The following is a 288,358-nucleotide window of genomic DNA, read 5'->3' as shown; positions in this document are numbered from 1 at the left end:
GTGTACATTTAAAACCCCCAGGGGTTTCACCAATTTTGATACAAGTGGGCAGTGAACATGAAAAATTACATTTTTTACACAAAAATGCAGTTCTGGCTCAAAATTTTTCATTTTCAGAAGGTATGAAGGAGAAAAAGCACCCCAAAATCTGTGCCCCAATTTCTCCCGAGTACGGCAATGCCTCACATGTGACCAAAAAATACCAGTTGGGTGCATGGCAGGACTCAGAAGGGAAGGAGTGATTTTTGGATTTTGCAGCACAGATTCTGGTGGAATGAATGGTGGGTGCTATGTTGCACCAATACAGTGGAACCCCCCCACAAGTCACCCCATTTTGCAAACTACACCCCTCAGGGAATTCATCTAGGGGTATAGTGTACATTTCAAACCCCCAGGGGTTTCACCAATTTTGATACAAGTGGGCAGTGAAAATGAAAAATTACATTTTTTTACACAAAAATGCAGTTCTGGCTCAAAATTTTTCATTTTCAGAAGGAATGAAGGAGACAAAGCACCCCAAAATCTGTGCCCCAATTTCTCCCGAGTACGGCAATGCCTCATGTGTGACCAAAAAGTGGCAGGACTCAGAAGGGAAGGAGTGATATTTGGATTTTGCAGCACAAATTCTGGTGGAATGATGGTGGGTGCTATGTCGCATTAGCAAGACCCCCAAAGCACCAATACAGTGGAACCCCCCCACAAGTGACCCCATTTTGCAAACTACACCCCTCAGGGAATTCATCTAGGGGTATAGTGTACATTTCAAACCCCCAGGGGTTTCACCAATTTTGATAAAACTGGGCAGTGAACATGAAAAATTACATTTTTTTACACAAAAATGCAGTTCTGGCTCAAAATTTTTCATTTTCACAAGGAATGAAGGAGACAAAGCACCCCAAAATCTGTGCCCCAATTTCTCCCGAGTACGGCAATGCCTCACATGTGACCAAAAAATACCAGTTGGGTGCATGGCAGGACTCAGAAGGGAAGGAGTGATTTTTGGATTTTGCGGCTCAGATTATGGTGGAATGAATGGTGGGTGCTATGTGGCATTAGCAAGACCCCCGAAGCACGGTGAAATTATGAACCTAATATTCCATAGATGTGTGGTATATTTTAAAACACTCCTTTATACATAGGCCGGGTTTGTCGGGGCAAGTGTCACACTGGAAAATAGTTTGCTTTCTTATTCCCTTTTTATAGCAAACTTTGCACCTTTTTTGTGTCCTGCCCTTTTTTCCAGTGGAGGGGATTTCATCAGGAAAATGCTGCCCTGGTACAATACGGGGGCCAGTACTAGAAGTACTGGGGCCCTCTGCCTGCTGGTTCCCAAATATTAGGCCCTTTATGACTTCCTCTTGAAAGTGCATAAATGTCCCCCTCTGGCCGGTAGAACGGAATAGCACGTAAGCGTTATACAGTGCCATCTGGATGATATACACGGCCACCTTCTTGTACCAGATTTTTGTTTTCCGCAGGGCACTGTACGGCTTCAGTACCTGATCTGAAAGATCCACTCCGCCCATGTACCTATTGTAATCCAGGATACAATTAGGTTTGGAGGTGTGGGTACTGGTACCTCGTACAGGGACGGAGGTGGTACTGTCTCCGTGAATTGTTGTCAGTATAAGGACATCCCTCTTGTCCTTATATTTGACCAACAACATATTTTCGTTGCATATTCCCCTGCTTTCACCCCTTCTCATTACTTGGGCAATGTGCGTTTTTGGGAGGCCTCTTTGGTTCTTGCGCACAGTACCGCAAGCTGCTGTACCTCTTGAACCAAGGGCCTTAAACAGGGGGATGCTAGTGTAAAAGTTATCCACATAGAGGTGATAACCTTTATCCAGGAAGGGGTGCACTAAATCCCAGACAATTTTCCCACTAACACCTACGAGGGAGGGGGGGCATTCTGGCGGTTGAATTCTTGAATCCTTCCCTTCATAAACCCTAAACCTGTGGGTGTACCCTGAGGTGCTTTCACACAGTTTATACATTTTTATGCCATACCTTGCCCTCTTACTGGGAAGGTACTGGCGGAATTTAACCCTTCCTTTATAATGTATAAGGGACTCGTCGATACAAATAAATTTTTCAGGGATGTACACCTCTTCAAATTTGGCACTGAAATGATCAATGACCGGCCTGACTTTGAATAGCCGGTCAAAGGTGGGATCATCTCTGGGTGGGCACTGTGCATTATCGGTGTAATGTATAAATTTAAGAATTGTCTCAAATCGAGTCCGGGGCATGGCCATACGGTAAAATGGAGTACTGTACAGAACATCTGTACTCCAATATTGCCTAATTTCTGGCTTTTTTACTATGCCCATATGAAACACCAGACCCCAAAACGTCATCATCTCTACTGCATCTACAGGGGTCCACCTAGCAAATGATGACGTGGGGTTTTGAGCAATAAACTGCTGGGCATATAAATTAGTTTGGTCCACCATTAAATTTATAAAATCATCAGAGAAAAATAATTTGAAAAAGTCAATTTCTCTGAGACCTGTGGAATCAAATTGGATTCCTGGCATGGCCAAAAACTCAGGAACCTGGGGCTCAAAATTGTCTGGTGGTGGGGTCCATACGAGATCAATTATTGGGGGGGGGGGGGTCTCAGCTGCTCTACGGGGGCGTCTTTGAGGGGGTCCCTCATCACTAGAGGAGGAAGATGAGGTTAAGGCGAATCCTTCAAATTCCCCGCTTGCATCACTGGCTGTGTCAGAGTCAGAAGCAAGCATGGCATATGCCTCCTCCACTGAATACATTCTCCTGGATGACTGGGAGGACATTTGGGAGGACATTTGGGAGGACATTTGGGATGCCATTTTTATTTTTGTGTTACTGGTAGTGAAATGTTTCAACACGTGTATAGTGTAGGGGGGGGTACAAACTTTATTTCAATCCGGGGGGTATGTAGTGTGTAGTGTGTATGTGGTGCAGAAAAAAAAAAATACTTTATACCAATAAAAAAAAAAAAAATGAAGGGGTTAAAAATAAAAAATTTAAGGGGTTAAAAAAAAAAAAAAAGGTCCTGCGCAAAAAATTGAGCACAGATGTTGGTCAGTAACGTCTGTCACTGAACAGCGCTCAAAGGCAACAGGAATTTGATCAAAAAAAAAAAAAAATAGATCAACCCTGTGCCGAAAAAGATGATCAGTGATGTACGTCACTGATCAGCGCACAGCGGCCACAGGACACCCACAAAATCACAGTGTGTGTAAAAAAAAAATTAAAAAAAGACCCCACAGCACACACACAAAAAAAAAAGGTGATCAGTGATGCGACACTGATTACCAGTGAGGTGCAGCAGGTGCACAACCTTTGGTGCAACTGACAGGTATATATAAAAAAAAAAAAACCTCTGTACCCCCAAAAAAGTTGCTGATCACCTCAGATATAGTGATCAGCACAAAAGGCGGGGGCAGCAGACACAAAATTTAGCACTCTCTATCACTCTCTGTCACTATCTCTCTCTATCTCTCTATCTCTCACTATCTATTACTCTATGACACTGCAGCAGCAGCACTGACAGGTATATCTATATATAAAAAAAAACCTGCGCCCCCAAAAAGTTGCTGATCAGTTAATTTATACTGATCAGCACAAAAGGAGGGGGCAGCAGTCAGTTATATAAAAAATATATAGCACAATCTGTCACTATCTCTCTCTATCTCTCTCTCTCTATCTCTCTCTATCTCTCTATAACTATCACACTGCAGCAGCACAAAATATAGCACTCTGTCACTAGGCCTCTCTATCTATCTCTCTCTCTCTATCTCTCTCTCTATCTATAACTATATCACACTGCAGCAGCACAAAATATAGCACTCTCTGACACTATCTCTCTCTCTATCTCTCTCTATCTCTCTCTATCTCTCTCTATCTCTCTATCTCTCTATCTCTCTATCTAGCTAGTACACTGCAGCAGCACAATTTCACAGGAAGGCACAAGTAGCAACAGGATCCAGGAAGCAGTGATGAAGCAGCGATCAGGTAAGTATGGAGCAAGTATGGAGCAAGGTTCTGGTCAGTATGGCGGCAGGGGGGTACGGTGACCGCACTGCACGCTATTCCAGACCGGAATGGCGTCTGCAGTGCAGTCACCGTTAGTTTAAATCCCCCTCCTTGGCTGTGATTGGTCCGTCGGTCCGACGAACCAATCACGGCCTTTTGGGCCGGCGGGGTGAGGTGGGGTGACACCAGTGTCACCCTTACACCCCGCGGTGATTGGTGCTGTACTTTACAGCACCAATCACCTCTGATCCCGTGTCACCGGCGAACGTTATTCGCCGGTGACACAGGAAAACGCTGTGAATGGCTGTTCACACTGAACAGCCAATCACAGCGATCGCCGACGGGGGGGCGGCATCGCAGCCCCCCCTGGGCATGCACGGACATGTCTGCTGTCAGGGACAGCAGACATGTTGAAACTGTCACCGCGTCTATAGACGCGGTGACAGTTTAAATCCATGACGTACATTTACGCCATGTGTCGGGAAGTGCTTCCCGACCATGACGTAAATGTACGTCAAATGTCGGGAAGGGGTTAAAAAGGGCGAAGTGGTGCGATAAAAAAAATGCGCAGTTATCTCATCCCATAGAATGTCACCGTTAGTGTTCACAGGATTAGGATCCAGTGCTCCTGGGGAGGTTAGGCTCAGTCAAGGGGAGAGGATAGGGTAAGGCTACGGGACTAGGATTCAGCGCCCCCAGGGAGGTTAGGGTTAGTCACCGGCGAGAGGTTAGGGTGAGGCTACGGGACTAGGATTCAGCACTCCCGGGGAGGTTAGTATCAGGCAACGGGGAGAGGTAAGGGTTAGGCTATGGGACTAGGATCCAGCGCTGCCAGGAAGGTTAGGGTTAGTCACCGGCGAGAGGTTAGGGTTAGGCTATGGGACTAGGATTCAGCGCCCCCAGGGAGGTTAGGGTTAGTCACCGGCGAGAGGTTAGGGTGAGGCTACGGGACTAGGATTCAGCACTCCCGGGGAGGTTAGTATCAGGCAACGGGGAGAGGTAAGGGTTAGGCTATGGGACTAGGATCCAGCGCTGCCAGGAAGGTTAGGGTTAGTCACCGGCGAGAGGTTAGGGTTATGCTATGGGACTAGGATTCAGCACTCCCGGGGAGGTTAGGGTTAGTCACCGGCGAGAGGTTAGGGTGAGGCTACGGGACTAGGATTCAGCACTCCCGGGGATGTTAGGATCAGTCAACAGGGAGAGGTTAGGGTTAGGCTATGGGACTAGGATCTAGTACCTCCAGGGAGGTTAGGGTTAGTCACCGGCGAGAGGTTAGGGTTAGGCTATGGGACTAGGATCTAGTACCTCCAGGGAGGTTAGGGTTAGTCACCGGCGATAGGTTAGGGTGAGGCTATGGGACTAGGATTCAGTACTCCCGGGGAGGTTAGGGTTAGTCACCGGCGAGAGGTAAGGGTTAAGTTATGGGACTAGGATTCAGCACTCCCAAGGAGGTTAGGGTTAGTCACCGGCGAGAGGTTAGGGTGAGGCTACGGGACTAGGATTCAGCACTCCCGGGGAGGTTAGTATCAGGCAACGGGGAGAGGTAAGGGTTAGGCTATGGGACTAGGATCCAGCGCTGCCAGGAAGGTTAGGGTTAGTCACCGGCGAGAGGTTAGGGTTATGCTATGGGACTAGGATTCAGCACTCCCGGGGAGGTTAGGGTTAGTCACCGGCGAGAGGTTAGGGTGAGGCTACGGGACTAGGATTCAGCACTCCCGGGGATGTTAGGATCAGTCAACAGGGAGAGGTTAGGGTTAGGCTATGGGACTAGGATCTAGTACCTCCAGGGAGGTTAGGGTTAGTCACCGGCGAGAGGTTAGGGTTAGGCTATGGGACTAGGATCTAGTACCTCCAGGGAGGTTAGGGTTAGTCACCGGCGATAGGTTAGGGTGAGGCTATGGGACTAGGATTCAGTACTCCCGGGGAGGTTAGGGTTAGTCACCGGCGAGAGGTAAGGGTTAAGTTATGGGACTAGGATTCAGCACTCCCAAGGAGGTTAGCGTTAGTCACCGGCAAGAGGTTAGGGTGAGGCTATGGGACTAGGATTCAGTACTCCCGGGAGGTTAGGGTTAGTCACCAGCGAGAGGTTAGGGTTAGGCTACGGGACTAGGATTCAGCGCTGGCGGAGAGGTTAGGGTTAGTCACCAGCGAGAAGTAAGGGTTAGGCTATGGGACTATGATCCAGCACTCCTGGGGAGGTTAGGATTAGCCACCGGTGAGAGCTTAGGGTTAGTCTGCTGTACTAGGATCCAGTGCCCCCCGGGGGAGGTTAGGGTTAGTCACCAGCAAGAGGTTAGAGTTAGGCTATGGGACTATGATCCAGCACTCCTGGGGAGGTTAGGGTTAGTCACCGGCAAGAGGTTAGAGTTAGGCTATGGGACTAGGATTCAGCGCTCCCGGGGAGGTTAGGGTTACTCACCGGCGAGAGGTAAGGGTTAGGCTATGGGACTACGATCCAGCACTCCTGGGGAGGTTAGGGTTAGTCACCGGTAAGAGGTTAGAGCTAGGCTACGGGACTAGGATTCCATGCTCCTGAGGAGGGTAGGGTTAGTGACCGGGGAAAGGTAAGGGTTAGTCTGCAGTACTAGGATCCAGTGCCCCCTGGGGAGAGGTTAGGATTAGTCATCGGGGAGAGGTTAGGGTTAGGGTATAGGACTAGGATCCAGCACTCCTGGGGAGGTTAGGATTAGCCACCGGTGAGAGCTTAGGGTTAGTCTGCTGTACTAGGATCCAGTGCCCCCCGGGGAGAGGTTAGGGTTAGTCACCAGCAAGAGGTTAGAGTTAGGCTATGGGACTATGATCCATGCTCCTGAGGAGGGTAGGGTTAGTGACCGGAGAAAGGTAAGGGTTAGTCTGCAGTACTAGGATCCAGTGCCCCCTGGGGAGAGGTTAGGATTAGTCATCGGGGAGAGGTTAGGGTTAGGGTATAGGACTAGGATCCAGCCCTCCTAGGGAGGTTAGGGTTAGGCAGTGGAAGCTGAGGGGCAGGAGATGGGACAAGGCCTTGTAGCCCATTTGGATCTAGACTCAGCAGAGAAGCTGAAGGGCTCTTGTGTTAGACATATTTCTTTCATCTTTATTTAATGATTTATGTTTATGCTGAAGTAATGGTGACAATGATGGATCGGCATAGTGATTATGGTAGTCTTTAATAAATCATTCTACTTACCAGCTGGTGGTTGTACATCTGTTGGAGATGAAATGCCGGCACTGGTGTCAGCTTTGAGGGTAGTGCTGACAGTGGATCGGGGCAAAGCCCCAGTTGTTGAACTCATTTCGGATGAAGCTGTAGAATTGGCTTTGGGCATCATTAGGTTGACATTCTCGGAGACTTGATTGGCTGATTGTGTTGCAGGATCAGTAACGAGTTTGGTGGTATTGTGGGTTGGTCTAGTAGAGCTTGTGGCTTGGTTGGTGGTTGCACTAATGGTTGATTCACCAGCAATAACGTTGGCAAATAGCATAGATTTAGCTGTGGACACAGATGTGGTAGCAGTTGCCACAGTCTTTCTGCTTGCCGATGTTGTGGCACCCAGTAAAAAGTCTATGGTTCCAGGTAAAGAAATAGTTGTGCCCGTGTTAGATATGGCAGTAGTTGTTGGGGTGTTTCTAAGTTCAAATGTGGCAAATTGTGCAATTATTATACTTTCAGGTAGTGTAGTTGGTGACACTTTGTCGATGATTTCAGACATGCTGGTAACTGGTGCAATGTGTGTGGTTTTGGATGTGGTGACAGTTGATATGCTGGTAGTCATGTTACCAGGTGTTGTAGTAGATGGCATAGTAGTTCTGGTGTCAGATTGGGTAGCAGATGGCATAGTATTTCTCGTGCCAGGTGAGGTAGCAGATGGCATAGTATTTCTGGTATCAGGTAAGGTAGTAGATGGCATAGTAGTTCTGGTGTCAGATTGGGTAGCAGATGGCATAGTATTTCTGGTATCGGGTGAGGTAGCAGATGGCATAGTATTTCTGGTATCAGGTGAGGTAGCAGATGGCATAGTATTTCTAGTATCAAGTGAGGTAGCAGATGGCATAGTATTTCTGGTATCGGGTGAGGTAGCAGATGGCATAGTATTTCTGGTATCGGGTGAGGTAGCAGATGGCATAGTATTCCTGGTATCAGGTGAGGTAGCAGATGGCATAGTATTTCTGGTGCCAGGTGAGGTAGCAGATGGCATAGTATTTCTGGTACCAGGTGAGGTAGCAGATGGCATAGTATTTCTGGTGCAAGGTGAGGAAGCAGATGGCATAGTATTTCTGGTGTCAGGTGAGGTAGTGGATGGCATAGTATTTCTGGTGTCAGGTGAGGTAGTGGATGGCATAGTATTTCTGGTGTCAGGTGAGGTAGTGGATGGCATAGTATTTCTGGTATCAGATGAGGTAGCAGATGGCATAGTATTTCTGGTATCAGATGAGCTAGCAGATGGCATAGTATTCCTGGTATCAAATGGGGTAGCAGAGGGCATAGTATTTCTGGTATCAGATGAGGCAGCAGATGGCATAGTATTTCTGGTATCAGATGGGGTAGCAGATGGCATAGTATTTCTGGTAACAGATGAAGTAGCGGATGACATAGTATTTCTGTTATCAGGTGAGGTAGTAGATGGCATAGTATTTCTGGTATCAGGTGAGGCAGCAGATGGCATAGTATTACTGGTATCAGATAGTGTAGTAGAGGGCATAATATTTCTGGTATCAGGTGAGGCAGCAGATGGCATAGTATTTCTGGTATCAGATGAGGCAAAAGATGGCATAGTATTTCTGGTATCAGGTGAGGCAGCAGATGGCATAGTATTTCTGGTATCAGGTGAGGCAGCAGATGGCATAGTATTTCTGGTAACAGATGAGGTAGCGGATGGCATAGTATTTCTGGTATCAGGTGAGGTAGCAGATGACATAGTATTTCTGGTATCAGGTGAGGCAGCAGATGGCATAGTATTCCTGGTATTAGATGGGGTAGCAGATGGCATAGTATTTCTGATATCAGATAGTGTAGTAGATGGCATAGTATTTCGGGTATCGGATGGGGTAGCAGATGGCATAGTATTCCTGGTATAAGATGGGGTAGCAGATGGCATAGTATTTCTGGTATCAGATAGTGTAGTCGATGGCATAGTATTTTGGTTATCAGATGGGGTAGCAGATGGCATAATATTTCTGGTATAAGATGGGGTAGCAGATGGCATAGTATTTCTTGTGTCAGATGGGGTAGCAGATGGCATAGTATTTCTTGTGTCAGATGGGGTAGCAGATGGCATAGTATTTCTTGTGTCAGATGGGGTAGCAGATGGCATAGTATTTCTGGTATCAGATAGTGTAGTCGATGGCATAGTATTTTGGTTATCAGATGGGGTAGCAGATGGCATAATATTTCTGGTATAAGATGGGGTAGCAGATGGCATAGTATTTCTTGTGTCAGATGGGGTAGCAGATATTATGGTCTTCCTGGTTGGGGAAGTGGCGGTGGTTTCAGATGTGGTAGTAGATGGCATTGTAGTTCTGGTTTCTAATACTGTAGTAGATAGTACAATGGTCCAGATTTCAGCTGTGATAGAAAATGCCATACTAACATTGGTTATGTCTATGGCAGCAGGTGGCACGTGACTGGTTGTGATTTGAGTGTGAATAGAAGATGGTACATTGGTTCTGGGGGGTACACTGGTACTGGTCTGTCCTATGATTGTAGGTGGTGCACTGGTACTTGTCTGCCCTGTGGTTGTAGGTGGTGCACTGGTACTGGTCTGTCCTGTGGTAGTGGGAAGTACACTGGTACTGGTCTGTCCTATGACTGTAGGTGGTGCACTGGTACTGGTCTGCCCTATGATTGTAGGTGGTACACTGATACTGGTCTGTCCTGTGGTTGTAGGTGGTGCACTGGTACCGGTCTGTCCTGTGATAGTGGGTTGTACACTGGTACTGGTTTGTCCTGTGATAGTGGGTTGTACACTGGCACTGGTTTGTCCTGTGGTAACGGGTGGTACACTGGTACTGGTTTGTCCAATGGTAGCGGGTGGTAGACCGGAATTGGTCTGTCCTGAGGTAGTAGGCGGTACACTGGTACTGGTCTGCCCTATGATTGTAGGTGGTACACTGATACTGGTCTGTCCTGTGGTTGTAGGTGGTGCACTGGTATTGGTCTGTCCTGTGGTAGCGGGTGGTACACTGGTACTGGTCTGTCCTATGATTGTATGTGGTACACTGATACTGGTCTGTCCTGTGGTTGTAGGTGGTGCACTGGTACTGGTCTGTCCTGTGGTAGTGGGTGGTACACTGGTAATGGTTTGTCCTGTGGTAGCGGGTGGTACACTGGTACTGGTCTGTCCTATGATTGTATGTGGTACACTGATACTGGTCTGTCCTGTGGTTGTAGGTGGTGCACTGGTACTGGTCTGTCCTGTGGTAGTGGGTGGTACACTGGTAATGGTTTGTCCTGTGGTAGCGGGTGGTACACTGGTACTGGTCTGTCCTATGATTGTATGTGGTACACTGATACTGGTCTGTCCTGTGGTTGTAGGTGGTGCACTGGTACTGGTCTGTCCTGTGGTTGTAGGTGGTGCACTGGTATTGGTCTGTCCTGTGGTAGTGGGTGGTACACTGGTAATGGTTTGTCCCGTGGTAGCGGGTGGTACATTGGCACTGGTTTGTCCTGTGGTAGTGGGTGATACACTGGTACCGATCTGTCCTGTGATAGTAGGTGGTGCACTGGTACTGGTTTGTGCTGTGGTAGTAGCTGGTACACTGGTACTGGTCTGTCCTGTGGTAGTAGCTGATACACTGTTAACGACTTGTCCTGTTGCAGTAGGTGGTACACTGCTACGTCCTAGGATTGGGGGTGGCACACTGGTACGGGTTTGTCCTGCAGTAGTGGGTGGTACAATGGTATTGGTCTGTCCTGTGGTAGTGGGTACTACACTGGTACTGGTTTGTCCTGTGATAGTGGGTGGTACACTGGTACTAGTTTGTTCTGTGGTAGTGGGTGGTACACTGGTACTGGTCTGACCTGTGGTTGTAGGTGGTGCACTGGTACTGGTATGTCCTGTGGTAGTGGGTGGTACACTGGTAATGGTTTGTCCTGTGGTAGTGGGTGGTACACTGGTACTGGTCTGTCCTATGATTGTATGTGGTACACTGATACTGGTCTGTCCTGTGGTTGTAGGTGGTACACTGGTACCGGTCTGTCCTGTGATAGTAGGTGGTAGACTGGTACTGGTTTGTCCTGTGGTAACGGGTGGTACACTGGTACTGGTTTGTCCAATGGTAGCGGGTGGTAGAACAGTACTGGTCTGTCCTGAGGTAGTAGACGGTACACTGGTACTGGTCTGCCCTATGATTGTAGGTGGTACACTGGTACTGGTCTGTCCTGTGGTAGTGGGTGGTACACTGGTAATGGTTTGTCCTGTGGTAGCGGGTGGTACACTGGTACTGGTCTGTCCTATGATTGTATGTGTTACACTAATACTGGTCTGTCCTGTGGTTGTAGGTGGTGTACTGGTACTGGTCTGTCCTGTGGTTGTAGGTGGTGCACTGGTATTGGTCTGTCCTGTGGTAGTGGGTGGTACACTGGTAATGGTTTGTCCCGTGGTAGCGGGTGGTACATTGGCACTGGTTTGTCCTGTGGTAGTGGGCGATACACTGGTACCGATCTGTCCTGTGATAGTAGGTGGTGCACTGGTACTGGTTTGTGCTGTGGTAGTAGCTGGTACACTGGTACTGGTCTGTCCTGTGGTAGTAGCTGATACACTGTTAACGACTTGTCCTGTTGCAGTAGGTGGTACACTGCTACGTCCTAGGATTGGGGGTGGCACACTGGTACGGGTTTGTCCTGCAGTAGTGGGTGGTACAATGGTATTGGTCTGTCCTGTGGTAGTGGGTACTACACTGGTACTGGTTTGTCCTGTGATAGTGGGTGGTACACTGGTACTAGTTTGTTCTGTAATAGTGGGTGGTACACTGGTACTGGTCTGTCCTTTAGTAGTAGGTGGGATACTGGTACGGGTCTGTCCTGTGGTAGTAGCTAGTACACCGGTACTGTTCTGTCCTGTGGTTGTAGCTGGTACACTGGTGCTGGTCTGTCCTGTGGTAGTGGGTAGTATGCTGGTGATGGTCTGTAGTGGGATTGTGGGTAGTACGCTGGTACTGGTGTTTCCTGTGGTAGTGGATGGTACACTGGTACTGGTCTGTACTGTAGTAGTAGGTGGTGGATTGGTACTGGTCTGTCCTGTGGTAGTGGGTAGTACGCTGGTACTGGTGTTTCCTGTGGTAGTGGCTGGTACACTGGTACTGGTCTGTACTGTAGTAGTAGGTGGTGGATTGGTACTGGTCTGTCCTGTGATAGTAGGTGGTACATTGGTACTGGTTTGTCCTGTGGGAGTAGGTGGTACACTGGTGCTATGCTGTCCTATGTTAGTAGTTGGTACACCAATACTGGTTTGTCCTGTGGTAGTAGGTGGTACACTGGTACTAGTCTGTCCTGTTATAGTAGGTGGTACACTTGTACTGGTTTGTCCTGTGGTACCAGGTGGTACACTGGTGCTAGTCTGTCCTGTGTTAGTAGTTGGTACACTGGTACTGGTTTGTCCTGTGGTTCTAGGTGGTACACTGGTACCAATCTGTCCTGTGGTAGTAGGTGGTACACTGGTACTGGTCTGTCCTGTGGTAGTGGGTGGTACACTGGTGCTGGTTTGTCCTGTGGTAGTGGGTAGTATGCTGGATCTGGTCTGTCCTGTGGCAGTAGCTGGTACACCGGTGCTGGACTGTCCGGTGGTAATAATTGGAACACTGGTACTGGTTTGTCTTGTGGTAGTAGGTGGTATGCTGGTACTAGTCTGTCCTGTGTTAGTAGGTAGCGGATAGTACACCGCTGTAGTAGCAGATAGTACACCGGTTCCAGTGTCGGCTGTAGTAGCAGGTAGTACACTGGTTCCAGTTTCAGCTGTAGTATGAGATATTACACTGGATAAAGTTTCGGCTGTAGTAGCAGATAGCACACTGGTTCCAGTTTCGGCTGTAGTAGCAGAGAGCACACTGGTTGTGCTTTCAGCTGTAGTAGCAAATGGTACACTGGTTCCAGTTTCAGCTGCAGTAGCAGATAGTACACTGGTTCCAGTTGCACCTGCAGTAGTAGATAGTACACTGGTTGTGGTTTTGGCTGTAATATCAGATAGTACACCGGTTCCAGTTTCAGCTCCAGTAGCAGATAGTACATTGGTTCCAGTTTCAGCTGTAGTAGCAGATCGTACACTGGTTCCAGTTTCAGCTGTAGTAGCAGATAGTACACTGGTTGTGATTTTGGCTGTAGTAGCAGATAGTACACTGGTTCTAGGTTCAGCTCCAGTAGAAGATAGTACACTGGTTCCAGTTTCAGCTCCAGTAGCAGATAGTACATTGGTTCCAGTTTCAGCTGTAGTAGCAGATCGTACACTGGCTCCAGTTTCAGCTGTAGTAGCAGATAGTACACTGGTTGTGATTTTGGCTGTAGTAGCAGATAGTACACTGGTTCTAGGTTCAGCTCCAGTAGCAGATAGTACACCGGTTCCAGTTTCGGCTGTAGTAGCAGATAGTACACTGGGTCCGGTTACAGCTGTAGTAGCAGATAGTACACTGGTTGTGATTTTGGCTGTAGTAGCAGATAGTACACTGGTTCTAGGTTCAGCTCCAGTAGCAGATAGTACACCGGTTCCAGTTTCGGCTGTAGTAGCAGATAGTACACTGGGTCCGGTTACAGGTGTAGTAGCAGATAGTACACTGGGTCCGGTTACAGCTCCAGTAGCAGATAGTACACCGGTTCCAGTTTTGGCTGTAGTAGCAGATAGTACACTGGGTCCGGTTACAGCTGTAGTAGCAGATAGTACACTGGTTACAGTTTCAGCTCCAATAGTAGATAGTACACCAGTTTCTGTTTTGGCTGCAGAAGCAGATAGTACACTGGTTCCAGTTTCGGCTGTAGTAGCAGATAGTACACTGGTTCCAGTTTCAGCTGCAGTCTCAGGTAGCACACTGGTTCTAGTTGCAGCTGTAGTATAAGATATTACACTGGTTCCAGTTTCAGCTGTAGTAGCATATCGTACACTGGTTCCAGTTTCAGCTGTAGTAGCAGATAGTACACTGGTTGTGCTTTTGGCTGTAGTAGCATATAGTACAATGTTTCCAGTTTCGGCTGTAGTAGCAGATAGTACACTGGTTACGGCTGTAGTAGCAGATAGTACAGATCCAGCTGTAGTAGCAGATAGTACGCCGGGTCCAATTTCAGCTGCAGTAGCAGATACTGCACTGGTTCTAGCTGTAGTAGCAGATAGTACACCAGTTCCAGCTGTAGCAGCAGATAGTACACTAGTCCCAGTTTCAGCTGTTCTAGCAGTTAGTAAACTGGTTCTAGTTTTGGCTGTAGTAGAAGATAATGCACTGGTTCCAGTTTCAGCTGTAATAGCAGATAGTACACTGGTTGTGCTTTCAGCTGTAGTAACAGATATTACATTGGTTCCAGTTTCAGCTGCAGTAGCAGATAGTACACTGGTTCTGGCTGTAGTAGCAGATAGTACACTGGTTCCAGTTTCGACTGTTGAAGCAGATAGTACTCCGGTTCCTGTTTCAGCTGTAGTAGCAGATAGTACACTGCTTGTATTATCGGCTGTAGTAGCAGATAATGCACTGGTTCCAGTTTCAGCTGTAGTAGCAGATAGTAAACCGGTTCCAGTTTCGGCTATAGTAGATGATTGTACATTGGTTCCGGCTGTAGTAGCTGATAGTACACTGGTTCCAGTTTCGGCTGTAGTAGCAGATGGTACACCGGTTCCAGTTTCAGCTGTTGTAGCAGTTAGTACATTGGTTCCAGTTTCAGTAGCAGAAAGTACACTGGTTCCGGCTTTAGTAGCAACCGTTGTAGCAGATAGTACACCAGTTCCAGTTTTAGCTGTAGTAGCAGATAGTACACTGGTTCCAGTTTCAGCTGTAGTAGCAGATACTACACAGGTTATGCTTTCAGCTGTAGTATCAGAGAGTACACTGGTTCCAGTTTCAGCTGTAGTAGCAGATAATACACTGGTTGTGGTTTTGGCTGTAGTAGCAGATAGTACACTGGTTCCATTTTTGCTTGTTGTAGCAGATAGTACACTGTTTCCAGTTTCAGCTCCAGTAGCAGATAGTACACCAGTTCCAGCTATAGTAGCAGATAGTATACTGGTTCCAGTTTCAGCTCCAGTAGCAGATAGTACACTGCTTCCAGTTTCAGCTGCAGTAGCAGATAGTGCATTGTTTCCAGCTGTAGTAGCAGATAGTACACTGGTTCCAGTTTCAACTGTTGTAGCACATAGTACACTGGTTCCCGTTTCAGCTGTAGTAGCAGATAGTACACTAGTTCCAGTTTCGGTTGAAGTTGCAGATAGCACACTATTCCCAGTTTCAGCTGTAGTAGCAGATAGTACACTGGTTCCAGTTTCAGCTGCTGTAGCAGTTAATACACTGGTTCTAGTTTCGGCTGTAGTAGAAGATAATGCACTGGTTCCAGTTTCAGCTGTAATAGCATATAGTACACTGGTTGTGCTTTCAGCTGTAGTAACAGATAGAACATTGGTTCCAGTTTCAGCTGCAGGAGCAGATAGTACACTGGTTCCAGTTTCAGCTGTAGTAGATGATTGTACATCGGTTCCGGCTGTAGTAGCTGATAGTACACTGGTTCCAGTTTCAGCTGTAGTAGCAGATAGTAAACCGGATCCAGTTTCGGCTGTAGTAGATGATTGTAAAACGGTTCTGGCTGTAGTAGCTGATAGTACACTGGTTTCAGTTTCAGCTGTAGTAGCAGATAGTACACTGGTTCCAGTTTCAGCTGTAGTAGCAGATAGTACACTGGTTGTGATTTTGGCTGTAGTAGCAGATAGTACACTGGTTCCAGTTTCGGTTAAAGTTGCAGATAGTACACTATTCCCAGTTTCAGCTGTAGTAGCAGATAGTACACTAGTGCCAGTTTCAGCTGCTGTAGCAGTTAATACACTGGTTCTAGTTTCGGCTGTAGTAGAAGATAATGCACTGGTTCCAGTTTCAGCTGTAATAGAAGATAGTACACTGGTTGTGCTTTCAGCTGTAGAAACAAATAGTACATTGGTTCCAGTTTCAGCTGCAGGAGCAGATAGTACACTGTTCCTGGCTGTAGTAGCAGATAGTTCATGGGTTCCAGTTTCGACTGCTGTAGCAGATAGTACTCCAGTTCCTGTTTCAGCTGTAATAGCAGATAGTACACTGGTTGTGATTTCGGCTGAAGTAGCAGATAGTACATTGGTTTCAGTTCCAGTTTCAGTAGCAGATAGTACACCGGTTCCGGCTGTAGCAGCAGGTAGTACACCAGTTCCAGTTTCAGCTGTAGTAGCAGATAGTACACTGGTTATGGCTGTAGTAGCAGATACTACACCAGTTCCAGATGTAGTAGCAGATAGTACACCGGTTCCAGTTTCAGCTGTAGTAGCAGATAGTACACCGATTCCAGTTTTGCCTGTTGTTGCAGAAAGTACACTGGTGGTGGTTTCGGCTGTAGAAGCAGATAGTATACTGGTTCCAATTTCGGCTGTAGTAGATGATTGTACATCGGTTCCGGCTGTAGTAGCCGATAGTACACTGGTTCCAGTTTCAGCTGTAGTACATGATTGTACATCGGTTCCGTCTGTAGTAGCTGATAGTACACTGGTTCCAGTTTCGGCTGTAGTAGCAGATAGTAAACCGGTTCCAGTTTTGGCTGTAGTAGATGATTGTAAATCGGTTTCGGCTGTAGTAGCTGATAGTACACTGGTTCCAGTTTCAGCTGTAGTAGCAGATAGTATACCGGATCCAGTTTCGGCTGTAGTAGATGATTGTACATCGGTTCTGGCTGTAATAGCTGATAGTACACTGGTTCCAGTTTCGGCTGTAGTAGATGATTGTACATCGGTTCCGGCTGTAGTAGCTGATAGTACACTGGTTCCAGTTTCGGCTGTAGTAGCAGATAGTAAACCGGATCCAGTTTCGGCTGTAGTAGATGATTGTACATCGGTTCCGGCTGTAATAGCTGATAGTACACTGGTTCCAGTTCCGGCTGTAGTAGCTGATAGTACACTGGTTCCCGTTTCGGCTGTAGTAGCAGATAGTAAACCGGATCCAGTTTCGGCTGTAGTAGATGATTGTACATCGGTTCCGGCTGTAATAGCTGATAGTACACTGGTTCCAGTTTCAGCTGTAGTAGCAGATAGTACACTGTTTGTGGTTCCAGCTGCAGTAGCAGATAGTACACCGGTTCTGGCTGCTGTAGCTGAGAGTACACCGGTTGTGGTTTTGGCTGTAGTAGCAGATAGTACACCGGTTCCAGTTTCGGCTGTAGTAGATGATTGTACATCGGTTCTGGCTGTTATAGCTGATAGTACACTGGTTCCAGTTTCGGCTGTAGTAGATGATTGTACATCGGTTCCGGCTGTAGTAGCTGATAGTACACTGGTTCCAGTTTCGGCTGTATTAGCAAATAGTAAACCGGTTCCAGTTTCGTCTGTAGTAGATGATTGTAAATCGGTTCCAGCTGTAGTAGCTAATAGTACACTGGTTTCAGTTTCAGCTGTAGTAGCAGATAGTAAACCGGATCCAGTTTCGGCTGTAGTAGATGATTGTACATCGGTTCCGGCTGTAGTAGCTGATAGTACACTGGTTCCAGTTTCAGCTGTAGTAGCAGATATTACATTGGTTCCAGTTTTGGCTGTAGTAGATGATTGTACATTGGTTCCGGTTGTAGTAGCTGATAGTACACTGGTTCCAGTTTCGGCTGTAGTAGCAGATAGTACACTGTTTGTGGTTCCAGCTGCAGTAGCAGATAGTACACCGGTTCTGGCTGCTGTAGCTGAGAGTACATCGGTTGTGGCTTTGGCTGTAGTAGCAGATAGTACACCGGTTCCAGTTTCGGTTGTTGTTGCAGAGAGTACATTGGTGGGGGTTTCGGCTATAGAAGCAGATAGTACACTGGTTCCAATTTCGGCTGTAGTAGATGATTGTACATTGGTTCCGGCTGTAGTAGCTGATAGTACACTGGTTCCAGTTTCAGCTATAGTAGCAGATAGTAAACCGGATTCAGTTTTGGCTGTAGTAGATGATTGTACATCGGTTCCGGCTGTAGTAGCTGATAGTACACTGGTTCCAGTTTCGGCTGTAGTAGCAAATAGTAAACCGGTTCCAGTTTCGGCTGTAGTAGATGATTGTAAATCGGTTCCAGCTGTAGTAGCTGATAGTACACTGGTTTCAGTTTCAGCTGTAGTAGCAGATAGTAAACCGGATCCAGTTTCGGCTGTAGTAGATGATTGTACATCGGTTCCGGCTGTAGTAGCTGATAGTACACTGGTTCCAGTTTTAGCTGTAGTAGCATATAGTACATTGGTTCCAGTTTTGGCTGGAGTAGATGATTGTACATCGGTTCCGGCTGTAGTAGCTGATAGTACACTGGTTCCAGTTTCGGCTGTAGTAGCAGATAGTACACTGTTTGTGGTTCCAGCTGCAGTAGCAGATAGTACATCAGTTCTGGCTGCTGTAGCTGAGAGTACACCGGTTGTGGTTTTGGCTGTAGTACCAGATAGTACACCGGTTCCAGTTTCGACTGTAGTAGCAGATAGTACACTGGGTCTGGCTGTAGTAGCAGATAGTACACCAATTCTTGCTGTAGTGGCAGATAGCACACCAGTTTCGGTTGTAGTTTCAGATAGTACACTTGTTCCAGTTTGTCCTACTATAGTAGAGGGTAGACTTTTTCCAGTTGTATCTGTTGAACCACTGACAGAAGTCATAGAGGCACTGGTGGTATTGCTGCCTGGTGCAGGCGTGGACAGGGAAGATGTCTTACTGGCAGCAACCACTGCTTGTATTATCTGTTGTAATAGGTTCCACAGAGAGTTTTGTGTCACCGATGATGTAATGGGAGTAACAGAGGTACTGATGTCAGAAGCATTAGTAGTTACAGCAGAGTCATTGGCTGTTATAGGTGCCCGTGTACTAGAGCTGTTTGTCTCAGGAGCCAGAATGGTGGTAGATATAGTGAATGTGTCTTGTGTCATAGTTTCATGTGTATTAGACTGACTTTGTGTAATGCTAGTTGTATCAGACAGCATAACATTGCTGGAGTTATTTCTATGACCTGGAGCTACAGTACTAGGGTCAGTTGTGTCACTCGGCATAGTGGTACTAGAGTCAGTTATGTCTCTCAGCACAGTGGTACTAGAGTTCGCTGTATCACTCTGCATAGTGGTACTAGATTCAGTTGTGTCACTCGACATAGTGGTTGGTACAAGAGTCAGTTGTGTCACTCGACATAGTGGTACTAGAGTCAGTTGTGTCACTCGGCATAGTGGTACTAGATTCAGTTGTGTCACTCGGCATAGTGGTATGAGAGTTAGTTGTGTCACTCGGCATAGTGGTACTAGAGTCAGTTGTGTCACTCGGGATAGTGGTACTAAAGTCAGTTGTGTCACTCGGCACAGTGGTACTAGAGTCAGTTGTGTCACTTGGGATAGTGGTACTAGAGTCACTTGTGTTACTTGTCATAGTGGTACTAAAGTCAGTTGTGTCAATCAGCATAGTGGCACTAGAGTCATTTGTGTCACTCGGCATATGGGCACTAGATTCAGTTATGTCACTCGGAGTAGTGGTACTAGAGTCACTTGTGTCACTCAACATAGTGGTACTAGAGTCAGTTGTGTCACTCAACAAAGTGGTACTAGAGTCAGTTGTGTCACTCAGCATAGTGGTACTAGAGTCACTTGTGTCACTCGACATAGTGGTACTAGATTCAGTTATAGTGGTACTAGAGTCAGTTGTGTCACTCGGCATAGTGGTACTAGATTCAGTTGTGTCACTCTGCATAGTCGTACTAGAGTCAGTTGTGTCACTCGGCATAGTGGTACTAGATTCAGTTGTGTCACTCTGCATAGTCGTACTAGAGTCAGTTGTGTCACGCAGCATAGTGATACTAGGGTCAGTTGTGTCACTGAGCATATTGGTACTAGAGTCAGTTGTGTCACTCGGCATAGTGGTACTAGAATCAACTGTGTCACTCGACATAGTGGTACTAGATTCAGTTATAGTGGTATTAGAGTCAGTTGTGTCACTCAACATAGTGGTACTAGAGTCAGTTGTGTCACTCGGCACAGTGGTACTAGAGTCAGTTGTGTCACGCAGCATAGTGGTACTAGAGTCAGTTGTGTCACTTGGGAGAGTGGTATTAGAGTCAGTTGTGTCACTTGGGAGAGTGGTACTAGAGTCACTTGTGTCACTGAGCATAGTGGTACTAGATTCAGTTGTGTCACTCGGGATAGTGGTACTAGATTCAGTTGTGTCACTCTGCATAGTGATACTAGAGTTAGTTGTGTCACGCAGCATAGTGATACTAGGGTCAGTTGTGTCACTCTGCATAGTGATACTAGAGTCAGTTGTGTCACGCAGCATAGTGATACTAGGGTCAGTTGTGTCCCTCTGCATAGTGGTATTAGAGTCAGTTGAGTAACTCTGCGTAGTGGTACTAGGGTCAGTTGTGTCACTCGGCATAGTGGTACTAGAGTCACTTGTGTCACTCGACATAGTGGTACTAGATTCAGTTATAGTGGTACTAGAGTCAGTTGTGTCACTCAACATAGTGGTACTAGAGTCAGTTGTGTCACTCGGCACAGTGGTACTAAAGTCAGTTGTGTGACGCAGCATAGTGGTACTAAAGTCAGTTGTGTCACTTGGGAGAGTGGTACTAGAGTCACTTGTGTCACTGAGCATAGTGGTACTAGATTCAGTTGTGTCACTCGGGATAGTGGTACTAGATTCAGTTGTGTCACTCTGCATAGTGGTACTAGAGTCAGCTGTGTCACGCAGCATAGTGATACTAGGGTCAGTTGTGTCACTGAGCATAGTGGTATTAGAGTCAGTTGTGTAACTCTGCATAGTGGTACTAGGGTCAGTTGTGTCACTGAGCATATTGGTACTAGAGTCAGTTGTGTCACTTGGGATAGTGGTACTAGAGTCACTTGTGTCACTTGGGATAGTGGTACTAGAGTCAGTTGTGTCACTTGGGATAGAGGTACTAGAGTCACTTGTGTCACTCGGGATAGTAATACTAAAGCCAGTTGTGTGACTCAGGATAGTGGTACTAGCGTCTGTCGTGTCACTCGGCATAGTGGAACTAGAGTTAGTTGTGTCACTCGGCATAGTGGTACTAGATTCAGTTATAGTGGTACTAGAGTTAGTTGTGTCACTCGGCATAGGGGTACTAGAGTCAGTTGTGTCACTCGGCATAGTGGTACTAGAGTTAGTTGAGTCACTCGGCATAGTGGTACTAGAGTTAGTTGTGTCACTCGGCATAGTGGTACTAGAGTTAGTTGAGTCACACGGCATAGTGGTACTAGAGTTAGTTGAGTCACTCGGCATAGTGGTACTAGAGTCCGTTGTGTCACTCGGCATAGTGGTACTAGAGTTAGTTGTGTCACTCGGCATAGGGGTACTAGAGTCAGTTGTGTCACTCGGCATAGTGGTACTAGAGTTAGTTGAGTCACTCGGCATAGTGGTACTAGAGTTAGTTGTGTCACTCGGCATAGTGGTACTAGAGTTAGTTGAGTCACTCGGCATAGTGGTACTAGAGTTAGTTGAGTCACTCGGCATAGTGGTACTAGAGTCCGTTGTGTCACTCTGCATAGTGGTACTAGAGTTAGTTGTGTCAGTCGGCATAGTGGTACTAGAGTTAGTTGTGTCAGTCGGCATAGTGGTACTAGAGTTAGTTGTGTCAGTCGGCATAGTGGTACTAGAGTTAGTTGTGTCAGTCGGCATAGTGGTACTAGATTCAGTTATAGTGGAGCTAGAGTCACTTGTGTCACTCGGCATAGTGGTACTAGAGTCACTTGTGTCACTCGGCATAGTGGTACTAGAGTCACTTGTGTCACTCGGCATGATGTGTGATATAGTGTTACTGGTTTCCAGTATGGTAGGAGTTGCAGCCAATAGGAAATTAGTGGTAGTTTCCGATGTGACAGTATTTGTACTCTGAACTGTCTGACCATAGACAAGACCCATATCTGTGAGATAAGGAGAAGAATACAAATACATTTATCTCATATCCATTCTCTCTCTCTCTCTCTCTCTCTCTCTCTCTCTTTCTCTCTCTCTCTCTCTCTCTCTCTATCTATCTATAGTAAAATGTAAGAAGATGGTTTGATGCATCATCATCAACCTTCCTTATATAGGTGATGCAATGTCCAGAGTAACAAGGGGTAAGGGGATGAAAGCCTTGAAGCAAGATAACATGGGTGGAGATAAAGTACCAACCAATCAGCTTGTAACTGCCATATTGCAGGCTGTGCTTGAAGCAGGAGCTCATTGGTTGGGTGTTCAATTCTCGGTAATGTTGAACCACTACCATCAATGTACAGAACAACAATGTGAGCCCTATTCTCATACCAGAGATTTCATGGCTGGTGTGTCCTGTGACCAGAGCAATACCGGGGAGGAGATGTGCACCACCAACAGTTCCAAAAGGCTAGAAATCAATTGACACTGTCACAGAGAGTGAAGCCACCTAGGGCCCAAACGCTCTCAAGAAAATTAACAAAAATTCTACCAACCCGAGGACTCCAAATGTGACCAAGATCTGCGGCTGAATGTTTTTTTACGCATCATCGGCCTATGGTGGTATAATCCGCAGCGGTTAGTGTTTAGGATACATTTGTATATTTGCAATGCCGTGACCGTTATAATAATAATATCCTTTACTTTGTACCAATACAAAATGAATGCATTAACGCTAAAGGTCCATACACAATGGACGATTTTGCACAGCGTGTATGGACAATGATGATGGGGAAAGCCACTCACTGCATACACACTAAGTGATTTTCCCCCTGGCCAGTGATTTTCCCATGGGTGGATGGCATTTCATAGCAGGACGCTATGGAAAGCCATCCACTTTATCGCTCATCTGCTGGTAATACCGGCAGATGAGCGGCCAGGGCAGCGATGATGCGGGAGCGCGCATCACCGCTCACCGCTGCTCAATAGACACTGATAGCATCTCAGACGAGTACACTGAGCGGCTTTCAGCTCAAAGTCACCCAATGTGTATGGGCCCAATGCTAATACAAAGTAAGATTTTCTTAAAAAAAATATTTGCAGCCTTTTAATACCATTTTGATTCCTCACACTATGGGGGGGGTTCTAATCTTCTCCCATTGCTGCACGGACAGGACGATGCCTGCCAGGGGCCCATCCTGTCTTCGTCCCGGCAATCGCAAATAAAAGTCAGTTTCCACTGACTTTTATTTGCGACGGTTGGAGAAATCATACGATGGTTGGCAACCATTGAAGGCATACGAGGGGATGTGTCTTTGTTACACGTCCCCCTTGTATGGTAGCAAGGGGAATCACAGGTTACCGAGCCAATCAGTCAGATCCTATATTCTAACAAATTAAAGATGAGATCAGAGGTAGTTTAGATTTTAGTTCACATCAACAGAGATATAGGGCAGGATGTTCTAACATCCGCACCCCAGCTCCGCCCCCCTTCGCCGCCCATTGCATACATAAATATCGCATATGCTCTAACATAATTATGGCAAAGGACAGCTCTTGCGGCTCCCCCCTCCCTCCCTGCACCCGGAAGAGGATCATAGTGCAGGGAGGAGGAGGTCCGGGCAGCACAGCGCTGTTCTGTCCGAACACAGGTGAGGGGGGGGGAGGTTGGTGCGGGGCGGTGGTGGATCGCGGGAGAAGCCCATAGGCATTTATGGGGCATTGCCAGATTTTTCTGGCGATTCCCCCCCCCCCCCCCCCAGTCGTGGTAACCTGGCGGGGGATGCTTAGAGCATCCCAAAATGCTTTAAAATCCCAGATAACGGGATTTACCGCATTTATAGTTTAGAGAATCTCCCCCATAAATGGTAGAAAAATAATCTGACATAAAAAAAGGATACCGACAAAACTAACCTGTGTAAAATGGGATAGCAAAACGTATTAATTAATATATATGGCCACTACTAGACTCAAATTATATTTTTGATGGAGAAAAATGAGCAAAGTCTTATTAAACAATAATAATAAAAAAAAAAAAAAAACTTGTATGTCTTTTAATCTACTGTATGTCTATATATATGTTTGTCTACATGTCTGCACTCGGACACTGGTAAATGTGTCAACAAACCATTTACTTGGTACTTTTTTTTTTACCAAAAATTGGTGCATGATAAATTCCAATGTTTTGGGGTACCCGGACTACATTGTCAAGGAGCACCCCTATACAAAATTTCAAAATTTGCACAGAACTTAGAGTAGTTGTAGTATTCGTGTTTACTCATTTAGAAAATTAAATCTTAATTATTAAATAATCTTTTGCATGTATTATCTCTTTAAGATACATTTACTAACGTCTGAGAAAGTATTTTCGGTACTTGTGAGTTATCCGGGCTGCCGATTTTTTCATCGCGCCCAAAATCGTGGGCATCGCGTCGGTCGTGGCCGTTATGAGGGGCCGCGACGCGATGCCCGCGATTTCCCATAGACAGTAATGTTAAAAGACACGATGGACCCGATTTCCGACCCGATTTCCCATAGACAGTAATGTTAAAAGACGCGATGGACCCGATTTCCCATAGACAATAATGTTAAAATAAAATGACAATGTGAAATTGGCCAATATGGGCATTTCACATTGGATATGTTTTAAAATAAAATGTTTTATGGCCCCTACCACCGTTAACGCCACCCCGCTATTGACGCCAACCCGAAGCGTGGCGAGCGCAGCGAGCCCGCGAGGGGCGGCGGTACGCGTCCTCCGACCTTTTCATACCCCTACTATCCACGTCGGCGTGGAGTGAGAATAGAATAGTGTGGCAAGCGCAGCGAGCCACCGAGCCCGAAGCGTGGCGAGCGCAGCGAGCCCCGCAGGGGACGCGGACACCTGTGAAGCCCGCAAGGGCACGCGGATACCTGTGAAGGTATCCGCGTCCCCTCGCCACGCTTCGGGCTCGGTGGCTCGCTGCACTCGCCACACTATTCTATTCTCACTCCACGCCGACGTGGATAGTAGGGGTATGAAAAGGTCGGAGGACGCGTACCGCCGCCCCTCGCGGGCTCGCCACGCTTCGGGTTGGCGTCAATAGCGGGATGGCGTTAACGGTGGTGGGGGGCCATAAAACATTTTTTTTAAAAACATATCCAATGTGAAATGCCCATATTGGCCAATTTCACATTGTCATTTTATTTTAACATTGTTGTCTATGGGAAATCGGGTCCATCGCGTCTTTTAACATTACTGTCTATGGGAAATCGGGTCGGAAATCGGGTCGGAAATCGGGTCCATCGTGTCTTTTAACATTACTGTCTATGGGAAATCGCGGGCATCGCGTCGCGGCCCCTTATAACGGCCACGACCGACGCGATGCCCCCGATTAGGGGCTAAATCGCGGGCATCGCGTCGGTCGGGTGTCCTTAAGTTAACTAAACTTAAGGACAAAATCGGCAGCCCGGATAACTCACAAGTACCGTATTTTCCTATAATATTCAATTAAATTCAAGTTTGTTGCTTGTTCTCCATAATAACCTAAAATGTTACCTTACTGTATATAGGAAATATCTTTTAATTCCCATTTTTTTATTTGAATTTATATAACAAATGTGATGCTGGCATTTTTAGTGGATATTTTGCACTTAAAGGGTTAAGTGACTTCTTATTAAGATTTGATGGATAGATAGATAGATAGATAGATAGATAGATAGATAGATAGATAGATAGATAGATAGATAGATGGATATTACTGTATTACTATATTAGGATGGTTTCCACTAATATATCTATCTATACACACACACACACACACACACACACACACACACACACTCAAACACACACACTTTATTAGCATAAGATAACCCATATTTTGAAAGTATTTCTTATTCATGCTTACAAGAACTTTAATACATAGCTATAACTAAAACTAACGACAACATACCAAAAAATACAGCAGAATGAAGAGTCATCCAACTGAGTATCCAGCACTTTCTGTTATCCATGATCTACGTCTGCAGAATAATTCCGAGCAGATCGTCTTGCAGTGTTCTAGTTAGGACATGGAGCAATGTTACAGCTGATCTGTCTTCTTCCGATCCATCACAATACACGTATAGTCTCAGCTGAAATGTGACATTCTTTTATACGGTAGGTTTTGCAGTTGACAAAAGGCAATAGAGTCTAACTGGCCTGTGACCAACATAGTACATGTCACTCAGTACATATATAGTACTCATAGTACATATATAGCTGTTTTTAGTACATACCAATAAATGCTAGAAGATAGAGAAATATGGAGAAAGAGATAAATATATAGATTTATACCCACTATATGGAAAAAAGTATTTGGCCACACCTGTTAATTATCCATTTCAGGTGTTTCAATCAGATCTGTTGTCACAGGTGTATAAGATCAAGCACCAAGCTGTGCAGTCTCCATTGGGCAAAATTGGTCATTCTGAAGAGCTCAGTGACAAGTGTGGTACTGTGATAGGATGCCGCCTGTGTGTGGTACCATACCTCCCAGCATGCCCCTCTCCAGTAGGGACAACATGCTCTGTTCCTGGTCCCTGGTAATGTATGATTGCCATCACCTGTGGTGACTCCTTTCTTATCAGTTACCTAGCTCCTCACAGGTTCATACATTATCCAGATCTCCCAGCATGTCCCTCTCCAGGAGGACACAATGCTCTGTTCCTGGGCTTCCCTGGTAATGTAGGATTGCCAGCACCTGTGGTGACACCTTTCTTATCAATTACCTAGCTCCCCACAGGTGCTGGCAATCATACATTATCCATACCTCCCAGCATGCTCCTCTCCAGGAGGACACAATGCTCTGTTCCTGGGCTTCCCTGGTAATGTAGGATTGCCATCACCTGTGGTGACACCTTTCTTATCAGTTACCTAGCTCCCCACAGGTGCTGGCAATCCTACATTATCCATACCTCCCAGCATGCCCCTCTCCAAGAGGACACAATGCTCTGTTCCTGGACTTCCCTGGTAATGTATGATTGACAGCACCTGTGGTGACACCTTTCTTAGCAGTTACCTAGCTCCCCACAGGTGCTGGTAATCATACATTATCCAGACCTCCCAGCATGCCCCTCTCCAGGAGGACACAATGCTCTGTTCCTGGACTTCCCTGGTAATGTAGGATTGCCAGCACCTGTGGTGACACCTTTCTTATCGCGTAACCCGTTCAACACAGGTGCTGGCAATCATAAATTAAGAGAGAAGTACAGAAACAGAGCATTGTGTCCTCCTGGGGAGGGTCATGTTGGGAGGTATGTGGTACTGTGATAGGATGCCCCCTCTGTGTGGTACTGTGATAGGATGCCACCTTTGTGTGGTACTGTGATAGGATGCCCCCTCTGTGTGGTACTGTGACAGGATGCCACCAGTGTGTGGTACTGTGATAGGATGCCACCTCTGTGTGGTACAGTGATAGGATGCCACCTCTGTGTGGTACTGTGATAGGATGCCACCTCTGTGTGGTACTGTGATAGGATGCCACCTTTGTGTGGTACTGTGATAGGATGCCCCCTCTGTGTGGTACTGTGACAGGATGCCACCAGTGTGTGGTACTGTGATAGGATGCCACCTCTGTGTGGTACAGTGATAGGATGCCACCTTTGCGTTGTACTGTGATAGGATGCCACCTTTGCGTTGTACTGTGATAGGATGCCACCTTTGCGTTGTACTGTGATAGGATGCCACCTTTGTGTGGTACCATACCTCCCAACATGACCCTCTCCAGTAGGGACAACATGCTCTGTTCCTGGGCTTCCCTGGTAATGTATGATTGCCAGCACCTGTGGTGACACCTTTCTTATCAGTTACCCAGCTCCCCACAGGTGCTGGTAATCATACATTATCCATACCTCCCAGCATGCCCCTCTCCAGGAGGACACAATGCTCTGTTCCTGGGCTTCCCTGGTAATGTATGATTGCCAGCACCTGTGGTGACACCTTTCTTGTCAGTTACCTAGCTCCCCACAGGTGCTGGCAATCATACATTATCCATACCTCCCAGCATGCCCCTCTCCATGAGGACACAATGCTCTGTTCCTGGTCCCTGGTAATGTATGATTGCCATCACCTGTGGTGACACCTTTCTTATCAGTTACCTAGCTCCCCACAGGTGCTGGCAATCATACATTATCCATACCTCCCAGCATGCCCCTCTCCATGAGGACACAATGCTCTGTTCCTGGTCCCTGGTAATGTATGATTGCCATCACCTGTGGTGACACCTTTCTTATCAGTTACCTAGCTCCCCACAGGTGATGACAATCATACATTATCCATAACTCCCAGCATGCCCCTCTCCAGGAGGACACAATGCTCTGCTCCTGGGCTTCCCTGGTAATGTATGATTGCCAGCACCTGTGGTGACAGCTTTCTTATCAGTTACCTGGCTCCCCACAGGTGCTGGCAATCATACATTACCCATACCTCCCAGCATGCCCCTCTCCAGGAGGACACAATGCTCTGTTCCTGGGCTTCCCTGGTAATGTAAATTTGCCAGCACCTGTGGTGACACCTTTCTTATCAGTTACCTAGCTCCCCACAGGTGCTGGCAATCATACATTATCCATATCTCCCAGCATGCCCCTTAACAGGAGGACACAATGCTCTGTTCCTGGGCTTCCCTGGTAATGTATGATTGCCAGCACCTGTGGTGACACCTTTCTTATCAGTTACCTAGCTCCCCACAGGTGCTGGCAGTCATACATTATCCATACCTCCCAGCATGCCCCTCTCCAGGAGGACACAATGCTTTGCTCCTGGGCTTCCCTGGTAATGTATGATTGCCAGCACCTGTGGTGACACCTTTCTTATCAGTTACCTGGCTCCCCACAGGTGCTGGCAATCATACATTACCCATACCTCCCAGCATGCCCCTCTCCAGGAGGACACAATGCTCTGTTCCTGGGCTTCCCTGGTAATGTATGATTGCCAGCACCTGTGGTGACACCTTTCTTATCAGTTACCTAGCTCCACACAGGTGCTGGCAATCATACATTATCCATACTCCCCAACATGCCCCTCTCCAGGAGGACACAATGCTCTGCTCCTGGGCTTCCCTGGTAATGTATGATTGCCAGCACCTGTGGTGACAGCTTTCTTATCAGTTACCTGGCTCCCCACAGGTGCTGGCAATCATACATTACCCATACCTCCCAGCATGCCCCTCTCCAGGAGGACACAATGCTCTGTTCCTGGGCTTCCCTGGTAATGTAAATTTGCCAGCACCTGTGGTGACACCTTTCTTATCAGTTACCTAGCTCCCCACAGGTGCTGGCAGTCATACATTATCCATACCTCCCAGCATGCCCCTCTCCAGGAGGACACAATGCTTTGCTCCTGGGCTTCCCTGGTAATGTATGATTGCCAGCACCTGTGGTGACACCTTTCTTATCAGTTACCTGGCTCCCCACAGGTGCTGGCAATCATACATTACCCATACCTCCCAGCATGCCCCTCTCCAGGAGGACACAATGCTCTGTTCCTGGGCTTCCCTGGTAATGTATGATTGCCAGCACCTGTGGTGACACCTTTCTTATCAGTTACCTAGCTCCCCACAGGTGCTGGTAATCATACATTATCCATACCTCACAGCATGCCCCTCTCCAGTAAGGAAACAATGCTCTGCTCCTGGGCTTCCCTGGTAATGTATGATTGCCAGCACCTGTGGTGACACCTTTATTATCAGTTACCTAGCTCCCCACAGGTGCTGGCAATCATACATTATCCACACCTCAGAGCATGCCCCTCTCCAGGAGGACACAATGCTCTGTTCCTTGGCTTCCCTGGTAATGTATGATTGCCAGCGCCTGTGGTGACACCTTTCTTATCAGTTACCTAGCTCCCCACAGGTGCTGGTAATCATACATTATCCATACCTCACAGCATGCCCCTCTCCAGGAGGACACAATGCTCTGCTCCTGGACTTCCCTGGTAATGTAGGATTGCCAGCACCTGTGGTGACACCTTTCTTATCAATTACCCAGCTCCTCACAGGTGATGACAATCATACATTATCCATACCTCCCAGCATGCCCTTTTCCAGGAGGACACAATGCTCTGCTCCTGGGCTTACCTGGTAATGTATGATTGCCATCACCTGTGGTGACACCTTTCTTATCAGTTACCTAGCTCCCCACAGGTGCTGGTAATCATACATTATCCATACCTCCCAGCATGCCCCTCTCCAGGAGGACACAATGCTCTGCTCCTGGACTTCCCTGGTAATGTAGGATTGCCAGCACCTGTGGTGACACCTTTCTTATCAATTACCCAGCTCCTCACAGGTGATGACAATCATACATTATCCATACCTCCCAGCATGCCCCTTTCCAGGAGGACACAATGCTCTGCTCCTGGGCTTCCCTGGTAATGTATGATTGCCATCACCTGTGGTGACACCTTTCTTATCAGTTACCTAGCTCCCCACAGGTGCTGGTAATCATACATTATCCATACCTCCCAGCATGCCCCTCTCCAGGAGGACACAATGCTCTGCTCCTGGACTTCCCTGGTAATGTAGGATTGCCAGCACCTGTGGTGACACCTTTCTTATCAATTACCTAGCTCCCCACAGGTGCTGGCAATCATACATTATCCATACCTCCCAGCATGCCCCTCTCCAGGAGGACACAGTGCTCTGTTCCTGGGCTTCCCTGGTAATGTATGATTGCCATCACCTGTGGTGACACCTTTCTTATCAATTACCCAGCTCCTCACAGGTGATGACAATCATACATTATCCATACCTCCCAGCATGCCCCTCTATAGGAGGAACACAATGCTCTGCTCCTGGGCTTCCCTGGTAATGTATGATTGCCAGCACCTGTGGTGACACCTTTCTTATCAGTTACCTAGCTCCCCACAGGTGCTGGCAATCATACATTATCCATACCTCACAGCATGCCCCTCTCCAGGAGGACACAATGCTCTGCTCCTGGACTTCCCTGGTAATGTAGCATTGCCAGCACCTGTGGTGACACCTTTCTTATCAATTACCTAGCTCCCCATAGGTGCTGGCAATCATACATTATCCATACCTCCCAGCATGCCCCTCTCCAGGAGGACACAGTGCTCTGTTCCTGGGCTTCCCTGGTAATGTATGACTGCCATCACCTGTGGTGACACCTTTCTTATCAATTACCCAGCTCCTCACAGGTGATGACAATCATACATTATCCATACCTCACAGCATGCCCCTCTCCAGGAGGACACAATGCTCTGCTCCTGGGCTTCCCTGGTAATGTATGATTGCCAGCACCTGTGGTGACACCTTTCTTATCAATTACCCAGCTCCTCACAGGTGATGACAATCATACATTATCCATACCTCCCAGCATGCCCCTTTCCAGGAGGACACAATGCTCTGCTCCTGGGCTTCCCTGGTAATGTATGATTGCCATCACCTGTGGTGACACCTTTCTTATCAGTTACCTAGCTCCCCACAGGTGCTGGTAATCATACATTATCCATACCTCCCAGCATGCCCCTCTCCAGGAGGACACAATGCTCTGCTCCTGGACTTCCCTGGTAATGTAGGATTGCCAGCACCTGTGGTGACACCTTTCTTATCAATTACCTTGCTCCCCACAGGTGCTGGCAATCATACATTATCCATACCTCCCAGCATGCCCCTCTCCAGGAGGACACAGTGCTTTGTGTGGTACTGTGATAGGATGCCACCATTGCGTTGTACTGTGATAGGATGCCACCTTTGTGTGGTACTGTGATAGGATGCCACCTTTGCGTGGTACTGTGATAGGATGCCACCTTTGCGTGGTACTGTGATAGGATGCCACCATTGCGTGGTACTGTGATAGGATGCCACCATTGCGTGGTACTGTGATAGGATGCCACCTTTGCGTGGTACTGTGATAGGATGCCACCTTTGCGTGGTACTGTGATAGGATGCCACCTCTGTGTGGTACTGTGGTAGGATGCCACCTTTGTGTGGTACTGTGATAGGATGCCACCTTTGTGTGGTACAGTGATAGGATGCCACCTGTGTGTGGTACTGTGATAGGATGCCACCTGTGTGTGGTAATGTGATAGGATGCCACCTGTGTGTGGTACTGTGATAGGATGCCACCTGTGTGTGGTACTGTGATAGGATGCCACCTTTGTGTGGTACTGTGATAGGATGCCACCTTTGCGTTGTACTGTGATAGGATGCCACCTTTGCGTGGTACTGTGATAGGATGCCACCTTTGTGTGGTACTGTGATAGGATGCCACCTTTGCGTGGTACTGTGATAGGATGCCACCATTGCGTGGTACTGTGATAGGATGCCACCATTGCGTGGTACTGTGATAGGATGCCACCTTTGCGTGGTACTGTGATAGGATGCCACCTTTGCGTGGTACTGTGGTAGGATGCCACCTCTGTGTGGTACTGTGGTAGGATGCCACCTTTGTGTGGTACTGTGATAGGATGCCACCTTTGTGTGGTACTGTGATAGGATGCCACCTTTGTGTGGTACTGTGATAGGATGCCACCTTTGTGTCATACTGTGATAGGATGCCACCTTTGCGTGGTACTCTGATAGGATGCCACCTGTGTGTGGTACTCTGATAGGATGCCACCTGTGTGTGGTACTGTGATAGGATGCCACCTTTGTGTGGAAATGTGATAGGATGCCACCTTTGCTTGGTACTGTGATAGGATGCCACCTTTGCATGGTACTGTGATAGGATGCCGTCTTTGCGTGGTACTGTGATAGGATGCCGTCTTTGCGTGGTACTGTGATAGGATGCCACCTTTGCGTGGTACTGTGATAGGATGCCACCTTTGCATGGTACTGTGGTAGGATGCCACCTTTGTGTGGTACTGTGATAGGATGCCGCCGTTCGAGTAAGATGGTTGGCGAAATCTCCTTCCCACTGTATATTTCACGGTCAGCTGTAAGTGATATTATTAGACAGTGGAAGCATCTGGGAACAACAGCAACTCACCAATGAAGCGAAAGGTCACATAAAATCTATGTATGGGCAATGACTGCTAAGGCGCATGGTGCGTATGTGGGCCAGATGTACTAACCCTCGCAGAGACATAAAATACCAGCCAATCAGTTCTTTACTGCCATGTTATAGGCTGTGCATATAAGAGGGGGCGAAAAAAAGCCCATAGGCTTCTATAGGGTATCGTCACCCAGAGGTGGCGATACCCTACACTGCGGTAACGTGGCGGCGGGGTTTTAGTACATATGAAAATGCGGTAAACCGGGGGTTTTACTGCATTTGCGGCTTAGTATATCCCGCCCTTAGTACATTGGTTCCTGAATGTCAACGTTAGGAATATCAATCATATGACTGTACACTCTTTGTAATAATATAAATAAATAAATATAGGGTAAAATACATTTAGAATTCATCCAACACATTAATAACAATGCAATATGGCTAATATTATATTTATAAAGAGTGCGTAGACACAAGGGGATGCGTTTGGGTGGGGGGGGTATAGGAACTGGGATCGGGGAGATTAGGGTTAGGCTGCGGAGGGAGGGTCCAGCAGGTGCACCATAAAGATTCCCCGGCCTTCTAAAACGTTCCCAGAGGATCATTGTGGGACTACCGTTTGACTCAAGGACCCACCAACACTCCCAGAGTCCCTTTGAGGATCTTTGGTCCCATCCACTGTATGCGGGCAGTCAGGTTACTGAGACACAGGTATTAATCCTACTTCCAGATGACCTAGAGCCTGATTCAGATTTGGGCGCAATGCCGATGGTCACGCAGCTGAGCTTTTTTAGTAGACTGAGCAAGGTCCTCTATACTATATTCCGAGACAAGAGGGGGCATCTGTTACCACCACCACGTTCACCCAGTGGCCCCAGGAACAGCAGCACAACTCTGGCATGTCTAATGGAAGATTATATGTCCTTCGCACGTGATGCCTGTGATAATTGGGCAAGGCTGTGTAGTGATGGGTCTGATGAAGATTTGGATACAGGGATATGTTATCTGTCGTTCAATACATTTATTTGACTTATTATAGATCAGAGAAAGCAGGGACTGGCTTTTACAGTGGGCTATTATAGGTGTGTCATTGCATAACTCAATGCGTAACTGGAGACGCGTTTCTCCACCAAAGTGCAAAACGCGTCTTTCTTGTGGATTGGTAATAGCTGCACCTCAGTATGTCTGCCCACAGTGCAAAGGGCTGAAACCGCATTTGTGCTGTGCGGCAGATCATGTTTTGCATTTCACACTCAGGGATGTCACATGCTCAGTGATGTCACATGCTCAGTGATGTCAAATATGGAGGGGGAAGGATTCCCAGAACATTTATTCATTGCACAATGTCTGTCTTACTAGAAAGCTGGGTTTTGTGTGTCTCTGAATGTGGCGGATTAAAGTGCTGATCTGGTCACCTCTGCTGTCTCGGGAGCAGTAGGGAGCGGTCTCTTCACACTTCACTGCTGAAGCTGCTGTCCTGAGATTACTGACACAAAGACAGCGACGTCAGGCCAAACCCAGCTCTGAAAACAGTCTGCAATCACTGAAACCCCAGACACGGCTCACCTCAACTCATTACTATAGAGGCTGGCAGCCCTGCGGTTATAACGCCATATCTTATCAGGGGAATGTATCAGGCCTTGTAGAGGGAATAAGTAAAGACGTCCAAATCCAAGAATCAGCTATAATGGGGCTGCACACGGAGCGATTTCAGACCATTTTCTGAGCGACTTCAAATGTCAGCAACAAACACATCGGGTCTGTGTGTGACTGCGGATGTTATACTGTATATGTAGCTCATTGGCCCTTATTCTGAGTGAGTCAGATGGCTCCGAATGCTGACGGACAGCTGATGGTTGGTGATTGCGCATGTGCAAACGCCTCACACGTACGAACACGGCGTGAGGTCTGTGCAGAAAATGATCGTATGGAACAATCCAAGCAGGGGGTGGAGAGGGGCGTGAAGGGCTGTTTGGGATCATTACCATATGTGTACGCCCTGTGTTTCATTGGCATTCCCATGAAAACGATGGGCGTACGTATGGTAATGAGGCCGTGATGCACGTGTGGGGGGGGGAGGACAGCTGACATAGCTGGATGCCAGCTGCCCGCCCATATCCCTGCATTCATACAGAGAAATGTCCGAGTGGTCTTGAGCACTCGGTGCTGCTTGACCGCTCGGTCCATCATTCGATAGTCGGCGACCATTGGAGGATGGGGGAGGTTCCCATAGATGGAGGAGGTGTTCACATGAAACATCCACTCGCGGTCCGTACGCTTGGCTTCTTATCGCATTCGGACCGAGTGAGCGATCCGTATGGAAGGCGGGGCTAAGAACACTCGGTTCCTGTCCGAAATACGCATCCGTCTGATTCAACTAGAATGAGGGCCATTGTGTAACCTTAGTGGACAGCATTGCTATTGTATAATAAAGGATTTACACCTGTATGGACTGTACATTTACTACTGAGGACGAACGTTATCACATGGACTGTACATTTACTACTGAGGACGAACGTGATCACATGGACTGTACATTTACTACTGAGGACGAACGTTGTCACATGGACTGTACATTTACTACTGAGGACGAACGTGATCACATGGACTGTACATTTACTACTGAGGACGAACGTTATCACATGGACTGTACATTTACTACTGAGGACGACCGTTATCACATGGACTGTACATTTACTACTGAGGACGACCGTTATCACATGGACTGTACATTTACTACTGAGGACGGATGTTATCACATGGACTGTACATTTACTGCTGAGGACCGACGTTATCACATGGACTGTACATTTACTACTGAGGACGGATGTTATCACATGGACTGTACATTTACTACTGAGGACCAACGTTATCACATGGACTGTACATTTACTGCTGAGGACCAACGTTATCACATGGACTGTACATTTACTACTGAGGACGACCGTTATCACATGGACTGTACATTTACTACTGAGGACGGATGTTATCACATGGACTGTACATTTACTGCTGAGGACCGACGTTATCACATGGACTGTACATTTACTGCTGAGGACGGACGTTATCACATGGACTGTACATTTACTACTGAGGACGGACGTTATCACATGGACTGTACATTTACTACTGAGGACGGATGTTATCACATGGACTGTGCATTTACTACTGAGGAGGAACGTTATCACATGGACTGTACATTTACTACCGAGGACGGACGTTATCACATGGACTGTACATTTACTACTGAGGGCGAACGTTATCACATGGACTGTACATTTACTACTGAGGACGGACGTTATCACATGGACTGTACATTTACTACTGAGGACGGACGTTATCACATGGACTGTACATTTACTACCGAGGACGGACGTTATCACATGGACTGTACATTTACTACTGAGGACGGACGTTATCACATGGACTGTACATTTACTACTGAGGACGAACGTTATCACATGGACTGTACATGTACTACTGAGGACGAACGTGATTACATGTACTACTGAGGACGAACGTGATCACATGGACTGTACATTTACTACTGAGGGCGAACGTTATCACATGGACTGTACATTTACTACTGAGGACGGACGTTATCACATGGACTGTACATTTACTACTGAGGACGGACGTTATCACATGGACTGTACATTTACTACTGAGGACGAACGTTATCACATGGACTGTACATTTACTACTGAGGACGGACTTTATCACATGGACTGTACATTTACTACTGAGGACGAACGTTATCACATGGACTGTACATGTACTACTGAGGACGAACGTGATCACATGGACTGTACATTTACTACTGAGGACGAACGTGATCACATGGACTGTACATTTACTACTGAGGACGATCGTTATCACATGGACTGTACATTTACTACTGAGGACGACCGTTATCACATGGACTGTACATTTACTACTGAGGACGAACGTTATCACGTGGACTGTACATTTACTACTGAGGGCTAACGTTATCACATGGACTGTACATTTACTACTGAGGACGAACGTTATCACATGGACTGTACATTTACTACTGAGGACGGACGTTATCACATGGACTGTACATTTACTACTGAGGACGAACGTTATCACATGGACTGTACATTTACTACTGAGGACGGACGTTATCACATGGACTGTACATTTACTACTGAGGACGAACGTTATCACATGGACTGTACATTTACTACTGAGGACGGACGTTATCACATGGACTGTACATTTACTACTGAGGGCGAACGTTATCACATGGACTGTACATTTACTACTGAGGACGAACGTTATCACATGGACTGTACATTTACTACTGAGGACGATCGTTATCACATGGACTGTACATTTACTACTGAGGACGGACGTTATCACATGGACTGTACATTTACTACTGAGGATGAACGTTACCACATGGACTGTACATTTACTACTGAGGACGAACGTTATCACATGGACTGTACATTTACTACTGAGGACGAACGTTATCACATGGACTGTACATTTACTACTGAGGACGATCGTTATCACATGGACTGTACATTTACTACTGAGGACGATCGTTATCACATGGACTGTACATTTACTACTGAGGACGACCGTTATCACATTCTGTACATTTACTACTGAGGACGACCGTTATCACATGGACTGTACATTTACTACTGAGGACGAACGTTATCACATGGACTGTACATTTACTACTGAGGACGAACGTTATCACATGGACTGTACATTTACTACTGAGGATGACCGTTATCACATGGACTGTACATTTACTACTGAGGACGAACGTTATCACATGGACTGTACATTTACTACTGAGGACGAACGTTATCACATGGACTGTACATTTACTACTGAGGACGAACGTTATCACATGGACTGTACATTTACTACTGAGGACGACCGTTATCACATTCTGTACATTTACTACTGAGGACGACCGTTATCACATGGACTGTACATTTACTACTGAGGACGAACGTTATCACATGGACTGTACATTTACTACTGAGGACGACCGTTATCACATGGACTGTACATTTACTACTGAGGACGACCGTTATTACATGGACTGTACATTTACTACTGAGGACGACCGTTATCACATGGACTGTACATTTACTACTGAGGACGGACGTTATCACATGGACTGTACATTTACGTGTTAAACATTTATTGCAGTGCTGAGTATGGCGCATCAGGCAGCCTTTAGCGGTACACAATGTAAGCATTTGTACATGCAGAGTACAGTATATTACAGCTACAATTGCGGTGACTGTTACTCCAGGTTAGGGGCAATTCAAAGTGATCATTCAGCCCAACGTCGCTGGTGTTACTGCGCACTCCTGCGGGTGTGAGGTTACAATGAGGAGCTCCCGCGTCACTGTTCCCACGGCCCATCGCTAATGTCACAGTAAATTGAACCCCCCCCCTCTGATCAGCGCTGTCACCGGTTTCTCTCTATGGAGAGATGCATAATATTATTTATATACAGGTCTTTTATACAGATTCCACAAATCTGCCTTGGACTGGACGCACCTCATATATGAGGTATGAGGCACCAGATGTAAATGCAACATTTGTCAGTTTCAATAAGTTGGGGATGCATCAAGCCAAAAACAACCAATCATCTTCTGACATATATCTAGCACAGACTTTGGAATGACAATTACAGTAGATGCTGATTGGTTACTCGCAAATCAATATGCTAATATTACGTAGCATTAGGGGATATCTGGAAAATTGGTCAACAGCATCTAGGTCAACAGTCAATCGGTCGACACCAAAAGGTCAAAATGCACTAGGTCAACATTAACAAAATGCTGACACAATCAAAAGGTTGATGTGAGTTTTTCACATTTTTTTTTCTTTTAATTTTTTTATGCTTTATGACAAACGTGGACACCAAGCACGGGTATGCTCTGCACTCATTGCGGGTCTATGTCGGCATTGACACCAAGCAAGGGTACGCTCTGCACTCAATGCGGGTCTATGTCGGCACTGACACCAAGCAAGGGTACGCTCTGCACTCAATGCGGGTCTATGTCGGCATTGACACCAAGTAAGGGTACGCTCTGCACTCATTGCGGGTCTATGTCAGCATTGACACCAAGCAAGGGTACGCTCTGCACTCATTGCGTGTCTATGTCGGCATTGACACCAATCAAGGGTACGCTCTGCACTCATTGCGGTTCTATGTCGACATTGACACCAATCAAGGGTACGCTCTGCACTCATTGCGGTTCTATGTCGGCATTGACACCAAGCAAGGGTACGCTCTGCACTCATTGTGGGTCTATGTCGGCATTGACACCAAGCAAGGGTACGCTCTGCACTCATTGCGGGTCTTTGTCGGCATTGACACCAAGCACGGGTACGCTCTGCACTCAATGCGGGTCTATGTCGGCATTGACACCAAGAAAGGGTACGCTCTACACTCATTGTGGGTCTATGTCGGTATTGACACCAAGCAAGGGTACGCTCTGCACTCATTGTGGGTCTATGTCGGCATTGACACCAAGCATGGGTACGCTCTGCACTCATTGCGTGTCTATGTCGGCATTGACACCAATCAAGGGTACGCTCTGCACTCATTGCGGTTCTATGTCGGCATTGACACCAAGCAAGGGTACGCTCCGCACTCATTGCGGGTCTATGTCGGCATTGACCTCAAGCAAGGGTACGCTCTGCACTCATTGTGGGTCTATGTCGGCATTGACACCAAGCAAGGGTACACTCTGCAGTCATTGCGGGTCTATGTCGGCATTGACACCAAGCAAGGGTACGCTCTGCACTCATTGTGGGTCTATGTCGGCATTGACACCAATCAAGGGTACGCTCTGCACTCATTGCGGTTCTATGTCGGCATTGACACCAAGCAAGGGTACGCTCCGCACTCATTGCGGGTCTATGTCGGCATTGACCTCAAGCAAGGGTACGCTCTGCACTCATTGTGGGTCTATGTCGGCATTGACACCAAGCAAGGGTACACTCTGCAGTCATTGTGGGTCTATGTCGGCATTGACACCAAGCAAGGGTACGCTCTAGAAATATAGAACGTGATGGCAGATAAGAACCACTTGGCCCATCTAGTCTGCCCCTGTTTTAAACTTGTTACCTCAAACTATATTTGATCCTTATTTCTTTGTAAGGATATCAATGTGCCTATCCCAAGCATGTTTACATTGTACTACTGTACTTGCCTCTACCACCTCTGATGGGAGGCTATTCCACTTATCTACTACCCTTTCTGTGAATGCATTCATTGTGGGTCTATGTCGGCATTGACACCTAGCAAGGGTACGCTCTGCACTCATTGCGGGTCTATGTCGGCATTGACACCTAGCAAGGGGCTGCTCTGCTCTCATTGCGGGTCTATGTCGGCATTGATACCAAAAATATGATAAACTCATGTCAACCTTTTCATGTATCAAACTTTACCTGTAAACGTTTTTTTGTATTGACCATCAATGTCAACTTTTTCATGGTAACCTTATGTCAATGTTGACTTAATGGTGTCGACCAATTAACTGTTGGCCTAGACACTGCTGACACTTTGAGCACCCGCGGAACCATCAGTATCAGAGGAGTCTTGTTGCGGTTGGCGGCCGGCTGAACCATAACTGTGCCGATATATACAGCAGAGGTCTCTGTGCGTCTGTGTCATATACTGTAGCAGCGGATCTCATCGCTGGCACGACTCAGGGGGTGATTCAGCTCGGCTCAGAAGAAGGCTAATTCGTCCCCGTTCCCAGCCATGTCCGAACACCTGTGCGAACACCTTTGGTGAGTATCACACACGCCGAGGTGTTCACACGTGTAGGGGAGGGAGCGGGGGGGGGGGGGGAGGGCAGGGGAGGCGTTTTATGGGCGTCCCCATGAAATCTCTGGCCATTCTCCTGGGAACACAGGCGGGATGATGCCTATTTGGGGGGACGTCAGCACCCGCCCCCTCTTCGGTGGACTACGACGGAAATAAACGTCAGTTTTACTGACTTATTACCGGCGGGGAGAGAAAACATTCAATGGTAGTCTATCATCGAATGATTTCTCTCCCCTTTGGCCCCATGTGAGGAGATGTGTTCATGTTCATCCCTTCGCACAGTACCGAGGGGAGTCGTGGCGCGCGGGGGTGGTTTGGCCAAGCGGCGTTTATGGGCTCACTAGGCAAATGTACACTGCTTAGCGATCCATGCTGAATCACCCCTCTGTGAGCTGGGGGAATGTCTGTCCTTTTCTTCTTGGCTAGTATAACCCCCCCCCCCCCTCCTCTTTCATACCACTGATATAACCCCCCCTTCTCTTTCATACCACTGATATAACCCCCCCCCCCTTCTCTTTCATACCACTGATATAACCCCCCCCCCACTTCTCTTTCATATCACTGATATAACCCCCCCCTTCTCTTTCATACCACTGATATAACCCCCCTTCTCTTTCATACCACTGATATAACCCCCCCCCTTCTCTTTCATACCACTGATATAACCCCCCCCTTCTCTTTCATACCACTGATATAACCCCCCCCCTTCTCTTTCATACCACTGATATAACCCCCCCTTCTCTTTCATACCACTGATATAACCCCCCCCCCCTTCTCTTTCATACCACTGATATAACCCCCCCCTTCTCTTTCATACCACTGATATAACCCCCCCTTCTCTTTCATACCACTGATATAACCCCCCCCTTCTCTTTCATACCACGGATATAAACCCCCCCCCCTTCTCTTTCATACCACTGATATAACCCCCCCCCCTTCTCTTTCATACCACTGATATAACCCCCCCCCCTTCTCTTTCATACCACTGATATGACCCTCCCCCCTTCTCTTTAATACCACTGATATAACCCCCCCCTTCTCTTTCATACCACTGATATAACCCCCCCCCCCTTCTCTTTCATACCACTGATATAACCCCCCCCTTCTCTTTCATACCACTGATATAACCCCCCCTTCTCTTTCATACCACTGATATAACCCCCCCCCTTCTCTTTCATACCACTGATATAACCCCCCCTTCTCTTTCATACCACTGATATAACCCCCCCCCCCTTCTCTTTCATACCACTGATATAACCCCCCCTTCTCTTTCATACCAATGATATAACCCCCCCTTCTCTTTCATACCTACCACTGATATAACCGCCCCCCTTCTCTTTCAGACCACTGATATAACCCCCCCTTCTCTTTCATACCACTGATATAACCCCCCCTTCTCTTTCATACCACTGATATAACCCCCCTTCTCTTTCATACCTACCACTGATAAAACCGCCCCCCTTCTCTTTCATACCACTGATATAACCGCCCCCTTCTCTTTCATTTCACTGATATAACCCCCCCCTTCTCTTTCATACCACTGATATAACCCCCCTTCTCTTTCATACCACTGATATAACCGCCCCCCTTCTCTTTCATACCACTGATATAACCCCCCCTTCTCTTTCATACCACTGATATAACCCCCCCCCCTTCTCTTTCATACCACTGATATAACCCCCCCCTTCTCTTTCATACCACTGATATAACCCCCCCCCTTCTCTTTCATACCACTGATATAACTCCCCCCCTTCTCTTTCATACCACTGATATAACCCCCACCCCTTCTCTTTCATACCACTGATATAACCGCCCCCCCGCCCCTCCACTTTCATACCACGGGGGAAGGGTTATTACATTGATTGGGCAGCCACCATTTATATTACAGTACATCCCCCCCTAAGTGAATTAGCAATCAGTTTTCTGTGTCGGATCAATTCATCAATACATTGGATTGGTGATCCCGGCACACAGGACAGCACGATATATATCACTTAGTGTGACGTTCCCCGGGAGGATATATATCACTTAGTGTGACGTTCCCCAGGAGGATATATATCACTTAGTGTGACGTTCCCCAGGAGGATATATATCACTTAGTGTGACGTTCCCCAGGAGGATATATATCACTTAGTGTGACGTTCCCCGGGAGGATATATATCACTTAGTGTGACGTTCCCCAGGAGGATATATATCACTTAGTGTGACGTTCCCCAGGAGGATATATATCACTTAGTGTGACGTTCCCCAGGAGGATATATATCACTTAGTGTGACGTTCCCCAGGAGGATATATATCACTTAGTGTGACGTTCCCCGGGAGGATATATATCACTTAGTGTGACGTTCCCCAGGAGGATATATATCACTTAGTGTGACGTTCCCCAGGAGGATATATATCACTTAGTGTGACGTTCCCCAGGAGGATATATATCACTTAGTATGACGTTCCCCAGGAGGATATATATCACTTAGTGTGACGTTCCCCAGGAGGACATATATCACTCAGTGTGACGTTCCCCAGGAGTCCATGTAGGAAAGGTCTGCTCCACTTGTGCCTCACATTCCCGGCACATCCTGGATCCAGAACACTGACAGTATGTACAATGGTTGCAGCTCTTCCGTGTCCCTCACTGTTGGGCTGGTTCCTGGTTGCAGTTGTGTCTATTGTTAGAATGCAGGTGAGACTCCAGGCTGGATCCTCACAGACGGACAGGAACCTTGTTAGAATTCGGCATCCAGACACATTATCGGTGTCCTGTCCGGTCCCAAGGACAGTGCAACATCTTCCAGCTCCAGGGTATTAAGGATGAGGTCACAGACCTAGGAGGAAACAGATGAGCACATGAGCGTAGAGCCGAGAGAATGACGCAGGAGCCAGCGGTGTTGATAAGTCTTGGTGGGGCTATGAGACTCAGCCAAGTCACATGCAGGGCCGGTGCAAGGCACCAGAGCACCCCAGGCAAGTCGGTGTGGGGGCGCCCCGGTGTCTGTCGCCCGGGTACCTGTCCTGCGGCGCTGTAAAGCTGGCGGCGGCAGCGGGGGGTCCCTGCAGTCAATAAGAAATAACGAGCGCTATCCGCCGGGCTATGCGGAAGCCCTTCTGTTTTGGAAATACTGGCCGCACGGCGCACACTGATTGGCTGAATCTCAGCCAATCAGCGTGCGGCAAGTGTTTCCAAAACAGAAGCGCTTCCGCATAGCCCGGCGGATAGCGCTCGTTATTTCTTATTGACTGCAGGGACCCCCGCTGCCGCCGCCAGCTTTTATGCACATATACGCCGCAGGACAGGTACCCGGGCGGCAAGGGGGGGCGAAATACCGCCCTCCAGTGGCCGGCGCCCTAGGCAAATGCCTAGATTTGCCTAGTGGTGGCGCCGGCCCTGATCACATGTCACCTGCACAGGACCATTTGTGGTTAGTGAGCAGAAATAGGCTGCGTAGTTGGTGTTACCAGTGGTGGGTCGTATGCGGCAACCAATAAGGATACATATAACCACACATATTATTCGAACAGGCATTTCTGGAAAACATGGCAGTGTACTGGAGCGTCTGCACAGAGCACATTTTGTAACTATGTGTTGCAAGGTTGGTTAGTGCAACCTGTACTGTAACGCTATAGAATCAAATTAAATATTTGGCTACGAAAAAAGTAAAGAACTATTAAATATCCCTGAGAAGACCATTGCTTGGACGGCACTAAGAAACACAATGTACTGTAATTACTGTTAAGGTCTAAAGTGTTTATAGATTAGATGAAAAATAACAAAAAAATTCCAGTATTTTAATTGAAATCTAAGAAAAAATTTTTGGATCATCTCTGATCGTGTTTCTGGCGTAAAACTGTTTTTCAGGGTGAATAAATAGTGTTCTGCTCTCCTGAGTACAAACCCTGCAGGGGTCACATTGGCAAACTCAGGGCAGGTTTCCAGTTAGCCCCCCTCTTCTTGACAAGTGGCTCAAATAAGGGACAGAGCGGGGCTGCTGCACATGCCCAGTGGTAGCAGATTCTTCAAGTTTGTTGTGTGTGGCTCTCAATCAGTGCACTGGACCAGAGAGCAGTTACCAGGAAGAAGAGACAGGAGCCTTACCATAAGGTGGGAGAATGTGCCGTCCCTCCCACATTATCTCTTTAATATAGAATCGTCTTCTGGAAGATACGAGCCTCCTACTCCCATACTTTACTAAAACCTGTGATCGAGGGGCGTGGCTTGGCGGCCATCGACAGTGGCTGCTTTCTAACAGGGCTCCGGAGACTTTAGCCTAAAACAGACGCCAGAGGACACCCCTGCATCTGGGCAGCTACCCACGTTGTGCCATTCTCCCCCCTGTGCCCTCCGACGTTGACCTCACCTGGCTGCGGAGTCGGGGTGCCTTTTTCAAGGCTCCTGCGGATTGCGGCCTTCCTGCGGTCGGAAGCCGGGGACTAAATTTGGAGGCAGACCCGGAATCTGAGGGAGGGCTGCGGAGGACGCTGCCGCGAAAGAAGACCCTGCGGCCGACCATCCGGGCTCCAATAAGGTACCCCTCTCCTCCCACCTCTCCCCGCCGCTACTACAGCCTGCTTTCCCCGTCCGGGCGCCGCATCATACACGGCGAGACCCGGAAGTGACGGGCGCCATTCACCCACGCCTGACGGGGGACTGCTGGGGAGACCTCAGGGAAGCAGCACACGCGCGCTGCTCCCTGCGCCCAGGACCCTCCACCTCCTACAATAAGGGGACGCTTGCCCCCCCTAGCTCCCCCGGGCACAGGAGCTATCATAGAAGTGACCCAGGGCGGCCAAGCAGCACAAGTCGTGCAGGCTGCCGCCAGCTGGGCTATACAGCCCCATAGATCTTTCAGCTGCCCATTGCCACCTTGCTGCCACACACATAAACCTAGCAGCCTACCTGGGTACAGCCATCAGACTTCCCTCTGGCCCCCATAAATTGAACCACTTCAGACCCCCTTTTTTCCTGTTTTTTTTTTCTTTTTTGCTGTTCACATAGATCTCCTAGCTAAGGGCTCCCCCTTGTGGCCTACCCACTAGCCTCTTTTAGCACTCTTAACCTGAAGCCCCTGCTGAGGGTAGAGAAAATAAATAAACAAGTGGGTGGAGGGGAAAGAAAGAAGGAAAAAAAAAAAATATATAATATATAAAAAAAAAAAATAATAATAATAAAAATAAAATAAAGTGAAGGAAAAAAAAAAAAAAAAAAATCACCAAGCACCATACATTTAATAACAAGGGGAAAAGAAGGAAAGAAACAGTACCCAGCTAAGAAACAGCACTCTGTTCTCTCACGGTGCCTTCCCGGAGCCAGCAAATGTGAACCCTCACCACCTGACATGCCGCCCCACTAACGGGGGAATGTGACCTTCGTCCCCTATAGCACATCACACAGTGCTCCATCTACATGTAACCACCCCCTAGCTTCCTCTTCTAAATGGGCAAGAGGGGAAAAGGATCCCAAAGCCAAACCCCACTAAAGCCTCGTACCAGCTCCCACCAACAGAATTTGCGCTCCTTTCTTTCCACCCCCCGCTCCGAGGGTCCCCCAGAAGTTCCCCCGGACGAGGCCACTCCTGCATCCTCTAAAATGGCCGCAACCCCTCCACCAGGGCCCTCACAAGACGCCATTGCACAACTAAGAGGCGAAATATCAGAGATCCTATCTCATGTTAAATCATTGCCCTCTAAGCAAGACATGCAGGCCCTTGAAACGAGGCTTCACGAGTCCCTTCAATCCCAAATTGCGCTGGTCCAGACCGATGTGACCCACATAGGCACACGCGTCTCTGCGCTGGAAGACGACAGGGACGATGTCCACGCTCAGCTCCTTCATCTACGGGAATCATTATCCCAACAATCCATGGACCTAAGGTCAACGCAAAGTAAATTAGACGATCTGGACAATCGAGATCGTAGGAACAACTTGCGGGTCCGCGGCCTCCCAGAGGACATCCCCCCTTCTGGTCTGATGGACGCTCTCAACAAAATCTTTGGGGAGATCCTGAACCTGGACCCAAACGACTCAATAGAATTCGACCGAGCCCACAGGGCCCTACGTCCGAGGGGAGCTGCAACGGACCGCCCGAGAGATGTTATCTGCCGTGTCCACTATTTCTCCCAAAAGGAGGAAATCCTCCGCAGGATTCGTGCCTTGGAAGCAATAGAATTCGAAGGATCTAATATCCAAATCTACCAGGACCTTTCCTGGCGAACCCTGCAACAACGACGGATGCTGAAGCCCTTAACGGAGGCCCTTCGCCACAAGGAGATCAAGTACCGCTGGGGTTTCCCGCTGTCCCTCCAGGTTTCGCAGGGAGGCCAACCCATCACCCTCAAAGATCCCTCAGGTCTCCCGAACTTCTGTTCCACGCTTGGCCTGGACCCTATACAACTACCAGACTGGCAGGCCTTCTCTCTCCCCACCATCCCCACGCCAAGCCTCCCGAGAAGGCCCCGCTGGGATCTGGTCAAATCCTCCAAGAAAAAGCCCAGAGAAGCAGGCCCCCCCTCAACATCAGATCCCCCATGACCTGCACCGATCCCCCCTCTTGGCCACACTCATTTCTCACCCTCCTGATGCATCCAGGAGCGTCTGGAGACTGAGCATATCCTTTCTTCATATATACTAACGTGTTACTCTATGTTTTACTACTTGATTATATGCACCGTGTTTATTGTTTATCGCTGCATACGATGTTCGTATGTGCTAACCCCCCACTCGGGAGGACGAAGGCACTGCCCCCCAGTGTGCCCCTGCCGCAACTTTTCTTTCCGGGACATAAGGGCTCTGGTAGTCCCTTATTTTTTGTCCGGATGCGGCTATTGTGTTTTTGTTTTCAAATTGACCTGTATTATGTTGTTTTATATTCAGTTATCTACTTTGGTTACATATGTCTCACCTTCCCCTCTCTCAGCTGTCCTTCTCCCCAACCTTTCCTCCTCTCCCCCCCCCTCCGGTATCCTAGCAGTATATATCTTGGTCCTTTTCCCCCCACATGACTACTTCCCTTAGGATTCTCTCCATAAATGCCAGAGGGTTAAATGTCCCTGAAAAGAGGTCCCAGGCCCTCCGCTCATTCCGCGCCGAGAGGGCCGACATAGTCCTGGTACAGGAAACTCATTTCCGTCAGTCCGAAACAGTGCCCAAACTCAGCAATCACTACTTCCCCATAGCCCATTACTCTAACTTTTCCCAATCTAAGTCTAAGGGAGTAGCAATCCTATTTGCTAAGCACATACCAGTTTCCAATATTGTTGTACATGAGTTGGAGGAGGGGAGATGCCTTCTTATCACTTGCACCATAGCCAACTCCAATATAACCATAGCTAATATCTATGCCCCCAACCAGGGCCAGCCGGCCTTCATAGAGAAAATGCTAGATAAAATATCGAATCTCCGTATCGGCCTTCTGGTCATTGGTGGGGATCTGAATTGGGCCTTAGACCCCCGACTAGACGCCTCCTCTGGACCCTCCCGCCCCGAGCGGACGCTACGCAGGGTCAGGCGCTTGCTCCACACTCACCAGCTGTCCGACATCTGGCGTATCCTGCACCCGTCCGAAAGAGACTACACACACTTTTCCCCCCCCACCAATCCTACTCGAGGATAGACTACATATTGATAGACCATAACCATCTTCAGTCTGCCTGTGATGCTAAAATTGGCCCAGTGACTTGGTCCGACCACGCCCCCATTTCACTAGATCTCTCTTTAAGTCCTGCCTCGCCACTTAACCGACCCTGGTGCTTAAATGAATCCCTGCTTAACGATGCATACTGCAGATCGCAATTAGACGAGGCCATTAAGGATTACATTGAGCATAACTCGACCCCAGATGTATCCAAACTCTCAATATGGGAGGCGCATAAATGTGTCCTGAGGGGGAAATGTATACAGCTAAGCTCCTTCCTTAAAAACAGAGGACTGGCCAGATTGAGAAACTCCTTAAGGATATACAAAGCCTTGAATCATCCCATAAAACTACCCTCTCCCCAGACACCTACTCAGAACTCCCTAGTTGCTCGGTCAGAATTAAACAAGATCCTCCTAGATAAGATTAAATTCTCCTAAAGAAAATGCGAGGCAAATATTATAAATGGGGAAACAAACCTGGCAAAATGCTGGCCCGTGCGCTCCGCGAAAAAAGAGCCACCTCCTTCATACCCTCTATTGGAGATGGAGAAGGCCATACTCTCCACGAAACCGACAAGATAGCGGAGACCTTCTGCTCCTACTACTCCTCGCTCTACAATCTCCTCCACCCACGGGCCCCCCCTCAGAAACCGGGGAAAAGCAGCGCGCGATAGGTGAATATCTCACCAGGGTAGGGTTCCCGAAGCTCAGCCCAGCTAACATAGAGGAGCTAGAAAAACCATTCACGCTTCACGAATTAGAAGAAGCCATAAATCGACTCCCACCGGGAAGAGCCCAGGCCCTGACGGCTTCCCCATTGTTTACTATAAGGCCTTTAAAGACAGATTGATCCCCATGCTATTGGAAGCTTTCAACTCAGTTTCAGACTCGTCCCCCTTCTCCTCCCAATCCCTTGAAGCTATAATTACAGTGATTCCCAAGGAAGGCAAAGACCCGTCCCTGTGTCCCAGCTACCGCCCTATATCACTCTTGAATTCGGATTTAAAACTCTTCGCCAAACTCTTGGCAAATAGAATGAAACTGCTCCTCCCTAGCATCATACACAGCGACCAGGTTGGATTTGTCCCGGGACGCGAGGCCCGTGACAACACCTCCAAAATCCTGGCCCTTGTCCATCACATCTCCAAAACGGGAACACCAGCGATCCTGCTCTCCACCGACGCGGAAAAAGCGTTTGACAGGGTAGACTGGAACTTCATGTCGGGCATCCTCCAACACATGGGACTAGGTCCCACCTTCTCCCAACACATCCTCTCCCTTTACCGTAGCCCTTCGGCAAGGGTCAGGGTAAACGGCACCCTCTCCCCCTCCTTTAATATTAGGAACGGCACCCGCCAGGGATGCCCCCTTTCGCCGCTGATATTTGTTCTGTGCATGGAGGCACTAGCCCTTTCTATCAGAGCGAATCCCAACATATCCGGCTTTACCCTCCACGGCCAAGAATATAAACTGGCCTTATTCGCAGACGACTTACTCGCAACACTTACCTCTCCAGTCACCTCCCTCCCAAACCTAATGGAGGAGTTTCGCCTCTTTGGAACTCTCTCCAACTTTAAAATCAACTACACAAAATCAATTGCACTTAACATCACAGCGCCCCCTAATGTACTCACCGGTCTCAAAGCCTGCGTTTCCCTTCACCTGGCATGACTCCCAATTAAAATACCTAGGAGTAGTCATCACCAGAAGCCCCTCACAGCTTTTTGAGGCTAACTTCACTCCCCTTCTTGCAAAATTACGACACGACCTGTGTGCGTGGAGGGCTCGGCCCTTCTCGTGGTTTGGCAGATTGGGAATCCTGAAAATGAATTTCCTTCCTAGGATCTTATATCTCCTTCAAACCCTGCCCATTAGGATCCCCCAACACTGGTTCAAGGACATACAGACCATTATACGGGACTTTGTATGGGCAGGAAAGCGACCGCGTTTGAGATTGGATCTCCTGCATAGAACAACACTCAGAGGGGGCCTTCGACTTCCAAACATTCAAGGGTACTATCAGGCATCCCTGCTAACTAGAATCCTTGAATGGTCAAGAAGGGATACATCGAAGCAATGGGTTCAGATTGAGCAGCAGGAAATACACATTCCGGTATACCTTGCCCCGTGGCTCCCCTCCTTGCCTGATCTGGACCACCCCACGATAGGCCCCACTATGCAAACCTGGAAATCTCTTAGGAAACTCCCCTCTATCTCCTCAAAGGCCTCTCCGCTTAAGTCCTTCCTTGCTCTTAACAGCTTTTCCCCAGGTACCGACCTAAAGGCCTTCAGCTACTGGCTAGACAGGGGGCTCTTTCGGATAGGTCAGCTGGTAAGAGGGGGACGCCTTCTGTCTTTTGCTGAAGCTAAAGCTGAATGGAATCTGCCGGAAGTAGAATTCTGGCGATACCTTCAGGTCCGTCACTACCTTCATTCCCTCGGCCCTCCCACTGCACTTACCACACCCCCGACACCCTTTGAACTCCTCTGCGCCAATTCGTCCCCTCCCCAACGCACCATCTCTACGCTGTATAACCTTATTTTGGCAGATACTAGCCTCAAACTCCCTCACTTTACGGTAACATGGGATCACGAATTGGGAATAGAAATAGGCGAAACTAACTGGGAAAAGATTTTCTGTCTGGCCCACGCTTGCTCCACTAGTGTAGGAGTTCGCGAGACACAATACAAACTTCTGTCCCGCTGGTACAGATGCCCAGATACTCTCTCCAAAATGGGTACTAGGGCTCCCAATATTTGCTGGCGCTGCACGGGAGCCCCAGGGAACCCACTCCATATATGGTGGCAGTGCCCCCTCATTCGACCTTTCTGGACAGAAATCATCAGGCTGTCGGGGATTATCCTAGGAGATCAGATCCCCACCGACCAATTATTTTGGCTGTTTCACCTATCCCCAGCCCCTCTCTCGAGATATAAAAACTCTCTGCTGTGTCACCTGAACAACGCAGCTAAATCGGTTATTCCGGTGAGATGGCGTTCCACCTCTCCTCCAACAATAAAAGACTGGTTCAAAAAAATAGACTTCTACATGGACATGGAGGACATTCTGTCTTCGGCTGACGATAGACATGCCCAGTTTAGAACCACGTGGTCCAGATGGCTGCTCTTCAGGGACACAAAGACCTACAAGGACGTAATGGCCTCCTTGTCCCCCTAGCGCTCCCACCGCCCCCCCCCCCCAGCGTCCTGGAAGCTAAACGCGCTCCCTCCCCTGCCGACCCTCTCCTCTGGTGAAAGTATGTGTCGATCAGCCCGCACATCTCCGTATACATATATACCAGATGTCTTAGCCTTGTTATTGATACACTCTTAAAATATACCGGAATACCCCCCCCCCCTCCCCCCTCCCCTATCCACCCTCTCCCCATTTATCTTCCCCTTTCTTCATACTTGCACTACTGTTTATGCACCAGTTTTCTTTTTTTTTATGTGATTTATTAAGCTAACGCACTGTCCCATGCTGGACAAACTCATAACCGAACTGTATTGTAAAAGCTGTATCTAAAATCAATAAAAACCTATTGGATACTAAAACCTGTGATCGAGAATTGGGGGAGGAAGTTGGAGAAACCAACTGGGTTAAAATTTTCCATTAAGCACACACTTGTTCCCCTAGTGTTGGGGTCCGGGAGACCCAATACAAATTACTGTCCACTTGGTATAGATGCCCAGATGCTCTCTCTAAGATGCACACCGGGGTTCCCAATACATGCTGGCAGTGCTCGGAGGTGCCTGACAACCCATTCCGCATATGGTGGCAATGCCCCCACAAACTTCCATTTTGGTCTGAGGTTCTTAAAATTTCAGCGATTATTGTGGAGGAACTGATACCTACCAACCCAATATTATGGGTTTTCCACCTTTCCCCTGCACCCCTCTCGAGATATAAAAAATCATTATTGTGCCACATGCATAATGCCGCTAAATCAGTCATCCCCATAAGGTGGCGCTCTACCTCTCCTCCAACGGTTACAGATTGGTTTAATAAAATAGATTTTGGTACTTGTGTATTATCTGGGCACCCGATTTTTTCATCTTAAGTGATTGTACAACCAAAAAACGGTTGCATCGCATGCGATGCGATTGGACCCGATTTTTAATTGTACAGGCACCCAGATGCCTGATTCCTATGTTAAATGCCCCCCCAGACCCGATTTTTGATTGTACACCCACCCTGATGGGTAATAAGTAGGTCAAATGCCCCCCCCCCCATTGTTAACGCCACCCCGCGATCAACACCAACCTGAAGCGTGGAGAGCACAGCGAGCTCGCGAGGGGCAGCGGTACGCGTCCTCCGACCTTTTCATACCCCCACTATCCACGTCGGCGTGGAGTTCATTTTATATAGTGTGGCGAGCGCATTGAGCCACCTAGCCCGAAGCATGGCGAGTGGACGCGGATTACTTCACATGTATTCCGCGTCCGCACGCCACACTTCGCGGGGCTCGCCACACCTTATAAAATCAACTCTACGCCGACGTGGATAGTGGGGGTATGAAAAGGTTGAAGGATGCGTACCGCTGGCGCTCGCCACGCTTCGTGTTGGTATTGATCGTGGGGTGGCGTTAACAATGGGGGGGGCATTTTACCTAATAATTAACCATCAGGGCGGGTATACAATCAAAAATCGGGTCTGGGGGGCCATTTAACATTGGGTCCAATGTAAAAATCGGGTCGGTCGCGTCGCATTGTAATGGCATGCGATGCGACCGATTTTTACATTGTACAGGGAATGTCCAAAACCCCCGAAAATCGGGTCCCATTGCGTCTCATCGCATGCCTTAAGTGGTGGCATGCGATGAAAAAAATCGGGCGCCCAGATATTACACAAGTACCTAAATTTTTATATGGAAATAAAAGATATTTTGTCTTCTGCGGATGACAAAGATGCAGTATTTAGAGACACATGGTTCCGCTGGATGGACATTCAAGGACTCCAAAACCTTTAAGGACACCATTGCCTCCCTCTTAAGTCTTCCAGGCGGACTATCTTCTCCATACACAGAGACTATCCACCATCTCCTAGTTCAGCCTAACCAGCAGCTTTCCTATACTTCTCCCCCTCTTTCTTTAGACTTTCTTCCTGCTCTACCCCCCCCCCCCCCCTATACCTTTCCTCTTCGCTGTTCTTTTATACTCTGCCTGTATACTTTAGGTTTTATTTTTGGTCTGCTGAAATGTGAATTGAGATATACTATACGTGTAAGATTACTTGTATGCGTTTGCTACAGTAAACCAATAAAATCAATTTGCACTAAAAAGTTACATTCTCTTAAAAACACTGTGGGGGAAATTTAATAGGATGATAGATTCAAAAATTGAGAGATTTGGTAATAAATCGCCATTTTTCAAACTGTGTAAATGATTGCTGCTTTATAAAAAAAAACTGGAGATTTCTTACCAAATCTCTCACTTTCTGAATCTCTCATCCTATTAAATTTCCCCCCTGTATTTCTGAACATAATGGGCCTGATTCATGGCAAAACCACGCTGTACTGCAAGTGGGACTGATGAAACATGTACAGGGAGTGGGGGGGGGAAGGGGTTCAAACTGAAATCTAAATTGCCGTTTAAATATAAAGCATCCAGTAGTTTCTGGGCTACATACAAAATAGTCAGTATTTACCCTGCACAGAAAAAAATATAACCCACCCATATTTAAATCTCTCTGGACTCTTAGGGGGAAATTTACTAAAGGAAATTTGTAAAAAAAATAGGTGTATTTGTATTTAGAAATACACTTATTTTTGACATTTACTATGCCGAAAATACGGCAATTCGTATTCGTATTGATAGCACATCAATATGAATACGAATTGCCGTATTTTCGGGATAGTAAATGTAAAAAAAAAGTGTATTTCTAAATACAAACACACCTATTTTTTTTACAAATTTCCTTTAGTAAATTTCCCCCTTAATATCTGCAGTTCAGCATGGTTTTACGCAGTTGCTTGATAATTTTCTTTACTACAAAACAGGCCTAATATTCCCATTTGTACAGGGAGAACATGCGGCTATTATCCAATAAGTCATCACCGTCAGACTGTCCTCACTATCAAGGCAATAGTTCCGCCTTTGAACAGGCACATGGGCCTGGTCTCTGTCTACGTCCTCTCTGCAGAAATGATGTCATGGAATTTACGCTACACAAACTGGCACAGAACTCACTCTGCGAAAAGTGCCACAGTGACGCTATGACAGCGTTGGTCCGGAGAACACAGTTACCTTCCATGAAAACTTTCTGATGGCTTCCTCCTTCGTATCGCTGCTCTGGATTGTCACCCGCAGTGAAACTCTGCCTGAAAGGGAATTAGGGTAAGGAGTGTTACAGATTAGAGGTTCTGGCCCTATCTGTCCTGGCAGAGCTTTGTTACAGTAGTGCCAAGTGTCTTCAAGGGCAAAAGGATTTACCGGCCCGCCAGATAATAATACAATAACAATATCTGTAGTATACAGATCTCATACTATAACCACAGAGAATACACGTGAGTGAGACATTTAGATTTAGGCCTATTAAGGAACTGTCACCTGCGTTTCAGAGGATTCCTTAATGAGGTTCCAGGAATGAGGGAATGCAGTGGTGGCTCATACCTCCTAGTCCTGCAGCCTATAGGCTCATTTTTATTATAAAGCCCCATACACACTAGAGGGCATTGTAAAAGATATCACGCAGAAAGGGACTTCTGAGCCATATCTTTTAAAATATCGCACTAGTGTGTACACTTAATATCGTTAGCGATGCGTATCATTAACGACTCATGCCATCTGCTTTATAGCCAACGACCTGCATGTTCGGTGGCTCCCAATGATGTCACTGAACGATATTGTTTACCGATATTGTTCAGTTTGTATGCTCAATACCGTTTTCCTAGGAGTTCAGAGAAAACACTGGCGATATTGAACATAGTTCATACCGTCTAGATTGTATGGGCCTTCAGGGGTCCGAATGGGCCTGCTAATATTCAGAAAATTCTGAAACTGAAAGAGCACTGGACCAGAGAGCAGCTACCAGGAAGAAGAAACAGGATCCTGACCATGCGGTGGGAGAATGTGTACATTAACAACTCACCAGTGATATTGCTCCTAGGCACCGTCCTTTTCACTGTTCTTGGGTTCACAACGGCATCTCCTGATTTCCTGAGACTGGCAATTGACTTGCTGAGGGTCCTTGGGAACAAGCTGTAAGTCGATGTACTAGATGAAGTTCCGGTGCTGGTGGCAACTGCAGAAGATGTAATGCTGGCAGTATGTCTACTCGTCACAGTCGGCATATGGGTGCTGTACTTGCTCTTTGGAGTGATGGTGCTGTCCTCTCCTATAGTTGATGGTGCATGGGTGGTGTTACTACTTGTAGTCAGGGGAATTCCGGTCCCGCTCTCATCTGTAACACATGCTTTACTGGTGGTACCCTCATTTGCTGTAGTATTTTCTACATTCATAGAAGGTAACTGAACGGTGATCTGATGCGTAGTGGTAAGTATTGCTGTGGCACTATCCTGGTTTCTCATAGTGTCCTGTGTGGTGCCATCGCTGGTGGCGGTGAGGGTAGGTGGCGTGCTGGTTTTCTGCCTGGTATTCAGCATTATAGAGAAATTCTCTCCCTGTAGAACATTAAACAGTACTGGCGACTGAGTGTGATAGGGGTCAATGTCGTCATTTGCGTCAGCAGTCTGTGCCCACACTGGCACTAAATCTGGAATGACATATATTACAGTAAACATTTTATATATATATATATATATATATATATATATCTTATATATTTAGCCAGATCTGTCACTCATCCCCTGTGTAGAACGTTCCTGTGTAGAACATTTTCATGTGTATAACGGGATTCAGTATTGAATCCCGGCGGTCGGGATCCCGGCGTTCAGAATCCCGGCGCCGGAATCCCGACAGCCGAAATGCCGACAAGGGGGAAGACGTGGATCGGCGGTCGGGATTCCGGCGACGGGATTCTGAACGCCGGGATCCCGACCGCCGGGATTGTAACTGCATCCTGTATAACGTTCCACCCCCTTGACATCACCTCCCCCTGCCCAGCCAGGTCTACAGTACACACCCACCATCCACCATTACTCCACAGCCACCATCCACCATTACTCCTGCACACCCCTACCCTCTGCCAGGACCCCCGCGACCCCCCTCCCTCGATTCGCGGGACCCCCGCGCCCCCCCCCCCCCCCCCTCCCGCGATTGGGTTGGGATCATTTGGTCTATTGCATTATGGTCGAAAGTCATTAGGTCGAATCCATTAGGTCGACATGCTAAAAGGTCGACATGACTCTAGGTCGACATGATTCTAGGTCGAAAGGTCATTAGTTCGACAGGTCATTAGTTCGACAAGGTCATTAGTTCGACATTGTCTATGTCGACATTCACAAGGTCGACATGGGGTTTTTCACTGTTTTTTTACCTGAATGTCAACACAGTCGACATGGACACAGTTTAAAGTGCACTGCATCCCCTCGCATCGCTCGCTGCGCTCGCAATGCGTCGGGCACGGTGCCTCGCTACGCTCGGCACACTATTTTATTCTCCCACCACGCCCTAGTGGATGGTAGGGCATGAAATACCGCCTGTCGGCACATGTTGGCTTAAAAAACAGTGAAAAACTCCATGTCGACCTTGTGAATGTCGACATAGACAATGTCGAACTAATGACCTTGTCGAACTAATGACCTGTCGAACTAATGACCTTTCGAACTAGAATCATGTCGACCTTTTCCCATGTCGACCTAGAGTCATGTCGACCTTTTAGCATGTCGACCTAATGGATTCGACCTAATGACTGTCGACCATAATGCAGTAGACCAAATGACCGCATCCCCCGCGATTCGCGGGACCCCCGCGACCTTCCCCTCCCGCGATTCGCGGGACCCCCGTGACCCTCCCGCGAATCGCGGAACCCCAGCGACCCCCCTTTCCCGCGAATCGCGGGACCCCCGCGACCCCCCCCCCCTCCCGCAAATCGTGGGACCCCTGCGACCCCCCTCCCGCGATTCGCTGGACCCCCACGACCCTCCCGCGAATCGCGGAACCCCAGAGACCCCCTTTTCCCGCGAATCGGGACATTGGTATAAGTGTGTGTGTGTGTGTATAGATTAGAGTAGGGGTGCCCTTTTCTGGGGAGATGGGCACCTCCAATACCCAGGGTTTTCGTATAATCTCGCTGTGGCTAGTTTTATTGCGCAGTATACAAAACATGAAAATAAATCCAAGCCGTTCTTGGCACTATCTAAACATAACAAGTTCCCTCGGATTGGTAGGACTTAATGCCCTGGCCACACAGATGGGCATATGCACATCATAGTATCTCAAAACAGGTCTGTTGCCAGCTTGCCCCGGTACTGAGGCCCTGAGCTAAGCCTGGCCACAGCATTTATCAGACTCTGATAGGGATCAGGCACTAATTAGCCTACTTTATGGGAGAGTCCTTCCTTCTCTCTAACATCCTCACCCACAGGACCCAATATCTGGCTTTTACTAAAAGTCCGAACTCTAACCAAGTCTGTTTAGGGAAAACATTTCCTGGGAATTTAAAATACATAGAGGGCAGAAACCTGGGACAAACATCTCCCCTTCATCACTTTAGCAGTGCTTCTACCACCGTGGTTTACACTGCGCGGTCACTTCGTACTATACTGTATAAATAAAGATAAGGAAGTCACATACTTTCCCAAAACATAATTCATCCAGTGTTTACCATGTTCCTGTAACATGGCGCTAAAGAAACGCGTCGCTGCTCGTGCCAGTAACAAGATAATCCACTTCTCACGGGTGTGGATCCGTTGGTCACCAGCAAGTTGGTAGACAGCCATTAGGTTGACACCATTAGGTCGACATACCTTTAGGTCAACATGTGTCTAGGTCAACATGGGTTAGGTCGACAGGGTCATACGGTCAACATGGGATAGGTCAACAGTCAAAAGGTCGACATGGGGTTTTTCTCAGGTTTTTTTACCCGAATGTTGACACAGTCGACATGGACACAGGTTAAATTGCACCAGCTGTGCTCGCCATGCTTCTAGCTCGGTACCTCGCTACGCTCGGCACACTATTTTATTCTTCTACCATGCTCTAGTGGTAGGGCGTGAAATACCGCCTGTCAAGACATGTCGGCTCAAAAAAAAGTGAAAAACTCCATGTCGACCTAGACACATGTCAACCTAAATGCACGTTGACCCAATGACTGTACCGTTATTGTTGACCTGTGGTTGTACGCATGCACAAGCCCTGGAACTGCCGTTGCATTCAGCACAGACAATGCAGGCGTGTCCGGACCATTTGCGGGGTGGGCTGCTGTGGCTGAGTGACAACACACGCAGCCTTTGCGACCCTAAAGATGGCGGCCCGGCGACTGGCTCTTCATCTCGGCTGTGCAAGCAGGGGGCTACCCTCAACATGTGAGCGCTTTATTGTACAGAGCAACGCTTGCATTATAGCTATGTGATTGCCTATGTGATGCAATCACATCGCTGGGAAAGAACCAGCATGGAGGCGTATCTTTTGCTGAGCCCGCTACGAGTGGGTCTGAATAAGCCCCTAAGTGTGATTCCTTCCTGGTGGACTGTAGTTGAATCCGGTGCCCATAGTAAGTACGTCCCACACACAGAGTAGCGTTGGAGTCTCTAAACACAGAAGTGAAGTGATTGTAGCCCGTCCCCCTGCGGCGGCTCCATGTTAAATAACGGTGGAAAAATGGTTTCGATGTACACTATAGTATAAGGCGTGTAGATTTTTGGGGGACAACTGACATTCTACATAAATAGGCCCCTGTGGGATGACGCCAAGCTTGTTATTTACTGTAAGATATTTTGACTGCGGTAAGTGTCTGCGGTAACTTCATTGCAAGTTTTTGTGGCTTTTTCAAAATGAGTTCAATGTCCCTCTGGAAATCCTGCGCTTGGCGCTGGAGGTGAAATTACCTCCGATACATTTACTGTTACAAGTCCTTTCCTTCCTAGAGCAGGAGGAAGCTCTGTATAACAGCTGCCATAAGAAGACACAGGCAGGATTTCCTGGGAACGTGAGGCGGAGATCACGGAACAGAAATCTTCCTCCTGGAGAACCTGGAACATTACTCATCCCAGCGGACGGCAGAGATTCCCAGCAGATGTCAGGACGCCGCAGGATATAATATGTCCAATTGTCAAGTATCGCTTCTTGCGTACAAGATTAGTGAGGTGGCCCATTGCCATTGGGCGCCTTTCCTGTATTTATTATAACTCCTAGATCACATTACGCAGCGCAAGCTCTGGCAGCCATGAACGCGTAGGATCACTGTCCGTGTAATTAATTAGGCGCAGGAAAGAGGTCTCCTGTACCAGATGCCGCCATTCTGGAATTCAGAGATCCAAATAAGTCTAAATTTGCCTGCACACGTAACGATTTATATTCAACGTGTGATCGTATTCGATGGCTTGTTAGAATATTAACTGTTCCAATGGCAGATTGTGATGTTTTTGTGCAACCCCCGCTCACCCATTTCGCTTAGCCATTCCGCCGTTGTCCATAGTAACCCAGACTGATATATTGGTTCTGTCGTTTTTATACAACCATTTGCAAAATTTGAAAAAAATTAAGACTTAAAGAAACCATTTCCAGGCTGTTGTAACAATAAAGTGGCGAGTCCAGTGGTACCGTAAGTGTGGCATAACTAGCGTAAATATCCAAATGTCACCAAAACTCTCTCTGTAGTATTGCAGTCTTCCCCTTATTGATTCTATACTTTATCAACTATTTCCTGCTGCAAGCTTGTACATCCAGTGACCTATCCCTGCGTCTCCTCTTTGTAACTCCCGACACTGACTCAAGTCCAGCACTGGCCACGCCTCTCCAGTGCTTCCTCCCCTGTACAGCACTGGCCCCTCCTCTCCAGTACAGCACTGGACCCTCCTCTCCAGCACTGGCAACGCCTTTCCAGTGCTTCATCCCCTGTCCAGCACTGGGCCCTCCTCTCCAGTGCTGACTCTACCTCTCTAGCACTGCCTCCCCTGTACAGCACTGGCCCCTCCTCTCCAGTACAGCATTGGACTGGCCCCTCCTCTCCAGCACTGGCAACGTCTCTCCAGAGCTTCCTCCCCTGTCCAGCACTGGCCCCTCCTCTCCAGTGCTGACTCTACCTCTCTAGCACTGCCTCACCCTGTACAGTACTGGTCCCTCCTCCCCAGTGCTGTCTCCGCTGCTCTAGCAATGCCTACCCCTGTACAGCACTGGCTCTCCGGCACTGGCTCTCCCTGTTCTGTATAGAGCAATATTAATATTACCCTGCAAAACTTTGTAGACATGACCCACCTTCTACAATGTCACCTCACCTGATTAAAGCGCTCTGGCCCTCCTGGGTTCTGGAAGCCTCTTCTCAGACTCCCCTGCAGGACTTTCCACAGCAGCAGAAAGTGAATAAACAGAAGCAGCCCAGTATAATTCTGCTTCTATAACACTACTCATCTGTTTATTGAAAACCAACTAAACGGGGAAACATACCATAGAGTATCAGGGAGACGAGCAGTGTTACGCAGAGCGCCATGCCTTCTCGCCAGCTCATGGTCCTCCCAAGTCAGCCGTCCAGAGCCCTGGAGAGAAGATGCAACACAACATCAGATACTGGGTGACTGCACCATATTCTCAGCCCTGGTCCTTAGGTTGGCAGTCAAAAAGTTGCCAAGATGTTAACATTTTGTACTTACCGGCATTCTGTTTTTTGACAGGTCATAACAGACTAGTGGGGATATTAGTATCCCCACTAGTACGGAACAAAGGAGGAGAACGGACCCTGACCCATGGGCCCATTAGTTCTCTAAGAGTTCTGATAACAAATAGAGAGCAGTCAGATATCTATTAAACAGCGTCAGAGATTGCACGTAGATACCAGTAACATATACAACATGTCCAGTAACAAATACGCCAGTACCATAGTTGTGTTATTGTAGTTGACAAATACACACAGGTAAGTATGAACACAAAATGCTGGCAGGACACTGGCATTCTGGTGCCGGTCTCCTGGTGGTTGTCGGGATGCCAGTGTCGGTGTTATGACTGCCGGCATCCCATCTGCCAGGATCCTGAACATATTCTATGATTTGCTGTAGATGTTTAGGAATAACCTTGGACAGGAGAGAATGACAGCAACACATGACCACACACACAGGGTCGCCCTTATCTATGCTGGTGTGCCCTCATCCATAGCCTGCTGCGGCTAGTGATCGGTGAGAATTCTTACTTCTAGTAATTTTTCTTTAGTGAAAAACGTTTGTTTAATGATTTGACTAAAGCTATAAAGGTATGGAAAACAGTACATCTAAAGATGCAGACAGTCAGGGTTCACAATAAAATAACATTTAATACACCAAAAACATACTTATATGCTTAGGGACAAAAAGTTTCCGGGCTGGCAAGCCCATTTGTCAAAGTTCAGTGAAAGTCCTTTGACAAAGGAGCTTGCCAGCCCCGAATCTTTGGTATGCTGTTGTACTGAATACACTTTTAAAAATGTTCCTCTGAGTGCCGCTGTTTGTTTTCACTGTTACTATCCATTTCTTGCCGGAGGTCACCGGGGAGATTGTTAATTTGGGAGAGTGCCGGGCCATATACACCCACTATATAAGGGAGGCCACCAACAGCCGATAGCAAGAAAAACAGGTAGAGCCCCCCATTGTTACACCGAGTCTGTATGTCAGCCCCGCAGGGATTAATCAGGGCCGAGCATAGCGCAAACAAATCTTGGAGTGCTGCCATTACTAAGTTGTCTGCATGAGCTTCCTCCGGTGTAAAATACACATGGCGTGAGATAACAGGACGCAACGAGATGCTCTGATGGATGGACAGCGTTCAGTATCAATGCCAATTAACGAAAGTACAGTCACGCAGTTATAGCCAAAGTACAGTAAGGGCATGGCGCGGTCACGCAGATATAGCCAAAGTACAGTAAGGGCATGGCGTGGTCACACAGATATAGCCAAAGTACAGTAAGGGCATGGCGTGGTCACGCAGATATAGCCAAAGTACAGTAAGGGCATGGAGCGGTCACGCAGATATAGCCAAAGTACAGTAAGGGCATGGCGTGGTCACGCAGATATAGCCAAAGTACAGTAAGGGCATGGAGTGGTCACGCAGTTATAGCCAAAGTACAGTAAGGGCATAGAGCGGTCACACAGATATAGCCAAAGTACAGTAAGGGCATGGAGTGGTCACGCAGTTATAGCCAAAGTACAGTAAGGGCATGGCGTGGTCACGCAGATATAGCCAAAGTACAGTAAGGGCATAGCGTGGTCGCGCAGATATAGCCAAAGTACAGTAAGGGCATGGCGCGGTCACACAGATACAAAGTACAGTAAGGGCATGGAGCGGTCACACAGATACAGTATAAAGTACAGTAAGGGCATGGCGTGGTCACGCAGATATAGTCAAAGTACAGTAAGGGCATGGCGTGGTCACACAGATATAGCCAAAGTACAGTAAGGGCATGGAGCGGTCACGCAGATATAGCCAAAGTACAGTAAGGGCATGGACCGGTCACGCAGTTATAACCAAAGTACAGTAAGGGCATGGAGTGGTCACGCAGATATAGCCAAAGTACAGTAAGGGCATGGCGTGGTCACGCAGATATAACCAAAGTACAGTGAGGGCATGGAGTGGTCACGCAGATATAGCCAAAGTACAGTAAGGGCATGGAGTGGTCACGCAGATATAGCCAAAGTACAGTAAGGGCATGGAGTGGTCACGCAGATATAACCAAAGTACAGTAAGGGCATGGAGTTGTCACGCAGATATAGCCAAAGTACAGTAAGGGCATGGAGTTGTCACGCAGATATAGCCAAAGTACAGTAAGGGCATGGAGTTGTCACGCAGATATAGCCAAAGTACAGTAAGGGCATGGCGTGGTCACGCAGATATAGCCAAAGTACAGTAAGGGCATGGCGCGGTCACGCAGATATAGCCAAAGTACAGTAAGGGCATGGAGCGGTCACGCAGATATAGCCAAAGTACAGTAAGGGCATGGCGTGGTCACGCAGATATAGCCAAAGTACAGTAAGGGCATGGAGTGGTCACGCAGTTATAGCCAAAGTACAGTAAGGGCATAGAGCGGTCACACAGATATAGCCAAAGTACAGTAAGGGCATGGAGTGGTCACGCAGTTATAGCCAAAGTACAGTAAGGGCATGGCGTGGTCACGCAGATATAGCCAAAGTACAGTAAGGGCATGGCGTGGTCGCGCAGATATAGCCAAAGTACAGTAAGGGCATGGCGTGGTCACGCAGATATAGGCAAAGTACAGTAAGGGCATGGAGTGGTCACGCAGATATAGCCAAAGTACAGTAAGGGCATGGAGCGGTCACGCAGATATAGCCAAAGTACAGTAAGGGCATGGACCGGTCACGCAGTTATAGCCAAAGTACAGTAAGGGCATGGCGCGGTCACACAGATACAAAGTACAGTAAGGGCATGGAGCGGTCACACAGATACAGTATAAAGTACAGTAAGGGCATGGCGTGGTCACACAGATATAGCCAAAGTACAGTAAGGGCATGGAGCGGTCACGCAGATATAGCCAAAGTACAGTAAGGGCATGGACCGGTCACGCAGTTATAGCCAAAGTACAGTAAGGGCATGGAGTGGTCACGCAGATATAGCCATAGTACAGTAAGGGCATGGAGTGATCACGCAGATATAGCCAAAGTACAGTGAGGGCATGGAGTGGTCACGCAGATATAACCAAAGTACAGTAAGGGCATGGAATGGTCACACAGATATAGCCAAAGTACAGTAAGGGCATGGCGTGGTCAAGCAGATATAGCCATAGTACAGTAAGGGCATGGAGTGGTCACGCAGATATAGCCAAAGTACAGTAAGGGCATGGCGTGGTCAAGCAGATATAGCCAAAGTACAGTAAGGGCATGGAGTGGTCACGCAGATATAGCCATAGTACAGTAAGGGCATGGCGCGGTCACGCAGATATAACCAAAGTACAGTGAGGGCATGGAGTGGTCACGCAGATATAGCCAAAGTACAGTAAGGGCATGGAGTTGTCACGCAGATATAGCCAAAGTACAGTAAGGACATGGAGTGGTCACTCAGATACAAAGTACAGTAAGGGCATGGAGTGGTCACACAGATACAAAGTACAGTAAGGGCATGGAATGGTCACGCAGATACAAAGTACAGAAAGGGCATGGAATGGTCACACAGATACAAAGTACAGAAAGGGCATGGAATGGTCACACAGATACAAAGTACAGTAAGGGCATGGAATGGTCACACAGATACAAAGTACAGTAAGGGCATGGAATGGTCGCACAGATACAAAGTACAGTAAGGGCATGGAATGGTCACACAGATACAAAGTACAGTAAGGGCATGGATTGGGCGCATGCTCACAAACTGCAACTAAAATGGGTGATGAAAAATCACAAACAGTCAGATGTATCAATGAGTGATATTCTTGTTATTACTTGTTTCAAATGCCTAATTGTCGTTTCCCAAATACATGGCAGTTAGGAGCTACTTGGCAGGGGCACCATTTATCATTCATAGGAAGTGATAACAGGAATATCATCTGCCCCTTGTCTCCTGCAGAGGTTGGATTTGTAGGTGATATAATGCTGGCATTATCAGTGAATACGGTAAATCACAAAGGGGGCACATAAATAACAAGCCACATCGTTATTGCGGATGTGATAAATAGTTTACTTTTTACTTTTATAAATTCACAATATGGAAATTTTTCAAAAATGTACCAAAAAGTTGTAACCGCGGGATGGGCGCAGATAAGAGGCCGCGTCGGCGGAGAGCAGGAGGCAGAATGACAGATTCTGATATATAGACCACAGGGCGTGATATTGCCACAGATATCAATCATACAGAAATCACAATTCACCAATATGTCCCGGTATATAACCGATGCCAGCTACAACATGGTGCGGAGGAGCTGAGCATACACAGAAAATGAGTCTACTGGGAACGTGGGGCCTGATTCAGACCTATTCGCTGCTGCGCGAATCTACGATCACACAGTGAAATCCCGCTGTGCGCAAGGCTGCCGGCCAGCTGCAAATTCATCCGCAACTCACTCGCCGTGCAATGATTCCCTAGTGTGTGCAGTCTGTGTGTGCCCTGAAAACACCTGGGCACACATGCATTTTACCGCCCACACACGGCAGCTTCCTGTCAATCAACATGCGATTACAAATAGGGTAATCGCTGATTTTTTAAGCGGTTTGGCCTAATCACTGGACCACAATACAGGTTAAGTATCCATTATATTCCCCCGGTGTCCATGGCGGCCATCGGATTCATATTCAGCGGCATCCACGGTCCAAAGGATGCATCGCGCAGGTGTGCCAGTGATGACACCAGCGCGCACATGTGTACACGTGCAGTGCATCCTTGGGACCGGGGATGCCACTGAAGACTAATCCGATGGCCGCCGTGGGAGCGTTGGGAGACCACCAAGTGATCAACTGAGTACAGAAATAATCCCTTATCCAAAATGCTCATGGTTCCGAGCATTTCGTATAAGGGCTACTCGACCTGTTTATGTACTTACATTGTCTGCAAATACTGTCAATGCACTTGGACTAATACCCTTCCCTCCTTTGTATTGCTCACACCTGAGTGGTGCTTAAACTTTTATAATTAATAATGATGGTACTTGTTTCCTAGCATGGCGCCCACGATTTTCAGTCGTATGGCATCTTATGCATTGTATCGCATCGCATGCCATATAGCCGCATGCGATGCAATTTAAGCACCCTATACGATTTTTAATTGTATAAGCACCCTAACGGGTGCTTACAATGTTAAGTGCACCCCCACTACCCCACTATCAACGCCAACCCGAAGCGTGGCGAGCGCAGCGACGGTACGCGTCCTCCGACCTTTTCATACCCCCACTATCCACGTCGGCGGGGCCATATAAGATTATATAGATATATGGGCCCCGTATAAGATTATTCATTGTATAAGCACCTCAAGGGGTGCTTACAATGTTAAAAGCACCCCCACGCCACCCCCACTATCAACGCCAACCCGAAGCGTGGCGAGCGGAAGCGGTACGCGTCCTCCGACCTTTTCATACCCCCACCATCCACGTCGGCGTGGAATTGATTTTACATAGTGTGGCGAGTGCAGCGAGCCACCGAGCCCGAAGAGTGGCAAGCCCCGTGAGGGGACGCGTATTACTTTCCATGTATTCCGCGTCCCCTCACAGGGCTCACTGCGCTAGCCACGCTTCAGGCTTGGTGGCTCGCTGCGCTCGCGACACTATATAAAATCAACTCCACGCCGACGTGGATAGTGGGGGTATGAAAAGGTCGGAGGACGCGTACCGCCGCCGCTCACCACGCTTCGGGCTGGCGTTGAAAGTGGGGGTGGCGTGGGGGTGCTTTTAACATTGTAAGCACCCCTTTAGGTGCTTATACAATGAATAATCTTATACGGGGCCCATTTAACATTGAAAACACCCATTAGGGTGCTTATACAATTTTAAATCATATACCATTGTATATGGCATACAATGGCATACAATGCGATGGAATACGATTTAAAATTGTATAACATCGGCTGCCATCGCGTAACATCGCATCACATACCATCGTATGGCTTATGGTATACGATGCGATGGGCGCCGTGCTAGGAAACAAGTACCTTTTTACAAAAAAAAAATCTATATATATGGTATCCGGACTCATGACTCTAGGTGGACAGTAATAAGATCGACCACTATTGGTCGACAGTCAAAAGGTCGACAGGGTCAATAGGTAAACAGCCAAAAGGTCGACATGGTCAAAAGGTCGACATGAAAAGGGTCGATGTGCATTTTTTAACAACATTTTGAGCCGACAGGCGGTATTCCACTAAAGGTCAAAACCTGAAATTGTCCGACGTGGTTGTGGTGGACATGATCGTAAATGTGACACAAGCATTAGGTCGAGTGCAGCGAAACATGCGAGGGGGCGCGGTGCACTGATGCGGTGTCCCTGTCCACTCATGGCAAAATAAGGGACAAAAAACTCATGTCAACCTTTTGTTTTTCAACCTTCCCATTGTCAATAAATGCTGGGGTGCGTCCTTCCGACGCTGTCGACCCAAGTCATCTTGATCTATTTCACGAGTCCACCCTATGACCCATACCCCTTTCCTCGAGCGTGACAAGGAAGGATACTTGTGCAAGATTATTTCGCAGGTTCGCCAGCTGTTGTAGAACTACACGTCCCAGCATGCTGGCTGGAGCCTACACACAGAATTGCAGTGATCACAGAATAACACACGTGCCGAGGGATTTACAGAAGGTTTCCCAGCGCCACCACATAGGTACACTTACCTGGCAGTGGTACTGCGTCCAGCGCACAGCATGGTGACCTGCATGGGTCCGTCCGTGTGCCCACTCTCAGTATACTACATCGGAGTCCCCTCCTTTTTCCTCCTGGGAAGTGCTGTCACGTTTGGCAGACAGTCAGAGAGCGCATTGTACTAAGAGACAGACAATGAGCTGGGACTTCATTAGATCCTGAACTTACAGAAAGATATCGGAGACAATGGCGGACGCAGATGGTCGGGGAGATAGGAAATAACAACTGGGAAGACTTATACATAGAAGACGGCTCAGGAGAGGGCGGAAAGAGGAGGCATGAGGGGAGAGGGCAGGAGAGGCACAGTGTCTGTGTGTACAGAGAAATATCCGGATCCCAACACACAGATTCAGATAACGAAGAAAAAAAATCACTGTTCTCTACGGTATCTGCAAACATCTAAAGGTGGCCATACACACGCAGATTTATCTTCAGATCTGGCTGGTTGGAACAAAAGCATGGTTATGGATGAGAGCAAATGACAGTTGACCATTTGCTTGGAAATGCTGGAAAACTGACAAACTGTCACTCATCCATAACCATGTTTTTGTTCCAACCAGCCAGATCTGAAGATAAATCTTACTAGTGTATGGGCACCTTAACAATTTCGCCATCGCCATGCCGATGTCACTAGAACATGATAAGCGCACTTTTGTGGTTCATAGCCGCAGCAGAATCTGTGTCGCCATGATCAATGCGCAGAGCGTCAGCAGGGCTACTGGTGGAGTCTTATCTGCTCACGGCGGCAACAACCGTCATGCAAGAAGTGGTTCCGTCAGCGATATCTGTGGAGCGCTACAGTGATGTATCTACCACTATCATCCCCTTAATGCCTATCCCAGTGGTCAGGTCCAGGGTTGCCAAACCATCTCTTTACTAAGCGCACATATTAATTACACGGGTTCTTGACTGCTCATTATAGTCTCTGATGACAGTTGGTGTGAACTCTGACAGCTCCCAACCGTCCTTACATCCTATGTGCAGTCAGGAACCTGTGTCTCATACGTGCGCTTATTAAACGGATGATCTGTGAACCCTGGATATGTTTATATTCCTCCATAACACCAGTGCCTATTATACACCTCTCATGTAATACACATCCAGCCCTTTACCATCTCCAGATTTGCCAAAGTGCATTTAATGTGTGTGTGTGATGCGGCGCGTGCCGCCGGGTTTCTCCAACGGGGGATGGGTGATGTGGCGCATGCCGCCGGGTTTCTCCATCGAGGGAGGGTGATGCGGCGTGTGCCACCGGGTTTCTCCAATGGGGGAGGAGGGGGGGGTATGTGACGTGGCCTTCATGTCGCTCCACGGGGGGAGAGGGGGTTGAGTTTTACTGGGTGACGCAGCACAGGCCGCCGCATCCCGGGTGTGGGGCTGGGGGGGAGGGGGTTTGGCCGGGTGATGCACCGAGTCGCTCCACTGGGAAGGTGGGGGGGAGGAGTTACTCACCTCCATCCTGCCGCCCTGTGTAATTCATATGTGCGCTTATTAAAGGGATGATCTGGCAACACTGGTCAGGTCATGTTTCCCAGGTGACCCGGCAGGTGTGCTGTGTATCACCAACTGCCACATTTTAAAAATCCACAGGTGACCTGGAAAACCTGACCTATCTGGGGTCCCGTGGACTGAGTTTGAGAACCTGTGGCCTAGCCAAATCCACCCCCCCCCCCCCCAATCAGCTACTAACCCTTTCCATCCCATCATAGCCTGAGGACACGTGCCTGGCAATGTGCGTTCACAGCAGGCAGAGGAAACAAGAGTAACAGCATCCTCTTCCTGAGAGGCTCCTGATAAACCATCCGGCGCCTGGTTTTAGCTGCAGTAGTCCCTGCTGGGCTGTATGTACTACAGTCTGTGCTATCAGGGTGCATTGTTACTGGGCTGGAACATTTTCCACGGTCAACATTAATATATCCAAACAGTACCAGGAATTGCTAAGAATAGAAACAATGAACAAACAGCGCTGGATCACGAGCAGCGTAAAACAGATGGTATCGCGGATGCCTCGGACAGCTGCGGGCACTGCCCACCGGTCCCCCGGGGCTAGCATCATGGAATTGGTCACTGAGATAAATACAGCCCGGTCTTTGTGTTGTTCTGTTTATACTAATAATATCCATGCTGCAGGGCGGCTCTCATTGTTCTGCGTTTTTACGTCGCTTTAGGGTGCATTTAAAAAGTAGTCAGTGTTACGTAACAAAATGTGCTAATAATGCGTTTAAACATTCACAGAACTGAATTAACCTGTAGCCAATCAGAGCGTCGGAATACAATCTGTAGCCAATTAGAACAGTCACCGGACTAGACCGCCCTGTAGCTAATCGTAGCTTCACAACATTCACAGGAGCAGATCAACCTGTAGCCAATCAGAGCTTTAGAAAATTCAAAGCACTAGACCGACCTGCAGCCAATAAGAACCTTAGAAAAGTCCCAGGACTAGAACACCCTGTAGCCAAACAGAGCACTAGAACATTCGCAGGACCGTCCCGAATATTCACATGCAAGCAGCGCATAGAATCATTGGCTCCTCCAAAGACATTGGAATTAAGATGATGCATAATGAGATTTATGTCTTACCTGGTAAATCTCTTTCTTCGAGGACATCAGGGGCCACAGCGTTACAGTGGGTAGTAAGGAGATGGGAGAGCACCAGCACCCTAGAGGTTAAACTTGAACTACCTCCCAGGCAGCCGGGCTCCTCCCCTCCTCTACCCCGCCTCCAGGCCAGGAAGCTCAGTTTTTTTAACAAGCCAAGGCAGGAGACAAGATAGAAGGAAGAGAAGCACCGCACAGAAACACATTCTGAACATGTTAGTACCCTCAACCGAGGGATAATATAACATAATCATAACTTAACCATAACGGAAGTAAAGCAGGCGCGGCAGGGAGGGATCCCTGTGGCCCCTGATGTCCTCGAAGAAAGAGATTTACCAGGTAAGACATAAATCTCATTTTCTCCTTCGGGAGACATCAGGGGCCACAGCGTTACAGTGGGACGTCCTAAAGCAGCCACCTATGGGTGGGGACGCGCCTGTGCCGCAGCCAACACACTCTGGCCAAAGGCCGAGTCCTGGGAGGCAAACGTGTCAAAAGCGTAAAAACGCAAGACAGTAATGGCGGACGACCAAGTCGCCGCCCTGCAAATTTGCTCAACTTTAGCACCGCCTCTTACAGCCCAGGACACCTCCACAGACCTAACGGAATGTGCCTGAATCCCTGCCGGAACCGGGAGGGAGGTGTCCAAATATGCCTGCCAGAGCGACTCTAGCGGGCAGTAGTTTGCGTAGAGGCGGGCCACCCTCTCATCCGAACACCATATAGTACAAAGAGAGAGAGAGAGAGTCTGACTAGTGCAACAGCCTAGAACGGTGCACATAGCACATAAATACGCCCCGGCCGGACAACGTCCAAGGAGGACCAAGCCGTAGTAACAACAGACTGTCTAAATGCCGGAACAATAATGTCCTGGTTGACCTGAAAGCCGGACACCACTTAAGGTAGTTGAGAAGGGACGGTAGGAAAAACCGCCCGGTTATAACCAAGGACTTACAGGACAGAGCTGACAGGTCAGAGACTCCCCTGGCCAAAGCTATCGCCAACAAGGAAACAATCTTCCAGGCGAGTCAACACAGGTCCACCGACCGCAAGGGCACAAAAGGTGGGCCCTGAAGAAGTCAGGATTAGAGAGATCCCAGGGGGCAACTGGGTTAACTAAGGGAGGCTGGATATGCAAGACATCCTGCAGGAATGTACAGACATCCGTCGACAGGGCCACCCGTCGACAGAACAAGATGTGCAAGGCTGAAATCCGAACCTTTAAAGATGATCAACGCAACCCAGCCTCCAGACCCTTCTGCAAGTAGAACAGAACCCTAGCCAGGTAGTAAGTCCCGGAATCTGAAGCGTAGGGTTCGCAGCAGGAAAAGTAAGCCCTCCATATGCGATGGTACACCCCATCTAGGGAGGTTTCCTCGCCCTGAGCATGGTGGAGTGAAACCCGCTGGGTCTTACCCGGGAGGTCTCAACAGCCACCCCGTCAAAGCCAAGTGCCTCAAAGCCGAAAGAGAGAGGCGGACCATGAGAGCCTGCCTGTGTCCAGGGGTAAGCGAATAGGAGGGGCTACTGACTGCAGATCCGAAAACCAGATCCGTCTGGGCCAAGGTGGAGCAACCAGAATCAATGTGCCGCCCTCCGGCTTCAGCTTGCGAGACATTCGCAAAAGGAGGAAAGTGGTGGAAAGGCGCCATCAGTGTGGACGGCCACGGAGCGGACAGGGCGTCTACCAGGCAAGCCCCCCCCCTCCGGGTCGCAAGACCAGGACCCGCACAGTGGTGGTTTGAGGGTATGGCGAGAGGCTGTCAAGGCCACCTCGGTTGGGCCCCACCGTTGTACCAGCATCTGAAACATCACTCTAAGGGGGGTCAAGTCGTCGGCATCACAGGTCTGACGGCCGAGGAAGACCGCCACCCAATTCTGGACTACCAGGATAAAAATTTCTGAAAAAGCAGGGATCATCTCTGAAAGATGCCGGATGCTTCTGTCATAGTGGGCTGACAACTAGTGCCACCCTGGTGGTTAACATATGCCACCCTTGTCGCAATGTCCGACTGGACTTGCACCGGCCAACCCCTAAGTTAGGGTTCCGCCAAGCGGACTGCCCGGAAGATTGTCTTTAGTTCGAGGACGATGATGGAGGGCTGGGCCACTAGAGTGGTCCAGAGACCCTGGAACGACCTTTGAGAAGTGACCACCCCCCAAACACGGGAGGCTAGCATGCATGGCTCCAGTAGCGAGGTCCCGTCCAGAAGCCCCCAGGAAAGGGGGGCCCTGCTGGAGACCAGGCGAACTTCTGGGCATGGATATTGTGGGAGGAAACCGGAGTACCAGGAGTAAACCCATGCAAGTCTGGGGAGAATATACAAACTCCGCACAGTTAGGGCCATGGTGGGAATCGAACCCATGACCTCAGCGCAGTGAAGCAGTAATGTTAACCACTACACTATCCGTGCTGCTCCTTGGACAGTATTGTAGAGGGTTGGTATGGAACTGAGCCTATTCTGCCAATTCGAAGGCCGATCCACCAACCCCAGGGACCCCACGCAGGCATGCACAGACACCTGCCAGGGGGACAAGAGATGTCTGATCCTGGACTGTAGAGCCAGATGGCAATCCCCCAGAAGGGATATCCTCTGCCGAATGGTATCTAAACCGGCCCCCATATTTGGCACTGGCCCAAATAAAAAGGAACCCTCAAAAGGGACTTTGAGTTCAGGCCTTCCAAGAGCACAGACACTGGTATGTGTGTGCAGCTATGGCCGAGGGTGACCCTCTGGAGGCGATTGGTGTAATTTCCAGAGCCGTCACCCCCAGGTAAAGTGTCACCTGATACTCAATAGAAGGCAGCAGGGTTTCCTCTGGCACCCCTTATGCAGCGTCCGCTGTGAGAGAAGTTGCTCACGCAACTAAGGCCTTAGCCACCCAAGCAGATGCCTGGGGCAGGAGTGCGTCCACTTTAGGGACAGTCTCCCAGGGGACTATGTCCTCCTGTGGAAGGGGGTAAAAGGAAGGGAAACCGCCGATGGCAAGCTAAACTTCCTGTTAGGAATCTCCCAACTGATGACCTTAGTCGAGTTCACAGATTTACGGAATAAACCCAGAAAACACCTAGGGAGACACCCAAAGGTGTAGGCGGCTCAGCGGGGTCGTTTAAGGTAAGGACCTATTTGACAGCTGAGACCAAGGTCGGCACCTCAAGACGAGGTGGGGGGGGATTCACCTTATCACAGGCCCCCCATCTTCCATACCGTCGTCGACGGTCCCCTCTAGACAATGCTAATCCCAGGTGTCCTCCTCTCTGTGTCTGCTGACGGAGGAGTCTGGATGACGGGGGTATCTGCGTCTACCTGCAGGTACAGAGCGCTTCCACTGTGCGGGGAGCTACACCCGCCAAGGATGGGGACGGCATTTCTGGGGACCTTGTCTGGAGGCAGATAAGCACTCAGCCAAGGGATGAGGCTGCTACTGCTACTAGCTGCACCGGCAACGGAGTAAAGAACGTGGCCCAAGCAGGCTCCTGTTTTCTAGAGGAGGCTGTACCTGTTGGCATCGCCCAGGCATTGTAGCAGCCTGCGTATAAGCCGTACTGTACTAGTAATGGGGGCATAGGCCAACATTACAGGATCTACAAGACATCCGTGCCGGAGCCCCAGAGTCACTGGGACTGGTACTCCTGGAAGACGTTGCAGTATTATAGCACTGTGAACCGGCTGCTAAAGCACAGGTAAGACAATGTACTACAAGTATAGAAGGCATACAATGCCATAGAATAGGCGGGTAGCCTATATGGTACCGCTAACACAGTATTCTCTGACCAACAGAGATAGTGTTCAAGCCATACACCGTAAGCTGGTACTACGTATACCTTGCGGTGGCGTAGACATTTGGCCCATATGTACGGCTAACACAGCATACTTCTGTTTTAAATTTTGCAATGTGGGAAGAAACGGGAGTACACGGAGTAACCCCACTAAAACACGGAGAGAACGTACAAACTCTGCACAGTTAGGGTCATAGTGGGAATTAAACCCACGACCCGAGCTGTGCTGCCCCCACAGTACGCAGTAAGCTAGTACTAGGCACATATAGCAATCATTGGCAGGCAGCCTTTCTGACAGGCAGTGATAGTGTTACACAGTGCACAGCCAGCCTGTGATATACATACAATGCAGTGATATAGACAGTGCAGTGATATACATACAATAGACAGCTGCCGTGATATAGACCGGCAGTCTATACGGTACAGACAATGCAGTATGCATCTGAGCCAGCTTGTAATAGACATACAAAGCAGTGATATAGACATACAGTGCAGTTATATATACACAGGTGCAGTGGATATACTGGCAGTCTATATGATACAGACAACGCAGTCTGCATCTGACAGCCAGCTTGTATCTGACAGGCAGATAACTGCAGAGTTTGGGTCATGTTGGGAATCGAACCCATGACCTCTGCACTGTGATGCAGCAATGCTAACCATTACACCATCCGCTCTGTCCTTTATGCTTCCGACAGGCAGTGATGGTGTTAATTCACAGGATACAATGTTGCACTTGGCTCTGCTGTGCCCACAGTTTGAACTCTGTCTGCTCTGTAACCTGACTCCTGGAGGAGATTATTACAGGGGAGCCCAGGCAGTGAAGGAGTGGAACCCCAGACTGGCTTGATAAGCTCTCTGTGTTCCTCCACACATGTTAAGTCAGCATGACCTAACCAGCAATACATGGCCATATAGTACAGTGTAACACAGATTAAACTGACAGGCAGCTAAACTGTTAACAAACAATGCAGCATACAAGGGCAATGCAATTAATGGCACAAGGCTCCTTTCAGAGCACAGTACTGTACAGTTTCCCGAAGGAGGGGTACAGGGGGGACATGCCCAAATGACCTGGCAGTGAAGGAGTGGAACTACGGGTGGCTGTGAGCTCCTCCGTGTCCCTCCTCACATGTCGCAGGCAGGCAGGAAGGGATCTCAGTGGCGGGAACTCTCTGTGTGATAAACACAGTTCCCTGCCTACTGTCCCCGGGTGGAGAGGCTGATGTGGGGGGAGCCTTCTCCCCCTGCTGACAAATGGCCCCCAGGGAGGTGTCCACATGCGGCGCAGGTAAAAATGGCAGGGGTCCGGCGCTACCGGGCGGCCCCGCATACCTGGCGCCGCTGCCCACAAACCGTTTCCCTGGTGGTCCAGCGGGAGCGGGTGGCGAACCAGCCGTCCGCTTGTCAGCGCAGTCGGCGGTCCCCCCCGCCGAACTGCTGCAGCCGCAATGCCCAGCAAGCGCAATCGCGCACGCTCCCAGCGGGGAGCGCGTTACCTTTGTCAGGTCCCCGGCGTCCGGTGGCGGCTGTGGCTCCCCAGTGCCCGGGGGCCGCTGCAGGTCCCCACCCTTGAGTGGCGATGCAGCTCCGGACCCGGGTGATGGAGCAGCAGCGCAGGTGTCTGTGCAGACCCCCAGTGCTGCTGCTCTGTCACTGACACAAGTCAGTGTAAAAGAAAAATGAAAAATAAAATATAAAAATCAAGTTAGGCTGCTAAATAGCAGCCCCTCTATTAGGTGCATCTGGCTCCTGCCAGCACCCGAAAAAACTGAGCTTCCTGGCCTGGAGGCGGGGTAGAGGAGGGGAGGAGCCCGGCTGCCTGGGAGGTAGTTCAAGTTTAACCTCTAGGGTGCTGGTGCTCTCCCATCTCCTTACTACCCACTGTAACGCTGTGGCCCCTGATGTCTCCCGAAGGAGAAAAAATATCTCAGGTAATAATAAAGGAGATCATTGTACATAACGCTGAGCCTCCTAAATGGAATGGACCTTATTCTGGCACACGCGCCACGCTGCAAAATTCGCAGCATTGCGTGTGGATTAAACACCGCCCGCTGCTGGCATAGCCAAAAGCACACCCCCTCCGTTGCTCTCCAAGTTCCCCGCACGGCTGATTCCTGCTGCAGTCCTTCCTGATAGATTCGGAGGATACTTACCGGTAATATTTGCAGCTAACCCCCCCAAAACTGGTGTTTTGGGGGATTTAGCCGCAAATATAGAATGATAAATGGGCCCCTTAGTACATTTAGGTGAAACAAAAAAATGCAACAACACTCATTATCACATATTTTAAGTAGTGCTGTGCAACGATTACATTTTTTAATTGCGATTATCTGCAATTAATCGCATTGTTAGGCACAAGATTGTAGGTAAGTGGCACTTATGATAAGTGATTACCTACAATCTTGTTGCCAAGGGTTCCATGCTCATTGCCATGGGGGATTACATGCTCATTTCGATAGGGGGTTCAATGCTAGTTGCCAGGGGGAATACATGCTTGCATAGGGGATTAAATGCTTGTAGCCCGGGGTGGGGGGGAACCGGCGAAGCGGAATCTCTGACAGCATTAGAGACCCAGCACCCCCCCCTCCAAGATGGCTGTCGCAGCAAAGGAAACAGCTGCTAGAGGTGCAGGAGTACTTTTAGCGTGACTTCTCTGTGGCGGCGGCCATTTTTGGAGGGGCGCAGGGTCTCTGTAATGCTATCACCTCTGCGACGTTGCTCCCTCCCGCTTTAATGGCGTCAAAAGTTTTAATCAAAGTTAAAGTGCTGCTGGCACCATGAAAACCATTTCTGCCCTTGTGTATATATCTGCCAATCTATGCCGTGTATTTATGCAAAGCAATGCTACAATTCTGCCAGCCAATCCGCCCCAGTAAGGGAAGCCCCTTTCATCTAAAATACAGGGTGTTCGGAAAGTCACTGCGCAAATTGCATAAAGTGGTGAAAACAGTAGAGAAGTGAAGCAGTGGAGAAGTTACCCATGGCAACCAATCAGCATTGAGGTAACATTTCTAATATTTTTTAATTATACGGAGCAGCCGATTGGTTGCCACGATCATCTTCTCCGCTGCTTTATAGAAAGTGCACAGTGACTTTCCGAACACCCTGTACAATAGCGGCAGCTAATGTCCATTATTGAGCTCAGTAAGGCAGGGCCCTCTGACCTACAGTCGTCACCCTGAGGCTTTGTTCACATAATATTATACACGGTTTCCCAATTGTGCATTGTGGTTTCATTAGGCCTATTAAATACTAATGAATATAACCATGCAACATTATTATATTGTTATCTGCAAGTCAGGTCTCCAAAAGGAATATAACAGTGAAAGATTCCTTGAAAAACAAAAATGCCCTTTATTTAATTTGTTTCCGGTGTTCAAGAAGAATGAAACCCAAGAGTTGCCCATGTTTGCGTTTGGTGCCCATGGTAGCGCCATCGCTGAAGACCGACCCTGCGTAACAGTGTTGTTCGCTTTCCCGGCGTCTGTGGCCCTCTCGCCATTTGTTGGCTCTTGATGTTGTTCCGTAAAAACAAAATAAAATGTCCAAAAATGTCATTGAGCGAAACATCTCATGCATCAAATCATCGTACTGAAATAAATAATTTTCCACGGTTTACGCCCTTATTCCCGACTCATCCGGTTTGTCCTTCACCCCGGGTCCACCGCACGTACCTGAGCGTTCTCTCTTTCTTGGTATGCCATGTTTTTCCCAAGGGGGACAGTATTCCAGAACGCACAACTGCCTCGGACAAGAGGAGTGTTTTAGGCTTACTTCCAGAAGACCACGTTCCACAACTGCAGCCAGCACGGGTAGACAAAGAATGCAATGAAGGGAAAGAGTAGGGATCCGTAGAGGTAGTGGTCCAGTATGCCCCCTGCAATGGCTTGGAGGAAGATCTGCCAGCATTCCAGAAAAGAGACGGGGTACTCGATGAGCTCGCGGTACAGGAAGATGCTGCCCAGGAGGGTGGTGGCGGGTGTGATCAACACCAGGAGGGCAGCGAACAGGATCCTGGGAGTGAAGAAACGCGTCAGTGGACAATTTCATATAAGCAACAGAAATAGACTTTATTATTCTTAAAAGTTGGCCATGCCAATTATTTTGGTAAAAATATTTGTGTTTGTTAAATCTGGCGCCCAAATATATACTTCTCCCCGTTTTCATGTAATTATTTTACACAACAATTTTGCTTCCAAATATTTTTTTTTTCATTGTTTTTAAGCAATGCATATTGTAACTATTTAGCACATTTTAAACCCCCAATCTCTATACTGATCACCCCATTGTCACCTACACATTTCGCTTCTTAACCCTTTAAGTGCCAACATCTCTATGAGAGATGTGCAAAATATCCACTAAAAATGCCAGCATCGCTCATATTTGTTATATAGAGTCAAATAAAAAGTGTTGAGTAAAATAATATTATATTTCCTATATATAAGGTAACATTACTGGTCATTATGATGAATACAAATGTTTGCTTGGCAATTTTTTTTTTTTTTTTACAAAATCACTTGGCATTCAAAGGATTAATACTTCCCGGGTCACCCGTTTTCAAACAGGATAGGTTGAAAAACAGGAACGCACATAATGGCTAGAAGTGTTTTTTCAGTACGATAACTAAACCCTATAGCATTATCAGTGCTAATAGTCATTGATTCAACTATTTACCCTGTAGGATTCCCTTATACAAAAACCCGCCCGCATATTTATTTACAGGTGCGGTGCAGCCGGGCGGGTGGGCGACGGAGCTGGGCTGTAGGCAGGAGGGTGCAGCCTGGGTGGGCGTCGGGCGATGGTATGGGGTCCAGGAAGAGCCGAATGCAGGCCACCTGGGTGGGTGGGCAGTACGGCGGGTGGTCAGCGCGGTGCGCAGAGGATCAGGCGGCTGTTGTGTGGCCTGCGCAGGGTGACCTCTGACGTCGTCACGCTGCACAGAGCCGCACTGCCCGGGACAGGAGAAGCCGGGCAACGTCTGAGCACTAGCTCAGACGCTGCCCGGCATTAGACTTCGCATGCGCAGTCTAATCCCGAAATCCCAGGATTGGAAACTCCAATCCCGGGATTGAAATCCCGACGTTTTAGGGGCCAAATCCCGGGATCCCGCCGATCCCGGGATTGGCCACCCTACTGTGGCCCCTTCCCCTCTCTTTCAGCAGTGAATACTGAGCAGAAATAATTATTAATATGATCTGCTATTACATTGTCCCCCTCATGAAAACTCCCACTCTCTGTCTACAGTCTAATTATTCCACTTTTTGTTTTTCTCCTTATTGACACAAAGTTCTGTTGCTTACAGTAATTTCCCCCACTTCTCCTGCACTCCCTCCAAGTTCCTCTTATTATATTCCTTTATTTTATTGATGTCCTGCAATAGGCTCATGTCTAGTTCCTCTTCCTGACCTGGTGGCCTGTAGATCACCCCTATACGAAGAATCCCCTTCTCCCCTGTTTCTATGGTCTTTATGCTTTTCAGGATTCACTTACTTGGGTCCTGTGGGCTGGACGACGGCGGCCACAGGCACAATGGTAACAGCCAGTATGAATCCCAGGGAGAAGTTGATGACAGCGATACAGCCCAGCTGCACGGCCAAGTACAAGAGTGTGATCAGCTTCAGGGTCATCCAGCCCTGGTTAGAGCCGGTCCCAGTCAGGACCCTGGGGAAGAAGGAGAAGAAAAGCTTAAGTGCTATACATGGAAGCATTACTCGGACTGGCATATAGACATCATATGTCCTCAAGATGTACCACTCGGAGCACAGGTGTAGTCATTAATAACTCACATTCTCCAGACCGCTTAGCTGGAGCACAGGTGTAGTCATTACTAACTCACATTCTCCAGACCGCTTAGCTGGAGCACAGGTGTAGTTATTACTAACAGCCACAATTCCCAGATCACCTAGCTACTGCACAGGTGCAGTCATTACTGTCACATTTCCCAGACCCCCTAGCTGGTGTAGTTATTACTAATTGTCACATTCCCCAGATCACCTAGCTGGTGCACAGGTGTAGTTATTACTAACAGCCACAATTCCCAGATCACCTAGCTTCTGCACAGGTGCAGTCATTACTGTCACATTTCCCAGACCCCCTAGCTGGTGCAGAGGTGCAGTTACTACTAATTGTCACAATCCCCAGATCACCTAGCTGGTGCACAGGTGTAGTCATTACTAACTGCCACGTTTCCCAGACCACCTAGTTGGTGCACAGGTGCAGTCATTACTGTCACATTTTCCAATATGCAGCGGTCATTTTTAACTGACACAGTCTACAGTTCCCCAAATGTTCTGGAAAACATGGATTGTCGGCAGATCTTGAGGTCCACCTTGGCCACCCCTGTCATAATTAATTAACCTCTGACATTATAAAACTGGAAATGTACAGTTGTTGTGTCTATAAGTTAGATTTGTGTGATGTGTGTGAAGCCGCTTGTGATGCATTATAAAATGGACACGGATTCACTGGACAGTGGACATTAATTATCTACGTCACAAGAGCCTGATCAGCAGGGAATGAGAGTTCTCATTATATATACTGTATGATTACATGGGAGAATAAAATGTATTAGTATACGGCGCTTGGGTTGATATTTTCTCCCAGTATCAGAACCTGTAAGTGTATGAACGGTGTAATGGTTACAGCACTACTGCGTCACCACACTGAGATCATGGGCTCCATTCCCATCATGGCCCTAACTGTTTGAAGTTTGTGTATTCTCACCGGGCTTAAGTGGGTTTCCGTTGGGTGCTCCGGTTTCCTCCCCATTCCTAAATATATTGGTAGGTAAATTAGCTGCCAACAAAAATGAACCCTAGTGTGAACACGGGCAGACTGGATGGGCCAAGTGTTCCTTATCTGACAGGTGTCTATCGTCTGGGTATGAATACGCGTTATAAATTCACAAGTGATGTCACGATTTGCTGGTATATACCTGTGTGTATTATGGGGCAACGCCAAACCTGCCACATAGATGGCGATAGCGATGAGCACGACAGCTTCGGATTCCGATACCGGGAAGTGATCCGTGGCCATCTCCTGGCTCAGCACCGGGATGTAGTACAGGCAGAGACCGGTGGCGTGGCAGATCACAATGGGAGTGGCCAGGGACAGGATGCTGGGCTTCGTGTCCTAAGTACAGCGGTACAGGAAAGGTCAGCACACACGGAAGATATGACATCGTACTGCAGCCAAGGGAAAGTGGTGATACTCTACCTGCTCAGCCTCCGCCACCCCATCCTCTGCCACCGCCTCTGATCGACTCAGTTTAATCCAGAGATCCAGAGCGTAGAGACACAGTTAAGGATTTACCAGATAGTGTAATGACAGACAAGCCACAAGATGGCCGCAAGGTTGGGGAATATGGGGGGTATTCAATGTGTAGGTCACGGCGGTGACCCTGTCCCGTTCTCGGTCAGCTCGACCGAGAACATGCAGGCGGGATTCAATGTCCCGCCCTGCAGTGGGACGAGAAGGGGGCATGGCAACGAGTTGCGGCCGGGAAGAGCCGAGCTGCACCCGGCAGCTCGTCACTTCCCAGCTGTTCTCGGCAGAACGAGCCCAACAGCTTGTGAAGTCGGGCTCGTTCTGCCGAGATACCCTGCTCAATGCTGTCGGGGAAGACAGTGGGGAGATGGTCGCCGGCGATTGAATGTGTGATACGCTCTAACATGATCTGCCAACAATGCATTCATGTAAAAACAGCATTAAAGCAATCAATACCAGCTCATATACTACCGCTCCCTCCTGCTGTAACCCAGGCACATACACTACTGCTCTCTCCTGCTGTAACCCAGGCACATATACTACCGCTCCCTCCTGCTGTAACCCAGGCACATATACTACTGCTCTCTCCTGCTGTAACCCAGGCACATATACTACTGCTCTCTCCTGCTGTAACCCAGGCACATATACTACTGCTCTCTCCCAGTGTAACCCAGGCACATATACTACTGCTCTCTCTTGCTGTAACCCAGGCTCATATACTACTGCTCTCTCCTGCTGTAACCCAGGCTCATATACTACTGCTCTCTCCTGCTGTAACCCAGGCACATATACTACTGCTCTCTCCCAGTGTAACCCAGGCACATATACTACTGCTCTCTCCTGGTGTAACCCAGGCTCATATACTACTGCTCTCTCCTGCTGTAACCCAGGTACATATACTACTGCTCTCTCCTGCTGTAACCCAGGCACATATACTACTGCTCTCTCCTGCTGTAACCCAGGCACATATACTACTGCTCTCTCCCGCTGTAACACAGGCACATATACTACTGCTCTCTCCCGCTGTAACCCAGGCACATATACTACTGCTCTCTCCCGCTGTAACCCAGGCACATATACTACTGCTCTCTCCCGATGTAACCCAGGCACATATACTACTGCTCTCTCCTGCTGTAACCCAGGCACATATACTACTGCTCTCTCCCGGTGTAACCCAGGCACATATACTACTGCTCTCTCCTGCTGTAACCCAGGCACATATACTACTGCTCTCTCCCGCTGTAACCCAGGCACATATACTACTGCTCTCTCCTGCTGTAACCCAGGCACATATACTACTGCTCTCTCCCGCTGTAACCCAGGCTCATATACTACTGCTCTCTCCTGCTGTAACCCAGGCTCATATACTACTGCTCTCTCCTGCTGTAACCCAGGCACATATACTACTGCTCTCTCCCGGTGTAACCCAGGCTCATATACTACTGCTCTCTCCCGCTGTAACCCAGGTACATATACTACTGCTCTCTCCCGCTGTAACCCAGGCACATATACTACTGCTCTCTCCCGCTGTAACCCAGGCACATATACTACTGCTCTCTCCCGCTGTAACCCAGGCACATATACTACTGCTCTCTCCCGCTGTAACCCAGGCACATATACTACTGCTCTCTCCCGCTGTAACCCAGGCACATATACTACTGCTCTCTCCCGATGTAACCCAGGTACATATACTACTGCTCTCTCCTGCTGTAACCCAGGCACATATACTACTGCTCTCTCCCGGTGTAACCCAGGCACATATACTACTGCTCTCTCCCGCTGTAACCCAGGCACATATACTACTGCTCTCTCCCGCTGTAACCCAGGCACATATACTACTGCTCTCTCCCGGTGTAACCCAGGCACATATACTACAGCTCTCTCCCGCTGTAACCCAGGCACATATACTACTGCTCTCTCCCGATGTAACCCAGGCACATATACTACCGCTCTCTCCCGCTGTAACCCAGGCACATACACTACCGCTCTCTCCTGCTGTAACCCAGGTACATATACTACCGCTCTCTCCCGGTGTAACCCAGGCACATATACTACCGCTCTCTCCCGGTGTAACCCAGGCACATATACTACCGCTCTCTCCCGGTGTAACCCAGGCTCATATACTACTGCTCTCTCCCGCTGTAACCCAGGCACATATACTACTGCTCTCTCCTGCTGTAACCCAGGCACATATACTACTGCTCTCTCCTGCTGTAACTCAGGCACATATACTACTGTTCTCTCCTGATGTAACCCGGGCACATATACTACTGCTCTCTCCTGCTGTAACCCAGGCACATATACTACTGCTCTCTCCCGGTGTAACCCAGGCACATATACTACCGCTCTCTCCTGCTGTAACCCAGGCACATATACTACCGCTCTCTCCCAGGCACATATACTACTGCTCTCTCCGGTGTAACCCAGGCACATACACTACCGCTCTCTCCCAGGCACATACACTACCGCTCTCTCCCAGGCACATATACTACTGCTCTCTCCGGTGTAACCCAGGCACATATACTACTGCTCTCTCCTGGTGTAACCCAGGCACATATACTACTGCTCTCTCCCGGTGTAACCCAGGCACATATACTACCGCTCTCTCCTGCTGTAACCCAGGCACATATACTACCGCTCTCTCCCAGGCACATATACTACTGCTCTCTCCGGTGTAACCCAGGCACATATACTACTGCTCTCTCCCGGTATAACCCAGGCACATATACTACTGCTCCCTCCTGCTGTAACCCAGGCACATATACTACTGCTCTCTCCTGCTGTAACCCAGGCACATATACTACTGCTCTCAACTGCTGTAACCCAGGCACATATACTACTGCTCTCTCCTGCTGTAACCCAGGCACATATACTACTGCTCTCAACTGCTGTAACCCAGGCACATATACTACTGCTCTCTCCTCTCTCCTGCTGTAACCCAGGCACATATACTACTGCTCTCTCCTGCTGTAACCCAGGTACATATACTACTGCTCTCTCCTGCTGTAACCCAGGCACATATACTACTGCTCTCTCCTGCTGTAACCCAGGCACATATACTACTGCTCTCTCCCGATGTCACCCAGGCACATATACTACTGCTCTCTCCCGCTGTAACCCAGGCACATATACTACTGCTCTCTCCCGCTGTAACCCAGGCACATATACTACTGCTCTCTCCCGATGTAACCCAGGGACATATACTACCGCTCTCTCCCGCTGTAACCCAGGCACATATACTACTGCTCTCTCCCGATGTAACCCAGGCACATATACTACTGCGCTCTCCTGCTGTAACCCAGGCACATATACTACTGCTCTCTCCCGATGTAACCCAGGGACATATACTACCGCTCTCTCCCGCTGTAACCCAGGCACATATACTACTGCTCTCTCCCGATGTAACCCAGGCACATATACAACTGCGCTCTCCTGCTGTAACCCAGGCACATATACTACTGCTCTATCCCGATGTAACCCAGGGACATATACTACCGCTCTCTCCCGCTGTAACCCAGGCACATATACTACCGCTCTCTCCCGGTGTGACCCAGGCACATATACAACTGCGCTCTCCTGCTGTAACCCAGGCACATACACTACCGCTCTCTCCTACTGTATCATAGGCACATATACTACTGCTCTCTCCTGCTGTAACCCAGGCACATACACTAATGCTGTCTCCCGGTGTAACCCAGGCACATATACTGCTGCTCTCTCCCGCTGTAACCCAGGCACATATACTACTGATCTCTCCCGCTGTAACCCAGGCACATATACTACTGCTTTCTCCTGCTGTAACCCAGGTACATATACTACTGCTCTCTCCAAATGTAACCCAGGCACATATACTACTGCTCTCTCCCGGTGTAACCCAGGCACATACACTACTGCTCTCTCCCGGTGTAACACAGGCACATACACTACTGCTCTCTCCCGGTATAACCCAGACACATATACTACTGCTCTCTCCCGGTGTAACCCAGGCATATATACTACTGCTCTCTCCCGGTGTAACCCAGGCACATATACTACTGCTCTCTCCTGCTGTAACCCAGGCACATATACTACTGCTCTCTCCCGCTGTAACCCAGGCACATATACTACTGCTCTCTCCTGTTGTAACCCAGGTACATATACTACTGCTCTCTCTAAATGTAACCCAGGCACATATACTACTGCTCTCTCCCGGTGTAACCCAGGCACATACACTACTGCTCTCTCCCGGTGTAACACAGGCACATACACTACTGCTCTCTCCCGGTATAACCCAGACACATATACTACTGCTCTCTCCCGGTGTAACCCAGGCACATATACTACTGCTCTCTCCCGGTGTAACCCAGGCACATATACTATTGCTCTCTCCCGATGTAACCCAGGCACATATACTACTGCTCTCTCCTGGTGTAACCCAGGCACATATACTACCGCTCTCTCCTGCTGTAACCCAGGCACATATACTACTGCTCTCTCCCGGTGTAACCCAGGCACATATACTACTGCTCTCTCCCGCTGTAACCCAGGCACATATACTACCGCTCTCTCCCGCTGTAACCCAGGCACATATACTACCGCTCTCTCCCGCTGTAACCCAGGCACATATACTACTGCTCTCTCCCGCTGTAACCCAGGCACATATACTACTGCTCTCTCCCGCTGTAACCCAGGCACATATACTACTGCTCTCTCCCGCTGTAACCCAGGCACATATACTACTGCTCTCTCCCGCTGTAACCCAGGCACATATACTACTGCTCTCTCCCGATGTAACCCAGGTACATATACTACTGCTCTCTCCTGCTGTAACCCAGGCACATATACTACTGCTCTCTCCCGGTGTAACCCAGGCACATATACTACTGCTCTCTCCCGCTGTAACCCAGGCACATATACTACTGCTCTCTCCCGCTGTAACCCAGGCACATATACTACTGCTCTCTCCCGGTGTAACCCAGGCACATATACTACAGCTCTCTCCCGCTGTAACCCAGGCACATATACTACTGCTCTCTCCCGATGTAACCCAGGCACATATACTACCGCTCTCTCCTGCTGTAACCCAGGCACATACACTACCGCTCTCTCCCGCTGTAACCCAGGTACATATACTACTGCTCTCTCCCGCTGTAACCCAGGCACATATACTACCGCTCTCTCCCGCTGTAACCCAGGCACATATACTACCGCTCTCTCCCGGTGTAACCCAGGCACATATACTACCGCTCTCTCCCGCTGTAACCCAGGCACATATACTACCGCTCTCTCCCGGTGTAACCCAGGCACATATACTACCGCTCTCTCCCGGTGTAACCCAGGTACATATACTACTGCTCTCTCCTGCTGTAACCCAGGCACATATACTACTGCTCTCTCCCGGTGTAACCCAGGCACATATACTACTGCTCTCTCCCGCTGTAACCCAGGCACATATACTACTGCTCTCTCCCGCTGTAACCCAGGCACATATACTACTGCTCTCTCCCGCTGTAACCCAGGCACATATACTACTGCTCTCTCCCGATGTAACCCAGGGACATATACTACCGCTCTCTCCCGCTGTAACCCAGGCACATATACTACTGCTCTCTCCCGATGTAACCCAGGCACATATACTACTGCGCTCTCCTGCTGTAACCCAGGCACATATACTACTGCTCTCTCCCGATGTAACCCAGGTACATATACTACTGCTCTCTCCAAATGTAACCCAGGCACATATACTACTGCTCTCTCCCGGTGTAACCCAGGCACATACACTACTGCTCTCTCCCGGTGTAACACAGGCACATACACTACTGCTCTCTCCCGGTATAACCCAGACACATATACTACTGCTCTCTCCCGGTGTAACCCAGGCATATATACTACTGCTCTCTCCCGGTGTAACCCAGGCACATATACTACTGCTCTCTCCTGCTGTAACCCAGGCACATATACTACTGCTCTCTCCCGCTGTAACCCAGGCACATATACTACTGCTCTCTCCTGTTGTAACCCAGGTACATATACTACTGCTCTCTCTAAATGTAACCCAGGCACATATACTACTGCTCTCTCCCGGTGTAACCCAGGCACATACACTACTGCTCTCTCCCGGTGTAACACAGGCACATACACTACTGCTCTCTCCCGGTATAACCCAGACACATATACTACTGCTCTCTCCCGGTGTAACCCAGGCACATATACTACTGCTCTCTCCCGGTGTAACCCAGGCACATATACTATTGCTCTCTCCCGATGTAACCCAGGCACATATACTACTGCTCTCTCCTGGTGTAACCCAGGCACATATACTACCGCTCTCTCCTGCTGTAACCCAGGCACATATACTACTGCTCTCTCCCGGTGTAACCCAGGCACATATACTACTGCTCTCTCCCGCTGTAACCCAGGCACATATACTACTGCTCTCTCCCGCTGTAACCCAGGGACATATACTACCGCTCTCTCCCGCTGTAACCCAGGCACATATACTACTGCTCTCTCCCGATGTAACCCAGGCACATATACTACTGCGCTCTCCTGCTGTAACCCAGGCACATATACTACTGCTCTCTCCCGATGTAACCCAGGTACATATACTACTGCTCTCTCCAAATGTAACCCAGGCACATATACTACTGCTCTCTCCCGGTGTAACCCAGGCACATACACTACTGCTCTCTCCCGGTGTAACACAGGCACATACACTACTGCTCTCTCCCGGTATAACCCAGACACATATACTACTGCTCTCTCCCGGTGTAACCCAGGCATATATACTACTGCTCTCTCCCGGTGTAACCCAGGCACATATACTACTGCTCTCTCCTGCTGTAACCCAGGCACATATACTACTGCTCTCTCCCGCTGTAACCCAGGGACATATACTACCGCTCTCTCCCGCTGTAACCCAGGCACATATACTACTGCTCTCTCCTGTTGTAACCCAGGTACATATACTACTGCTCTCTCTAAATGTAACCCAGGCACATATACTACTGCTCTCTCCCGGTGTAACCCAGGCACATACACTACTGCTCTCTCCCGGTGTAACACAGGCACATACACTACTGCTCTCTCCCGGTATAACCCAGACACATATACTACTGCTCTCTCCCGGTGTAACCCAGGCACATATACTACTGCTCTCTCCCGGTGTAACCCAGGCACATATACTATTGCTCTCTCCCGATGTAACCCAGGCACATATACTACTGCTCTCTCCTGGTGTAACCCAGGCACATATACTACCGCTCTTTCCTGGTGTAACCCAGGCACATATACTACTGCTCTCTCCTGCTGTAACCCAGGCACATATACTACTGCTCTCTCCCGGTGTAACCCAGGCACATATACTACTGCTCTCTCCTGCTGTAACCCAGGCACATATACTACCGCTCTCTCCCGGTGTAACCCAGGCACATATACTACTGCTCTCTCCTGCTGTAACCCAGGCACATATACTACTGCTCTCTCCTGCTGTAACCCAGGCACATACACTACCGCTCTCTCCTGCTGTAACCCAGGCACATATACTACTGCTCTCTCCTGATGTAACCCAGGCACATATACTACTGCTCTCTCCTGCTGTAACCCAGGCACATATACTACTGCTCTCTCCCTGTGTAACCCAGGCACATATACTACCGCTCTCTCCCGGTGTAACCCAGGCACATATACTACTGCTCTCTCCTGCTGTAACCCAGGTACATATACTACTGCTCTCTCCTGCTGTAACCCAGGCACATATACTACTGCTCTCTCCTGCTGTAACCCAGGTGCCTATACTACCACTACTGTATAGAAACATGATTATGTCACGCACACAAAAACACACACACACACACACACACACACACATACACAGCAGACGCCATTGCACCAGCCAGTGTAGAAGGAATAACATAAGCAGAGCTTCCAGTGTACAATAACTAAGGTGGCATCTGAGCCTCCAGGAAGGATATGCGGAGGATCAGGATGAGGATGATAAAACCGATGGCCGGCATGTAGATCCCGATAGACACAAATCGGGACAGCGATGGGAGCAGGTAGAAGAAGTACGACTGATGGAGGCGCTCGGAGAGGTTATTCAGCTTGCGGAACATTCCTTCAATGGTCCTGGAGAAGGAAAGAGGCAGAAACATGACCGATAAACAGGTGACTGAACAGCTCCCTCTGCAGGACACTTGTAAGACTGCAGTAATCCAACTTATAATGGAGATGACAAATGACTTACTCTCCTATGGTGACCATGTCGTATTTGTACTGACGGAAGCTGTTGATACCACGCAGGGTAATGGCTTCAATGTGGTAGCGCAGGAAGAGGCCGTGGTCCCCCTGAGGTCGACCGGAGCCCTGCTTCAGGACCATGAGTAGCATAGTTTGCAGGTTGTGCACATACACTGGGAAAGTGTCATAGTCGTTACGCTGTAACTGCAGGAGAAAGACACAAATCAGCACACCAGGGGGCGACAGAGAGCACAGACGCACACCAGGGGGGGGAGTGTACCCTGTAACAGGGGGGAGTGGCATCACAGGGAGTAAGAAAGAACTAAGATTGGTTAATACTAGTGAAAATATAAATACAAATGTAAGCAGAACATAGATGTAAAAAGGTGATAACGGTGTAAGGGACACAGGTGGGCAGTGGAAGAGACGCAGGTGGACAATGGACGGGGCACAGGTGGAAGGGGCACCAATGGCTAGCGGTAGGGGCACCAGTGGACAGCAGCCTCACCTTGCCCTGGATGGTGCAGAGCAGCTGGTTCTTCTTGCAGAACGCTAGGAACAGGTTCACCATGTCCAGGTTGGGCAGTTGCCCATTCAGTCCCTCAACCACAACATCAAAGCTGGTGATGACGTCACTGCTCATCTCCAGCGATATTGCAGCTTGGATGGCACCAGCTCGGCCCATCATCACAGAGGACTTTATCTCTAGAGGGAACAGTGCAGGCCGAGGTCAGGATGGATGGATAAAATAACTGTGCAATATTAGCAGCTGTAGGTGGTGCCAGAGACAGGCTATAAAATAACTACCAATCAGATGCAGTGAGCGAAACCCTATCACTGGCAGACACCCGCATCCTGCGCATTACACCACATCACTGCCAGACAGCTGCACATTACACCCCATCACTGCCAGACACCCGCAGCCTGCACATTACACCCCATCACTGCCAGACACCCGCATCCTGCGCATTACACCCCATCACTGCCAGACAGCCGCATCCTGCGCATTACACCCCATCACTGCCAGACACCCGCATCCTGCACATTACACCCCATCACTGCCAGACACCAGCATCCTGCACATTACACCACATCACTGCCAGACACCAGCAGCCTGCACATTACACCCCATCACTGCCAGACACCCACATCCTGCACATTACACCCCATCACTGCCAGACACCCGCATCCTGCACATTACACCCCGTCACTGCCAGACACCTGCATCCTGCACATTACACCCCATCACTGCCAGACACCAGCAGCCTGCACATTACACCCCATCACTGCCAGACACCCGCATCCTGCACATTACACCCCATCACTGCCAGACACCCGCAGCCTGCACATTACACCCCATCACTGCCAGACACCCACAGCCTGCACATTACACCCCATCACTGCCAGACACCCGCATCCTGCGCATTACACCCCATCACTGCCAGACAGCCGCATCCTGCGCATTACACCCCATCACTGCCAGACACCCGCATCCTGCACATTACACCCCATCACTGCCAGACACCTGCATCCTGCACATTACACCACATCACTGCCAGACACCAGCAGCCTGCACATTACACCCCATCACTGCCAGACACCCGCAGCCTGCACATTACACCCCATCACTGCCAGACACCCGCATCCTGCACATTACACCCCATCACTGCCAGACACCCGCAGCCTGCATATTACACCCCATCACTGCCAGACACAAGCAGCCTGCACATTACACCCCATCACTGCCAGACACCCAAAGCCTGCACATTACACCCCATCACTGCCAGACACCCGCATCCTGCGCATTACACCCCATCACTGCCAGACAGCTGCATCCTGCGCATTACACCCCATCACTGCCAGACACCCGCATCCTGCACATTACACCCCATCACTGCCAGACACCTGCATCCTGCACATTACACCACATCACTGCCAGACACCAGCAGCCTGCACATTACACCCCATCACTGCCAGACAGCTGCACATTACACCCCATCACTGCCAGACACCCGCATCCTGCACATTACACCCCGTCACTGCCAGACACCTGCATCCTGCACATTACACCCCATCACTGCCAGACACCAGCAGCCTGCACATTACACCCCATCACTGCCAGACACCTGCATCCTACAAATTACACCCCATCACTGCCAGACACCCGCATCCTGCACATTACACCCCATCACTGCCAGACACCAGCAGCCTGCACATTACACCCCATCACTGCCAGACACACACAGCCTGCACATTACACCCCATCACTGCCAGACACCCGCATCCTGCACATTACACCCCATCACTGCCAGACACCAGCAGCTTGCACATTACACCCCATCACTGCCAGACACCCACAGCCTGCACATTACACCCCATCACTGCCAGACACCCGCATCCTGCGCATTACACCCCATCACTGCCAGACAGCTGCATCCTGCGCATTACACCCCATCACTGCCAGACACCCGCATCCTGCACATTACACCCCATCACTGCCAGACACCTGCATCCTGCACATTACACCACATCACTGCCAGACACCAGCAGCCTGCACATTACACCCCATCACTGCCAGACACCCGCATCCTGCGCATTACACCCCATCACTGCCAGACAGCTGCATCCTGCGCATTACACCCCATCACTGCCAGACACCCGCATCCTGCACATTACACCCCATCACTGCCAGACACCTGCATCCTGCACATTACACCACATCACTGCCAGACACCAGCAGCCTGCACATTACACCCCATCACTGCCAGACAGCTGCACATTACACCCCATCACTGCCAGACACCCGCATCCTGCACATTACACCCCGTCACTGCCAGACACCTGCATCCTGCACATTACACCCCATCACTGCCAGACACCAGCAGCCTGCACATTACACCCCATCACTGCCAGACACCCGCATCCTACATATTACACCCCATCACTGCCAGACACCCGCATCCTGCACATTACACCCCATCACTGCCAGACACCAGCAGCCTGCACATTACACCCCATCACTGCCAGACACACACAGCCTGCACATTACACCCCATCACTGCCAGACACCCGCATCCTGCACATTACACCCCATCACTGCCAGACACCAGCAGCCTGCACATTACACCCCATCACTGCCAGACACCCACAGCCTGCACATTACACCCCATCACTGCCAGACACCCGCATCCTGCGCATTACACCCCATCACTGCCAGACAGCTGCATCCTGCGCATTACACCCCATCACTGCCAGAAACCCGCATCCTGCACATTACACCCCATCACTGCCAGACACCTGCATCCTGCACATTACACCACATCACTGCCAGACACCAGCAGCCTGCACATTACACCCCATCACTGCCAGACAGCTGCACATTACACCCCATCACTGCCAGACACCCGCAGCCTGCACATTACACCCCATCACTGCCAGACACCCGCAGCCTGCACATTACACCCCATCACTGCCAGACACCCGCAGCCTGCATATTACACCCCATCACTGCCAGACACCTGCAGCCTGCATATTACACCCCATCACTGCCAGACACCCACAGTCTGCATATTACACCCCATGACTGCCAGACAGCTGCAGCCTGCACATTACACCCCATCACTGCCAGACACCTGCATCCTGCACATTACACCCCATCACTGCCAGACACCTGCATCCTGCACATTACACCCCATCACTGCCAGACACCAGCAGCCTGCACATTACACCCCATCACTGCCAGACACCAGCAGCCTGCACATTACACCCCATCACTGCCAGACACCAGTATCCTGCACATTAAACCCCATCACTGCCAGACACCCGCAGCCTGCACATTACACCCCATCACTGCCAGACACCCGCATCCTGCACGTTACACCCCGTAACTGCCAGACACCTGCATCCTGCACATTACACCCCATCACTGCCAGACACCAGCAGCCTGCACATTACACCCCATCACTGCCAGACACCAGCAGCCTGCACAATACACCCCATCACTGCCAGACACCAGCAGCCTGCACATTACACCCCATCACTGCCAGACACCAGTATCCTGCACATTACACCCCATCACTGCCAGACACCCGCAGCCTGCACATTACACCCCATCACTGCCAGACACCCGCATCCTGCACATTACACCCCGTCACTGCCAGACACCTGCATCCTGCACATTACACCCCATCACTGCCAGACACCAGCAGCCTGCACATTACACCACATCACTGCCAGACACCAGCAGCCTGCACATTACACCCCATCACTGCCAGACAGCTGCACATTACACCCCATCACTGCCAGACACCCGCAGCCTGCACATTACACCCCATCACTGCCAGACACCCGCAGCCTGCGCATTACACCCCATCACTGCCAGACACCAGCAGCCTGCATATTACACCCCATCACTGCCAGACACCTGCAGCCTGCATATTACACCCCATCACTGCCAGACACCCACAGTCTGCACATTACACCCCATGACTGCCAGACAGCTGCAGCCTGCACATTACACCCCATCACTGCCAGACACCCGCACATTACACCCCATCACTGCCAGACACCGCATCCTGCACATTACACCACATCACTGCCAGACACCTGCATCCTGCACATTACACCCCATCACTGCCAGACACCTGCATCCTGCACATTACACCCCATCACTGCCAGACACCAGCAGCCTGCACATTACACCCCATCACTGCCAGACACCAGCAGCCTGCACATTACACCCCATCACTGCCAGACACCAGTATCCTGCACATTACACCCCATCACTGCCAGACACCCGCAGCCTGCACATTACACCCCATCACTGCCAGACACCAGCATCCTGCACATTACACCCCGTCACTGCCAGACACCTGCATCCTGCACATTACACCCCATCACTGCCAGACACCAGCAGCCTGCACATTACACCCCATCACTGCCAGACACCAGCAGCCTGCACATTACACCCCATCACTGCCAGACACCCGCATCCTACAAATTACACCCCATCACTGCCAGACACCCGCATCCTGCACATTACACCCCATCACTGCCAGACACCAGCAGCCTGCACATTACACCCCATCACTGCCAGACACCCACAGCCTGCACATTACACAACATCACTGCCAGACACCCGCATTCTGCGCATTACACCCCATCACTGCCAGACACCCGCATCCTGCGCATTACACCCCATCACTGCCAGACACCTGCATCCTGCACATTACACCCCATCACTGCCAGACACCCGCATCCTGCACATTACACCCCGTCACTGCCAGACACCCGCATCCTGCACATTACACCCCATCACTGCCAGACACCCGCATCCTGCACAATACACCCCATCACTGACAGACACCCGCAGCCTGCATATTACACCCCATCACTGACAGACACCCGAAGCCTGTACATTACACCCCATCACTGCCAGACACCCGCAGCCTGCGCATTACACCCCATCACTGCCAGACACCCACATCCTGCACATTACACCCCATCACTGCCAGACACCCGCATCCTGCACATTACACCCCATCACTGCCAGACACCCGCATCCTGCACATTACACCCCATCACTGCCAGACACCAGCAGCCTGCACATTACACCCCATCACTGCCAGACACCCACAGCCTGCACATTACACCCCATCACTGCCAGACACCCGCATCCTGCGCATTACACCCCATCACTGCCAGACACCCGCAGCCTGCACATTACACCCCGTCACTGCCAGACACCCACAGCCTGCACATTACACCCCATCACTGCCAGACACCCGCAGCCTGCATATTACACCCCATCACTGCCAGACACCCACAGCCTGCACATTACACCACATCACTGCCAGACACCCACAGCCTGCATATTACACCCCATCACTGCCAGACACCAGTATCCTGCGCATTACACCACATCACTGCCAGACACCCGCAGCCTGCATATTACACCCCATCACTGCCAGACACCCACAGCCTGCATATTACACCCCATCACTGCCAGACACCCGCCGCATCCTGCATATTACACCCCATCACTGCCAGACACCCACATCCTGCACATTACACCACATCACTGCCAAACAATCGCAGCCTGCACATTACACCCCATCACTGCCAGACACCCACAGCCTGCGCATAACACCACATCACTGCCAGACACCCGCAGCCTGCATATTACACCCCATCACTGCCAGACACCCGCATCCTGCACATTACACCCCATCACTGCCAGACACCAGCATCCTGCACATTACACCACATCCAGGGGCGGATTTTGGGATGACTGTGCCCCTAGGCACAACAATATTGCCGCCCCCCATTTGATAATAGCCAATATAATGGATTTATAAAAAAAGCCACTAACTGTGACATGTTCTTTTATTATGAATACATATTTACTAAGTAGGACAGTTTATAGGGGCAGTATCTGCATATCCTATCCATTTACACTCTATTTAAGATGGAATATAGTACAGTACAGTGGATATTTTGCATTTATTGGTACATTTTGGGCTGACAGTACTATCACAGGCATCCAAGTGCCGCCCCCAAACATGTGCCGCCCCTAGGCACGTGCCTAATGGGAAATTCGGCTCTGACCACATCACTGCCAGACACCCACATCCTGCACATTACACTCCATCATCACACTGCCCCAACCAGTACCTGTTACATTGACATCGTGGTAGCCTTCCAGCCAGGCCTCCATCCCGATGAGGTCATGCTCATTCACCAGGAAGATGATGTCCTTCGCCCAATAGATTTGACCTGCGCGGGAGGGGAGGGGGTAGAAGACACAATCAGTGCTAGCCACATCCGTCTGCATGTCCCAAGTCATGTATTAACCACAGCAGGTTTCTATGTAATAAAAAGTTCTGCAAACCAACAGAGCTTGCAATCATTACGGCGCAGAAAGCCCACAATATTCGTTTTTTACATTTATGTGACAATCCTTTAGATCTACTCGTTCTGATACATATGAAGATCCTGATCACTGTGTGCCCTTTATAAAGACGTTCCTTGTCCTTCTATATCTATAGGGGCTGGCACTGCCGCGTATACACTCGGACAGGGGTCTCACCTCGGAAGTAAGACGCCAGAGATAACAGGAGCCCCACGGCCTGGTTGTTGTTCTGCCCCTCACTGCAGGGGACACTCAGGACCAGTGACTCTGTACTTGCTGCCCGTGGTGCCCGCAGGATGCCGTACACATTGGTGCCTTTAACCATCTGTAATAAAGTGGGAAACTGGGTTATTACAAGAGAGAAAAACACAATCAAACTGTAGAAGGTCATAAAGACGGGGTCATCGAGCCCCCATTCACATTAAACAGCCCTTCTAGTTGCTCCATGCTATTGCGCCAGGCATCTTGTTTTGCAGCTTTTTACATTAAATAGCATCTTACTTGCAGCACAGAATGAACAGGACGCACAAGCAGCTTCTGCTGAATAAAACGGAAATGCTTCGTTAAAGGTGTTTCCAGGAAAGCACTAAGGTTCCATTTCTAATGCAGATACAGGGTCACACACTGGATATAGCCAAGCTGCATATAGTTTTAATCAGCAGAAGCTGCTTGTGCATCATATAAGCTCAGTTTTGCAACTAAGACTACTGAATGGAAAAAGTTGCAAAAAAGACTCCCAACACTGGGGTATAACTATTTAACACTACTTGTATCGCATGGAGGATGGATGTTTGTGGACTTGTGTGTATTCATCGTGACATAATTGACAATAGCGATAGTTATGTTTTTAACTCACTGGAAGTTTAAAAGAACCTTTTGGAGACATTTGTCCTGTCTCAACTAAAACATCACTTCCAAAAAGCTGTTCTTTCTGCAGAGAATGCTTTTCGGGATTGTAATACTGTTTCTTTAGGGTACCAAGGAGGGCAGGTGGAGGGAGCATTAACAGAGCGCTGATTTGCCAGTTATTAGGGGCACAGCTGTGGGTGCTGAGGACAAAGGGTGCGGAAACAAACAGCCACCGGAGGTATTGGGGCAGGCGGATGCTGTGGAGGACAGAGGGTGCAGAAACAAACAGCCACCGGAGTTATTGGGGCAGGCGGATGCTGTGGAGGACAGAGGGTGCAGAAACAAACAGCCACCGGAGTTATTGGGGCAGGCGGATGCTGTGGAGGACAGAGGGTGCAGAAACAAACAGCCACCGGAGGTATTGGGGCAGGCGGATGCTGTGGAGGACAGAGGGTGCAGTAAAAAGAGCCACTGGAGGTATTGGGGACAGGTGGCGGATGCTGAGGACAGAGAGTTCAGTAACAAACAGCCACCAGAGTTATTGGGGACAGGTGGTGGATGCTGTGGAGGACAGAGGATGCGGTAACAAAGAGCCAACGGAGGTATTGGGGACAGGCGGCGGATGCTGTGGAGGAGAGGAGGGAGTGTCGTATACCCCATCCTACCATTTATCTACACACAGGAAACAGGCCATACAATAATCTCCGAGGCCAGATGTACATACGTATCGTTCCGTGGTCTCATCGGGAAAGGGCAGCGTGCGGACAAAGCTCTGCGTGTACACCTCAAGCCCTATTCCTCGCATGGTTCTTTCCAGCCAGGCCACAGGAGACCCCCTGTATATGAAGAAACAACAGTGACTGCGCTGTCCCCGCGATTCACATTAATACATGACGACACAAACGCTTACAGAGACATTATAATCATATCTCCCCATACAAGCTGATGAGTAGCGACAATCTGAAGTTACTAATAAATACTCGGAGGATATTAATACATATAAAGAGATTGTTAATGTTACAGCTGCTGAGGAACACCGTCCCTTACATCTCGTGGAACCTTTAACGCGCCAACGGAGTGTTACCGACACACATACCCGCGGTCACTCACCCGGCCGACTTCTTGTAAGCGGCAAACTCTCGCGCATAAGTGAGAGCTCGTTCTCCGTAGATGAATTTCTCATCCACCATGGTGGATCCCATGGAGTTCTCCGATATATAAGACTGCAGTGTAAATGGCGGGAACGCCAGGCCCAAGAACCAGCCGACCCCAACCATATAGCTGATGATGCTGAGTATAAAAGGAAGAGATATAAAATAATTATGTTACAATTTTTATTCTAAAACAGTAGAAAAATGTAAGTATTTATTTATTTATTTACAGTGTCTTATATAGCGCAGCAGATTGCGTTGAGCTTTACAATTGGAGACAACCGTGATTAAACAAGCTGGGTAGATACAAACCAACATGGAGGTAGGAGGGCCCTGCTCGCAAGCTTACAATCTATAGGGATAATAGGAGGGATGCATGAGGATAGAATGCCATACCAATCAGATTACTAGACAGTCCTGATGGGATGCAATTAGATATAAATGCTACTGGAGGTTATGTGGGTGTTCCTGAATATGACAGGCTTGCCTGAAGAGGTGAGTTTTCAGGGAACGCTGGAAAGTTTGGAGGCTAGCGGAGAGTCTTAGTGTGTGTGGAAGGGCATTCCATAGGGTGGGTGCTGCCCGACAAAAATCCTGCAAGTGTAAGTGGGAGCGAGTAATGAGTGTGGATGAGAGACGCAGATCTGGGGCAGAGCGGAGAGGTCGGGTGGGGATATATTTTGGGATAAGTAAAGAGATATAAGTCGGCGTAGTCAGAGTGATGGCTTTGTATGTAAGTAGAAGTATTTTATAATGAATGCGGTAATACAGGTATACAGGCAACCAATGGAGGGACTGGCAGAGCAGATCAGCAGACGACGAGCGTCTAGCCAGGAAGATCAGCCTAGCAGCAGCATTCATAATGTATTGTAGTGGTGAGAGTCTGTTCTTATGAAGACTGGTAAGGAGGCCACTGCAATAGTCAATGTGTGATATGATGAGTGCATGGATTACAGTTTTTGCAGTGTCTTGTGTATGGTACTGATGAATTTTGGATATGTTTTTTAGATGTATGTAACATGATTTAGAGACAGGTGGAATGTGAGGAATGAAGGACAGTTCAGAATGTACGTATGTATGTACATTCCAGCATAACGCCTGGAGCAATTTACACCAAACTTGGTGCACATATGACTTACAGGGGGAAATTTACTAAAGGAAATTTGTAAAAAATAGGTGTATTTTTATCCAGAAATACACTTATTTTTGACATTTACTATCCCGAAAATACGTCAATTCGTATTCGTATTGATAGCACATCAATACGACTACGAATTGCCGTATTTTCGGGATAGTAAATGTCAAAAATAAGTGTATTTCTGGATACAAATACACCTATTTTTTTACAAATTTCCTTTAGTAAATTTCCCCCACAATCTGGAAAAAGATACTGTGGGTATAAGACACCCCTAGCACCGCTGTGGGCCCAAAAGGGGAAGCAACATACTGTATGCCAAAGTTGCATATCATGGAGGCAGTGGAGGATATGGGGTTTAAGAAAATAAAAAAAACAGTGCTCAGACCCGGGAGCCTACCACAGACAGGTGTATATCGGTCACACCATGGGCATGGCAAGCGGTTAAGGCTTAAGCCCAAAACAAAAGTTCAAGTAATGCTAATTGCACTGCCAAATCCGGGCAATGCCGAGTACCTCAGCTAGTCTGACTGATTATAGACCACCGTGCTCTGCAGCGCCACCCAGTGCTGAATATATACCAGCCGGGACATACACGATAGACAAAATAAATGCATATAACAAAGGGAAGGGATGGTATTGTTTAAGCAAAATCAATGCATAGAATACAAAAGATGTAGCAAGAGGAAACTGACAAAGACGTAAAATAAAACCTAGAGCGCACAGTTAGCGCAATGCAGGATTGGTGACGCCATTTTGGCGAACATCTACCACGGGTTGTGTATTCCACCCTCACAAGGTACCAGAGGTGAGGCGGCCATCTTGAGCACACTGTGTAGGATTCCCCTGGGTGGAATACGTAGGTTACCCATAAAAGAGATAACAGGAAATGGGGCGGTTGCAGCGTCCAAACGCTCATGGGGTTCCAACAAAACTGTCCGGTCCATGTGTTTCTCATCCCATCCAAGAGCCTCCAGATGAGGCAGCAATGTGGGGCGCTGTGAAGGTTATACTATGGGAGGTGAGCCATATAAGGGCCCCATGCATATATGGGGAAACGGACACGTGTAGTGGGGCTATGGTATACCGACCACCCTACATCGAACTTGTAGTTAGACGCCTAAAGATACATCGATTGCGTCTAGATCTACAATAACAGAAGTTAGATGCCAGAGTAACGATGGAGGTGTGGTCGATAGTCACATGATCGACATGAGTTTTTCATGGTTTTTGGTGCGGGATGCCACAGGGGTCCCCGTGGACACTATATGTGCACAGTGTCCCCCCCGTCCGTATGGCTCGCTACGCTCAGAACATGATAATCTCACTCTATGTCCACTTGGATAGTAATGTATGAACCAAGTCATCCTGTGACGTTCGGCATTACAAAAAGGTAAAACACTCACGGCGCACTAACGCTGGCTTCAGTTACTGTGTAGACTCTGTCAACTATCTTTAGGTGTCTAACTAGAGGGGTTTGACTAAGCGTGGTCAATCATAACATGGTCGTTCTATACATCGTAGATCCGTGGACCGGATACTGTGTAGTAGTAGGATACACCCTGCATGGGAAGTGCCACGTGAAGCACATCCTGCCTGCGGGGAAACCATCTGGGGAGCACTGTGTAGGTCCCCACTGGCAGTGGAGGTGCACATTACAGGAATAGCACACAGAGTGTGTGTGTGTGTGTGTGTGTGTGTGTGTGTGTGTGTAATGTGGGGGGGGGGGTGGGTACGCTGTTAGGGGGGAAAAAGCATTTGTTAAGAGCTCATTAGCAGGTAACCGAAAGAAACGGAAGAATTAGGTCAAACGTCAGCCGAAGAGGTGGTCACCTACCAGAGGGGGGCATTGAGCCTGGTCACAATGCGGGACAGGGCCTGTCGGCGATTCGGGTCCAAAAGGAGGCCCATTCTGTGACTGTTGGTGTTCCTGTCTCCAGAGCAGCAGGGAAGCTAAAAGGAGATGGTCCATAGATAACAATTACCCCACATATATGCACACATAAAGCACTAGGCCAGCATTATACGGTCACCGTTACACCTGTATATAAGCCCAACATGTGAAATCAGTCACTCCAAATACACCATACCAATTACAGGACAGTGCAGTATATGCCAGCCATTCTGTCACTAGTCAATGCATAGTATGTATAATACACAGTATAATCTACAGGGTGGATATCAGCTATAATACAGAGGCTGGGTATAATATACAGGCGCTATCTCATATATATTTAGCCAGATCTGTCACTCATCTCCTGTGTATATAACGTTCCCTCCCAGCGGGATACACAAACCCGCCCCCCTAGGGAAAAGACCAGTGTTCTATGTGTATAACTTTCCCGCCCAGCGTTATACACAAACCCGCCCCCCCTAGGGAAAAGACCAGTGTTCTACTCACCCCACCCCCTTGACATCACCTCCCTTCGCCAAGCCAGGGCTACAGTACACGCCCACCATCCACCATTTCTCCACAGCCACCATCCACCATTACTCCAGCACCCCCGCCCCTCTGCCAGCACACCCCCCCCCAGACACCCGCGACCCACCCCCCACGATTCTCGGGCCCCCAGCGCCCCCCCCCCCCGCAATTCGCGGGCCCCCCGTGACCCCTCCCGCGATTCGCGGGGCGCCCCTCAACTCCCTCCCGCGTTTCGCGGCACCCCCCACAACTCCCCCCCCCGCGCGCGCGATTCGCAGGACCCCCGCGCCCTCTCCCTCGATTCGCGGGACCCCCACAGCCTATTCAGTCAGATATAATGGATGACCATCGATAGCTACAACAATCGATGGTTATCCAAGTAATATTTTACTACTATCGATGCAAAATCGCCATCAATGCCAACCATCGATGGCGTCTGCACCAATGCCCATCCCTACTCTGCAACAGCCAAAAACCTTTACTACCCCTCATGCCCACACACCTCTATCCCTGCCCTGCCCCGTAACTTCCGCCAGTGGGGACCCGCTCACCCTGTGTTGCCCACATTCCCCTATCATGCCTCATAGCCCAGCCTCCTGCTCTCATGCACCCTAACTCCCACCCAGTAGAAGGAGACAATGACTCAGGGGCACCGTCCTGTACTCCTGTGCTGCCACGATGGACCCTCACCCACTGGCAGAAGCTGCACAGTGTCCCCCACCCTCCTCTTTTGTCCCCCGTATGCCCACACACCCCTATCACTACCCAGCTTCCTGCTCTCCTGAACCGTAACTTTCACCACTGGGGAGTCACTGACGCTGTGTTGCCCATATACTCCAGCCTCCTGCACCCTAACTCCCACCCAGTAGGAGGAGACACTGACTCAGGGCCACCGTCCTGTACTGCAACGCTGGACCCTCACCCACTGGCAGAAGCTGCACAGTGTCCCCCACCCTCCTCTTTAGTCCCCCTTATGCCCACATACCCCTATCACTACCCAGCCTCCTGTTTTCCTGTGTCGTGACCTCCGCCAGTGGGGAGCCGCTGACCCAAAAACACCCTACCATACTATTGCACACACACACGCACAAATGTCACTGTACCCTCCACACTATCAATGTACATCTTACTCTGTAACCGCTTTTTAATTAAACACAATACACACACCCTTCCACATCATATGCTCTCTATTTAACACATTTCACCTATAACTCAAGTTGCAATACAGGGCATCTTTCATACAATTCTAACCATATTTCTCACAATACAAACATTCACAAATTAAGGGGGCGCAGCCCCTTACAACGGTGTGAACCGTAGGGCGCGATGAATCACCTAGTATATATAGTATACATTTAGAATATCTGCTATAATACAGGAGCCAAGTATAATATACAGGTGCGATGTATAATCTAGGGGGTGGTTATCAGCTATAGCATACATGTTCTGAGTATAATATACAGGGGCTATAATATAATATGGGTATGGGTGAAAACTGGACCAACACAAAACCTCCGGACATCAAACTCTGCATTTTGTAGCTTGTAGCCTCCGGTCCGGGGGGGGTCCTGTCCGGGGGGGCTGCCTGTCACACCTGTCACCAGGTAGAGGAGGGGGAGTAGAATAAAGCCTCCCTGTATGGTCCGGGTATGTAGCAAAAACCGGACGGTCCGGACCAGCCGGGGAGGCTGTAATCTCCCCTCCCCCATGTCCCTGGTGATAGCTATCACAGGGACCCCCCTGGACAAGACACCCCTGGACAGGACACCCCCTGGACCGGACCCTACAAGCTCCGGACTGCAGATTTTGATGTCCTGTCCGGCAGTCCGGGGTTTAGTCCGGTCCGGTTTTTACATAGTCCCATATAATATACTGTACAGCATGTGAGTATAATATACAGGGGGTATAATATAATATACTGTACAGCATATGAGTATAATATACAGGGGGTATAATATAATATAATGTACAGCATGTGAGTATAATATACAGGGGGTATAATATAATATAATGTACAGCATGTAAGTATAATATACAGGGGGTATAATATAATATAATGTACAGCATGTGAGTATAATATACAGGGCGTATAATATAATGTACAGCATGTGAGTATAATATACAGGGGGTATAATATAATATAATGTATAACATATGAGTATAATATACAGGGGGTATAATATAATGTACAGCATGTGAGTATAATATACAGGGGGTATAATATAATATACTGTACAGCATATGAGTATAATATACAGGGAGTATAATATAATATACTGTACAGCATATGAGTATAATATACAGGGGGTATAATATAATGTACAGCATATGAGTATAATATACAGAGGGTATAATATAATATAATGTGCAGCATGTAAGTATAATATACAGGGGGTATAATATAATGTACAGCATGTGAGTATAATATACAGGGGGTATAATATAATGTACAGCATATGAGTATAATATACAGGGGGTATAATATAATGTACAGCATATGAGTATAATATACAGGGGGTATAATATAATGTACAGCATATTAGTATAATAGACAGGGGGTATAATATAATATACTGTACAGCATGTGAGTATAATATACAGGGGGTATAATATAATGTACAGCATGTGAGTATAATATACAGGGGGTATAATATACTGTACAGCATATGAGTATAATATACAGGGGGTATAATATAATGTACAGCATGTGGGTATAATATAATGTAGAGCATGTGAGTATAATATACAGGGGGTATAATATACTGTACAGCATATGAGTATAATATACAGGGGGTATAATATACTGTACAGCATATGAGTATAATATACAGGGGGTATAATATAATATAATGTACAGCATATGAGTATAATATACAGGATGTGAGTATAATATACAGGGGGTATAATATAATATAATGTACAGCATATGAGTATAATATACAGGGGGTATAATATACTGTACAGCATATGAGTATAATATACAGGGGGTATAATATACTGTACAGCATATGAGTATAATATACAGGGGGTATAATATACTGTACAGCATATGAGTATAATATACAGGGGGTATAATATACTGTACAGCATATGAGTATAATATACAGGGGGTATAATATAATATAATGTACAGCATATGAGTATAATATACAGGATGTGAGTATAATATACAGGGGGTATAATATAATATAATGTACAGCATATGAGTATAATATATAGGATGTGAGTATAATATACAGGGGGTATAATATAATATAATGTACAGCATATGAGTATAATATATAGGATGTGAGTATAATATACAGGGGGTATAATATAATATAATGTACAGCATGTGAGTATAATAGAGGCAGTTTATGCTCTCTCACCTCCGGCATCAGCTGTCACACTGCAGACACTTCCGCATCATAGAGAGCAGGGAGCCGGGGTAAGAGGGGACTCAGGGAGAACCATAGAGCGTCCGGGGAAGTCACAGCGGCACCTGCAGGCGGGAGGTGGCACTACATGAAATAAGATGATTAGAGACCCCAGAACATGGGAACATGCTGTGTCCTTTATCCCACTAGTGAACAACACAAGAGCACAGATATTAGTGAGAAATAATATAATGTAATGTAATGTACCCTGTTGATAGTGCAAACACCATTTACTGCTCCAGACTGGCAGGGCATGCTGATACTTGTAGTTCCACAACAGCTGGAGATTACACAGGAGTTACTGGCTGCAGAGGAGCACGCCGACACCCCCAGCTCCCTCGCTGCTCAGAAGGACTTTGCTCAGTAACAACACACGCAGATGTACTGGGTCGGTTAGTTTCCAGTTTGCTACAGAACCGATCCTTCAACTTTGCTCCGCGCAAAATATAATGGTGGCAATAACATTGTGCACAATGCTGCGACGCGTGCTCCGGAGCGGTAATCAGCCATAACTCCACCAGAATACCGTGGTATAGTTTGGTCATCTCTGTCCAACATTGGGCATGATTCAGCTTTGTTAGCGAAACAAAAACAAAAAACACACGCAACTGGCCAGAACCATGCTGCGCTGCAGGTGGGGGAGATGTAACATCTGCATAGAGAGTTAGATTGGGAGGGGGGATGGGGGGCGGTCAAACTGAAATCTAACTTGCAGTGTCAAAATAAAGCTGTGTAACATCTGTGGGCTACATGAAGAAGCAGCCAGTATTTACCCTTCAATCGCCGGCGACCGGGGGAGATGGTAGCCGGGCCCTATACAATGCTGTCTTCCCCGACAGCATTGAGCAGGGTTTCTCGGCAGAACGAGCCCGACTTCAGAAGCAGTCAGGCTCGTTCTGCCGAGAACGAGCGGGAAGTGACCAGCTGCAGCTCGCCTCTTCCCGGCCGCAGCTCGCCTCTTCCTGGCCGCAACTTGCGGCCACACCCCCTTCTCGTCCCACTGCAGACGGGACATTGAATCCCGCCTGCATGTTCTCAGTCGAGCTTGAATACCCCCCCTAATATTTCATCGGGTTGAAAATGGAATGAAAACAAAATTAAAGAAAACGTCCTATAAAGATTATTATTTCAAGGTAAGCTGTCAATAGCTGCAACATGGGAAGGGATTCGGCATGAAAAGCCGGCGGTCGGGATCCCGGCGTTCAAAATCCTGACGCCGGAATCCCGAACACCGAAATCCCGACAAGGGATTGCCCCCCCCTAATTTATTCTCCCTCCGAGGGTGTCGTGGACACCCACGGGGGGAGAAAGTGTCGGGATTCCGGCGTCAGGATTTTGAACGCCGGGATTTAAACTGCATCCCATGGGAAGTCTGTCATCCCGCCTGGTTGAGATATGGGCCCTAATGGTGCCCACACATGGTAAGATGTGTGCTAGGTGCGATTTGAGCCTTTACAATGTCTGCTAAGTGATTTACTCTGTACACAGGGTGTGATCTGAACCACATGCGATTTGTCTACGCTACAATAGTCAAATATAGGGTGCAAGCGATCTAGGAGCGATGCGACTTTATCTTAAATGATCAAATTGCACGCACCATAATTCAGATCTGATCGCAGGACAAATTTGTCCTCAAAATGGGCAAAATCATGCTGCACTGCAGATGGGGCAGATGTAACAGATGCAGAGAGCGTTAGATTCGGGTGGGGTGTGTTAAAACTGAAAATTAAATTGCAGTGTAAGAATAAAGCAGCCAGTATTTACCCTGCACAGAAACAAAATAACTCACCCAAATGTAACTTTGCATGTTACATCTGCCCCACTTGCAATCAGATCTGAATTAGGCCCATGAATTAAGAGACCAGAGTAACATTTGTTTAGCCATTTGCAGTCATTTCTATCAATAGCACTGGCGGCGAGTTCTTAAATCTTCTATGTAAGGAGTCCGCCACCATTAATACGCTTTGCTCACCTGGTGCATGCAACATATTGGGCGAGATTCTCTATCACAGAAATGCGGTAAAAACCCTGTTATCAGGGTTTTTACCGCATTTCTGTATTCTCTAACCTCCCTCCGCAGTGTCACCGCTGCGGAGGGAATCGCCAGCAAAAGCTGGCGGTTCCCTGCAGAAGCCTATGGGCTTCTTACCGCAGCGGTGTGTGAGGGATCCCAGCATGCCCTGCGGCCGGCGCGTCAGTCTGCGTATGCGCAGACGGACTCCCGGGTCATAGACCCGGAAGTCCAGCAACGGCGCCGCATCGCAAGGGACAGCTCTTATCGCAAGAGCTGTCCCTTGGTTAATGACCGCATATTTTAGAGAATATGCGGTCATTAGAAATGCGATGCCGGGCGAAGAGGGCTGCGGATTTTAGAGAATCCCACCCATTGTCTGTACAGCAAGGTCCTTGTACGTCTAATCAGATAGGGACATGGATTTCTGGCTACAGATAACAAGAGACCAGTGAGCCTGACATCTGACAGGTGAATTCGGTGGCACCAGACGTTACTGCGCCGCCAGCTGCGCACATTACTGTATAGTACGCCTCTATGGGAAAGATGTGCACAGTGGTTGTTGGTCTGTCTTCAAGAGTTCCAACAGAATTCTGGGTACTTGTGTATCATCACAGCGCCCGATTTCATGTGAATCGCATGCGATTTAGTGGCCGATTTGAATGCAATTTGCGGCCGACTAGATCCGCGATGCGATTTGCATGCTATTCCATCCTAGCAGCCCCCACTATCCGTCAGCCCGAAGCGTGGCGAGCAGACGCGGTACGCGTCCTCCTGACCTGTTCATACCTCCACTATCCACGTGGATCTCATTTTATAAAGTGTGGTGAGCGCAGCGAGCCAACGACCCCTAAGCGTGGCACGCCCCACGAGGCGACGCAGAAAACGATCCCAAAGCGTGGCGAGCCCCGCGAGGGGACACTAATTACTTCACGTGTATTCCGCGTCCGCTCGCCACGCTTCGGGATCATTTTAAGCATACGCTCGCCACACTTTATAAAATCAACTCCACGCCGACGTGGATAGTGGGGGTATGAACAGGTCGGGAGGACGCGTACCGCGTCCCCTCGCGGGGCTCGCCATGCTTCGGGCTGACTTGGATAGTGGGGGTGTACTAGGATGGAATACCATGCAAATCGGTCATGAAATCGCAGCAAAACGGCCGCTAATCGCATGTGATATCGCATACGATTTGCATGCGATTTCGCGGACGCCGTGATAATACACAAGTACCGAATTCTGCACCAACCTTCCAGACTTAAATGTACCCAGATACAGTATAACTCAGACAGGGACTCGTTGTTTAGCAGAGTTTGCCCAATCTCTGTGTATTCTGGAAATGAAAGATTACAGAGTACTTGTGTACTAGCACGGCGCCCATCGCATCGCAGACCATATCGCATGCGATGCGATATCGGGCGATGTTCTACAATGCCATACAATGCGATGGGATGCGATTATAAATAGTATAAGCACCCTAACGGGTGCTTACAATGCTTAAATGCACCCCCACGCCACCCCCCAAGTATAACCATGAACCCGCAGCGAGCCCATGAGGGGCGGCGGTACGCATCCTACGACCTTTTCATACACCCACTATCCACGAAGGGCTTCCCTGGTAATGTAGGATTGCCAGCACCTGTGAGGAGCTAGGTAACTGATAAGAAATGTGTCACCACAGGTGCTGGCAATCCTACATTACCAGGGAAGCCCAGGAGCAGAGCATTGTGTCCTCCTGGAGAGGAGCATGCTGGCAGGTCTGGATAATGTAGGATTGGCAGCACCTGTGGGGAGCTAGGTAACTGATAAGAAAGGTGTCACCTCAGGTGCTGGCAATCCTACATTACCAGGAAAGCCCAGGAACAGAGCATTGTGTCCTCCTGGAGAGGGGCATGCTGGGAGGTATGGATAATGTATGATTGCCAGCACCTGTGAGGAGCTAGGTAACTGATAAGAAAGGTGTCACCACAGGTGCTGGCAATCCTACATTACCAGGAAAGCCCAGGAGCAGAGCATTGTGTCCTCCTGGAGAGGAGCATGCTGGGAGGTATGGATAATGTATGATTGCCAGCACCTGTGGGGAGCTAGGTAACTGATAAGAAAGGTGTCACCACAGGTGCTGGCAATCCTAATTACCAGGGAAGCCCAGGAGCAGAGCACTGTGTCCTCCTGGAGAGGCGCATGCTGGGAGGTCTGGATAATGTAAGATTGCCAGCACCTGTGGGGAGCTAGGTAACTGATAAGAAAGGTGTCACCACAGGTGCTGGCAATCATACATTTCCAGGGAAGCCCAGGAGCAGATCATTGTGTCCTCCTGGTGAGGGGCATGCTGGGAGGTATGGATAATGTAGGATTGCCAGCACCTGTGGGGAGCTAGGTAACTGATAAGAAAGGTGTCACCACAGGTGCTGGCAATCCTACATTACCAGGGAAGCCCAGGAGCAGAGCACTGTGTCCTCCTGGAGAGGGGCATGCTGGGAGGTATGGATAATGTATGATTGCCAGCACCTGTGGGGAGCTAGGTAACTGATAAGAAAGGTGTCACCACAGGTGCTGGCAATCCTACATTACCAGGAAAGCCCAGGAGCAGAGCATTGTGTCCTCCTGGAGAGGAGCATGCTGGGAGGTATGGATAATGTATGATTGCCAGCACCTGTGGGGAGCTAGGTAACTGATAAGAAAGGTGTTACCACAGGTGCTGGCAATCCTAATTACCAGGGAAGCCCAGGAGCAGAACACTGTGTCCTCCTGGACAGGGGCAAACGCAGGATTTTCAGAAGGGGGTTTCCAGAGGGGCGGAGCAAAGCACGGAGATGGACACTTAGGTGACCCAGTATATGCTTTGATGTCCCGCGGGTGGTAGGGGGTATTATATCAACCGCTCAGCATGTAGGGCCTGGATCAGTAATTTCCACTAATTATCCTTTATTGCACAGATGGTGGGAGAAGGGGGCATTGGGCTGAATGAAGGGGTCCTGATACATAACTTCCGGGGTGGTAGAAGATGTTTAATACGCAGAGGAGGGGTGTATAGTGGAGTGGGCTTATTAATCATAATTTTCTGGTGGGAGGACAGCTTGCTTGATTGCAGATATCTCCAGTTCCCGGAAATAGATTTCTTAGATTTTAATGAAATTAAAAACTAGAGAATCCCACCTACCAAATGTTATTGGGGACTAGGGGAACAGAGTTCAGGAGGGAGAGCAATCTGCCAACGAGTATATAAAACTACATACCAGGTGTGTGGAGCTGGAGCAGTAACCAGCTGCTGGAAGGCTGATATTTATGGTTCTGGGAACAGTAGAGACAAGCTTCTAGAGTACTTCAAAGGGGGAGAGTCCCAGCTTTTGGAATATACCCTCGGATAAACTCTGTCAGACAGAACCTGAAATATCTGACTGGGAAGAGCAATTAAAAGGCTTGGATGGGAACCACTTCTTTGAAGTCAGATATCTCCAGTTGCCAAGGTCCGATTTAAAAAATTCTTGTACTCATGGAAAGAGGGGACCCTCAGCTTTCATCCTAGGGCCCTTAGACTCCTGGGGGGGGTTCTGGGTACTCAGAAACCCCCCCTGCGTGCGCTACTGCTGGAGAGGCACATGCTGGGAGGTCTGGATAATGTAGGATTGCCAGCACCTGTGGGGAGCTAGGTAACTGATAAGAAAGGTTTCACCACAGGTGATGGCAATCCTACACTACCAGGGAAATCCAGGAGCAGAGCATTGTGTCCTCATGGAGATGGGCATGCTGGGAGGTATGGATAATGTAGGATTGCCAGCACCTGTGGGGAGCTAGGTAACTTATAAGAAAGGTGTCACCACAGGTGCTGGTAATCATACATTACCAGGGAAGTCCAGGAGCAGAGCATTGTGTCCTCCTGGAGAGGGGCATGCTGGGAGGTATGGATAATGTATGATTGCCAGCACCTGTGGGGAGCTAGGTAACTGATAAGAAAGGTGTCACCACAGGTTCTGGCAATCCTACATTACCAGGGAAGCCCAGGAGCAGAGCACGGTGTCCTCCTGGAGAGGGGCATGCTGGGAGGTATGGATAATGTAGGATTGCCAGCACCTGTGGGGAGCTAGGTAACTGATAAGAAAGGTGTCACCACAGGTGCTGGCAATCATACATTACCAGGGAAGTCCAGGAACAGAGCACTGTGTCCTCCTGGAGAGGGGCATGCTGGGAGGTATGGATAATGTATGATTGCCAGCACCTGTGGGGAGCTAGGTAACTGATAAGAAAGGTGTCACCACAGGTGCTGGCAATCCTACATTACCAGGGAAGTCCAGGAACAGAGCATTGTGTCCTCCTGGAGAGGGGCATGCTGGGAGATATGGATAATGTATGATTGCCAGCACCTGTGGGGAGCTAGGTAACTGATAAGAAAGGTTTCACCACAGGTGATGGCAATCATACTTTACCAGGGAAGCCCAGGAACAGAGCATTGTGTCCTCCTGGAGAGGGGCATGCTGGGAGATATGGATAATGTATGATTGCCAGCACCTGTGGGGAGCTAGGTAACTGATAAGAAAGGTGTCACCACAGGTGCTGGCAATCCTACATTACCAGGGAAGCCCAGGAGCAGAACACTGTGTCCTCCTGGAGAGGCACATGCTGGGAGGTCTGGATAATGTAGGATTGCCAGCACCTGTGGGGAGCTAGGTAACTGATAAGAAAGGTGTCACCACAGGTGCTGGCAATCCTACATTACCAGGAAAGCCCAGGAGCAGAGCATTGTGTCATCCTGGAGAGGAGCATGCTGGGAGGTATGGATAATGTATGATTGCCAGCACCTGTGGGGAGCTAGGTAACTGATAAGAAAGGTGTTACCACAGGTGCTGGCAATCCTAATTACCAGGGAAGCCCAGGAGCAGAACACTGTGTCCTCCTGGACAGGGGCAAACGCAGGATTTTCAGAAGGGGGTTTCCAGAGGGGCGGAGCAAAGCACGGAGATGGACACTTAGGTGACCCAGTATATACTTTGATGTCCCGCGGGTGGTAGGGGGTATTATATCAACCGCTCAGCATGTAGGGCCTGGATCAGTAATTTCCACTAATTATCCTTTATTGCACAGATGGTGGGAGAAGGGGGCATTGGGCTGAATGAAGGGGTCCTGATACATAACTTCCGGGGTGGTAGAGGATGTTTAATACACAGAGGAGGGGTGTATAGTGGAGTGGGCTTATTAATCATAATTTTCTGGTGGGAGGACAGCTTGCTTGATTGCAGATATCTCCAGTTCCCGGAAATAGATTTCTTAGATTTTAATGAAATTAAAAACTAGAGAATCCCACCTACCAAATGTTATTGGGGACTAGGGGAACAGAGTTCAGGAGGGAGAGCAATCTGCCAACGAGTATATAAAACTACATACCAGGTGTGTGGAGCTGGAGCAGTAACCAGCTGCTGGAAGGCTGATATTTATGGTTCTGGGAACAGTAGAGACAAGCTTCTAGAGTACTTCAAAGGGGGAGAGTCCCAGCTTTTGGAATATACCCTCGGATAAACTCTGTCAGACAGAACCTGAAATATCTGACTGGGAAGAGCAATTAAAAGGCTTGGATGGGGACCACTTCTTTGAAGTCAGATATCTCCAGTTGCCAAGGTCCGATTTAAAAAATTCTTGTACTCATGGAAAGAGGGGACCCTCAGCTTTCATCATAGGGCCCTTAGACTCCAGGGGGGGTTTCTGGGTACTCAGAAACCCCCCCTGCGTGCGCTACTGCTGGAGAGGCACATGCTGGGAGGTCTGGATAATGTAGGATTGCCAGCACCTGTGGGGAGCTAGGTAACTGATAAGAAAGGTTTCACCACAGGTGATGGCAATCCTACACTACCAGGGAAATCCAGGAGCAGAGCATTGTGTCCTCATGGAGATGGGCATGCTGGGAGGTATGGATAATGTAGGATTGCCAGCACCTGTGGGGAGCTAGGTAACTTATAAGAAAGGTGTCACCACAGGTGCTGGTAATCATACATTACCAGGGAAGTCCAGGAGCAGAGCATTGTGTCCTCCTGGAGAGGGGCATGCTGGGAGGTATGGATAATGTATGATTGCCAGCACCTGTGGGGAGCTAGGTAACTGATAAGAAAGGTGTCACCACAGGTTCTGGCAATCCTACATTACCAGGGAAGCCCAGGAGCAGAGCACGGTGTCCTCCTGGAGAGGGGCATGCTGGGAGGTATGGATAATGTAGGATTGCCAGCACCTGTGGGGAGCTAGGTAACTGATAAGAAAGGTGTCACCACAGGTGCTGGCAATCATACATTACCAGGGAAGTCCAGGAACAGAGCACTGTGTCCTCCTGGAGAGGGGCATGCTGGGAGGTATGGATAATGTATGATTGCCAGCACCTGTGGGGAGCTAGGTAACTGATAAGAAAGGTGTCACCACAGGTGCTGGCAATCCTACATTACCAGGGAAGTCCAGGAACAGAGCATTGTGTCCTCCTGGAGAGGGGCATGCTGGGAGATATGGATAATGTATGATTGCCAGCACCTGTGGGGAGCTAGGTAACTGATAAGAAAGGTTTCACCACAGGTGATGGCAATCATACTTTACCAGGGAAGCCCAGGAACAGAGCATTGTGTCCTCCTGGAGAGGGGCATGCTGGGAGATATGGATAATGTATGATTGCCAGCACCTGTGGGGAGCTAGGTAACTGATAAGAAAGGTGTCACCACAGGTGCTGGCAATCCTACATTACCAGGGAAGCCCAGGAGCAGAACACTGTGTCCTCCTGGAGAGGCACATGCTGGGAGGTCTGGATAATGTAGGATTGCCAGCACCTGTGGGGAGCTAGGTAACTGATAAGAAAGGTGTCACCACAGGTGCTGGCAATCATACATTACCTGGGACGCCCAGGAACAGAGCATTGTGTCCTCCTGGAGAGGGGCATGCTGGGAGGTATGGATAATGTATGATTGCCAGCACCTGTGGGGAGCCAGGTAACTGATAAGAAAGGTGTCACTGGCTGCTTTATTCTTACACTGCCATTCAGATTTCAGTTTGAACACCCCCCCCCCCCACCCAAACATAACTCTCTTTGCACGTTACATCTGCCCCACCTGCAGATCAGCATGGTTTTGCCCATTATGGAAACAAATTTACCCTGTGATCAGGCCACATAATTCCCTCACAGTAATACCCCTTTCAGACAGAAAAATCCCAAAAACCCAGGTATTTCCCGGATACAAAAACCCGTGTACAACTAGGCAGCAAGGGGCTGACCCCCTTTCACACAGGAGCAAAAACCCGGGTATTTCCCGTGTCGACCCCTTTCACACAGAAGCCGGATTTTTCCTGCAAAACTCTGTGTGTCATAAGAAAAGGACAGTTTTAAAGGCACACAGAGATGAGATCATGAAAAGTGGGAGGTGTCTGCTCACTGCATTGCATTAAACATGGCTGACAAGTTGCAGAACCTGGAGGTCATGAGTGCTCTGTGTGTTTTGCTGCTTACAGAAAATCAGAGCATTATGCAGATGCTTACACTGTGCTACCTGGCACAGTGTTATGCCAGGAGGAGGAAGGCACAATTTTTGGTGGAGAGGGCTTCCACTCGACGCAGGTATTTGCACCGGAGGAGAGCCCTGATTTTGTCCAGTGTTACCTCTATCCTGAAGTCTACAAGTGCCTCAAACCGGTCGTTGTGGGCCAGAGACCGCAGGCATGGAGAAGCTTTCTGGGAGACTGTGGAAGCTTTTGCACCTGAGCAGTGGCTGGCACATTTCCGGATGTCACGAGCCACCTTCTACTACCTGCTGGAACTGGTCACCCCGGCACTTACAAGGGGATGCACCAATTATCGGAAAACCATTGAGCCCTGCAGGAGACTGGGGATTGTGTTGTGGTGGTACGCAACACCAGGGGAATACCGTACCATCTCATGTCTGTTTGGTGTGGGCATTTCTACGGTGTGTGTTCTAGTGCGGGAAGTGACACAGGCATTGTTGGAGAGCCTTTACAAGCGTTTCATCTGCTTACCACAAGGCGACCGACTGGATGAGACCATAACAGGTTTTCTGCGAAGAGGCTATCCGCAGTGTGCTGGAGCCATCGATGGGACACACATACCCATTATTGCACCCCCAGATAACCCAGCAGATTACCATAACCGTAAAGGTTGGCACTCCATCATCTTGCAGGCTGTGGTGGACCATAAGTATTGGTAAGTAGTACAGTATGCAGTATTTACATTAGTGATATGATTGGGCCGCACTGTATATTGTTAAACACAAATACATTTTCTGTTCAGTTTCACAGATGTCTACATTGGCTGGCCTGGTCGTGCTCATGACTCACGGGTACTTGCCAATTCGGACTTGTTCCAGATCGCGGAGGAGAAGAGAGGTGGCTGGTTGTTCCCTAGAGAGGTAACTTTGTCTATTTTTAAAAATGTGCTCTTTAACCACTACACTTGCCACCTATACAATTCTAATGTTTTTTTTTATACCGTTACAGTGGTCAAAGTTTGTATCCGGGGTGGAGATCCCAGTCCATATTATTGGAGATGCGGCATACCCTTTGAGGCGTTGGCTTATGAAGGGCTTCACGCAACATACCCCACTGTCTCCTGACCAAGTCCACTACACCCACACTCTGAGCTCGGCTCGAATGGTGGTGGAAAACGCCTTTGGAAGACTAAAGGGGCGATGGCGGTGTCTACTGAAGAGGAATGACATTGCCATTACCCTGGTTCCAGATGTGGTGGCAGCTTGCTGCATTCTGCACAATGTGTGTGAGCTACAGAAAGAGAACTTTTTACCTGAGTGGAATGTGGAGGACTATGACCTGGCTGATACCCCTGTCGAATCAGCAGGGTACGAGGGTGAGACAAGTTGTTCCACTGCTGAGGTTATCCGTAACACCCTCACTATTAACTTACAGAGTATGACACAGTAGATAGAAGGACACATTGGTTGGATGTTTGAAAGAACTTGTTTTATTTTTCACAAAATATGTTTTATGCTTGTTAGTTCACTTTTAAATATAAAATGTTTTCAAATATATCTTTAGTGGTCATAAATACCCTTTCAACACTGAAACAACATTGAACTATCGCAACACGAGGTAGAATAAGTATTAACATAGGTCTTCTATCAGTGGTGGGTGAATAGGTTGTGCTGCCATCCAAGCCGGTATTGTATAGGGGAGACACACACCAGTTTGACTGTCCAGCAGCCACACATTTTCATCCGGCACTGTATATATAGATAAACACTTGTATTTGCAATTTTTGGTACCTGTAAGGCACAGGTCTTCCACCTGTGGCCCTTCAGATGTTGTGGAACTACATGTCCCCGCATGCCCTGAGTTTTTTTGCCATCCTACTATAGGAAAAAATGTGGCAATGTATGGTGGGACATGTAGTTTCACAACATCTGGAGGGCCACAGGTTGAAGACCTGTGCTGTAGGGCAATTCGAAACACTCTGGCTCCTGCCGGGCAGTGAAAACCCGCACGGCCAGGAATCTGTGCCGCACACAGCAGTTTACAATGATGGGATCCGGCTGAAACCAGGCGGCCTGGGTGAATGGTCACATCTGTGCCCATTATTAACTACGGTGTGTGGCACGGCTTCCTGGCCGTGCGGGGTTTCGCCATCCGACAGGAGTCGGAGTGTGTGAAATAGCCCTTATTACACCCCCAAAAAAATATAAATATATAAATATAAGCCCCAAACAGGGAATTTTTTTATTGCCTTAAAGATAAAGAAGAAGGCATACTGTGTACACATTATAGATTATGTTCAGCCACATATCTAGAGTATACTCTATTTGTACACATTTAAATAAAAAAAAAGTTTGAGAACTTTGATTCAGCTCCAAACTGAAGAACCAAATGAGCTTTTTTGAGGCTCATAAACTAAAGAACCATAATACTCTACTGTGTACATCAAAATGGAACACAGCATTTAACGGGCCTTGTAAGTGCCACTTTTTAAGCAAGAAAAATTGAACGAGCCCAGAAAAAAGAGAAAAAGAACAACCATATAGCAACATTACTACAAATGCCTGTAGGCAGTGCTGATTACAGTGCTAACAGGAGTGTTATGATTACTGGCATTCACTGAATCATCAGCATAATTTTTCACATTGCCATATTGCCTACTATATCCTGTGCCATTGACAGTATCATGCACTGTCTCCTGTGGACTGGTATTGGCATGTGGCCTACTTGGCTGTGTGGCATGTGAAAAATTATTGCCCATGTTTTCAGTATAACTACGCCCTTGGCCCTGCACAGTAGTTTGGCTTGAATTTGAAGGCATAAATGTATGGCCTCTGTGTGGAGGATTACAATAATCACCCTCAGCGTACGGACTACACAGCTTGTAAGGGTGCGGATTCTGTAATGTAGACACCATATTGGTAAGGAAGGTCATCTGTGCATCTCGATTTTCACGCGCTATGCGTTCGTGCAGACCCACCAACTGTGTGAGAAAGGAATCTTGCAACTGTCTCTCGTTGTCAAAGAAGCGCTGCAGTCGGGCATCCTCTTGAGTTTGAAATTCAAGATCGGACTCTCGGAGATGATCTACCAGGATTCTTGACATTGAGCGCGTAGCAAGCTCCATCTTTGACGTTTTTTTCTTCCTTGCAGGTACATCAAATACTAAAAATAAAGGAAAAATCATTACAATCCAATAGCGGCATGCCAGTGTGTATATATACAGTATATATAGATAGATATAGATAGAGAGAGAGAGACTACTACTACTACTACTGGTTCCCACGTGTGCTGTAGTAGTGGGTGCGGGGTTGTTACCTGTGTTACAGTGGGACTACAGGTCCCAGCAAGCCTGCAACACATGCTGATACTTGGGAGAACCACAGGTACCAGCATGTGGGGCATTAAAGGCCTGCTGATACCTATAGCCCCCTGTACATCTATTAAAATAGATACACAAACAATACTTGAAAAACTTACTGTTACGACGCAACGTTGGGGTCTCAGTCTGTGCAGGAGTGGGTGTCCCAGATGGAGTAATGGTGCTGGCTCCACTGTCCTCAACCTCAGCCTCTAATGGATCAATTGTGTCCTCCATGGCAGCAATAGGATCAGGGATGCTGTTGTCTATGCTGTCTTCCAACTCCATTATAGGTGGGCAAGATGGGCTGCATTCTGGAGTTATGCTCCGTGATGAAGCTGCACTGGATGATGATATGGCAACAGGGTTCACCAGGGCAGAATTGCCAAAGACCTCGTTACATTGGTCGAAGTAAACCCATTCCATCCTCCCAGCACCACTTTTCCTCCTGTTGTTGTCACAAACTTTGTTGTAGTACCTGCGCAGAGCTTTTAGTTTGTTGACCACCTGCTGCTGGGTACGCACAATGCCCCTTGAAGTGAGGACCTTGGCAATATTGGTGTAGACTACAGTGTCCTTCACTGTGCCAGTAATCTGTTTTCGGATTTCTTCCTCCCCTCTGACACTGAGCAGCTCACGGATCTCCTCATCTTTCCAGTGTGCCATGGCCATTTACTGCTGCGCTGCACGCCTCTGCCACGTGCGCTCAGCCAATCAGGGAACCTGTAAAGATCAGCCAATCACGCAGCGCCATGCTGCACAGCCAATCAGCATGATTTTTCAATAGTCGGGAGAAAAACACGGGTCGGACCCTTTCACACAGCCGCAAACACGTGTCTGACACGGGAAAAACCCAGGTAAATACCTGGGTCGAAGTCCCGGAACTTTAGACCCGTGTTGACCCTTTCAGACAGAAGAAAAACCCGTGTCGACACGGCAAGAGCAGGGAAATTACCGGGTCTTTTTTTCTGTCTGAAAGGGGTATAATTCATAATACTAGGGTATCCCAAACTCAGGGGTAGATGTATGAAGCAGTGATAAGGGAGAAGTGATACAGTGCCTGGTACTTTATCACCAGCCAATCAGCTCCTGACTGTTTAGTAACAGGCTGGGTTTAAAAAGCAACAGTCAGGAGCTGATTGGCTGGTGATAAAGTACCAGGCAATTTATCACTTATCCTCCCTTATCACTGCTTCATACATCTACCCTCAGTCCTGAGGGCACCCGTCCAAGTTGTAAGGCTACCCATAATATTATAGTCACACTGACGAGGTCCTCATTAAGGAACCTGCGCTTGTGCATGGATGTCCCTAAATCATGGACTATTAGGAACCCTTGAGGGCGGAGTTTGGGAACCGCCATATTATACGATTCATAATAACCAGGAACTCAGACATAAAAGTTATTTCTTACAACAAAATGACTTGTTTATTAAACTGGACATAGAAAAATGTGGAACGTAGCTGCTGGGATTATTATTCACATGTGTAAAGTTCTGCGACTCGGTCACATTGTCCTACTAGTTTATCAGATGAATCCTTAGTTTTGCAGTTTATATCATCTAGAACCATTCCCATCCGTCCTGTGCTAGGTTACGGGCAAGGAACTGGAGCCACCAGAAGTCAGCTCCAGCAAACGCCGTATAACGCAGGCGTTACACTGATCCGTGGTCTCCCACCAGCGCTGAGACCTCCTGCAGGTGCTCCCGCACCACCTGGTCCAGCACGGTGTACACGTCCTTACAGGCCTTACTGGCTGCGTCCATCACCCGCTCCAGGTGATCTTCGTGCAGCCGCGAGTTCATTTCCAGCAGCGCTATCTGGTCCGACTTTGGTAACAGCGCCAGTGCCAGCTGGGGTCCACCGGCCGCCTCCTCCACATAGCTTAAGTCTGCCAGCGGCGTGTCCTCGATGAAGCCGGCGGAGGCGGCGCAGACATAGTCCCGCATGGGGATTCCGGCGTCGATCACCGCCAGTGTGGCTGCGTTGACACAGGTGCAGTAATTACCGCCATCGGCTTGTAGGATCTGCGGAGGACAGAGGGCATTTAGATCACACACACCAAGGTAAAACATGCACATGCGCTCCCTACCGGCACATACACACAATGACCTCCAATTAGGGTGACCAACTCATACCTTTAATCCGGGACACATTAATTACACAGGTTCTGTGGCAGTTTAAAACCAGGTGAAATGGAGTATTGAGGTGTGGCAGTTTAAAACCAGGTGAAAGCCAGCCACAGAACCTGTGTAATTAATGTGTCCCGGATTAAAGGGATGAGTTGGTCACCCTACCTCCAATGGCAGTCGTTAACCAGGAGTGATCTGGCTTCCCATGGTTACATGTATAGCTATATACTCTGTAATGCAGCGAGATCTGGCTCCTGCTGAGGCTGCACATTCCTATACACTGATAGACTCACAGGTACATTGTATCCCTGCTCCATCAGGGGAGACCCAGCAGAATGGACACACCCACAATGCTCACCTGCACGTAGATGTCTATCTGAGAGCGTGGGTACAGCTGAGTAAGGATGGCAGCCTCAAACGTCTGCTTCAGGTGCAGGGTCATCTCGCTGGATTTTCGATCTCCGTGCGGTCGCCGTTTCCTTTCTCCCGTGCTGAAAGTCGCCATGCTGTACTGGCAGTTCACCACCGCGCGGTCATGGAGGGTCTTACTGCGAGACCCCCGAATCTGAACAGGGGAAACATGAAATGCCACTTAGACAAGAACAGTAGCGCTAACGTGCACATATACCTTCCCCGACATTCACATGCCCCACCTCACACACAGAGCCCCTCCCCTTGCTCATTTAGAACCTCCCCCTTCACTAACACACGGACAGGCGCCTCCCTCACTAAGAAACACACATGGACAGGCCCCTCCCCCTCACTAACACACATGGTCAAGCCCCCTCCCCCTCCCCCTCACTAACACACATGGACAAGCCCCCTCAGCCCTCACTAATGTACATAACCACCCCCTCACTAACAAACACATGGACAAGTCCATTCACTAATGCACATGACACACCCCTCCCCCTCACTAACACACATGAGCAGGCCCCTCCCCCTCACTAACACATGGACAAGCCCCCTCACTAACACACACACACGGACAGGCCCCCTCACTAACACACACATGGACAGGCCCATCCTCCCTCACTAACACACATGGACAAGCCCCCAAACTAACACACACATAGACAGGTCCCCTCACTAACACACACATAGACAGAACTCCTCAATAATGCACATTACACACCCCTCCCCCCTCAGTAACACACATGGACAAGCCCCCTCAGTAACACACACACACACACATATGGACAGGCTCCTCCCCTTCAATAACGCACATGGCCGGGCCCCTCCCCTTCACTAACACACACACCCACCCACATATGGACAGCCCCCCTTCCCCCCGGCGCCCTCACCTCATGCGGCCCGTACACCACCGCCAGCGCCTTGGTGTTCCCCTGCTCTATGTAGGCCGATCCGTCCGCCTGAGCGAACACCCCCATCCGGGCCTGGATCTTCCGCAGCTCCCAGGCCTTCCTGCCATCCACCCTGTAGCCCTGGTCCGACAGCAGCTCCAGCCCCGCCATCTCCCAACGTGCGAGGAACAGCTAGCAAGACTACAACTCCCGGCGGCCACCGCCCGACGTCACTTCCTGTATCCCCGCCCGCCCACAGCAGTAGGTGGGAGTGAGGTGAGATACTGCCGCTCGGACACACGGGGGCGCTGCGGTGACACGTCATTATCCTGATTAACCCCTCACAGTCCATGTAAAAGTTTACAGACCCTACATAATATTTATGCGAGTCCATACATGCTGGACGTAGTCTCCCAGTGTGTATGGACCATAAATGTATCACTTATATATAAATAAAATAATGCTATTGCAGATACTCCCCTCACCCACAGAAGAGTTCCTGTAGCAGGTGGTACTGCTGCCTATGATAGGGGTGAGAAGACACAGTGCATGACTGCTTGCTGCATATGGGAGGGCTGTGACCCCCATACATTAATTATAAATATTTTACCTACATGCTCATTGCCAGGGTTTTACATGCTCAGAATCAGCTTTATTGGCCAGGTATACTTGGAATTTGTTTTCGGTAGGGCTATTTTTGTGCAGGCTTCAGCAGGAACTGAGGCCCTTATTCTAGTTCACTCTTTCTGACAAAATATTTCTTAGATGGACAAAACCATGTGCACTGCAGGTGAGGCAGGTGTTACTTGTGCAGAGATAATTAGATTTGGGTGGGGTTTTACACCTGCCTCACCTGCAGTGCACATGGTTTTGTCCATCTAAAATATTTTGTCAGAGTGAACTAGAATAAGTGCCTCAGCATACCCCCCAACTTTGTAGCTGCAGAAATAGGGACACTCGCGTGGCGAAGCCGCGCGGCCGTCCAAAAAGGGGGCGCGGCTAATGCAAATGAGCCGCGTCCCCGTTTTCGGCCGGGAATAGACGCTGTGCTCCTGCGCACAGCGTCTATTCCGTTAAATTGGGGGGGGCTCCCAACTCCCCCCCCCCCCCCCCCCCCGCAGCGGAACACCTCCGGCCGCGGGTGGGACAGCCGGACAGGACCCGGTAATCGGGACTGTCCCGCTGAAATCGTGAGTGTTGGGAGGTATGCCTCAGTTCCTGCTGGAGCCTGATGAAAAATAGCCCTGCTTTTTGGTTTGCTGTGCAGCAGCCAGGTGGGTAACAAGTAAACGGCATACAGTATAAACAATAAACAATATAAACAGGTGGGGGAACATGTACAGTCATACAGAAAGTTAGATTATGTGCAAAGGGTTACGGCGCGACTAGACAGTGAGGTGTTCATGTGTCAACAGGTGAACCGCTTGAGGAAAGAAACTTTTTAGGCTTCTGGTGGACCTGGTGGGAATAGCCCTCTAGCGTCTGCCTGATGGCAGCAGGTTAAACAAGCCATGGCCAGGATGTAGTTGGTCCTTGACTATCCTCGTTGCCCGCTGTTTTGCTCTGGACAGGTCCTGGACAGAGGGAAGGTCTGTCCCGATTATCTTCTCCGCAGTTCTGACTACCTTTTGGAGTCTGCATTTGTCTCTCTCGCTGGCGGAGCCGTACCAGACCAGTATTGAGGAGCACAGTACAGACTCCACAATTGCGGAGTAGAAGAGGAGCAGAAGCTTCTGTGGGATGTTGAACTTCCTCCGTTGCCTAAAAGGAAGACTTCCTAGACAACTGTATTCAAATATCTCAGATTGTCCGTGACATGAGTTCATACCTCCCAACTTTTGACCTGAGCAAATAGGGACACTCGCACGGCGAAGCCGCGCGTGCGCCCGAAAAGGGGGCGGGGTGTATGCAAATGAGGGAGCGGCTTATGCTAATTAGCAGCGACCTCATTTTCATACGAGAATAGACGCTGTGCGCATGCGCACGTCGTCTATTCTACTAGATTGGGGGGTCTCCCAACTGCCACCCCCCTGCAGCGGGACAATGCCTGCCGCGGGTGGGACAGCGGGACAGGACCCGAAAATCGGGACTGTCCCTCTAAAATCGTGACAGTTGGGAGGTATGTGAGTTGATGTAGTGTCCCCTGTGTGACAGCGCTGGCTGTATCCCATGCACAGTAGCTAGCCCTGCATACATGTGCTACTGTACACTCCTCAGTTTATCAATGACTGCAGGGCAGGACTTGCCTTCTGCTCCAGCCAATCACAAGTGGCTGCTCTCCTCTGCTTGCTTATAATTGGCTGCCTGGGAGGAGTGTCTATAAACCTGGGCTGTGAAGCTCTTTAACTCTTCCAGTGCAGAGAGAAGAAGAATTTCACTGGTGGCTGCATGGTGAGTCTGTGTGCGGAAGAGGAGTACAGGCTGGGGATACACTGTACGGTCTGTGTGCGGGAGAGGGGTGCAGGCTGGGGATACACTGTACGGTCTGTGTGGGGGAGAGGAGTGCAGGCTGGGGATATACTGTACGGTCTGTGTGCAGGAGAGGAGTACAGGCTGGGGATATACTGTACGTTCTGTGTGCGGGAGAGGAATACAGGCTGGGAATACACTGTACGGTCTGTGTACGGGAGAGGAGTACAGGCTGGGGATACACTGTACGGTCTGTGTGCGGGAGAGGAGTACAGGCTGGGGATATACTGTACGGTCTGTGTGTGGGAGAGGAGTACATGCTGGGGATACACTGTACGGTATGTGTGCGGGAGAGGAGTACAGGCTGGGGATATACTGTACGGTCTGTGTGCGGGAGAGGAGTGCAGGCTGGGGATATACTGTACGGTCTGTGTGCAGGAGAGGAGTACAGGCTGGGGATACACTGTACGGTCTGTGTGCGGGAGAGGGGTGCAGGCTGGGAATATACTGTACGGTCTGTGTGCGGGAGATGAGTACAGGCTGGGGATATACTGTACGGTCTGTGTGCGGGAAAGGAGTACAGGCTGGGATACACTGTACGGTCTGTGTGCGGAAGAGGAGTACAGGCTGGGGATACACTGTACGGTCTGTGTGCGGGAGAGGGGTGCAGGCTGGGGATATACTGTACGGTCTGTGTGCAGGAGAGGAGTACAGGCTGGGGATATACTGTACGGTCTGTGTGCGGGAGAGGAGTACAGGCTGGGGATACACTGTACGGTCTGTGTGCGGGAGAGGGGTGCAGGCTGGGAATATACTGTACGGTCTGTGTGCGGGAGATGAGTACAGGCTGGGGATATACTGTACGGTCTGTGTGCGGGAGAGGAGTACAGGCTGGGGATATACTGTACGGTCTGTGTGCGGGAGAGGAGTGCAGGCTGGGGATATACTGTACGGTCTGTGTGCGGGAGAGGAGTGCAGGCTGGGGATATACTGTACGGTCTGTGTGCGGGAGAGGAGTACAGGCTGGGGATATACTGTACGGTCTGTGTGCAGGAGAGGAGTACAGGCTGGGGATATACTGTATGGTCTGTGTGCGGGAGAGGAGTGCAGGCTGGGGATATACTATATGCTCTGTGTGCGGGAGAGGAGTGCAGGCTGGGGATACACTGTACGGTCTGTGTGCGGGAGAGGAGTGCAGGCTGGGGATATACTGTACGGTCTGTGTGCGGGAGAGGAGTGCAGGCTGTGGATATACTGTACGGTCTGTGTGCGGGAGAGGAGTGCAGGCTGTGGATATACTGTACGGTCTGTGTGCGGGAGAGGAGTGCAGGCTGGGGATATACTGTACGGTCTGTGCGGGAGAGGAGTACAGGCTGGGGATACACTGTACGGTCTGTGTGCGGGAGAGGAGTACAGGCTAGGGATATACAGTACGGTCTGTCTGCGGGAGAGGAGTACGGCCGGAGATATACTGTATGGTCTGTGTGCGGGAGAGGAGTACAGGCTGGGGATATACTGTACGGTCTGTGTGCGGGAGAGGAGTACAGGCTGGGGATATACTGTACGGTCTGTGTGCGGGAGAGGAGTGCAGGCTGTGGATACACTGTACGGTCTGTGCGGGAGAGGAGTACAGGCTGGGGATATACTGTACGGTCTGTGTGCGGGAGAGGAGTACAGGCTGGGGATACACTGTATGGTCTGTGTGCGGGAGAGGAGTGCAGGCTGGGGATATACTGTACGGTCTGTGTGCGGGAGAGGAGTACAGGCTGGGGATATACTGTACGGTCTGTGTGCGGGAGAGGAGTGCAGGCTGGGGATATACTGTACGGTCTGTGTGCGGGAGAGGAGTACAGGCTGGGGATACACTGTACGGTCTGTGTGCGGGAGAGGAGTACAGGCTGGGGATATACTGTACGGTCTGTGTGCGGGAGAGGAGTGCAGGCTGGGGATATACTGTACGGTCTGTGTGCGGGAGAGGAGTGCAGGCTGGGGATATACTGTACGGTCTGTGTGCGGGAGAGGAGTACAGGCTGGGGATATACTGTACGGTCTGTGTGCGGGTGTGCGGGAGAGGAGTACAGGCTGGGGATATACTGTACGGTCTGTGTGCGGGAGAGGAGTATAGGCTAGGGATATACTGTAGGGTCTGTGTGCGGGAGAGGAGTACAGGCTGGGGATATACTGTACGGTCTGTGTGCGGGAGAGGAGTACAGGCTGGGGATATACTGTACGGTCTGTGTGCGGGAGAGGAGTGCAGGCTGGGGATATACTGTACGGTCTGTGTGCGGGAGAGGAGTACAGGCTGGGGATATACTGTACGGTCTGTGTGCGGGAGAGGAGTGCAGGCTGGGGATATACTGTACGGTCTGTGTGCGGGAGAGGAGTGCAGGCTGGGGATACACTGTACGGTCTGTGTGCGGGAGAGGAGTGCAGGCTGGGGATACACTGTACGGTCTGTGTGCGGGAGAGGAGTGCAGGCTGGGGATATACTGTACGGTCTGTGTGCGGGAGAGGAGTACAGGCTGGGGATATACTGTACAGTCTGTGTGCAGGAGAGGAGTACAGGCTGGGGATACACTGTACGGTCTGTGTGCGGGAGAGGAGTGCAGGCTGGGGATATACTGTACGGTCTGTGTGCGGGAGAGGAGTACAGGCTGGGGATATACTGTACGGTCTGTGTGCGGGTGTGCGGGAGAGGAGTACAGGCTGGGGATATACTGTACGGTCTGTGTGCGGGAGAGGAGTATAGGCTAGGGATATACTGTAGGGTCTGTGTGCGGGAGAGGAGTACAGGCTGGGGATATACTGTACGGTCTGTGTGCGGGAGAGGAGTACAGGCTGGGGATATACTGTATGGTCTGTGTGCGGGAGAGGAGTACAGGCTGGGGATATACTGTGTGGTCTGTGTGTGGGAGAGGAGTACAGGCTGGGGATACACTGTACGGTCTGTGTGCGGGAGAGGAGTACAGGCTGGGGATACACTGTATGGTCTGTGTGTGGGAGAGGAGTACAGGCTGGGGTTATACTGTATGGTCTGTGTGTGGGAGAGGAGTACAGGCTGGGGTTATACTGTACGGTCTGTGTGCGGGAGAGGAGTACAGGCTGGGGATATACTGTACGGTCTGTGTGCGGGAGAGGAGTACAGGCTGGGTATATACTGTACGGTCTGTGTGCGGGAGAGGAGTACAGGCTGGGGATACACTGTACGGTCTGTGTGCGGGAGAGGAGTACAGGCTGGGTATATACTGTACGGTCTGTGTGCGGGAGAGGAGTGCAGGCTGGGGATATACTGTACGGTCTGTGTGCGGGAGAGGAGTACAGGCTGGGGATATACTGTACGGTCTGTGTGCGGGTGTGCGGGAGAGGAGTACAGGCTGGGGATATACTGTACGGTCTGTGTGCGGGAGAGGAGTACAGGCTAGGGATATACTGTAGGGTCTGTGTGCGGGAGAGGAGTACAGGCTGGGGATATACTGTACGGTCTGTGTGCGGGAGAGGAATACAGGCTGGGGATATACTGTACGGTCTGTGTGCGGGAGAGGAGTACAGGCTGGGGATATACTGTGTGGTCTGTGTGTGGGAGAGGAGTGCAGGCTGGGGATATACTGTACGGTCCGTGTGCGGGAGAGGAGTACAGGCTGGGGATACACTGTACGGTCTGTGTGCGGGAGAGGAGTACAGGCTGGGGATACACTGTACGGTCTGTGTGCGGGAGAGGAGTGCAGGCTGGGGATACACTGTACGGTCTGTGTGCGGGAGAGGAGTGCAGGCTGGGGATACACTGTGTGGTCTGTGTGTGGGAGAGGAGTACAGGCTGGGGATATACTGTATGGTCTGTGTGCGGGAGAGGAGTACAGGCTGGGGATATACTGTACGGTCTGTGTGCAGGAGAGGAGTACAGGCTGGGGATATACTGTACGGTCTGTGTGCGGGAGAGGAGTGCAGGCTGGGGATATACTGTACGGTCTGTGTGCAGGAGAGGAGTACAGGCTGGGGATATACTGTACGGTCTGTGTGCGGGAGAGGAGTACAGGCTGGGGATACACTGTACGGTCTGTGTGCGGGAGAGGGGTGCAGGCTGGGAATATACTGTACGGTCTGTGTGCGGGAGATGAGTACAGGCTGGGGATATACTGTACGGTCTGTGTGCGGGAGAGGAGTACAGGCTGGGGATATACTGTACGGTCTGTGTGCGGGAGAGGAGTACACGCTGGGGATACACTGTATGGTCTGTGCCCGGGAGAGAAGTACAGGCTGGGGATATACTGTACGCGGTCTGTGTGCGGGAGAGGAGTACAGGCTGGGGATACACTGTACGGTCTGTGTGCGGGAGAGGAGTACAGGCTGGGGTTATACTGTATGGTCTGTGTGCGGGAGAGGAGTACAGGCTGGGGATATACTGTACGGTCTGTGTGCGGGAGAGGAGTGCAGGCTGGGGATATACTGTACGGTCTGTGTGCGGGAGAGGAGTACAGGCTGGGGATATACTGTACGGTCTGTGTGCGGGAGAGGAGTGCAGGCTGTGGATACACTGTACGGTCTGTGTGCGGGAGAGGAGTGCAGGCTGGGGATATACTGTACGGTCTGTGTGCGGGAGAGGAGTACAGGCTGGGGATATACTGTACGGTCTGTGTGTGGGAGAGGAGTACAGGCTGGGGATATACTGTACGGTCTGTGTGCGGGAGAGGGGTGCAGGCTGGGGATACACTGTACGGTCTGTGTGCAGGAGAGGAGTACAGGCTGGGGATATACTGTACGGTCTGTGTGTGGGAGAGGAGTGCAGGCTGGGGATATACTGTACGGTCTGTGTGCGGGAGAGGAGTACAGGCTGGGGATACACTGTACGGTCGGTGTGCGGGAGAGGAGTACAGGCTGGTGATATACTGTACGGTCTGTGTGCAGGAGAGGGGTGCAGGCTGGGGATATACTGTACTGTCTGTGTGCTGGAGAGGAGTGCAGGCTGGGGATACACTGTATGGTCTGTGTGCTGGAGAGGAGTACAGGCTGGGGATATACTGTACGGTCTGTGTGCGGGAGAGGAGTACAGGCTGGGGATATACTGTACGGTCTGTGTGCGGGAGAGGAGTACAGGCTGGGGATATACTGTACGGTCTGTGTGCGGGAGAGGAGTGCAGGCTGGGGATATACTGTACGGTCTGTGTGCGGGAGAGGAGTGCAGGCTGGGGATATACTGTACGGTCTGTGTGCGGGAGAGGAGTACAGGCTGGGGATATACTGTACGGTCTGTGTGCAGGAGAGGAGTACAGGCTGGGGATATACTGTATGGTCTGTGTGCGGGAGAGGAGTGCAGGCTGGGGATATACTATATGCTCTGTGTGCGGGAGAGGAGTGCAGGCTGGGGATACACTGTACGGTCTGTGTGCGGGAGAGGAGTGCAGGCTGGGGATATACTGTACGGTCTGTGTGCGGGAGAGGAGTGCAGGCTGTGGATATACTGTACGGTCTGTGTGTAGGAGAGGAGTGCAGGCTGTGGATATACTGTACGGTCTGTGTGCGGGAGAGGAGTGCAGGCTGGGGATATACTGTACGGTCTGTGCGGGAGAGGAGTACAGGCTGGGGATACACTGTACGGTCTGTGTGCGGGAGAGGAGTACAGGCTGGGGATATACAGTACGGTCTGTCTGCAGGAGAGGAGTACGGCCGGAGATATACTGTATGGTCTGTGTGCGGGAGAGGAGTACAGGCTGGGGATATACTGTACGGTCTGTGTGCGGGAGAGGAGTGCAGGCTGTGGATACACTGTACGGTCTGTGCGGGAGAGGAGTACAGGCTGGGGATACACTGTATGGTCTGTGTGCGGGAGAGGAGTACAGGCTGGGGATATACTGTACGGTCTGTGTGCGGGAGAGGAGTACAGGCTGGGGATATACTGTACGGTCTGTGTGCGGGAGAGGAGTACAGGCTGGGGATACACTGTATGGTCTGTGTGCGGGAGAGGAGTGCAGGCTGGGGATATACTGTACGGTCTGTGTGCAGGAGTGGAGTGCAGGCTGGGGATATACTGTACGGTCTGTGTGCGGGAGAGGAGTACAGGCTGGGGATATACTGTACGGTCTGTGTGCGGGAGAGGAGTGCAGGCTGGGGATATACTGTACGGTCTGTGTGCGGGAGAGGAGTACAGGCTGGGGTTATACTGTATGGTCTGTGTGTGGGAGAGGAGTACAGGCTGGGGTTATACTGTACGGTCTGTGTGCGGGAGAGGAGTACAGGCTGGGGATATACTGTACGGTCTGTGTGCGGGAGAGGAGTACAGGCTGGGGATACACTGTACGGTCTGTGTGCGGGAGAGGAGTACAGGCTGGGGATACACTGTACGGTCTGTGTGCGGGAGAGGAGTACAGGCTGGGTATATACTGTACGGTCTGTGTGCGGGAGAGGAGTGCAGGCTGGGGATATACTGTACGGTCTGTGTGCGGGAGAGGAGTACAGGCTGGGGATATACTGTACGGTCTGTGTGCGGGTGTGCGGGAGAGGAGTACAGGCTGGGGATATACTGTACGGTCTGTGTGCGGGAGAGGAGTACAGGCTAGGGATATACTGTAGGGTCTGTGTGCGGGAGAGGAGTACAGGCTGGGGATATACTGTACGGTCTGTGTGCGGGAGAGGAGTACAGGCTGGTGATATACTGTATGGTCTGTGTGCGGGAGAGGAGTACAGGCTGGGGATAAACTGTGTGGTCTGTGTGTGGGAGAGGAGTACAGGCTGGGGATACACTGTACGGTCTGTGTGCGGGAGAGGAGTACAGGCTGGGGATACACTGTATGGTCTGTGTGTGGGAGAGGAGTACAGGCTGGGGTTATACTGTATGGTCTGTGTGTGGGAGAGGAGTACAGGCTGGGGTTATACTGTACGGTCTGTGTGCGGGAGAGGAGTACAGGCTGGGGATATACTGTACGGTCTGTGTGCGGGAGAGGAGTACAGGCTGGGTATATACTGTACGGTCTGTGTGCGGGAGAGGAGTACAGGCTGGGGATACACTGTACGGTCTGTGTGCGGGAGAGGAGTACAGGCTGGGTATATACTGTACGGTCTGTGTGCGGGAGAGGAGTACAGGCTGGGGATACACTGTACGGTCTGTGTGCGGGAGAGGAGTACAGGCTGGGGATATACTGTACGGTCTGTGTGCGGGTGTGCGGGAGAGGAGTACAGGCTGGGGATATACTGTACGGTCTGTGTGCGGGAGTGGAGTACAGGCTAGGGATATACTGTAGGGTCTGTGTGCGGGAGAGGAGTACAGGCTGGGGATATACTGTACGGTCTGTGTGCGGGAGAGGAGTACAGGCTGGGGATATACTGTATGGTCTGTGTGCGGGAGAGGAGTACAGGCTGGGGATATACTGTGTGGTCTGTGTGTGGGAGAGGAGTACAGGCTGGGAATATACTTTATGGTCTGTGTGCGGGAGAGGAGTACAGGCTGGGGATATACTGTACGGTCTGTGTGCTGGAGAGGAGGACAGGCTGGGGATATACTGTACGGTCTGTGCGCGGGAGAGGAGTACAGGCTGGGGATACACTGTACGGTCTGTGTGCTGGAGAGGAGGACAGGCTGGGGATATACTGTACGGTCTGTGCGCGGGAGAGGAGTACAGGCTGGGGATATACTGTGTGGTCTGTGTGCGGGAGAGGAGTACAGGCTGGGGATATACTGTACGGTCTGTGTGCGGGAGAGGAGTACAGGCTGGGGATACACTGTACGGTCTGTGTGTGGGAGCGGAGTACAGGCTGGGGATATACTGTATGGTCTGTGTGTGGGAGAGGAGTGCAGGCTGGGGATATACTGTATGGTCTGTGTGCAGGAGAGGAGTGCAGGCTGGGGATATACTGTACGGTCCGTGTGCGGGAGAGGAGTACAGGCTGGGGATATACTGTACGGTCTGTGTGCGGGAGAGGAGTACAGGCTGGGGATACACTGTACGGTCTGTGTGCGGGAGAGGAGTACAGGCTGGGGATACACTGTGTGGTCTGTTTGCGGGAGAGGAGTGCAGGCTGGGGATACACTGTATGGTCTGTGTGCGGGAGAGGAGTGCAGGCTGGGGATACACTGTGTGGTCTGTGTGTGGGAGAGGAGTACAGGCTGGGGATATACTGTATGGTCTGTGTGCGGGAGAGGAGTACAGGCTGGGGATATACTGTACAGTCTGTGTGCAGGAGAGGAGTACAGGCTGGGGATACACTGTACGGTCTGTGTGCAGGAGAGGAGTGCAGGCTGGGTATATACTGTACTGTCTGTGTGCGGGAGAGGAGTACAGGCTGGGTATATACTGTACTGTCTGTGTGCGGGAGAGGAGTACAGGCTGGGGATATACTGTATGTTCTGTGTGCGGGAGAGGAGTACAGGCTGGGGATATACTGTATGGTCTGTGTGCGGGAGAGGAGTACAGGCTGGGGATATACTGTATGTTCTGTGTGCGGGAGAGGAGTACAGGCTGGGGATATACTGTACGGTCTGTGTGCGGGAGAGGAGTACAGGCTGGGGATATACTGTACGGTCTGTGTGCGGGAGAGGAGTACAGGCTGGGGATATACTGTACGGTCTGTGTGCGGGAGAGGAGTGCAGGCTGGGGATATACTGTACGGTCTGTGTGCGGGAGAGGAGTACAGGCTGGGGATACACTGTACGGTCTGTGTGCAGGAGAGGAGTGCAGGCTGGGGATATACTGTATGGTCTGTGTGCGGGAGAGGAGTACAGGCTGGGTATATACTGTACTGTCTGTGTGCGGGAGAGGAGTACAGGCTGGGGATATACTGTATGTTCTGTGTGCGGGAGAGGAGTACAGGCTGGGGATATACTGTATGGTCTGTGTGCGGGAGAGGAGTACAGGCTGGGGATATACTGTATGTTCTGTGTGCGGGAGAGGAGTACAGGCTGGGGATATACTGTACGGTCTGTGTGCGGGAGAGGAGTGCAGGCTGGGGATATACTGTACGGTCTGTGTGTGGGAGAGGAGTACAGGCTGGGGATATACTGTATGGTCTGTGTGCGGGAGAGGAGTACAGGCTGGGGATATACTGTATGGTCTGTATGCGGGAGGGAAGTACAGGCTGGTGATATACTGTACGGTCTGTGTGCAGGAGAGGAGTACAGGCTGGGGATATACTGTATGTTATATGTGCGGGAGAGGAGTACAGGCTGGGGATATACTGTACGGTCCGTGTGCAGGAGAGGAGTGCAGGCTGGGGATATACTGTATGGTCTGTGTGCGGGAGAGGAGTGCAGGCTGGGGATACACTGTGTGGTCTGTGTGTGGGAGAGGAGTACAGGCTGGGGATATACTGTATGGTCTGTGTGCGGGAGAGGAGTACAGGCTGGGGATACACTGTACGGTCTGTGTGCAGGAGAGGAGTACAGGCTGGGGATATACTGTATGGTCTGTGTGCGGGAGAGGAGTACAGGCTGGGGATACACTGTACAGTCTGTGTGCAGGAGAGGAGTACAGGCTGGGGATATACTGTACGGTCTGTGTGCGGGAGAGGAGTGCAGGCTGGGGATACACTGTGTGGTCTGTGTGTGGGAGAGGAGTGCAGGCTGGGGATATACTGTATGGTCTGTGTGCGGGAGAGGAGTACAGGCTGGGTATATACTGTACTGTCTGTGTGCTGGAGAGGAGTACAGGCTGGGGTTATACTGTACGGTCTGTGTGCGGGAGAGGAGTACAGGCTGGGGATATACTGTACGGTCTGTGTGTGGGAGAGGAGTACAGGCTGGGGATATACTGTACGGTATGTGTGCGGGAGAGGAGTACAGGCTGGGGATACACTGTACGGTCTGTGTGCAGGAGAGGAGTACAGGCTGGGGATACACTGTACAGTCTGTGTGCAGGAGAGGAGTACAGGCTGGAGATATACTGTACGGTCTGTGTGCGGGAGAGGAGTACAGGCTGGGGATACACTGTACGGTCTGTGTGCGTTAGAGGAGTGCAGGCTGGGGATACACTGTATGGTCTGTGTGCGGGAGAGGAGTACAGGCTGGGGATACACTGTACGGTCTGTGTGCGGGAGAGGAGTACAGGCTGGGGATACACTGTACGGTCTGTGTGCGGGAGAAGAGTACAGGCTGGGGATATACTGTACGGTCTGTGTGCGGGAGAGGTGTACAGGCTGGGGATATACTGTATGGTCTGTGTGCGGGAGAGGAGTGCAGGCTGGTGATATACTGTATGGTCTGTGTGCGGGAGAGGAGTACAGGCTGGGGATATACTGTACGGTCTGTGTGTGGGAGAGGAGTACAGGCTGGGGATATACTGTACGGTCTGTGTGCGGGAGAGGAGTACAGGCTGGGGATACACTGTACGGTCTGTGTGCGGGAGAGGAGTACAGGCTGGGGATATACTGTACGGTCTGTGTGCGGGAAAGGAGTACAGGCTGGGGATATACTGTACGGTCTGTGTGCGGGAGAGGAGTACAGGCTGGGGATACACTGTACGGTCTGTGTGCGGGAGAGGAGTACAGGCTGGGGATATACTGTACGGTCTGTGTGTGGGAGAGGAGTACAGGCTGGGGATACACTGTACGGTCTGTGTGCGGGAGAGGAGTACAGGCTGGGGATACACTGTACGGTCTGTGTGCGGGAGAGGAGTACAGGCTGGGGATACACTGTACGGTCTGTGTGCGGGAGAGGAGTACAGGCTGGGGATACACTGTACGGTCTGTGTGCAGGAGAGGAGTACAGGCTGGGGATATACAGTATGGTCTGTGTGCGGGAGAGGAGTACAGGCTGGGGATATGCTGTACGGTCTGTGTGCAGGAGAGGAGTACAGGCTGGGGATACACTGTACGGTCTGTGTGCGGGAGAGGAGTACAGGCTGGGGATACACTGTACGGTCTGTGTGCGGGAGAGGAGTGCAGGCTGGGGATATACTGTACGGTCTGTGTGCAGGAGAGGAGTGCAGGCTGGGGATATACTGTACGGTCTGTGTGCGGGAGAGGAGTACAGGCTGGGGATACACTATACGGTCTGTGTGCAGGAGAGGAGTGCAGGCTGGGGATATACTGTACGGTCTGTGTGCGGGAGAGGAGTACAGGCTGGGGATATACTGTACGGTCTGTGTGCAGGAGAGGAGTACAGGCTGGGGATACACTGTACAGTCTGTGTGCGGGAGAGGAGTACAGGCTGGGGATACACTGTACGGTCTGTGTGTGGGAGAGGAGTACAGGCTGGGGATATACTGTACGGTCTGTGTGCGGGAGAGGAGTTCATGCTGGGGATATACTGTACGGTCTGTGTGCGGGAGAGGAGTACAGGCTGGGGATATACTGTACGGTCTGTGTGCGGGAGAGGAGTACATGCTGGGGATACACTGTATGGTCTGTGTGTGGGAGAGGAGTACAGGCTGGGGATACACTGTACAGTCTGTGTGCAGGAGAGGAGTACAGGCTGGGGATACACTGTACAGTCTGTGTGCAGGAGAGGAGTACAGGCTGGGGATACACTGTACGGTCTGTGTGCGGGAGAGGAGTACAGGCTGGGGATATACTGTACGGTCTGTGTGCGGGAGAGGAGTACAGGCTGGGGATACACTGTACGGTCTGTGTGCGGGAGAGGAGTACAGGCTGTGGATATACTGTATGGTATATGTGCGGGAGAGGGGTGCAGGCTGGGGATACACTGTACGGTCTGTGTGCGGGAGAGGAGTACAGGCTGGGGATATACAGTACGGTCTGTCTGCAGGAGAGGAGTACGGCCGGAGATATACTGTATGGTCTGTGTGCGGGAGAGGAGTACAGGCTGGGGATATACTGTACGGTCTGTGTGCGGGAGAGGAGTACAGGCTGGGGATACACTGTATGGTCTGTGTGCGGGAGAGGAGTGCAGGCTGGGGATATACTGTACGGTCTGTGTGCAGGAGTGGAGTGCAGGCTGGGGATATACTGTACGGTCTGTGTGCGGGAGAGGAGTACAGGCTGGGGATATACTGTACGGTCTGTGTGCGGGAGAGGAGTGCAGGCTGGGGATATACTGTACGGTCTGTGTGCGGGAGAGGAGTACAGGCTGGGGTTATACTGTATGGTCTGTGTGTGGGAGAGGAGTACAGGCTGGGGTTATACTGTACGGTCTGTGTGCGGGAGAGGAGTACAGGCTGGGGATATACTGTACGGTCTGTGTGCGGGAGAGGAGTACAGGCTGGGGATATACTGTATGTTCTGTGTGCGGGAGAGGAAGACAGGCTGGGGATATACTGTACGGTCTGTGTGCGGGAGAGGAGTGCAGGCTGGGGATACACTGTACGGTCTGTGTGCGGGAGAGGAGTACAGGCTGGGGATACACTGTACGGTCTGTGTGCGGGAGAGGAGTACAGGCTGGGTATATACTGTACGGTCTGTGTGCGGGAGAGGAGTGCAGGCTGGGGATATACTGTACGGTCTGTGTGCGGGAGAGGAGTACAGGCTGGGGATATACTGTACGGTCTGTGTGCGGGTGTGCGGGAGAGGAGTACAGGCTGGGGATATACTGTACGGTCTGTGTGCGGGAGAGGAGTACAGGCTAGGGATATACTGTAGGGTCTGTGTGCGGGAGAGGAGTACAGGCTGGGGATATACTGTACGGTCTGTGTGCGGGAGAGGAGTACAGGCTGGGGATATACTGTATGGTCTGTGTGCGGGAGAGGAGTACAGGCTGGGGATAAACTGTGTGGTCTGTGTGTGGGAGAGGAGTACAGGCTGGGGATACACTGTACGGTCTGTGTGCGGGAGAGGAGTACAGGCTGGGGATACACTGTATGGTCTGTGTGTGGGAGAGGAGTACAGGCTGGGGTTATACTGTATGGTCTGTGTGTGGGAGAGGAGTACAGGCTGGGGTTATACTGTACGGTCTGTGTGCGGGAGAGGAGTACAGGCTGGGGATATACTGTACGGTCTGTGTGCGGGAGAGGAGTACAGGCTGGGTATATACTGTACGGTCTGTGTGCGGGAGAGGAGTACAGGCTGGGGATACACTGTACGGTCTGTGTGCGGGAGAGGAGTACAGGCTGGGTATATACTGTACGGTCTGTGTGCGGGAGAGGAGTACAGGCTGGGGATACACTGTACGGTCTGTGTGCGGGAGAGGAGTACAGGCTGGGGATATACTGTACGGTCTGTGTGCGGGTGTGCGGGAGAGGAGTACAGGCTGGGGATATACTGTACGGTCTGTGTGCGGGAGAGGAGTACAGGCTAGGGATATACTGTAGGGTCTGTGTGCGGGAGAGGAGTACAGGCTGGGGATATACTGTACGGTCTGTGTGCGGGAGAGGAGTACAGGCTGGGGATATACTGTATGGTCTGTGTGCGGGAGAGGAGTACAGGCTGGGGATATACTGTGTGGTCTGTGTGTGGGAGAGGAGTACAGGCTGGGAATATACTTTATGGTCTGTGTGCGGGAGAGGAGTGCAGGCTGGGGATATACTGTACGGTCCGTGTGCGGGAGAGGAGTACAGGCTGGGGATATACTGTACGGTCTGTGTGCGGGAGAGGAGTACAGGCTGGGGATACACTGTACGGTCTGTGTGCGGGAGAGGAGTACAGGCTGGGGATACACTGTACGGTCTGTGTGCGGGAGAGGAGTGCAGGCTGGGGATACACTGTATGGTCTGTGTGCGGGAGAGGAGTGCAGGCTGGGGATACACTGTGTGGTCTGTGTGTGGGAGAGGAGTACAGGCTGGGGATATACTGTATGGTCTGTGTGCGGGAGAGGAGTACAGGCTGGGGATATACTGTACAGTCTGTGTGCAGGAGAGGAGTACAGGCTGGGGATACACTGTACGGTCTGTGTGCAGGAGAGGAGTGCAGGCTGGGTATATACTGTACTGTCTGTGTGCGGGAGAGGAGTACAGGCTGGGTATATACTGTACTGTCTGTGTGCGGGAGAGGAGTACAGGCTGGGGATATACTGTATGTTCTGTGTGCGGGAGAGGAGTACAGGCTGGGGATATACTGTATGGTCTGTGTGCGGGAGAGGAGTACAGGCTGGGGATATACTGTATGTTCTGTGTGCGGGAGAGGAGTACAGGCTGGGGATATACTGTACGGTCTGTGTGCGGGAGAGGAGTACAGGCTGGGGATATACTGTACGGTCTGTGTGCGGGAGAGGAGTACAGGCTGGGGATATACTGTACGGTCTGTGTGCGGGAGAGGAGTGCAGGCTGGGGATATACTGTACGGTCTGTGTGCGGGAGAGGAGTACAGGCTGGGGATACACTGTACGGTCTGTGTGCAGGAGAGGAGTGCAGGCTGGGGATATACTGTATGGTCTGTGTGCGGGAGAGGAGTACAGGCTGGGTATATACTGTACTGTCTGTGTGCGGGAGAGGAGTACAGGCTGGGGATATACTGTATGTTCTGTGTGCGGGAGAGGAGTACAGGCTGGGGATATACTGTATGGTCTGTGTGCGGGAGAGGAGTACAGGCTGGGGATATACTGTATGTTCTGTGTGCGGGAGAGGAGTACAGGCTGGGGATATACTGTACGGTCTGTGTGCGGGAGAGGAGTGCAGGCTGGGGATATACTGTACGGTCTGTGTGTGGGAGAGGAGTACAGGCTGGGGATATACTGTATGGTCTGTGTGCGGGAGAGGAGTACAGGCTGGGGATATACTGTATGGTCTGTATGCGGGAGGGAAGTACAGGCTGGTGATATACTGTACGGTCTGTGTGCAGGAGAGGAGTACAGGCTGGGGATATACTGTATGTTATATGTGCGGGAGAGGAGTACAGGCTGGGGATATACTGTACGGTCCGTGTGCAGGAGAGGAGTGCAGGCTGGGGATATACTGTATGGTCTGTGTGCGGGAGAGGAGTGCAGGCTGGGGATACACTGTGTGGTCTGTGTGTGGGAGAGGAGTACAGGCTGTGGATATACTGTATGGTCTGTGTGCGGGAGAGGAGTACAGGCTGGGGATACACTGTACGGTCTGTGTGCAGGAGAGGAGTACAGGCTGGGGATATACTGTATGGTCTGTGTGCGGGAGAGGAGTACAGGCTGGGGATACACTGTACAGTCTGTGTGCAGGAGAGGAGTACAGGCTGGGGATATACTGTACGGTCTGTGTGCGGGAGAGGAGTGCAGGCTGGGGATACACTGTGTGGTCTGTGTGTGGGAGAGGAGTGCAGGCTGGGGATATACTGTATGGTCTGTGTGCGGGAGAGGAGTACAGGCTGGGTATATACTGTACTGTCTGTGTGCTGGAGAGGAGTACAGGCTGGGGTTATACTGTACGGTCTGTGTGCGGGAGAGGAGTACAGGCTGGGGATATACTGTACGGTCTGTGTGTGGGAGAGGAGTACAGGCTGGGGATATACTGTACGGTATGTGTGCGGGAGAGGAGTACAGGCTGGGGATACACTGTACGGTCTGTGTGCAGGAGAGGAGTACAGGCTGGGGATACACTGTACGGTCTTTGTGCAGGAGAGGAGTACAGGCTGGAGATATACTGTACGGTCTGTGTGCGGGAGAGGAGTACAGGCTGGGGATATACTGTACGGTCTGTGTGCGGGAGAGGAGTACAGGCTGGGGATACACTGTACGGTCTGTGTGCGTTAGAGGAGTGCAGGCTGGGGATACACTGTATGGTCTGTGTGCGGGAGAGGAGTACAGGCTGGGGATACACTGTACTGTCTGTGTGCGGGAGAGGAGTACAGGCTGGGGATACACTGTACGGTCTGTGTGCGGGAGTGGAGTACAGGCTGGGGATATACTGTACGGTCTGTGTGCAGGAGAGGAGTACAGGCTGGGGATACACTGTACAGTCTGTGTGCAGGAGAGGAGTACAGGCTGGGGATATACTGTACGGTCTGTGTGCGGGAGAAGAGTACAGGCTGGGGATATACTGTACGGTCTGTGTGCGGGAGAGGTGTACAGGCTGGGGATACACTGTACGGTCTGTGTGCGGGAGAGGAGTACAGGCTGGGGATATACTGTATGGTCTGTGTGCGGGAGAGGAGTGCAGGCTGGTGATATACTGTATGGTCTGTGTGCGGGAGAGGAGTACAGGCTGGGGATATACTGTACGGTCTGTGTGTGGGAGAGGAGTACAGGCTGGGGATATACTGTACGGTCTGTGTGCGGGAGAGGAGTACAGGCTGGGGATACACTGTACGGTCTGTGTGCGGGAGAGGAGTACAGGCTGGGGATATACTGTACGGTCTGTGTGTGGGAAAGGAGTACAGGCTGGGGATATACTGTACGGTCTGTGTGCGGGAGAGGAGTACAGGCTGGGGATACACTGTACGGTCTGTGTGCGGGAGAGGAGTACAGGCTGGGGATATACTGTACGGTCTGTGTGTGGGAGAGGAGTACAGGCTGGGGATACACTGTACGGTCTGTGTGCGGGAGAGGAGTACAGGCTGGGGATACACTGTACGGTCTGTGTGCGGGAGAGGAGTACAGGCTGGGGATACACTGTACGGTCTGTGTGCGGGAGAGGAGTACAGGCTGGGGATACACTGTACGGTCTGTGTGCAGGAGAGGAGTACAGGCTGGGGATATACAGTATGGTCTGTGTGCGGGAGAGGAGTACAGGCTGGGGATATGCTGTACGGTCTGTGTGCAGGAGAGGAGTACAGGCTGGGGATACACTGTACGGTCTGTGTGCGGGAGAGGAGTACAGGCTGGGGATACACTGTACGGTCTGTGTGCGGGAGAGGAGTGCAGGCTGGGGATATACTGTACGGTCTGTGTGCAGGAGAGGAGTGCAGGCTGGGGATATACTGTACGGTCTGTGTGCGGGAGAGGAGTACAGGCTGGGGATACACTATACGGTCTGTGTGCGGGAGAGGAGTGCAGGCTGGGGATATACTGTACGGTCTGTGTGCGGGAGAGGAGTACAGGCTGGGGATATACTGTACGGTCTGTGTGCAGGAGAGGAGTACAGGCTGGGGATACACTGTACAGTCTGTGTGCGGGAGAGGAGTACAGGCTGGGGATACACTGTACGGTCTGTGTGTGGGAGAGGAGTACAGGCTGGGGATATACTGTACGGTCTGTGTGCGGGAGAGGAGTTCATGCTGGGGATATACTGTACGGTCTGTGTGCGGGAGAGGAGTACAGGCTGGGGATATACTGTACGGTCTGTGTGCGGGAGAGGAGTACAGGCTGGGGATACACTGTATGGTCTGTGTGTGGGAGAGGAGTACAGGCTGGGGATACACTGTACAGTCTGTGTGCAGGAGAGGAGTACAGGCTGGGGATACACTGTACAGTCTGTGTGCAGGAGAGGAGTACAGGCTGGGGATACACTGTACGGTCTGTGTGCGGGAGAGGAGTACAGGCTGGGGATATACTGTACGGTCTGTGTGCGGGAGAGGAGTACAGGCTGGGGATACACTGTACGGTCTGTGTGCGGGAGAGGAGTACAGGCTGTGGATATACTGTATGGTATATGTGCGGGAGAGGGGTGCAGGCTGGGGATACACTGTACGGTCTGTGTGCGGGAGAGGAGTACAGGCTGGGGATATACTGTACGGTCTGTGTGCGGGAGAGGAGTACAGGCTGGGGATACACTGTACGGTCTGTGTGCAGGAGAGGAGTACAGGCTGGGGATATACTGTATGGTATATGTGCGGGAGAGGGGTGCAGGCTGGGGATACACTGTACGGTCTGTGTGCGGGAGAGGAGTGAAAATTTACTAGATTATTCTATAGGCCTTCCCAAGTAGGCCTAAGCTTAATCAACACAGGAGGTCAATCGTGGGTACTTTTTTGATAACTTGGAATTAATAACCCAATATCCCTTCGGTGGTCAGAGGTGGGTTACAGAACAATCTCACTCGCTCAGGGCCTTATTCTGGTTCACACCTTCTGGCAAATTCCTTCTTAGATGGACAAAACCATGTGCACTGCAGGTGGGGTAGATGTAACTTGTGTAGAGAGAGTTAGATTTGGGTGGGGTTTTACTTCAAAGTGAGATCTACTGTATATTGCAGTGTAAAAATAAAGCCGTCCATATCTTCCCTGCACAGAAACAAAATAACTCACCCAAATCAAATTCTGGTTTTGTCCATCTAAGAAGGAATTTGCCAGGAGGAGTGAACCAGAATAAGGCCCTCAGTGGCTGACTGCCTGGACTAAGGGGTTTATTCTGGTTCACTCGCAAAGGCAAATTCCTTCTCAAATGGACAAAACCCATGTGCACTGCAGGGGGTGGGGGTCAGATGTAACATGTGCAGATAGAATTAGATTTGGGTGAGTTATTTTGTTTCTGTGCAGGGAAAATACTGACCTTTATTTTTACACTGCAATATAGATCTCACTTTGAAGTAAAACCTCACCCAAATCTAATTCTCTCTGCACAAGTTACATCTGCCCCCCCCCCCCCCCCTCTGTGCAGCATAGTTTTGTCTATTTGATAAGGAATTTGCCTTTGCGAGTGAATCAGAATAAGGGCCTACTGTAAATAACGAAATGTGTGTGTGTGTGTGTGTGTGTGTGTGTGCACCTTGTGACTGCACACACACACATTTTGAGTGTGATTAGTGAGGTCATGCAATAAAACTTTTCTTTCAAATTAGCTAGTTTTTACTATTTTGCAATACATTTGGGGTGCGTTTTGGACCATCAAGGAAGGTTGAAATGGTAAATGTTACCTTTATGGTACTGTTATCAATGTATAGTGACAGTTTAAAATTAATAGGAGCCTACCCAAAGTTCCCACCCATAAAATCAAAATAGGGAGGAAATACTGGAAAGTAGACAAATTTTCTAAACTTTTGGTTCCTGATGGCAAACTTTCCCTGCACCTACAAAGCTTAAATTTCTTATGCTCACTTTTGGGAACCAGAGGAATCGGAAAAACACCTGGGGAGCAGGAGTTTTATGATAAAAAAGTTTTTTGAGACACCCTAGCATACAAACATATTTATTTTATTTATTAACAGTTTCTTATATAGGGGGTTATTCTAGTTAATTCTTTCTGACAAAATCCTTCTTAGATGGACAAAACCATGTGCACTGCAGGCGGGGCAGATGTAACTTGTGCAGAGAGAATTAGATTTGGGTGGGGTTTTTCTTCAAAGTGAGATCTATATTGCAGTGTAAAATAAAGCAGTCAGTATTTTCCCTGCACAGAAACAAAAAAACTCACCCAAATCTAATTCTATCTGCACATGTTACATCTGCCCCCCTGCAGTGCACATGGATTTGTCCATCTAAGAAGGATTTTGTCAGAAAGAATGAACTAGAATAAACCCCATAGTGCAGCATATTCTGTTGCACTTTACAAAGAAGACAATGATACAAGAAACTGTGTATTTACAGACAGTCAAAGGTAGGAGGGCCCTGCTCGCAAGCTTACAATCTATAGGAAAATAGGCATTGATACACAAGGATAGATATTCTTTATTGCATAAAGTCCACCAGAATGCAGAGGTTCCTGCTGTGCTGTAAGATACGGTGACCTAGCAGTTTGGCCATGGGTCAGGTGGATGGAAAATGTGAAGAAAAGAGTGGATATGTGAGGACTGTATAGTGGGGATGTGATTAGATAGAAATGGTATATGAAGGTTAGATAGTTTTCTGATTTTCATCCCTTTTTATTTTGTTTGAGTTGTATTCTTCTGTGTGTACTTTTAAAATCTTTGTAACCATTTTTGTAACTAAAAGCTTTGAAGTATTTCTTGGAATAAATAATTCATAATTCAAGTTCTGATTCTGTGTTTTTAGCATTTACGTTAAGAGGGCGGCTTTTCGCTACTAGCCTTTTTATATAATATATTGTGTATCCGGATGTATGCAAGTGTTCTTCCAAACTTGCATTGGTGGCAGTGACCTTATATAGGGGACCCGTGTGCCCGTGTGTCCAAAGTGTATCCCAGTCATGGCCGGAGCTGCTCAGGTTGACGTATCTGGAGGAGCGACCGGTGGGTCTGTAACTATGTAGTTAGATACATACATACATACATACATACATACATACATACATACATCTAGTGCTCATTCTAGCACCCACTATCATTGAAAATCCATGCATTTCCTCTTCCCTGCCTGGGGTGTCACTGTCTGCTGTGGTGTTTCTAGCACAGGTCTGGTTTGCATATCAGTGCTGATATACAGACCACACTGTGCTAGAAACACTACAGCAGACAGCGACACCCCAGGCAGGGAAGAGGAACTGCATGGGTTTTCAAAGATAGCGGGTGCTAGAATGAATACTACATCCATCCATCTGATCTCTCTCCTTTCTTCTACTATGGACAAGGAAGTGCAGGCTCATAATGACAGTGGGTAGATCGGCACAACTTCATATATTGGCTTGATTTAGCCTGGAATGCAAAAGCAACATTTTTCTCTAATGGACAAAACCATGTGCACTGCAGGTGGGGCAGATGTAACATGTGAGCGAGAGTTAGATTTGAATGGGGTGTGTTCAAACTGAAATCTAAATTCCAGTGTAAGAATAAAGCAGCCAGTATTTACCCTGCACAGAAACAAACTAACTCCTCCAAATCTAACTCTCTCTGCACCTGTTACATCTGCCCCACCTGCAGTGCAGCAGGGTTTTACCCATAAGAGAGAGATTTTGCTTTTGCGATTCATGCTAAATCAGGCCTATAAGTGAGTATCTGCACTTGTCCCTGTATGTTTGCATGCAGCGCGGGTATAATTATGCTGGTTTGTTTGCCCCTCTTTGTGCAGGCCAGTGGCCATATTACACAGATAAAGGTCACAGCGTGCACTCTCATTGGACAGCCGCCATCCACTGATCACTTGGCTTATCTAATGCAAACAGCTGTAGGCCAGTACTTGTCACCTCTGAGGACACGGAGAGGTCGTCGGACTGGGATCAGAGGGGTTTTCTGCCAGTGAGGTTGCAGCATTCATACTAACCATTCCGCTTCAGTCACCTGATAAACGATGGCGCTTACACGGTGGTAACACGCGGTATTCACACCAAACGACATGGATTCATCAGTAGAATCTGCATTGTACAGTGTCCGGGTCACAACCTCTGGGAACAGTACAGACCGGTTAATTGTTAGTATTTAATGAATTAATCACTGATTACAAATAATGGGAGATTACTAACAGTGTGCTGGAGTAATGAGCGATTAAGCGGAGGAAAAGGTGGCACTGGTCTGATATAGGGCAATACCTCACCCACCGTACAGCGGGCTGTATAATGCTTCCCATGCCCTGTAAATTAATGATATGAATAAGCAATACATATGAGTTAATAAAATGAGAGGTAAACACCATAAACCAATGAACTGAACCCATGGAAACCCAAAATAACTACTGTAAATACAATCGGAAATACCGCAATATTTCTAATACGATGTTACGGGAATGCGTAAGGTCGACTGTGAAAAGGTCACTCTATGGGGGTGAATAGAACCATCGGGTGGTTCTCTCCCCATTGATGGCAAAAGTATTCAACATTGTCCAAAAACCACTGATGATATTGAATTGTCGCTGGGTCGATGCCCATCCTCTGCCCCTGACCGTATCTATGGGGGAAATTTACTAAGATGGGAGTTGTATTTCAGATAAGATGTTGCTATGGGCAACCAATCAGATCATATCTATTATCTTCTACAAGGTGCTAAATAAGAAGTAGATTCTGATTGGTTGCCATAGCAACATCCCATCTGAAATAGAACTTAGTAAATTTCCCCCTTTGACTCCCCTGTATCCAGTACATAGCGTTCAGTAGCCATTACAGTGGGTAATCACAGAATTAGAACACTATGTACAGTGTTATATCAGCCCCCGGGGTCCACGTGACGGTGACCTATGACAGGAACTTCTGCCTCGGCGCTGGATCGGCTCTCAGTTGAACCATGAAATGTTCCTGTGGTTAATGTTGGCGAGCAGGGAACGGGGTTAATGATCGTGTGAGAAGAATGTGGATAATATCTGCTGGGTCGGGTGTTTCAGAAGACACCATCCTGTAACGGCAGAAGCCCTGCAGCTGTCTGTGGACTACTAGTCCCAGCACACTGCCTACAGCAGCTATGTCAGAGTGATTGCATCGTACAGGTGAGTTGCTATGGGAACATGCTATCAATATGATTGTACCTAGGGGATGACTGTGGGAGAGATGTACTAAGCCTTGCAGAACCATAACATAAAGAGAGATAAAGTACCAGTAAATAAGCTCCTAACTGCCATGTTACAGGATCTCTATCCCCTATAGGTGACGTCTGAGAAACAATGAGTGACGTAGAAAAGTTCCAGTTCGCCATAGACCGCGGCGGTACATTCACGGATGTGTTTGCCCGCTGTCCTGGGGGAAAGGTGCGTGTGATGAAATTGCTGTCCGAGGACCCAGCGAACTACAAGGACGCCCCCACCGAGGGCATCCGGCGGATCCTGGAGGAGGTGAGGGACTCCTAACTGTCTGAGCGCTACAGTGACTGACCCCCCCCCTGCGTTATCACTGTTTCTAAGTCTAAAGTCAAAAGATTAACTAATATTGGTTGACAGTTAAAGGGTCGACATGGTCAAACTGTCGACATAGTCAAAAGTTCGACAGTTCAAAATGTTCAAAATGGACTCCATATAAGTGTAATTCATCCCCTCACTTTCAGGCACACTGGTACAGTGTATCTATATGGTGAAGTTGATGGTAAAGTTTTATAAAAACTCATATACTGTATACCTTTTGTCTACCCTTTTCATATCTACCTTTTGACCATGTCAACCAATAGTAGTCGACCTAAACACTGTAGATGTACTGACTGAATCCCCTAATTGCTTGCAATACTCCCGTGGCATGGTGTTAGCTCTACAGGATTAGGGTTACTGTCGCTCAGGAGCCCCTCCCTCTGAGGAGTTGGATGGAGTGTTCTGAGGGTTGACGGTGTGAGGAGTCAGGTGGAGTTTTCAGAGGATTGATGAGAGGAGGAGTCAGGTAAAGTGTTCAGAGGATTGATGGGAGGAGGAGTCAGGTAGAGTGTTCAGAGGATTGACGGTGTGAGGAGTCAGGTAGCATGTTCTGAGGATTGATGGGAGGAGGCATCAGGTAGAGTGTTCAAAGGATTGACGGTGTGAGGAGTCTGGTAGAGTGTTCTGAGGCTTGATGGGAGGAGGCGTCAGGTAGAGTGTTCTGAGGATTGATGGGAGGAGGCGTCAGGTAGAGTGTTCTGAGGATTGATGGGAGGAGGCGTCAGGTAGAGTGTTCTGAGGATTAATGGGAGGAGGCGTCAGGTAGAGTGTTCTGAGGATTGATGGGAGGAGGCGTCAGGTAGAGTGTTCTGAGGATTGACGGTATGAGGAGTTGGGTAGAGTGTCCTGTGGATTGACGGTATGAGGAGTTGGGTAGAGTGTCCTGTGGATTGACGGTATGAGGAGTTGGGTAGCATGTTCTGAGGGTTGACGGTATGAGGTGTCAAGTAGAGTGTTCTGAGGATTGATGGAAGGAGGAGTCAGGTAGAGTGTTCTGAGGAATGATGGGAGGAGGAGTCAGGTAGTGTTCTGAGGAATGATGGGAGGAGGAGTCAGGTACAGTGTTCTGAGGATTGATGGGAGGAGGAGTCAGGTAGTGTTCTGAGGACTTGGGTAAAATGTTCTGAGGACGATTTATGTAAAGTGTCCGGTCACATGTGACATCTGTTGTTTGCTGGCCCTGCAGGAGACCGGTTGTGCCGTTCCCCGAGATCACCCCTTGGATACAAAGCGGATTGAATGGATTCGGATGGGGACAACTGTGGCCACCAATGCCCTGCTTGAACGGAAGGGCGAAAGGATCGCTCTGCTGATCACGAAAGGCTTCAGGGATCTGCTCCACATTGGGAACCAGGCGCGACCCAAGATCTTTGACTTGGCAAGTCCCCATGCTTAATGAAGCATAAAGATATTATTTTCTGCTGCTCTGTGACTTTCGTACATAGGGGGTTATTTGCAGCCTTGCGAGTCCACCAAACTCCGCCTTGCGAATGGTTGGCTGCCGTATAGTGACATCCATTTGCAGGCCAGGGGGATCCACCCACATCGCTGACCATCGAAAGGTTGGCGCTCCAAATTACAGGGGAAAAGCAATACAGCCAGGGCAGAACAGTGTGTTGCCGGGTCCCGTCCCAAAATTCTAATAGGTGTCATGTGATGCTGCTGTAACCTCCCGGGCCCCCACTCTGCTACCACTGGGCCAGTGTATGCTCCCATTCTATAATACAGTATAATATACTTCCTATCACATATCAAGTGTTGCAGTGACTATACATTGTCTTATTCAGTAGTACACAGTATCTATGTATTACTAGCAGAACGACTTTTATGAGAGGCCATTTACAATGCATCACCATTGTGCTCTGGAAAATATAAGGGGGAACTCTCCCTGTGCACCTGCTGGGTGGCCTGGAACATGTGACCTGCCGGGTGGCCTGGAAACTGTGATAGTTATGTTGCAGCCACCCACTAAGCAGTATTTTGTGAACTTTGACATCCTGTGTAAATGGCCTGCTGGGCGGCTTTTGTTTCAGGAGATCCAGATGCCGGAGGTGCTGTACGAGGAGGTGATAGAGGTGGAAGAGAGAGTTGTTTTGGTGCAGGAGGGCTGTCGTCTCCCCAAGGACCCCTCTGTGAATACATATGTAGGTGAGATGTACACCGAGGCGGTACGTGCAATAGGTGGCTGGGCGTACCACACTGCCGGGCCTTATCTGTCTGCCGTACATGATATGACCTTGTCGTGTCAACATTAAACATGCATTATTTAAGCATTGACAAAAGATCAACACAAGTAAAAGGTCGACATGAATTTTTCAACTTTTTCACGGGGGGGGGGGGGGGGGTGGGGTGGGGGGGCTTTTTAATGTTTAACATCCACATGGCAACTAATTGGGAACGTTAAAGTTTGCGATTGTTGGTAAAGTCTGGTTCTTTATTTGTAGCAGGTAGTCTGCACACCAGGTTTTGCAGCTTGCCAGTTCTCAAGTTACAGCATGGCAGGTTTTCCAGATGGCTTCACAATGTGGGTGCACTCCAGATACCCCTACCGCAATCCCCACATTCCCTCAGCCTATTGCCCAGCCGCTAAAAGCCATTGGGAATGCTGTCTCTCTGTTCTGGACAAACATATAACTGGAAACCACAGGTGTTGTTAATTATTACTGATCTGTGAGACCTAGTATTGATACCATTACTTATCAAAGTGAATTACCCACCCATTCTGGTGATCCTGTAGTAAAGAGATACTTATATTGAATAAAGCTCTCCCTATACACAGTTTCTGACCTAACTATAAGTACGGCTTAGGACCGATTTGTGGACGCACAGTGCCCCTTTTGTATGTAGCGTTATCCTTTGCTGACATTTTGGACCATACCTATCAGGTTTTGTTCAAACGGTACTGAGGTGCCTAAATTACCCTTTATGAAGCAGTTCTTTTTGTACTACCTATCATGCGAAAACGCGTTGGATTATCTTTTACATTGGTGCCATCTCATCCATGTCTACAAAGGGATCTGAATTTTTTGAAGTTTTTATCTAATTTTATGACTCAGACTTTTAAAAAATATATACGCAAACTGTATACTGTATATAGACCTCTCGACTATTATTTACTATTGAGACCACAAATTCCACGTTATTGGGACTTTAATTTAGGGTGCCAGCCTACTATTGTTTCAGTACATTTTTTCTGTTTCCTTTTCAACAGGAAATTGTGTAGGACAGGCTGTCTCTCCACATATTCCACCATTTAAAAAAAAAAAATCTTATAGCGCGATTTGATGTGTATTGTATTACTCAAACAAACACACCACACACATATCTATCTATCTATCTGATATATTTATCTTTATCTATCTATCTATCTATCTGATATATTTATCTTATCTATCTATCATATCTATCTATCATCTCCATTTAAAGGGGTGTACACACGGCGCGATTTTGACTACATACATAGGGTCTCTATTGACTAGACATCGCTGGCTGGTGCATTTAGTCAAAATCGCTGTTGTATCTAGTGAAATCGCTAAGTTAAAGTCGCTCACTAGCAAAAATTGCTCTGTGTGTACACCCCTTAAGCCCTGCACTCCCAGTTGGTAAATCAACCGGCCTCAGTTTCTTCTGAGAATGCAGCAATATCCAATACAGTGGCGTAACTAGAATTTTTTCGCCCCCCCTCCCCCTAGCCCTCCCTCCCACCTTCCCAAGTGAAGTTAAAACCCCCCTTACTCCTCCGCGTGCCGCCGCATTCAGGATCCCGCAGCCGGCTCAGTCTCCTCCTGCAGTTCTATAATTACCATCACAAAATGGCTGCCCCCTAATAGCAGACCGTTTTTAAGGATGCTAAAGGAGGCCCGCGCCTCCTCTAGCATCCCCAAAAACTGTCTGCTGTTAGGGGGCAGCCATTTTCTGATAGTTATTTTTCATTAGAAGTACTGCAGGAGGAGACGGAGCCAGGACAAGATCTGCGCTGCAGCCGGGACCCTGAATGCGGCGGTGCTGGCGGCGGCATGCGGAGGGGTAAGGGGGGTTGTTATATATAGTTGTAACTATAGCCCCGCAGATCAGCGCCTCCCCGCCACCGCTGGGGCTGCTGGGCTATAGTTACACCACTGATCCAATATAAATGCAGGGTAGAAGAGGGACATCCAATAAATAGTACAACTTTTCTCAAAGATTATTAAAACAAAACGTTGATTCATAACATGGTTCTGTACTTTATTGTGCTACTAATATATCTATATAAAGAGAGCGAGGGGGGGGGGGTGTCACGACTGTCGGTCCATCCCAACAGCCGTGAGCCTGGCCTGTTTTAATTTTGCTTGACAGCAAATCGGTAAACGGGATTCAATTTCCAGCCTGCTGATCGGCCAAAAGTCGGGCTCGTTCTGCCAATATGGCTCTTCAATGTTGTCGGGAAAGACAGCAGTGAATAGGCACCCACTGCTATTTCCCCCGTCGCCATTTCCGATTGAATGTACCCCAGAGAGAGAGAGAGAAAGAGAGGTGCAGTGAAAGCAGGGCCCATGTGACAGAAAGAGGTGGAAGAGTGAGTGTGGATTGGGGAGATACTGTGTATAGAACAATAGTGGTATGTACTGGAGGAAATATGTTTATATAAGGAACCTGTTGATGATTGTTAGAGTTAATGTAGTGAGAGGAACTAATGAGCTATTTTTGCAGAGAGCTTTTAGTTAAACATAACATTTATCAATTACTAGTTAAAGTAAGTGGGATTACTCCACAGTCAGCGGAATAGAATAAGCAGGTTTTTAGTCAATGATGGCTTGAATGCCGCACAAGACACTATGGGGCCGGGATAATAATCCTCGGAGAGAGATTAAGGGGGGGATTCAATGCTGCCGTTTCCAACAGCATTGAATGCGGATTTCGTCAAAACAGATCTGGCTTAAAAACAAGTTGGATCTGTTTTGTCAGAAACAGGACACGCCCCCTTTTCACCAACGAAATTCTGCCCGTCGAGTATCTGTCGAGCACGGTGAAAACGGGCCAGAATTCTGACTGTTGGGATATTGCGACAGTTGAAATCCCAGATTGAATACCACTCAAAGTGTAGCGAGACAAAGTACTGACCAATCAGCTCCTAACTGTCATTTGTTTAAACACAGCCTATAACATGACAATAAAGAGCTGATTGGCTGGTACTTTATCTCTCTCCACTGTACCTCTCTTTTATTGGTACACCTCTATCTATATCTATCTATCTATCTATCCATCCATCTATCCATCTATTCTATATATAGAAAAAGGCTAACTACTCCTCACCTCTATGAGGTGAAGTACTGCCCCTTACCACTAGAAAGCACTCGACAGACGAAATTACTCAGAAAGTGAAAGCTATTTTTGCAGGGACACTGATCTTTTTAAAACTTGATGGATATGGAGAGAGGCAGCTGTAAAGACAGAGATTGGAGGTAGGAGCAGATAGGGACTGGGGGGGGGGGGGGGGGGGGGGTTTGTGGGCTAAAAACATTCACAGCTCAAAGCGAAGGAAAATTTCAGATGCCGTCATTTTAAAGGGCTTTTAACTAGCATGTCCTATTCCACCACTTGGCCTACACGCGGTCTAAGAAAATGAGTTTGATTTTTACAATAGTCATTATAGCAGATTTATCTTCACTGGATTGTATAATGTTAAATCAGAGCTGGTATATAATCATAGATGTCTGTCCATAAACTTCATAGAAATGTCAGTATTATCACAATAACTAAAATATTCCACTTCGCCGTGAGGTAAAAGCAGTATTAGCTGTGGTTACATCTCTTCTGCTTTTTGCTGTGTGCTCCAAAGGGCAGTGAACAGCAAATGGGAGAGGGACCGCCAAATAGCAGCTGCTGTTCAAATATACCCCATATATTTTAATTTGGCAATCCCATGTCATTTTTTAAGGAAAAGTGATAAGGAAAAGCACTGACTTGAGATTTTGCAGTATAGAAGTGTTGGATTCCTATCTTTGGGAGTATCACTGTATTGGACAAGAACCCGTCTCTCTCGCTCCTCTTCCAGTAGCTACAAATGTATGATGGCCTTATACAGGAAGCATCCTTAGCAGTATTCTCCTGTTCGCAGGGTCCACGGGTGATTCTCTGGAGGTCTGGAAGCCCGTCAACCTAGAGCATCTGAAGATCAAGCTGCAGGGGGCGCTATCTCGGGGGATTCGCAGCCTGGCCGTGGTTCTTATGCACTCGTATACGTGAGTAGGGGCTGCCCTATGAACAACATTTAGTAATTACCAATCAGCACTGTACAGGAGGGATATGAACATACATTGACATGATAATAGACATTTTGGCTAAAGACTGCTCACAAGAGCTTACAATCTAATAGGATATGGGAGAGAATCTGAAGTGATTACTGGGAACAACGGCGTCCGTTCTTGGGCTATAAATCAGTCACAACTGCTTTGAAGACAGTGATTTACAATACAATAGGAGTCTTTCATTCCACACCTCAATCTATTCATTTTTATCAGTCTTCCTATATTCTATTGACGGTGAACCCCCCCCCCCCTATGCAGTACTTGTATTATTCCTGATGTTTTCTGTGCAGAGAGAATTAGATTTGGGTGAGTTATTTTGTTTCTGTGCAGGGTAAATACTGGCTGCTTTATTCTTACACTGCAAAATAGATCTAACTTTGAAGAAAAAACCCCACCCAAATCTAATTCTCTCTGCACAAGTTACATCTGCCCCACCTGCAGTGCACATGGTTTTGTCCAGTTGAGAAGGAATTTGCCTTTGCGAGTGAACCAGAATAAGGGCCAGAATATACTCAAGGTAATGGGCAGGCATTGCTCATAGCAGAAATGGGGGAAATTTACTAAGACGGGAATTTTTGTTTCACATGAGATGTTGCTATGGGCAACAAATCGGATGCGATCTACAGTATTATCTTTACAAGGTGCTAAATAAATAAGTAGATTCTTATTGGTGGCCCAGAGCAACATCCGATGTGAAATAGAACACACATCTAACTTCCCCCATGGAGCAAGTACAATACAGTATATACGTTATTCCGCTAATTGCTGTGAGAATATAACCAGAAACCTCCCTGTACTTCCGCTGACCCACATAATAACCAGCCGAACCTGTTCCTGGCACTGTAATATCTGTATTCAGGCACAGGATTGGTCAGGAATGTGCACAGCAAGCAGGACCCTTAGTGACAGTTTATATAAATAATTGCTGCAACGCTATTGCGATGCTAGAAGTGGCGTGCATTCAGGATGTGGGCAGCCGCAATAACGGCGCCAGAATTCCGTCTGCGCCCTAAATGTAAGTATGGTTTGGTTAGGGTTAGGCCAAGCGGAGAGAGGCTGGAGGTAGGTTTAGGCATACACACGTGGAGATTTGAGATTGATGCTAAGCAATCTGTCTAGATCACACAAATTGCTCCGTGTGTATACCCCGTAGTGATGTCCATGCTGAGTTGCTATCGCCAGGCTAGATCAAGGGGGGGGGGGGGAGAGGTAGGGTTAGGCTGCGGGAAGGGGGCGTTGGGCACTAAGAAAGGAGGGTCAGGCTGGGGGGGGGGGTTAAGGGTTAGGCTGAAGGTAGGGGAGGGTTATGGAGATAGCAGAAGACGGTTAGAATACTTAGCTAGCATGTGCTGGAGTGAGCGTGTCTGGATGTCGCTGTCGGTATTTTCACTGTCGACATCCCAAGAACTGGGATCCCGTACCAACCCCTACAACGAACTACCAAATAAATGTAGTATGCAGCCTGATGTCATTATATTAATTGCATACTCAGGCACTGTGCCTACCACAGGGCAAGTTCCGATGATGCCACCAATGGTGTATAAAGATGTTCTGAGTTGGAATCGGAGGCAGATATAGACTTTTCTTTTAGGGGGCAGTTTAACAATTACTCCTGACTCACAGCACAGAAGCCACTGCCCAGGGGTCTCAGAGTGCCCGGCCTCATCAGCAGACCGGCACTCAATAAATCTAGACTGTAGCAGACAGCATAAATCAATGTAAGGTCTTTGAACCTGGTAAAGCTGCCATACATTGAATGCAAACAGCAGGGGATAGTGAGCACAGCCACACAATGCTCAGGGGGAGATCACCCCTACCCCCCCCCCCCCTGGATCCACCCATGGTTGGAATTGCACCATGGACTGTCCATGACTACATGCCCGTACCAAGGCTTTAGAGCTGATGCTTTGCCTCTCACTCTCAGGTGGTCCTCACACGAGCATCAAGTAGGAGAACTGGCGCGTTCCTTGGGGTTCACCCATGTATCGCTCTCTTCAGAGGTAATGCCAATGATCCGTATGGTGCCCAGGGGGTACACTGCATGTGCTGATGCCTATCTCACCCCATGTATACAGCGATACCTGGATGGCTTCCGCAGCGGCTTTCAGAACCAGCTTAAGGTGAGATGCGTCAACATTTCACAATGGGTCACAGTCTCCCCTTATGGCAGCGACACAGACCGCGGTGTTTTATACATTAATGAGAGCTTCTTTGCAGGATTTGCCGGTTCTCTTTATGCGCTCGGACGGAGGGCTGACACCGATGCACAGTTTTAGTGGCTCCCGCGCTATTCTATCTGGACCAGCAGGGGGAGTGGTAGGTTACGCCATTACCACCTACCGGCCGGACAATCCCCAGCCTGTTATTGGATTCGATATGGGAGGTGAGATGGAAGAGGAAGGGGCATCAGAGCAAATGACACAGTGTCTGATTGATTGCAAATAACAATAATTATTGAATTTGTCAAATTAATTTGCGCACAAGTCTAGTACATTAAACCCTGGTGAATGCAGCAAGTTGTTTTAGTTTGGTTTCTTTGTGGGTGATGGCGGATTGTAACGCCCTCATCTGGTTGGTATTGTACAAAGCTGTGTACGACTCCGGAGATCAGCCCTGCCATATGCTTATTAGAGACAGACCAGACCCCTATTAAATGCAGTATTACTGTAGTGTAGATATTTCTTCATATGTTGCCACCTAGTGGTAGTTTACTTGTCTGGAAATGTTTCCATTGTTGATGCTTTCACAGTGCTACACTGCAGATCTAATAACGCTCCTCTCATTATGACACGGCTGCAGCAGGTAGCCACAGACTGAGAGTTATATACTGGGAGGAGCAGGGTCTCCGAGCAGCACAGAGCATATCAGGAGATGAGTGATGTGTCAGTGAGGACAGGGCTGCATGTGACAGGGGCAGTGCCATGATGTGAGAAGGGGAATGGGGGCAGCAGGAAGCCACAGACTGAGAGTTATATAGTGGGAGGAGCAGGGTCTCCGAGCAGCACAGAGTATATCAGGAGATGAGGGATGTGTCAGTGAGGACAGGACTGTATGTGACAGGGGCAGTGACATGATGTGAGAAGGGGAATGGGGGCAGCAGGAAGTCACAGACTGAGAGTTATATAGTGGGAGGTGCAGGGTCCCCAGCAGCACAGAGTATATCAGGAGATGAGTGATGTGTCAGTGAGGACAGAGCTGCATGTGACAGGGGCAGTGACATGATGTGGGGAGGGGAATGGAGGCAGCAGGAAGCCACAGACTGAGAGTTATATAGTGGGAGGAGCAGGTCCCCAGCAGCACAGAGTATATCAGGAGATGGGTGATGTGTCAGTGAGGACAGGGCTGCATGTGACAGGGGCAGTGACATGATGTGAGGAGGGGAATGGGGGCAGCAGGAAGCCACAGACTGATAGTTATATAGTGGGAGGAGCAGGGTTCCCAGCAGCACAGAGTATATCAGGAGATGATTGATGTGTCAGTGAGGACAGGGCTGCATGTGACAGGGGCAGTGACATGATGTGAGGAGGGGAATGGAGGCAGCAGGAAGCCACAGACTGAGAGTTATATAGTGGGAGGAGCATCGTCTCCGAGCAGCACAGAGTATATCAGGAGATGAGTGATGTGTCAGTGAGGACAGGGCTGCATGTGACAGGGCAGTGACATGATGTGAGGAGGAGAATGGAGGCAGCATAAACCCACAGACTAGGAGTTCTATACTTTATCCTTCCTATACTTCTATCACAGTATAGTATATATGGTCATGCTTTGATTATTGGTTAATATTCTCCCCTTCTCTCTGTGACAGGGACCTCCACGGACGTCAGCAGATATGCCGGAGAGTATGAGCACGTGTTTGAAGCCACCACAGCTGGAATCAGCATTCAGGCCCCACAGCTGGATGTAAACACAGTGGCTGCCGGAGGGGGGTCCATGCTCTTCCTAAGGTGGGCGTAATGACAGAATTCCGGGTGAATGAATTCACTTTAATAATTATTATTAGTAGTAGTATTTTTATTACTATTGCATTTTATTTATAAGGCACCACAAGAGGTTTGCATCGTACATAGGGCACACATTAGTACAATACAGGTACTAGAGGTGTAACAATTCCGCTTTAATTTCTTATATGTAATAATAACTCCCCTCTTATCTCCTCTAGCACTCCCCTTTCAGATCGCACCTAATTACCAGGTTCATGCAGGGTATTTTGCCGGTTCGACCCAGTGCGATCTGAACGGGGTTTCCGGGTCGAGCAAACTGGTAGCAACATGGAATTCGAGTAGCGCACGCAGGGGGGTTTCTGAGCACCCAGAAACCCCCCAGGAGTCTACGCGCCCCTCTTTCCATAGGTGCAAGAATTTAAAAAATCGGTCCTTGGGAACCGGAGATATCTGACTTCAAGGAGTGGTCCCCATCCAAGCCTGTTAATTGCTCTTCCCAGTCAGATGTTTCAGGTTCTGTCTGACTTAGAGTTTTTCTGAGGGTATATTCCAAATGCTGGGACTCTCCCCCTTTGATGGACACTAGCAGCTTGTCTTTACTGTGCCCAGAACCAGATATATCAGCCTTCCAGCAGCTGGTTACTGCTCCAGCTCCACACACCTGGAATGTAGTTTTATATACTCGTTGGCAGATTGCTCTGTCTCCTGAACTCTGATCCGCTAGTCCCCAGTACCATTTGGTAGGTGGGATCCTCTGGTTTTCAATTCCATTAAAATCCAAGAAATCTATTTCCGGGAACTGGAGATATTTGCAGTCAAGCAAGCTGTCCTCCCACCAGAAAATTATGTATAATAAGTCCACTCCACTATACACCCTTCCTCTGCGTATTAAACATCCTCTACCACCCTGGAAGTTATGTATCAGGGCCCCTTCATTCAGCCCAATGCCCCCTTCTCCCAATCCTGCGTTTGCCCCTGCGAACCAATAAAAAAGAAGGGTTCTTACCAGTTAGTTGCTGTGCAGTGTGATTGGGTTAATCGGGTTGAGCGACCCGTTTCCCATTGACACTAATGGATGAGGCAGTGCCAGCTCCAAGCACTGCCTCCTCCCCCAGCCCCGATGACGCTTCGCCACTCTGCCCCGCCACGGCATCAGCAAAGCGGCAATATTGCCGGTTCACTGACTGGATGTGAAGCTGTGATGGGCAGGACATCTGCTTGGTAGCACTAGCCAGCAATGTCCTGTCCCTGGTCTCAGACTCCGCAGTGTGTTGTATAGCGCTGACTTATAAATACTTATTGTTTGCAGGTCAGGCTTGTTCATGGTTGGACCAGAGTCTGCAGGGGCCCATCCGGGCCCTGCATGTTACAGAAAAGGTAAGTGAACGGTGATGCCTGCTTATATGGCACTGTCCGCGAGTAACACTATTCCCGGCCTGCAGGGTCAATATATGGAAGAACAGCGAGTGTCTGGTGTTTGTGTGGGATACGGTCGACCCTATTAAAGTCGACATGCATCGGGTTGACCACTGAAGGTCGACAGGCCTTAGGTCAACACCTAAAATAGGTCAACATGGGGAAGGTTGGAAGGTCGACACAAGCATTAGGTCGACAATGGGAAAATCAACAGTCAAAAGGTCAACATGAGTTTTTCGCGTTTTTTTGAGCCGACGTGCCCACTGTCGGTATTTAATGCCCTACTATCCACTATGGCGTAGAGGGAGAATTAAATAGTGCAGCGAGCCATGCGAGGGGACACGGTACACTTAGATGGTGTCCATGTTGACTGTGTCGACATTCAAGACAAAAACCGCTGAAAAACTCATGTCAACCTACCTAATGTCGACATATTTCAGGTGTCGACCTAAGGCCTGTTTCTAAAATTTCTCAGCCTGTCGAGTCCACCAAGGGCCGCCCTTACGCCCCCCCCCCCGAACACCCGCAGGCATGCAAATGTATGATTTTCATATTGCGCTGCGGGCGCTCGCACATAGCTGCTGCACATGCGCATAAAAACCTTCTGCGCCACACTAGTAGTGTCCTGGTGACACGTGTGACCTCTCTGCCGCTGTGACGTTTCCCATTCCATTGTCGTGCTTTGTATTCCAGGAGGACCACTGACCGTGACAGATGCCAATCTCTGCCTGGGCCGCCTCCTCCCAGATTACTTTCCCCGGATCTTCGGCCCCTCCGAGGACCAGCCTCTCTCCAAGGAGGACACAATCCGCATGTTCCGGGAACTGACCGCTGACATCAACCGCTTTCAGTCTGGCCGTCCGGGGGGCGGAGCTCCACTCAGCGAGGAGGAGGTGGCCATGGGTTTCATCAGGGTGGCCAATGAGGCCATGTGTCGGCCAATCAGATCGCTCACTCAGGTGTGGTCACACTTAGTCGCTGCTGAGGTCATGGACCAAGCTTTTTCTCCAATGTCATAAATGTATCCGCCTGATTCCGTGTCCTGCGAAATCTAAATGCGTCTGATTCAGTCACCTCCTGGGCATTTGTGGTGGGCGCTCTTGTGCATTACGCATGGCTCAGAATTGCGATTACAGTATGTCCCTTTCACCAGATGCACGGCTGAGAACCACACAGAGCTAATGGGGTAGATGTATGAAGCAGTGATAAGGGAGGAGAAGTGATCGATGGCAACCAATCAGCTGCTCTGTACAATTTTATATTATGCAAATTATAGATGTTACTTCAGTGCTGATTGGGCAACTTCTCCACTGGCTCACTTCTCCTTCCTTATCACTCCTTCATACATCTGCCCCTTGAACGCATCCGAAACCGCTGCTCCCTTCCTCCTGGCCAGAGCTTAAAGTGACCCTGGAGAGGTGATGGAACACCTTTCACCTGCCAAATCCACCCCCCCCCCCCCTCTCTCCAATTAGGGATCCTGGCCCAGTTCCAGGTTTTTTGGCAAAAGGACATTGGTCACACAATAGTGCCCCCAATTTAATTTACTCCACACAGTAGCAAAATATCATTCACAAAGTGGTGCCCCTTATTCATATTATGTCATTCAGTGTTGCCCTGATTCATGTTATGCCACACAGCAGCATTGCTTATACACAATGCCCACAGTAATAATGCCCCTTACACATAATGCACACAATACACAGTAGTACTTATACATGTATGCCACACAGTAGTGTTGCTTATACACAATGCCCACCAAAATTGTGTGCGAAACACACACACATACACCTGCTGATGTAGCAGTACCAGTCCCAGGTCTGGAGGAGGCGTCCTGTCCTCTCCTCCTCCCCAGTGCTGGAGAAGGTGAAGATTTCACTACTGCCATAGTGCTGCTGGGATATGGAGCAGCTGCCCTCTGCATTTCACGGATTCCTCCACTCACCCCCCCCCCTCGCAACTCCCCTCCCTCAACTCACGGACCCCACCGCGAACCCCCCTGAGAGAATGGGGGGATGCCGTGCTGCCCATAGGCACGTGCCTAGTGGGAAATCCGGCCCTGTTGCCCACAGTAATAATGCCCCTTACACATAATGCACACAGTACACAGTAATAGCACCTTATAACGGCATGACATCACATACGCTGTGCCAGAAAGGAAGCTGCTGGGACAGTCTCTTATCTGTTGGAATTACAGTGCAGGGCTGTGGTATAGGGGGAACTAGTTAGACGGGGTAGAACTCAGTTGCACCTTGCCCCCTCCCACACTTTAACCCCTGCCAATGGCACTCCATGCCCATCACGCCTTCTGTACTTCAGGACTGTCTCCGTTTGCATCAGATGCCACATGTGCGCATCTACTCGTGAGTTCACGTGCATTGTTTGACTCCGAGAATAAGCCCCTTAGGTCGTGCGTCTAAGCCGATTCCTCGCACATTAGCACAAAGTACATTTTATTTCACAAACACAAAAAGCAGTTATTGATCCCTACTCAACACAACAGGTGGAAATGTGGCGCGTGCGCAGACTCCAGCTCCCAGGACACTGATTAATACACGTTTTCTTTGTACAATGTGTTTTCATTGGCTGATGTCCTGATTTTTGTGTCTTATGTCGTTTAGGGTAAAGGTCACGACACCTCCCGCCATGTTTTAGCCTGCTTCGGCGGTGCAGGTGGTCAGCATGCTTGTGCCATTGCCCGTTCATTGGGCATGAAAACGGTGTTCATCCACAAGTAAGTCCTACTCACAGAGGAGTCACTGCGTCAGGGTGCTCGCAGGAACCCAGAGTTCTAGGAATGCAGATACCAATGTGGGCAGGAGGGGTGGTGTAACGCTGGCATTCCCAACCACGGTCCTCAAGGCACACCAGCAGTGCGGGCAGGAGGGGTGGTGTAACGCTGGCATTCCCAACCACGGTCCTCAAGGCACACCAGCAGTGCGGGCAGGAGGGGTGGTGTAACGCAGGCATTCCCAACCACGGTTCTCAAGGCACACCAGCAGTGCGGGCAGGAGGGGTGGTGTAACGCCGGCATTCCCAACCACGTCCTCAAGGCACACCAGCACTGCGGGCAGGAGGGATGGTGTAAGGCTGGCATTCCCAACCACGTCCTCAAGGCACACCAGCAGTGCGGGCAGGAGGGATGGTGTAACGCTGGCATTCCCAACCACTTCCTCAAGGCACCCCAGCAGTGTGGGCAGGAGGGATGGTGTAACGCTGGCATTCCCAACCACGTCCTCAAGGCACACCAGCAGTGCGGGCAGGAGGGATGGTGTAACGCTGGCATTCCCAACCGCGTCCCTCGAGGCACACCAGCAGTGCGGGCAGGAGGGGTGGTGTAACGCAGGCATTCCTAACCACGTCCTCAAGGCACACCAGCAGTGCGGGCAGGAGGGATGGTGTAACGCAGGCATTCCCAACCACTTCCTCAAGGCACACCAGCAGTGCGGGCAGGAGGGGTGGTGTAACGCAGGCATTCCCAAACACGTCCTCAAGGCACACCAGCAGTGCATGCAGAAGGGATGGTGTAACGCAGGCATTCCCAACCACGTCCTCAAGGCACACCAGCAGTGCGGGCAGGAGGGATGGTGTAACGCAGGCATTCCCAACCACGGTGCTCAAGGCACACCAGCAGTGCGGGCAGGAGGGGTGGTGTAACGCAGGCATTCCCAACCACGGTTCTCAAGGCACACCAGCAGTGCGGGCAGGAGGGGTGGTGTAACGCAGGCATTCCCAACCACGGTTCTCAAGGCACACCAGCAGTGCGGGCAGGAGGGGTGGTGTAACGCCGGCATTCCCAACCACGTCCTCAAGGCACACCAGCAGTGCGGGCAGGAGGGGTGGTGTAACGCAGGCATTCCCAACCACGGTTCTCAAGGCACACCAGCAGTGCGGGCAGGAGGGGTGGTGTAACGCAGGCATTCCCAACCACGGTCCTCAAGGCAAACCAGCTGTGCGGGCAGGAGGGGTGGTGTAACGCAGGCATTCCCAACCACGTCCTCAAGGCACACCAGCAGTGCGGGCAGGAGGGATAGTGTAACACAGGCATTCCCAACCACATCCTCAAGGCACACCAGCAGTGCGGGCAGGAGGGATGGTGTAATGCTGGCATTCCCAACCACGTTCTCAAGGCACACCAGTAGTGCGGGCAGGAGAGGTGGTGTAACGCAGGCATTCCCAACCACGTCCTCAAGGCACACCAGCAGTGCGGGCAGGAGGGATGGTGTAAAGCAGGCATTCCCAACCACGTCCTCACGGCACACCAGCAGTGCGGGCAGGAGGGATGGCACACCAGCAGTGCGGGCAGGAGCGATGGCACACCAGCAGTGCGGGCAGGAGGGATGGCACACCAGCAGTGCGGGCAGGAGGGGTGGTGTAACGCAGGAATTCCCAACCATGGTCCTCAAGGCACACCAGCAGTGCGGGCAGGAGGGGTGGTGTAACGCAGGCATTCCCAACCACATCCTCAAGGCACACCATCAGTGCAAGCAGGAGGGATGGCACACCAGCAGTGCGGGCAGGAGGGATGGCACACCAGCATTGCGGGCAGGAGGGGTGGTGTAACGCAGGCATTCCCAACCACGGTCCTCAAGGCACACCAGCAGTGCGGGCAGGAGGGATGGTGTGTAACGCAGGCATTCACAACCACGTCCTCAAGGCACACCAGCAGTGCGGGCAGGAGGGATGGCAAACCAGCAGTGCGGGCAGGAGGGATGGCACACCAGCATTGTGGGCAGGAGGGGTGGTGTAACGCAGGCATTCCCAACCACGGTCCTCAAGGCACACCAGCAGTGCGGGCAGGAGGATTGGTGTAATGCAGGCATTCCCAACCACGTCCTCAAGGCAAACCAGCAGTGTGGGCAGGATGGGTGGCACACCAGCAGTGCGGGCAGGAGGGGTGGTGTAACGCAGGCATTCCCAACCACGTCCTCAAGGCACACCATCAGTGCGAGCAGGAGGGATGGCACACCAGCAGTGCGGGCAGGAGGGATGACACACCAGCATTGCGGGCAGGAGGAATGGCACACCAGCAGTGCGGGCAGGAGGGATTGTGTAATGCAGGCATTCCCAACCACGTCCTCAAGGCACACCAGCAGTCTGGGCAGGAGGGGTGGCACACCAGCAGGAGGGGTGGCACACCAGCTGTGCGTGTTGGAGTGATTTCCAGGCTTCAGCAAAGATGGTTAAATCAAAATGACTCTGGTACTGGTTATTTCACCTGTGCTCAAGCCTGGATAAACCTGCACTGTTAGTTGCCTTGCGGACCGAGTCGGGAATGCCACGTGTAACGGTTAGCATTATGGGGTCATAGTACCAAGGTCATGGGTCGTTTCCCAAGCTTCAGTGGTGCTCTTGCGAGATTGAGGAGAATCTAATGGTGCGAGGGAGCGCTCCGTATAACAACCAGGGATGCCAACAGGAATTTTGGGACTAATTTATAGTCTGAGCCCCGGGCACCGGCACCGCCCTTCCTCCCTACCTCCTTCACTTACCGCTCTGCTTCCCCGGCTCCCCCTTCCAGCTGTACACACAGCACCCCCCTAATGGCGGCCCTGATGACGATTAGAAGGAGGCAGATAGAGCAGACATTATTGCAGCCTAAAAAGAAAACTTTCCCAGCTCAATATGTCTTTAATAAAAGAACAGGACATCTGTTATTTCTGCATCCGCCAGCTTACACCTGACTCTATGTAATGTCAGGGATGATGCTTAGATTCTAATGTCTATTTCCTGTGTCTTTGCACCCCTGCAGGTATGGCGGTGTCCTGTCTGCGTACGGCATGGCACTGGCGGACGTGGTACATGAGGCCCAGGAGCCTTGCTCTGTGGTGTATAACGCAGATTCCTTCCCTCTGCTGGAGGAACGGATCTCAGCCCTGCAGGGGCGGTGCATAGAGAACCTGCAGCAGCAGGGATTCCACCGGTGAGAGGCTACAGTACATGTCTGATGTGTGATGTCCCAGCTGACGGTTATAAGGTGCTAAGAAGGGGGCGTGGCTAGCAGAATGGAGGGTGTGGCAGTGTATAGAGAACCTGCAGCTGCAGGGATTCCATCGGTGAGAGGCTACAGTACATGTCTGATGTGTGAAGTCCCAGCTGACGGTTATAAGGTGCTGAGAAGGGGGCGTGGCTAGCAGAATGGAGGGTGTGGCAGTGTATAGAGAACCTGCAGCTGCAGGGATTCCATCGGTGAGAGGCTACAGTACATGTCTGATATGTGATGTCCGAGCTGACGGTTATAAGGTGCTGAGAAGGGGGCGTGGCTAGCGGAATGGAGGGTGTGGCGGTGCATAGAGAACCTGCAGCTGCAGGGATTCCACCGGTGAGAGGCTACAGTACATGTCTGATGTGTGATGTCCGAGCTGACGGTTATAAGGTGCTGGGAAGGGGGCGTGGCTAGCAGAATGGAGGGTGTGGCAGTGTATAGAGAACCCGCAGCTGCAGGGATTCCATCGGTGAGAGGCTACAGTACATGTCTGATGTGTGATGTCCGAGCTGACGGTTATAAGGTGCTGAGAAGGGGGCGTGGCTAGCGGAATGGAGGGTGTGGCAGTGTATAGAGAACCTGCAGCTGCAGGGATTCCATCGGTGAGAGGCTACAGTACATGTCTGATGTGTGATGTCCGAGCTGACGGTTATAAGGTGCTGAGAAGGGGGCGTGGCTAGCGGAATGGAGGGTGTGGCAGTGTATAGAGAACCTGCAGCTGCAGGGATTCCATCGGTGAGAGGCTACAGTACATGTCTGATGTGTGATGTCCGAGCTGACGGTTATAAGGTGCTGAGAAGGGGGCGTGGCTAGCGGAATGGAGGGTGTGGCAGTGTATAGAGAACCTCCAGCTGCAGGGATTCCATCGGTGAGAGGCTACAGTACATGTCTGATGTGTGATGTCCCAGCTGACGGTTATAAGGTGCTGAGAAGGGGGCGTGGCTAGCGGAATGGAGGGTGTGGCAGTGTATAGAGAACCTGCAGCTGCAGGGATTCCATCGGTGAGAGGCTACAGTACATGTCTGATGTGTGATGTCCCAGCTGACGGTTATAAGGTGCTGAGAAGGGGGCGTGGCTAGCGGAATGGAGGGTGTGGCGGTGCATAGAGAACCTCCAGCTGCAGGGATTCCATCGGTGAGAGGCTACAGTACATGTCTGATGTGTGATGTCCGAGCTGACGGTTATAAGGTGCTGAGAAGGGGGCGTGGCTAGCGGAGTGGAGGGTGTGGCAGTGTATAGAGAACCTGCAGCTGCAGGGATTCCATCGGTGAGAGGCTACAGTACATGTCTGATGTGTGATGTCCGAGCTGACGATTATAAGGTGCTGAGAAGCGGAATGGAGGGTGTGGCAGTGTATAGAGAACCTGCAGCTGCAGGGATTCCATCGGTGAGAGGCTACAGTACATGTCTGATGTGTGATGTCCGAGCTGACGGTTATAAGCTGCTGAGAAGTGGGCGTGGCTAGCAGAATGGAGGGTGTGGCAGTGTATAGAGAACCTGCAGCTGCAGGGATTCCATCGGTGAGAGGCTACAGTACATGTCTGATGTGTGATGTCCGAGCTGACGGGTATAAGGTGCTAGGAAGGGGGCGTGGCTAGTGGAATGGAGGGTGTGGCAGTGTATAGAGAACCTCCAGCTGCATGGATTCCATCGGTGAGAGGTTACAGTACATGTCTGATGTGTGATGTCCGAGCTGACGGTTTATAAGGTGCTGAGAAGGGGGCGTGGCTAGCAGAATGGAGGGTGTGGCAGTGCATAGAGAACCTGCAGCTGCAGGGATTCCATCGGTGAGAGGCTACAGTACATGTCTGATGTGTGATGTCCGAGCTGACGGTTATAAGGTGCTGAGAAGGGGGCGTGGCTAGCGGAATGGAGGGTGTGGCAGTGTATAGAGAACCTGCAGCTGCAGGGATTCCATCGGTGAGAGGCTACAGTACATGTCTGATGTGTGATGTCCGAGCTGACGGTTATAAGGTGCTAAGAAGGGGGCGTGGCTAGCAGAATGGAGGGTGTGGCAGTGTATAGAGAACATGCAGCTGCAGGGATTCCATCGGTGAGAGGCTACAGTACATGTCTGATGTGTAATGTCTGAGCTGACGGTTATAAGGTGCTGAGAAGGGGGCGTGGCTAGCGGAATGGAGGGTGTAGCAGTGTATAGAGAACCTGCAGCTGCAGGGATTCCATCGGTGAGAGGCTACAGTACATGTCTGATGTGTGATGTCCCAGCTGACGGTTATAAGGTGCTGAGAAGGGGGCGTGGCTAGCGGAATGGAGGGTGTGGCAGTGTATAGAGAACCTGCAGCTGCAGGGATTCCATCGGTGAGAGGCTACAGTACATGTCTGATGTGTGATGTCCCAGCTGACGGTTATAAGGTGCTGAGAAGGGGGCGTGGCTAGCGGAATGGAGGGTGTGGCAGTGTATAGAGAACCTGCAGCTGCAGGGATTCCATCGGTGAGAGGCTACAGTACATGTCTGATGTGTGATGTCCCAGCTGACGGTTATAAGGTGCTGAGAAGGGGGCGTGGCTAGCGGAATGGAGGGTGTGGCAGTGTATAGAGAACCTGCAGCTGCAGGGATTCCATCGGTGAGAGGCTACAGTACATGTCTGATGTGTGATGTCCGAGCTGACGGTGATAAGGTGCTGAGAAGGGGGCGTGGCTAGCGGAATGGAGGGTGTGGCAGTGTATAGAGAACCTGCAGCTGCAGGGATTCCATCGGTGAGAGGCTACAGTACATGACTGATGTGTGATGTCTGAGCTGACGGTGATAAGGTGCTGAGAAGGGGGCGTGGCTAGCGGAATGGAGGGTGTGGCAGTGTATAGAGAACCTCCAGCTGCAGGGATTCCATCGGTGAGAGGCTACAGTACATGTCTGATGTGTGATGTCCCAGCTGACGGTTATAAGGTGCTGAGAAGGGGGCGTGGCTAGCGGAATGGAGGGTGTGGCAGTGTATAGAGAACCTGCAGCTGCAGGGATTCCATCGGTGAGAGGCTACAGTACATGTCTGATGTGTGATGTCCGAGCTGACGGTTATAAGGTGCTGAGAAGGGGGCGTGGCTAGCGGAATGGAGGGTGTGGCAGTGTATAGAGAACCTGCAGCTGCAGGGATTCCACCGGTGAGAGGCTACAGTACATGTCTGATGTGTGATGTCCGAGCTGACGGTTATAAGGTGCTGAGAAGGGGGCGTGGCTAGTGGAATGGAGGGTGTGGCAGTGTATAGAGAACCTGCAGCTGCAGGGATTCCATCGGTGAGAGGCTACAGTACATGTCTGATGTGTGATGTCTGAGCTGACGGTTATAAGGTGCTGAGAAGGGGGCGTGGCTAGCGGAATGGAGGGTGTGGCGGTGTATAGAGAACCTGCAGCTGCAGGGATTCCATCGGTGAGAGGCTACAGTACATGTCTGATGTGTGATGTCCGAGCTGACGGTTATAAGGTGCTGAGAAGGGGGCGTGGCTAGCGGAATGGAGGGTGTGGCAGTGTATAGAGAACCTGCAGCTGCCGGGATTCCATCGGTGAGAGGCTACAGTACATGTCTGATGTGTGATGTCCCAGCTGACGGTTATAAGTTGCTGAGAAGGGGGCGTGGCTAGCAGAATGGAGGGTGTGGCAGTGTATAGAGAACCGGCAGCTGCAGGGATTCCATCGGTGAGAGGCTACAGTACATGTCTGATGTGTGATGTCCGAGCTGACGGGTATAAGGTGCTGAGAAGGGGGCGTGGCTAGCGGAATGGAGGGTGTGGCGGTATATAGAGAACCTGCAGCTGCAGGGATTCCATCGGTGAGAGGCTACAGTACATGTCTGATGTGTGATGTCCGAGCTGACGGTTATAAGGTGCTGAGAAGGGGGCGTGGCTAGCGGAATGGAGGGTGTGGCAGTGTATAGAGAACCTGCAGCTGCAGGGATTCCATCGGTGAGAGGCTGCAGTACATGTCTGATGTGTGATGTCCGAGCTGACGGGTATAAGGTGCTGAGAAGGGGGCGTGGCTAGCGGAATGGAGGGTGTGGCAGTGTATAGAGAACCTCCAGCTGCAGGGATTCCATCGGTGAGAGGCTACAGTACATGTCTGATGTGTGATGTCCGAGCTGACGGTTATAAGGTGCTGAGAAGGGGGCGTGGCTAGCGGAATGGAGGGTGTGGCGGTGTATAGAAAACCTGCAGCTGCAGGGATTCCATCGGTGAGAGGCTACAGTACATGTCTGATGTGTGATGTCCCAGCTGACGGTTATAAGGTGCTGAGAAGGGGGCGTGGCTAGCAGAATGGAGGGTGTGGCAGTGTATAGAGAACCGGCAGCTGCAGGGATTCCATCGGTGAGAGGCTACAGTACATGTCTGATGTGTGATGTCCGAGCTGACGGTTATAAGCTGCTGAGAAGGGGGCGTGGCTAGCGGAATGGAGGGTGTGGCGGTGTATAGAGAACCTGCAGCTGCAGGGATTCCACCGGTGAGAGGCTACAGTACATGTCTGATGTGTGATGTCCGAGCTGACGGTTATAAGGTGCTGAGAAGGGGGCGTGGCTAGCGGAATGGAGGGTGTGGCAGTGTATAGAGAACCTGCAGCTGCAGAGATTCCATCGGTGAGAGGCTACAGTACATGTCTGATGTGTGATGTCCGAGCTGACGGGTATAAGGTGCTAGGAAGGGGGCGTGGCTAGCGGAATGGAGGGTGTGGCAGTGTATAGAGAACCTGCAGCTGCAGGGATTCCACCGGTGAGAGGCTACAGTACATGTCTGATGTGTGATGTCCGAGCTGACAGTTATAAGCTGCTGAGAAGGGGGTGTGGCTAGCAGAATGGAGGGTGTGGCAGTGTATAGACAACCTGCAGCTGCAGGGATTCCATCGGTGAGAGGCTACAGTACATGTCTGATGTGTGATGTCCGAGCTGACGGTTATAAGGTGCTGAGAAGGGGGTGTGGCTAGCAGAATGGAGGGTGTGGCAGTGTATAGACAACCTGCAGCTGCAGGGATTCCATCGGTGAGAGGCTACAGTACATGTCTGATGTGTGATGTCCCAGTTGACGGTTATAAGGTGCTTAGAAGGGGGCGTGGCTAGCGGAGTGGAGGGTGTGGCAGTGTATAGAGAACCTGCAGCTGTAGGGATTCCATCGGTGAGAGGCTACAGTACATGTCTGATGTGTGATGTCCGAGCTGACGGTTATAAGGTGCTGAGAAGGGGGCGTGGCTAGTGGAATGGAGGGTGTGGCGGTGTATAGAGAACCTGCAGCTGTAGGGATTCCATCGGTGAGAGGCTACAGTACATGTCTGATGTGTGATGTCCCAGCTGACGGTTATAAGGTGCTGAGAAGGGGGCGTGGCTAGCGGAATGGAGGGTGTGGCAGTCCGGATTTTAAAACCATATTTCATGTTTTGGAATTGATTTAAGCTGTTTTTATCCATATTTTAGAAGAAATCCAAAAAAGGTCACATGGTTCCTGTTTAGAATTTTTAGATCAATGGGTTATGGTTTATAATTTGGCTTCCAAAACAAAATGGTCTGGGGTGCGGAGACCTATCTAAAGGTGCGTACACACTGGGCGATATATCTGCCAATAAATCGTCAGGAACATCGACCACTGTGTACCAGCGATATATTTGTGAAAGGCATCGTTTCACTGATATATTGCGTCGGCTGTGTCTACGAGCGATCTGCGGACCACCTGCGCAGTAGCCAGAGGTGATTGACAGCTCACCAGGGTGGGCGTATGTAAGTGCGCCCATACAGTTGTGACGTCAGACAGGACAGATCAGGCAGAGAGTATGGAGAACACGCTTCCCAATCTGACGAGATGTGCAGATCGCTCTGCCAGTGTGTGCCCAGCTTCCAGCCTGTACATACTATGTATAAGAATTACCCATCTCCTAGAACCTAGGCTCGCGCCCTCACAATCACGGGTATAAGTTGCGGTTCTGTGGACTTGGCTGAGCGTCATTACAGGTGTAATCAATCTCCAGTGACTGTATATTGGCTCTGATTCAGCTTGGCTCCATAAGCAGCGACAGTGAGTGTTGTTGAATTAGGCCCATTATCTGTGTTCCCAGTTTCCCAGCTCCCTGTAACACAGTAGGAGAAGACTCAGCAGCATTTGAGTGGAAATGACTTACAGTAACTATTCTCCAATACTAATGCTATTAATTGTCCACAACTTTCCACCTCCCTCCAACAACAGCTCTCACTAATTCCTACATTTACCTCTCCTGACTCTGCTGTTTCCCACCTCTACCAGACTCTTGAAACAGCCCTTGATGAAGTGGCTCCAGCTACCCATTATACCCCACGTAGGCTTAGATGCCAACCGTGGCACTCCAAGACAACTGCGAAATCAGTCACGTAATGTAGAACGCCAATGGCGCAAATCTCGTAATATGACTGATTTCCACACATATAAGACCATCTACCACTCCTACTGCAATGCTTTGGACACTGCCAAACAAACTTACTACAAATCTCTCATCTCTTCTCATGCCACCAACCCTAAGGTCCTCTGTTTTTCTCAATCTATCCCTCCACTCTTGGCAAACTAATCAGCTCTTTCGGATTTCAGTATCACTTGTATGCGGATGATACTCAAATCTACAAACAAACAACAAATTATCAGTCCCAAGGCGCAGTCACTCTTCTTCTGCCGGTCCGAAAGAAGGGGTCACCACTCAACCCTATGTGGATGCAATTCGTACAGAAAGGGACTAGGGGCGATAAAGAGGTGTTAACACATCCAACGAAAAAATGAAAGGAAATAGTGATAAAGGTTAGAACCTTGATAATTGGGGAATCATTTTTATCACAACAAACGGGAGAGGGTTCTTCAATAGCGTACCCGTACTCACGCTCAAGATTGAAAATTTTTGCTTATAAAGGTATCTTTTGCAACACGAGTGGATTTTAAATTGCTGGATGCGTACCGTACTCACAAGTCGGAATTGCTGGCACAGGCGCATCAAGGTTTCTTTTTTTTAAAGAAGGGAACCCAGTCTCTCAAATGCAGTGTGTATCCATAAATTGCACCATATAAAAAGACAGAAAATCTTCTTTCAGGAAAAGGGGTGTACAAATTTGTTGGTGTGAAACAAAGTTTGGGGAACACCAGATGGAAAGAACACGGTACCTGGTGACTGTGATATTGGCCTTATACCCCAATCATAACAGCATAGAAGTGGTGAATTCCCCAAGATGAAGTACAACAAGGCTCCTCTCCTGCCAACGCGTTTCGACAGGATAACCTGTCTTTTTCAAGGCTTGGAGAGGAGACACATTAAGCCGATATTTATACCCCTGCACTTGTTAGCCCAACCCCGGAAGTGAGGGGAGGACCGGAAGTCCAGGAACGTTACTTCAAACACTACTACCCTGTTGCTCATAAACTTTAAAACCCTCTAGGGATATGTAGTGTAGCCCCCGGATTTAGCAGCCGTGTTTGCGGCCGAAAACGAGGGTCCCAAACAAAGATATTGCCGCCCGTAGGTCGCGTGGAACGCACGCGCTTCGGGCAATGGAACGCATGACGTCTTCCGGCGTCTGCGTCATTTCCGGATACACGGAGACATTCCGCCGCGTCATCCTTTCGTCTATTGGGGCGTGGAGCGCATGGATACTGCGTATATACACAGATCCTTTGATTGTAATGACCGTGGAACGCACGGCCATTTTGGCGGAAGAAAGCTGAATGATTATCAGAAGGGCTGTGGAACGCATGGCCATATTAATAGGTCTGCGAACTATTAAAGTGCAAAAAAGTTTTTGCACCACTTTTTTGCACTTTAATAGTTCGCAGACCTATTAATATGGCTGTGTGTTCCACAGCCCTTCTGATAATCATTCAGCTTTCTTCCGCCAAAATGGCTGTGCGTTCCACGGTCATTACAATCAAAGGATCTGTGTAAATACGCAGTATCCATGCGCTCCACGCCCCAATAGACGGAAGGATGACGCGGCGGAATGTGTCCGTGTATCCGGAAATGACGCAGACGCCGGAAGACGTCATGCGGTCCATTGCCCGAAGCGCGTGCGTTCCACGCGACCTACGGGCGGCAATATCTTTGTTTGGGACCCTCATTTTCGGCCGCAAACACGGCTGCTAAATCCGGGGGCTACACTACATATCCCTAGAGGGTTTTAAAGTTTATGAGCAACAGGGTAGTAGTGTTTGAAGTAACGTTCCCGGACTTCCGGTCCTCCCCTCACTTCCGGGGTTGGGCTAACAAGTGCAGGGGTATAAATATCGGCTTAATGTGTCTCCTCTCCAAGCCTTGAAAAAGACAGGTTATCCTGTCGAAACGCGTTGACAGGAGAGGAGCCTTGTTGTACTTCATCTTGGGGAATTCACCACTTCTATGCGGTTATGATTAGGGTATAAGGCCAATATCCCAGTCACCAGGTACCGTGTTCTTTCCATCTGGTGTTCCCCAAACTTTGTTTCACACCAATAAATTTGTACACCCCTTTTCCTGAAAGAAGATTTTCTGTCTTTTTATATGGTGCAATTTATGGATACACACTGCATTTGAGAGACTGGGTTCCCTTCTTTAAAAAAAAGAAACCTTGATGCGCCTGTGCCAGCAATTCCGACTTGTGAGTACGGTACGCATCCAGCAATTTAAAATCCACTTGTGGTGAAAATCCCCTAGTGTTGCAAAAGATACCTTTATGAGCACAAATTTTCAATCTTGAGCGTGAGTACGGGTACGCTATTGAAGAACCCTCTCCCGTTTGTTGTGATAAAGATTATTCCCCAATTATCAAGGTTCTAACCTTTATCACTATTTCTTTTCATTTTTTCGTTGGATGTGTTAACACCTCTTCATCGCCCCTGGTCCCTTTCTGTACGAATTGATACTCAAATCTATCTATCAACCCTAGATTTGTCACCAGTGGTTTTGGGCCGAGTCCCTGATTGTCTCTCTGCCATCTCATCTTGGATGTCTTCTCGCCAACTCAAACTCAATATTTCCACAACGGAATTACTTATATTCCCTCTGGCCAAGAACATTTACCATCCTGATTTCTCCATAACTATTGACGACTCAACAATCTAACTTACCCCACAAGCTCGTTGCCTAGGGGTCATCCTCGACTCTGACCTGTCCTTTGTTCCCCACATTCAATCTGCCTCCAAATCATGTTACAGGCATCTAAAAAACATATCCAAAATACGACCGTATCTCACACAAGACACTACTAAATCTCTTATCCATGCACTCATTATATCCCACATTGATTATTGCAATAGTCTCCTAACTGGTCTTCCCAAGAACAGACTCTCACCACTGCCAACCATTCTAAATGCTGCTGCTAGGCTGATCTTCCTAGCAAGACGCTCATCGTCTGCTGATCCGCTCTGCCAGTCCCTCCATTGGTTGCCTGTATATTACCGTATTCAATATAAAACACTTCTACTAGCATATAAAGCTATTAACCATACTGCACCAGCTTATATCTCTGCACTTATCACAAAATATCTCCCATCTCGACCACTCTGCTCTGCACAAGATCTGCGTCTCTCTTCTGCACGGATCACTAGCTCCCATTCACTATTACAGGACTTTCATCGGGCTGCTCCCATCCTATGGAATGCCCTTCCACGCACAATAAGACTCTCCACTAGCCTCCAAACTTTCAAGCGTTCAGTGAAAACTCAACTCTCCAGGCAAGCCTATCATATTAGCGTACCCTTCTGCTGCGTAAACTAGTCCTGAGGCTGGTTCTCCGACCCCCTCCCTGCTTACATCTTGCTATCAAGCCACCACCCACTTGCTTGCACCTCATGTAATCTGTCTGTCTCCCCTTCCTACTAGAGTGTAAGCTCCTCAGAGCAGGGCCCTCTTCCTTCCTGTTGTCAAAGCCCTCTTCACATTTCACTCACAGCTCTCCTATACTCAAACCATATTTGACCGCATACTCCTTCATTGGCCACAAGCCCCTAGTTGTTTGTTGATTGATTCCTCACTACTCATATATAAGCTGTAATGTGTATTGAACTGTGGCGCTCTTTATTTGTACTGTATTTTTGTTATTTATTCAATGTAATTCAAGTTTTGTCTCCCTGTACTGTTCCTTTGTACGGCGCTGCGAAACACTTGTGGCGCCTTGTAAGTAAAATAATAATAATACCACACGCATAACCCTCTGAGGCCCTTATGTATTATATAGCTTCCCTTCTGGACTTGCAACTAGGGTGGCCAATCCCTGGGATTTGGCCCCCAAAACATAGGATTTCAGGATTATGCGCAGTCTAATGCCGGGCAGCGTCTGAGCGGGTGCTCAGCAGCTGCCCGACTTCTCCCGTCCCGGGCAGCGCGGCTCTGCGCAGCGTGACGACATCAGAGGTCACGCTGCGCAGGCCGCACAGGCTGTCTCCGTCCTATACCCGGCCCGAACACCCGCCCACCAACAGACCAGGCGGACCAGCCCGCACACCCACCAGCGGACCATCCCACACACCAGGCGACCAGTCCGGGCTCCATAATCCCAGCTTGTCCTCCCACCCTAGCTCCATCTCCCCGGCTCGCCCACCCACCCGGCTCCCGGCCGCACCACGCATCTGTAAGTAAAGATGCGTGGCGGCCGAGGCAGGTTTTTTATATTATATCCCTAATTCCGGGATTGAAAAAATGCCCTGGGATTGGCATCCCTACTTGCAATTTACTAGGACTGCTATGCTATTACTGGTGCCTGGCCTTGTGTTTCCCTCCTATGTCCACATAGACTGTAAGCTTGCAGCAGGGCCCTCTAACCCCCAAGTCTGTCTGTTGTTACCCAGTTTGTCTTATCACTGTCTACTATTGTAACGCGCAACGGAATCTACTGCGCTATATAAGACACTGTAACGGAATCTGCTGCGCTATATAAGACACTGTAACGGAATCTGCTGCGCTATATAAGAAACTGTAACGGAATCTGCTGCGCTATATAAGACACTGTAACGGAATCTGCTGCGCTATATAAGACACTGTAACGGAATCTGCTGCGCTATATAAGACACTGTAACGGAATCTGCTGCGCTATATAAGAAACTGTAACGGAATCTGCCGCACTATATAAGACACTGTAACGGAATCTGCTGCGCTATATAAGACACTGTAACGGAATCTGCTGCGCTATATAAGACACTGTAACGGAATCTGCTGCGCTATATAAGACACTGTAACGGGATCTGCTGCGCTATATAAGACACTGTAACGGAATCTGCTGCGCTATATAAGACGCTATAACGGAATCTGCTGCGCTATATAAGACGCTGTAACGGAATCTGCTGCGCTATATAAGACGCTGTAATGGAATCTGCTGCGCTATATAAGACGCTGTAACGGGATCTGCTGCACTATATAAGACACTGTAACGGAATCTGCTGCGCTATATAAGACGCTGTAGCGGAATCTTCTGCGCTTTATAAGACTCTGTAACGGAATCTGCTGCGCTATATAAGACACTTGTTAATGGCGATTAAATATGACCAAAGAAACAATAAGTGAAAAGCGCGAGTTACGTATTATGTCCGTAACCAGCGTACCCTTTATGCCTAGCTACGTGCGAACAGAACGTAGCGCAGCGTAGCGTACCTTTATCGTGTATTATACACCAAAGAACCAATACCTTAATAAGAGATCCTTTCGCAGTACTTTGACTCTAATCTGCGAATATACCTTTTAAGGACAGAGTCCGTAATAAACCTTTATCGCTAAATGCGAATAACAGACACAACCACGGTATAGAAGTAAGGAGATAGGAACTCCACAAAAAGATGTATTTAAGTCCCTAATGGACAAAAGGGGGTTACAGAAATAGAAAATACAGGTATAACAAGTTATACAATAGTCTAACAATGAATATACTAAACAGGCTCTACTAAGGGAAGAAAAACAGATACAGGATACAATCAGCCAACAATACAATAAGTATAAGTACCGTGAATGCAACCGTTACCGTCTCATCAAATATGCGAAGTCCGGTCAGAGCTCGCTATCGTTCAGGATTGAACTATAGCCCGGTTGAAGGTCAGGGAAAGAAAGATGTGCCGAAGTGACCGAGGCCGCCCTGGGTCACCTATCTTATAGGGTCAGAAGGGGGAGGTCAAAGGCCATTCCTATTGGTCAGAGATCGTATGTCAGGTCCTCTGTGATTGGGGCAAAGTAATCCAACTGGTTAGGAAAGGTGCAGGGGAGTGAACTTTTGGAGTCCTTTGTTTGTTAGTATCGTCGTCAGGGATTGTAAAAAGCATTAGAAACCGGTTACATCTGGATTCCTTTGTTATACCTTTTTCAACAGAGACTGTCCTGGGAATATGGATTATGTCCATAACTATCGGGCCGTGTATATTGCGAAATATTCGCAATGACCGGAATACTGCGCATAAGAATCGGAACGGAACGGTACTAAACACTATACAGACAGATGTATGCAATGCTAACTAAGCTATGTGTGGCGTTCTAAACCTTTAACTATATTTTATTTAGTGTCAGTATGTTCTTATGAATTTATGTGTAATAGTATGGCTGCGCTTCTGGTCCACTTTGTCACACAGACTCGGGTATGGAAACTTTATTTGCACAACTCTGCGAACCAAAATGGCGGCCATACTATTCTAAAATGGCGTGTGTGCAACTCGACTTCCACAGTCCACCCTTTAACAGTAAATATAAAACTGTTACAATACAAACATTTTACATAACAATACAGAAATTCATAATCCAAACAGAGGAATTGGGATCCGTGAATTAAACATATAAGGGGAGTAAACCATCTGCTCTTTCACTGTGCTCCAACACATTATGGAAGCCGTCGATCCTTTTGGTCGACTCGCTTCCTCCCTAACTGGCACGTTATCACTGTGTGACCCGTTATTACCCATAATTACAGGAATAAACGTTCACAGCTAGTAGATACCGGTGGGTTCGTTTAAGTTGAGAGCTCCCCAAAACACTCACTTCTCCACAAAATGGCACTATTCCGCAATCAAGCGTGAAGCCCACTATGCGAGGTAATGTTACTCAATCACCAAGCTCTCAACTAGCCGCGCACGTCTAGTTGACCTACAAGGTGCGGCCTAATTTTTCCAGGGTACAACAAACTTGTTTTCCTGTACCCCCAAAAACTGGATTTTCTAAAGTAGCTAATCGGATCACTGGGTTCCGATTTATCTTCTTGTACCCTCCTAGTGGATCAAAATAGGTAGTTCCACTGAAGGGGCAGTTCCTATGGGCACGTCGTCACGTGCACCCTGTCCTACCTGGACTGTCCTACACTGGACTACACTGCGCTTGAGTCGTGCCGTCACACACCCGTTCGCCTCAGTTATTTTTCACACTGGGCGCTATTTACACCTTGGTCTTATGCTTATATTTGAAATATTTCTGTACAGAAAATCTTCCCAGGCTGGTAGCTTTTCACTAGATACTTATGCAGGTATAAATCCCTTATAATAAGCTATAGGAATCTATTAAAATAATGCTTGAGTTGCTTGTTTTTGGAAAATGAACAAAAAGAAAAAAACTTATTTTCTTTAATTAATCACCGCCTTATCCACAGTCTATTACTATACTGTTTTAAATAAAGCTAGTGGTTTAATACTGTTCACCTTTGAGTTCCTATGTGTGCTGCATGTGCAGTGCCAATGAACAGCCACGTGTGTACATGCGTTGTTCACAGGCCGCCGATGAATCGGCCACCCACGTGTTCTATAGTGTATTTGCAAGGTTGCGCTCGAGTTTTGCTATACGCAGTAATTGCGCCTAAGTGTGGAATAAATCCTTTAACCTTGTCCGAAAGTTACGTATCAAGATGCGAAATAAATCCCGCACTTAATCCGTAAATCACGTACAAAGATGCGAAAATTTCCCGATATGGGCACGTGCGCGCGCACCTTGCGAAATACACAATAGACACTTTACGTTACTGTAAAAGGCTCAGAACTTATCGCCACGTGGCGAGGTCCCTGGCCCTGCAGTAACTAACACTAGAAGTTCCTCTATGTACTATAATAAAACACAGGCCTTTGTCTCCACGTGTGCGAACCTTGTCGCACGTGGCACATATACTGTAATAAACAAGAAACTCAAGACACTATACCCCTATAAACTACTTGTGGCAGGCAGAAGTACAGTTTACTAAACACTTAATATATGCTTTAAAACACGTGGCTTTATGTTTCACTTATTGTACTTCGGGTTCAACGCTAGCACTTCTCGAACCCCGCACCGCCGCGGACCTGGCCTATCCAGCAATGGATAATAAATAAATACTTCCACCCTTTTGCTGGTATAGGTCAAGCCGCGCGCCTGGTACTGAGCTCCAGAATGTGTAACGGACGGACGAGCCCTCAATTGTTAATGGCGATTAAATATGACCAAAGAAACAATAAGTGAAAAGCGCGAGTTACGTATTATGTCCGTAACCAGCGTACCCTTTATGCCTAGCTACGTGCGAACAGAACGTAGCGCAGCGTAGCGTACCTTTATCGTGTATTATACACCAAAGAACCAATACCTTAATAAGAGATCCTTTCGCAGTACTTTGACTCTAATCTGCGAATATACCTTTTAAGGACAGAGTCCGTAATAAACCTTTATCGCTAAATGCGAATAACAGACACAACCACGGTATAGAAGTAAGGAGATAGGAACTCCACAAAAAGATGTATTTAAGTCCCTAATGGACAAAAGGGGGTTACAGAAATAGAAAATACAGGTATAACAAGTTATACAATAGTCTAACAATGAATATACTAAACAGGCTCTACTAATGGAAGAAAAACAGATACAGGATACAATCAGCCAACAATACAATAAGTATAAGTACCGTGAATGCAACCGTTACCGTCTCATCAAATATGCGAAGTCCGGTCAGAGCTCGCTATCGTTCAGGATTGAACTATAGCCCGGTTGAAGGTCAGGGAAAGAAAGATGTGCCGAAGTGACCGAGGCCGCCCTGGGTCACCTATCTTATAGGGTCAGAAGGGGGAGGTCAAAGGCCATTCCTATTGGTCAGAGATCGTATGTCAGGTCCTCTGTGATTGGGGCAAAGTAATCCAACTGGTTAGGAAAGGTGCAGGGGAGTGAACTTTTGGAGTCCTTTGTTTGTTAGTATCGTCGTCAGGGATTGTAAAAAGCATTAGAAACCGGTTACATCTGGATTCCTTTGTTATACCTTTTTCAACAGAAACTGTCCTGGGAATATGGATTATGTCCATAACTATCGGGCCGTGTATATTGCGAAATATTCGCAATGACCGGAATACTGCGCATAAGAATCGGAACGGAACGGTACTAAACACTATACAGACAGATGTATGCAATGCTAACTAAGCTATGTGTGGCGTTCTAAACCTTTAACTATATTTTATTTAGTGTCAGTATGTTCTTATGAATTTATGTGTAATAGTATGGCTGCGCTTCTGGTCCACTTTGTCACACAGACTCGGGTATGGAAACTTTATTTGCGCAACTCTGCGAACCAAAATGGCGGCCATACTATTCTAAAATGGCATGTGTGCAACTCGACTTCCACACAGTGTAACGGAATCTGCTGCGCTATATAAGACGCTGTAACGGAATCTGCCTCGCTATATAAGACACTGTAATGGAATCTGCTGCGCTATATAAGACACTGTAATGGAATCTGCTGCGATATATAAAACACAGTAACGGAATCTGCTGCGCTATATAAGACACTGTAACGGAATCTGCTGTGCTATATAAGACACTGTAACGGAATCTGCTGCGCTATATAAGACACTGTAACGGAATCTGCTGCGCTATATAAGACACTGTAACGGAATCTGCTGCGCTATATAAGACACTGTAATGGAATCTGCTGAGCTATAGAAGACGCTGTAATGGAATCTGCTGCGCTATATAAGACACTGTAACGGAATCCGCTGTGCTATATAAGACACTGTAACGGAATCTGCTGCGCTATATAAGACGCTGTAACGGAATCTGCTGCGCTATATAAGACGCTGTAACGGAATCTGCTGCACTATATAAGACGCTGTAACGGAATCTGCTGCGCTATATAAGACGCTGTAACGGAATCTGCTGCGCTATATAAGACGCTGTAACGGAATCTGCTGCGCTATATAAGACGCTGTAACGGAATCTGCTGCGCTATATAATACACTGTAACGGAATCTGCTGCACTATATAAGACACTGTAACGCAGTGTTTTTCAACCACTGTGCCGTGGCACACCAGTGTGCCTTGAGCTGTTCTCAAGTGTGCCCCCAGATCTAGAGATGCCCAAACCAGTTTACAGCAATCACCAGTTCAACTGTAATTTACTGGTCTCTACTTTTCATGTGAAGGGCCAATGTATTTTATTTTGTTACCAGTGTGTTTGTTTTTTATATGGGGGCCAATAGGTTGGTTTTTTTCCTGTGGGAGCCAATGTTTTTGTCCTGTGGGGATCTCATGGTGTGCCTTGGCAATTTTAAAATCTTATTTAGTGTGCCACAAGGTAAAAAGGTTGAAAATCACTGCTGTAACGGAATCTGCTGCGCTATATAAGACACTGTAACGGAATCTGCTGCGCTATCTAAGTCACTGTAACGGAATCTGCTGCACTATATAAGACACTGTAACGGAATCTGCTGCACTATATAAGACACTGTAACGGAATCTGCTGCGCTATATAAGACACTGTAACGGAATCTGCTGCGCTATATAAGACACTGTAACGGAATCTGCTGCGCTATATAAGACGCTGTAACAGAATCTGCTGCGCTATATAAGACGCTGTAACAGAATCTGCTGCGCTATATAAGATGCTGTAACAGAATCTGCTGCGTTATACAGTATAAGACACTGTAACGGAATCTGCTGCGCTATATAAGACACTGCATACCTCCCAACTTTTGTGCTGATGAATTAGGGACACTCGCGCGGCAGCGTCCGAAAAGGGGGTGGGACGTATGCAAATGAGGGTGCGGCTTATGCTAATTAGCCGCGACCTTATTTTCATACGAGAATATCCACTGTGCGCATGCGCACAGCGTCTATTCTATTAGATTGGGGGGTCTCCCAACTGCCACCCCCCGCAGCAGGACAATGCCTGCCATGGGTGGGACAGCGGGACAGGACCCGAAAATCGGGACTGTCCCGCTGTAATCGTGACAGTTGGGAGGTATGCACTGTAACGGAATCTGCTGCGCTATATAAGATGCTGTAACGGAATCTGCTGCAATATATAAGACGCTGTAACGGAATCTGCTGCGATATATATATATATATATATATATATATATATATATATATATATATATATATATATATATATATATATATATATATACAATAACCTGTAAATAAATAAATTCTCCATCCCCTGATAGGTCGCAGATTGACACTGAGCCTTTCCTGCATCTCCGCTACGAGCGCACAGACTGCGCCCTGATGTGCTCAGCGAGGGAATACCCGGGGAACCCAGAGACCTGCCGCATGGGGGACTTCAGGAAAGCCTTTACGGCAAGGTGAGCAGGGGGACCAGGACCCCTTACATATTGTGTTACTTTCTCGGCTCATAAGAAACAGAGAAATCTTAATGAAATAATTTTACCATCCAAGTATGTTCTAGTTCTGTTAGTACCAGGATTTGCAGATATTCAGACATTTTGTTAAAGCTTCGCTAAATGCAATTGAGGATAGTTCTTCAACTGTGCACATGAGTGGCCACTAGATGGCACCCAACCGAGCAGTTCCAGTGTTGCTCTGTTTGGGACAGGGTGAGATTATGAATGTGGCAGCCCATACACTGAGACTGTCTGTGTCCTGCATTAGGTACATGAAGGAGTTTGGGTTCACCATCCCCTCCCGGGCCATCGTGGTGGATGACATCCGTGTACGTGGGTCCGGCAGCACCGGTATACGCTGTGAGAAGCGCATCACACCCAGCGGTCACCCGGCTCGTGTAGAGAACGTGAGTCCCCGTGGTTGCTGCCTGCAGTCGATAGGCCTATCCCAGTGGCCAGATTTCATTCCGTGTCCACCTCTTGCTCTTTGTGGATTGCTGGCCACGTGCTCTTTCATTGCTCCTGTGGCCATTCAATGCCCTTTTCCTTCCCTTAGCCAGAGCCTGGACCTCAGCCTCTGCTCATTACTTACACACCATGCCTAGAGCTCATTGTCCTCCACCAATCTCTCTGCAGGTCACCAGATGCTACTTTGAAGATGGATACAGAGACACCAATGTGTATCTTCTGGAAGACTTGTCATGTGACCACACCATCCCAGGACCTGCCATCATCATTGATAAGAACAGGTGCGGGACTGGGTGCAGTGTGGCAAGCTTACAGCCCCGAAGTGCTTGCACATGTGCCACATCCACATGGGACGGGATAAGCAGCGCTAGTCCTTGCAGCCCTGGCAAAATCATGGGAAAAAAGATGTGTTCAACCACCAGGGCCGGTAGCCCTAAGTAGGAGGACACAAAGTGTTGGGTCTCCACTTCAAAATGTCAACCAGCCTTAGGCAAACCAGCACAGGAATTGTGTTTGGGTGTTTGCCCCCCCCCCATATGCCTAGGAGAAACCAGACCTGTGTTGTCCACTTGATGTTCTAACCAATCAGTATCCCTTGTCTCATGTAGGGATGGGCTGGTTTAGCCATGGTCACCACATTCATGGTTAACCTAGCTGGTATAACACCATCTGCACTTATGGTCATCCCTGCTTTTCTATTCAAAGGACTCTGGGCCAATCATTGCCAGAGGGTGGGGCTTTACATGTATTGGTGGGTGGAGCTATGCTCCATGTCCTGGCACTAGTAGTAAAAAAAAATATCTGATACTTTGATGGTGATGGTGGCAAATCTGCCAGGACCAGAGTGATCCCTGGGCAATTTTGCGAGCACGCCCATGTTCCCCCAAGTCTTGATGAATGAGTGTGTGCAAAGGTGATAATTCAATAACACCATAACTGTGTGTTTCCCAGCACTATACTGGTGGAACCTGACTGCACAGCGTCCATCACTGAATATGGAGACGTCCAGATCGTGGTGGGTAGTGGGAGACAGCAGATGATCGGACCAGAGCTGGACACCATCCAGCTGTCCATCTTCTCCCACCGATTTATGAGCATTGCAGGTCCGCTATTGTGTATAAATACTTTTGTAGTACTCTGTTACTGTATCTTGTGTATACCCTAACTATTCTTCATCCTACGCAGAACAAATGGGCCGCATCCTGCAGAGGACCGCCATCTCCACCAACATCAAGGAGCGGCTGGACTTTTCCTGTGCTCTCTTTGGCCCTGACGGGGGCCTGGTGTCTAATGCCCCCCACATTCCGGTGCACCTGGGAGCCATGCAGGAGACCGTCCAGTTCCAGGTGAGCTGCTCAGGACTGGGAAGTAGATGACAACTCTATGGCGGTTTTACATATTAATCACTGCGGTTCCGTTCATTCTGAGTATTTATTAACGGCCTGGATTTATACCTGGAAATATAATTGGGCATGGGTCATTGGGTCTACCCATATTAATGACTCTATGCCATATAATTGCAATATACAAACACCTGGAATACTACTGTTTAGTTACCCGGCAGGAATCATTGATGCAGTTGTTCATTTCTTCTTTTCTACCATAGATTAAAAGCCTGCAGGATGATCTGAAGAAGGGGGATGTCATTCTGAGCAACCACCCAAGTGCCGGGGGCAGTCACCTACCAGACCTCACCGTTATTACCCCAGTAAGTGACCCCCACCACCACCACAAACCCCAGTGCCCGCTGTAGCAATCTCTGGGAACGGTTTTGTTTTTTATTATTATTTATTTTATTCATCAGACCAATAACTTGTTACAAAACATATTATATTGGGGGGAATATATGTACCAAGGGTCTGTTTCCAGAAGTACAGTATGTAATGATGGCTGATCTTGGACATTGTTTTTTTTTTTAAATTAAAGTAGCAAACATTTACAAGGCAAATCCAGGTTGGTTTTGCCATGTAAATGATTGCTGCTTTAATAAAACATCCGAGATGAGCTGGCACTGGGTACCTCCTGCAGATTTGCTCCCCAGTATACAGTATATGCCCCCTTAGAGTCAAGGATGAGCAATAAGTAAGTTGAAAGTCTGTAGTTGGCATCGTCACCTAAGTAACACAACAAATACCGTCTGACCATCCAAGTGTTCTCCCATAAAGCCACCTCTTGTTCGGCATTGCCCTGCAGGTGTTTCGGGTGGAAGCTCCACGACCGGTATTCTTTGTGGCATCCCGTGGGCACCACGCTGACATTGGTGGCATCACCCCAGGCTCCATGCCGCCTCATTCCAAGTCCTTGAAAGAAGAAGGGGCGGTCTTCATGTCCTTCAAACTTGTGAAAGAGGGAGCGTTCCAAGAGGAAGGTGAGTGTGTGTGTGTGGGGGGGGGGGGGGGGGGGGGAGTGAGGAGTCCTCAGGGAGTGGGGTATAGGATGTCTCTAGTGCGAGGGTATTGAATGTAAACACTCCGATACATTTCTGGCACATATAGATCCAGTTTATATATGGTTAATATAGCCCCCCCCCCTGTATTTATCTGGCACATGTAGAACATGTTTCCTGTATCTCTCTGCTGATGATACATACTGTAACTCCCATCACAGCTGTCACAGAGTCTCTGATGGCCCCGGGTCTAATTCCGGGCAGCAGCGGGACACGCAATCTCCATGACAATATATCGGATCTACGGGCACAGGTGGCAGCCAATCAGAAGGGCATCCAGTTGGTGAATGAGTTAATTGATGTCTACGGGCTGGAGGTGGTGCAGGCGTACATGGCTCATATACAGGTGACACTTGTGTTTTACATCCATGTGCTTTGTTGTCCTCGTACTGCCATTAGTGGCACATACTGTAAGAAGCCTTTGTTACACTGGCCCCTATCTCTTTTCCTTCTATAACAAGAGGTTCTCCCTATTGCCCCAGGCAGCCCACAAATGCACATCCCTACGGAGGCTTTCCTCGCAGTTATTTCCAATGCAGTGACGGATATTACCTAGTAGCTGCAGGGCTACTTCTCCCTCAGTAAATCCCCCCTCATCACACGCTGGGTCTGCCGGTCCATACTGTAATTAGCAGAAAGCGCTTCCAACGTGAAGCCACTTCTACTTTTATTACTGCAGCCATACCTGGCTCCTGGGGCTGCACCTGATGCAGTCCCCACATGGCACATATGGGCTTGCGGAGTCCTAGTACTACCTTGTTTCCCCGATAATAAGACACTGTCTTATTTATTTATTTTTTTCAACAAAAAACACCATGGGGATTATTTTTGGGGTAGGGATTATTTTAATAACACTGCTCCCTGCTCCGTGCTGCAGCCGCGTGATGTGCGCGGTGACGTGATGCGCTGCCCGCAGTGCATCCCTGGGACCGGTAGCTGAAACAGCTTCAGTAGAAGCCTGAATGGTACAAGCAACGCGGAGGTGAGGGGGGGTTAGCGGGGGTGGAGATGGGGTAGAATTTAGTGTCTGCACTCCGTTTAGGGAAATTTTAATAGGGCTTATTTTCGGGGTAGGGCTTATTTTGGACCAGTGTCCAAAATCAAGGGTAGGGCTTAATTTTGGGGTAGGGCTTATTATCAGGGAAACACGGTAGTAACAGGACGTATTACATGGTCCTATAAATTGACATGTTACATCTCTCACCTTCGGGGGTCTTTCCGCTCAGGCCAATGCAGAGGTGGCAGTGAGGGACATGATGCGGGAGTTTGCAGAACGTTGGGAGCGTCAGACAGGAGCGCTGGAGGTGGAGTCTGTTGAGTACATGGACGATGGGTCCCCAATCAAACTGAAAGTGCGGATCAACAAAGAAGAGGTAACCGTTCCCCTTACACATGTGCTCAAATTACCCACACGACTATAGCATAAGCAGGAAGCTCATTGTATCACATGACAGAGCAGAGGGGCAATCGCACCAGAATGGACAATATTTACTATTATTATTTATTGTGATTCAGTTAAATGTAAGCACTAATGATGTCCCATACCTCTATGAACTGGAAAATCTCCATTATAATGAGATTAGCAAGGAATTAAATGATATTGTATTCAACAGCACAGTTACTGCTATTGAGAGATTCTAGTGTTGTCCAGACAAATCCTGAGCATCCGTCTCATCTCAATGGCCGATGCTTCCGGGTTCAGAACACTCAGTATGGCAGGAATGGTTTGTTCAGGAATCTTTTAGACGCCATCCAAGATTCATAACAAATATATGAGTAGTAAAAGTGTACATAGCAATATATATATATATATAAACCACTCCAACTCTGAGGTGAAGTACCGCCAGTGACCACTAGAGGCCACTCGATGGCCCAAATAGCGCCTTTGTGTGCTAAAATATTTAATAACAGAAAGTGAAAGCAATACTTGCAGGGACACTGATCTGTTTCAAACTTGGTGTATATGGAGAGAGGGAGCTGTGAATACAGAGATTGGAGGTAGGAGCAGGTAGGGACTGAGGGGGGTATTTTGGATATCAGCCCCGTGCGAATGCACACGGCCATACGAACGGACCAGAATAAGGTCCTGAAGGGGGGGGGGGGAGTTTGCGGCCTAAAAACTGTCACAAGGTACATTGCAGAAGCTGTCATTTTGACGGGTCTTTAACTAGTACAATTAATAAAACAGCAAAGATAAATAGACATCTGGGAACTTCAAACTCCCCCTCCCCCCACACACACATCAAATGGGGGGGGGGGGGGGTTGTGGGGGCTTTCCATAGCGTCCTGCTATGGAATGTCGTCCCCACCCAATGTGAAAATTGCTGGCCAGGGGCACAACCACTCAGTTTGTATGGAACTTAAGTAAAAGATCATCTGAGAAGATAGCCACCAGATGGCGCGTTTCTGCCCACTCCGGGGTCTGGTGAAATATGTTGGGCGACTCCCAGTTTTAGCCAGGAACCAGTAATCCTACCCTGGACGCCTTCTGGTGATTAACATGTCATGTGCTCCCCCGGACTGGGGGAAGCATCTACAAAATAGGGGACATGTTATAATTGACTTTTTTTTATTACATATTATTGGCTATTATAATTGTTAGCGGCAGTGGCGGATCATTTGCACAATAAATCCTCTGCGTAGTCCGGCACAGCAGTTTGGATTTGGGCTAGGCCTTCAGAAGTGCAGAGCACGCCAATGGGGGATGTGGCAAGTCCCTCTGTCGTATTTCTCATATAACTGAGCCAAATAAACTCCTATAACCAACACAAAGTAATTCAGCCCGGTGACGCGTCCATGCAGTGAGAATAATAACCCGTGTCCGCGTTCCTCCCAGGGCAGCGCTGTGTTTGACTTCACCGGATCTGGGCATGAAGTCTTTGGAAACACTAATGCCCCCCGTGCGATCACCCTCTCTGCCCTGATCTACTGCCTACGCTGTATGGTTGGCCAAGACATCCCGCTGAACCAGGTGGGCTTCTAACGCTTCTCTCTAGTCACAAAACAATGCCCAAATACCTGCAATATGCCAAATATCCTCCACAGGGCTGCCTGGTGCCTATCCAAGTCATCATTCCCAAAGGATCGATCCTGGACCCCTCTCCTGATGCTGCTGTTGTCGGGGGCAACGTGCTCACTTCGCAGAGAATTGTAGATGTCATCTTTAAGGCCTTTGCAGTCTGCGCAGCCTCCCAGGTGAGACACATTAGGAGGACAGAGAGCAATAGGTGGCACTGGGCAGTGTAATGGAGCGGCCAGAACATCGGCTGTCCTGCTGGTGGAGTGAGAGACCGTGCCTCTATATGCTAATGAGATCCTGTATCTTATTACGGCCTCAGATCCAGCGGAGAACCTCTGAGCCGTCCCCCTGTGGTCCGTGTAAGAATAAAGGCTCAGTATATAGCTGCGGGCGGCAGAGAGAAAGCCAGGGGACCATCCTGCCGTCACTGCTGGGTCAATAGGGTTACACTGCAGAAATGTCCCATAGCATATTGTCCAACACTTATATAAAACCAACCTTGTTTTGCCTTCTTGAATTATTCCCACTTTAAAAACTACTGTATAGGCGTACCTATAGGATGAGGCTAGGTTGCCCATTGGACCTCTGCTGTGTGTTTGCTGATTCTCTGCTTAGGCGATTAGATGGAGATCCATTGGCTGCAGTAAATGAGCCCCAAAGCTGTGCTATACGGTATGATGCGTGGTTTTAAATTATTGATATACTTTATTTGGGAGGTGTCGGTAAGACGGGCAGTGAAATCGGTGGTAGTGGGGGAGCTGTTGGACTTGTTATCGCCTCCATAGGAAATACGTGGTTATATGGAAGAGTCTCCTATAAAACGTCATTTCCCGCAGGGCTGTATGAACAACATCACCTTTGGTAACCAGAACACCAGTTACTATGAGACGGTGGCTGGCGGTGCCGGGGCTGGCCCCCACTGGAATGGGAGAAGCGGCATTCACAGTCACATGACTAACACCCGCATCACCGACCCGGAGATTCTGGAGAAACGGTAACGACGAAGGAATGTGACAGATCATTTGTGCGGGAGGGGATTCTATCGTGATCTATTGGTTCTACTGGACAATAAGATTCCATTGATTTAATGTTTATGAATCGCTGAAAGGAAACCGTTGAGCTCCAACACAAATAGAGCGATTAATGGCGGGATGTAATGCAGTCCGAGTCCACCAGAGGCGCAGGATGCCGGCCGAGCGCAAATGTTTTTTTAAAGCGCCAATCATTTAAAAAACATGGTTTTGCCTTGGAAATGATGGCCTCCTTAATTAACCCCAAGTTCGGCCAGCGACCCGCACCTCCGTAGGTATGAGCATGATCTTGGCGCCTTAACTGCAAGATTTAAAGCGGCAACGAGTTTTATAGCAGAACCATCCTGGTTTGAATTTCAAACTAATTGCCGCTTTAAGTCTACTGCTTTGGTTTGGTGTTTAATTCCAATTGGCTGTCCATGGACTTGTCTCTTTATATTTATCATTATACATAAGACGCAGGCTTAGGAGAGACCTTACTGAGAATGAGAGCCTATTTCTATGAATATCATCTATATATATATATATATATATATATATATATATATATATATATATATATATATATATATATATATATATATATATATATATATATATATATAGAGTTTTTGGGGGACCGCACTCTCACAAGTTAGTTTAATGCAAAGGCAGGGGTGCCCACAAGTTATCCATACTATTCAGTATGGACACTATTTGTAATCCAAAGTTCCTCAGGAATGAGGGGTAAGCACTCTCCTTATATAAATTAATCAATCCAATTTAAAAGGTAATTTCATATTTATTCATAAATCGTGCCCATTTTGCCCCGACGTTTCGGTCCATAAATGGGACCTTTATCAAGGAGCATGGGTCATGAAATCAAAAAGGAATCAACGGAGCCAGAGGAAGGAGAACCTCTCTGTAGCATCCATCCAGATGTCCTCCTGCTACAGAGAGGTTCTCTTTCCTCTGGCTCCGTTGATTCCTTTTTGATTTCATGACCCATGCTCCTTGATAAAGGTCCCATTTATGGACCGAAACGTCGGGGCAAAATGGGCACGATTTATGAATAAATATGAAATTACCTTTTAAATTGGATTGATTCATTTATATAAGGAGAGTGCTTACCCCTCATTCCTGAGGAACTTTGGAATATATATATATATATATATATATATATATATATATATATATATATATATATATATATATATATATATATATATATATATATATATATATATATAAAAGGATAACTACTCCTCAGTACCGCCAGTGATCACTAAGATATCATAAATAGCTTAGGTGTAGATGTCCGACCTTCTAACAACCTGCGCTTCTCCTTTCTCTAGGTACCCAGTGGTCCTTAAAAGCTTCCAGCTGCGCCCCGGCTCCGGTGGGAACGGGAAGTTCGGTGGAGGTGACGGAGTCATTCGGGAGCTGCTGTTTCGGCAACCGATTATCTTGTCCGTTCTCACTGAACGAAGAGTGTTCCGACCCTACGGACTCCACGGTGACCTGAACCTCTCGTAGTCTTGTAGTGTCAGACAGTAACGCCAGGAATACTCTGCTCTTCAATGTATTATGTCCTCTTCATTTTAGGGGGAACTCCCGGGGCTGCTGGGCTCAACCTCCTGCATCGACGTGATGGCAGAACCATCAACTTGGGTGGGAAGACCTCCGTGCCTCTAGAACCCGGGGTAAGAGGGAATCTCTACTGCAGGGGTGGCCAAACCTGTCCTCAAGATCTACCAACAGTTCATGTGTGTCAGGGAGCCTGTGTGTCTAGTAGGAATGATGCAGCAGGTTTGAAAATGTGACAGTTAGTAATGACTGCAGATGTGCACCAGCTAGGTGATCTTGGAAATGAGACCGTTAGTAATGCCTACACCTGTGTACCAGCTAGGTGATCTGGGAAATGAGACCGTTAGTAATGCCTACACCTGTGTATCAGCTAGGTTATCTGGGAAATGAGACAGTTAGTAATGCCTACACCTGTGTACCAGCTAGGTGATCTGAGAAATGAGACAGTTAGTAATGCCTACACCTGTGTACCAGCTATGTGATTCGGGGAATGTGACAGTTAGTAATGACTACAGCTGTGCACCAGCTAGGTGATCTGGGAAATGAGACGGTTAGTAATGCCTACACCTGTGCACCAGCTAGGTGATCTGGGAAATGAGACGGTTAGTAATGCCTACACCTGTGCACCAGCTAGGTGGTCTGGGAAATTAGTCAGTAATGCCTACACCTGTGCACCAGCTAGGTGATCTGGGAAATGAGACAGTAATGCCTACACCTGTGCACCAGCTAGGTGATCTGGGAAATGAGACAGTAATGCCTACACCTGTGCACCAGCTAGGTGATCTGGGAAATGAGACTGTTAGTAATGCCTACACCTGTGCACCAGCTAGGTGATCTGGGAAATGAGACTGTTAGTAATGCCTACACCTGTGCACCAGCTAGGTGATCTGGGAAATGAGACTGTTAGTAATGCCTACACCTGTGCACCAGCTAGGTGATCTGGAAAATGAGACAGTAATGCCTACACCTGTGCACCAGCTAGGTGATCTGGGAAATGAGACAGTTAGTAATGCCTACACCTGTACACAAGCTAGGTGGTCTGGGAAATGATACGGTTAGTAATGCCTACACCTGTGCACCAGCTAGGTGGTCTGGGAAATGAGACAGTTAGTAATGCCTACACATGTGCACCAGCTAGGTGGTCTGGGAAATGAGACGGTTAGTAATGCCTACACCTGTGCACCAGCTAGGTGGTCTGGGAAATGAGACGGTTAGTAATGACTGCACCTGTACACCAGCTAGGGGGTCTGGGGAATGTTTCAGTTAGTAATGACTGCACCTGTACACCAGCTAGGGGGTCTGGGGAATGTGACAGTTAGTAATGACTGCACCTGTGCACCAGCTAGGTGATCTGGAAAACGTGGACCATTGGTAGATCTCGAGGACAGGTTTGGCCACCCCTGCTCTACTGTAATAAGCAGTACAGTATATGCTAAGATCTGATTAGTTTGGATATTGACTGTAAGAGTCTGGTTCAGCCAATCCCAGATGTGTCGGCAGTTTGAGGATCTGTTTTACTTTTAAAAGCATTTTGCACCCTGAATGTATAAATACCCAACCTAGAAGAGGCGTTACTATTTTAGTAGCTCATGTAAAATGTTATAAATTACAGACCCCCCGCATCCACTACAGCAGGGATCAGGAACCTTTGGTACTCCAGCTGTTGTTGAACTACACATACCAGTATGCCCTGCTACAGTTTTGCTATTTGGCCCTGCTTAAACTGTTGCAAGGCATGCTGGGATATGTAATTTAACAGCTGGAGGCCTGAAGGTTCCCGATCCGTGCACTATAGTAATCCCAACTTTATTCATTCTAAATCTAGCGGTTGTCAACCTATAAATGTGTGCAGGTGGCTGCAGCTTAGCACAATATTGCCGCAATGCTAATAAATATATACAAGCAGCCAATCAGGAGAGACTCTGCAGTGCAGCCTGGGTAATCCTCATGTTCGGAAGGCACCCAGTTGTGGAGATGCTGGTTTAGAACGTCAGTCTTGCGCCACTGATATGTCTGATAATGTCCTATTTCCGCTCTGCAGGACACTTTCACCCTTCACACTCCTGGAGGTGGTGGATACGGCATTCACAAAGACGGAGATAACATCCCAGAGCGCACCCAGAGTCAAAACCGCAGCTTTGCGGAGCGTGGAAGCGTGTTTGATTACCGCATGGCGCAGGAGACTGTGTGAGAATCACGCAATTCACCATCTGCGGACACTCGCTGAGCTTCTGCCAGACACAGCACTTATACTGGCCAGGATATCCTTCCCTCTCATAAAGGAGTCCGCGTCTAATGTCATTATCCTGTCAGGTCAATAATATCTGCTGATACATGTGTCCTCATTGGGCGGAACAATGGCGTTCTCTGGGAGTGCTCCAGAAAACGCAGACAGCTCCCGGCCATTGGGAGAAATGGACGCAGACGTCATCAGCTGTCCTGATCTCCCCATAGCCAACGCAGCACAGAGTAAGTCAGCAGTGATAGGGAGGATGTGATCAATGCAGATTCTCTACCGGAACTCGTTATATAACATGACTAATAATAATAATAAACACTTTCAATGCAAAAATACAATCCGCTGGGTTATGTATTTACTGCCACCCCACTCATTATCGATTCCTGGAGATTTTACCCCTCCCACTCCCGGGAAAGTGGGTGTGGCCTTGTAAGTGGGCGTGGCCTATTCAGAAAAATGGCCGTGGTCTCTGTAATACCTAAAAATCTAAAATAAGCTTTTTGTCCATTGCATATATATATAGCATGTTGGGCTGGATGTTTAAAAACTTTACCTAATGCTGGGCAGGGCAGCAGGAGACAGTGAGAAGAGGCAGCCAGATGCTGGCTTACACCAGGCGCACAGGTCCAATGGTGACACCAGTGGCGGGCCTGCAGACACTCGCAAGATGATGGCATCATCTCGCAACCGCGTCTGAGCAGCTCCGCAACGGTGACAAATGGGCATTATGTGGGGGGCTGTACCGGAGGCTTTTTAAGACACCCGGAATCCAGGCGACTGGAAAAGCCTCTGGGAGGGTTGCCACCAAAAACGGGAGAATCACAGAAATCCGGGAGAGGTGGCAACCCTAACAGAGGCCGATACTGCACATGTTCCGGTCCCCGGTGCCTGTCATCTGCAGTGCCAAAGCAGCCCATAGAAGCTGTGGGCCAGTGCATGAGCAGTACAGAGGATGATACTGCACGTGCACCGGGACCAGCGGCAGCAGCAGCAGGGTAGAGGGGCAACATTACGGCCAGCAGCAGCCCCCCTCCTACACTGTGAGGTAGGTGCCGCCCAGCTTGTTTTACCATAATTACTATGATCCACTTCTTTATATATGACACCAACACATTCCGCTGCGCTGTACATGCAGATACCTGTGCTTAGACCTAACAGTCCCTGCCCTAGTCTGGCAGAAGATGTGAGGGGAACCCATGATTAGCCAGGAACTGGGACACCTCACTTTAATTCACTGTGGTTACACATCAATCAAAATCGGGAAGCAGTCAATATACTGACAGTAAACATACAGACAGTCAAAATACTGACACCCATTGGCCAATAGTCAAAAAAACCGACATGTTCAAAATGCCGGCATGGACATTACAAAAAGAAAGTCTTGTCAACTTTTTGACGTCAGCATTTTAAATGTCAGCATTTTGGCCATGTTGACATAATGAATGTCGGTATTTCGACTGTCTACCAATGGTTGTCTGCTATTTGGCCATCAGTATTTTGAATGTCGGGAAAACTTAATGAATTTATTAACATCACCAGGATTCTCCACAGCTAATCGTTGGGCACAATAGATTTCAGCAGTAATGGTATAAATCTTTAGCAGCATCTTCAGTACAGGAGATGGGCCATTCATTTCAGTGGGGTTTCCAGCACATGCGCTGTATTCTGTTATCCCACGGCAAAGAGTGGGCATTTAAATAAATCATTTAATAATCTGTCAGGGTAAGTCCCTCCAAATTCCTCAAACAGCCATTAACGGTATAAAGCAGGGGTGTAAAACTCAAATTCATCGGTGGCCGCATCAGCAGTTTGGTCACCCTCAAAGGGCCGGTTGTATCTGTAGGTCCCCCTGTATAATTATAATGCCATGACACCACAGGCTGCTCCCCCTGTATAATATAAAATGAATGCCATGACACCACAGGCTGCTCCCCCTGTATAATAATAATGCCATGACACCACAGACTGCTCCCCCTGTATAATATAATAAAAGTAATGCCATGACACATAAATGATTATACAGGAGGAGCAGCCTGTGGTGTAATGGCATTATTATTATTATACACGGGGACACCTCAGGAAACAGCAGATATATATATTTTTTTTTATTGTGAGTGTGATCCTCATCCTCACTTGCTGTTTCTCCGTCTGTCCTGCAGCTGCTGCGGCTTCCAGCTTTTCTTCACTGCTTGCTGCGGCCACACTGTCCCCGACTTCCGGTCCAGCTTCCCTGCCTGCTCCTACTTCTCTACAGACGCATGGGCGGGCGGCGTCATCGTCATGACGTCCCCACCCAGTGTCTGTCACTGCCGGGCATCAGAGGGAACAGGCGGCCGGGCCCTCCTCCACGTAGCCGTGGAGGCCGGTGGCCATGTTTCTGTAGCCGCATACATATGTGCCTACAGGAACATGGCCGCCGACAGTGGAGGAACAGGTAAGGCGGCCGCGGACGCGGCCCGCAGCACTCCTGTTTTAGACACACTGCCCCTGCGTGCTATCTCCACGCGCAGGCCACATGACGAGGTCTGGCGGGCCGGATTTGGCCCGCGGGCCTTGTGTTTGACACCCGTGGTATAAAGGGTCAGCAGTGTCTTTGTCGACAAGGGAAAGATTGACATATGAAAAGGGTCGCCATGTTCTCACACTGTACTGTTCCCAATCACTTGGCTGGTAAAGCATAAAAAAGTCTAAAATATAAAAAAAAAAAAAAAAAAAACCTCACGTCAACCTTTCACGTGTTGACTGTTGCCACCTTGACCGTGTCGACAATGTAATACCGCCTGGATTCAGTGTCATTTCACTTGCCACGCCTTGTAAGTGATTGCCCCTTTCAAAAAAAGTCCAAGTTTGACTGGCATCCTGCAGGGCATTTAAAAAATATTGCAGATCGAATGCCAGCTGCAAATCCATTTGTAACTCGCTCACCACTGTATGATTTCCCAGAATGCGCTTGTGTGTTTGTGTGTGTGCAACTCTGACCTTTCCACAACTGTGCGATAGAGACAGGCTGATCGGGCCCGGAGCTGACGTCACAGACCCTCCCTGAAAACACCTGGGCACTCCTGCGTTTTCCCTGACACTCTCAGACGCCGGCTTCCTGCCATTCATGCTGCGAGGGGATTGCGAAGAGTAATCGCTGATTTTTGTTGCTGTTTGTACACTATGATCCCTATGCATGTGCAGTTATTCAATAATGAGCTCTGAATGACCCCCCATGTGCCCAGTGGTGGAGTTCGTACAGGTGCGTACAGGCATCACTTCCTGTATGTCATTATTACTTATTTATATCTTATTTTGCAATTGACCAGACTGGTAAAATGGGCAGCACATTTTTATTGTTATTTAATAACAGTTTCATATATAGCGCAGTAAATTCCGTTGCGCTTTACAAGTGGAAACAGTGATAAAACAAACTGGGTAATAACAGGCAGTAATAGAGGAAGGAGGGTCCTGCTCGCAAGCTTACACTCTAAGGCATTGATACACAAATATGGGTGTGATCTATTGCATACGGTCCACCAGATTGCTGAGGTTCTTGGTGGGCTGTAAATTAGGGTCAACCAGAAATGTTGGCCTGGGGTCAGGATGGGACAGTGACAGAGAAAATAAGTGAGAATATGGGAGGACTGTACAGCTGGGATGTGATTGGATGGGAAAGGTTTATGAAGGTTATGTGGGCGGTTCTGGAAGAGGTGAGGTTTTTTTTAAGGGAACTCTTGAAGAATTGGAGACTAGAGAGCCTAGGGAGTGTGTGTGTGTGGGGGGGGGGCATTCCAGAGTGGGTGGTGCCCCAAGAAATTTTGGTCCTGGAGGTGGTAGTGGGGTGAGTTTGAGGTTGCTTGGGGGGGTCTCTAGGCATCTGGATTGGCCCCAAAATGAACGGGGCAGTGACATGATGGGAGGGCAGCCAAAAATGTGCCTAGGGGTGGCCTGACCCCTGTATGAGTGTGACCATGAACCTCTGTCTGAGTGGGAATCGGTACATCTGTCAGACCAGAAGGTCGACAGGGTTAAACGTCGACATGGGTCAAGGTCGACATGACTTAAGGTCGACATGGGCCAAGGTCGATATGGTTCTAGGTCGACAGTCATTAGGTCAACATGAGTTTTTCACTGTTTTTTGACCAGAATGTCGACACAGTCAACATGGACACAGTTGGAGTTGAACCGCAGCCGCTCGCTATGCTTCGGCACACTATTTTATTCTCCCACCACGCCCTAGTGGATGGTAGGGCATGAAATACCGCCTGTCGGCACATGTCGGCTCAAAAAATACTGTCGACCTAGAACCATGTTGACCTTGGCCCATGTCGACCTTTAAACCTGTCGACCTTGAGGCCAGTCGACCTTCCGGGGTCGACCTAATGTCTGTCGACCTAGAACCATGTTGACCTTGGCCCATGTCGACCTTTAAACCAGTCGACCTTGGGGCCAGTCGACCTTCCGGGGTCGACCTAATGACTGTCGTCCTAAGTGTGTTCTGACAGATGAGCGTTTCCCATCTGGGTGTGCCACGATTCCTCATTTGGTAGGACTCTATGGAAATGGCCTCCTTACTTGGTGGGTCCTGAGATAAACGCACATCGTATGGTCTGACCCCTCCAAAAAGGGTCAATCCTGCTCCTGTAGAGGATAAAGGAACTCCTACCCAGGTATTGCAGCTCCATAGTGCCCTGCAAGCACATGTCCATACTGGCGTGACGTCAATGTGCCCATTCTCCATAGGGTGTCTGTGGCACTCAGCAATTAGTGTGTTCAGAGGAGAGTTGGCGACTCAGTGTGCCAGAAGCACTGCTCATGCTACCGAGACACGTAACACGCCCCACAGTGTGGCGGCACTACATGTTTTTATTGAATACAGTCAGCTATAGTTGGTTAGAAAGAACTTTTTTTCTTCGGCAGCAGACCCTTTGGGTCACATTTGTGAGCCTTGCATCACTAATCAGCCATATATCTCCCCTGGCACCCAATCATTCACCCTTCTCTTGACGGTAACCGCTACCTCATGGGTCAGACTGGAGCAAGGGACCTTGAGTCTCCGCGGAGAACCTGCACTGATCCATAATGTAAGAATTCCTAACACGGATGTTTTAAGATCAAGAAACAAGACTCCTTCTGTATTACAGATCTTTCCTGTTCAGATATCGCTCAGTACAGAAACAGAAACACCTCTTGGCTCCCTATAGATCTCTGCATCACAATGCCGGTACTGGGCATGCCGCCATGGTCGTGTTCTCTCCCCATGTTGCCCGAACATCTTTAATGTTAAACTGTGGATTCAGCAGTGAGCACACCTGTGTAACATAAAACATTAATGTTCAAACATGTTGTGCACAGGTTATAACACTGATTTATTAATGTTTTGCCTGAGATGCTTCCACTTTAAGAAGCCTATTCATTAAGGTGTATGGCTGTGTTACACATGCAAATACATGTCTGATATATACATGTGGGGGGTGGGGGGGGAATCAGCATTGGGTAAATGTAATTAGCAGGTAAATGTAAGACATCACTTGTCATGAAATTGGTGAAAATCCCAGCCCTAGGGCGTATGTCTCTCAGACCTAGGGCGTATGTCTCTCAGACCTAGGGCGTATGTCTCTCAGACCTAGGGCGTATGTCTCTCAGACCTAGGGTGTATGTCTCTGAGACCTAGGGAGTATGTCCCTCAGACCTAGGGTACATATCTATCAGATCTAGGTCCTTATTCTGGTTCACTCGCTAAGGCAAATTCCTTCTCAAATGGACAAAACCATGTGCACTGCAGGGGGGGGGGGGGGTTATTTCCTCTGCAGAGAGAGTTAGATTTGGGTGAGTTATTTTGTTTCTGTGCAGGGTAAATACTGACTGCATTATTGTTACACTGCAATATACGGTAGATCTCACTTTGAAGTAAAACCCCACCCAAATCTAATTCTCTCTGCACATGTTACATCTGAAAACATAGAGGATTCCCGCACCAGTCTTTAATTTTTTGTAAAGTGGGTCTTTTAATAAGGGAATTGCCACCCACTACTTAGTAATAGACAAAACTACAACAGACAGAGGTAAGTATTCACGTGAGTGCACTGAAAGTCACAAAATAATCCATAAAATATAACTTTTAATGATGTACAATAAAAATGGTGAAATATAAAAATATAGTAAGTAGAGATAGAAAGACAAAAATGTAAGAATTAAAATATTATTGGCCGCTGCTACTCTATGTTTGCTGTTTGCAGGGGTAAGTTGTCCCTGTATGTCTATAGTGTGTAGTAAAGGAATGGCTTCTATGTGTCTTCTGTTAGCTTTATGTCTAGCCCAGTGGTTCCCAAACTGTGTGCCGTGGTACCCTGGGATGCCTTGGAGGACTTGCAGGGGTGCCCTGGGTTGATGGTCCAGGACCAATTCAAGTTATTTATGTCCATTATAATAGTCAAAATATGGACAAACAGAAGTAAATTTTGTCCATTACCAAATAACTGATCCTAAGGATGAGATAGAAACACAATTTATTTAACTTAATATTTGTTTCTGACTTTCTCATTTAGAAATCTTTAGCCTAGGGGGGAGCCGTGAATAAATTTCTGATGCTTCGGGGTGCCGTGAGTCAAAAGAGATTGGGAACCCCTGGTCTAGCCTTTTAGTGAAATAAAGTATCTGTCCAATAGTTACAGATGCCAGGTTATGTTGCAAAAGAACAAAAAATCTTTTATTTTATACAGTATCAATTACATATTCATTGCTTTCCCTTGGGTTAAAAGCCTTTCGTGCAGTTGTGTCAAGATATAATGAGTTAAACACTTCTGGTTTATTTATAGTTATAAGCAGGTTAATATATCCTTATGTGTTGTGTGTTTGTGCAACCCTGCAAACGACAAACATGTTCTATCTGCCCCACCTGCAGTGCACATGGTTTGGTCGATTTGAGCAGGAATATGCCTTTACGAGTGAACCAGAAATAGGGCCCTAGGGCTTATGTCTCTCAGACCTAGGGTGTGTGGCTTTTGGGCCAAGGGTGTATTTATCTCAGGCCTAGGACATATGTCTTTCAGCCTAAAGCTATGTACACACGGGGGCGATAGGGGCTGAAATCGCTGGAAATATGGTCGCTGGCGACCATATTGCCAGTGATGGCAGTGTACCCTAGCGATAAATCGCCGGGTGCGCGCTCCCGTTTTCAGCCCTGTAATAATCGCTGGTCCTGCTACCAGCTGATTACCTCTGCCGGCGGTGCCCATCTCTGGTCGCTGATGAAAAGGAGAAACTGAGCAACATATTGCTAGCAATATATTGCTGAGCAATATATCTCCCCCGTGTGTACGGGGCTTTAGGGTCTTTGTCTCTTAGACCTAAGGTGTAGTTATCTCGGACCTAGGGCATATGTCTCTCAAACCTAGGGCGTATTTCTATCAGACCAAGGGAGTTCTCAAATGGACAAAACCCATAGTTGCCTACCCTCCTGCATTCTGCAGGAGACTCCCTGAAATAACAGCAATCTCCCTCTCTTAGTCTAGCAATCTCCCTCATGTCACCTAGCCCACATTACACTGTTACATTTTTTGGGGGAAAAAGGAATGAGAGACAGATACATCTACAGTGAATCATCAGCACCATTTCCCAGCACTTTAGCAAGTATAGTATCTCTTACTAACTGCTTTGGGATCATCTACATTTGTATATAAGTCATTTTAGAAGAATCCTCTCAGATGTAGCAGTACACACCCACGCTTCTAGGTGCCACGTTCTTAATCTCTTTTCAAAATCTCTCCATATATGGAATTAGACACGCCCTTTGGGTGGAGCATGACATGCCCCCTCAATGGGGCGATGTGCAAAATTCTACTTCCAACTATAATCTCCCTGAAACTAGTTTTCAAAAGTAGGCAAGTATGACAAAACCATATGCACTGCAGATGGGGCAGATGTGACAAGTGCAGAGAAATTAAACTTGGGTGGGGTTTGTATGAACTAAAATGTAAATTGCAGTGTAAAAATAAAGCAGCCAATATTTACCAAAATAACTCGCTCAAATCTAACTCTCTCTGCACCTGTTAAATCTGCCCCACCTGCAGTGCAGCATGGTTTTGACCATTTTGAAAACAAATTTGTCCTGCCATTAGGTCTGAATTATTCCATATGTCTCTCCACTAGAACATCAGTGCGGTGCGTTACCTTCTCTATCAGTGCAGCGATGACTGCGGTCTCTGATAATCTGCTTCTCACTGTAATCTGAAGTACGGAAGTTCCTGCAAAACAAATATATAATGTAAATATATTATTATTCAGGCCGTGCTCAATGGGAATCAGAACACTGCCCTAGAAATGCAAGTAGTGTGCAGGGGTATCTCTGCCTGTACACAAACGGAGCATCTTACCTCACAACACAGTATATAGATGTAAAGGTGAAATGGGTTGAATTTCTAATGCGCAATTAAAAGTGCAGCTAACCTCCTTAACCAGGGGTTATCGACCTGGTCAACACAATAGATATACACAAAAAGAAGTTTAGGAGGGTAGCGCTCTACTGTGGGTATTGATCACCAAAAAAACTTGAATTGGATATGTTTCACCCATTGTTGATCTCGGATAACTTCTTTTCCACAGGTATTTCGTATTATCACATGCAAATAAAAAAAATATAAAAACAAATATAGTGTAGTAGTCCTGTACACACACAGTCTCTGTAAATATGAAAATCCCATAGGACCGTAAAGACTGGATACTTCTTCTATACTCCAAATGTGAAGTTAATGGATCTTCGTTATGGGGTCACCTCGTGCATCTATGGGGTATTCAGAATGCTAACACTCTGCTTACATGAAAAGGGTTAATACCCCGTATATAAAGGTTTCTTTTCAAGGAATCCTTCTATAATGCTTACTTGGCCCTTTACGTGTAAAAAGAAGATGGTACTCGCATCAAGGTTTCTTTACATAAACGTCTTTCACTCCAATTTCATTCAGAAAAAAAGTTTTTCTTTTATTGTAGAAAAAATCACATAAAACACCGGTGCCAGATGTAATACACAGCCAGAAAAACTGAAAGTGGCTAGATGGAAACCCCGGGAAACTCACTCACGGTTTGCTGGCGTACAGGGCAACTCGGTAGACAGAACAGATCTTCAGACAATAGTGGCACCCCACCAACGCGTTTCGACCTAGGGACAGTCTTTTTCAAGGTGGTGCCACTCCTATTCCTCCAGGGGTATATATACCCTCAGGTACAAATTACCTGATTGAGGGACGTGTTCAACATTAGCAGCAATCAGTCAATCATCTTAATAAACATGGAAATCTCAATACACATATACAATATACATCTATAAAACTGCATCTCATGTTACAATAATAAGAAAAATATGTACATATAAAAAGCAAAACGTCAAAACAACATTTAAAATTTAACCTGGAAGTCCAAATATAGTAGTATCGTCCTTATATAACTGTTGCACATCCTGTGTGCAAAAAGGAAGTGTGTAGCCCGAAAATAATCCCCATTAGGTGGTGGTATAGCAGGGGGTATTTCAGTAACACGGAAACAAAGTTCCGTTTACATGCACGGCGGAGCGTGGAACGCAGGGCCATTGTTCAAATGGAACACACGGCCATGTTCTACAGCTAAGAAGTCCTAGTTCCAAGTGTAACAGGTGGTGGAACGCATAGTAATTAATACGGTGGAACGCACGGCCATGTTTGTTTCCTCTTAAAGGAGTGAATAAGGTGGCTGGCGGCGGTGGAACGCAAATATATTACTGTAATGGAACGCACGGCCAGTTAGAAAACGGAGGAGAGTTTACAAGTGCCTCCTTCCTAATCCACATATAGCACACCAAAATTATGTGGTTGGAAATATAGGGAGAAGTACAGCCCTATATATAAAGGGGCTGCGATAGAGCCTAGGAAATATTAATAACAGGCGGATATTATTCGAAGGTATGTCATATAAACCATAATACAATAAAGGAGGTAAGAGGGCAGCTGATAATGTAAAGGGGTATGGGATGTGGACTTTACTAAAAAGAAGGCACAAAAGATACTTATATATGACCTCCTTTCTGTTAATAAATAATCACACGTTATAAAGAATTTATATTAGGAGTCATCCTAAAGAAACCATTTGATTTTGAAATCCCCTCGGGGTAAGGGTACTCATATTGTAGATGTACTTCATCTCTGTTTGTGCAAGCATGGTCTCACATCCTTTCTGTTGCCAATTTCCCATTACTTTTTTAATGCCAACCACTTGTTTTATGTCCTTGCTTGAACAGTTAGGGTCCTCCTTCCTCACGTACTCACCCTACCTCTTTACCTCACCTGTGCTCCTGTCCTGTTCTTCCCTTCCTCTACTTCATCTTCAGTCTCCTCCACAATTTTGACACCTACTTCTGAACTGATGCTGATTTTAGTTCTACCAGCTATACCCCTATTTATACTGTATTTTTCAACACACCCTGTATGTAACCTTGTAATTTGTTTTTTGTTTGCTATGTACGGCGCTGCGGACACTTTGCGGCGCCTTATAAATAAACGTACTACTACAGTTGTGAAAATTCTTAAAATGTTCTGATAAAAAGTGATTTTCCATCCCTTTCTTAATGTTTCGGGCATGTTCTGCCCATCTTTCCCTTAAAGTGCGAGAAGTCTTTCCTACATATTGTAGTCCGCATTTACATTCAATAACGTAAATGCAGTTTTTGGAATCGCATGTTATGAATTCATCTATGTTGAACGAATTTCCATTTGATGTTGAGATGATTTTTTCCACTTTATTGGGGGTACTTTTATGAACCTTGCACATGGGACAGATCCCACACCGATGGAAACCTTTAGTTAAAATACGGCCTACCCTTTTCTCCGGATTTGCGCTTTTGACCAGTTTAGATCTTAGATTGTTGGCCTTCCGGTAGATGAACTTTGGTTTTTCTTCCAAATGTTCTTTTAATAATGGGTCAATGTGCCAATGTTTTCTGATGATTTTTTCGAACTCTTTGTGTTGGTTGTTAGATTGGGTCCTTTCTCTCTATATCGTAGCATCGGTGCCGTATCCTTCACACTTAAGTTGGCGATAGTTTGGTTGATTTTCTCTTCCTCATAGCCCTTGTCGGTGAAGCGTACTTTCAGTTCCTCCGTATTCGCTGTAACTGTCCGTCGGAATGTTTTGTAACCATAGTTTGTGATGGTTACTGGTTGTCGGGATATATGTATTATTGTCTGTGGGCTTAGTGTAGTTTTTGGTATGGAATTTTCCTTCTTTTACATAGATGAGTAAATCCAAAAAATGTAGGTCTGTTGTACTTATATCGAAGGTTAGTTTGATGTTAAGATCATTTTGATTCAGAAACTCACAAAACATCTGCAGGTCTTCCTTGTTGCCGTGCCAAATTAAAAAAATATCGTCGATATAACGTCTCCACACATATAGATGGCACACCAGGCATTCACTTCTATGGCGGGCGATGCTCCCGTGTGCCGTATCATGTAGTGCAGGCAGAATACACTGCATCTAATGGCTAAAATACAGGGACATATGCTGGGCCTGATACAGGTGCACTGTACACTGAGCCCGCAGGAGCCTCATATGTGAGGAGAGGACATTTGTGTCATAGGAAGAAAGGAAAGGGCTCAGGGGGCTAGTTACTAAGCCTTAGGATGGGGAGAAAGTGGACAGAGATGAAGCAGCAGCCAAATAGCCCCTAAATGTCATTTTTCAAACACCGCCTGTAAGATGACACTAAGGGGCTGATTGCCTGGTTACTTTGTCTCTATCCCAGGGCCGCCAAGAGTCCCCGGTACAACAACTTCCTGGGGCCCCCATGGACTTAGCTCCCCACACACTCTGTGGACCCGTTGTTACGCCACTGCACCCATTACATATTGCCATAATGCTCATCACTAGAGACAGGATTATATGCAATATAAAAAGCTTTAAATATGCATGCAAATATGCATGAAAAAGACTTAAAATATGCATGAAAAGTGTTAAAATATGCTACATTGAATAATGAAAAAAAAGTCATTTTTAACTTATTTATTTAAAAATCAGCATCCTATTAGTTGCAAATAAACCTCAAAAATAGGCACACAGCACCTGCAGATGTTTAAGGCTGTACACAGGATTTTTTTCCTCCAGGCTGCTACAGCAGACTGCAGCATCCTAGGCTCTTCTGTTATCAACTACACAGACCCTCATCTCCAGCGCAGATGGATCAAATGTCAGCATAGCATGTGAAAGCGGCGCAGTGGAAGGCTTTCTCCCTGCGCCGCATACTCACTGTGACCCGGAGTTTTCTCCGCACCGCGTGATGTTACAATCCTTCCGCCCACCTCCTCTGCTGCAGAAGTCTCTCTCTTGGTGCAAAGTCCCAGGCCAGGGGCAGGCAAAGGTTCAGGAGCTTTGTGGCATAACCCTCCCTGACTGACTTTTATTAAAATAGATTGGCAGCCTAGAGCAATGTCCCCCACACTGCGCACATATTGGCTCGGCCTGCACACTCTACCACTACCTGGCCAGCAGGAGGGCAAATCAGTGCTGTGATTCGTGGGTGGAAAGGTGGTGGGTCCTAAAATATGCACCATCACTAGATTTTAGGTAAAATATGCAATAACAAGTGAGAATGCGCAAAATATGCGAATGCATATGCAAATATGCAAATGCATATAATCCTGTCTCTACTCATCACATATTATGCCACACATCATAGTGGGAAGTACACATTATGCCATACACCGTAATACCTATTACATATTATACCACATGCCATAATACCCATTAAACGTTATTCCACACACCGTAATGCTCATTGCATATTAGTGAATTAACATGCTCGTTGCCATGGGATTAACCTGCTCTGCCAGGAGTTACATGCTCTGCCGGGGGTTAACATGCTCGTTGCCATGGATTTACATGCTCTGACATGGGTTACATGCTTTGCCAGGGGTTAACACGCTCGTTGTCATGGAGTTACAGTACATGCTCTGCCAGGGGTTACATGCTGACTTCCAGAGTCTGATCTCAGCCCCAGCAGCATGCAGGGAGGCAGCAGACACAGAGCAACCAGCCACCCACCTTCCACCTTGGAACACAGGGCCTTATTCTAGTTCACTCTTTCTGACAAAATTCTTCTTAGATGGACAAAACCATGTGCACTGCAGGGGGGCAGATGTAACATGTGCAGAGAGAGCTTTTTGTTTCTGTGCAGGGTAAATACTGGCTGCTTTATTTTTACACTGCAATACAGATCTCACTTTGAAGTAAAACCCCACCAAATCTAATTCTCTCTGCACAAGTAACATCTCCCCCACCTGCAGTGCACATAGTTTTGTCCATCTAAGAAGGAATTTGTCAGAAAGAGTGAACCAAAATACCCCCCACAGTGACCTGGACATGGGTGGGGAACCAGGTCTGGGACTGCTGGGCTGGAGACATGGCACTGGCACCTACTGCTGGTGGTGATTGGGGTGGGAATGTGGTGAGTGGGGTGGGCTGGATTCTGCGGAGTGGGTAGTACTCCCATGGGAGGCGGCCTCTCTCTGACCCAGGCACCCAGGAACTACCTACCCTAAGTATCCTCCTGTCGCCGAGCCACGGTAAACTCCCAAGTTACACCCTGGAGTCGGAGAGCGGAATGACACTCAGAAGGACCTCTGTGATGCTGCTTCCCCCACGCCGGCCCACGTCCACCCACATCCGCACTCCCAATGCCGCTGCTGAACAGCTGGCTCTGGCGCACTCAGACACGGCGCCCTCGCCGCCAAATAAAAAAGAAAAAAAAACTTTGTGTCCAGATCAGGGCCCCCCTGACAGGCCCGGGCAAACTGTACGTTCCCCCCCCTCTCGGCACCCCTGCTCTGTCCACTATATCTCTCTTCAAGCTGCTGTTTCTGGGTCACACCTATAGATAAGAAAATGTATATGTGTAAAGGGGCCGATACACTAGGACAAGTCGGACAAAATTCCCCCTGAGCTCCCCAAGCAGCTCCCCAGGAGGCTCACTTATAATTTGGCATTTTTACATGCGATAAATCGCATGTGATTTATCACATGTAAAACTCCCAGGGAGCTGCAGGAGAACCGGGCAGCAGTGAGCGGTGGGGTGGGCTGGGGCGGGTACCGAGCAGCGGTGAGGGGCAGGAGCTGGGCGGCGGAGAGGGAAGCACATCAAAAGAGTGGCCACCGTTGATTGGCTGAAAGCACTCACATCTGGGTGGCCACTGACGCCAATCAGCGGGTGGCTAGTCTTTTTAAAGTTTTTTTTTTTTTTATTCTGCCACCCGTCACCCACGACTGTCTGCCCCGCCATGCAGCGATGTCCGCTGCTGCACATAACTGTGTGCCAGCTGGATACGGTCACTAGTTCTCCAGTAACTAGGTCAACATAACTGAAGGTTGACATGGGTTAGGTCGACGGGTCATCAGGTCGACATGGGGAAGGTCGACAGTAAAAAGGTAGACATGGGGTTCTTCACTTTTTCACTTCACAAAACAAGGTGAAAAACCCCATGTTGACCTTTTGACTGTCGACCTTCCCCGTGTCGACCTAATGCTTAGGTCGACCTAATGACCTGACGACCTTCAGTCATGTCAACCTACATACATATTGACCTAGTTACTGTCTATCCAATGGTCCCATTCCATGCCAGCTTCACCGCTGGCAAACACCTGCAGATCGGACACAATACATGACGTGCCGCCGATGCTTAAGCTTGCAATAGATACAGTACTTCGAAATGCCCTCAAATCGCCCCATTACTTTCACATGATACAGTATCTATTGCAAGCTTAAGCATCGCTTAGAAAATGCTCCAACATTGCTCTGTGTGTAGGGACCATAGCGATAGTGAAGCGCGTCGCTATCACCCGGCAGGCATATCCTATGACATACAGATTGGACTTTTATTCTGTTGCTAGGAATTTATTGTTTTGTACTCTGCCCCCGGCTTCCTTTCTGGTCATGGATTGGACCTCTCAGCACCAGTATAATGTTAAAAAAAAAAAACATCATATATCGATGAGCGATGATAAACCAAAATCGTTCAGCGACCATATTGCACCTACAGATATGGTGACCGACAAAAAAATATTGTAAATAAAAAAACCGAAGCAAACCTAAATAGACTAGCAGGGTGGGCAGTGGTGGGACTGGCAGGGCGGGCAGTGGTGGGATTGGCAGGGTGGGCAGTGGCAGGACAAGCAGGGCAGGCAGAACTAGCGACTTGTAGGCCCAGGTGCAAGCATATGCTTTGGGGCCCCAGTAACCCATACCTCCCAGCTTCTAATACACGGCAGGAGGGGCATCGACGCGTGCCCGAAATTTGGAGGTGTGGACTGGCGACAAGGGGGCGTGGCCTACAAACCGATTCAGTGAAAAATAAAAGCCAACCCCGTTTTGTAGATCCCCATTGAAAACATTTTTACACATATCAGCACTGTCTTGTGTGGGAGGGTGGGAAGATTGTGTGGGAGGGTGGGAAGATGATCATCTCAGCCTTGGACATGTTAAGTTTGAGATAGCGCTGGGACATCCAGGAAGAGATAGCAGAGAGTCAGTTGGAGATACGAGTGAAGAGAGCGTGGGAAAGGTCAGGGGAAAGGTCAAATTTAACTTACCAACTGCTGTGGTGTTCCCAGGACTGGATACAATGACTTTAGTTGTGCTCTTTGTAGAGTTAGTCGCTAGGCCTGTAATTGCAGATGGTGTAGTACTTGCTACAGTAGTTGCGGTTGTGCTCTTTGTGGAGTTAGTCGCTTGGCCGGTACTTGTGGTTGGTGTGGTACTTGTTACAGCAGTTATGACTGTGCTCTTTGTAGAGTTAGTCGCTAGGCCGGTACTTGTGGTTGGTGTAGTACTTGTTGCAGCAGTTATGACTGTGCTCTTTGTAGAGTTAGTCGCTAGGCCGGTACTTGTGGTTGGTGTAGTACTTGTTACAGCAGTTATGACTGTGCTCTTTGAAGAGATAGTCGCTAGGCCGGTACTTGTGGATGGTGTAGTATTTGTTACAGCAGTTGTGGCTGTGCTCTTTGTAGAGTTAGTCCCTAGGCTGGTACTTGTGGATGGTGTAGTACTTGGTAGAGTTGTTGTGGTTGGGCTCTTCGTAGAGTTAGTCGCTAGGCCTGTACTTGCAAATAGTGTAGTACTTGTTACTGCAGTTGCGGTTGTGCTCTTTGTGGAGTTAGTCGCTTGGCTGACACGTGTTGTTGGTGTAGTACTTGTAACAGCAGTTGTGGTTGGGCTCTTTGTAAAGTTGGTGGCTAGGCCGCTACTTGTGGATGGTGTAGTACTTGTATCTATAATTATATCACTACTGGTGTCAATAGTTGTATCTAGAAAAATAGCATTGCTGGTGTAAGTAGTTGTATCTAGAATGATATCGCTACTGGTGTCAAAAGTTGTACCTAAAAAATTAGCATTGCTGGTGTCAGTAGTTGTATCTAAAGCAATAGTATTCATGTTGTCAGTACTTGTATCTAGAATGATATCGCTGCTGGTGTCAATAGTCATATCTAGAAAAACAACACTGCTGGTGTCAACAGTAGTATCTAGGTCAATAGAGTTGCTGGTGTCAGTAGTTGTATCTAGAATTATATCACTACTGGTGTCAATAGTTGTATCTAGAAAAATAGCATTGCTGGTGTCACTAGTTGTTTTCAGAATAATAGCATTGCTGGTGTCAGTAGTTGTATCTAAAGCAATAGTATTCATGTTGTCAGTACTTGTATCTAGAATGATATCACTGCTGGTGTCAGTAGTTGTATCTACAAAAACAGTTGTATCTAGGTCAATAGAGTTGCTGGTGTCAGTTGTTGTATCTAGAATTATATCACTACTGGTGTCAATAGTTGTATCTAGAAAAATAGTATTGCTGGTGTCAGTAGTTGTATCTAGAATGATATTGCTACTGGGGTCAATAGTTGTATCTAGAACAATTGTGTTGATTGTATCAGTACTTATATCTATCACAATATTGCTGCTGGTGTCACTAGTTGTTTCCAGAATAATAGCATTGCTGGTGTCAGTACTTGTATCTAAAGCAATAGTATTCATGTTATCAGTACTTGTATCTAGAATTATATCGCTGCTGGTGTCAGTAGTTGTATCTAGAATATAATTGCTGGTCTCAATAGTTGTATCTAGAAAAACAACACTGCTGTTGTCAATAGTTGTATCTAGGTCAATAGAGTTGCTGGTGTCAGTAGTTGTATCTAGAATGATATCACTACTGGTGTCAATAGTTGTATCTAGAAAAATAGCATTGCTGGTGTCAGTAGTTGTATCTAGAAAAATAGCATTGCTGGTGTCAGCAGTTGTGTCTAGAATGATATTGCTACTGGTGTCAATAGTTGTATCTAGAAAATTAGCATTGCTGGTGTCAGTAGTTGTATCTAGAACAATAGTGTTGATTGTATCAGTACTTATATCTATAACAATATTGCTGCTGGTGTCAGTAGTTGTATCTAGAACTAAAGCATTGCTGGTGTCACTAGTTGTTTCCGGAATAATAGCATTGCTGGTGTCAGTAGTTGTATCTGAAGCAATAGTATTCATGTTGACAGTACTTGTATCTAGAATGATATCACTGCTGGTGTCAATAGTTGTATCTAGAAAAACAACACTGCTGGTGTCAACAGTTGTATCTAGGTCAATAGAGGTGCTGGTGTCAGTTGTTGTATCTAGAATTATATCACTACTGGTGTCAATAGTTGTATCTAGAAAAATAGTATTGCTGGTGTCAGTAGTTGTATCTAGAAAAATAGCATTGCTAGTGTCAGTAGTTGTATCTAGAATGATATTGCTACTGGTGTCAATAGTTGTATCTAGAAAATTTACATTGCTGGTGTCAGTAGTTGTGTCTGGAATGATATTGCTACTGGTGTCAGTAGTTGTATCTAGAACAATTGTGTTGATTGTATCAGTACTTATATCTATAACAATATTGCTGCTGGTGTCACTAGTTGTTTCCAGAATAATAGCATTGCTGGTGTCAGTACTTGTATCTAAAGCAATAGTATTCATGTTATCAGTACTTGTATCTAGAATTATATCGCTGCTGGTGTCAGTAGTTGTATCTAGAATATAATTGCTGGTCTCAATAGTTGTATCTAGAAAAACAACACTGCTGGTGTCAATAGTTGTATCTAGGTCAATAGAGTTGCTGGTGTCAGTAGTTGTATCTAGAATGATATCACTACTGGTGTCAATAGTTGTATCTATAAAAATAACATTGCTGGTGTCAGTAGTTGTATCTAGAAAAATAGCATTGCTGGTGTCAGTAGTTGTGTCTAGAATGATATCGCTACTGGTGTCAATAGTTGTATCTAGAAAATTTACATTGCTGGTGTCAGTAGTTGTGTCTGGAATGATATTGCTACTGGTGTCAGTAGTTGTATCTAGAACAATTGTGTTGATTGTATCAGTACTTATATCTATAACAATATTGCTGCTGGTGTCACTAGTTGCTTCCAGAATAATAGCATTGCTGGTGTCAGTACTTGTATCTAAAGCAATAGTATTCCTGTTGACAGTACTTGTATCTAGAATGATATCACTGCTGGTGTCAATAGTTGTATCTAGAAAAACAACACTGCTGGTGTCAATAGTTGTATCTAGGTCAATAGAGTTGCTGGTGTCAGTAGTTGTATCTAGAATGATATCACTACTGGTGTCAATAGTTGTATCTAGAAAAATAGTATTGCTGGTGTCAGAAGTTGTATCTAGAAAATTAGCATTGCTGCTGTCAGTAGTTGTATCTAGAACAATAGTGTTGATTGTATCAGTACTTATAGCTATAACAATATTGCTGCTGGTGTCAGTAGTTGTATCTAGAACTAAAGCATTGCTGGTGTCACTAGTTGTTTCCGGAATAATAGCATTGCTGGTGTCAGTAGTTATATCTAATGCAATAGTATTCATGTTGTCAGTACTTGTATCTAGAATGATATCACTGCTGGTGTCAATAGTTGTATCTAGAAAAACAACACTGCTGGTGTCAACAGTTGTGTCTAGGTCAATAGAGGTGCTGGTGTCAGTTGTTGTATCTAGAATTATATCACTACTGGTGTCAATAGTTGTATCTAGAAAAATAGTATTGCTAGTGCCAGTAGTTGTATCTAGAAAAATAGCATTGCTGATGTCAGTAGTTGTATCTAGAACAATAGTGTTGATGGTATCAGTACTTATATCAAGCACAATATCGCTGCTGGTGTCATTCGTTTTATCTAGAGCAATAGCATTGATGTTGTCAGTAGTTGTTTCCAGAATAGTAGAATTGCCAGTGTCAGTAGTTTTGTCTAGAACAACAGCAATGATATTGTCATAAGTTGTATCGAGAGCAATAGTATTGATGGTATCTAGAACATTATTGCTGCTGGTGTCAGTAGATGTATCTATATCTAGCACAATATTGCTGCTGGTATCAGTAGTTGTATCTAGAAAAATATCAATGCTGATGTCAGTAGTTGTTTCTGGAACAATAACATTGCTGGTGTCAGTAGTTGTATCTAGAGCAATAGCACTGCTGTTGTTATTAGTTGGATCTAGAGCAATAGCATTGCTGGTAGCAGTAGTTGTATGTAGAGCAATAGTATTGATGGTATCAGTACTTGTATCTAGAACATTATTGCTGTTGCTATCAGTAGATGTATCTGAAACAATAGTGCTGATGGTGTCAGTAGATGTATCTGGAACAACATTGCTGCTGGCGTCGGATACATCCCCGGCATTGGTGCTGCTGATCTCAGGTGATGAGGATAGTGTCACCGATATAGACAGTTTATAGTTATTGATTCCCAGGTAAACAGATGACGTTGGAGACATGGGCGTCTGAGCAGACACCGAATCCATAGCTGCAAGAGACAAAGTAGGAAATGATCATCCATAGAACTTTGTGAGTTGTAGATACTTTATAAACCATCAGAATGAATTATAGCAGTTAGCAAAGATTGTGGAACTTGGTCTATAGCTATTCTAAGTGGATGTTTCTCATGTCCGTTGTACCCTGTAACCTCCTGATCCCCTTAGAACAGTGGTTCCCAACCTTTTTTCTCTCCCGTACCCCTTGATTAGGCTTTTCATTGATAAGTACCCCCTCCTCTCATTTTTAAATATGGACAGTACTTAGCGGTATGCGGATCCTTATGCATGTCCTTATATTAAGGAGGAGCGGAGGAGTAGTATACAGCCAGGAATCATGCCCTTCTGTGTCTAGACACTGGTTGTGTATTATGCAGGATTCCCGCTAACACCGGTAGGATTAATGCTGCTGCTTCCTCCACCTTTGTCAGTGCTGGGCAGATGACTGCTGATGTCTGAGGGCAGCATGGGAAGCTCCCAGTGGATTGCTGGTCAGGCATATGACACAACATGGTTTGTCTCCATGGCAACGGGTCTTCTTCAGCCATCAAAAGACCTTTTCATCGTCCGCCATTACCAATATTATTTTCAAGTACCCCCAACTGGTCTGCAGAGTACCCCCAGGGGTACTAGTACCCCAGGTTGGGAACCACTGCCTTAGAACCTTGTTTATACAATTTTACTCTGTGACCTGAACTATATTTTATGTTCTTCCCACTTTTTCACAGAAAGTTTTGACATTCTTTATACCATGCAGATGACTGGTATTTATAACTATCAAAAAGAGCAGTGAGTATATGGAATTGCATTACAATAAATTGTTTCTGAGTAACAAGAGAATATTGTGAGAGAACATGAATCCAAGCCTAAAACAATAATTCATCGGAAGATACTAACTTTGCATATGCAAATAACATTCCTCTTATCTTTCCCTCCTGACAATAATCCAACTCCGTTTTGAGAGAACTGTTTCTATACATTAACCAATACATGCCTGCCACTAATCCAAACCAGTTGTGAGAGAACTGTTGTGATAAACGACCTCATGCATGCATATTAATTGCTTTATATTAACTGGAATATAGCTGTGTAAAAATGATTAATATTTTCTAAACACATAACTGGATATCTATAAGAAAAATGATGAGAGCAAGCGCTCATAGTGCATGAATCTGTTTTAAAAGTTTTATTATAGACAGGGTAAAAGGCTGGTGATACAGAGAGCAGAGATCACGTACCAGATCTGGCGGTACAAACACCGCTGTAAATGCATCTCTGACCGGAGTTGAACTTCTGGAGAACTGATCATCGCCATCCGCTGCTGGAACTGGCCGCTGTCTGCTGAATAGTGTGCGCCGCCCGTTGGTAATCTGACTGAGTGTAACCTCTCCAACGTTTGTGCTGCGGTGTCAGCTACTCTATGTGCATTTACAGTGGTGTTTGTACCGCCAGATCTGGTACGTGATCTCTGCTCTCTGTATCACCAGCCTTTTACCCTGTCTATAATAAAACTTTTAAAACAGATTCATGCACTATGAGCACTTGCTCTCATCATTTTTCTTATAGATAAATCACCTGTGGATCCACGATTGCCTCTGTTGAGGCAGAGAGTTCGAGCTGCCGGGGATATAAAAACCTGAGTGCAACATAAAAAGACACTTGGAAAGGAGATCCTCCAAAGGGTACACTGTCTAAATTGGACACTGGCTAGCTGAACTATTTGCGCACTGTTATTTCTTGCCGTTTACATAACTGGATATGGTTAGAAATTGATAAATAAGTTAGCTGATTGAATATGAATTGATCTTTTAGATTTTTATTGTTTTCCACCGGCCTGTATCCAATTTTATTGTAATAAATTATTTTATTGTTTATTAAATATATTTCTACAATCTCAAACTTCTCTTTACATTTTTCTATTTTAGTTCATTTTCATGACAACTTGTTAGAGATATAGGATACAGAGGGGAACACACATTTCGAGAGGGGAGGTATGTGGCATTCCGCTAAGGGGAGGCATGGGGACACACACCTTTATAGAGGGAAGGTATGTGGCACCCCACTAAGAGGAGGCATGGAGGCACATACATTTCTAGTGGGGAGGTATGTGGCACCACATTAAGGGGAGGCATGGGAACACACACATTTCTAGAGGGGAGTTATGTGGCACACCGACTAAACAGAGGCATAGGGGCACACACTTCTAGAAGCTAAGTATGTGGCACCCCACTAAGCGGAGGCATGGGGCACACACATTTCTAGCAGGGAGATATATGGTACCCCACTGAAAATAAATTAATTGTAATATTGGAAGTTGGAATGGACCATGGAGGGGCAGGTGCTGACTGCTTTCCGAGCAGCATGTGGCATGTATTCCTGGAGGCCATAAGTGGAGGAGCAGCAGCCCAATTCTCACAGCATAGTCCTGTGTGTTTTCCCAGCTACAGTTGGCTTGATGAGGTGGTGTCTGCCAGATGGAGATTCCCCTTAGGAATGGAGTGGAAGTAGAGTTTCCAGTTACTGCTGCTGGAGCGGTGGCACTAGAGGTCGGACTTGGGCTCTACTCCTCCTCTGACAATGCCTCGTCTACTGCGCTCTGCTCCACTGGCATTGCCTAATCTGCTGCACTCTCCGCTAACTATGCCTCATCTACTGCAATATCCGCCACCAACATCACCTCATCTGCAGCATGCTACTCCTCCAACACTGCCTCATATGCTGCACTCTCCTCTGATACTGCATCGCCTGCTGCACTCTCATCCTCTGACACTGTGGTGGATGAGACAGCGTGGAGAGGAGAGAGCAGCAGATGAGCTCTCAAACTCCCATTTTGGCCACATTTTCTAAATGTACTAAGCCCTGCACAGTCTATATTTCTATTCGATTTCGATGCCAAGGGGTTGTGCATCGGGATCAAATTGAAAATAGAATGCATTAAATTTCCATTTGATTTTGATTCGATTTTGCTTATATAAGCAAAATCAAATAGATAAATAAACAAATTTTAACAGTGTGTATGCTCTATTACATCCCTGTCTTCTGGTTGGGGTATGAGGGATATGATCAGATGAGAATTCTCCACAAGGCAACCAAGGCACCTACCTCGATCCCACCAGGTCCCAAGGGGCCCCATAAAGATACCCTGGCTATCCAAAATGTTCACAGAGGAGCATTGCGTGACTACCGTGTGACATTATGACATCACATGGACCCGCCCACACTCCCAAATTCCCTTTGATGTGATAAAAAAATTGTACGGACACACACTATGGTCTCTTCCACTGTATGCGTAGATTAAGGTTACTTTACATGTGACACAGGTAGTAAGCTACTTCCCAAACACCTTGGGTGACATTCTGTGGTTGCAAATTTTAGTCAATTGTTAATCCTGCGAATTCACATATTTAATGAGATTCGTATTACGGGAAAAAATGTGCGTTAAAGTGCGATGTTTAGTCACGTGCGATTTTAAAATAAAATGATGTGGGGGTCCCCCCTCCTGAGCATAACCAGCCCCGGGCTCATTGAGCTCTACCTGGTTCCAAAAATACGGGGGACAAAAAGTGTAGGGGTCCCTCATATTTTTGGAACCAGGTCCGGCTCAATTAGCCCGGGGCTGGTTATGCTCAGGAGGGGGAACCCTACACCATTTTTTTTTAAATTTAACTTTTACACATATCTTTACATAGAACCATGCACAGATCTCAATGATCTGTGCAAGGTTCTGTCAAATTCGACTGTCAGAACCTGGTATATATATTTTTTTGAGATTTTTAGTAACGTTTCTCATTAAATATGCAATTTGTATACTTTATAACGGGAAAACACATAGATGCGAGTTCCGGTGTTACTAAAAATCGCCACTTCATTCAGAATGTGGGAATTCGTCCGCAAAAAGCGCATTTTTTTGCAGCATTTCACATCTCATTAACTATGTGATTTCGGAAAAGGTGTGAAAATGGCTGTTTTTTGCAAAAATATCGCCAACAAAAAACATTTTCGAACCCTATAAAATGTCACCCCTTGAACCTGATTCAGGTTTCTACACAATCAGAGCATTTGCCTAGGGCGCTGGCCTCTGGAGGGTGGCACTTTGAAATACCGTATGGAAGCGGCACCCCCCAAGGAGGCAGGTGAGCGTTCCCCTGTCCTCCGCTCCGCCCCCCTCCCCGGCTAGACCGGGTCAGAGGCGGGAGAAGCTGCCCAGTGCCACAGGGAGAAGTAGGGAGAGAAGGTGGACAGTGCCCCCCCCCTCTGTGGATCACTGCAAACGGCGCACCCGCAACCCCCCCCCCATGCCGTGGAGCAGGTAGACGGCGGGCGCATTCCTCCCCCCCCCCCCGCCGGACCGGGGCACTGAGAAAGATTACACTGGCCCTGTACACAATGCCGATGTTTTCACAGCTAGCATTTACTAGCCCGCAATCAGCAGCAAATATATAACGCTATGGATTGTTGGAGGGGCCCTAAATCGGTATCTTGCCTAGAGCCCCACGAGGTCTAAATCCGCCTCTGGAGAGGATACTTGGGTTTTATTTTCCGTCAGTTAGACTATATATATATATATATAATTATGCAAGCACACATGTTATTATAGCATGGTATTGTAGCTATCTATAGGCAGCTGCCACCTATTTAGCCCTGGGGAGGTGCAGCTGCTGTAAAACCCCCTGGGGCTCATGAGCTGGCTGTGGTGCAAGGCACTGACCGTGTCCATCCTTCTGGATTTTACTGCATCCCTTGAAGATGCATTGGGTAGAGGTTTTTGAGCTTGTACCCCCCACTGCTAGTCAGAGCCCCTGATAGGGGGTGGATCAGCTGGTGGTTTGGGAATACCTTGCCATTCTTGTTCTTGCAGCCTCAGGGTGCAAATGCCAATAGGTTGTTGTGCACTAGGTCAACATTAAAAAACTGTAGCCACAAGTAACAAACGAACGTGACAATGGATCGACACTTGAAAATGTCAACTTGCATTTTTCACCATTTTTTCCAAATTTTGTCAGCTTTTTCTGTGTCGGCCCATTGACGTCTAACTGCACACTGTAGATAGACCTTTCAATCCACATCCTAATGCCTATGTGTATGTATAGTAATGTATTATATATTTTATTATTACTTTATAGCTATTATGTTATAGCATACCCGCGAGACTGCATGACACATTGTGATACCTTTTTTCTGCATATAACGTGACACAGGTGTATAACATCTATCTATCTATCTATCTATCTATCTATCTATCTATCTATCTATCTATCTATCTATCTATCTATCTATCTATCTATCTATCTATCTATTGTATCTGTCTGTCTGTCTGTCTGTCTGTCTGTCTGTCTGTCTGTCTGTCTGTCTATCTATCTATCTATCTATCTATCTATCTATCTATCTATCTATCTATCTATCTATCTATCTATCTATCTATCTATCTATCTATCTATCTATCTATCTGCCCTAATCAGTAATCCTACAGTATATATGACATATGATATACACCAGATAACTCCTCTTACCATGGGGCATCAGTAGGGTCAGTGTGGCCATGCACGGGAGCCATCCGGTAGGGCTGGTCATGGCTGGTCCAGCATAGAGGTACGAGGTCTCCTTGTGATGTTCTGCAGGTTAGTGTCACTTCTCTCGGTACAATGAGTGTCCAGACCTCTATATACAATGGCACCTGCCAGGCTGGAGGAGTCCTATATACATGTGCATCCCTGCAGATCACAAGAAGCCCAGTCCATGGGCAGAGGTGACTGACATGACTGGGGAATCCTCTTATGGGACAATAGAGGAGTGTGTGTGTGTGTGTGTGGGGGGGGGGGGGGGCTGAACTTTGTAAATGATTTACTTATTGTTCTCAGCCAGCACACAGGACACAGACATACTGTAGCACTAACACTGCAGACATAGCGGAAGGGTTGGGATCATATGTTCTGGTATTGCGGCAGGCAGGTATGCGGTATAGATCTCTCCGCTGACATGTGACACAACACTGCACAGATGAATACCACAATGGAATTTACTGCGCTATATAAGAACCTGGCAATAAATATATATATATAACTACACAAAAGATAATCTATTTCACAGGTTTACCAAGAGAGAGTTAAAGGTCACAGGACAGAGGGAATCAGGTTTGGCTGCCCGCGCCACTCTCCCATCTACCCCAGCAGCATTCTAACACACACTTTTATTATAATTATAGCAAAGACAGGTGTACTCTGCTTACCTGGGCAAATTATACAGTACAAGCATAGGCAAATCTAGAAATATAGTAATGGGTGGTCCTAGAACATAAAGCCGCGTGCACAAAAAAAAAAAGGGGGTGTGGCTTAATAGGGGCAAGTCACTCCAGGATTTTCTAACTGCTATGAGGGCATGCCCAGTGCTTTGTGACCAGCTTTTTATAAATTGCATTAGAACTGGGAAAGCTATAACTACAATTACAACATTTTAAATATAATGAATAACCTTGCACTTAAGATATTTTATTGATAACGGACAATGTTTTTTTTTTTTTTGTATGTCACATACAAAGTTTTATGAACATCCAAAACTTTTTTTTATATGTTAAATAGCATATAACAGAATAAACATTTCACAATATGTTTTATTTTTAAACCATAAATTTCTGTACTCTTTAATTCTTACTATACATTTTTAAAATTTAAGACAGGATTGATCTTCTGTCCCCAGGATATATTTAGGTATTGAAATAAATAACATTTATTATATTTGGATGCAGAGAAAAAGGAATAAATTCCTTTTAAAAGGAATTGCGCTAGAGGGTAAAAGCAGCTTGATATAAATGGGAAGATGAATAGTGAGGTTTTTACAAGCGCTAAGGAGAGGGAGGTGGGTGGGTACCGTAGATATGCAGAGTGCAGAGGCAGGTAAGTATAATAATAATAGCAGTGAGATAAGTAAAGAGGAGTAGATGAAATGAAATAAAAAATAAATAAATAAAAATAAATAAATTGAAAAAATAATAAAACAATAAAATAAAAATAAAAAATAATAATTATAAAATTATAAAAACAAATTGACGCGACCAAATTGATGTTTACACTCCTTATTGGAGTTTTTGGAAGCAGTCCAGTAGTATGGAGAGAGCTAGGCTGGCTTACCCTGCACTAAGTATGTACTGCCGCAAGACGCAGGCTGAGTACCTTTCTGGCGGGGTTCCGGAGTTTTTTTCTCGAACCCCGCCCCAAGTTTTTTTTGGCAAACATATATCATTTATTGCTGAGAACATAGACAAATCATTTTCTGTAGAAATTCAATATTAAAGTCCAGATTGTGCTCCTGAGGGATTTAAGCATCCAGACTATGGGCCTGATTCCGAAGTTCGCAGCTTACTGAGTGCCAGAGAGGCCGCCGCACCAAATATCTGCCCCCCACCGCTGCCATTTCCCCTCGCAAACATGCGAGGGGGGTGTGTAACAAAGGCACATCCCCTCGCATGCCACCTCTGCAGGAAATATCATTCAATGGTCACTGACCATTGATTGATTTCTCCTGCCTTGCAGGCCCCAGGACCAAGACGGGGCAGGCGGCTGATGTCATGTGATGTCAGGCACCCGTCCCAGGCAGGCATTGGCCCACCCGTGTACCCATGTCCCAGCCCTGCCCCCGCCTACGTCCGCCCCCTCCCTCCCCGCTGCAAGTGAGTAACTCACCGCAGCTGTTCACTTATGGGGTTCGCACATGTGCAGCAATGCACATGCGCAAATCCGTCCATCGGGGCAGGGGACAAATTCATATCACTGCGTGTGATTTACAATCGACCGTGTTGATCTGTTCCCAAGAACTGACGTACATTGCACTGACGTCCCTATTTCTCCATATGTCAGGATAATATCTTCATGAGCTTCATGTAAAGCAGTTCACAAGCCTGAGGATAAAGGAATATAAACAGGCCATTATACACATTACAAGGACACAAATATCATCCACAAATGCCTGAGACCGGAGCCTTTACTGCTCAGCTTTCTCTTCTAGTTCTTACCATCATCATCAGAAAGAGCAGTGCTTACGTTCGTTTCACTTTGAGTATTTGAAGGTTTATTTTATACCGACTACAATGCATCAAAACATACGCTTCATTGTAGTACAACCATGGCCTGTTATTACTGCAGAACCCATAGACAGCCAACTCATACCCCTGTCACCCCGCTCATATAACCTAGGCGACCCCAATTTATGTACAGTGTGAAAGCAACAAACTCAATAACCCAGGTTGAGCCACCCGGTAATTCAACCCGTGTTATAAGAAAGGTCAAACCTGGGTCACCTATTGTATAAGAGGCAACCTGGGTTTAGTGAGAAAGGGTCAACCTGGGTTTAGTGGAAAGGGTCAACCTGAGTTTGTGATGTGAAAGCGGTGTCAGAGATTAGGCAAAGATGTAAATCATTGGGGCAAATATATTAAGACCGAATACAAATGTGCCCATTCTATTGCAAGCACGCCGGGATCCAGCGGCCAGCAAACCAAATTCAGCTGATTTTCCGTTTTTCCGTTTTTCTGACAAGCTCAGTCAAATTGGACTGTACATATGAATAGACCATCGATAGAACTTGGCCGCAAATGGCCATAGAGTTCTATCCGATCATCTAATTTACTATCATTCATTATAGTGCGTGAGAATCAGAAAGTGGGATATTTTGGGAGAGTTCTCCCATTTTTTCAAAGCGGCAATCACTTACACTGAAAAAAAACAGGTGGATTGCCGCTTGAAAAAAAAAAAAAAAAGGCGGAAACTCTCCCAAGATCTCTCACTTTCTTATTCTCACACCCTATTACATTTGTCCCCATATGTTTACTTAACACTGGAATCATTTGTAATCCTATTAAATCCCTTGTAAATGCTGTGATTGGGCGATATAACGAGACTTAGCGCACATTACCTCAGTTATGAGGAGATCTATAGTTTTGTCTAATGTCAGGGAGCTTCGCATGGTGACTTTCCACACCACTGTGCCTGGGAAACATAGGAAGCCGGATATAATATTGTCACTGTAAAGAGCAGTAAAACCGTTATACTCTCTGTTTCTCCATATCGGCAGAGGGACAATGAGCCTATTGTTGCAACTAATTCAAATCTTAAGTTAATAAGGGGCCACCATGCGCGATAAAGATGGTGTTGTCCCCCCTCCCCACAAACACACACACACTGGCAGACTGTATTTGTTGCCATCATATATCTCTTATATATTTGGCTACATCTGTCACTCAAAATGTGTGAGTGTGTCTATAACGCTGGGTGGAGTCTCTGACTCTTCCCACACACACTCACATAGTGACAGAGAACCAGCCCAGTGAGCCCACAGTGCCAGACACCCTCTGCCTCCCCATGCTGCCCGGCAAAGACACTGCTACTCCACAGCCACCAGATGAGCACTCCCCCCCCCCGCGCGATTCGTGGCATACCCCCCCCCCCCCCCCCACGACCCCGGTAATCAAGGCTTTTTGATATATATGTATATGAGACAGTGGAATCAAAATAGTTACCTGTCCCGCATTAGAGAGTTCGTATCTCCTGTGTCCTTCCTGGTGTGATTTAGGCAGTCTTTTATGTATGGGGTATAGGTGTAAGCCTCAAGGAAGGAGACCAGATACCGCTGTAAATTACAACTCATTCTACATTGAGCTGATTGGTAAGAGACAATCTCTGATACTGTGGACCTGATTATTACCTTAGCCTGGGAGTGTGGAGTCCAGCAGAAAGCACGTGAAGGGGGCACCTATACCCCATACATAAAAGACTGCCTACATCACACCAGGAAGGATGATTGTCCCGAATGTCGACATGGACACCATCTAAGTGTACTGCGTCCCTTCGCATGACTCCCTCAGCACACTAGTTTATTCTCCCACCACACCGTAGTGGATGGTAGGCAGTGGCGTAACTATAGCTCCGCAGCCCCCGGAGGTGCAGAGAACCTGTTGGCGCCGGGGGGCTGCGGGGCTATAGTTACCACTTACCGGCTGCTGTCTGGTGGCCTGCTGTCACGGTCCCGTCTCTCCCGGCACCGGCTCCTGCTGCTATAATGAAAACTGACACTTAGAAAATGGCTGCCCCCATACTGCAGACAGTTTTCTGTCTGCAGTATGGGGGCAGCCATTTTCTAAGAGTAATTTTTCATTATAGCAGCAGGAGTCGGCGCCAGGAGAGACGGGACCGTGACCGCAGATGCCGCCAGGCAAAAAATAGGTAGTTACGCCACTGATGGTAGGGCATGAAATTCCGTCTGTCTGCTCAAAAAAGTGAGAAAGTGAAAAACTCATGTCGACCATTTAGCTGTGGAATTGGTCATTGTGGACCTAATGCTTGTATCAACCTTCCAACCATGTCAAAGCATGATGACCTACTGTAAATTAGGTCAACCTAATGACCTAGCCCATATAATTGCATTATACAAACACCTGGAATACTACTGTTTAGTTACCCGGCTGGAATCATTGATGCAGTTGTTCATTACTTCTTTTCTACCATAGATTAGAAGCCTGCAGGATGATCTGAAGAAGGGGAATGTCATCCTGAGCAACCACCCGAGTGCCGGGGGCAGTCACCTACCAGACCTCACAGTTATTACCCCAGTAAGTGACCCCACCACCACCACCACCACCACCCCAAACCCCAGTGCCCGCTGTAGCAATCACTGGAAACTATTTTATTTTGTTTTTTATTATTTTGGTACTTGTGTATTAGCCGGGCGCCCGGTACGTAGTTAGCCTAATGGCGCTGTCAGAATCAGTGTGTTCCCGCGGCCAGCGTAGTTAGAGTAGTCAGTCAGAGCCAGCGTAGTAGTTAGCGTAGTCAGTCAGAAGTAGCGTAGTGTTCCCGCAAGCGTATGATATGGCAGGTCTGAATGTGTTCCTGAAACATCACCAGTATTCATGCCAGCCTGAAGCGTGGCGAGTGCAGCGCGCTACGCGTCCTCCTGATCTGTTCATACCCCCACTATCCACGTCGGCGTGGAGTTGATTTTAAAAAGTGTGGCGAGTGCAGCAAATTGGATAGTGGGGGTATGAACAGGTCGGGAGGACGTGTAACGCACCCCCTCGTGGGGCTCGCTGCGCTCGCCACGATTCAGGCTGTCGTGGATAGTGGGGGTTTGAAAATGGCTTCTTTATTGTGCATAGGACGCACTTGCGCCCGCATACCCCCTTTATGCATGAGGCGCATGTGCTGATAATTACTGAAACGCAGAAGTGTCTGAGACGCACCTGCTTCTCAGAGAGCTGCAGCGCCTCTCCGCCGGCGCCCGCATGATCCCCTCTTCGCTGGCATCTGCCAGCACAGGGGATCTAGCGGTTACCGGCACTGTGTGAGAGGCGCTCACTAGACTTGGCATGGACTCCAGGGACAGAGCCATGGATGCCGTGGACAGAGCCAGGCTGCCGTGGAGTCACTACGCTAACTACGCTAGGCTGCCGTTGGACTATGCTGACAGCGTAGCTTAGCCTATGCCTGTGTACGTAGGCTAATTGGGCGCCCGGCTAATACACCAGTACCATTATTTTTTTTATTCATCAGACCAATATCATGTTACAAAACATTATATTGGGGGGAATATATGTACCAGGGTCTGTTTGCCAGAAGTACAGTATGTAATGATGGCTGATCTTGGACATTTTTTTTTTAAATTAAAGTAGCAAACATTTACAAGGCAAATCCAATGTAAATGAATGCCGCTTTAATAAAACATCAGAGATGAGCTGGCGTCGGGTACATTCTGCAGATTTGCCCCCCAGTACATGTGCCCGCCAGAGTCAAAGATGAGCAATACGTAAGTGGAAAGTCTGTAGTTGGCATCTTCACCTAAGTAACACATCAAATATAAGCCGAGGCACCTAATTTTACAACAAAAAACTGGGAAAACTTATTGACTCAAGTGGGACCCTCACTCGAGTATAAGCCAAGGGGGGCTTTTTCAGCATAAAAAATGTTCTGAAAAAGTAGGCTTATACTGGAGCATATACAGATGGGTCAGGTCCCATCTTTGCAGGGGATGGCGCTGGCGTCGCCAGCCGCCATCCCCCGCCAGCGCCATGGCGATGGTGAGAAGGGGACGCGCGCGCACGAGCGGCGCGCGCGTCCCCTTCCGACGGCGCTTCCATCCGCACCCCCCCTAACCCCCCCTAACCCTGTCTGTCTCCCTGAGGCGGAGACGGACAGGGTTTCCGTCGCGCTAGCGACGGAGACTGAGACGCGCGTGCGCGTGAGACGCACGCGCGTCTCAGTCTCCTCGCTGGCGAGGCTGCTGGCGGGTCGCCAGCGCGTACGTTCTGGCGACCCGCCAGCAAGGATGTAAAACATAACATACTGTATGGTATTTGCAGTGGCGTAGCTTGTGTAAGGCAGCCCCCGCCACTGCTTGGAGGAGCGGGGGCTGCGTGGGCGCCGGAAGCCTCTCACTCTAACCTGCACAGCTGAGATGAGGTCCGTCCTGTCTCTACCTCCCTTCCTACCAGCAGCAGCAGCACACACAGGCAGGAAGTTCGTCTGTGTACACAGTACACACAACCTCCGTCCCTCCGCGCAGGCTGGGCAGCTGCAGCATTATCCCTTTCCCTGCTTTCTGTTCTATCTTCACTGTCCTGCTCCAGCGGCTGCCTTCTATTCCCCTGCACTCTGCACTCCGGTTACAGAGCCCTCCCCTTCTACAGGCTTCAGCACAGGAGCTGAACACAACAATACGGTTAACCCTTTCAAACCCTGGTTTTCTACAGTGGGATGCAAAACAGTCAGTCTGTGTCATCACATGTCAGCATGTTTGTGTCAGTGTCTGGGTGTCTGTGTTATGTCTCTAGATGTCAACGTCTGTCAGCATCAGTGTCTCTATGTGCAGTCCGTGTGTCAGCGTATCCCTGTGTATAGGTGTCTGTCAGTGTCCATGTGTCAACATATGTGTCTGTGTCAGCGTATATGTATCAACTTGTCAGCGCCCATGTTTTAGGATCTGTCCATTTGTCATCTGTCTGTTTGTCGGCATCTGTGTGTTCATGCGTTAGTATCTGTCAGGTACTCCCTACCTGTACTCTCTCACCTTTTGGGGTCTTTCCGCTGAGGTAGCAGTGAGGGACATGATGCGGGAGTTTGCAGAACGTTGGGAGCGTCAGACAGGAGCGCTGGAGGTGGAGTCTGTTGAGTACATGGACGATGGGTCCCCAATCAAACTGAAAGTGCGGATCAACAAAGAAGAGGTAACCGTTCCCCTTACACATGTGCTCAAATTACCCACAAGACTATTGCATAAGCAGGAAGCTCATTGTATCACATGACAGAGCAGAGGGGTAATTATACCAGAATATTTACTATTATTATTTATTGTGATTCATTTAAATATAAGCACTATTTATTTATTTATTTATTTATTTATTTACAGTTTCTTATATAGCGCAGCAGATTCCGTTGCGCTTTACAATAGTAGACAGTGATAACTGAAAACTGGGTAACAACAGACAGACTTGGAGGTAGGAGGGCCCTGCTGCAAGCTTACAATAGGGACATAAGGACAGGCACCAGTAATAGCATAGCAGTTACAAGTCCAGAAGGGAAGCTATATAATACATAAGTGCCTCGGAGGGTTATGCATGTAGAACTTAAATATGATAGGCTTGCCTGAAGAGGTGAGTTTTCAGGGAACGCTTGAAAGTTTGGAGACTGGTGGAGAGTCTTAATGTGCGTGGAAGGGCATTCCATAGGATGGGAGCAGCCCGATAAAAGTCCTGTAATAATGAATGGGAGCTAGTGATCCGTGCAGAAGAGAGACGCAGATCTTGTGTAGAGCTTAGTGGTCGAGATGGGAGATATTTTGTGATAAGTAGAGAGATATAAGCTGGTGCAGTATGGTTAATAGCTTTATAAGCAAGTAGAAGTGTTTTATATTGAATACGGTAAGATACAGGCAACCAATGGAGGGACTGGCAGAGCGGATCAGCAGACGATGAGCGTCTTGCAAGGAAGATCAGCCTAGCAGCAGCATTTAAAATTGATTGCAGTGGTGAGAGTCTGTTCTTGGGAAGACCAGTTAGGAGACTATTGCAATAATCAATGCGGGATATAATGAGTGCGTGGATAAGAGATTTGGTAGTGTCTTGTGTGAGATAGGGTCGTATTTTGGGTGTGTTTTTTAGATGCATGTAACATGATTTGGAGACAGATTGAATGTGGGGAAGAAAGGACAGTTCAGAGTCGAGGATGACCCCTAAGCAATGAGCTTGTGGGGTAGGGAAGATTGTTGAGTTGTCAACAGCGATGGAGATGTCAGGATGGTAACTGTTCTTAGTTGGCGGGAATATAAGTAATTCCGTTTTGGAAATATTAAGTTTGAGTTGGCGACAAGACATCCAAGATGAGATGGCAGAGAGACAATCAGAGACTCAACCCAAAACCACTGGTGACAACTCAGGGGTTGATAGATAGATTTGAGTATCATCAGCATACAAGTGATACTGAAATCCGAAAGAGCTGATTAGTTTGCCAAGAGAGGAGGTATAGATTGAGAAAAGCAGAGGACCTAAGACTGAGCCTTGCGGAACTCCGACTGACAGAGGTAGTGAAGAGGAAGTAGAGTTAGAGAAGCGAACACTGAAAGAGCGATCAGATAGGTAAGATGTGAACCAGGAAAGGGCTGTATCATTAAGACCTAGGGAGTGTAGTGTTTGTAAGAGAAGAGAGTGATCAACGGTGTCAAATGCAGCAGAAAGATCAAGAAGAATAAGTAGTGAGTAATGGCCTTTAGACTTATATTATAAATTATGTACCACACCTCTATGAACTGGAAAATCTCCATTATAATGAAATTAGCAAGGAATTTAATGATATTGTATTCGACAGCACAGTTACTGCTATTGATAGATTCTAGTGTTGTCCAGACTTATCCTGAGCATCCGTCTCATCTTAATGTCCGATGCTTCAGGGTTCGGAACACTCAGTATGGCAGGAATGGTTTGTTCAGGAATCTTTTCTCCCTCCGAGATTCATAACAAATATGAGTAGAAAAAGTGTACATAGCTATCTATCTATCTATCTATCTATCTATTTATCTATATCGTTTTTTGGTGTTGCTCGGCACTCCGGACAATAAAGACAACTACCGTGGTGCCCTCAATGAGGTAATGTAGTCCAAAGTTCTAAAGTGTCTCCCAAGGGTCCAGGATAGAACAGAGAGCGGCACTCAACGGATTTTAAAAGGTCAGGTTTTAATAATCAAGGTGGTACAGGTGGCATCAAATGGGCATCATCATCGACGTTTCAAGGCAGTGAGCCTTTTCATCAGGATGCGCTCAAAGTGCATATAGTGCTTCACACACCATAGCACTATATGCACTTTGAGCGCATCCTGATGAAAAGGCTCACTGCCTTGAAACGTCGATGATGATGCCCATTTGATGCCACCTGTACCACCTTGATTATTAAAACCTGACCTTTTAAAATATAATTAACCACTCCTCCCTTCTATGAGGTGAAGTACCGCCAATGACCACTAGAGGCCACTCGATGGCCCAAATAGTGCCTCTGTGTGCTAAAATATTTCGGAACAGAAAGTGAAAGCAACATTTGCAGGGACAGTGATCTGTTTCAAACTTGCTGCATATGGAGAGAGGGAACTGTGAATACAGAGGTTGGAGGTAGGAGCAGGTAGGAGGTAGGGACTGAGGGGAGTATTTTGGTTCATTCGCTCGCCCGCCTTGCGAATGGTGGTGCGCCGGCCCATTTGCAAGGCGCGTACGTTTGCACTGGCTGCAAATGGATGTTTTACATAAACATCCATTTGCAGCCTGCGGGGGAACACCCACATCATTCGGTGTCCTGCTATGGAAAGTCATCCACCCTCTGTGAAAATCGCTGGCCAGGGGGAAAATCAATCAGTGTGTATGGAACTTAAGTAAAAGATCATCTGAGAAGTTAGCCACCAGATGGCGCGTTTCTGCCCACTCCGGGGTCTGGTGAAATGTGTTGGGCGACTCCCAGTTTGAGCCAGGAACCAGTAATCCTACCCTGGATGCCCTCTGGTGATTAACTTGTCATATGCTCCCCCGGACTGGTGAAAGCATCTACAATTATAGGGGACGTGTTATAATTTGCTTTTTTTTTGTACTCCCATTTATTACATATTATTGGCTATTACAATTGGTAGCTGCGGTGGAGGATCATTTGCACAAGAAATCCTCTGTGTAGTCCGGCACAGCAGTTTGGATTTGGGCTAGTCCTTCAGAAGGGCAGAGCACGCCAATGGGGGATGTGGCAAGTCCCTCTGTCATATTTCCTATATATCTGAGCCAAATAAACTCCTATAACCAACAGCAATAATTCAGCCCGGTGACGCGTCCATGCAGTGACAATAATAACCCGTGTCCGCGTTCCTTCCAGCTCTGGGCATGAAGTCTTTGGAAACTCTAATGCCCCCCGTGCGATCACCCTCTCTGCCCTGATCTACCGCCAGTGGTTCCCAAACTTTTTTGAATCACGGCACCCCAAGAGTATCAGAATATTTTTCAGGGCACCCAAAAGTTTGTTACCAAGAATAAAAAATAATAATAATTACTGTAAATTAAGTAAGTTGTGCTTAAATGTCATCCTTACAGTAGGTCCAGTTACAGTATGTGGTAAGGAACATAATTCACTTCTGTTTATATGCATACAGTATTTTATACTTGAAAGCCACAAGCACTGATTTTGCCCATTACATTGACCATAAACAATTTGAATTGGTTCTGGCCACCAAACCTGAGGCACCCCTGCAAGTGCTCTGAGGCTCCCCTGGGAGCCTAGGCGCACAGTTTGGGAACCACTGGCATAAGGTCCACCAGATTGCCGAGGTTCTTGGTGGGCTGTAAATTAGGGTCAACCAGCAATGTTGGCCTGGGGTCAGGATGGGACAGTGACAGAGAAATAAGTGAGAATATGGGAGGACTGTACAGCTGGGATGTGATTGGATGGGAAATCGGTACTTATGTAATATCTGGGCTCCCGTTTTTCTTATGAGACTGTGTCCCCTCACGGGGCTAGCTGCGCTTGCCACGCTTTGGGCACGGTGGCTCGCTGCGCTCGCCATACTATATAAAATCAACTCCATGCGTAGTTGGATAGTAGGGGTATGAAAAAATGGGGTGCATTTAACATGGGAGCCCAGATAATACATAAGTACCGGGAAAGGTTTATGAAGGTTATGTGGGCGGTTCGTGAGTTTTCAGGGTACGCTTCAAAGATTAGAGACTAGAGAGTGTAGGGAGTGTTTGAGGGCATTTCACAGAGTGGGTGGTGCCCGAAGAAATTTTGGTCCTGGAGGTGGTAGTGGGGTGAGTTTGAGGTTGCTTGGGGGGTCTCTAGGCATCTGGATTGGCCCCAAAATGAAGAGGGCAGTGACATGATGGGAGGGCAGCCAATAATGTGCCTAGGGGTGGCCTGACCACTAAATGCGCCCCTGTATGAGTGTGACCATAAACCTCTGTCTGAGTGTGCCACGGTTCCTCATTTTGTAACATTCTTTGGCAGGTTTTCCCAACCACGGTCCTCAAGGCACACCAACAGTGCAGGTTTTAGTGATATCCAGGCTTCAGCACAGATGGTTTAATCAGAATCACTCAGGTACTAATTAAGTCACCTGTGCTCAAGCCTGGATATCTAAAAACCCTGCACTGTTGGTGTGCCTTGAGGACTGTGGTTGGGAAGGCCTGCTCTATGGAAATGGCCTCCTTACTTGATGGGTCCTGAGATAAAGGCACATCGTATGGTCTGACCCCTCCAAAAAGGGTCAATGCTGCTCCTGTCGAGGATAAAGGAACTCCTACCCAGGTATTGCAGCTCCATAATGCACCGCAAGCACATATCCATACTGGCGTGACGTCAATGTGCCCATTCCCCATAGGGTGTCTTTGGCACTCAGCAATTAGTGTGTTCAGAGGAGAGTTGGCGACTCAGTGTGTCAGAAGCACTGCTCATGCTACCGAGACACGTAACACGCCCCACAGTGTGGCGACACTACATGTTTTTATTGAATACAATCAACTATAGTTAGTTAGAAAGAACTTTTATTCTTCGGCAGCAGGCACTTTGAGCCTTGCATCACTAATCAGCCATATATCTCCCCTGGCACCCAATCATTCACCCTTCTCTTGACGGTAACCGCTACCTCCTGGGTGAGCGCGGAGAACCTGTGCTGATCCATAACGTAAGAATTCCTAACACGGATGTTTTAAGATCAAGAAACAAGACTCCTTCTGTATTACTTTCCTGTTCAGATATCGCTCAGTACAGAAACATAAACACCTTGGCTCCCTATAGATCTCTGCATCACAATGCCGGTACTGGGCATGCCGCCATGGTCGTGTTCTCTCCCCATGTTGCCCGAACATCTTTAATGTTAAACTGTGGATTCAGCAGTGAGCACACCTGTGTAACATAAAACATTAATGTTCAAACATGATGCAACATGTGCAGAGAGAATTAGGTTTGGGTGAGTTATTTTGTTTCTGTGCAGGGAAAATACTGACTGCTTTATTTTTACACTGCAATATAGATCTCACTTTGAAGTAAAACCCCACCCAAATCTAACTCTCTCTGCACATGTTACATCTGAAAACACAGAGGATTCCCGCACCAGTCTTTAATTTTTTGTAAAGTGGGTCTTTTAATAAGGGAGGTGCCACCCACTACTTTGTAATAGACAAGTTTACAAACAGACAGAGGTAAGTATTCACGTGAGTGAACTGAAAGTCAAAAAATAATCCATAAAATATAACTTTTAATGATGTACAATAAAATTGGTGAAATATTAAAATATAGTAAGTGAAGATAGAAAGACAAAAATGTTAGAATTAAAATATTAATGGCCGCTGCTACTTTATGTTTCCGTTTTGCAGGGGTAAGTTGTCCCTGTATGTCTATAGTGTGTAGTAAAGGAATAGCTAACTTAAATAATCACTGGCTTTATGTCTAGCCCAGTGGTTCCCAAACTGTGTGCCGTGGTACCCTGGGGTGCCTTGGGGGACTTGCAGGGGTTGATGGTCCAGGACCAATTCAAGTTATTTACGTCCATTATAATAGTCAAAATATAGACAAACAGAATTTTGTCCATTACCAAATAACTGATCCTAAGGATGAGATAGAAACACAATTTATTTAACTTAATATTTGTTTCTGACTTTCTCAATAAGAAACCTTTAGCCTAGGGGGAGCCGCGGCGGTGGATGTATGCAACAATGCTCCCCAGGAGGAGAGGGGCTGGCTCACCTGCTGCTGATGCTGCTTCAGTCAGTGGCAGTGCTGGCCGGGCGGAGGGGGAGCAGGAACTCGGAGCCTGGGGAGGTGCTGTGCGCGCATGCGCAGCTGCCCTCCCACGGCCATTTTGGAAGTGGGCAAAGTGCTGCGGCCACTTGCCTTGCATATCGGCACACCTCATATAATATGCGGTTCACTAGCGGCTGACAGGCAGCGGCTTTAGAAGTAAGCAAATACGCTGAGAAGGGATCGCTACCCACATTCAGCGTAGACCGCAACTATCTGTTTGAGCCCGTGGTTCCCTCCAGACCCTCCTGGCGATAGGCACCCACTGTTCCCAATAAAGAATTTTGCATCAGAGCTTAAATAATAACATTATTGAACAGAGGCACTCCTTGACTATAGGGAAGACCAGTATACAAAAAATCACACTGCGCTACAAAAAACATAAAAGAAAGGGATACTGTGGAGCCGGGTCACACCGAGTAAGGGGATACCCCCCACTTTTAATTATTTATTGTTATGTGTGTATATGTTTGGTTTTATTTCACAACATATTTTAGATATAATTCAATAAATGTTATGTTTTATGAGTAACATTGTTTCTTAGGTGCACCATAAACAGACACTCTTTTTTGTGCGATTTTTTTGCATATCCTATCAGCGTCTTTGGTAGCACACCCTCACTTGTGCAGCAAATTTGCAGCGGCTAATATAAATAAAGAGGGTCCACTGTACAAATATATATTCCCTTGATTAACCTGCTCGATTGACACAATCCCTCTTTCAATTCTGCTAGATTTGGGTGGGGTTTTACTTCAAAGTGAGATCTATATTGCAGTGTAAAATAATGCAGTCAGTATTTACCCTGCACAGAAACAAAATAACTCACCCAAATCTAATTCTCTCTGCACATGTTACATCTGCCCCCCTGCAGTGCACATGGTGTTGTCCATCTAAGAAGAAATTTGTCAGAAAGAATGAACTAGAATAAGGGCCTATGTCTCTCAGACCTAGGGGGTGTGTATTTCTATCAGGCCTAGGACATATGTCTCTCAAGCCTAGGGCGTATTATCAGACCAAGGGAGTATGGGCCTCATTCAGACCTGATCGCAGTACAAATTTGTTCTCAAATGGACAAAACCATGTGCACTGCCGGTGGGGCAGATGTGACAAGTGCAGATAAATTAAACTTGGGTGGGGTTTGTATGAAATAAAATGTAAATTGCAGTGTAAAAATAAAGCAGCCAATATTTACCGAAAGAACTCGCCCGAATTTAACTGTCTCTGCAGCTGTTAAATCTGCCCCACCTGCAGTGCAGCATGAATTTGAGAACAAATTTGTCCTGCCATTAGGTCTGAATTACATACCTCCCAACATGACCCTCTCCAGGAGGACACATTGCTCTGCTCCTGCACTTTCCTCTCAATGTATGATTGCCATCACCTCATACTTGCCGACTTTTGAGCTGCGGGAGAGGGCAGCCAGCTCTGTTAGGCAGGTGGGCGGGACCATAGCCGGGAGTGAAAAAGAGCCGATACGGGGGCGTGGCCACACAGATGCTGCCCTGTTGGGGGCGTGCCTACAGCGTTGCGTCATTTTAGCCCCGACACCCGCCGTGCAATGCCAGTATTTCAGGTATTGCACTGCAGGGGCGGGGCTAAAATGCCGTGATCGGGATGCCGCAATTGCATTAGCCGCATTTTCCCGCAGACCCCCCCCCCCCCCGCCGAGGGACACATCGCGGGAGCTGGGGGGATATGTGGGAGGATTGCCACCCTTTCCGGGGGGCCGGGAAGGGGACCCAATTTCCGGGACCCTTCCGGCCATTCCGGGAGGGTAGGCAACCCTGCATCACCTGTGTTCAAGCACCTTTCTTATCAATTAAACTGTTCAACACAGATGAAGGCAATCATGCATTAAGAAGCGGAGCATTGTGTCCCTCCTGGAGAGGGTCATGTTGGGAGGTATGCTTACCTCCCAACTTCTTGGCTGCTGGAATAGGGACACTTCGCCGCACGTGCACCCGGAAAGGGGGCGGGGTCTATGCAAATGAGGGCGCGAGTAGATAGGGACCCATGTTCCGTCAAACAAAAATGTGACAGTTACCACGCCCACACCACACCACACCCACAAACACTCCCCTTTCACGCCCATTTTCACACCCCTGGCACTTCCCATTATACGCCCACTTTTAATAGTTTTTTATATAAATAAGCTTGCAAAGTTATAAGCTGTGTTTAAACATTGAAATTTATTCTAAAGTTGACCCTTTGAAGAAGCATTAGTAAATATGCCCATTGAAATAATGCGTTAGAGTTGCTTGATTTTAATAAGACTACAATATAGGAATATTGTTTATTTGTTTCAAGCTTGATATAAGCCTCCACGCTTGCAATCGCTATGTCTGCGAACAAAAGATCCATGATGTTACGAAGTACGGCTAACCGAAAAAAACGGATGAAGAGCGCGTATTACACGGTATTAAACCCGGGCAGTTTTAGCGGCGTTGAAAAGTTTTATGCGTCGAATAAAGATGCTTTTAAACAAAGGATATTAATGAATGGCTACAAAATCAAGATACATATACATTACATAAGCCGGCCAGGAAAAACTACTGGGATGATGATGATGATGATGAACAAACATGTGTTAGTGTTAAAACTGTTGCAGAGTGCCCAAAAGGTAAAAGAGTCAATAAACTCTCAAGAAAGTACAAGATTAGAGGTGTAAATGAAACTAGGGCTATAATAACACCACATACACAGGCTAAGCCCATTATAAATCCAAATACTCAGGGTAACACTAATATCTTTCCAGAATACACGATGCAATTCAGAACTTGCTCGACAGCTACATGGTTAATGTTGACCCTAATGATCGTGTGCAGTAAAGGTTGGAGGGTGGTGGTTTACACAATGCCATCTATTCACACCGTAAACCGCCACAGATCACGTAATACACATGTGGGCTCTCGAGCTTCATAAAGCTTTGAATTTGACCCTTGATAAAATGATCAGCTTTAGTGATGTTGTTTGTTTTGAAAATTATTTAAAAACAACAATTAAAATATTATATTTCAGCCGTGGTGATTGGCGCTACTTTTGCACAGGGGGGCCGTACAAAGACAACATATTGTTTGTATTATGGCACGATGGACATTTCTATGGAATTTTGGATATTAAAGCATTTGTTGGAGCTCATCCCTTCTGCAGGTTTTGCGCAATGGCTTATCACCATAGAGATAAGCACGACTGTCTTTTTTTTGGTAAGTCCTGCCTCAGACCGGATTGTGTTGATACAGGTCAGGCAGAGCTAAGGTGTCCTCAGTGTAGAGTGTTTTGCAGATCAACAGACTGCTTAGAGACCCACAAGTCTCTAGCACTGGATCTTAAAATACAGTGCCTTCAAAAAATGTACTGCGATCGATGCAGTAGGTACACTATACCCACCCACGAGTGTCGTGGTATGACATGCCCCATTTGCAAAGTGAATGTTGACAATTTTGCAGGTCATATGTGCTATATTCAAAACATTAAACCATCACATCCTAATTTGAAATATATTTTTTATGATTTTGAATGCATGCAAGAAACAGGGGTACACATACCAAATTACTGTTACGCCTTAACACTGGCTGATAAGAAATCCTGGGAGTTTCAGGGCTCTGCTTGTATTGTTGATTTTGTAAAAACATTCATGAAACCAAAATTTGAGGGGTACACATTCATAGCCCATAATGCTGGGAGTTATGATGCATACTTTATAATGCGTCAAATTATTAAAGAAAAATTGAAAACTTCTGTGTTGGCACAGGGAGGTAAACTGTTGTGTATAACGGTGTGTGATTCAAATATTCGTTTTATAGACTCTTTAAATTTCATGCCAATGCGCCTCAGTCATTTACCAAAAGCAATGGGTTTTGAGGGTTAAAAGGCCATTTCCCTCACTTTTTTAATACAGCCGCCAATCAAAATTATATAGGCGACATGCCTGATATTCAGCATTTTGGCATGCAATATATGATGGAATCAGAAAAGGTTGAATTCAAAGAATGGTATGACAAATACAAGCATAAGCCATTTAACTTCCAGGATGAGCTTAAACGCTATTGCAAGGATGATGTGATAATATTACAGAGGGCTTGTAAGGTGTTCAGAGACACTGTTATATCGATGACCGAACAGGAGGATGCTGTATATAAGAAAAATAAGCCGGTCATTGTTAAGAGACATGTTGATCCTTTTCAACTGACTACTTTAGCATCGGTTTGCATGGCTATGTACTGATGTAGATTATTGAAGGAAAACACAGTGGTGCTTGTACCGGGTGATAAAACTCAGAAGCGTTACTCAACACCAGCTATACAGTGGTTAATGTACATAGCGCATACAGAAGGCGTAGACATAAGACATGCGTTACAAGGAGGTGAAAAGAAAGTTGGTAGCTACTACCTGGATGGGTATTCAGTGATTGATGGGGTACAAACAGCGTTTGAGTTCCAAGGTTGTTTTTATCACGGTTGTTTCGCTTGTTACAATCCTGATGATGTAAACAAAGTAACTGAAACGACCTACGGTCAATTGCGCCACAAGACATTGGTGAGAATGAACTTTCTGGGAATGCGAATGACAAAAATGTTACAGGATGATACCCGTCTACAGGATTTTCTTAAGGGCCAAGGTTTGCCTGAACCTTTGGATCCGCGAGATGCACTTTACGGCGGCCGCACAAACGCCATAAAGCTTTATCATAAAACAGAGCAGGACGAGCAGATACACTACTATGATTTTACCAGTCTGTACCCATTTGTCAACAAAACCAAATCATATCCTGTAAAACATCCCACAATCATTTATAAAGATTTCGGTGATATTGCATCATATTTTGGCATCGCTAAAGTAAAAGTGTACCCACCATGTGGTCTTTTCTTTCCGGTTCTTCCGGTTAAAATGCTCGGTAAACTAATGTTTCCTTTATGTCGCACATGCACCGAGTCTGGACAGACAGAGTCGTGCGAGCATACTGATGAGGAACGAGCACCCGTCGGTACGTGATGTATCGTAGAGTTAAATTTAGCGGTTGACAAGGGTTACAAAGTGTGTAAAATCTATGAGGTGTGGCAATTTGATGAGCAATCCAACACATTGTTTTCAGAGTACATTAAATTACATCTCAGGGACAAACAAGAGGCATCTGGTTATCCTGATTGGTGTACAGACTTGAAATGTCAAGAGTATATAGACGCCTATCAAAAAAATGAAGGGGTTTCATTACGCCCTGAATATATTTATCAAAATCCTGCCAAGAGACAGCTATCAAAACTTTTTTCGAATTCATTGTGGGGCAAATTTGGCCAGAGGTGTAACTTACCCAATACGGAGCTAGTATCAAATCCCGACACGCTTTTTGAATACGCGTTTTTACCACACTATGAGGTGTCTGCTTTAGATTTCATAGATGATGACACGGTTATGATAAACTGGAAATATGCCAAAGATCATTACACCAGATCGAGTAATTGTAATATATTTATAGCCGCAGTAACAACAGCGTATGCCCGTATTGAACTGTACAATTTGCTGGATAGATTGCAAGATTGTTGTCTTTACCACGATACAGACTGTCATTTTTGTCAGCAGGCCCGGTGATTGTAATCCGCCATTGGGTGATTATCTAGGCGAACTGACTAGCGAAATCCCAGCTGATGCGCATATAACAAAGTTTGTCTCAGCAGGTCCCAAGTCATACGGTTATCGTTTAAATAACGGAAAGACCGTTTTAAAAGTGAAAGATATCACTCTGTGAATGTTGATAATGCTCAACATGTCAATTTTTTACAGTCTAAAAGAAATAGTCTTAGATTATCCTTTAAACCCTGAAGGCGAAAATCAAAAAAAAAATGTTATACGTCAACCAGGCATAGTGCGGTTTAAAAAGTATTGGCAGATTGAAACGCGTGTGCTTCAGAAAACCCAAAAGTGTGTTTACACTAAACGGAGACTTACAGACAACTTCACAACGCTTCCATTTGGGTATTAAGATGGATATCAGACTGCAACACCCCTTTTCATGTATTTTAGCAGGGCCCTCCAATTCGGGTAAAAGTTATTTTGTGAAAATGCTGCTGCAAAATTCTGAAACACATCTATCGCACATTCCCAATAATATTGTTTGGTTTTACGCTTGTTGGCAATCTATGTACGATCACCTGCTGCATGATTTTCCCAGTATGCGTTTTATAGAAGAACTACCTGAAACTTTTAATGATGACCAACTTTTCCCCCCTGATAAGATTAATTTAGCGGTGGTTGATGATCTGATGGAGTCAGCTAGTAATAATTCAGAGATTGACAAAGTATGTACATCATAGAAATCTCAGTATCATGTACCTTGTGCAAAATTTGTTTTGTCAGGGTAAAAAGAACTATACATTTAAATACAAAATATATGGTTCTTTTCAAAAACCCTAGTAATAAATTGCAAGTGACGACGCTGGCTAGGCAGATGTATCCCGGTAAATCAAGGTTCTTTTTAGAGTCTTTTGGAGACTCAACCAGTGCACCTTATGGGTATTTACTGGTTGATTTAAGAAACAATACACTTGATGAGTACCGTTTACGAAGCGGTTTATTCCCGCCAGATATACCAGTTGCGTATGTCCTTAAAAAGCATGCTTCTAAAAAGCGGTAATTCTACAACTTTTAGTCATTCCCCATAGTATAACCATCAGTGAGCATGTAGGCGCGTTTACGCCGCAATTGGGTGCTTTTACAAGCATTAATAAAGGCGACACCGACTCAAAGAAACACTATTTTATCTACTGCTTCAAATGATTTGGTGACAGCCATTTGTGAGATTGCGCTCAACACGCTGATTGGTAAAATACCGTTATCACAACGACAGTTGAATTACCTTAAAAAGAAGCGCAACCTTATAAAATAGCTTTGTAATAAGAAATGCACCATTGGTAAAAAGAAGCGGATGGTGGATTTATTGGCTCGTTGCTTGGTTTTGCTATACCATTAATAACGGGTCTCCTGACTAATCGTTGATGGAATACACTGAGAAAATGTATCTGGTGCCTCAGCAGCAGATAGAACGTCTACGCAACAAACCGGTTAATGATGATATACGTAAAACAGTCACGCAAGGTCTGGATGTAGAGATCACAAACATACTACAGAATAATGATTTATCAGAATATGATAAAGCTAAACGTTACGCAGCCGCTTTGCAGAAATATCTGGTGTTGAGTAAGCAGGCTGATAGAGAATTGTCAACTTTAACTCTTTTAACGCCCGAAACACCAACTGTTACTTAAACAAACAACCCCGGTCAGTCGTTTCACAGGTAAACGCGTCCCTTCGCGGGCTTCACAGGTATCCGCGTCCCCTCGCGGGGCTCGCTGCGCTCGCCACGCTTCGGGCTCGGTGGCTCGCTGCGCTCGCCACACTATTCTATTCTAAACTCCACGCCGACGTGGATAGTGGGGGTATGAAAAGGTCGGAGGACGCGTACCGCCGCCCCTCGCGGGCACGCTGCGCTCGCCACGCTTCGGGTTCACGTTGATCGTGGGGTGGCGTTAACAATTGTGGGGGCCATTTCAGACTTCAGGGGGACTATTTGGGCTCTGTGGCCCATTTAACATTGTTTTCTATGGAAAAATCGCGGGCATTGAGGCATTGAACAGTAAAATCGCGTCCAATCACACTTTTAACATTGTTCCCTATGGGAAATCGCGGGCACCTGTGAAGCCCGCGAAGGGACGCGTTTACCTGTGAATGTATCCGCGTCCCCTCGCGGGGCTCGCTGCGCTCGCCACACTATTCTATTCTCAACTCCACGCCGACGTGGATAGTGGGGATATGAAAAGGTCGGAGGACGCGTACCGCCGCCCCTCGCGGGCACGCTGCGCTCGCCACGCTTCGGGTTCACGTTGATCGTGGGGTGGCGTTAACAATTGTGGAGGCCATTTCAGACTTCAGGGGGACTATTTGGGCTCTGTGGCCCATTTAACATTGTTTTCTATGGAAAAATCGCGGGCATTGAGGCATTGAACAGTAAAATCGCGTCCAATCACACTTTTAACATTGTTCCCTATGGGAAATCGCGGGCATCGCGTCGCACCCGTTTTTTAGTGCATTTGATGGCCGCGATGCCCGCGATGGGCGCCGTGCTAGGTAAAGAGTACCTATGCATGCTATGGCTGAATTAAATATACCGTCCACCGTAATCGGCAATGCATCAAATAGAATGTACCTAGACCGTTTAAAAGCAGAAACATATGTCGATGGTGATGACTTTCTAATAACGCCTGCGATACAATCGCAAAAAGGCGCTTAAATGTTTTAAGCACTCCCGGTTTAACAACGACTCATGGTTACTTAATGCCTAGGATAAGACATGTACAATTATTACAGGAGTCCCCGTGGTTGAGTCTATAATCTATTTCTATTGTATATTGTTTTCAATCTATGTTATTGTAATTATGTTTTAAAAAGTTTGTGTATTATATCGATGTAACATATAAAATGCTTCAAATGTCATTCTGATTACAATTTTATAATATTGTAAAGTTGATGTATCTGTGAATTTATGCTTTTTATGTTTCAATAAAATATACTTATGATTTAGAATGGCCTGTTTTGTTCCTTGTTTCTAATCAATGTTTTTAGAAGAAGCACTGATCACACAACTACATATAGTTTAAAACCGTTGTTTATTATAGTTATGAAACATTGTACATAAAATGTTTCAACCACAGGGGTGATTACAAGTTACACACTTCTGTATACAATTAGTCGTATAGCGACTCATGCAATGACTTTTTGGCAGGCGCCTTACAAACATTGCGACTAAACGGTCATTATGTTTTGTATCGGTACTAAATCGGGCTAGAAATTCATCATATTTGTGCTTTTTACACATCAGAAATATAACGTAAATACAGTATTGACCGCATACAGTACTTGAAAATCCTTGTAATCGTCTGTTTTGGTGACAAATGTTCTGTGAATTAAAATGTAAAAACTTTATGATATTCTTTGGGAAAATGACGCTGTCCGGTGGTAGACCGTAAGAATCAAAGAAATAGCAAAGCCCTCCTTCATTAAAATAAACGGCCAACCAGTGTTCACCGGGCTGTTCACTGCTATGCGTATTGATTACAAACGCACAGGGATAATGCGTCAGTTTATTGGTAGGTAACATATCACAAGCGTAGGTTCCTTTAAAATAATGACGCATACTTGGTTCCGCATACAGAATACAACTTATCTGTAGCGTGTTCATTTTTAAGATTTCTTATAACATAATGATAATTGTTAAAATATACGATAAAATATTAAAATAGTTTATTCCACTTATAGATAATCATACAACACATCACGCCTTTGATTAATTTCAATGGTATTATCAAATATTGCATAAATGATTACGTTGACTGTCCAATCCAGCGCTTCTGCAAAGCGAAATTCGGCAAGTAGGTTGCCAGTCCTTATCAAGGAAAGATGTTCGCCGCACTCCTGCTCCGGTGACAGATCAAAAGCAAATAGCGTGTAGCCGTTGAGATACTCTTCACGGTCAATCAGTATACCGGCGTCACATTTCTGTTTATTTGTGATCTGTATGAGAGACATATACTCTCTTACAGCATTACCATGTCCAAAGTCTGGTTGAAATGGCTTTGCCGGGTGTGGCGTTCCATCCATATAAAGCGATGCAAAGCTCACATTTTTATGTTCAAAACAAAGGGGATTCCGATCAAGGGCTCCTGAAAATGCTTCGTTGTCCACAAAGCTTACTATGACCGTTTTCGGCACTTGACCCAAAAATAGATTTTCTAGATTAAATACTCTGCTTCCGGTGGGCACACTGTAGATTTTCATCCCGACGAGGTCGAGAGCATTTCCATTAAGCAGAGCCTGCGCGTGACCAATCCACACTGCTGGTGAGACCTGCACTCTTTTCACAAACAGGGATGCTGCAACGATCTGTATTTTAAAGGCATCAGCTTCAGCCGACATTAAGCAGAAGGAGTCTTTGTTTCTGGTGAGTTTAATTTTCAGGTCAATGGCATTTAATATTAGTTTATGTTGATGGAAAAGGTTGCAGTGTAATGGACCTAGTAATTCAACCGTGCGACTCTGCGCAGTTGCTCCTGCGCGTTTTCTGAATCCCATATTTGGGCCGTCCAGTGCCCTGCTGTTATGTTCTCCAGCCACATCTTTGTAAAATAATCCTGTGGTGTGCTTTGTTGACAAAGCGTCTGAGCTATAATTCAATATAGTCTCAATGTACGCGCGGTAAGCGTAAAGGTTGTTGGATTGTGATATGAGCCTATCACCCAAAGTTACATCTACCTGACTGAATAAAGTCGCTATGGGGTAATTAATAAGGGCTACCCTTGCCCCTTGGGCCATCTGTAGGTTATCGGCTCGTACGATCTTACACATCAAGTACAGCAGAGTGTTGTTCAGATCATAGTAGTGTTCGCCGCTGGCCGCTATATAGAATTCAAGCAGCGCTGGGTCAGATAACGCCGCTAAAGGTTGAACTTCAACATATAGGGGGTTATTCTAGTCCATTCTTTCTGACAAAATCCTTCTTAGATGGACAAAACCATGTGCACTGTGGGTGGGGCAGATGTAACTTGTGCAGAGAGAATTAGATTTGGGTGGGGTTTTTCTTCAAAGTGAGATCTATATTGAAGTGTAAAATCAAACAGTCAGTATTTTCCCTGCACAGAAACAAAATAACTCACCCAAATCTAATTCTCTCTGCACATGTTACATCTGCCCCCCTGCAGTGCACATGGTTTTGTCCATCTAAGAAGGATTTTGTCAGAAAGAATGAACTAAAATAAACCCCATAGACTTTTTTCTATGCTAGTTTGTGTCGGGGGTACGTCAAAAAGGTCCAGCTCTGTTTTTGCGCATTCGACGGACTCTGCGTGTATGAAAGACATGTTGTTTAAAAAATATCACCAACAGTACGCTTCGGCTTTCTCTTCTTCTTTGAGTTACGTCGTCTCTGGTTTTTATTTAAAAAGGGGATACCCCAAGGCGGAAGCACTATCATTCGCTTCCGTTTTCTTTTAGGCACGCCTTTTCTTGTATATATTATTCCTGAACCATCTTGTTTTGATTGGTTTGTGGCTTGTCCGATAAAGTCTTTCGCGATATTTCGCGCTGCGGTCTTCACATGCGGTTTAGCTAACTCTAAACCTCTCCGGAAAAGAGGTACTGCTTTTCTGAAAAGGCTTAGAAAAATACTGCCTAAACCGCATCCGTACATGTACGCGCTTCCGTGAAAACCGGGTAAACCATTTCCGGCTTGCATTTTATAATATTGCGCGTAGAGAGCCGGATCACCATAATTTTTAACAACGACCATTGTGTTTAGTTAATAAATATCTTTTTTGCAACGTCTAAAGTAGTTTCACGATCACTTTCCCAAACTTAAATGAGATGTTCTCATTCTGGTCGTTCTTTATCTCTATGGATATGGTGTCAAAATGCGCTTTGCACAACGGTACGTAATCGGGCTTCTCGTACCGTATAGTGACCATCTCGTTGTTACGACCCTTTATTACAACAGTCCGCAGCAGCGGTACATAACTGTCACCGACCCTCTGGTGCTCGATAATGTCTGTGTACACGTATAGTGGCCCTTATTCACATTGGCGCGTACGCATGCGAATTCGCACGTTTCACCCTGCTACCCCCATTGCGCATGTGCAGCTAACGCACTGCGCATGTGCAATCTAATAAAAAAGGACTCGCAAGCAAACTTTCGTGTAGATTTCTCCGTGCGAATGAGTACATAGGTAGTAGGCGTGCAGTGGGCGTTAGCATGGGCGCGACCATTATAATGAGCAAAACTGGGCGTACACATGGGCGTACACATGGGCGTTCACTATGAGTGGTGGGTGTGCTTTCGCATGAGTGCAAGAGGGATTGTTCCCCTCAAACGCAAAACTTTTCGCAAGCTCAAAGCAGGTTTTTAGTTTCGCACACCTTGCTCCTTGTAATGTGCTCATTCGTACGGAGCAAACACACGCAAGAAATGGCTAAATCAATGGGTAAATCAATGGCACCTGCACACTATTGACACCAATACATGGTTGATTTCATGAGACAATTAACTCAGCACAACTTCTGATTGCATACCACCAGCAATCAAGTGTTAGCAGATACAAACTTCTTCTGTTGCTAAAGTTATTTTGACCAAACTAATGCGCTACAACCAAACAAATCCCACCCTTATAAATTTGCCTTATGTAACATACCACCACTATTGTCATTTCTACTCTGCTATATTTAGCATGTTGCCCCTGTCAACATTAGTCGACATGTGTCACCTCACATGCAACATAGATATCAGATACTACCTTTAGAACACAACACATGTCACACATGCTCTATTGTGTCAATGTAATTTGCTTGCAAAGTTGATTATTGTATCCAGCACATGGAAATAATTGAGGAGGGTGATGTGATTTAATTGATGTGTGAGAGGATGTTTGCTGCGTGCATACTAGTATTTGGTTTGCTAACATTTGGGGAGTAGAGCATGTTCGTTAGCAGACTGAGGTGAGTGTGCGTACGAAAATGTGTGGGTGCGAGCGACCAGTTACACGTACGCGCAATGATAGTCCACCCCCCTTTTTTAGTATGGTTGCGTGCGAATGATTTCGCAAGCACTATAGGCGTGCCTTCGCCCGATGCGTGTGTTTTTTTTGTAAGAGTGCTTGCGAATGTGCATGCGAGCGCATGAACCTGAATGAGGCCCAGTGTATATTGGCCGCCGTTGATGTCTGCGCACGGTTTTAAAGAATTAGTTTTTGGTTGTAAACCCAGTATTCTTGTCAGCTTAGGGGTGGCTGTGATATGGTACAGTACATCATCTTATTGTCGATGGATACGGCACGTTCAAGCGGGTCGTACCATAGTTTTAATCCACCATCCGGTTTATGAAGGTCAATTTCAGCATTGAATACATCGATTAGCGCTTCGATAGTTTCATAAAAACCTGGTTTCACACACACCCGTATCACAGCATCTTTCGAACTATCCCACCTTGTTATTTTCAACACACAATTGCGTACCTCAATTGTATTCCAGGTGTGTGGATATTGTATTTCTGTAAGCGCAACTTCCCATTCACCGTTTAAGTCTATCGGCTAAGCCAACTTTGTTGTATAGTTAGAAATCTTATTTTGCGGAAATGTCGCGGCTGAAGCATTACTCGGAAGCAATATGTAGAACGATTTGTCATCCATCTTCCTCTTTGATTATGTCTTTTATCTCCATCGCGTCGACCCAACTATTAAATTTAGCATTCTGCGCCATTTGACTAACGAGTATTTCTGACCTCTGACCGTCTTATTTTTTAAAATCGTTTCCACTTTATAAATCCTGTTATAGTTTTTTGCTATGCTTTGAACCTCTTCGGGGTAAAAACTGCCTGATATAGGGCCTTATTTTGGTTCATTCTTTCTGACAAAATCCTTCTTAGATGGGCAAAACCATGTGCACTGCAGGTGGGGCAGATGTAACTTGTGCAGAGAGAATTAGATTTGGGTGGGGTTTTACTTCAAAGTGAGATCTATATTGCAGTGTAAAAATAAAGCAGTCAGTATTTTCCCTGCACAGAAACAAAATTACTCACCCAAATCTAATTCTCTCTGCACATGTTACATCTGCCCCCCTGCAGTGCACATGGTTTTGTCCATCTAAGAAGGATTTTGTCAGAAAGAATGAACCAAAATAAGCCCCATAGTCTCACCGTAGAGATCCTCCAACGTGTAAAGCGGTTTAAGACCTTTAGGGGGAAATTTACCAATATGAAAAACCTAGTTTTTCGTATTGGTATTTCCCCTACGGTTGCATACGACTGTTTAAGTCGTATGCAAAGTCGTGTTCCGGAGGGGAAATTACAAAGCAGTCAGATACGACTGCTTTGTAACCCTCCGATGGTGTAACAATTCGTATTAGCTGGTATTAGGTAGCCCTGATGTCCTGGTCCTGTGTCGTCGTCTTCTGGTCCTGTGTCGTCTTCTGGCTCCATGTCGACCGTCGCTGTCGCCGTTGCCGTCCGGATCCGACGAAATCCATTTGGGAAGCTGTGGAAGGAAACCATACTCACCTGTCCCAGCGCGACGTAGTCCAGGTAAGTGTCTTGGCAAAAAAACAAACCGACACCCGAATCCAGCCGGACAGGGAGATGCACGGTGTTTGTTTACATCGTGCGGCTCCGCCCCCGAATGCCGCTATTGGCCGCCTTGCGGCCTAGCGGCTCCTGATTGGCCGCTAGGCCGCAAGGCGGCCAATAGCGGCATTCGGGAGGCGGAGCCGCACGATGTACACAGAGTACCGTGCGTCTCCCTGTCCGGCTGGTTTCGGGGTGTTCGTTTTTTTTTTTTGCCAAGACACTTACCTGGACTACGTCGCGCTGGGACAGGTGAGTATGGTTTCCTTCCACAGCTTCCCAAATGGATTTCGTCGGATCCGGACGGCAACGGCGACAGCGACGGTCGACATGGAGCCAGAAGACGACACAGGACCAGAAGACGACGACACAGGACCAGGACATCAGGGCTACCTACGGAAAGAAGATAGGTAAGTATCAGTATGTGTGGGCTTTGTATGTATTAAAGTTTTATTTTAAAAGTGTGTCAGTGTGTTTTGTGTACTATTTTTTTAACTGTGGAACTACAAGTGCTAGCAGGCCCTTTAATGCCCAGCAGGCTGGGACTTGTGGTTCTCCAAGTCCCAGCTTGCTGGGGAGGCTTGCTGGCACTTGTAGTGCCACAGTAAAAAACAATAGTTTAATCTATTTTTTACACCATAATCAGCCCGATGCCCACCGCCCAGGGGCATCGGGGATAGTACCAGGCTTCAGCCTGGTCAGGTAAGTCCTGGAGGGGGGGGACCCCTTCATTGGGGGGGTCCCCACTCCCCCAGGGCCCCTGGCCAGGCTGACTGGTCGGTAGGGTTAATGTTTTGGCCGCGGGACCTTATATTATAAGTGTCCCCCGGCTGTGACATTACCCTGCTGGCTGGTTGTGCCTGGGACTGGTTTTTGAAATACGGGGGACCCCTAGTCATTTTGTCCCCCGTATTTTGGGAACCAGCCCCGGACCTGGAGCCTGGGGCTGGTTGTTAAAAATCGGGGAACCCCTATTTGTCGGCTCCTTCAGCCTGGTGCTGGTTACAGCTGTGGGGGGGACCCCACGCCGTTTTTTTTTTTAATATTTATTTTTTTTTCTATTTTTTTACACTGCAGCCTGCATGGATCTGACTGATCCGTGCAGGCTAAAACGCAAATAGAACACGAAAATGGTGTTCTATTTTCCTGTCGTATTTGCGTGGGTGTTTTACACCACTTAGCAGCCGTATTATCAGTACGGCTGCTTAGTACATCAGGAACCACCATTCTTTTGAATGGTGATTTCTGTCGTATCCTATCGATGGTGTAGGACATTCGTATTTGTAACTACAAATACGAATGTCCCATCTTTAGGACTACGAATTGTTGTATTTTTGGGATTGTAAATCCTGAAAATACAAATTCGTAAAAAAAAGGTGTATTTCTCCCTACGAATACACCTTTTTTCTACGAATCCATTTTGGTAAATGTCCCCCTTAGTGTTCACACTCTGTATGACAAATATTTTCTCAGAAAAATTCTGTTCGTAACCTTTCTGGAATATATCCTTATATTTGGAGATGCGTACGTGTTCACCAGCCACTAAACGCGGCGTATATGTTTGCCAGCATTAAAGTATTTGCCGTACATCGTCTTGAAAATTCTCAAAGCATTAGAGGGATTTACTTCACATGGCGTACACTTAATCGTTCTTGTAAAACATCTATATATCTGTAAGTGTTCATCGCCGTGAAATAGCGCCACATTCGTGTTTTTAAAGTTCTATTGAATCGTTCTATGACAGCTGCCTTTACGTCGTTATTTGTAATAAAATTATGTATATCATATTTTTCTAAGACTTTTTTTAGGGTTTTGTTTAAAAACTCTTTACCGCGATCGGTTTGTAGCTTCTTTGGCATGCAACCCTGCTGGAATATTTTTTCAAAAGCATTAGCGACTGATGTATCGATCTTAGTCGCTAGGCTTTCAGCCCACGATCTCTTACTGAAAATAATAATAATGGTTAGTATGTACTTAAAACCATCGTTGTACTTTGCAAGATCTATGAGTGACACCAAGTCGCATTGCCATTGTTGATTTATATCCGATACGCAGATTATGTTCCTTTTATACTTTTTCCTGGCCAGCTTATGTAATGTATATGTATCTTGATTTTGTAGCCATTCTTTAATATCCTTTCGTTTAAAAGCATCTTTATTCGACGCATAAAACTTTTCAACGCCGGTATAACTGCCCGGGTTTAATACCGTGTAATACGCGCTCTTCATCTGTTTTTTTCGGTTAGCCGTACTTTGTAACATCATGGATCTTTTGTTCGCAGACATAGCAGATTGCAAGCGTGGAGGCTTATATCAAGCTTGAAACAAATAAACAATATTCCTATATTGTAGTCTTATTAAAATCAAGCAACTCTAACGCATTATTTCAATGGGCATATTTACTAATGCTTCTTCAAAGGGTTAACTTTAGAATAAATTTCAATGTTTAAACACAGCTTATAACTTTGCAAGCTTATTTATATAAAAAAATATTAAAAGTGGGCGTATAATGGAAAGTGCCAGGGGTGTGAAAATGGGCGTGAAAGGGGAGTGTTTGTGGGTGTGGGCGTGGTAACTGTCACATTTTAGTTTGACGGAACATGGGTCCCTATCTACTGGCGCGGCTTATGCAAATTAGCCACAACCCCATTTCCGGCCGCGAATAGACGCTGTGCGCATGCGCACAGCGTCTATTCAATCAGCTTGGGGGGGCTCCCAACTGCCACCCCCCGCAGCGGGACAATGCCGGCCGCGGGTGGGACAGCGGGACAGGACCCGAATATCGGGACTGTCCCGCTGAAATCGTGACACTTGGGAGGTATGGGTATGGAATTATTCCATATGTCTCTCCACTGGAACATTAGTGCGGTGCGTTACCATCTCTATCAGTGCAGCGATGACTGCGGTCTCTGATAATCTGCTTCTCACTGTAAACTGAAGTACGGAAGTTCCTGCAAAACAAATATATAATGTAAATATATTATTACTCAGGCCGTGCTCAATGGGAATCAGAACACTGACCTAGAAATGCAGCCAGTGTGCAGGGGTATCTCTGCCTGTACACAAACGGGGCATCTTACCTCACAACACAGTATATAGATGGCACACCAGGCATACACTTCTATGGCGGGCGATGCTCCCCTGTGCCGTATCATGTAGTGCAGGCAGAATACACTGCATCTAATGGCTAAAATACAGGTACCTATGCTGGTCCTAATACAGGTGCACTGTACACTGAGCCCGCAGGAGCCTCATCTGTGAGGAGAGGACATTTGTGTCACAAAAAGAAAGGAAAGGGCTCCGGGGACTTTGGGAGAAAGTGGACAGAGATGAAGTAGCAGCCAAGAAGCCCCTAAATGTCATTTTTGTAAACACCGCCTGTAAGATGACACTAAGGGCTGGGTACTTTATCTCTGTGCACTATATCTCTCTTCATGCCGCTGTTTCTGGGTCACACCTATAGATAAGAAAATGTATATGTGTAAAGGGGCCCACACACTAGGACAAGTCCGACCAAATTCCCACTGAGCTCCCCCAGCAGCTCCCCAGGAGGCTCACTTACAATTTGGCATTTTTACATGTGATAAATCGCATGTGATTTATCACATGTAAAACTCCAGGGGCACTGCAGGAGAGCTTGGCAGCAGTGAGCAGTGGGGTGGGCTAGAGTGGGTACCAGGCAGCGGTGAGGGGCAGGTGCCGGGTGGCAGAGAGGGAAGCACATCAAAAGAGTGGCAATCTGTTGATTGACTGAAAGGACTCACATCTGGGATGCCAATCAGCGGCAGACCAGGCTTTTTAAAGTTGGTACTTGTTTCACGGCGGCCAATATATTGGATGCGATATCGGCTGATATATCAGCCGATGCGATCCGATGCGATTTTTTTACCTGTTCATAACCCCAGTATCCACTACGCATGGGGTTGATTATATATAGTGTGGCGAGCGCTGTAATCCGCGTCCTCTCGCTTGGGCCGATATATCAGCCGATATCGCATCCAATATATCGGCCACTTTGAAACGTAACAAGTACCATTTAAAAAAAAAAATTCTGCCACTTCCGACCTGCTGCCCGGCACCTGCCGCACATCACCTGCAACTGCTCGCCACACCACTGCCCGTCACCTGCCATTGTCCGCCCCACCACTCACCTATGTCTGCCCCTGCCCGCCGCTGCACATAGGTGTGTGCCAGCGGGATACGGTCACTAGGTCTCCAGTAACTAGGTCGACAAGCATTAGGTCGACATGCGTGAAGTTTGACACAACTGAAGGTTGACATGACTGAAGGTCGACATGGGTTAGGTCGACAGGTCATTAGGTGGACACAAGCATTAGGTCGACAGTAAAAAAATCGACCTGGGGTTTTTCACTTTTTTTTTTTTTTAGGCCGACATCAGCCCTACTATCCACTAGGGCGTGGTGAGAGAACAAAGTCCGAAGCATGGCGAGCACACCAACCCATGTGAGGGGGCGCAGTGCAAAGTGTCCATGTCGACACTCTGGACAAAACAAGGTGAAAAACCCCATGTTGACCTTTTGACTGTCGACCTACCCCATGTCGATCTAATGCTTATGTCGACCTAATGACCTGTCGACCTTCATGCATGTTGTTGACCTAATACTGTCTATCCAATGATCCCATTCCATGACAGCTTCACCGCCGGCAAACACCTACAAATCAATACATTGTGGGTGCTAAAAAGCAACCGCGAAGTGCCGCTGATGCTTAAGCTTGCGATAGATACCTAGAAATGCCCTCAAATCGCCCCATGTGTAGGCCCCCTTACCTTCACATGATACAGTATCTATTGCAAGCTTAAGCACCGCTTAGAAAATGACCCAACATTGCTCTGTGTGTAGGGACTATAGCGATAGTGATGTGCGGTGCTATCGCCCGGTAGGCACATCCTATCATATACTGGACTTTTATGCTGTTGCTTGGAATTTATTGTTTTGTACTCTGCATCCCCCCATCCCCACCATATTGCACCTATAGATACGGTGACCAACAAAAAAATATTGTAAATAAAAGAAGCAAACCTAAATAGACTAGCAGAGTGGGCAGTGGTGGGACTGGCAGGGCGGGCAGTGGTGGGACTGGCAGGGCAAGCAGTGGTGGGACTAGCAGGGCAGGCAGTGGTGGGACTGGCAGGGCAGGCAGTGGTGGGACTGGCAGGGCAGGCAGTGGTGGGACTGGCAGGGCAGGCAGTGGCAGGACTAGCAACTCGTAGGCCCAGGTGCAAGCATATGCTTTGGGGCCCCAGTTACCCATACCTCCCAGTTTCTAATACACATCAGGAGGGGCATCAACGCATGCCACAGGAGCATGCCCGAAATTTGGAGGTGTGGACCGATGAGAAGGGGGCGTGGCCTACAGTCAGTGAAAAATAAAAGTCTACCCCATTTTTTACACATATCAGCACTGACTTGTGTGGGAGGGTGGGAAGATGATCATCTCAGTCTTGGACATGTTAAGTTTGAGAAAGTGCTGGGCAGATGAGTCAGTTAGAGATACGAGTGAAGAGAGTGGGGGAAAGGTCGAATTTAACTTTGTACTTACCAACTGCTGTGGTTTTCCCAGGACCTGTAGAAGTAGGCTGGGTACTGGATACAATGTTTTTAGTTGTGCTCTTTGTAGAGTTAGTCACTAGGCCTGTACTTGCGGATGGTGTAGTACTTGGTAGAGTTGTTGTGGTTGGGCTCTTTGTAGAGTTAGTCGCTAGGTCTGTACTTGCAGACGGTGTTGTACTTGTTACAGTAGTTGTGGTTGGGCTCTTAGTAGTCTTAGTCGGTTGGCCAGTACTTGTGGTTGGTGTAGTACTTGACACAACAGTTATGACTGTGCTCTTTGTAGAGTTAGTCGCTTGGCCAGTACTTGTGGTTGGTGTATTACTTGTTACAGCAGTTATGACTGTGCTCTTTGTAGAGTTAGTCGCTATGCCTGTACTTGTGGATGGTGTAGTACTTGTTACAACAGTTGTGGTTGGGCTCTTTGTAGAGTTAGTCGCTAGGCCTGTACTTGCGGATGGTGTAGTACTTGGTAGAGTTGTTGTGGTTGGGCTCTTTGTAGAGTTAGTCACTAGGCCTGTACTTGCAGATGGTGTAGTATTTGTTACAGTAGTTGCGGTTGTGCTCTTTGTAGTGTTAGTCGGTTGTCCAGTACTTGTGGTTGGTGTAGTACTTGATACAGCAGTTATGACTGTGCTCTTTATAGAGTTATTCACTTGGCCAGTACTTGTGGTTGGTGTAGTACTTGTTACTGTAATTGCTGTTCTGCTCTTTGTAGAGTTAGTCCCTTGGCCAGTACTTGTGGTTGGTGTAGTACTTGTAACAGCAGTTATGACTGTGCTCTTTGGAGAGTTAGTCACTAGGCCAGTACTTGCGGATGATGTAGTACTTGTTACAGCAGTTGTGGTTAGGCTCTTTGTAGAGTTAGTCGCTAGGCCTGTACTTGCGGATGGTGTAGTACTTGGTAGAGTTGTTGTTGTTAAGCTCTTTGTAGAGTTAGTCGCTAGGCTGGTACTTGCAGATAGTGTAGTAATTGTTACTGTAATTGCTGTTGTGCTCTTTGTAGAGTTAGTTGCTTGGCCAGTACTTGTGGTTGGTGTAGTACTTGTAACAGCAGTTATGACTGTGCTCTTTGTAGAGTTAGTTGCTAGGCTGGTACTTGTGTATAATGTAGTACTTGTTACAGCAGTAGTGGTTGGGTTCTTTGTAGAGTTAGTTGCAAGGCCGGTATTTGCGGATGATGTAGTACTTGTTACAGCAGTTATGGTTGGGCTCTTTGTAGAGTTAGTCGCTAGGCTGGTATTTGTGGATGGTGTAGCACTTGTTACAGCAGTTGTGGTTGTAGTCTTTGTAGAGTTAGTCACTAGGCTGGTATTTACAGCATTTGTGGGTGTGCTCTTTGTAGAGTTAGCTGCAAGGCCGGTACTTGTGGATGGTGTAGCACTTGTTACAGCAGTTATGGTTGGGCTCTTTGTAGAGTTAGTTGCTAGGCTGGTATTTGTGGATGGTGTAGTACTTGTTACAGCAGTTGTGGCTGTAGTCTTTGTAGAGTTTGTCGCTAGGCCGGTACTTGTGGATGGTGTAGTACTTGTTACAGCAGTTATAGTTGTGCTCTTTGTAGAGTTAGTGTCTGGGTGGATACTTGTGGTTAGTGTAGTACTTGTTACAGCCTTTGTGGATGTGCTCTTTGTAGTGTTAGTCGGTCGGCCAGTACTTGTGGTTGGTGTAGTACTTGATACAGCAGTAATGACTGTGCTCTTTGTAGAGTTAGTTGCTTTGCCAGTACTTGTGGTTGGTGTAGTTCTTGTTACAGCAGTTATGACTGTGCTTTTTATAGAGTTAGTCGCTAGGTCGGTACTTGTGGATGGTGTAGTACTTGTTACAACAGTTGTGGTTGGGCTCTTTGTAGAATTAGTCGCTAGGCCTGTTCTTGCGGATGGTGTATTACTTGGTAGAGTTGTTGTGGTTGGGCTCTTTGTAGAGTTAGTCGCTAGGCCTGTTCTTGCGGATGGTGTAGTACTTGGTAGAGTTGTTGTGGTTGGGCTCTTTGTAAAGTTAGTCGCTAGGCCTGTACTTGCAGATAGTGTTGTACTTGTTACTGTAATTGCTGTTGTGCTCTTTGTAGAGTTAGTCACTTGGTAAGTACTTGTGGTTGGTGTAGTACTTGTAACAGCAGTTATGACTGTACTCTTTGTAGAGTTAGTTGATAGGCCGGTACTTGCGGATGATGTAGTACTTGTTACAGCAGTTGTGGTTGTACTCTTTGTAGAGTTAGTCGCTAGGCTGGTATTTGTGGATGGTGTAGTACTTGTTACAGCATTTGTGGGTGTGCTCTTCTTTGAGTTAGCTGCAAGGCCGGTACTTGCAGATGGTGTAGTACTTGTTACAGCAGTTATGGTTGGGCTCTTTGTAGAGTTAGTCGCTAGGCTGGTATTTGTGGATGGTGTAGTACTTGTTACAGCAGTTGTGGTTGTAGTCTTTGTAGATTTAGTCACTAGGCTGGTATTTGCGGATGGTGTAGTACTTGTTATAGCAGTTGTGGGTGTGCTCTTTGTAGAGTTAGTTGCAAGGCCGGTACTTGCAGATGATGTAGTACTTGTTACAGAAGTTATGGTTGGGCTCTTTGTAGAGTTAGTTGCTAGGCTGGTATTTGTGGATGGTGTAGTGCTTGTTACAGCAGTTGTGGTTGTAGTCTTTGTAGAGTTAGTCACTAGACTGGTATTTGCGGATGGTGTAGTACTTGTTACAGCAGTTGTGGTTGTAGTCTTTGTAGAGTTGGTCAATAGGCCGGTACTTGTGGATGGTGTAGTACTTGTTACAGCAGTTATAGTTGTGCTCTTTGTAGAGATAGTGTCTAGGTGGTTACTTGTGGTTAGTGTAGGACTTGTTACAGCAGTTGTGGTTGTAGTCTTTGTAGAGTTAGTCACTAGGCTGGTATTTGCGGATGGTGTAGTACTTGTTACAGCATTTGTGGGTGTGCTCTTTGTAGAGTTAGTCGCTAGGCTGGTATTTGTGGATGGCGTAGCACTTGTTACAGCAGTTGTGGTTGTAGTCTTTGTAGAGTTAGTCACTAGGCTGGTATTTTCGGATGGTGTTGTACTTGATACAGCATTTGTGGGTGTGCTCTTTGCAGAGTTAGCTGCAAGGCCGGTACTTGTGGATGGTGTAGCACTTGTTACAGCAGTTATGGTTGGGCTCTTTGTAGAGTTAGTTGCTAGGCTGGTATGTGTGGATGGTGTAGTACTTGTTACAGCAGTTGTGGCTGTAGTCTTTGTAGAGTTGGTCGCTAGGCCGGTACTTGTGGATGGTGTAGTACTTGTTACAGCAGTTATAGTTGTGCTCTTTGTAGAGATAGTGTCTAGGTGGTTACTTGTGGTTAGTGTAGGACTTGTTACAGCAGTTGTGGTTGTAGTCTTTGTAGAGTTGGTAGCTAGGCCGGTACTTGTGGATGGCGTATTACTTGTTACAGCAGTTGTGGGTGTGCTCTTTGTAGAGTTAGTGTCTAGGTGGGTACTTGTGGTTAGTATAGTACTTGTTACAGAACTTGCAGTTGCCTTGGTTGTAGCATTTGTTGCTGGTGAAGTTATGGTTGTCATTGTCCTAGGTGCAAGGCCGGTGCTTGTGGTAGTTGCAGTTCTTTTTACAGCAGTAACTGTATTTAGAACAACAGTATTGTCAAGCGTTGTGTCTAGTGCAATATCATTGCTGGTGTTATCAGTTGTATCTAGAAATAAAGTGTAATTGATGTCAGTAGTTGTATCTAAAACAATATTACTGCTGGTGTCAGTAGTTGTATCAAGAACAACTATACCGCTGGTGTCAGTAGTTGTATCTAGAATGATATCACTACTGGTGTCAATTGTTGTATCTAGAAAAATAGTATTGCTGGTTTCAGTAGTTATATCTAGAACAATAGTGTTGATTGTATCAGTACTTATATCTATACCAATATTGCTGCTGGTACCACTAGTTGTTTCCAGAATAATAGCATTGCTGGTGTCAGTAGTTGTATCTAGAATAATAGAATTGCTTGTGTCAATAGTTGTGTCTAGAAAAATGGTATTGCTGATGTCAGTAGTTGTTTCCAGAATAATAGCGTTGCTTACAGTATTGCTGGTATCACTAGTTTCCAGAATAATAGCATTGCTGGTTTCAGTAGTTGTATCTAGAATTATATCACTACTGGTGTCAGTTGTTGTATCTAGAAAAATAGTATTGCTTATGTCAGTAGTTGTATCTAGAACAATAGTATTGCTGGTGTCAGTAGTTGTATCTAGAACAATAGTGTTGATTGTATCAGTACTTATATCTATAACAATGTTGCTGCTGGTGTCAGTAGTTGTATCTAAAACTACAGCATTACTGGTGTCACTAGTTGTTTCCAGAATGATAGCATTGCTGGTGTCAGTAGTTGTATCTATAATTATATCACTACTGCTGTCAATAGTTGTATCTAGAAAAATAGTATTGCTGATGTCAGTAGTTGTATCTACAATGATATTGTTACTGGTGTCAATTGTTGTATCTAGAAAAATAGTATTGCTGATGTCAGTAGTTGTTTCCAGAATAATAGCATTGCTGGTGTCAGTAGTTGTATCTACAATGATATTGTTACTGGTGTCAGTTGTTGTATCTAGAAAAATAGTATTGCTGATGTCAGTAATTGTATCTAGAAAAATAGTATTTCTGATGTCAGTAGTTGTATCTAGAATGATATTGTTACTGGTGTCAATTGTTGTATCTAGAAAAATAGTATTGCTGATGTCAGTAGTTGTATCTAGAACAATAGTATTGCTGGTATCACTAGTTTCCAGAATAATAGCATTGCTGGTTTCAGTAGTTGTATCTAGAATTATATCACTACTGGTGTCAGTTGTTGTATCTAGAAAAATAGTATTGCTTATGTCAGTAGTTGTATCTAGAACAATAGTATTGCTGGTGTCAGTAGTTGTATCTAGAATAATAGTGTTGATTGTATCAGTACTTATATCTATAACAATGTTGCTGCTGGTGTCAGTAGTTGTATCTAAAACTACAGCATTGCTGGTGTCACTAGTTGTTTCCAGAATGATAGCTTTGCTGGTGTCAGTAGTTGTATCTAGAATTATATCACTACTGCTGTCAATAGTTGTATCTAGAACAATAGTATTGCTGTTGTCAGTAGTTGTTTCTAAAACAATAGCATTGCTGGTGTCAGTAGTTGTATCTAGAATGATATCGCTACTGGTGTCAATTGTTGTATCTTGAAAAATAGTATTGCTGATGTCAGTAGTTGTATCTAGAACAATAGCATTACTGGTGTCAGCAGTTGTATCTAGAATGATATCACTACTGGTGTCAATTGTTGTGTCTAAAAAAATTGTATTGCTGATGTCAGTAGTTGTATCTAGAACAATAGTATTGCTGGTGTCAGTAGTTGTTTCCAGAATAATAGCGTTGCTGGTGTCAGTAGTTGTTTCTAGAATTATATCACTACTGGTGTCAGTTGTTGTATCTAGAAATATAGTATTGCTGATGTCAGTAGTTGTATCTAGAATGATATTGTTACTGGTGTCAATTGTTGTATCTAGAAAAATAGTATTGCTGATGTCAGTAGTTGTTTCCCGAATAATAGCATTGCTGGTGTCAGTAGTTGTTTCTAAAATTATATCACTACTGGTGTCAGTTGTTGTATCTAGTAAAATGGTATTGCTGATGTCAGTACTTGTATCTAGAAAAATAGTATTTCTGATGTCAGTAGTTGTATCTAGAATGATATTGTTACTGGTGTCAATTGTTGTATCTAGAAAAATAGTATTGCTGATGTCAGTAGTTGTATCTAGAACAATAGTATTGCTCGTATCACTAGTTTCCAGAATAATAGCATTGCTGGTTTCTGTAGTTGTATCTAGAATTATATCACTACTGGTGTCAGGTGTTGTATCTAGAAAAATAGTATTGCTTATGTCACTAGTTGTATCTAGAACAATAGTGTTGATTGTATCAGTACTTATATCTATAACAATGTTGCTGCTGGTGTCAGTAGTTGTATCTAAAACTACAGCATTGCTGGTGTCACTAGTTGTTTCCAGAATGATAGCATTGCTGGTGTCAGAAGTTGTATCTAGAATTATATCACTACTGCTGTCAATAGTTGTATCTAGAAAAATAGTATTGCTGATGTCAGTAGTTGTATCTAGAATGATATTGTTACTGGTGTCAATTGTTGTATCTAGAAAAATAGTATTGCTGATGTCAGTAGTTGTTTCCAGAATAATAGCATTGCTGGTGTCAGTAGTTGTTTCTAGAATTATATCACTACTGGTGTCAGTTGTTGTATCTAGAAAAATAGTATTGCTGATGTCAGTACTTGTATCTAGAAAAATTGTATTTCTGATGTCAGTAGTTGTATCTAGAGTGATATTGTTACTGGTGTCAATTGTTGTATCTAGAAAAATAGTATTGCTGATGTCAGTAGTTGTATCTAGAACAATAGTATTGCTGGTATCACTAGTTTCCAGAATAATAGCATTGCTGGTTTCAGTAGTTGTATCTAGAATTATATCACTACTGGTTTTAGTTGTTGTATCTAGAAAAATAGTATTGCTTATGTCAGTAGTTGTATCTAGAACAATAGTATTGCTGGTGTCAGTAGTTGTATCTAGAACAATAGTGTTGATTGTATCAGTACTTATATCTAGAACAATGTTGCTGCTGGTGTCAGTAGTTGTATCTAAAACTACAGCATTGCTGGTGTCACTAGTTGTTTCCAGAATGATAGCATTGCTGGTGTCAGTAGTTGTATCTAGAATTATATCACTACTGCTGTCAATAGTTGTATCTAGAAAAATAGTATTGCTAATGTCAGTAGTTGTATCTAATACAATAGTATTGCTGGTATCACTAGTTTCCAGAATAATAGCATTGCTGGTTTCAGTAGTTGTATCTAGAATTATATCACTACTGGTGTCAGTTGTTGTATCTAGAAAAATAGTATTGCTTATGTCAGTATTTGTATCTAGAACAATAGTATTGCTGGTGTCAGTAGTTGTATCTAGAACAACAGTGTTGATTGTATCCGTACTTATATCTATAACAATGTTGCTGCTGGTGTCAGTAGTTGTATCTAAAACTACAGCATTGCTGGTGTCACTAGTTGTTTCCAGAATGATAGCATTGCTGGTGTCTGTAGTTGTATCTAGAATTATATCACTACTGCTGTCAAAAGTTGTATCTAAAAAAATAGTATTGCTGATGTCAGTAGTTGTATCTAAAACAATAGTATTGCTGTTGTCAGTAGTTGTTTCTAAAACAATAGCATTGCTGGTGTCAGTAGTTGTATCTAGAATGATATCGCTACTGGTGTTAATTGTTGTATCTAGAACAATAGTATTGCTGGTGTCAGTAGATGTATCTAGAACAATAGCATTGCTGGTGTCAGCAGTTGTATCTAGAATGATATCGCTACTGGTGTCAATTGTTGTGTCTAGAAAAATAATATTGCTGATGTCAGTAGTTGTATCTAGAACATTAGCATTGCTGGTGTCACTAGTTGTTTCCAGAATGATAGCATTGCTGGTGTCAGTAGTTGTATCTAGAATTATATCACTACTGCTGTCAATAGTTGTATCTAGAAAAATGGTATTGCTGATGACAGTAGTTGTATCTAGAACAGTAGTATTGCGGTTGTCAGTAGTTGTTTCTAAAACAATAGCATTGCTGGTGTCAGTATTTGTATCTAGAATGATATCGCTACTGGTGTCAATTGTTGTATCTAGAAAAATAGTATTGCTGATGTCAGTAGTTGTATCTAGAACAATAGTATTGCTGGTGTCAGTAGATGTATCTAGAACAATAGCATTGCTGGTGTCAGCAGTTGTATCTAGAATGATATCGCTACTGGTGTCAATTGTTGTGTCTAAAAAAATAGTATTGCTGATGTCAGTAGTTGTATCTAGAACAATAGCATTGCTGGTGTCAGTAGTTGTTTCCAGAATAATAGCGTTGCTGGTGTCAGTAGTTGTTTCTAGAATTATATCACTACTGGTGTCAGTTGATGTATCTAGAAAAATAGTATTGCTGATGTCAGTAGTTGTATCTAGAATGATATTGTTACTGGTGTCAATTGTTGTATCTAGAAAAATAGTATTGCTGATGTCAGTAGTTGTTTCCCGAATAATTGCATTGCTGGTGTCAGTAGTTGTTTCTAGAATTATATCACTACTGGTGTCAGTTGTTGTATCTAGAAAAATGGTATTGCTGATGTCAGTACTTGTATCTAGAAAAATAGTATTTCTGATGTCAGTAGTTGTATCTAGAATGATATTGTTACTGGTGTCAATTGTTGTATCTAGAAAAATAGTATTGCTGATGTCAGTAGTTGTATCTAGAACAATAGTATTGCTGGTATCACTAGTTTCCAGAATAATAGCATTGCTGGTTTCAGTAGTTCTATCTAGAATTATATCACTACTGGTGTCAGGTGTTGTATCTAGAAAAATAGTATTGCTTATGTCAGTAGTTGTATCTAGAACAATAGTATTGCTGGTGTCAGTAGTTGTATCTAGAACAATAGTGTTGATTGTATCAGTACTTATATCTATAACAATGTTGCTGCTGGTGTCAGTAGTTGTATCTAAAACTACAGCATTGCTGGTGTCACTAGTTGTTTCCAGAATGATAGCATTGCTGGTGTCAGTAGTTGTATCTAGAATTATATTACTACTGCTGTCAATAGTTGTATCTAGAAAAATAGTATTGCTGATGTCAGTAGTTGTATCTAGAATGATATTGTTACTGGTGTCAATTGTTGTATCTAGAAAAATAGTATTGCTGATGTCAGTAGTTGTTTCCAGAATAATAGCATTGCTGGTGTCAGTAGTTGTTTCTAGAATTATATCACTACTGGTGTCAGTTGTTGTATCTAGAAAAATAGTATTGCTGATGTCAGTACTTGTATCTAGAAAAATTGTATTTCTGATGTCAGTAGTTGTATCTAGAATGATATTGTTACTGGTGTCAATTGTTGTATCTAGAAAAATAGTATTGCTGATGTCAGTAGTTGTATCTAGAACAATAGTATTGCTGGTATCACTAGTTTCCAGAATAATAGCATTGCTGGTTTCAGTAGTTGTATCTAGAATTATATCACTACTGGTGTCAGTTGTTGTATCTAGAAAAATAGTATTGCTTATGTCAGTAGTTGTATCTAGAACAATAGTATTGCTGGTGTCAGTAGTTGTATCTAGAACAATAGTGTTGATTGTATCAGTACTTATATCTATAACAATGTTGCTGCTGGTGTCAGTAGTTGTATCTAAAACTACAGCATTGCTGGTGTCACTAGTTGTTTCCAGAATGATAGCATTGCTGGTGTCAGTAGTTGTATCTAGAATTATATCACTACTGCTGTCAATAGTTGTATCTAGAAAAATAGTATTGCTAATGTCAGTAGTTGTATCTAGAACAATAGTATTGCTGGTATCACTAGTTTCCAGAATAATAGCATTGCTGGTTTCAGTAGTTGTATCTAGAATTATATCACTACTGGTGTCAGTTGTTGTATCTAGAAAAATAGTATTGCTTATGTCAGTAGTTGTATCTAGAACAATAGTATTGCTGGTGTCAGTAGTTGTATTTAGAACAACAGTGTTGATTGTATCAGTACTTATATCTATAACAATGTTGCTGCTGGTGTCAGTAGTTGTATCTAAAACTACAGCATTGCTGGTGTCACTAGTTGTTTCCAGAATGATAGCATTGCTGGTGTCTGTAGTTGTATCTAGAATTATATCACTACTGCTGTCAATAGTTGTATCTAAAAAAATAGTATTGCTGATGTCAGTAGTTGTATCTAGAACAATAGTATTGCTGTTGTCAGTAGTTGTTTCTAAAACAATAGCATTGCTGGTGTCAGTAGTTGTATCTAGAATGATATCGCTACTGGTGTTAATTGTTGTATCTAGAACAATAGTATTGCTGGTGTCAGTAGATGTATCTAGAACAATAGCATTGCTGGTGTCAGCAGTTGTATCTAGAATGATATCGGTACTGGTGTCAATTGTTGTGTCTAGAAAAATAGTATTGCTGATGTCAGTAGTTGTATCTAGAACATTAGCATTGCTGGTGTCACTAGTTGTTTCCAGAATGATAGCATTGCTGGTGTCAGTAGTTGTATCTAGAATTATATCACTACTGCTGTCAATAGTTGTATCTAGAAAAATGGTATTGCTGATGTCAGTAGTTTTATCTAGAATGATATTGTTACTGGTGTCAATTGTTGTATCTAGAAAAATAGTATTGCTGATGTCAGTAGTTGTTTCCAGAATAATAGCATTGCTGGTGTCAGTAGTTGTTTCTAGAATTATATCACTACTGGTGTCAGTTGTTGTATCTAGAAAAATAATATTGCTGATGTCAGTACTTGTATCTAGAAAAATTGTATTTCTGATGTCAGTAGTTGTATCTAGAATGATATTGTTACTGGTGTCAATTGTTGTATCTAGAAAAATAGTATTGCTGATGTCAGTAGTTGTATCTAGAACAATAGTATTGCTGGTATCACTAGTTTCCAGAATAATAGCATTGCTGGTTTCAGTAGTTGTATCTAGAATTATATCACTACTGGTGTCAGTTTTTGTATCTAGAAAAATAGTATTGCTTATGTCAGTAGTTGTATCTAGAACAATAGTATTGCTGGTGTCAGTAGTTGTATCTAGAACAATAGTGTTGATTGTATCAGTACTTATATCTATAACAATGTTGCTGCTGGTGTCAGTAGTTGTATCTAAAACTACAGCATTGCTGGTGTCACTAGTTGTTTCCAGAATGATAGCATTGCTGGTGTCAGTAGTTGTATCTAGAATTATATCACTACTGCTGTCAATAGTTGTATCTAGAAAAATAGTATTGCTAATGTCAGTAGTTGTATCTAGAACAATAGTATTGCTGGTATCACTAGTTTCCAGAATAATAGCATTGCTGGTTTCAGTAGTTGTATCTAGAATTATATCACTACTGGTGTCAGTTGTTGTATCTAGAAAAATAGTATTGCTTATGTCAGTAGTTGTATCTAGAACAATAGTATTGCTGGTGTTAGTAGTTGTATCTAGAACAACAGTGTTGATTGTATCAGTACTTATATCTATAACAATGTTGCTGCTGGTGTCAGTAGTTGTATCTAAAACTACAGCATTGCTGGTGTCACTAGTTGTTTCCAGAATGATAGCATTGCTGGTGTCTGTAGTTGTATCTAGAATTATATCACTACTGCTGTCAATAGTTGTATCTAAAAAAATAGTATTGCTGATGTCAGTAGTTGTATCTAGAACAATAGTATTGCTGTTGTCAGTAGTTGTTTCTAAAACAATAGCATTGCTGGTGTCAGTAGTTGTATCTAGAATGATATCGCTACTGGTGTTAATTGTTGTATCTAGAACAATAGTATTGCTGGTGTCAGTAGATGTATCTAGAACAATAGCATTGCTGGTGTCAGCAGTTGTATCTAGAATGATATCGGTACTGGTGTCAATTGTTGTGTCTAGAAAAATAGTATTGCTGATGTCAGTAGTTGTATCTAGAACATTAGCATTGCTGGTGTCACTAGTTGTTTCCAGAATGATAGCATTGCTGGTGTCAGTAGTTGTATCTAGAATTATATCACTACTGCTGTCAATAGTTGTATCTAGAAAAATGGTATTGCTGATGTCAGTAGTTTTATCTAGAACAATAGTATTGCTGTTGTCAGTAGTTGTTTCTAAAACAATAGCATTGCTGGTGTCAGTAGTTGTATCTAGAATGATATCGCTACTGGTGTCAATTGTTGTATCTAGAAAAATAGTATTGCTGATGTCAGTAGTTGTATCTAGAACAATAGTATTGCTGGTGTCAGTAGATGTATCTAGAACAATAGCATTGCTGGTGTCAGCAGTTGTATCTAGAATGATATCGCTACTGGTGTCAATTGTTGTGTCTAAAAAAATAGTATTGCTGATGTCAGTAGTTGTATCTAGAACAATAGCATTGCTGGTGTCAGTAGTTGTTTCCAGAATAATAGCGTTGCTGGTGTCAGTAGTTGTTTCTAGAACTATATCACTACTGGTGTCAGTTGTTGTATCTAGAAAAATAGTATTGCTGATGTCAGTAGTTGTATCTAGAATGATATTGTTACTGGTGTCAATTGTTGTATCTAGAAAAATAGTATTGCTGATGTCAGTAGTTGTTTCCCGAATAATTGCATTGCTGGTGTCAGTAGTTGTTTCTAGAATTATATCACTACTGGTGTCAGTTGTTGTATCTAGAAAAATGGTATTGGTGATGTCAGTACTTGTATCTAGAAAAATAGTATTTCTGATGTCAGTAGTTGTATCTAGAATGATATTGTTACTGGTGTCAATTGTTGTATCTAGAAAAATAGTATTGCTGATGTCAGTAGTTGTATCTAGAACAATAGTATTGCTGGTATCACTAGTTTCCAGAATAATAGCATTGCTGGTTTCAGTAGTTGTATCTATAATTATATCACTACTGGTGTCAGGTGTTGTATCTAGAAAAATAGTATTGCTTATGTCAGTAGTTGTATCTAGAACAATAGTATTGCTGGTGTCAGTAGTTGTATCTAGAACAATAGTGTTGATTGTATCAGTACTTATATCTATAACAATGTTGCTGCTGGTGTCAGTAGTTGTATCTAAAACTACAGCATTGCTGGTGTCACTAGTTGTTTCCAGAATGATAGCATTGCTGGTGTCAGTAGTTGTATCTAGAATGATATCACTACTGCTGTCAATAGTTGTATCTAGAAAAATAGTATTGCTGATGTCAGTAGTTGTACCTAGAACAATAGTAATGCTGTTGTCAGTAGTTGTTTCTAAAACAATAGCATTGCTGGTGTCAGTAGTTGTATCTAGAATGATATCGCTACTGGTGTCAATTGTTGTATCTTGAAAAATAGTATTTCTGATGTCAGTAGTTGTATCTAGAACAATAGTATTGCTGGTATCACTAGTTTCCAGAATAATAGCATTGCTGGTTTCAGTAGTTGTATCTAGAATTATATCACTACTGGTGTCAGGTGTTGTATCTAGAAAAATAGTATTGCTTATGTCAGTAGTTGTATCTAGAACAATTGTATTGCTGGTGTCACTAGTTGTATCTAGAACAATAGTGTTGATTGTATCAGTACTTATATCTATAACAATGTTGCTGCTGGTGTCAGTAGTTGTATCTAAAACTACAGCATTGCTGGTGTCACTAGTTGTTTCCAGAATGATAGCATTGCTGGTGTCAGTAGTTGTATCTAGAATTATATCACTACTGCTGTCAATAGTTGTATCTAGAAAAATAGTATTGCTGATGTCAGTAGTTGTATCTAGAATGATATTGTTACTGGTGTCAATTGTTGTATCTAGAAAAATAGTATTGCTGATGTCAGTAGTTGTTTCCAGAATAATAGCATTGCTGGTGTCAGTAGTTGTTTCTAGAATTATATCACTACTGGTGTCAGTTGTTGTATCTAGAAAAATAGTATTGCTGATGTCAGTACTTGTATCTAGAAAAATTGTATTTCTGATGTCAGTAGTTGTATCTAGAATGATATTGTTACTGGTGTCAATTGTTGTATCTAGAAAAATAGTATTGCTGATGTCAGTAGTTGTATCTAGAACAATAGTATTGCTGGTGTCAGTAGTTCTATCTAAAACTACAGCATTGCTGGTGTCACTAGTTGTTTCCAGAATGATAGCATTGCTGGTGTCAGTAGTTGTATCTAGAATTATATCACTACTGCTGTCAATAGTTGTATCTAGAAAAATAGTATTGCTAATGTCAGTAGTTGTATCTAGAACAATAGTATTGCTGGTATCACTAGTTTCCAGAATAATAGCATTGCTGGTTTCAGTAGTTGTATCTAGAATTATATCACTACTGGTGTCAGTTGTTGTATCTAGAAAAATAGTATTGCTTATGTCAGTGGTTGTATCTAGAACAATAGTATTGCTGGTGTCAGTAGTTGTATCTAGAACAACAGTGTTGATTGTATCAGTACTTATATCTATAACAATGTTGCTGCTGGTGTCAGTAGTTGTATCTAAAACTACAGCATTGCTGGTGTCACTAGTTGTTTCCAGAATGATAGCATTGCTGGTGTCTGTAGTTGTATCTAGAATTATATCACTACTGCTGTCAATAGTTGTATCTAAAAAAATAGTATTGCTGATGTCAGTAGTTGTATCTAGAACAATAGTATTGCTGTTGTCAGTAGTTGTTTCTAAAACAATAGCATTGCTGGTGTCAGTAGTTGTATCTAGAATGATATCGCTACTGGTGTTAATTGTTGTATCTAGAACAATAGTATTGCTGGTGTCAGTAGATGTATCTAGAACAATAGCATTGCTGGTGTCAGCAGTTGTATCTAGAATGATATCGGTACTGGTGTCAATTGTTGTGTCTAGAAAAATAGTATTGCTGATGTCAGTAGTTGTATCTAGAACATTAGCATTGCTGGTGTCACTAGTTGTTTCTAGAATGATAGCATTGCTGGTGTCAGTAGTTGTATCTAGAATTATATCACTACTGCTGTCAATAGTTGTATCTAGAAAAATGGTATTGCTGATGTCAGTAGTTGTATCTAGAACAATAGTATTGCTGTTGTCAGTAGTTGTTTCTAAAACAATAGCATTGCTGGTGTCAGTAGTTGTATCTAGAATGATATAGCTACTGGTGTCAATTGTTGTATCTAGAAAAATAGTATTGCTGATGTCAGTAGTTGTATCTAGAACAATAGTATTGCTGGTGTCAGTAGATGTATCTAGAACAATAGCATTGCTGGTGTCAGCAGTTGTATCTAGAATGATATCGCTACTGGTGTCAATTGTTGTGTCTAAAAAAATAGTATTGCTGATGTCAGTAGTTGTATCTAGAACAATAGCATTGCTGGTGTCAGTAGTTGTTTCCAGAATAATAGCGTTGCTGGTGTCAGTAGTTGTTTCTAGAATTATATCACTACTGGTGTCAGTTGTTGTATCTAGAAAAATAGTATTGCTGATGTCAGTAGTTGTATCTAGAATGATATTGTTACTGGTGTCAATTGTTGTATCTAGAAAAATAGTATTGCTGATGTCAGTAGTTGTTTCCCGAATAATTGCATTGCTGGTGTCAGTAGTTGTTTCTAGAATTATATCACTACTGGTGTCAGTTGTTGTATCTAGAAAAATGGTATTGGTGATGTCAGTACTTGTATCTAGAAAAATAGTATTTCTGATGTCAGTAGTTGTATCTAGAATGATATTGTTACTGGTGTCAATTGTTGTATCTAGAAAAAAAGTATTGCTGATGTCAGTAGTTGTATCTAGAACAATAGTATTGCTGGTATCACTAGTTTCCAGAATAATAGCATTGCTGGTTTCAGTAGTTGTATCTAGAATTATATCACTACTGGTGTCAGGTGTTGTATCTAGAAAAATAGTATTGCTTATGTCAGTATTTGTATCTAGAACAATAGTATTGCTGGTGTCAGTAGTTGTATCTAGAACAATATTTTTGATTGTATCAGTACTTATATCTATAACAATGTTGCTGCTGGTGTCAGTAGTTGTATCTAAAACTACAGCATTGCTGGTGTCACTAGTTGTTTCCAGAATGATAGCATTGCTGATGTCAGTAGTTGTATCTAGAATTATATCACTACTGCTGTCAATAGTTGTATCTAGAAAAATAGTATTGCTGATGTCAGTAGTTGTACCTAGAACAATAGTAATGCTGTTGTCAGTAGTTGTTTCTAAAACAATAGCATTGCTGGTGTCAGTAGTTGTATCTAGAATGATATCGCTACTGGTGTTAATTGTTGTATCTAGAACAATAGTATTGCTGGTGTCAGTAGATGTATCTAGAACAATAGCATTGCTGGTGTCAGCAGTTGTATCTAGAATGATATCGCTACTGGTGTCAATTGTTGTGTCTAGAAAAATAGTATTGCTGATGTCAGTAGTTGTATCTAGAACAATAGCATTGCTGTTGTCAGTAGTTGTTTCAAGAATAATAGCGTTGCTGGTGTCAGTAGTTTTTTCTAGAATTATATCACTACTGGTGTCAGTTGTTGTATCTAGCAAAATAGTATTGCTGATGTCAGTAGTTGTATCTAGAATGATTTTGTTACTGGTGTCAATTGTTGTATCTAGAAAAATAGTATTGCTGATGTCAGTAGTTGTTTCCAGAATAATAGCATTGCTGGTGTCAGTAGTTGTTTCTAGAATTATATCACTACTGGTGTCAATTGTTGTATCTAGAAAAATAGTATTGCTTATGGCAGTAGTTGTATCTAGAACAATAGTATTGCTGGTGTCAGTAGTTGTATCTAGAACAATAGTGTTGATTGTATCACTACTTATATCTATAACAATGTTGCTGCTGGTGTCAGTAGTTGTATCTAAAACTACAGCATTGCTGGTGTCACTAGTTGTTTCCAGAATGATAGCATTGCTGGTGTCAGTAGTTGTATCTAGAATTATATCACTACTGCTGTCAATAGTTGTATCTAGAAAAATAGTATTGCTTATGGCAGTAGTTGTATCTAGAACAATAGTATTGCTGGTGTCAGTAGTTGTATCTAGAACAATAGTGTTGATTGTATCAGTACTTATATCTATAACAATGTTGCTGCTGGTGTGAGTAGTTGTATCTAAAACTACAGCATTGCTGGTGTCACTAGTTGTTTCCAGAATGGCAGCATTGCTGGTGTCAGTAGTTGTATCTAGAATTATATCACTACTGCTGTCAATAGTTGTATCTAGAAAAATAGTATTGCTGATGTCAGTAGTTGTATCTAGAATGATATTGTTACTGGTGTCAATTGTTGTATCTAGAAAAATAGTTTTGCTGATGTCAGTAGTTGTTTCCAGAATAATAGCATTGCTGGTGTCAGTAGTTGTTTCTAGAATTATATCACTACTGGTGTCAGTTGTTGTATCTAGAAAAATAGTATTGCTGATGTCAGTACTTGAATCTAGAAAAATAGTATTTCTGATGTCAGTAGTTGTATCTAGAATGATATTGTTACTGGTGTCAATTGTTGTATCTAGAAAAATAGTATTGCTGATGTCAGTAGTTGTATCTAGAACAATAGTATTGCTGGTGTCACTAGTTTCCAGAATAATAGCATTGCTGGTTTCAGTAGTTGTATCTAGAATTATATCACTACTGGTGTCAGTTGTTGTATCTAGAAAAATAGTATTGCTGATGTCAGTAGTTGTATCTAGAACAATAGTATTGCTGGTGTCAGTAGTTCTATCTAAAACTACAGCATTGCTGGTGTCACTAGTTGTTTCCAGAATGATAGCATTGCTGGTGTCAGTAGTTGTATCTAGAATTATATCACTACTGCTGTCAATAGTTGTATCTAGAAAAATAGTATTGCTAATGTCAGTAGTTGTATCTAGAACAATAGTATTGCTGGTATCACTAGTTTCCAGAATAATAGCATTGCTGGTTTCAGTAGTTGTATCTAGAATTATATCACTACTGGTGTCAGTTGTTGTATCTAGAAAAATAGTATTGCTTATGTCAGTAGTTGTATCTAGAACAATAGTATTGCTGGTGTCAGTAGTTGTATCTAGAACAACAGTGTTGATTGTATCAGTACTTATATCTATAACAATGTTGCTGCTGGTGTCAGTAGTTGTATCTAAAACTACAGCATTGCTGGTGTCACTAGTTGTTTCCAGAATGATAGCATTGCTGGTGTCTGTAGTTGTATCTAGAATTATATCACTACTGCTGTCAATAGTTGTATCTAAAAAAATAGTATTGCTGATGTCAGTAGTTGTATCTAGAACAATAGTATTGCTGTTGTCAGTAGTTGTTTCTAAAACAATAGCATTGCTGGTGTCAGTAGTTGTATCTAGAATGATATCGCTACTGGTGTTAATTGTTGTATCTAGAACAATAGTATTGCTGGTGTCAGTAGATGTATCTAGAACAATAGCATTGCTGGTGTCAGCAGTTGTATCTAGAATGATATCGGTACTGGTGTCAATTGTTGTGTCTAGAAAAATAGTATTGCTGATGTCAGTAGTTGTATCTAGAACATTAGCATTGCTGGTGTCACTAGTTGTTTCTAGAATGATAGCATTGCTGGTGTCAGTAGTTGTATCTAGAATTATATCACTACTGCTGTCAATAGTTGTATCTAGAAAAATGGTATTGCTGATGTCAGTAGTTGTATCTAGAACAATAGTATTGCTGTTGTCAGTAGTTGTTTCTAAAACAATAGCATTGCTGGTGTCAGTAGTTGTATCTAGAATGATATAGCTACTGGTGTCAATTGTTGTATCTAGAAAAATAGTATTGCTGATGTCAGTAGTTGTATCTAGAACAATAGTATTGCTGGTGTCAGTAGATGTATCTAGAACAATAGCATTGCTGGTGTCAGCAGTTGTATCTAGAATGATATCGCTACTGGTGTCAATTGTTGTGTCTAAAAAAATAGTATTGCTGATGTCAGTAGTTGTATCTAGAACAATAGCATTGCTGGTGTCAGTAGTTGTTTCCAGAATAATAGCGTTGCTGGTGTCAGTAGTTGTTTCTAGAATTATATCACTACTGGTGTCAGTTGTTGTATCTAGAAAAATAGTATTGCTGATGTCAGTAGTTGTATCTAGAATGATATTGTTACTGGTGTCAATTGTTGTATCTAGAAAAATAGTATTGCTGATGTCAGTAGTTGTTTCCCGAATAATTGCATTGCTGGTGTCAGTAGTTGTTTCTAGAATTATATCACTACTGGTGTCAGTTGTTGTATCTAGAAAAATGGTATTGGTGATGTCAGTACTTGTATCTAGAAAAATAGTATTTCTGATGTCAGTAGTTGTATCTAGAATGATATTGTTACTGGTGTCAATTGTTGTATCTAGAAAAAAAGTATTGCTGATGTCAGTAGTTGTATCTAGAACAATAGTATTGCTGGTATCACTAGTTTCCAGAATAATAGCATTGCTGGTTTCAGTAGTTGTATCTAGAATTATATCACTACTGGTGTCAGGTGTTGTATCTAGAAAAATAGTATTGCTTATGTCAGTATTTGTATCTAGAACAATAGTATTGCTGGTGTCAGTAGTTGTATCTAGAACAATATTTTTGATTGTATCAGTACTTATATCTATAACAATGTTGCTGCTGGTGTCAGTAGTTGTATCTAAAACTACAGCATTGCTGGTGTCACTAGTTGTTTCCAGAATGATAGCATTGCTGATGTCAGTAGTTGTATCTAGAATTATATCACTACTGCTGTCAATAGTTGTATCTAGAAAAATAGTATTGCTGATGTCAGTAGTTGTACCTAGAACAATAGTAATGCTGTTGTCAGTAGTTGTTTCTAAAACAATAGCATTGCTGGTGTCAGTAGTTGTATCTAGAATGATACCGCTACTGGTGTTAATTGTTGTATCTAGAACAATAGTATTGCTGGTGTCAGTAGATGTATCTAGAACAATAGCATTGCTGGTGTCAGCAGTTGTATCTAGAATGATATCGCTACTGGTGTCAATTGTTGTGTCTAGAAAAATAGTATTGCTGATGTCAGTAGTTGTATCTAGAACAATAGCATTGCTGTTGTCAGTAGTTGTTTCAAGAATAATAGCGTTGCTGGTGTCAGTAGTTTTTTCTAGAATTATATCACTACTGGTGTCAGTTGTTGTATCTAGCAAAATAGTATTGCTGATGTCAGTAGTTGTATCTAGAATGATTTTGTTACTGGTGTCAATTGTTGTATCTAGAAAAATAGTATTGCTGATGTCAGTAGTTGTTTCCAGAATAATAGCATTGCTGGTGTCAGTAGTTGTTTCTAGAATTATATCACTACTGGTGTCAATTGTTGTATCTAGAAAAATAGTATTGCTTATGGCAGTAGTTGTATCTAGAACAATAGTATTGCTGGTGTCAGTAGTTGTATCTAGAACAATAGTGTTGATTGTATCACTACTTATATCTATAACAATGTTGCTGCTGGTGTCAGTAGTTGTATCTAAAACTACAACATTGCTGGTGTCACTAGTTGTTTCCAGAATGATAGCATTGCTGGTGTCAGTAGTTGTATCTAGAATTATATCACTACTGCTGTCAATAGTTGTATCTAGAAAAATAGTATTGCTTATGGCAGTAGTTGTATCTAGAACAATAGTATTGCTGGTGTCAGTAGTTGTATCTAGAACAATAGTGTTGATTGTATCAGTACTTATATCTATAACAATGTTGCTGCTGGTGTGAGTAGTTGTATCTAAAACTACAGCATTGCTGGTGTCACTAGTTGTTTCCAGAATGGCAGCATTGCTGGTGTCAGTAGTTGTATCTAGAATTATATCACTACTGCTGTCAATAGTTGTATCTAGAAAAATAGTATTGCTGATGTCAGTAGTTGTATCTAGAATGATATTGTTACTGGTGTCAATTGTTGTATCTAGAAAAATAGTTTTGCTGATGTCAGTAGTTGTTTCCAGAATAATAGCATTGCTGGTGTCAGTAGTTGTTTCTAGAATTATATCACTACTGGTGTCAGTTGTTGTATCTAGAAAAATAGTATTGCTGATGTCAGTACTTGAATCTAGAAAAATAGTATTTCTGATGTCAGTAGTTGTATCTAGAATGATATTGTTACTGGTGTCAATTGTTGTATCTAGAAAAATAGTATTGCTGATGTCAGTAGTTGTATCTAGAACAATAGTATTGCTGGTGTCACTAGTTTCCAGAATAATAGCATTGCTGGTTTCAGTAGTTGTATCTAGAATTATATCACTACTGGTGTCAGTTGTTGTATCTAGAAAAATAGTATTGCTTATGTCAGTAGTTGAATCTAGAACAATAGTATTGCTGGTCTCAGTAGTTGTATCTAGAACAATAGTGTTGATTGTATCAGTACTTATATCTATAACAATGTTGCTGCTGGTGTCAGTAGTTGTATCTAAAACTACAGCATTGCTGGTGTCACTAGTTGTTTCCAGAATGATAGCATTGCTGGTTTCAGTAGTTGTATCTAGAATGATATCGCTACTGGTGTCAATTGTTGTTTCTAGAAAAATAGTATTGCTGATGTCAGTAGTTGTATCTAGAACAATAGTATTGCTGGTGTCAGTAGATGTATCTAGAACAATAGCATTGCTGGTGTCAGTAGTTGTATCTAGAATGATATCGCTACTGGTGTCAATTGTTGTGTCTAGAAAAATAGTATTGCTGATGTCAGTAGTTGTATCTAGAACAATAGCATTGCTGGTGTCAGTAGTTGTGTCTATAATGATATAGCTACTGGTGTCAATTGTTGTATCTAGAAAATTTGTATTGCTGATGCCATTAGTTGTATCTAGAACGATAGCATTGCTGGTGTCAGTAGTTGTATCTAGAATGATATTGCTACTAGTGTCAAAAGTTGTATCTAGAAAAATAGTATTGCTGATGTCAGAATTTGTATATAGAACAATAGTGTTGATTGTATCAGTAGTTGTATCTAGAACAATAGTATTTTTGGTGTCAGCAGTTGTATCTAGAATGTTATCGATACTGGTGTCAGTAGTTGTATCTAGAACAATAGCATTGCTGGTGTCAGTAGTTGTTTCCAGAATAATAGCATTGCTGGTTTCAGTAGTTATATCTAGAATTATATCACTACTGGTGTCAATTTTAGTATCTAGAAAAATAGTATTGCTGATGTCAGTAGTTGTATCTAGAATAATAGTATTGCTGATATCAGTAGTTGTATCTAGAACAATAGCATTGCTGGTGTCAGTAGTTGTATCTAGAACAATAGAATTGCTTGAGTCAATAGTTGTATCTCTAAAAATAGTATCGCTGATGTCAGTAGTTGTTTCCAGAAAAACAGCGTTGCTGGTGTCAGTAGTTGTAACTAGAATGATATCGCTACTGGTGTCAGTAGTTGTATCTAGAACAATAGCATTGCTGGTGTCAGTAGTTGTATCTAGAAAAATAGTATTGCTGATGTCAGAATTTGTATCTAGAACAATAGTGTTGATTGTATCAGTAGTTGTTTCTAGAATAATAGTTTTGGTGGTGTCAGCAGTTGTATCTAGAGGGTTATCGATACTCGTGTCAGTAGTTGTATCTAGAAAAATAGTATTGCTGATATCAGTAGTTTTATCTAGAACAATAGCATTGCTGGTGTCAGTAGTTGTATCTAAAATAATAGAATTGCTTGTGTCAATAGTTGTATCTATAAAAATAGTATTGCTGATGTCAGTAGTTGTTTCCAGAATAACAGCATTGCTGGTGTCAGTAGTTGTAACTAGAATGATATCGCTACTGGTGTCAGTAGTTGTATCTAGAACAATATCATTGCTGGTGTCAGTAGTTGTATCTAGAAAAATAGTATTGCTGGTGTCAGTAGTTGTATCTAGACCAATGGTATTGCTGGTGTCGATAGTTGTATCTAACAAATTAGCATTGCTGGTGTCAGTTGTTGTATCTACAGCAATAGTGTTGATTGTATCAGTACTTAAATTTATAACAATATTGCTGCTGGTGTCACTAGTTGTTTCCAGAACAATAGCATTGCTGGTGTCAGTAGTTGTATCTAGAAAAATAGTATTGCTGGTGTCAGTAGTTGTATCTAGACCAATGGTATTGCTGGTGTCGATAGTTGTATCTAACAAATTAGCATTGCTGGTGTCAGTAGTTGTTTCTACAACAATAGTGTTGATTGTATCAGTACTTAAATTTATAACAATATTGCTGCTGGTGTCACTAGTTGTTTCCAGAATAATAGCATTGCTGGTGTCAGTAGTTGTATTTAAAATGATATCGCTACTGGTGTCAATTGTTGTATCTAGAGAAATAGTATTGCTGATGTCATTAGTTGTATCTAGAACAATATCATTGCTGGTGTCAGTAGTTGTATCTAGAATGATATTTCTACTAGTGTCAGATGTTGTATCTAGAAAAATAGTATTGCTGATGTCAGAATTTGTATCTAGTACAATAGTGTTGATTGCATCAGTAGTTGTATCTAGAATAATAGTTTTGTTTGTGTCAGCAGTTGTATCTAGAGGGTTATCGATACTCGTGTCAGTGGTTGCATCTAAAACAATAGCATTACTAGTGTCAGTAGTTGTATCTAGAATAATAAAATTGCTTGTGTCAATAGTTGTATCTAGAAAAATAGTATTGCTGATGTCAGTAGTTGTATCTAGAAAAATAGTATTGCTGATGTCAGTAGTTGTATCTAGAAGAATAGTATTGCTGGTGTCAGTAGTTGTATCTAGAATGTTATCGATACTTGTGTCAGTAGTTGTATCTAGAACAACAGCATTGCTGGTGTCAGTAGTTGTATCTAGAATAATAGAATTGCTTGTGTCAATAGTTGTATCTAGAAAAATAGTATTGCTGATGTCAGTAGTTGTATCTAGAACAATAGCATTGCTGGTGTCAGTAGTTGTATCTCGAATAATAGAATTGCTTGTGTCAATAGTTGTATCTATAAAAATAGTATTGCTGATGTCATTAGTTGTTTCCAGAATAACAGCATTGCTGGTGTCAGTAGTTGTATCTAGAACAATAGCATTGCTGGTGTCAGTAGATATATCTAAAATGATATCGCTACTGGTGCCAATTGTTGTATCTAGAAAAATAGTATTGCTGGTGTCAGTAGTTGTATCTAGAACAATAGCATTGCTGGTGTCAGTAGTTGTATCTAGAAAGATATCAGTACTGGTGCCAATAGTTGTATCTAGAAAAATAGCATTGCTGGTGTCAGTAGTTGTATCTAGATTCATAGAATTGCTTGTGTCAAAATTTGTATCTAGAAAAATAGTATTGCTGATGTCAGTAGTTGTTTCCAGAATAACAGCATTGCTGGTATCAGTAGTTGTATCTAGAATTATTTCACTACTGGTGTCAATTGTAGTATTTAGAAAAATAGTATTGCTTATGTCAGTAGTTGAATCTAGAACAATAGTATTGCTGGTGTCAGTAGTTGTATCTAGAACAATAGTGTTGATTGTATCAGTACTTATATCTATAACAATGTTGCTGCTGGTGTCAGTAGTTGTATCTAAAACTACAGCATTGCTGGTGTCACTAGTTGTTTCCAGAATGATAGCATTGCTGGTGTCAGTAGTTGTATCTAGAATTATATCACTACTGCTGTCAATAGTTGTATCTAGAAAAATAGTATTGCTGATGTCAGTAGTTGTATCTAGAACAATAGTATTGCTGTTGTCAGTAGTTGTTTCTAAAACAATAGCATTGCTGGTGTCAGCAGTTGTATCTAGAATGATATCGCTACTGGTGTCAATTGTTGTGTCTAGAAAAATAGTATTGCTGATGTCAGTAGTTGTATCCAGAACAATAGCATTGCTGGTGTCAGTAGTTGTTTCCAGAATAATAGCGTTGCTGGTGTCAGTAGTTGTTTCTAGAATTATATCACTACTGGTGTCAGTTGTTGTATCTAGAAAAATAGTATTGCTGATGTCAGTACTTGTATCTAGAAAAATAGTATTTCTGATGTCAGTAGTTGTATCTAGAATGATATTGTTACTGGTGTTAATTGTTGTATCTAGAAAAATAGTATTGCTGATGTCAGTAGTTGTTTCCCGAATAATAGCATTGCTGGTGTCAGTAGTTGTTTCTAGAATTATATCACTACTGGTGTCAGTTGTTGTATCTAGAAAAATAGTATTGCTGATGTCTATACTTGTATCTAGAAAAATAGTATTTCTGATGTCAGTAGTTGTATCTAGAATGATATTGTTACTGGTGTCAATTGTTGTATCTAGAAAAATAGTATTGCTGATGTCAGTAGTTGTATCTAGAACAATAGTATTGCTGGTATCACTAGTTTCCAGAATAATAGCATTGCTGTTTTCAGTAGTTGTATCTAGAATGATATCGCTACTGGTGTCAATTGTTGTTTCTAGAAAAATAGTATTGCTGATGTCAGTAGTTGTATCTAGAACAATAGTATTGCTGGTGTCAGTAGATGTATCTAGAACAATAGCATTGCTGGTGTCAGTAGTTGTATCTAGAATGATATCGCTACTGGTGTCAATTGTTGTGTCTAGAAAAATAGTATTGCTGATGTCAGTAGTTGTATCTAGAACAATAGCATTGCTGGTGTCAGTAGTTGTGTCTATAATGATATAGCTACTGGTGTCAATTGTTGTATCTAGAAAATTTGTATTGCTGATGCCATTAGTTGTATCTAGAACGATAGCATTGCTGGTGTCAGTAGTTGAATCTAGAATGATATTGCTACTAGTGTCAAAAGTTGTATCTAGAAAAATAGTATTGCTGATGTCAGAATTTGTATATAGAACAATAGTGTTGATTGTATCAGTAGTTGTATCTAGAACAATAGTATTTTTGGTGTCAGCAGTTGTATCTAGAATGTTATCGATACTGGTGTCAGTAGTTGTATCTATAACAATAGCATTGCTGGTGTCAGTAGTTGTTTCCAGAATAATAGCATTGCTGGTGTCAGTAGTTATATCTAGAATTATATCACTACTGGTGTCAATTTTAGTATCTAGAAAAATAGTATTGCTGATGTCAGTAGTTGTATCTAGAAAAATAGTATTGCTGATATCAGTAGTTGTATCTAGAACAATAGCATTGCTGGTGTCAGTAGTTGTATCTAGAATAATAGAATTGCTTGTGTCAGTAGTTGTATCTATAAAAATAGTATTGCTGTTGTTAGTAGTTGTATCTAGAACAATAGTATTGCTGGTGTCAGTAGTTGTATCTAGAATGATATAGCTACTGGTGTCAATTGTTGTATCTAGAAAAATAGTATTGCTGATGTCAGTAGTTGTATCTAGAATGGTATCGCTACTGGTGTCAATTGTTGTATATAGAACAATAGTGTTGATTGTATCTGTACTTATATCTATAACAATATTGCTGCTGGTGTCAGTAGTTGTATTAAAAACAATAGTATTGCTGGTGTCAGTATTTGTATCTAGAATGATATCGCTACTGGTGTCAATTGTTGTATCTAGAAAAATAGTATTGCTGATGTCATTAGTTTTATCTAGAACAATAGTATTGCTGGTGCCAGTAGTTTTATCTAGAATGGTATCGGTACTGGTGTCAATTGTTGTATCTAGAACAATAGTGTTGATTGTTTCAGTACTTATATCTATAACAATATTGCTGCTGGTGTCAGTAGTTGTATCTAGAACTAAAGCATTGCTGGTGTCACTAGTTATTTCCATAATAATAGCATTGCTGGTGTCAGTAGCTGTATCTAGAATTATATCACTACTGGTATCAGTAGTTGTATCTAGAAAAATAGTATTGTTGATATCAGTAATTGTACCTAGAACAATAGTATTGCCGGTGTCAGAAGTTGTATCAAGAACAATAGTATTGCTGGTGTCAGTAGTTGTATCTAGAACAATAGCATTGCTGTTGTCAGTAGTTGTATCTAGAATGGTATCGCTGATGGTGTCAGTAGTTATATCTAGAACAATAGCATTGCTGATTTCAATAGTTGTATCTAGAAGAATAGTATTGCTGGTTTCAGTAGTTGAATCTAGAACAATAGCATTGCTGGTGCCAATTGTTTTATCTAGAAAGGTAGTATTGCTGATGTGAGTAGTTGTATCTAGAACAATAGTTTTGAGTGTATCAGTACTTATATCTATAATAATATTGCTGCTGGTGTCACTAGTTGTTTCCAGAATAATAGCATTGCTGGTGTCAGTAGTTGTATCCAAAGCAATAGTATTCATGTTGTCAGTACTTGTATCTAGAAAAACAACATTGCAGGTGTCAATAGTTGTAACTAGGTCAATAGAGTTGCTGGTGTCAGTAGTTGTATCTAGAATAATATCACTGCTGGTACCAATTGTTGTATCTAGAAAAATAGTCTTGCTCATGTCAGTAGTTGTATCTAGAACTATAGTGTTGATTGTATCAGTACTTATCTCTATAACAATATTGCTGCTGGTGTCAGTAGTTGTATCTAAAGCAATAGTATTCATGTTGTCAGTACTTTTATCTAGAACAATATTGCTACTGGTGTCCATAGTTTTTTCCAGAATAATAGCATTGCTGGTATCAATAGTTGTATCTATGACGATAGAATTGCTGGTGTCTGTAGATGTATCTAAAATAACAGTGTTACTGGTGTCACTAGTTGTTTCCAGAATAATAGCATTGCTATTGGTGTCCGTTGTTGTATCTGGAGCAATGACATATTTGGTGTCAATAGTAGTTTCTGGAACAATAGCATTGCTGGTGTCAGTAGTTGTATCTAGAGCAATAGTATTGATGGTGTCAGTAGTTGTATCTAGAGAAATGGTATTGATGGTGTCTGTACTTTGTACTGTATGTAGAACATTATTGTTGGTTTCAGTAGATTTATCTGAATCAAAAGTGCTGCTGGTGTCAGTAGATGTATCTGGAACAACATTGCTGTTGGTGTTGGATACATCCCCGACATTGGTGGTGCTGATCTCAGGTGATGAGGATATAGACAGTTTGTAGTTATTGGTTCCCAGATAAACAGATGACGTTGGAGACATGGATGTCTGAGCAGATACAGGATCCATAGCTGCAAGATACAAAGTGGGAAATAAACATCCATAGAACTTTGGACTATGAGAGCTACCAACAGTGCATGTTTTGCAGGTCTCCTCACAGAATCACATGTGAGATAATTAGCTCCATCTGTGTATCTTTTAAAATGTGTCAGTGATTAATGAGTGCAGCTGTGCAGCAGCTAGGTTGTCTGGAAAATGTGAACTGTTGGTAGCTCTCGAGGGCAAGGGTTGGCTACCACTGAGCTAGACAATATTGTGAGAGAACATTAATCCAAGCCTAAAACAATAATTCATTGGAAGATACTAACTCTGCATATGCAAATAACATTCGGCGTATCTTTCCCTCCTGCCAATAATCCAACCCAGTTTTGAGAGAACTGTTGCTATAAACTACCCCATACATACATATTAATTGCTTTATATTAACTGAAATATAGCTGTGTAAAAATGTTGAATATTTTCTAAACACATATCTGGTTATGGTTAGAAATTGATAAATAAGTTAGCTGATTGAATATGAATTGATCTTATTGATTTTTATTGTTTTCCACCGGCCTGTATACAATTTTATTGTAATAAATTATTTTATTGATTATTATGTATATTTCTACAATCTCAAACTTCTCTTTACATTTTTCTTTATTAGTACATTTTTATGACAACATTTCGAGAGGGGAGGTATGTGGCATTCCGCTAAGGGGAGGCATGGGGACACACACCTTCATATAGGTATGTGGCACCTCACTAAGAGAAGGCACAGGGGCACATATATTTCTAGTGGAGAGGTATGTGGCACCACATTAAGGGTAGGCATGGGGACACACACATTTATAGAGGGGAGGTATGTGGCACCCCACTAAGCATAGACATGGGGCACACACATTTCTGGCAGGGAGATTTATGCTACCCCACTAAAAAGAACTAACTTGAACCTGTATGTCTTTTATGTATTAATTGTAATATTGGAAGTTGGAATGGACCATGGAGGGACAGGTGAGGACTGCTTTCCGAGCAGCATGTGGCATGAATTCTGGGGGCAATAAGTGGAGGAGCAGCAGCCCAATTCTCACAGCACAGTCCTGTGTGTCTTCCCAGCTACAGGTGGCTTGATGAGGTGGTGTCTGTCAGATGGATATTCCCCTTAGGAATGGAGTGGAAGAAGAGTTTCCAGTTTCTGCTGCTGGAGCTGTGGCGCTAGAGGTGGGGACTTGGGCTCTAAACCTCCTCTGACAATGCCTCATTCACTGTGTTCTGGTACACTGGCATCACCTCATCTGCTGCAATCTCCTCCACCAACATCTCCTCCAACACTGCCTCATATGCTGCACTCTCCTCCGATACTGGGCCATCTGCTGCACTCTCCTCCTCTGACATGGTGGTGGATAAGACAGCGTGAAGAGGAGATGAGCAGAGGAGCTCTCAAACTCTCAGTTTGGCCACATTTTCCAATTGCACTAACCTCTGCAACCCGGGCTTTGCTGGGGTGGAGGGCACCAGCTTTTGCTGGTGTTACTCTATATACGTTTATGGGCTTCTTTATGCATTACCACTGAGTGAGGATGAATTGGATCCATCCCAGCAGACCCCTTGGTACATGCACAGAGGAACCAATTGTCGAAATATGGAAGTAATCCCAAAGGACAGCTCTTTCTGGAGAGCAGGAAAGTTAAAAACTAGAAAGTTAAAGAGATAATGGGATTATTGAAATTAATGGGAGGATTGAAGGTTGTAATGCAAAAAGAGCATACCCTGCAGGTCTTAATGGGTGTACACACAGTACGGTGTACTTTCTATTCAATAAATCAAATCATGGTGTACACATTTGATTTAGACTATATAGTACAGTGTCACGATCTGGATAAAACAGACATTATTTTACCTTCTAGTGCCTCTCCACAGTCTCTTCAGTAACTCCTTAATGCTGCAGCTGTGAAGCAAAGCCTGCAGTCTGACCTGATGCATCAGCTCACTACAGCTGCACTCGTTAATGCTCCCAGTATCCAGCATGGTGTGCACAAACACACTTTCCCGCCATAGCAGACACGGGGGCTGCCATGTTCTTCCCAGTCACATGTCTGTGCTGTCCAATCCTGTTGGTTCTGATCTCCCTGTCATACTTCCTCGGCCAATCCTGGCCACCCAGTGGGGATAAGTATGCTGGGAGCTCTCAGAACCATTGCTAGTGCTTCAGTTGTCTCCAGTGTATGGTCAGCTGTCCTTGTCTCTGTGCAAGTGTATTTCCTGCTGGTGTTGTCTCCTATGCTGCAGTGTATTCCAGGTTACTCCATCTCCTGTGAAGTCCAGGTTATTCCATCGCCTGTGATCCTGCTTCTTCAACCCAGCGACCAAGCCTAGCTCCAGGACTCTGGTCCTTCCGATGTTCCGCCATCGTCTACCATCGATGTTCCGTCATCACTAAGTCCGATATTCCGGATTCATCACTTCCAGTTTCCGTCCGTCATTCCGGACCCACAGTCTACTACTCCATATCCGATATTCCGGATCCGATGTTCCACCATCGATACCATTCATCATCTCTGTAAAGTATTGCAATCTGCATGAACTGTGTCATTTATCCTGCATACTTTACTGTCTGTTATCCTACAACCATCTGCCAAATAAACTCGGTTGTATTTTACCATTGACTGTTTACTGGCTCTGGGTGCACTGTCTCGCATCACATGCGAAAGGGTCCTCTGCAACCTCCTCGGTTCAGATACCGATCCAGGTCCCCACCAGAGGTCTCAGTCTCCGCAACTCAGACCCCTGGTGTGACAGTAAGCACTAGCCAGATGGATCCAGCCTCAGGCCAAGCATCACCACCCAGCGCCATGCAACTGGCTGCCCGCTTGGACCAGCAAGAAGCGGCCCAGGGTCAGGTGATCCACTACCTGCAAGACCTGTCCTCTCGGCTGGATAAATTACAGACCACCATCAGTGGCCCAGAGACTCTCAGTGCCCGCTTGGATCAGCAAGAAGCTGCGCAAGGTCAGATGATTCAACATTTTCAAGGTCTGTCTGCCAGGCTGGATAAAAATCAGACCACTCTCAGTGCCCGCTTGGATCAGCAAGAAGCGGCGCAAGGTCAGGTGATTCAGCATTTTCAAGGTCTGTCCGCCAGGCTGGATAAAATTCAGGCCACGTTAAGTGGTCCAGAGACTATCCGTGTTTCCAAAGTAGAAGTTCCTCCTCCAGTGAACCCTGCTGCTCCTTATCTTCACCTGTCTACTCCTACCAAGTTTGATGGGAAACCAAAAGCTTGCAGAGGTTTCCTGAACCAGTGCGAAATCCAGTTCGAGTTACAGCCCAGCAACTTTCCCACAGAGAGAACCAAAGTCGCTTACATTATCTCTCTCCTGTCTGACTCCGCCCTAGATTGGGCATCACCACTATGGGAAAGGTCTGATGCGCTTCTGTCTTCATACAAAGACTTTGTCCATACATTTCGGCGCATCTTCGATGAACCTGGGCGTGTAACCTCTGCTTCCACGGAGATTCTTCGCCTCCGGCAAGGGTCCCGTTCTGTTGGACAGTACCTAGTTCAGTTCCAGATATTAGCTTCTGAACTTTCCTGGAGTGACAAGGCCCTGTATGCAGCTTTCTGGCACGGTCTGTCCGATCGAATTAAAGATGAACTTGCTACCCGTGATCTACCATCTGAATTTGACGACCTCATCTCTTTATGTATCAAGGTGGACCTACGTTTCAGAGAGAGGGCAGTTGAACGAGGTAAAAATTATCATGTCAAGACGCCATCTTCTACATTCCTTATACCTCCTTCTCCGATGCCCCAGACAGAGGAAGAACCTATGGAGGTTAATCGCTTTCGCTTTACTCCAGAAGAGCGTCGACTTCGCCGCGAGGCACAGTTATGCTTTTACTGCGGGGCTCCTTCACACATGATATCTGTCTGCCCTAAGCATAAGGAGACACTCCCAGTTCGTACAACTGCCATGGAAGCAGTAGATTCTCTGTTCCCTCAGTGTAAAGGGTATGCAGATGTCTTACCTCCTGTTTTGAATGAGGGATATCGACCCAAGTTGCGCTGCAGGCTCTCCAAAGAAGAACGGGAGCTTCGCAGAAAGCATCATCTCTGTCTCTATTGCGGAAGTCCAGAGCATCTTATTGAAGGTTGCCCTATCCGCAGACCCCGAAAAGGGTCTATTCCACAAAGACATTCCTTGTTCCCTAGGTCTCGCCTTCAGGGAAAGAAGAGTTCTAAGGTTCAGATGCGAGAAGTGATTTTAGAGTCATCTGGTTTGTTAACCTCAAATAGGTTACTGGAATTACAAGCTTCTAAGGGTATCTTTGCCAATAGCCCTACAAGAGGGGTATGGGACTCACAAACCCCTAAAAGGACTTCTAGCAAGTGCCCCTCAAAAGGAGTATCCAGGATAAAATTCCCAAATGGGAGATCCAGTGTCACAAACAAAGATATGAACTCTTGCTTTTCAACGACTCCAAGTGCATTTAGCACAGTCCAACTTCCAGTTGGATTATCTGAACACCCATCAGTCTATGGATCTGGACTCAATCCGGGTATCTCCGTTTGTCCATCCCAGTCTGTTAGTTGCCGTTCTGCTTCCGACGCTGGGGAAAATCTGGGTACCAGTGATGCAGAGTGGTCTACTCAGTCTGATGGTCAAAGTTTGGCTTCTGACGACGAAGAATTCTAGGAGAGGAAGCTCCTACCATGAAGTTTTGTGTTATTCCGCATTGTTTGCACACCAAGTTCCACGCAAGCCAAAGAGGTGTCCTGGGGCCACCCCTGAAGGAGGGGGTACTGTCACGATCTGGATAAAACAGACATTATTTTACCTTCTAGTGCCTCTCCACAGTCTCTTCAGTAACTCCTTAATGCTGCAGCTGTGAAGCAAAGCCTGCAGTCTGACCTGATGCATCAGCTCACTACAGCTGCACTCGTTAATGCTCCCAGTATCCAGCATGGTGTGCACAAACACACTTTCCCGCCATAGCAGACATGGGGGCTGCCATGTTCTTCCCAGTCACATGTCTGTGCTGTCCAATCCTGTTGGTTCTGATCTCCCTGTCATACTTCCTCGGCCAATCCTGGCCACCCAGTGGGGATAAGTATGCTGGGAGCTCTCAGAACCATTGCTAGTGCTTCAGTTGTCTCCAGTGTATGGTCAGCTGTCCTTGTCTCTGTGCAAGTGTATTTCCTGCTGGTATTGTCTCCTATGCTGCAGTGTATTCCAGGTTACTCCATCTCCTGTGAAGTCCAGGTTATTCCATCGCCTGTGATCCTGCTTCTTCAACCCAGCGACCAAGCCTAGCTCCAGGACTCTGGTCCTTCCGATGTTCCGCCATCGTCTACCATCGATGTTCCGTCATCACTAAGTCCGATATTCCGGATTCATCACTTCCAGTTTCCGTCCGTCATTCCGGACCCACAGTCTACTACTCTATATCCGATATTCCGGATCCGATGTTCCACCATCGATACCATTCATCATCTCTGTAAAGTATTGCAATCTGCATGAACTGTGTCATTTATCCTGCATACTTTACTGCCTGTTATCCTACAACCATCTGCCAAATAAACTCGGTTGTATTTTACCATTGACTGTTTACTGGCTCTGGGTGCACTGTCTCGCATCACATGCGAAAGGGTCCTCTGCAACCTCCCCGGTTCAGATACCGATCCAGGTCCCCACCAGAGGTCTCAGTCTCCGCAACTCAGACCCCTGGTGTGACATACAGATCCTTACTATATATAGTCTTGTCTGCACAGTCTATATTTTAATTAGATTTCGATGCCATGGGGTCATGCATCGAGATCAAATCAAAATTGAATGCATTCTCTTTCCATTTGATTTGATTTTCATTGGATTTTGATTCAATTTTGCTTATATAAGCAAAATTTAATAGGTAAATAGACAAATTTGAACAGTGTGTATGTGCTATTACATCTGTGTTTGGGTTCTTATTGACCATTGTTTTTTGGCAAAACCGCCCTCAAGTGGTTCAGATTTGGATTTCGGTTCAGTTTAACATTCATTTAAAAAAAATGTATAATCAGTTATAAAAATCAATAATGTGATTTTTTGAAATCCAAAACTCAAGATTTGGATTAAAAACTGAATTAAACCACGTAAAAATCCGAACTGGGACTTGGATTAGATGTCCTCTGGCATCTGGAGTGGGTTTTTGTTTGAATTCCTGTAGAATTGAACGTTACACCTCTAGAAAGAATCAACCTCAAGAAATGTAATCAATGGCAAGCACATAGAATATTACGGCAGATAATAATGATACGACACATCCAGTCTGCCCTTTACCATTAGTGGGGTAGAGTATAAGGGTTAGGGGTTTGGGTTAATTTATGAAGGTTATTTTACAGATTGGGTTAATATCAGGATTAGGGTAAAAAGGTTGATTTAGTGGCTTGAGCTAGGGTATTAGAGTTAATTTGGCGGTTGAAGTAAGGGTATCAGGGATATGGTCAGAGGAGAATTATCCACGAGGCAACTAGTCTAAGGCACCTACCTAGGGCCCAGCAGGTCCCAAGGGGCCCCATAAAGATAGCCTGGGTATTCAAAATGTTCACAGAGGAGCATTGCAAGACTACCGTGTGACATTATGACATCACATGGACCTGCCCACTCTCCCAAAGTCCCTTTGATGTGATAAAAAAAATGTATGGACACACACACTATGGTCTCTTTAACTGTATGCGGGCAGTCAGGTCACTTTACATGTGACACGGGTAATAAGCTACTTCCAAAACTCCTAGAGCCTGATTCAGGTTTGTACACAATGGCAATTTTCCCGCAGCTTAGTATTTATTAGCAGACTGGTCATGCACAAGGTACTCTATCGGTGCTATGGATTGTTGGAGGGAGAGGGGCCCTAAACCGGTATCTTGCCTAGAGCCCCACAAGGTCTACATCCGCCTCTGGAAAGAATACTTGGGTTTAATTTTCCATCAATTAGACTTCTGGCTTTTACTGTATTCCTTGAAGATGCACTCATGCATGGGGTAGAGGTTTTTGAGCTTGCACCGCCCAACGGTGGTTGGGGAATAATAATAATAATAATAATAATAATAATAATAATGATATTTATATAGCACTTTTCTCCCAACAGGACTCAAAGTGCTTTACCATTGTCTTTACAGCTCAAAATACAAAATAAGCTTAACAATAGATGTCAGTGAAATGATTGAGTAAATAGGTAAGTCTTTAGTCTCTTTTTAAATGATTCTACAGTGGGGGCTTCTCAAACTGTGTTAGGAATAGAGTTCCATAGAGTTGGAGGAACAAAGTTGAAAGCTCGACCTCCAGATGAATTAAGGGAAATTCTGGGTACTGTTAGTAGTCCTTCTTCAACAGATCGTAGTAATCAAGTAGGACAGTAAGGAATCAGAAGCTGCTGCAGGTACCTTGGGCCCTGGTCATGTAGGGCCATGAATGTCAGTAAGCCAATCTTGAAAATGATTCATTTTACAGGAGCAAAGGACAGGTACACTTGTGTATCATCAACATAGCAGTGGTAGACCAGGCCATGGCGCCTGATTACAGTATGTCACCCAGTGGAAGCATGCATGGGAGAGAGTATAGAACCCTGTGGGTGAAGAGTATACTCCCGATGAAACTTTCTGTAATCTGCCAGCGAGAAATGATTTGAACCAGCTAAGGACTGTGCCACCAAGACCACAGAAATTCTTCAGGTGCTCAATTAGAATCCCATGGTCAACGGTGTCCAATGCTGCAGAGAGGTCCAGAAGGATTAGGATTGAACAGTCTCCTCTATCCCTTGCATTTAGAAGATCATTGAGCACACATACCAGAGCTATGTCTTCTCCTGAGTCCTGACTGGAATGGATCATAAATGTCATGGGTTGACAGGTTGGTCTCTAGTTGAGTTGCAACCACTTTCTCAATAACCTTTCCTAGAAAAGGAAGACTTGATACTGGCCTGTAGTTGGTCATGCAGTTAGGGTCTAAATTAGATTTTTTAAGAAGTGGTCTGACTATTGCTTCCTTTAGTGGTTCGGGAAAAACGCCTGTCTGCAAAGAGCATTGAACTATTTTTGTGAATGCAGGGCCGAATATTTACACACACCCTAAAAGAAGCTTGGATGGGGGCAGGGTCCAGATCACAGGAGGAGGAATGCAACAGTCTGGAAATTCCAGCAATGTATTGTGCATCCACTTATTCAAAGATGTCCCATGAAGGCAGGCTTGGTATGTTGGTACTCCTTTGATGTCACTGTGGGGATTCTTGCCTTGCCGTTCTTGTTCTTGCAGCCACAGGGTGCAGATGCCAAAAGGTCATTGTGCACTAGGTCGATATTGAAAAAATGTCGGCACAACGACCGTAACAATGGTCAACACTTGAAAATGTCAAAATGCATATTTCACCATTTTTTCCAAATTTTGTTACCTTTTTTTTGTGCTGACCTATTGAATATTGACCTTTTTCTGTGTTGGCATGGCATGTCAACCTTTTTCTGTGTCGGCCTATGGCATATTGACCCTTTTCTGTGTCGGCCTATGGCATGTCGACATTTTGTTGTCGACCTATTGACTGTCTAACTGCACACTGTAGATAGACCTTTCAATCCACACCCTAATGTATCTGTGTATGTATATTAATGTATTATATATTTTATTATTACTTTACAGCTATTACGTTATAGCATACCTGCGAGACTGCATGACACGTAATACCTTTTTATTATGCATATAACGTGACACAGGTGTTTAACATCTATCTATCTATCTGTCTGTTTATCGTATCTATCTATCTATCTATCTATCTATCTATCTATCTATCTATCACCTGTTATGTAGTAGTTAAGCACCTGCTGTATATGTTACGGTGATTTGAATTAAACGTTTGAGCTTTTCGTTGGAACTGTTGAGTCACCTTCCAGCCCACGTATGTGACATGTACCACTGGAACCAGCATTACCCACTGAACACACACGGGAATGGTTTCAAACACAAGTGTAACTTCCAAACATTTCTATAAGCCATTTCTGATCAATAAAAACACATGAGAAATACCTGTATACAGTATGTATATAATAATTGGTAAATAGGGCGATATAGAATACAACAAATTAGCAGTCAGTAAAAACTCAAACACTGTGCCCTAATCAGTAATCCTACAGTATATATGACATATGATATACACCAGATAACTCCTTTTACCATGGGGCATCAGTACGGTCAGTGTGGCCATGCACAGGAGCCATCCGGTAGGGCTGGTCATGGCTGGTCCAGCATAGAGGTACGAGGTCTCCTTGTGATGTCCTGCAGGTTAGTGTCACTTCTCTCGGTACTGGTATTGCGGCAGGCAGGTATGTGGTATAGATCTCTCCGTTGACATGTGACACAACACTGCGCAGATGAATAACACAATGGAAATTGCTGCGCTATATAAGAGCCTGCCAATATATATATATAACTGCACAAAAGATAATCTATTTCACAGGTTTACCAAGAGAGAGCTAAAGGTCACAGGTCAGAGGGA

At 46.8% G+C, this 288,358-nt stretch overlaps 5 protein-coding genes across 6 annotated transcripts; 1 reads left to right on the top strand and 4 right to left on the bottom strand.

The window, feature by feature from the left end:
* Nucleotides 1–42,659: 42,659 nt before the first annotated feature.
* Nucleotides 42,660–68,258, bottom strand: LOC146005608 (uncharacterized). Its single transcript, XM_083144943.1, has 5 exons — nt 67,840–68,258; nt 61,005–61,093; nt 55,588–56,211; nt 54,744–54,817; nt 42,660–43,692 (listed from the first exon to the last, which is right to left on the bottom strand). The coding sequence occupies exons 2-5, from the start codon at nt 61,063–61,065 to the stop codon at nt 43,594–43,596; spliced, it is 858 nt and encodes a 285-aa protein (XP_083001069.1). The 5' UTR covers nt 61,066–61,093; nt 67,840–68,258; the 3' UTR covers nt 42,660–43,593.
* A 9,325-nt stretch (nt 68,259–77,583) lies between these two features.
* GPAA1 (glycosylphosphatidylinositol anchor attachment 1) lies at nt 77,584–105,679 on the bottom strand. Its single transcript, XM_083144942.1, has 13 exons — nt 105,568–105,679; nt 101,615–101,730; nt 98,602–98,781; nt 98,216–98,327; nt 96,820–96,967; nt 96,405–96,506; nt 90,241–90,437; nt 89,740–89,936; nt 89,469–89,621; nt 81,465–81,537; nt 81,184–81,380; nt 79,740–79,910; nt 77,584–78,263 (listed from the first exon to the last, which is right to left on the bottom strand). The coding sequence occupies exons 1-13, from the start codon at nt 105,574–105,576 to the stop codon at nt 78,020–78,022; spliced, it is 1,899 nt and encodes a 632-aa protein (XP_083001068.1). The 5' UTR covers nt 105,577–105,679; the 3' UTR covers nt 77,584–78,019.
* Nucleotides 105,680–114,791: 9,112 nt separating this feature from the next.
* LOC146005606 (uncharacterized) lies at nt 114,792–119,539 on the bottom strand. The gene is made up of 2 exons (XM_083144941.1): nt 118,565–119,539; nt 114,792–118,249 (listed from the first exon to the last, which is right to left on the bottom strand). Exons 1-2 carry the CDS (start codon nt 119,115–119,117, stop codon nt 117,639–117,641), a joined length of 1,164 nt encoding a protein of 387 aa, XP_083001067.1. The 5' UTR covers nt 119,118–119,539; the 3' UTR covers nt 114,792–117,638.
* Nucleotides 119,540–119,847: 308 nt separating this feature from the next.
* Nucleotides 119,848–122,134, bottom strand: EXOSC4 (exosome component 4). The gene is made up of 3 exons (XM_083144940.1): nt 121,881–122,134; nt 120,935–121,141; nt 119,848–120,471 (listed from the first exon to the last, which is right to left on the bottom strand). Exons 1-3 carry the CDS (start codon nt 122,049–122,051, stop codon nt 120,100–120,102), a joined length of 750 nt encoding a protein of 249 aa, XP_083001066.1. The 5' UTR covers nt 122,052–122,134; the 3' UTR covers nt 119,848–120,099.
* OPLAH (5-oxoprolinase, ATP-hydrolysing) lies at nt 121,843–192,899 on the top strand. 2 transcript variants are annotated; one of them, XM_083144936.1, is made up of 27 exons: nt 121,843–122,156; nt 146,413–146,597; nt 147,850–148,041; nt 148,697–148,811; nt 152,761–152,884; nt 154,875–155,070; nt 155,168–155,333; nt 156,756–156,894; nt 158,201–158,268; nt 159,001–159,266; nt 160,929–161,041; nt 164,060–164,230; nt 181,616–181,753; nt 182,061–182,199; nt 182,429–182,541; nt 183,212–183,363; nt 183,446–183,606; nt 183,867–183,968; nt 184,454–184,628; nt 184,868–185,052; nt 185,933–186,079; nt 187,543–187,677; nt 187,752–187,901; nt 188,562–188,719; nt 190,091–190,251; nt 190,341–190,438; nt 192,364–192,899. In XM_083144936.1, exons 2-27 carry the CDS (start codon nt 146,430–146,432, stop codon nt 192,511–192,513), a joined length of 3,882 nt encoding a protein of 1,293 aa, XP_083001062.1. In that variant the 5' UTR covers nt 121,843–122,156; nt 146,413–146,429; the 3' UTR covers nt 192,514–192,899. The 2 variants fall into 2 exon arrangements, with proteins under 2 accessions (XP_083001062.1, XP_083001065.1); XM_083144939.1 differs by lacking the exon at nt 121,843–122,156 and adding an exon at nt 124,191–124,271.
* The last annotated feature ends 95,459 nt before the right edge of the window (nt 192,900–288,358 follow it).

The sequence above is a fragment of the Crinia signifera genome, chromosome 5 (genome assembly GCF_055691185.1).
Source record: "Crinia signifera chromosome 5, ASM5569118v1, whole genome shotgun sequence".
NCBI lineage: Eukaryota > Metazoa > Chordata > Amphibia > Anura > Myobatrachidae > Crinia > Crinia signifera.
Note: the sequence above shows the minus strand (reverse complement) of the source record. Positions and strands in the feature narration are given on the sequence as shown.

Coding starts and splice junctions, on each gene's coding strand:
- EXOSC4 (XM_083144940.1), bottom strand. CDS start 122,051: ATGGCGGGGCTGGAGCTGCTGTCGGACCAGGGCTACAGGGTGGATGGC. Junction 121,142..121,880: donor TGGTGTACGGGCCGCATGAG/GTGAGGGCGCCG, acceptor TCCCCTGTTCAG/ATTCGGGGGTCTCGCAGTAA. Junction 120,472..120,934: donor AGATAGACATCTACGTGCAG/GTGAGCATTGTG, acceptor TGTCCTCCGCAG/ATCCTACAAGCCGATGGCGG.
- LOC146005608 (XM_083144943.1), bottom strand. CDS start 61,065: ATGAGCTGGCGAGAAGGCATGGCGCTCTGCGTAACACTGCTCGTCTCC. Junction 56,212..61,004: donor CGTCTCCCTGATACTCTATG/GTATGTTTCCCC, acceptor ATGTCATTCCAG/ATTTAGTGCCAGTGTGGGCA. Junction 43,693..54,743: donor TCAGAAAGTTTTCATGGAAG/GTAACTGTGTTC, acceptor GTTTCCTCCTAG/GTCTGTGACCTCATCCTTAA.
- GPAA1 (XM_083144942.1), bottom strand. Junction 98,782..101,614: donor AGGCTCAATGCCCCCCTCTG/GTAGGTGACCAC, acceptor TTTTATACTCAG/CATCATCAGCTATATGGTTG. Junction 89,937..90,240: donor TCTGCACCATCCAGGGCAAG/GTGAGGCTGCTG, acceptor TTTCTCCTGCAG/TTACAGCGTAACGACTATGA.
- OPLAH (XM_083144936.1), top strand. CDS start 146,430: ATGAGTGACGTAGAAAAGTTCCAGTTCGCCATAGACCGCGGCGGTACA. Junction 155,071..155,167: donor GCTTTCAGAACCAGCTTAAG/GTGAGATGCGTC, acceptor GCTTCTTTGCAG/GATTTGCCGGTTCTCTTTAT. Junction 183,364..183,445: donor CCGATTTATGAGCATTGCAG/GTCCGCTATTGT, acceptor CATCCTACGCAG/AACAAATGGGCCGCATCCTG.
- LOC146005606 (XM_083144941.1), bottom strand. CDS start 119,117: ATGGCCATGGCACACTGGAAAGATGAGGAGATCCGTGAGCTGCTCAGT. Junction 118,250..118,564: donor CCCAACGTTGCGTCGTAACA/GTAAGTTTTTCA, acceptor CTTTATTTTTAG/TATTTGATGTACCTGCAAGG.